Source organism: Chelonia mydas, chromosome 9 (assembly GCF_015237465.2).
Source record: "Chelonia mydas isolate rCheMyd1 chromosome 9, rCheMyd1.pri.v2, whole genome shotgun sequence".
Classification (NCBI taxonomy): domain Eukaryota; kingdom Metazoa; phylum Chordata; order Testudines; family Cheloniidae; genus Chelonia; species Chelonia mydas.
In genome coordinates this window covers 24517127-24805484 of record NC_057855.1, presented here as the reverse complement: position 1 = coordinate 24805484, position 288358 = coordinate 24517127, and the positions used below count along the sequence as shown (strand labels likewise).

General features: G+C 40.7%; 4 protein-coding genes and 1 pseudogene across 8 annotated transcripts in view; all 5 read right to left on the bottom strand.

Annotated features, from left to right (window-relative positions):
• The window catches only part of STRIT1 (small transmembrane regulator of ion transport 1), a 10646-nt gene extending 6807 nt beyond the window's left edge, over positions 1-3839 (bottom strand). The window contains exon 1 of the mRNA XM_043522759.1: positions 3581-3839. Within this exon, the coding sequence (XP_043378694.1) occupies positions 3581-3620 (40 nt within the window). The 5' untranslated portion in view covers positions 3621-3839. The remainder of the gene's footprint in view (positions 1-3580) is intronic.
• Positions 3840-38082: 34243 nt separating this feature from the next.
• On the bottom strand, positions 38083-39957 carry LOC102939428 (annotated as a pseudogene).
• Positions 39958-55478: 15521 nt separating this feature from the next.
• On the bottom strand, positions 55479-217929 carry PLCH1 (phospholipase C eta 1). Of its 3 annotated transcripts, XM_007057361.3 has the most exons (25): positions 217660-217929; positions 217003-217074; positions 189896-190013; positions 135935-136081; positions 130588-130831; positions 124099-124228; positions 119173-119343; positions 108559-108652; positions 104689-104892; positions 97764-97884; positions 94894-95065; positions 90767-90874; positions 88259-88420; positions 79580-79651; positions 76899-76993; positions 76034-76131; positions 73392-73571; positions 73185-73292; positions 72232-72356; positions 71694-71778; positions 68223-68369; positions 67808-67887; positions 65756-65815; positions 64928-65288; positions 55479-59462 (listed from the first exon to the last, which is right to left on the bottom strand). In XM_007057361.3, exons 3-25 carry the CDS (start codon positions 189972-189974, stop codon positions 57358-57360), a joined length of 5148 nt encoding a protein of 1715 aa, XP_007057423.2. In that variant the 5' UTR covers positions 189975-190013; positions 217003-217074; positions 217660-217929; the 3' UTR covers positions 55479-57357. The 3 variants fall into 3 exon arrangements, with proteins under 3 accessions (XP_007057423.2, XP_027675640.2, XP_027675642.2); XM_027819839.3 differs by lacking the exon at positions 65756-65815 and having other exon boundaries at positions 55481-59462; XM_027819841.3 differs by lacking the exon at positions 65756-65815 and having other exon boundaries at positions 55482-59459.
• A 17883-nt stretch (positions 217930-235812) lies between these two features.
• Positions 235813-249369, bottom strand: C9H3orf33 (chromosome 9 C3orf33 homolog). Of its 3 annotated transcripts, XM_043522753.1 has the most exons (6): positions 249213-249366; positions 243942-244028; positions 243161-243220; positions 239782-239935; positions 237678-237838; positions 235813-237058 (listed from the first exon to the last, which is right to left on the bottom strand). In XM_043522753.1, exons 1-6 carry the CDS (start codon positions 249291-249293, stop codon positions 236792-236794), a joined length of 810 nt encoding a protein of 269 aa, XP_043378688.1. In that variant the 5' UTR covers positions 249294-249366; the 3' UTR covers positions 235813-236791. The 3 variants fall into 3 exon arrangements, with proteins under 3 accessions (XP_043378688.1, XP_037765155.1, XP_037765156.1); XM_037909227.2 differs by lacking the exon at positions 243942-244028 and having other exon boundaries at positions 249213-249369; XM_037909228.2 differs by lacking the exons at positions 243161-243220; positions 243942-244028 and having other exon boundaries at positions 249213-249368.
• An 8995-nt stretch (positions 249370-258364) lies between these two features.
• On the bottom strand, positions 258365-277697 carry SLC33A1 (solute carrier family 33 member 1). Its single transcript, XM_037908679.2, has 6 exons — positions 276269-277697; positions 272075-272265; positions 270031-270215; positions 268532-268649; positions 267399-267614; positions 258365-264323 (listed from the first exon to the last, which is right to left on the bottom strand). Exons 1-6 carry the CDS (start codon positions 277035-277037, stop codon positions 264156-264158), a joined length of 1647 nt encoding a protein of 548 aa, XP_037764607.1. The 5' UTR covers positions 277038-277697; the 3' UTR covers positions 258365-264155.
• Positions 277698-288358: the final 10661 nt, after the last annotated feature.

Genomic DNA, 288358 nt, shown 5'->3' with positions numbered 1-288358 from the left:
CACTGTAAGTAATTTAGAACTGATCATACTGTCCCAAAGCTCTGCCCCTGCTCTACCTACATGTGACATCAAAATGAAATGGTGCTCACAGCATATTATGCACATCTTCATAACATAATTATCCCTTTTCATATGTGTTTTAAAATCAGCAGTGAAATAATTAACATTGTTGACCTTTAAAATGTTATCATTGTGCTTCAGCATTAACTCCTTATTAAGATGGATGGGGAGCTCACACCTTTCTTAAAGCAACTGTATCAGGCTGACCACAGGCTGACATTTTTAAAGGTTTTCTTAATATTTCTTTTGAATCAAAGTTTAAATATTGGAGCACAAGATGTTATCCACCAGAGACAAGCAAAGACTCGTGGAGCCATTGTGAGCTAACTGATTCTAAAACCTGCCGACAACACATGCACCTGCTCTTTTAAAAGGGGTGTAAATGAAACCTAAAAGCCCAGGGTTCTGCGGGGTGAGGGTTTCCCTGGCACAGGCAATGTGGGATACAACCATACAGCTACTTTTCAAGGACTCTCACAAGCCCTGTGTAGGAGGCACGCCAGGTATGGAGATTCTGGGCCAAACTGCAGCCCACAGGAACGGGAAAGACTGCCATAACTTAGAAAATAAATACCCACGGAAAAGGCAGTCGAAAGTGTGCTCACCACTGTATACAGGGTAAGAGCTCTTTTTCCTGTAACAGTGGAAACTATGGGCCCCGTACGGTGTATATTTGGTATGTGTGTGCAAAATATTCTCATCTGGGATGAACAAGAAAAGTGGGTGACAATGAGATAATTGAAAGGGAATGATTTCTATTTTCATAGTCAGTGTCTTAGAAACCACACTAGGACACACAAAGTGACTTAGCTGCACTCAACTCAGCATAACTTTATTGAAGTCAATAGAGAGGATTAATTTAAACTTATTATGTATCTATTTCCCATCTTGCTGTCAACAATTCTTGTTTCCATGCCTGCTTACTTCAGCATAGTTTCTAAGTTGATGACCACAGAAAAACAATGAAACCAAATGTCACCCACTGAAGTTCCCACCAGTCTCCAGTATCAAATGTCTGACTAGTTTTCTGGTTTCTCTTTCTGCCACTCTGTATTTGACTGATTCACCATTGCTTTACTTTAGCTTAAGGACGAATTACATGGACATAAAACAGGAGTAATACTTTTAAAAGGGCCAGAGCAGTATAAAGGGGACCTGACCTGAGTGCATCAGGCCCATGCTGTCCTGTTTAGGTAGGTATATTTTTTCCTGTATTTACCTTAAACTGTATTTACCTTTTGTCCCCAAGCCAATGGAATTTGGGACTTCTATGTGGACTTCCACTCCTACCACAACTCCTGGGCCATAACTCTCTTCAGGCAGACTGGCCAATCCAATGGTCATACTATTATTGGTCCATCTGTCCATGGCTGCATTCCCTGCCACCCTTTTCAAAGGGTGGATGAATGTATGGATTGCAAAGTAAAACTGCTACCGACATCTGCTGCTACTTATATGGGTTTTCCCTGGGGAATATATGTTCCTAGACTGGCTGCTCCTCGACTATTGCTCCCCTTCAGCTACAATATCCAAAATTATGTGTTTAAATGGGCTGCCACTGGCTCAGCGGGTTTGGGGAGATGCCATGTAGGTTTCACTCTACTCTTCCCATTTGGCTGCAATCTGGTGCGGTTTGTTTTCCTCCATGCAGTGCAATGGAATGGAGCAAAGGGCCCTTATCCTGATTCCACACACACACTCTTATTCCTGTCTGATAGTCATCTGACTATTTTCTTTTCCATTTATATACTTCTGTTTCAACCCTTTCTCCTAAAGTAGCTTTGTTCTTCATAACTCCTGCAGAAAACCTCAGTGTGTCACAGCTAACCTTCTGGTCTGTTATCTGCATTGTATTCAGAATGGAGAGCAGATTTGTTCCCTGTTTAATGGCCACAGTCCTCTACATTCTCTAAAGAAATCAGAGATTACATTATTTTCCCGTGATACCTGAAAGATTTTTTATAAAAATTACAGAAATATTGAGCCCATCACTGAAGCACAGCTGCTTAGATCTCCTACATTCTTCTGTTTTTAAATGTATGTCGGGGCACCCAGCCCTCTGGATGAGTGCTTTCTGTGGTGGAGTTTCCATTGCTACAGGTACCATGGAGACACAAAGCCTGATTCTCCTATCGCCTGCATCAGTTTTACACCAGCGTGTCTGGTGACATCAATGAAGTTACTCCTGATTTACCTGAGGGCGGGATCAGGCCTGTAGAATCTGCAAGCTCCTGCTTGGTAGAACGATGAGGCTGATTTCCTGCAGGACCCTGCAGTACGTCTAGCACTGCAGAAATGTGCCATCTACTTTTCAATGAAGGCTCCTCTGGTCTCCTCAAAGAACATGAAGGGTCTGATCCTATGACCACTGAAGAAGATGGAAAGACCCCCCACTGGCTTTTATAGGCAGTGGGTCAGTCTGACTGTACATTTTTGCTCTCATAAGTCTAACTATTCTGATTATTATACTATTGCTGCATCCTAAATTTGATTTATTTCATTGAATTATTCCTAGGACCCTATTGTTCAGAGTTCTTCAGTTTATAAACAACCATTCCTCACCCCGGTGGTCTAGCAGGAGTGAAGTTAGCATTGAGGGATTATTAATCACAAAACCTGGGCAGCAAGACTCATTCTCTCTTCCAAGAGGAAAATAAACTCCTAACTGGGAGATATTAACCTCTCTTCCAAATTCTTCAGCATTACATTCTGAGATTTGTAATAATCACCTTATAAAATTATAGGATAAACAACCAGCACAACGCAGGTCTGTTTCACTCAGAAGTTTCAACTTTTGCTGGCTTTAAAACCATCTGTTTTTTCATAGGCCTCTGAGGAGCGATTCTTCTAGCACAGTAGGTGAAACACAGTGTTCCCTAACAGATCTTTGTTTATAATACTTCCTAAAGATGTCAAGATTTAATAAAACAGGTCCCAAGCCTTTTCCAATCTATAGTACATCCTAGTAAAATCTCTAAGTGAAGCATTTAAAAGCTGAAGCGATTTTCTAGGTGTTGACTAAATCTTTCTTTGTTCAAGATAAACCAGAATTTTAATCCACAGTCTCATCCAGGAACTTTCTTCTAAATCTTGGTAGCGGCATATGCGTCATCCCTATAGTATAGCTGCTCCATTTTAAATCATATTTAAAATCTGTAAAGGCATTTCCCTTTTCCTATCTTACCACTTGAGTCCTCACTGGTTTTATTGGGCTATTTATTTGTGAAATACAGAATAAAAACCTGTAAGATACAGTATAGAATACAAAAAGACTTCTGATGGAGTCCATCTAGGAGAGCTTGTAGGATCAAATATACAGCACTTTAGTCAATTGGCTTATGAAGCACTGGGGAACAGAGTAAATGGTTCCACTGGCTACTAACCATCGCCATCTTATTTTTCATTACTCGCATAGGAAAAAACAACATAAACAAAGAAAGAAAGAATGCAGTGGAGTAAACTGATGTAAACAGGAGCTAAACAGCCTACATCCCCTGTTTCTCTCTCTTACATGACTAACCTTTTCTGTCTAACCCGCAGATTCTGGCACCATTATTCATGTTAGGGTTTGACCTCAGTGGGGTATTTGTGCAGTAGGGAACTAACTACTCATTCAACAACTCCATCAGAATCTGGCCCCTGATTTCTAGTTTTCGTGGTAACTCCTCTGTTACCTTTGTTTGGGTTAAAACCTGGATTAGGCACAGGACAAAAATGAAAATTAGTGTTGTGCTTTCAGATTAGTCCTTAATAAAGAATGATGCAATGCTGTCTGAGTCACAGTTATCACTCCTTTTTAAGGAGACACTATGGACTGAATTAGCAAAGGTGCTGCAGATTAGTCCCGAAGTTTTTTGGCAGGGGTGTACGAATATGCCTACAGACTGCTTGTCAACACATTGCTGGCTTTTGCAAATCATTCTTTCAAGTTCACAAGCAATACAATTCCCTTTAAAAAATGCCTGCCTCTCAGCAAGCATTGCATGAAGAGTCTAATTTGGTTTTAGTAATTTAAAACAGGTACTTTGCAAAACAACTCATGAATCTATAATATTCTATCATGCTATGCATACCTCCCGCACAGCTCAGTGTATTATTTCATGATGAGAGACAAGATTAAAGATTAAAGCCCAAGCTTTAAATGCTTTTTCTAACTTTGGTGTTGAGGACAATAGTATTTTTGGGATAGTATCCAGTTCATTGTAGAAATAGGATTCTGTTCCCTGTACAACACAAAAACATTTATTTAAAAACTCTGTGATGCAATACCGTCATTGTCTGCATAGCTGCTCCTATAAGAATTCTATTTGCTGTACTTCTGCTAATTATATACACCACATACACCTGATCTAGTGGAAATAATTTCTGCCATGAACAATGTATCCCCAACAAGACATACTGACCTTCGTGAATTGGGATCTTTCCAGTCCTTGCTCTTTTGAGAAGGACACAGAGTCAATGCTCTTTAAAACAGCTTCAAGAACTAAATTAATTTAGCTGAAAGCATAAAAGGGATTATTTAGCAAATCTCAGATGTGAAGTTCAGTTGTGTTACTCTACATTTTTTGTAAACTTACAGTTTAAAATACGAGTTATTTGAAGCTACTAAACCACAATACAGAATGCAAGAATACACAGTGGAAATAAATTAAATTCTACAACAGATCAAAGCACAACAGCCAAAACAAACAGGTGTACAGTTTCAAATATAAAAGCAAAGACATCTACACTACAAATGACCAAGGAAACAGAGCTCAGAGGATAATTCATAGCAAGTACTTGACTTGCTTCTTGCCTGCTTGCAGAAAGTCCATGAGAAGAACATGATTTCCTGAAATTGATTGAATTTGCAACGTTTTTTTTCATTTCCCCCCTTCCATGTTTATTGTGATGATCCCATATGCAATATTCAACATTTGACCTATTTTGGTTAGGGGTGATTGGTCACCAAATCACAGGATGTTATTTCTCCTCATGAACTGGGTGAATAAGGTATTCAAGCAAGTGAGTAGTCCTATTGACTTCAATGAGTCTACTTATGTACTTAAAGTTAAGCACATGCTTTAAGTGAGCTGCTGAAATCAGGCCATAATCAAGAGGAGGGACTGAATAATCCACTGGAGCTTTGAGTTTCTTGGGAAGAGAAAGCATTATATGGGGTGGAAACAGGATTGTGCTATTTTAGAAAATATTAAATCTTTTGCTTTCTGGGCCATACAGATTTTGCTTTAGAGAAAGATCAGGCTACTGCTAGATTGGCAATATCTATTGTTTAAATGACTATATCTATAAAATAGTTGATTAAATACCATGGATCAGAGAGGCTATCTAGGTATCAAATGATAAAGCATAGCATTTCTATTTCTGTTAGCAGTATTTATAGCATCTGAACATCTATACACACCATTTTGTAGATTAGCTGAGGAATGCTTTCCTTTTTACATATCCCACTTGATTCATACATTCTTTTAGGCAGCACTGCTTCCAAAAAGGCTAGAAGCATTTCACTGAGAATATTAAAATCTGATTTGAGGAGAAAATTGCCTCATATAATTTACAAGTTTCTTGGACTTTCCCGTTATGAAATGTTAGCCCCCATCAAAGAAAACTGACATTTTCTTCCATTAAAGCAGCTTCTTCTCTTAGAAAATGAGGGGGCAATAAGTCAAAGGCCCTATTTTTATATATATATCGTATTACTATTATTTTGCCAGATTCCATCAATGGCCTAGGGATTTTAATATTGATGAGAAAATATTGCAGTTTTATTAAATCTGAAGTTTAGGGACATGTGGATATAAACACATCTAGAGATATTTTTATTTGACATGGGTCTGAGTCTCAAAATTTGAATCCCTCCCCTGCCAAAAAGTGGCAGCAAGGTTGGAGAGAATTTCTGATCACTTTTGAGAGCATGAAAAATAAGACTGGTTGTTGACTTCCTTCATATTTGTTAAGTAGAGAAACTAAGAAATCTCATTTACTCTGCCATGTAAAATTTAAATCCACACACTTTCCCAGGGCTCAGGGTATACGTGATTAATTTGTTTGTGAGCTAAGTGGGGTCAAGGACACTGGTTTAGTGGAATACTGAAGCATGTCAGTACAAAGATAACTGAATAATGTCACTTGGAGAAATGATGTTACCAATTCACAACTTCACATACAATCTAATTTGGGGGTTGTTTCCTTGTTGTTTTCTATAATTTTAAAAATTATCTTGACAAAGTTTTAGGCTTTGACTTTGCATTGTTTCATTTCAGACAGTGACTTTTGAGTGATTGCTTGGTGAATATCTTATTGTGGATTGGCACAGGGATAATTGTTGTGAATAAAAATTCTTGACAAGTGATTTATGAAAAGTCATCTCATGCTGGATTTCTTAGTAATGGGCTCAGGATCACTAGAAGGCATGCTGCACTGTAAATTGACAGTGTGTAAGGCAATATCATATTTTAAAGCAGCCACTTTAGCAGCTGCAGTATCTACTGGAGCATTGCAATTCTGTGTGGTGAGTAACAACAACAGATAGAGCAGCTTGTGATCTAGTTGTCAGGAATTTTATTTTCCAGTCAAATGTTATCCTTCCTCATCTTTTAACTTTATTTATTTCCTGGGACAGAACCAGTTTAATAGCAGTAATGCCAGCCTGTGTTTTCCATACAGTCTACCAAGAAATCTGACAACCTGTCCCATCCTCTGTCACATGATGTGCTATATGATGAATAAGAGGCCAGGCATATTTTACTGCCATGGTTTGGACACATAGAGAAGATTAGGAGTCCTGACCTGAAAAGTGCTAAGTCACTTAATCAGCCACTGATCACAACTGAAGTTGAGGGTACTCAACACCTGACAGGAATTACTCAGCACCCTGAAGAATTAGGGCCTGGGTCACTGACAGGAAGAGCTATAGATATTTCATGTAAACCTTCCTTAGTATTTCCTCTTCTCCAGTGGGCCTTATTCAGCAAGGAAAACAGCCAAACCATATACAATAGCACCTCAGGAACATGTCAAGTCTCCAGGAGGCTATGTTGTCAGATTGATGCCTTATTGTACCACCCTGGTGCTACTTATACTTCAGGAGCTGAAGAAGAACTGGTATTGCCGTTATAATTTTAAGGAGTTTAACATGTCACACTTTCAAAATTACATTGCACTAAAACTTTCTGTCTAAGCCCAGGTGAAAGTTTTGATTGGAGCATGCCTGCAGTGTTTCCCACGTGACTTTTTGGCCATCACAGAAGCATGGTGCCAATAGTTAGTCTCCTTGCAGTATTGTGTAAGCAAATATAATCTACAGTGAATATTGAAAACTTCAGGGACAACAAGACCAGTATGTATTCTAATGTGGATCTATTAGCAACTGACTGGATGCCAGTCTCAATCCCTTCCACTGCCCCCATGCCACATGTAGGAGAGATGAGGTGAGAGGAGCCAAGGGTTTCACCAGGTGTAGCGGCAACCCCTTTCACTATTCCTCAGGAGTGCCCAGGACCAATGCCCAAGCAGCAACTGGGTTCAAAGACCCTCAGCTGGACCGTTCCTAACTGACCAATCAACTGGAATGCACCAAAATTATAACAATTGTAATTTAGTCCCTCCTCTGAAACCAAATCGCCTGGATGCTGGGTGGCATGTGAAAAGCTGCACAGCACTGCGCCACTTCCACCATTTTGGAAAATCCCTTCCAGACACACAGACTGGATATCAGCTTAGCCCCCAGTATCTCTGCAGATCCACTAACTAGTTTAAGGGTGGAAAGGAGGGGACTGAGCTAGGGAGCTTACAGTGGTGACACTGCCTAGAAAGCAAACTGTATACATCTTCCTGCTCATCCACCAGACGGGAGCCAATCACCCAGCCCCACACTACTCCCATTGCACAATGACAATGTGCAGGACAAGTGCCAGAACCTGGACCCAACAGCAGTGTGCAATTCTCCCTTCCTCCCCCCCATGCCATGCAGCATGAGGATGGAAAGGGAGGGAAGAAGGAATCAGGGTGAGTGAAGTAGCAGACGCCCCTACCAGAGGTGGAGGAAGGGGTATGGGGAACACTGCCTCAGTTGCTCCTAGCCACGATCACCCCTTCCCCACGGGGTGTCTTCACTGCTCCGCTCCCATCCTGACTGGTAAGAGAACATTGCTTAGAGTCAGTTTTAGTTAACTTCCCAGATTTCCCTGCAGTGCTTGGGACCAGAACCTCGACTCTGCCAACACCATTCCACTCCACAAAGGGAATAGGCAATGGAAGACTCCCCCAGTAAATGTTGAGGATGGGGGGGAATGATGGAGATGGGGACATGTAGTGCCAGTGGTGAAAGGAGGCAGGGTTGTAGAAATGTGGGACACTACAACAAATGTAATTTACAGCAGCATAGTGGCTGAGGGCCATTGCAGCCCCCAGCAATCTCAGGATCAGGTAAACAGGTGAATTAGAGCCACCTTCCCCTCCTTCTCAGCTGCATCAGTCCGCAGCTCGGCATAGCTGAAGTTCACGCTCTTGGTGCCTTGATACTGTGGCAATGGGCACATTAGAATACCTAGCAAGCTGAAAACCAGATTTAATAACTGGATATTCTTGGCTGGGTGTATGATGGTTCTCTCGCTGCTTTTCCAAAATACAGCAACAGCAATGAAATGTCCAGCCTTGATGCTTACTTCAGTTCTTGATTCAGCTCCGAATTTCACAAACAACTTCCTGTTAAATTAAAACGTTCTGCATTTTTGTGTTTTCAGTTCATGTATAAAGAGGCAGAAAGTATTTGGACCTGGGTCTGGCTATATCCTCTAAAAAAAAAAACACTGGCACATGCCAAAAGTGAGATACAATGACAAAACATGAACTAGGGAAGCTGGCAAAAAAATGGAAAGAGAGAGATTTGATAAATACTCATTGGCATTGTTTGTTAAGAACATTTTATTTACTTGAGATTTAAATTATTTTAGTTTTAGTCTGAAATCATTTTGTTTGTTTAGTAAAAAGACGGCTAAAAATGGAGCAAAAAGATTTCATTACCCTCTTAGGAACAATAAGTGCCTTGCCAAAATGAGGGATCTCCCCGGAAAGATTCATTCAGCAATTTCCTTTATCTAAAATTCTGGGACAAAACAGAGGGACAGCTAGCCCTGCCAACCCTCCTCTAAAATAATTAGATACAACTGAAACTTCCTTCCAGGAGATACTGATTCCATTAAAAAAAAAACTGGGTCAAAGCAGGACTGAAGAGTAGGGCAGTTAGTGAAAAAGGATAAAATAGAAGACCAAGAGATATTACAAAGAACTTTCAATAGAAACAAAGTATGAATATACATTAACTGAGGATGTGGCCCTATATTTCACACTTCTGAGAAATAGCAAACCCTAAAAGCCAGATCCTCATCTTAAGAGACATCCCCTAGAACCCACTCATTGCATCCAAAATCCAAATGGGTGACAGTGAGCTCTAGACACTCAAAGGGTATCTATCATTTCAGAATTATGGACCTGTACTTGCACTATTCTGTCAATGAGAGAGTTGCGACAGATTTCAAGTGGGAACAGGTTCAGTCCCTATAGAACAAACATATTAAACTGGATAGGAAAGAAACTAATAAAATAGCACAGATAAATCTTTATACATTACTGTTTCAATGGCACCTGATACCCTCGCAGTTAAAGAAAATTTACAAGATGTATCAGATGGCTATTGGGGAGAATGTGGGTTGAAAGATTCCTTCATCCATATTTGCTGGGAATGTCATAAATCACAGGAATATTAATCAGGATTTTTTACTTCATAATGGTTATAAACAAATGTGGAATGGATCCCATGGGAAGAGCTTTTGGATTTCCAGGATTTAAAAAATTATATATATATATACATACCCACTCCCAGTACCAATTGTTCTCACATCTAATAGTATCAGGATGTGGACTGTCAGAGGTTAGGAAGAAGAGGGAGCCTTCTGGTAATGTCTTCAGCTTCAGAAGTGCATGGGATCTTCTCATATGGGGAAAGCTCACAGATGAGGCATTAGTTCTTCACAGAGTCTATTCTATATAGGTTCTTATACTGCTCATCACCTCAGTATCTGAGTGCCTTCCAGAAGTGCATTAAGCAACACGACTTGCATCTGTCATGTGTGGTTTGTTCTCTCTCTCAACCTCTAGCCAGGAGAATTGTGTGCACAGTGGCGTGTTTTGGTGATGGGTTTTTTATTTTCTTAATTTAAATGCACATGCTACTCTATGTTTATGTTAGAGAAAGCAGGTTGAAGAAATGTGCCTTGTACTTGGAGAGGCAGGTGGTGAGGTTTGTGATCCTCCTCAGTTCCTATGGGAGTTTGCTCCCCAGTCTCAGAATGGCCTCCGAGAAAGCTTTGTCTCCCACACAGACAAGCTTTACCCTTATTGTAGAGAGTTCCATTGTGCATGAAGAGTGGAGTTGTCAACTACAGTATTTAGCCAAGAGTTCAAGGTGACCTTTTAGATATGCTAGGCCCAGGCCAATGGTGTACTTTTGGTGGCCCATGTTGGTGAGAAGATGTGCTGCACCATTCTGTACTAGCTGGAGTTTCCTAAGTGCGAACGGCTTCATGGCCAGGTATTCTGCATTGCTATAGTTGAGACAGGAGGTGAAGAATGCATCTATAACATAGGGCATGTCATTGTTTGCCAGGATGAGACAGTCTCCTAACCAATCAGTGATGGTAGAAAGCATGATGCATACAGTTATTTGAGAGCTTAGTGTCAGCGAGGAATCCAAGAGCACTCCTAAATTATGGACTGACCTGAACAATTGCAGCAGGTGTGACCTTGCAACAAAAGAAGACTGGCACCATTACTGCAAACTCAAAGTGCTTTCCTCTGCCAGCTAGCATAACCTCTGCCTTGCTCAGATGGATCTAGAATTATTGTAATATAGAAAAAGATAAGTCAAAAGAAACACAGGAGGTGAAATCTGGTGCAATTTCATCTGTCAATTAATCCAGTTAATGCATGCAATTAACGCAAAAGCAATTAACTTGATTAAAAAATAGTCATGATTAATTGTGGTTTCAGAGTAACAGCCGTGTTAGTCTGTATTCGCAAAAAGAAAAGGAGAACTTGTGGCAACTTAGAGACTAACCAATTTATTTGAGCATAAGCTTTTGTGAGCTACAGCTGTAGCTCACGAAAGCTTATGCTCAAATAAATTGGTTAGTCTCTAAGGTGCCACAAGTACTCCTTTTCTTTTTATGATTAATTGTAATTTTAATTGCACTGTTAAACAATAATACAATAGCCATTTATTATAATTCTTTTTGGATGTTTTTCTGCATTTTCAAATATATTGATTTTAATTACAATACACAATACAAAGTGTAAAGTGCTCACTTTATATTATTTTTATTATAAATATTTGCCCTGTAACAAAGATAAACAAAAGAAATACTATTTTTCAAGTCACCTCATACAAGTCCACTCAGTCCTATTTCTTGTTCAGCCAATCGCTAAGACAAACAAGTTTGTTTACATTTATGAAAGATAATGCTGCCCGCTTCTTATTTACAATGTCACCTGAAAGTGAGAACGGGCATTCTCATGGCACGGCTGTAACCGGTATTGAAAGGTATTTACATTCCAGATATGTTAAACATTCATATGCCTCTTCATGCTTCAACTTGTAGATTCTAAAGTTTTACATTTGTAATTGCACTTTCAAAATAAAGAAATTGCACTACAGTACTTGTATGAGGTGAATTGAAAAATACTATTTCTTTTGTTTATCTTTTTTACAGTGCAAATATTTGTAATAAAAATACAAAGTGAGCACTGTACAGTATATTTGAAATCAGTATATTTGAAAATGTAGACAAACATCCAAAAACATTTATAATAAAGTTAAATTGGTATTCTATTATTGTTTAACAGTGTGATTAAAACTGATTAATCATGAGTATTTTTTTAATCTTGAGATTAATTGTGATTTTTTAAATCGTTTGACAGCCCTAAGTGTAATGGCAAAACTCCCTTTAACTCCAATGAAGCCAAGATTTCATGCAGAGATTTCGGAGGAGCAGATTTCACTTCCCTAAATGCATTGCACTCCATCCATATAAAGGCTTCACTCAGTCCTTAGGGAAGTGGGGAGGAGAAGAATAAATTTCATCCATTCTGCTTAGGGGAGACTATGGAAAGAAGAAGCAGAGAGACAAGGAGAAAATATCCATTGAAAAATAAATACTATATATACACTGAATAAAGAGCCCCTACTTTTGCCAGTATGGCTATTTCTGGATGGAGTGTGTGATGGAGGTTCTTTTTTCCTTAATACATACATAGCTTTGATTTCCCTTTATTTAGAAGTTTCTTTGTAAATCAGTCACAGCTGGGAGAAAACATGGATTTAAATGACAAGGAACATGATTCACTAATTCCAAATAGTGTTTCAAGGTTTGAAAAGCTGTTAAGTCATTTAAGCAAAACCTTCATATGCACCACAGGCAGCTCTGAATTGAGTTAGGCTATGTTACCCTCTAGTGACAGATGGTGGAACTTCACATTTAAAGCAATCTGAAGAGAGACAATGCTCTGTTGCACTAGCATATTGAAGTGCAGTAATGATATAACTGGTACAAACAAAAAAATCAATGCAAAAATATTTTAAGAAACTAAATATACTGTAATTTCTGAATAGAGTGGAGTTTGCTTCTTCCCAATCTGGTATTGACACTCTTGGGCTTTGAAAAGGCTGATGGACATTTGCTGTGGCTTATCAGAATATTATAATTATCTGAAACTTTGCTGGGCCCCAGAATCCTACTACCCTAATCCCCACATGTGTCTCTACATCAGTGGTTCCCAAACTTGTTCCCCCGCTTGTGCAGGGAAAGCCCCTGGCGGACCGGGCCGGTTTGTTTACCTGCCGCGTCCGCAGGTTCGGCCGATCGCGGCTCCCAGCGGCCGCGGTTCGCTGCTCCAGGCCAATGGGAGCTGCTGGAAGCGGCGGCCAGTACATCCCTCAGCCCACACCGTGTCCAGCAGCTCCCATTGGCCTGGAGCAGCGAACCGCGGCCGCTGGGAGCCGCAATCAGCCAAACCTGCGGATGGGGCCGGTAAACAAACCGGCCCGGCCTGGCAGGGGCTTTCCATGTACAAGCAGCGGAACAAGTTTGGGAAGCACTGCTCGATACGATAGCCTTCCTCCTGAAAAACTCCAGGTCAACTAACTCACAGCCTTGGAAAGGATCTCAACAGCAGAAGTGGTGCTGAGGGCCCCAGAAAATGGTGATGGAGCTGACAAGTACATTCAATAAATTTTAGGAATAAAGGCATTGGTGAAGCTGCCAGGGAAGTGTGGGCCTTGGTCTCAGTTTCACTTGCTGAAAGATGGACTGACTTTGATTTTCCTGCTGTGGTTCAATATTTATTGCCTTGTGCATTCTAAAAACACATCTAAATGCAACCAGCACTACCACACACTCACATCAAAGACTGCTATCGTTTTCTGAAAATACCAGCATTGATCCATTCCCAAAGTTTGTCAGTGGTGTCAAATTAAAAAAATGTAGATATGAATAATAGAGTCATTATTTGGAACAGAGTTTTCCAAACATAATGCATTTTAGTATAGCAGACATTCCAATTCATACCTAAAACCTTTACATTATACCATCACATATTACAGTCTCCATCATAACACCCTATTATTCTTACAACTTCACCAAACTTTAGCCATTCAGGCTGAAATTTTCCAGGCCATATGTCTGCACCTCAGAGAGCTCTGAGAAGAATTCTACCTCAAGGATGACTTCTTTTCAGAGTTTTTCCTGGTGAGGGGCATCTGTGCTCCTCCTCCAATACAGGGCTGTGTCTAATGTTATGAATGAGCCCTTAGAAAGTAAGTTGGAATCATCACATGCATCGAGACATCGTATGTGATCTTGCATGTATATATATAATCAGGGCCTGCTACCAGCTGCTTCTGCAGAATTGTTCAGAATTCTCCAGAAGTTCAGCTTTCATTGAATAAAATAATAAGGAAAGTTGCCGTTGTATCAACCAGGCAAGGTACTAACAAGCTTCAACAGGACTTTATTTTCAAAGTGGAAACCTCTTTACCAAGCTGCTGCTGCACTCTGTAGCTTTCTCCCAGCCTCTAAACTCCTCCCCCCTCCTTCCTGTTTCCTGTCCTTTCAGACTCCCAACAGCCAGTGCTCCCAATTCTAATAATTACAAGCAACATCTAAACACCACAGTTTCTAAACCTTAAGTTTCCAAAGAAGCCTTCCAAACATGAAGTGCAAATCAGACAGTGCCATCTGCTTGAATCTGCAGACAACCTGAAGCAATAGCTCTGAAATGTGTGAAACTCTGTTTGTCTCAACAGGTTGTTGACGCTGAAACCAAAAGACGAGTGTAGAATTTTCAAGTCCCATAGACTTGGGCTGCTAACTTCCTTAAACTCCTTTGAAAAGCCCAGCTTTAAATATCAACATTAACTATCTCACTGATGATCACTTTAGCAGAAGGAGCCACTTAATGTGCGTGTTCCATATTCCCTAATTGCCTTCTCACCTGCCAGAGGCCCCAAGTGCTCCTGTCCAGATGTCAAAATCTCTAGCTTTACCCCTAACAACAATGCATCTAGGAGTATTCAATACAAAATTCTGCAGCACACTAACAATTAAAAAATTAGAGGCCAGATAAAATCAATTCAATTGAACATCAAATTAAAGAACACCAAAAATACTGTGCAGATAACATTATTCAGTTTCCTATTTAACACTATAAACCTCCACTTTTAAATGTATGTAAAACTGTGGCCATTTCCAATCTGCTGCACCGGAGCACTGCAGAATCCCTGCCACAGAACACAAAGACCGCAAATCACAATCATGGTGACTGAATATTAGTAGAAAGGAAGTGATACAGTGAAATGAACAGGGCATAAATCATCATTAGCTCAGACTGAAGTGTACTCATTCACAAATAGTTAACTGGGATGGACTAATTCTACCTGGTATCTTACAAAAATTCATTTCCAATACAGAAAAATTGCCAACCACACACACACACAGGTAGACAAGCTGCAGAAATTCCTATTGCACTGATACCAAAATAATAATTCTGATCGGCTTCAGTTTGTCTTATGACCTGTGAGCTAAACTGTGCCCTTAGCAGCCTCCACACAACTCCTCTGGGGACTCTGGCAATGCACCCTGTTATGGCAGCTACATCGCCCTGAGAGAAGATGCAAAATGCTGCACAGTGGTGCCAGAGAAGAGGAGTGGCTGCTTGTAATCTCCTCCTCTTGCATATCCTGCCAGGGGATGGCCATAGTCCAGCCCTAACTGTATATTTTAGGTATCTACAGCAGCATCGCCAACTCCAAGCATTCAAAGGATTGGCTTAAAATTCACAATAGTTTTCTTCTTTCATATGGCAATTTGAAAAGCAACATTAAAAGTCAACGTCCAAGTTTGTCATCCACTCTATGGCTTCCAGTAACCTGGAACGAATCAAGGCTTCTCCTCCAGAGAAGGATCTTAGAGGGCAGAGATTCATTAGATGTTCCATGGTTTCGATATCTTTTTCACAGTCACATACTGAGCTGTCCTTCATTTGCCATTTGTTTAGTAGGTAACTGCATGGCACACGTGAGGTTCTGATGTGGTTCGCTGTGATCCATATCTTACATGGCATGATGAAGCCAGGTTGTCGGTCTATAGGATCTGGGATCAGGTCTTGATTCTTGACCCCGGTCTTTTCCCAGCAACTCTGCCACTTGTCTTTTGGTGACAGTTCTGAGGTTTTAAGGGCTTTGGCCACTACCAAGAAGGGATTCCTGGATTTAAGGGGGCATCTCAAGGGGAGGATGGGGTTGGAGATCTTCATAGATGGGCAAGTCTGCATTCATTGTCACTCTGTTGTAGTCTTGAATTATTGCTGCTTCTTTTTGGAGGGATGGCAAGATATGCACAAAAGAACAGGGAGCCAGACAGCTGGTGTTGCTTCACTACACCTGTAACAATTCTCATAGAAGCGTTCAGTTCTATATGTACGCTACGTGCCCCTACTTTGGCACAATATTCACCTGCTAAAAAGACAATGGTCAAGGTGGCTGTGCGCAAAGCAGATGTGTCTGCTCCCAGCAAGTTTGTGGATTATATTGCTTGTAGCTTTTACCAGGGCAACAGCCTTCATCGGATGTTGGCGGTATGTGAGGCTACAGTCAGTACCACTGAGATTTTTCAGGAAATTCTCGTGCCTGAGTTTGGTGTCACAGAAGGTGACATTCAGGCACTTCTTTGTATGTGGTTGCTTTACTGGTACGCAGAGACAGCTGGTTTTTGAGGGCTTGGTCAGAGTCGCCATAATCAACAGTATTCCATTTTTTTCAGGTCTTCTGTGAGGATGAGTTCCACTTGGGTGAAAGTGCTCCCTTGGATGGCGAGTGCAAGATCAACCATGTATCCAAATTTCCATGACTGGGCCGATGGCATGGTGTTGATATAAATATTAAAGAGCGATGCTGTCAAGATGGATCCCCAGAGGATCCTGTTGTTCAGTAGATGAGGTCTGCTGGTCTGTTCATTGGATGTATGTGACACTTTGGTGCAGAACAACACTGAGCCTGCTGAAAATTATGTTCACCAACCCTATTTTCAACACTTTCAGGAGCAAGCTGGCCCACGAAACTATGTTGTATGCCAAGGACAGACTACACAGGTCTCCGTTTTGAGCCTGCATTGATAGCCAGCTCTGATGTAAGTCATTGGTATGATAACCTGATCACAGGTGCTTCATCCAGGTCTAAATCTGGTTTGCTGTTGAAGAACAAAATCCTCAAAGATGGGTGTAAGTATCTAAAGGAACATCCTTTCCAAGAGCTTGTATATTACACATAGTAATGACATTGGCTGGTAGTTTTTCAGATCATTGCTTTTTTCCCTGGTTTCAGGATGGTGGTGACCTGCCTATCACCATACAATGGTAAAGAAGCGCAGTCAGTCGTGGCCATGCTGGTCTAGTTTTTCAGAAATTCTGGGAAGATGCCCTCTGGAACTGACGCCTGATGAAGTTTAGTGTTATGGCCTTGTCCACTTCTTCTCTAGTGAATGGCTCTGATAGATTCGATGGTGCTGAGCAGAGTGGTAGGCAGCAATGAAGCTCTTTCTTCACTTTCCTTCTTTGATGACAATCCAGTTGAGCCTTGGAATTCATGAGCATTTCGGTGACAATGGCATTGGCTGTGACTTTTGGCACTCCAATTTGGGGAGGGTTAGCACTGCCAAGATAATGGAGAAGCCTCCAGGCTTCCCTGCTTGAGTGGGTTAAATCTAGACTCTTCATGTTTTTTGTCTCATCTAGCAGAGTTCAGTAATTTAAGAAGTGAGGTTGCAACAGCAAGGTTAACTGCTGTCCTCTACTCCTTTAGCAGTGTTTCACCCTCTGCCAATCAGCAGGGAGTATAGGTTTTTCTGTAGCTGTGGGGGATGTTCCCTTTCACAATTTAAGGAAGCTGATGAAGATGTTGTAGTTGGCTACATTCACAGACAGTCAGGGAGCCATTTTTTCTTGTTTCCATATAGCCATTCCAGTCAGCCTTCCTAAAGTTCCAGTGTGGCTTTAGGAGCGACGTGATGAGGTAGATGTGGAGACCAACATATACGATGACAGAACAGTGTTGGCTATGTAAAAAATCACTGAGGATAGTTTGTTCTGCCACTAGGGTCCGTGCAGTCCAGTCACAGGACAGAAAACCCAAGTCCAGTCTTTTCTCCATCTTCACGAGATTAAAACAACAACAGTAACAGTTGGACTCTTTTTCTTTGCCTTTAGGGTGCACTTGGATCATGTTGTCAGGCATTTTTCTGCAGCCATGACGGCTAGAAATTTTCTTTTTTTAAATGGAAGCTGCGATTCTCACAGAGTCAGCTACTTCCAGGAGCAGGGGCTTTAACATTAACAAGTATAATGAGACCTACTACAAACTAATGAGAGCTGGCGACACTACTCCAGGGTACCAAGCACTGTAGTATTCAGGCACAAAGTACATTCTTAAGGTAAGCATAAAAAACATCCACATAGATTTTGATTTTGTCATTCATGGTCCAACTGTTTGCACTTGCACTTTACTCCCTTTCCTCATTACTGCAGGTAACTCTCTGTAAAAAGGTGGCTTTTGGCCCAGTGCTATAAACTGCCAGGCTAAAGCCATGTCTACACTAGAAAGTTTCGTTGGTAGCAGTTGCTGTAATGTCACTAAAATGTGGCTGCATGTCCTCACTCCTAGAGGTTCTAGAGGAAAAACACACACTGCACTTTAGGTAGACAATCCAGTGTGCCCTAGGTCACCATCAGCTACATTGACTTTTGAGGTATTGTGAAGGTATTGTGGGATGCCAATACTCCTCTTCAGGAATTGTGAGGGTTTGGGGTCAAGTCGCCACAAATCCCTCTGCTCCATCCCACAATTTTTGCACTGCTTTTTAAAATTCCCACAGTTCATTCATAAGGCTACTTCAAATCTTTGAGGAGGGTGTCCCACAGGCTAGGACCCAACGTCAAGACAGCCCCACCTCTGGCTACCAAAGTTGTCACTCTATGTGTCTCGCCTCTATGTCCCAATAAGCACAGATGTCTTGGTGGGGCACAAATGGACACTAGTTAATGGATTACTCTCAAAGTAGCCTAGTTTTCCCTCTACTATACGTGATCCGTTAAATCTGATTAACAGACCAATAAACTAGGGTGGGGCTGTTCCCTGAACAGCATTCACGCTCCTGAACTACATTTCACCTCTCTGCTTTGCAAGAATCTACATCAATACAACAAATTTCATAACCAGTCAGTTTAGATTGAACAACCAGGCCACACTGTTCCCCCCACATCTGCTTTCCTTAGATCTAGCAGATAATTTCCAATACACAAAGTATTCCTTCATCAGCTAGATGACCTTTAGACAGAAATAACTTGACATGCTGTATATCAATCAGTATGTACTTTAAAGTACTATGGCATTGTGGCCACCAGATGGCAACCAAGGTTTCAAGTCCAAATCAGCAAATCAGAATGTTGGTTAAATACTGATGTTAGATTTCTTCGATTACAGATTTTTTCAGCAGGTAGAAGAGTAATTATTGTTTAGAAACATACACAGTGGATTGGCAAAATAAATCTGAATTACAAAAAAGTAATTACCATTTCTTTAAACAGATAGCAATAAATTGTTTAAAAATCAGGAATATTTTCTCATCACAGCTTCTTGGACTTGATTCTCCTCCCTTGAAATATAAATCCTACAAATTCAGAATAAGGCTCCACGTGTATTTTAAAAGGCTAATTGATCTCTCTCTCTCTCTCCGCTCTCACATACACACTCACTCTTGTATAGCAGAATGATCTGTACTTCTCCAACATTTGAGGAATGCTTCATCACCCCCCACTTTTCCATTCCCCGGATGCTCTCTCACAAAAAATAACAAAAGGATACCAAGCCCTATCGAAACACCCAAACTCACTAGTCACTTTTGAAAATGTAGGCATATTACACCCACTGAGCTGTCCAGATATGCATGTGTCTTCTTTTCTACCGTGAACTGCTTTTACTTAGACCCCAGGCTTCAAGTACATTCATATGCATTTCCTTGTATTCTCCAAGCTCTCTAAACCGTGCTCTGCTCTCACAGCAATTCTAAAGCCTTCTAGCTCCAGGAAACTTTTCATGTTTATATAGATATTTTACCTCTTAGCCAAAGAGGCAGCAACCTCTGGCAGAAATTTAGACATTTTCTGTGGAACTGGCCCTGAATATGCATTCCTGGGGGGGGGGATCACCTATTTAGACTTATTCTATTCTGCTTTTAAAATATAACAAAATATTGCAGGTTAACCTTACTAGGACCAGAGATTATGGACAGAGATGCAAAGTGATTTGACTTTCAGCCTGTCAGCAAGCAGATGGATTTATTAGCTCCAACTCAGAAGATAAAAGTTGAGTCTTCCTCTGTAAGACCTTAGCTACTCACAAACTTGCACTAGTTTAAACAAACTGGTTTAGTTCAACTGGTGCAATTCCCTACCTGGACACTCTTATTTTGGTTTCAGAAATGTTTATTTCACTTTAGCTTCAATTTGTTTCTAATTGACCTAATCTAAACTGAAATAAAATGGGTTTAACCTGAAATAAGAGTCCACCCAACCTTTTCATCAATTTAAGATCCCACCTTAAGTGAAATGGTTGCAGCTCTGCACATAGATAAGCCCTGAGGCAGAGGGAACAAGAGGGAGGTCAGAGGAAGATCCTACCTTATGAACAGTCCAGTTCAGTCAGAATTTCAGATGGAGGTTTACATTAGTGAGTGAGTGAGAGCATGTGTGTGTATATATAAGAAATCCACCTGTTTACACTAGTGTTTAAATTAACATACTAGTAAAATATCATTAGTACATATCCTTAAGTACCTATTTTGGGAATTGACAACAGAACTGCTGTTTGACTCTTCCCTCCCCTCCCCCCGAGTACTGGCTTCCATTATCTATTTTAGACACATCTTTATTCAATCTTGTAACCTGACTTTTTCCTGACTGAAAGTTTAAAATGGAGGTGACTGGAACAATTTTTAAAGTCAAAATATTCCATCAGGCAAAGCTGGCAATTACAAGTGTCACCAACTGTCAAGTACAGTTTAAAAACAAATTCAAACCCCCAGATGAAACATAAATTCTCTCATTCTTTCCTCGCCAGGGGATTTTGGCTTGTTGCTTATTAATTCAGGTATGTCCTGTGAATAGTGATATTTAAATCTATTTTGCAACAATTACTCATCTAAAATACCAAATGAGACTTGCACATTCCATTTAAAGGGTCTATACATTGTAACAATAACTGAAATATGATTTTACATAGAAATACAGATATGAGGGATAAATACAGCAGACTATTTAATTTCAAAATATTTTTTGAATTTTTCAGACCTTCCCTAAGCTGAGATGATTTTTTTTTTCCTGTTTAGCTATTTCTGAACTAGAAGCCCTCAAAGTTTAAATGCTACCAAATGCCAAGGGATGTTTTCTTCTAGATGAATACTAATTAAATTAGTAATGTATGTAATTATGCTGATTTTAATGCTGTATGTAGTATGTGAGGCTAAAACAAACAGACAGAATTTGCATGCACTGTCAAATATGACTACATCTTTATCATTTAGCACTAAAATATTAACACAGATCTGTTAAGAGGGTGATGTTGGTAAGTTAATGCTCTATAGTGCATAACTTGTTAATGACTCTTTCTGTAGCATTAGCCAGCTACTTTGCTTTTGCAACATTAAATGCAAAATTCAGACCAGTTTCTAGTGCCTCTAGAGGAGACTGTTGGCCAAATCCTGCACCAATGTATTGTACATCCTTTGCATCCCCACTGGGACCAATGAGATTGTCTTTGAGACTGATTCCTATTTATACATGGAGCAGGTATAGCATGAGTATCAGCAGTGCAAGCTTCCCTGACCCCCACCCCATACCGATGTGGTCATTTCAGATATGCTCCTGAACAGCCATCATATGAAAACTCTCAGTCACTGCTTAGCTGGGATGGATTTGAAGCAAAGATGAGTGAGCAGTTCCATTTCTTTTAATTAAGTTCCTGGGCCAACATGATACTTCAGACCACCTCTCTAATTTTACTGAGCTGACAATCAGGTGTTCCACTTCAATCTTGCGCATTAAAACTAGTTGCCTCACAAATTCATGGTCTATATTTTAGTTGACCTCTTAACTCCTGTACTATAGTTACTGCAGCGAACTTGCTCATTCACTGCTGCAATGTTCCTGTTGCACCCTGTTGATTTCAATGGGACAACTCCCAAAGCATAAAGTTAAGCATATGCATAAGACTTTGTAAGATCAGAGCTTTAGTCTGTTAACTCCATGCCCTAAATGTAAAACTGGAAAGATGGAAGTAAAAAGAGACTTACCAGAGCATCATAAAAAAATTGCCCCAGAAAATACGTCATATCTTGGCTTACTTGGCATATGCCACCAATACTTATGGAGGCCAGAATTTCAGATCTCATGGATAGCAAGCTCATTTTCTCCATTTGTGCAGTAACAATGCAGTGTCACACAATGCTATTCAAACAGTTATGCACTTTTAATAACATACAATTCCACCTTTGCAAATACTATGGAAAATATCAATGTAAAGTGTGACTCACATACTTAGACATTTATAAGAGAGAGTCCCAACAAAGGGCCCAAGCCCGCATTCCTTATTTGAAATCATGGAGACAGCAAGGTGAGGTTTGCCTTGCAAAAGAACTGAGTGTAAAGTGTTGGACTTCGGAATCTCACTTGAGGTGTCTTTAACCTTCTGGAGACTACTGCAGAAAAGTCACTTACATACAACATCAGTCTAAGTTCCGTCACTGGCATCTGCCATCTCCTCTTTAATTTATTATCATTTGCAGAATATTGTAAAATGCATCAAATATTTTAATGTTATGTGTGGGGAAAGCTGTTAGAATGAAAAATTTGGAAAACTAGCTCCGAGCTAATAAATAATAGATTTTAAAAAAGCTGTTTGCAGAATTTTTGAATAACTTTTGCAAATACTGTAGGAGAGCCCATCTTTTAAACATGACTTTTTGAATATGCTACAGCAAATTAGTTATTTTCCCCTTTTTTGGCTGGAGAAAGGAACTCTCTATTGATATATCATATAGGAGGATCTGGATGACCTTGTAAACTGGAGTAATAGTAATAGGATGAAATTTAATAGTGAGAAGTGTAAGGTCATGCATTTAGGGATTAATAACAAAGAATTTTAGTTATAAGCTGGGGACGCATCAATTAGAAGTAACGGAGGAGGAGAAGGACCTTGGAGTATTGGTTGATCATAGGATGACTATGAGCTGCCAATGTGATATGGCTGTGAAAAAAGCTAATGCGGTCTTGGGATGCATCAGGCGAGGTATTTCCAGTAGGGATAAGGAGGTTTTAGTACCGTTATACAAGGCACTGGTGAGACCTCACCTGGAATACTGTGTGCAGTTCTGGTCTTCCATGTTTAAGAAGGATGAATTCAAACTGGAACAGGTACAGAGAAGGGCCACTAGGATGGTCCGAGGAATGGAAAACTTGTCTTATGAAAGGAGACTCAAGGAGTTTGGCTTGTTTAGCCTAACTAAAAGAAGGTTGAGGGGAGATATGATTGCTCTCTCTATACATATATCAGAGGGATAAATACCGGAGAGGGAGAGGAATTATTTAAGCTCAGTACCAATGTGGACACAAGAACAAATGGATATAAACTGGCCACCAGGACGTTTAGACTTGAAATTAGACGAAGGTTTCTAACCATCAGAGGAGTGAAGTTTTGGAATAGCCTTCCAAGGGAAGCAGTGGGGGCAAAAGATCTATCTGGCTTTAAGATTAAACTCAATAAGTTTATGGAGGAGATGGTATGATGGGATAACATGGTTTTGGTAATTAAATATCCATGGTAAACAGGCCCAATGGCCTGTGATGGGATATTAGATGGGTGGGATCTGAGTTACCCAGGAAAGAATTTTCTGTAGTATCTGGCTGATGAATCTTGCCCATATGCTCAGGGTTTAGCTGATCGCCATATTTGGGGTCGGGAAGGAATTTTCCTCTAGGGCAGATTGGAAGAGGCCCTGGAGGTTTTTCGCCTTCCTCTGTAGCATGGGGCACGGGTCACTTGCTGGAGGATTCTCTGCTCCTTGAAGTCTTTAAACCACGATTTGAGGACTTCAATAGCTCAGACATGGGTGAGAGGTTTTTCGCAGGAGTGGGTGGGTGAAATTCTGTGGCCTGCATTGTGCAGGAGGTCAGACTGGATGATCATAATGGTCCCTTCTGACCTTAGTATCTATGAATCTGTGAATATCTGGGTATATACATTGTGCTCATGGCAATAGTATCTGAGCACAGTGCAACATTATAGAAGTAAATAAAAGACAAAACCCACTAAGTTTACAGGACTCTAGTTCTCCTGTCTCTCCTCAAAATGTCTTCATTTTCTTGGTCATTACTATGATCACTCTCTTCCTATTAGAGAGCTCTGCTGTGTTCTAAAATGGCTTTTATTGTGAGATAGACTTCTTCATGGAGGTGGTGAAATTGTGGCTCTTTTAATATCTTTTTTCCATATTTGGGTACCTCTGAACATATATTATATTAATTATAAACTTTAAATACTGAAAAACTCCAACTCAAAAATACAACTAGTCTATTGTCTGAATCTTTAAATTTTAGAACTATCAGGCAAATTCTAAGATACATCTAATTTAAAGGCATCAAAAGGAATCTGTTGTTGTAGTAATTTAACTTACACCTTTTTCCAGCTCCCTTAGCTTGTGTATAATTGGCTTAGACTCACCTGCTTACTGATGTATGATTTATACCCATTCTTATACATTACCTCTGAATCTGGCCTACTGAGCTGAATTGACCAAATTCCCTGACACCAGTTCAGATCCATTCACTGATCGGTAATCTACACATCACCTCTGAATTTGGCCCAGTGTTAATCTTTGGACACAAATATAAGGTTCAATTTTAAATTTCCAGCAATTCATTAAATCACTTTCGTTCCAAGACACAAATGAAGAACGTTCAGAATATATATGCATTTTATACATATGACATCATCTCTGTAATGTTAAAGTCACTGATATGCAAACCACATGGAAATACATAGAAGACCAGAACTGAAGCCCCCTGAAATCAGTGAGTGTCTTTCTATTGACTTCAGATATGGGTTTGCGGATTATATATTGTTCTACTGAGATCAGTTTAAAATAATATTTTAATCAAAAATAAAAAGTCAGCCTTTTCCCAATAAGAACAAAACTTAATTTACATTAAGTACATCAAATACATTGTGTTTTATATATTTGAGGTTTTCAAATCAGAGTAATTTCATTATGTATCTTCACAGAGAAGGCTGGTTCTTTCCTCATTTAACTCAGTATAAACCAGGCACAAAGGCAACAGCATAACATTGGTGTACAACCAGAGTACAGTACAGCCCATCATGGGGAGCTTTGAACCTCAGGGAAGCACGATCCACTCCAGAGTTGCCTGGAATGTGGAGGGACTGTTCCACAAGGCATGACTGCCCTGTTGTATGGGCCAGCATAGACGAGAAGATACAGGAACATTAAGAGCTTCAGCAGAGCAAATATTCCTACCAATTGCAGCTCTCAAATAAATGAAAACAAATGATCCGAACAGACATGAGTCATGTTTAAACAGTGCACCATGAACTGCATTTACTCAAATTTAGCAAGATAATATTAGCAAATTCCTGGTATTGTATTTATCCCAATTTAAAAGGCTTAAGATATTATATTCCCAGCTCCTTGTATAAACCAATTCAAGTTACATAACGTATGTGGATTTGCTTCCAACTGTATTCCAGATGGTAATATATTACTAAGCCAAAGCTATACAACAGCAATTTGGCAGAGAACAGGTCACGACTTTATTACATGTCAAAACGATCAAACTGGCCTGAACATTTCAAATTAAAAACGCAAACAGAAAATAATCCTTGTATTGGGTACGTTTTATTGCATTACTTCACTCGTGAATTTATAGCATGATTATTTTACCAATTCTTTTGCCATTTTCCATTACCTCTAGGTGGGTTTTCATGCCTTTATTATGTCTATTTAGGGGGATATTGTCATTAGCACTGTATGGGTGCACAAAGGCTGTGGGGGGAGAGGGGGGACAAAAGGAGCCCTCTCCAAAACATAGGGGACACAGGGACAAGACACAGAATGGCTCCATGCTAGCACTAGTCCCAAGAATTTGTAATTCACAGACACAGAAAATAGTGCAACAGAACTAAGGGGAAGGGGAAGCTTTTCATAGGCAGCCTGCTGCCTGTAAGAAGAATGCAAGAAAAATCCACCAGCCTTTTACATGGATTTTGTCACATTTTACTGTGAGAAGATCTAAATACCTTTGTGACACAAGGGATATGTTTTTGCTACTAATGAGCTGGGGGCCAGGGCTAGGGGGTGATTGCATGGGCCTCTTCTTACTAAAGCCGTAAAGGAGAATCTTAATTTCAACTAACCAAAGAAAGGCTGGGTTTTTTCCCCTCTTTCCCCTACAGCCTTGAAATATAAACTGACGTAAATAAGTCAATGTAAACCGATCGGTAGGACTGAGAGGAGCCGGGCTGCCTCTCTGCAGCAGGAAGCCAAGTGGGATATAATTAACTTCTTTCTCACACACACACTTATTCTGTACAGTGCGGTAGTCAAGTGTTGAGGTGCATCCCGAAGAATCATCTGTGTACCCCTTCCCAAAGTCCTCATGCCAGGCCTGTGCAGCATGGCAGAGAGGAATCAGTTATACTTCATAGGAAGGGGGAACTGTTTTCAGGCCCACTTAAAACTGCTAATGACAGGGTATTCCCTAAGGAAATGCTGGAAATAAAGATACATAAAATGAAAGCTTTAGAAACATTTAATTAAAATCATGCTTCCGTACACTGTTTTGATGGCTTTTATCTTAACTGTGGTCCTGAATACCACAGAGTATAGATTTTCACATCGATCTGTATGTAAAATACATAATAAAGGGCCCAAATTCATTAACAAACCCCAGCACACAGCAAAGTTTATGCGATAGTGAATTGTTCTCAAATGAGCAGTGCAACGAGAAATGCAAAGGGCCTAATTCACCACTGTGTATTGCTCCAGTTTTATGCTGGTGTAACGCCATTGACATCTTTAAGATACTGTAGGCAGTCATTCAGATGAATAACCCAGGATTCAAAGTGGTATTTGAATTGGATGCTGAGCCTTTGGTATTTACTCTGTACCATCCACAATAGTAGATCCTCTGTAGTAGTCACCCTGTTATACATAAGGAAATTCAAAACTACTACAAAGTGAGGGTCCTGCCTCTCTCTCTTCTCCCCAAAAGAGGAGGGGTGGCAAAGGGGTTGTAGGAGGGAGTAGTCCCTAAAGGGCAGGGATTGATATGATGATGATCTGTTCCTACGTGGGAGGCATAAGGCCCAATCTGTCCCTAAGCTGTTTTTGTTCAGTGTATCCAACAAACCCTGCACTGTTCATCATTGCTGTAACTATACAGAAATCTACAAAGCTTGTGTGTGTTACTACTTTTGATATTTCTGGGGAGTTTGAGGGTAAAGGCCAAATAATCCTTCCATTAACACCACTGCAAAGCCACTGACTGCACTGGGGCTGTGTGAATGGCTCTAGATCTCTTTTGGCATTACTCCTTCTCAGATTTCTCTCTCCCATTACATTACCACTAATACTGACTTGTTTTTCCCCCAGATAAATTGCCTTGATTTTTCCAGAATGGTGTGCTGTCCTCCTTGGGGTAGACACACCCACGGTGCAGCCACCCCCTTTTTACAGTCTAATCACACTAGCCATGCTGCTGGGGGCACCTCCGCAGCCTCAGATGAGAAGGTTAACTCGTTAAGTGCATAAATCTCCCATCCTTTGAGAGACCACACCTATGTGTTGTGCTGCACTGTTTGGGTCACAAATACGTGTTGGAGAATAGGGTTTTTTTTGTTTGAATAAACCTTGTATTCCCCTGCTACTATATCGCAAAGTTTGTGGAGCAAAATATGTGAAACATGAAGGCAAATGCTAGGGAAGTGAAATAGTCCCTGTAATTTAATTATGCAGTGAAATGTGGCTTAGGCAACCACTCAAGAGATTAACTAAAATCAATTAACAGAGTTGATCTTCTGATAAAGCTGGACCTCAGCTGTACTCAGTACTTTTGGGGCTATCTCTTAAGACACAAGAGTGCCTAATAAGGATAGTCTCTTGTACAAATTTCACTGCATTTAGCTCCCACAACCTCTTCTTTTAAAAAAAAGGTACCTGGCACAGTATAAATCCTACCACTATAATACCATTTTAATCATAGAAGGTTAGAGAGATGATAGCCCCGATCATCTGCACCACCTGCCACAGACCTATGCAATGTTCTTCTCTTAACAAAAAGCAGCTTCCTTTCCTCATTCTACTGCTCCAGAAACATTCATAGAATCAAGCAACTGTTTAATACTCAAGATGCTGTAAAGTTGCTTTTAAAGTAAAATGGTCAATAATTCCTAACAAGACATTCCTAACATAGTTTCAGCCTCTAAATACCTTTCCTTTCAGCTGAGCCAGGATCCTTTTTATGGCTTTGCTAAGGCTGACCTTTCACTCTCCAGGTCACTTGATTCAAACATATATTGCAAACAAAAGACAAAAAAAAAATTCCTCTCTCTTTTCTTTCATCAGTAATTCTCATTTCCAAGTACAGACACTCTAGTCATTTGCTTTAAAAATAAGTTACTGTTTTTTAGGGAAAAGGTCAGGTATTCATCTTAACTCCACCCCCATGCCGTAACTGCTGGCAGTCTCATACTATAAAAGCAGTGTCTGAGAGAGCTGCTTTCTTTTAAGTGTCAATTCTTGTTTTCCAGGATAGGTTGCATTTATGATGGCTTGTGTAAATTTACTCCACAGAAGCTTATGCCCCAAAGCATATTTTACATACATCCCTCAGTTTCTTTGGTCAAGCTCTTAGAAAGTTAAAAGGGTATTTGAACCTGATTTAAAGAGAAAAGGGGCAAAAAGACACAAAGGTCTGAGCCAGCTCCAAATACGTAGCTCCAAACAAAGGCATATTGCCTTTATAGGGGCAACCAATGACAAAACACATTCAGGTTTCACATATAATCCAGATTACTTTAACTCAGTGAGCTTTAAAAATTTTAGAGCTTTCAGGTGATCTATATGCTGCTTTTATAGCAGTGGTGGGCAACCTCTGGCCTGGGGGTCACATGCAGCCCATCAGGGTAATCCGCTGGTGGACTGCCAGACAGTTGGTTTACATTTACATGACCGCCCGCAACTCCCAGTGGCCACAGTTCGCCGTTCCCGGACAATGGAAGCTGTGGGAAGCAGCTGCTCGCACGTCCCTGCAGCCCGCGTCGCTTCCCACAGCTCCCCTTGGCCAGGGAAGGGGAATATGTGCAAATAACACAGTATTTAACTAAACCCAACCCAATCCTTTCACTATGCTATAGGGCTCAGATACCTGTGCAGCTCCCGCTGTGGAAGGGGGCTGGCTTTGCTGGCAGGGCAGGCAGAGTGAAGAGAGTGTTGGCTGGGTGTGATCTCCCAGATCTGATTATGAAATGCTGTCTTCCTTAGGGGGGGTTATGCCTCTAGTTGACAGTCTGCTATTGTTGCTGTTTGATATTACTACAACCTGCCATGATGATGACACAGCAAAAATCAATGTTGCCAGATCTCATGATTTTATCACAAGTCTCACAATGTTTGGTGTTTTTCTTAAAGCCCCAGCTCCTGGAGTCATGAGAATTTCTGCATTCATTACCAAAAAAAAAAAAAGTTTCTAGCCTCATGATTGCAGAGAAAAGCTGAAAAACATGTACTGAATATAACCCTACAGGGATTTAACCCTGGGGTAAACCTTAGAGTTGGCAATACTGCTGTCTGGAATACCCAGCATGGGCTCCCTTCCACTATGTCTGCTAGCTCCAGCAGGAGCCATTCAAGTACTTGACCTGTCCCTTCCTCCATAGCACAGCACCGGGGATGGGTTACACGCACAAACTTTAATAGGTTATAAAGGCTACTTGGACTGAAATAAGATATTATTTTGCTCCATTGATACAAAATTATATGGCTGACTAAAACCGCACAGCTGATGTCCACAACTTCACACCTACTCTGGAATCATTTACTGTCAATAGGTGCCCAGGAAATCTGTGCTGAGAGAGGTGCTGTCTGCACACTAGTTTTTTGCCTATTTTCAAATTAGCAAAATTATCTGGAAGCCTGGCAGCTGAGTCCTCCCGCAGGCTAATCACAAAGGAGTTTCCCTTTTCAGGAACACCAGTTACTTCATAGAGTCAGTGCTATTCATCTCCTTTTCCACTTGATTGGACTAAAAAATTTAATCCAACTCGGGGGGGAGTGGGAAGTGTGCATAAATTAAAGAGCCAATCTTGAAAGTACATTTTGAGCACTTCATTGAAACAAGCACTGGATGCCGTGATCTGCTCATTAGGTTGAGTTAACAGAAAATTAGACAACTCTGTCATTTTAAGCTATAAAATTTATTGCAACTTGCTCCAAGACAAATAGTTTTTGTTTTAATTTTTTAAAAGAGCAAAATGTGCAGCAAAAAATTATTTTGTCAGATTTTTTTTTTGGACAGTAAAAAACAAAATCCAGTAAGGTACAAATCCCCCTTCTCCCCACAAACACACACACCAAGCAGGGTAGCTGAGCGTGGGGCAAGGGAGTTCTGCTGGAATTTGGACAGAAGAATCTTCCACCCATTAGGGAGCAGCAGTGAAGCTGCTCTGACGGGCAATGGCTAGCAAATCGACTGAACCTGTCTTCCAGTCCTCCCCCAGCCTTCTTCCATGCTGCACTGCAGGGACATGATGGAAACCCATAAAACTGGGCTCTGTGGCATGCTGGAAGTACAGGATGGGCCCTAACTGCATTCCACAAATCTTGTCCTCATTCCCACATGTGAAGTAGAACTGTCTCAGTCCTGCTGCTTCTGGGACGCTCTGCAATCATGGAGGATTTTTAATTAGCAAATTCCTTTACATATTGGATACACAGTACTGGTTAAAACAACCAAAAGTAACATCCTATTACTGAATACTGACGAATTACTCAAAGAGAATTTAGGACTCTGCCAAACATAGTGAATGCTTTGGCAGATGAGTCCACTTCACAAAAAGCAAGATTAGGTATGCAAGAAAAGTATGTCAAATTTTGACAGCATAATAAATTTGCCAGTGCAAGCAGCAACATATGCTAGGATTGGCACTAAGAAATGCCATACGGCCAGGATCATATCACAAGACAAACAACGTGTTAAAGATTCAATAAAGAGTTTTTATCTCAGACACAATAATCCTCTCAGGATGTTTGCTAGCTGAAGAGAAATACAACCAGGGAATTTATTAATCTAATGGCATTGTGCTAAAATTAAATGAGTTACTGAATGATATTTTACAGTTCAATAGTCCCTTTCATGCCAAAGCATTCCAAAACAACTACCACACAGCACCACGGAAGCACACCCATCTCTGGAGTGGCAGGGTGGCAGACAAGGGAGAAAACAGCACATAGACAGTGGAGGTGAAAATTAACACGAGGACGAACCTTGCAATTTCACTGATTCTAGGTATTTGAAAAATGAAGCTCCTAAAGCTGCCCCTCCAAACAAAACACAGTATTTGTCTTCTATACAGACTTGGCCCTGAACCTCCCCACTGAAGTCGAAGGAGCTACGCCAATTTATAACAGCTAAGGATCTGCTCCCCTTGTTTCCATAACTAAGCTCTCCATGCTCCTGAGATTGTATTAACATGGGTTACATCCCTACCTCTAGTGTGAGGAGAGAAGTTGCCTCAGAGAGTGGGCACCTGCAGTCGGGGAGCCCCTAGAAGCAGAGATGAGCAAGGTCACACTTTGGCCCTCAGAAGCTTTGGAATCTTTTCATGGGGCAAGAATACAAAATATTAGGAATAAACAGAACAAAGTGGTGACAGCAGAATCACTGTTTTTCATTAGGGTGTTCTGTTCAGAGACCCTCAGAGTATTCAATATCCAATTCACATTTTATTTGTTATCCTTTTGAATAGGGTGGTTGGCTATTATTAGTACTATTTATTATTTATATGGTCGTAGCATCCAGAAGCTTCAAAGAGGATTGGATCCCCACTATGCTAACACAGAAAGATGCAGTCCTGGCCCCAAAGAACTTCAATCTCAGGGCAGAATCCTTGTCTTCAGTTACTTCAGTGGGACTCCACGCCATTGGCCTCTGCAGTAACATCAGTGGCCCGGCTCCATAGTAGCACAGCAGTCTGCCTGCATGGCTCAGAATGCCTGGTGAAAGATAAGATGGATAAGATAAGAGCCTGGTGAAAGATAAGATGCAGTAAATAAATGTGTCAAACAACAGGAGAGAAGGGAGGATGAAAGATGTCAGTAAGGAGTTCATATAGTTACATCAGAATTAAAGTCCATGTTGCCAGTAAGCTAGAATCTTGACATTTCTGCCAGAAGTCACCGAAGATCATCATTTTTTCTTGTTGCATTTCAAATGTTCAAGTGCCCTTTTCAGCTAGAATTTGTAATTAGATTCCTTATGGGGTTGGTTGTACAGAGGAGGGGGGGAAACAGCCTCAAATTTGAACTTTAACCTTTTCATCAGAGGTCACCCCAAGACAAGTTAGTCTAACAAATTACAGTCGTATTAATTTCTTCAGTGACTCTGGGCATAAACCCTCTAATCTGGAGACAATAAGGTAACTTGAGGTCATAGTTTCTGTTAAGCAGATTTTAGTCACAAACTGCTCAAGATGAAGATTTCACAGAAGACATGGACTGTGATAGCCACATATATGCAAAGGGTGGGTGGCTGGCACCTAAAATATAGTCCTGGGGCCTCTACGACTTAGATTTTGGTTTGTGAATTGACTTAGTACCGGAGGACATTCTTAGCTATTATCATCTTTACATTTCTCTCTTTAGTGTCTGAGCAAGCAACAAATTATCAATAGTTTAATTATTAAGCTTCATGGAAGGTGTATTTGTAGGACATATTTAATCCCATTTCCTATTTCTCATAAATGGTAGTATGATTCACATTAAAACTATGAATAGATTCTGTAAATATCTTACACCTGCTTCTGCTGTCAAACTGATTCTGTTCTACTGCCAATTATTTCTCAGTGCTGCCTTTGAGTATGCGTGAATCTCATTTGTATACAAAAAAGGAGCAGATGGGTTTGACAGCATCCACAGATTATTTCACCACAATGGCAGGAAAGTAAAGTTGTATCAATGTTTGACTATGTTGGTTTAAAAATAATTTAGTTCACTTTTTTATGATTATGGTTGACATGCCTTGATACCTGCTGCAGATTTCTTAACTAATTTGTCCTGACTAGACGGGCACAAATTATAAACACTAGTGAACTTTCAACGCATAAACAATATTATTCATGGTACATGAGCCAAAATCCTTAATATGGAAAATCTTGCCAACTGATATAGAGTAAAACACATCAGTCTCAAAAGGTATTATTCATCCAGACCACATGCCACTAATGGAGTGATTGCCAAAAGGAATATGTTTTTTTCTAGATGTTTTAGTCTCCCGTGTTCATATATTGTAGTACCTTCAATCATCCAATGTGCTTGATATTTTTTTAAAAAAGACTATTTAAAAGTGCTGAACTCATATGTGCTGGAGGATTTTTTAATATGTTACTGAGGTACCTGTGGTTACATATACTGGCAGTAAAAGAAAGTAGAGAAGTTATTTTTGGGCTACCTTGTTACTCCTTAAGCATCTGATTGCAATGTGTGAAAAGAAAAATTGTGTTTTTATGGGCACTTCAATTTGGGAGATGTACGATTGAGGGCCCATGCACAGTAGCAAGATATCATTAGATATCTAAAAATAATAGATAACTTTGTAACACAAAATGTAGTCCAACCAACACATGGTAGCTATTTTGGATCTCATGGATAAATATAAATTAATCACTGGACTGGAAGTTGGTAGTTGCCTAGGGACCAGTGATTATGATCCGATTACATTCAACAAGGGCAAACAGAGGACAGTCCCAATCAGATATATCTACCTAACTGGTGCTTCAAAAGGGCTAATTTCCAAGAGAGGAAGGAAATCATGAGCAAAAATGACTGTGAGGGAAAATTTAGACATAAAAATTTCAATGAAAATTTGGAATTTGTTAAGAAGAGTTTATTAGATAACAAAAAAGCCACTATTCCAACAATCAAGAAAGAGGACTTTGTCTAAAAGGCCATCCTGGTTCAGTGGCAAAGTGAAGGCAGAAATTAGAAAGAAAAAAAGCTACATAATAAGGAGTAACAAGGACACAGATAACCATCAATATAAATTAGACATTATTAAGTATAGAAAGTAGATAAGAGAAGCAAAAGACATCAGGGAAAATACGTGGCTGGTAGGGCTAAGAGAGTTTTGTGAGTAAAACTAAACAAAACACCAGCAATAGTATTGACCCCTGACTAGAAGAAGTTGGCAAAATTGTTATTAATGATGCAGAAAAGGAGGAAGTGTGAGGCAGACTCAGAGCCAACCCAGGGCTGCTTGCTCAACTATACTGTCTTAACCTTCCAACTCACATCCCATGTTTGAACATGATTGAGAAGAATCGAGTTAGCTGATAAAATTTGGTCAATGTGGGCCAGGATAAATTGTGTTTTACATCAGGTAAGATAATGTGATTCTTCACAACTGCATTCAGACATGGTCAAAACTGTAAGAGTGTACACCAGCAATCAACTGTCCAGGACAACACTACAAAAAAAAGTTTAAAAAATTAAAATCTCATTTTATTGCCAACATACTAAATACTTGTATTCTAGCTCTAAGTTTTTCAGTGAACAGCACAACACTTCTCAGAAACCCATCTTTTAGTGTGTGGGGATCATTAAAGCAATGATGCCCTTCTGTGCCCTACCCCAAATTCAACCCACAAACGCACTTCCAACTAACTTCCATGAAAATCTCGGCACACACATAATGTCAGCTATTTGTGATTAGAGCTTCTATTCAGCGTTTGCAGTTAATTTGTCTCCATGCAGCTTTTGAATATGTATGAGGGGAGGTGATTTATATGCAAAGGGCATGAAGCTGAGCAGATGGATTTGACAGCAACAGCATATTATTTCACAAAAATATGGCAGCATTACAAATAGAGCTCTTGTAAAGCATGGCGACTGCTAACATAACCACTTATTTACCAATATTTCATGGCATGTCAGACTTATTGGCAGTGTCAGAGCTTTACTTGTCAAAAGCTGAACGTATTGCCAACTACTTTCTCCTGGACTTACAAAATCAACACAGAGTTTGGGCAGGTTAGTTATTTGTCTATTTTTAATATATTAAGAGCCAAGATCAATATTTGGAGTCAAACAGATAAATACAAGTGATCCAGAGTAGAATGGGCCATGTGAGAGAATCTTTGAAGAGAACTAACTAGTTTCTTTAATTATCTTGGGAGAGAAAAGTATCAGCCTATTAAGTCTGTGATTTATTATCTATAGGAGGCAAGATTTCAATTTAAAAAATCCAGTAGCCTCTAGTTCTCAAAACAGGATCACATACTAGTTTTCAAAGACCCAGCGAGCTGTAATCACTTGTAGGCATGATGTTAAAATGGCTTCTTCTTGGCCCACGCTTGATCTATTTTTAAGGAAATTAAGTTCAAGATATTCTAAAAATAACTTTCAAAAGGCCTCAGAACATCCCCCACCTGGTCTTTTGCTGGCCTGGTGTGTCCAAGCATAGTTCCGGTCAGATCATTCAGTTCTCCTCGTGTCTAGACTGGTCCCTGTCAGCTCTTTTGTGGCACGATTTAGGTAAGAAAATCACAGCCTTTCCCATTCCCTCGGCCTACCACTCAAGCTGTACACACACAGACAGACAGACATACAATGTACACGTAATGCACATGTAAAAAAAAAATTGCTTAAGTATTATAATGAAGTGGAGCCCTTGCTACAAAAATAAGGCAATTGTTTTTAGTCTATTCAGATTGTGGACTATTGAAGAGATACACTGACATATAGAAATTTGCACAGCCGATCCTGTCTTTAATGCTTTGTAATGCATGCTACTGCCTAGTGCACCATGTTTCCACTTCAGCTTAAAGAAAGAATGGTTCACATCCAGAGGAAGCCATAAACACTTTAATGGATTTACGCAGTGAGTAATCCTGCTTAGTTCACTGTAATGTGATAAAAAATATTGAGCTGTACTTTCTCTTATTTTTTTTTTACTATTATGCATACCAGCCTGTTGTTCCACTTTCACAGTTGAGAGCTGCTACAATAAACCAATGTGGGGTCTTAAACAGAGAGATTCCTGAAACAAAACTCTATCTCCCAACATCCTTGCAACATGTTCAAATGAGCCCTCTCATACTTTTCCATCATTACTTGTAAATAATTGGTGTTTCCTGTAACCACGTGATAAAGGTGAAGTGGTTTACAAAAGTGGTTAACTACACTAAAGCTCTATTCCTATTACTTTAGCAAATGCTGCATAGAGATATAGAGCAAAACCCCTTTTTGTGACCAAACAAAAATATAGTGCAATTGTGACTGATTTGGAGCTGCCTGTAATAATTTATGAATACTGTATCGTGACTGAGTTATTATGATATTTATTACATGCAATATATTCAGTTAATTCAATACCAGGGCTGTCAGGAAATGCACTCAGGAAGGGGAGGTGGAACCAGTCACACACTTCCCAGCAAACACTTAAGGGACAAAGCAAGAACCATACATGCTGATGCCCTAGCTTGGCCCCCTGCAAGACCTGCCAGGCAGACTTCCCAGGAGGGACCTGGTCCCTGGGCGGGAGGGAGCACACGGAGAAAACAAAGGATCCAGAAGTGTCAAAAGAGACAGTCCCTCAAGGGAGAAGACAGGTCTTTGGAGACTGAGAACCCAGACCTGCTATGTGGGGGTCTGGGAGAAATTAGATATACCCAGCTCTCCAACAGGAGGGTGCCTAAACTATAGGAAAGAAAGACCTGTGTATACCTTTTGTTATTTTAAAATCTTTTTTTTTCCGGATGTCATGCTTTGTTCCAACTGTTAAGATTAAACAAGATTTTGGTTTGAGAAGGCTGTTTTGGGTCACTGTAATTCATTGGTTATAAGCTCCTGAAGGGAAGTACAACAGATGGCTTTGTGTGTGTTGTCTTTGCTGGGACCATCGGCGGTGGAGGTGATTGTAGGGGGTGTTGCAGTACTGCTACCCTTACTTCTGCACTGCTGCTGCTGGTGGTGCTGCCTTCAGAGCTGGGCAGCTGGAGAGCGGTGGCTGTTGGCTAGGAGCCCAGCTCTGAAGGCAGAGCTGCCGCCATCAGCAGTGCAGAAGTAAGGATGGCACGGTACGGTATTGCCACCCTTACTTCTGCACTGCTGTCTGCAGAGCTGGGCCCTCAGTCAGCAGCCACCACTCTCCAGCTGCCCAGATCTGAAGGCAGCACAGAAACAAGGGTGGCAATACCGTGACCCCCCTAAATTAACCTTATGAGCCCCCTGCAACTCCCTTTTGGGTCAGGACCCCCAATTTAAGAAACGCTGCTCACCCCCTGTGAAATCTGTATAGTATAGAGTAAAAACACACAAAAGACCAGATTTCATGGTCCGTGACACATTTTTCACGGCCGCAAATTTGGTAGAGCCCTAACTATGGTAAACAGAGAAGAGAGTTTAAGGGAGTCTAAACTGGTGTAAGGTAAGTTATTTAACATGTATATTGTAGCAGTGCCCTGAGGCCCCAATTAGGATGGTACTCCAGGGAATAAGGCATTTCTCCAAATTCTTCAGGAACAGCCAGGGCCGGTGAAAGGATATTTTGCGCCCTAGGTGAAACTTCCACCTTGTGCCCCCCCGGCTGCATCCCCCCGCAGCATCGCTTATTAAAAGCTTTCAAAAATGAATACTGCATACTGTGGCATTGTTCATTAGAATTAATACACGTTCGGCTTGAAAATTTATAAATTTCATTATTTAGTCTACATATTTAATGAAAATAAATGAATGACCTGACAGTGTTGACATCATTATTGTTTTCACTTTGCACAACATAGCATGGATCTTAAAATAAATCACATACATTATACACAATACACTGTCACAGAGTAACACATTAGAATTTAGAATTTATTTTTCCGCGCTTTCAGTTTAGCAAATTTAGAAACAAGCTCCTCCAAGTCAATGCTGCGAGCAATGTCTTGTTCTACTGACAAGGTAGATAGCGCAACAACTTGAGCTTCGAGAAGCTTCACTCCACCACTGGCCATAGAAACTGGGAGAGTCAAGAGATGCGAAGAGCAATAACTGTTGGGGACACTATCTGCCAGCTTATTTGTCCATATGAAGTTCAATACATCTTGCGGACTCGTCTTGCAATAGTTTGCAATTCATTGCACCAGTCAAAGGCATCAATATCTTTGGATTCACCATGTTGCAAAGCTTGGTCCAGATTCAAGCAATGTTCCATAATTTGCTTTGGTGTTGTATTTTGCAAACTGTAAACATCATATAGGAAGCCAAATACTGAACTAATTTGATGCATCAATGTGAAGCTTTCTTCAACCGAATGTATTGCTGTGTCAATGACTGCCAAGTTAAAGTTCACTTTGAATTTTTCTTTTGCATTATAAATAGGTTCGTCATCTGCTTCATTTGTGAACTGCTTCCTCCGCAAGTTCACCTGCATCTACCAATGTTTTCTCAAAGTCCACTACTGTGGCCTACAAGAAACTTCTTTGTTTCTCCAAGTTGATTAATGGCTTCACTTATGTCGATTCTTTTGCCTGAAGTTGTTTGCTCGTCATGTTTATCTCAAACAATATGTTATACCATACAACAAGAGAAACAAGAAACTTGAAACTAGAAATGGCTTTTGCAAGATCCTTTGCATCAACTTGTGACTTATTGCCAGATGATCCTGTTAGAGTAGTGTCATCATAGATGTCTATCACAGCATCATAGATGTCACCAAGCTGATAGCGAAGAGGTTTCAAGGCATCAATTCGACTTTCCCATCTTGTTTCACTCAATGGTTTAACTGTGAGATTAGATACGTGGTGTGTTAGAACTTCCCAGCGATGTGTAGAAGCTGAGAAATATACATAAACACATTGAATTAAATCAAAGAAGCCAGTTGCCTCCAAGCAACAGTTTGCAGCATCGTTAACAACCACATTCAATGAATGTGCACTGCAAGGAACGAAAAAGGCTCATGGATTAATATCCAAAATTCTTTGCTGGACACCATTTTCTTTCCCTTTCATATTGCTCCAATCATCGTAGCCTTGACCACGCAAGTTTTCTATAGGCAGTGACATCTCTTCTAACTGGTGAAGAATAGTTTCTGTCATACCAGCTCCAGTTGTCTCCGTAACCAACACAAATCCCAAGAAGTGTTCCTTTATGTATACTGATTCAGTCTCATTCTCTGTCTCTGAAGTAGGCCTATCCACAAACCGAACGATCGTGGTCATTTGTTCAACATGGCCTGCATCTGGTGTACAATCTAGAATGATCGAAAAGTATTTTGCAGCACAAGCAGATGCTAGGATTTTTTGTTTGATGGCATTGGATAGAAGCTGAATAAGCTCAACCTGTATGTCTTTCCCTAGGTAATGTACATGCATCTCCTTGTCCTTAATCCTGTGAAGATGCTCATCCATAAGCGGGTCAAACAAAGCTAGATATTTGACAAATTTGAGGAAGTTCCTGTTACCAGAAGTGTGCAGTGTTTCTTGTTTTCCCCGAAAGGCCAGGTTTTGCATACCAAGAACTCTGACCAAAGCAATCAGACGTTTTAGTATTTGCTGCCAGTACTTTTCTTCTTGCTTAATGAAGCGCAAATGTTCTTTATCAATTGTTCTCTTGTATTTCAATCACAGTTCAAGTTCCTTCCACGTCTGAACATTCGTCAAATGTTGACTGCTTTTCTCGTGCCCTGAAAGAATCGCAGACATGTTTTTCCAGTCCCTTGAGCCTTTTCCAGAAAGAGATGATGCGCCAATAGTACTACTGGCAATGGCAAACAACTTGCAGCAGAAGCAAAAGACAGAATCATTTGATGTGGAATACTGCAGCCACTGACGGTGCATTTCTTCTCCATTAACAAGCCTACATTTGTAATGAATTGTCGAGAATTTTCTTTGCTTACTATCTTTGGGAAAATCGAACTGCTGAACTTGTTCCGGCCCATGTTCCACCAAAATTTGTCGGACTTGATCATCGCATTTGGCCCAAGTAGCAGGATCACTAAAGCTCAAATTCAAAGAAGTGACATTTTCGCTTTCACGTTCTTCCAAGTTTTGATCCTCGTGTGTCTCATTTGATTAATCTTCAATATTCAGATTATGTTCTTCAAACTCTTCTTTAACTTGTGAAACTGTCATCCCCACCTCCATCTCTGCTTGATCCTTTGGCATTGGACTACCTTCATCTCTGGCCAGTGGACGTAGATACTTCAGAAATGAACCTTCCTGCTTTCTTTCTTCTTTTTGCTTATCAGCATTCCGCTTACGAAATTGTGCCCCAGACAATTTTTCTCTATCTGCCAGGGGCTGGCTGCATCAACTGAAAACGAAAAAAATGAAATTTTATTCCTATCAGTCTTTTTCTTGTTCACTATTAAAAGTAAAGGATAGAGAACATGTCACTTACCAAAGTCACTCTTTGAATTTCATCAACGAGTTAGGTGGGGAAGGGAAGCAGACTGGGTTCGGTCACTGGGGGTTTGGGTTTGGCTGAGGAGTGCAAGGGGAGCAGCCTGGGTTCGGTCACTGGGAGGATTGGGTTTGGCTGGGGAGGGGAAGGGAAGCAGACCAGATTTGGTCAGTGATGGTTCATGGTTTGAGTTTGGCCAGGAGGAGAAGGGAAGAAGCAGACTGGGTTCGGGTCAGTGGCTGGGGTAGGGAGATGGCACAGCTCAGTGGTTTGAGCATTGGCCTGCTAAACCCAGGGTTGTGAGTTCAATCCTTGAGGGGGCCATTAGGGACTGGGGCAAAAATTGGGGATTGGTCCTGCTTTAAGCAGGGGGTTGGACTAGATGACCTCCTGAGGTCCCTTCCAACCCTTATATTCTATGATTGGGTTTGTCTGGGGAGTGGAGAAGCACACTGGGTTTGGTCAGTGGGGGTTCGGGTTTGGCTGGGGTTGGAGCTGAAGGGAAGCAGTCGCAGACTGGGTTCAGTCAGTGGGGGTTTGGATTTTGGCTGGGGTCCGGGGAGTGCAAGGGGACTGGGAGCAGACCGGGTTCGGTCACTGGGAGGATTGGGTTTGGCTGGGCTCTGGGAGGGGAGGGGAAGGGAAGCAGACCGGGTTTGGGTGTGGAGGGCGGAGAGGGCACAATCTGGGTTTGGAACTTTGGCCGGGCCCCAGGGGGCGGCGGGCAGGGTAGGATTCAAAGAGCCGTAAGGTGAAATGGGCACTCTCCTCTCCAGTCCCCCTGGCAGGCATGCAGCAGCGGGCAAGTCACTTGCAAGCAACAGGGCAATGGGAGCGTGTTGCCTGCTTTTGCCTTCATGAGTCCGTCCTGCGCCCGGGCTGGGGAGTTAAATGCTGGGCTCTCACTCTGGCAGGGGGGGCGCTTGGGGCAGGCAGGATTAGTATAATGTACTTACCAACACAGTAATCTGTAGAATTATCGATTCACAATCAAAGGGCTACGCTGGCTTTCTAAATGGCAGGAGTCGGAGAGCAATTCATTGGGAGCGTGCGTGGTTTTTATCACACTCACGTCCTCCCTACAGTCTGCGATCTAATCAAAGAACTTCACTGTCACTGACTTTCTAAATGGCATTGGCAGGAGTTGTCAGAGATCAATTCATTGGGAGCCCGTGGTTCTTATCACATCCTCCCTATAGTCTGAGATCTAATCAAAGACTTCACTCACTGACTTTCTAAATGGCACATGGCAGGAGTCGGAGATCAATTCATTGGGAGCATGGTTCTTATCACTTCTCCCCTACAGTCTGCGACCTATGCTATCTGGTCCTAATTTTGGGCACTGCTTTTCTGCGGCGGGCCGGCACCCCCAAATCTTGTCGCTCTAGGCAGCTGCCTAGTTTGCCTAGTGGGCTGCGCCAGCCCTGGGAACAGAAAGAGCTTACAGTCCCAGAAGATCACATTTTACATGCTGAGAAGGCCACAACAATGCATCCATAACTTCAAATTAGACCCAGTTAACGCAAGATCTTGATCTCAGGTTACCAGTGTAAAGAAGCAATAACTCCACTGAAATAAATGAAATTACTACCAATGTAAAACCTTAGGCCCAGAACTGGGTTGAACCTGCTTATCCAATATACTATAGAGACAAATCCATATATTTTACATCAGGAACTAATTCTCTTTTCCCACTGCCCAGAGTAATCATTCCTTTCAAAGTAGTACAATTACTAGAACATGTATCGTACAGAACTCTGTATCCCAAAGTGACATTTGGCAAGATAATAAGTTGTTAATTTCCCTTCTGCAAAAATAATTCTCTGAAATCAAAACTGGGATCAAAACTGGCAAAGAAAATCCCAGCAAGATTAGTTCTAGGATTAGGCAATATTGTTAATTAATGCATGAACCTTCATTTTTTGCAAATCTTATGCAGAACTTAATTCTCACTCAATTGTAAGAAAAATAAATTGGGGGGGGGAGTTAATTTATCTGCTGTTTATTTAAATTAATTCAAAACAGAGCACACACACTCTCACCTCTGGGCAGACTGTGAATAATACAATCCAATTATAAAATGATTGGAAGGACACAAATTAATGGCATAGTCCCAAGATCAAATAAATACAAGGTTATTAATTACCTTCTCCCCTATTCAGCCTGCATTGCTTCAAATTTAAGGATACAATGTATGGCAAAGCATAAAAAAAGAGAAACCTGAAGCATGTTTTTAAATCTAGTTATCTCCAAAGCTATCAATACTTTTCTTTCAGCAAGCATTAAACCAATCAGTAAGGTCCAAATTCTATTCTGGTACCCTGGTGTGCATTTGGAGTAAATATATTAACTTCAGTGGAGTTACTCCAGATTTACACTGGTTTCAGGGAACAAGATTTGACCGTTGGTATTTAATAGACCCTGATCCTGCTGAGCTCTGCCTGGCACAGGGATCCACCTGTGTGGAGCAGATTGTGGGATCAGGGCCTTATTCAGAATTCAGGTTAAGTTAACCTACCTACTAATGCCATAGCAGAATACTGCACAAGACTCAAGAAAAACTAGTTTCAAGGACACAACCATTATTGATATTAAGCCAAACTAAGTCTCTCCAGTTCAATACCGCTCTCCAGTAGTGGCCAATGCCAGACACTTCATACAACTGTATAAAATCCCAGTAATATAAGAATATACCCAATATTATTCCAATGGGGGAAATATCTTCCTGAAGTCTTTTGGGGTGTCATTTTTTAAATGGCCACATATCTTGCACCCCACGTGCCCTGATTAGACTTTCTGGTTGGCATTTCCATTTTTAGTATAGTGAAATACTCCAAATATCACCATAAGAGCTAAAACTGAGGTTGATAGTGCTTTTTAATAGCACCCTGACTTGCATCCCATGCACCCTCAAAACAAGGCAGAATTTGGCTCTATATGCAAGGCCTTAATAAAACAACTTTAAAAATTCAGCTACATGATCCAAAAGCGCAAATTTCCTGTAACATCACTTTCAGAGTTTCCCTATAGTCCATGTTTGCCTTTCATATAAAGTGCATGCAAATAAGCAAACTAAGGGGTTAGCCAAAAGAAACCACTACATGTAACTGCTACTTGCAGAAGAGCTTGGTGCTGTTCATAAAACAGGATTTTTTACATCAGGGTAGCACCTAAGATGGGCTGTACCATACACACATATAGGAAAACATAATCCCTGTTCCAAAGAGTTTACACACTAATAAAAACACAAACAGATTGAAGGATGGATGAAGGAACACAACATACAAACCAAGTGACCATCTTGTTTTGTTGCTGATAGATAGATACAAAATTTTAAATTTTTTTATCTATCTCCAGCTGCCCCTCAACATAGTCACTGTCAGTTCCTTCCCTCCCCCACTTTTTTAAGGTGTTCGCTTTCAAATTTTGTAAGTAAGTGAGGTTGCAGAAAGGAAGGATGGTCAAGTTGTTAGGGCACTAGGGGCCTCTCAGACACAAGTGACAGTATGGAAAAAGGGCTGGCGATCTCTGTGAGAGAAAGATATAAGGTGATATTGAGGCTGGCATCATTGGCACAGTGAATGGGGCAGGAAAGGGACAGGGAGACATGAAAGGAGATTAGGTAGCCCTCGACATCGTTATCTTTGAAGTGAGGACAAGAAGTTTACATTTGATGCACAACACAGCAGGATTCAGTGAAATTACTTAAAACATTTGGGGCATTTAGATCTGAGGGTTTGATTCAAACAACTATAGAGAAGGAGAAAGGTAGGTTCAGAGTCTGAAAAATCATCCTTCTTTCCAGATTCTGGGATTATTGGTTCTGGTTCAGGCCTATCTCTAACATTCTTATATGTTTTACGGAGTATCAAAAAGTTTATAATGTCTCCTTGTTTGGTTCTATAATACAAACATGTTACTGGACATATAGTGATGACTTTATATATTGATTATTATGGCCCTGACTCTGCAAACAATTATGCACATGACTTTAATGGGACTACTCATCGGTATAAAGTTAAGCAGGTGCATAAGTGTTTGCAGGATCAGAAACTGAATGAGTCCCAAAGAAGACGTATGTCTACATTCCATAGTTTTGCTCAAAGTGTGGTGTGTTGGTGGAGTGGAAGACTACTACAGGAATAATAATAATTAATACAATGTTTGTATCTAGTGCTCTGAACTGTGCTGATTATATGACACTGCAGGTTTCTGTAGCTGTATGTAGACCTGACGTTAGGATTCTGACTCTACTGTACAACAATTAACATATATAGCTTTTCGTAGTTGGTAATGTTGTCATATACACTAGTGTAACAAAATATTGGAAATGGGTCAATTGAATAGGAAATGGAGTTTCATAATCTAATAATCTGCAATTTTGCTTTTTCCGTATTTTTGCAAATTATAGGGGAAAGGTGAAGGTTAAGTACAGAAAGTAAGTTGGATGCGTGATTGTGAGTGCTGCTGAAGGATTATATAGCAATGGTTAACTAGTATAACCTTTAACCACTAATTTCAAGACGTAGTCCTGGAGACCGTGTGTAATTGTTTTTCTGTGGTATATGGACTGCACTGAAACATGCTTCTAATATTAACTCTTTAACCAAGTTTCTTGTTTAGGACTATAAACAGAACTAAATCAAAACAGGACGTTTTTCAGGAGGCCATTAACAGATGGGCAGAGCTTCTTCTCAATGGCCATGCAAAAAATCCCTTTAATAGCACATTTTAATACAGTGGTTCTCAAACTAGGGGCGCCGCTTGTGCAGGGAAAGCCCCTGGCGGGCCGGGCCGGTTTGTTTACCTGCTGCGTCCGCAGGTTTGGCTGATCGCGGCTCCCACTGGCCGCGGTTCGCTGCTCCAGGCCAATGGGGGCTGCGGGAAGGGTGGCCAGCACTAGGCACTGTGGTATTTGGATTGAATGATTCTTCATTATGCCATTATTTATGTCCATCATAGAATACCTCTTCTATATCTTTAAAAACTTCGTAATGGTCAGAAAAGAGATCAGTATTTCAAACACCATTTTCTCAAGTTAAATGCCTGTTGGAAATAGTAACCAAGAAACTTGGATTTAAAGGTCAAGGTATAGAAAATATAGCAAACATTTTATAGAAAATAAAATATTTAAAGACCTCTGCAAAACATTTCTAAAAGTTTTTTTAAATGGCACTCATTTGGGATGGCCAGCATAACTCATTCATTCTTTCAATGTTCATAATGCTAAATTTACACAATAAATCCTTTAATCCACAACATCACACATTTTATATCTGTATCTACAGATATCAGTACTACATATAAACACACAGTGCTTTGCGTTCATACTCGGAATTAGTTCATTGTTCCCTGTTTTAAACTGAATATGTACCAGTATTCTCTGTAATAGTTCTGTATTATTATTATCACTATTAAATAATAATACATGTGTACCTTTCTTGGTTAATATTAAACTAAAACTATAAAAATAAAATTAATTTTTCTAAAAGAACATGTGGATTGCCTCTTTTTGGAAGTGCATTTTTATCAAGATACATTTTTTCCACATCCAGATTGAAGAATTTGAAATATCAATAAAGAATATAAGTAGAATATTTTATATTTGTTGTTAAAATCAATGACCGCATAGATCCCTGTACCATAAATAATACAGTTGCAGTTGGAGACATTTTTGCTTCTAACTAAAAAAGAGACTATGATGTACTGAAAGTAATATTACTCTCTTATATTTTTCTTTTTATTACCTGTGCTCTACATATTCTTAAATAGATTGGTAATACCATGTTCAAATTATGTGCTTTTTCATATAGTGAAAACAATGTACTTTAGGCCTACTAACATGGCATGCGAACTGCTAGTCTTCATTGGGCAAAAGTCATTGCCTATTCCATGCTTTGATTTTAGCCAGGAGGCAACAAATGTATCCATAAAATGAGAAAAGGGGAAAACACTGTTTTGCATTCCTAACACATTTTTGTCTTAAAATATCCTTTGCAAGACATAACAGAATGCCAGAGATTCTTAACAGAGGGCACATTACATTGTTCATTCCAGCACTCTTTTTGTCTACTTACATTTAGGAAGAGAAATAGCTGGACAGGAAATTTGGGCGGGGAAATGGCCATCTTTCAATTGCCATTAGTGGTACAGTCAGCAGAACTCCAGTTTCCTTATCAAAGGGAGACACGAATCTTGGCAATAAGCTTATTTTCTTTCAAGGCAGAAAGACCTTTAACAGAATAACACCTTTGTTTGTTTTTTGTTTACTGCTGCTGGATGTCTGAACCTCTGAAAGGTACAGACAGTGAAATAACCAACAGACACAGTATCAGCCATTCATCTTCAGTCCACTGGCTTCCCATTCTCATAAAGGTCACATATTCTTCTGTACAACTGATAAATATAATCTTTTTCAAATAATACAGAATCTTAACAACTCAGTCAAGTTTCCTACTGTACTTCATCATTCATGAGATTCATTTATAGTTCCTTCCATGGTGCTAGCAAAAGAAACTTTGACCTTGATCCTGCAACTGATTGTGAAGTGGAACCACAAGAACAGTACCTAACCTTATTATTATTATTAATTATTAGTAACTGTATTGCAGTATCACCAAGCAGCCCTAATCAGAGAGCAGAGCCCTACTGTACTAAGCATTATACACACATATAGTCCCTACCCAAAAAAAGCGTACATGTAATGTTACGGGGTCTGATTCAGCAAAGCACTTAAACGCATCGTTCCCTTTAAGAAGATGTTTTAAGTCCAACGTATGTCAGCGGAATTTAAGAATGCGCTTTGCTGGTCCTTAAAAAATAAATTAGATGACACTACTCTTACAAGTATCAAAGTATACAGTAAGAAAAAATTGATCTTTCTTGTAATGTACATTTGAATAGTAGTATATAATAACAGTATAAAACAATGCTGAGCTTGTTAAAACACATGGGTGATATTTAAAGAAAATCAGTAATTTTTTCCAGTTGAAATACTCAATTTGAAATTAACTGAGTGAAGGAACAGGAATGAATATTTTGTTAAATTATTGTTTTAACAAATGAACCGCAGGATTGCATGTATGCTGTGTCTGATACAAATCCAGAAGAAAACTGACAAAAAGTTTTAATGAATGCGTTGTGTTCAGCAGGTGTTTGGATTTTTTTACTAATATCATTTTGTCAATTTTTATCTCTTATACATGCCCAATATAGTAAGTATTCTTGGCTCTTTAGGATTATTTCATTCCTACTGCTGCTGTTCTGTATCGTGTTATATTACTTTCACATTTGATTTACTCTGATTTTTCCAGCACAAATCACAAATTCAAAATAAGTGGCACAGAATTAACATGAGAATTAAAATTGGAAATCTCTGTCACATAAAATCTTCCCACCCAGGTGTGGTGGTGCTTTAAACTAAAAACTGCATGGAGGAACAGCTTTAAGTTTGGATGCTGCTTTTGCTTGGGCTGGTAGCCCGCTCCCTTTGCAGTGAAGAGGCCAGCTAAATCACTCAAGTGCTGGGACTCCTCCACTTCCTCGGTGTGCCCAGACGGACAGACAAGTTCTCCCAGAATTCCTTAGGAAAGAATCCTAGAGCAGCTCAGCTTACTGCAGCCCAGGAAACCACAGGGCTGAGCGATGCACGCAGGGGAGTGCAGCATCACGAGGACACACCGTAGCTCATGTAGGGCTTTGCAGGCGGCTGCTCATACCCCAGCTAGGCCAACCCAGCTACTCAGACCAGGGTGCTGATCACCTGAAGTTAACTCTGCAGTGAAGACATGTCCTTCGTTTTTTAAACTCCCCCTGTCCATCCCTGGGGGAGAGAGAGAGAGAGAGAGTGTGCACCTGTGCATGTGAGTGTGAGTATGCATGTGTGTGCACATGTGCAAGGTGATTTTGGCATGTATGTGCACAAGTGTAAGGTGGTTTGCTGGACCTCTGGCTCCAGGAACCAGCTGAGATCAGGTGACACAGGTTTGTACAAAGTGTTGCCTGATGCAGGGAACTTCCAGCTTCCCCCCAAAGCTAAACATTCTAGTCAATTAATGCTCTGCCCCCCCACCCCAGCTCCACACCTACATCCCCCCAGACCCCAATTCATTATGCACTCCCCAGCCCCCACATCTGTTCTCTCCCACCTCTGTCCCTAGCCCCTCGGCCTACCTCTGCTCCTCCTGCAGCTGCAGGGGCTCTTCACCCCCTCCTGGGCCTGGGCAGGCTGCAGCAAGGCCCTCTTCTCCTTCCCAGGCCTGGGGCTGAGGGTAGCCCCACAGGCTCTTTGCTGCCCCTCCTCAGGCCTGGCATTGCAACACGGAATGGGATGGAGGTGCAAGCAAGGTGGGGCAGGAGCACAGAGCAGGCTGACCCATTTGTCACAGGAAGGGGGGAATGAGGCAGAGCTGCCCTCAGGTGCTGTGCTGGGTTCTTGTTCTCCCCTCCCCTCTTGTGTGAATGGCATCAGCTGCTCCCTCCTACTCAAACTCCCTTCTGTCTCCTGACAGGAGGGTGACCAGATAGCAAGTGTGAAAAATCGGGACGGGGGGTGGAGGGCTATAGGCACCTATATAAGAAAAAGCCCCAAATGTCAGGACTCTCCCTTTAAAATCGGGACATCTGGTCACCCTACCTGACAGGAGGCGGGGGAGCTCTCCCCACCTGTCCACCTCTGATTGGCTGCTCTTCCCCAGGAGGGGGAAATGGAAAAGGCTGGGGCCAGGCTGAAAATCAAGGGTTGGAGCAGTTCTCCTCATTGCTACAGGCTCCAGCAGGGGCTAAAATCCTAGTTAAAGCCCGAGAGTTGGCAACAGTGACTTGTGCACAAAAGTCCTGGTTCTAGTTCACCATTTCTTTCCGCAAAGCCCAGTACAGTCTAAATAAGCATTACATTGTCTATATTTAAATAAATATGCATAAATGTAAATAACTCTGTAGTCATATTAAAAGAAAGGGAGAGTGATGGGGGAGAGCGAGAGTGAGTGCTTTCAGCATTTCATTTTATAAGGACATAAGAACGGCCCTACTGAGTCAGACCAATGGTCCATCTAGCCCAGTGTCCTGTCTTCTGACACTAGCTGGTGCCAGTTGCCTCAGAGGGAGTGAACAGAACAGGGCAATTTATTGAGTGATATACCCATCGTGTAGTCCTAGCTTCTAGCAATCCGAGCTTTAGGGACACACACAGCATGAGGTTGCATCCCTGACCATCTTTGCTAATAGCCATTGATGGAACTGTGCTCCACGAACTTACAGAATTTCTTTTTTGACCCTAGTTATACTTTTAGCCTTCACAACACGCCTGGGCAACACGTTCCAAAGTTTACTGTGTGTTGTGTGAAGTACTTCCTTATGTTTGTTTTAAACCTGCTGCCTATTAATATTATTGGGTGGCCCCTGGTTCTTGTGTTAGATGAAGGGGTAAATAACACTTCCTTATTCACTGTCTTCACACCATTCATGGCTTTACCGACCTCTGTCATATCCCCCTTAATTGTCTCATTTTGATCTTTCCTCAGATGAGAATTGTTCCATACCCTAATCACTATTGTTGCCTTCTCTGTACTTTTTCCAGTTCTAATATATCTTTTTTGAGATGGGGTGACCAGAACTGCACACAGTATTCAAGGTGTGGATATACCATGGATTTATATACTGGCATTATGATCTTTTCTGTTTTATTATCTATCTCTTTTCTAATGGTTCCTAATATTCTGTTAGTTTTTTTGACTGCCGCTGCACATTGAGCAGATGTTTTTAGAGTGAAAACACTATCTGGAGTGAAAGCAACTAATTTAGACCCCATCATTTTGTACGTATAGTTCGGATTATGTTTTCCAATGTGTATTACTTTGCACTTATCAACACTGAATTTCATCTGTGATTTGGTTGCCCAGTCACCCGGTTTTGTGAGATTCCTTTGTAACTCTTCACAGTCAGCTTTGGATGTAAGTTTCTTAAGCAATTTGTGTCAGCTGCAAACTTTGCCATCTCACTGTTTACCACTTTTTCCAGATCATTTATGAATATGTTGAACAGCACTGGTCCCAGTATAGATCCTTGGAGGATTTTGCTATTTACCTCTCTACACTGCAAAAACTGACCATTTACTCCTACCCTTTGTTTCCTGTCTTTTAACCAATTGCTGATCCGAAAGAGGACCTGCCTCTTATCCATGACAGCTTACTTTTCTTAAGAGCTTTTGGGGTGGAATCTTGTCAAAGGCTTTCTGAAAGTCCAAGTACACTATATCCACTGGAACATCCTTGTCCACATGCTTGTTGACCCCCTCACATAATTCTAATAGATTGGTGAGGCACGATTTCCTTTTGCAAAAGCCGTACTGACTCTTTCCCAGCATATCCTGTTTGTTTATTTGTGTGATAATTATGTTCTTTATAGTTTCAACCTATTTACATGGCACTGAAGTTAGGCTTACCAGCCTGTAATTGCCAGGATCGCCTCTGGAACCTTTTTTAAAATATCAGCATTAGTTATCTTCCTGTCATCTAGTACAGAGGCTGATTTAAGTGATAGTTACATGCCATACTTTATAGTTTTGCAATTTCATATTTGAGTTCCTTCAGAACCATCTGGTCCGGCTGACTTCTTAGTATTTAACTTATCAGTTTGTTCCAAAACCTCCTCTATCGACACCTCAGTCTCGGATAGTTCCTCACATTTGTCACCTAAAAAGAATGGCTCAGGTGAGGGAATCTCCCTCACATCCTCTGCAATGAAGATCAATGCAAAGAATTAATTTAGTTTCTCTGCAACAGCCTTGTCATCCCCGAATGCTCCTTTAGCACCTTGATCATCTAGTGGCCCCATTGATTGTTTGGCAGGCTTCCTGCTTCTCATGTATTTAAAAAAATGTTTGCTTTTAGTTTGTGTGTCTTTTTCTAGTTGGTCTTTACATTCTTTTTTGGCCTGCCTCATTATATTTTTCTATTTGACTTGCCAGAGTTTATGCTCCTTTCTATTTTCTTCAGTAGAATTTGGCTTCCCATTTTTACAGAATGCCTTTTTGCCTCTAATCACCTCTTTTACTCTGTTGTTTAACCATGGGTTTTTTTGGTCCTCTTACTGATTTTTTTTTATTTGGTTTGAGCCTCTGTTATGGTGTTCTTAAACAGTTTCACTCTTGTGAACTGTTCCTTTTAATTTCTGTTTAATTAGTTTCCTCATTTTTGTGTAGTTTCCCTTTTTGAAGTTATATGCAGGCTAAATGGGCAATTTTCATATGTATTGCAGTGATTACTAGTGGAGGGCAGGATGCAGTTCTATCTATTTAAATTTGCATTAAGTCATTTGGTAACATTGCAATATTTACTTTAGAGTTTAAGGATTAAGATGTGTGCAATTTAGAGCCAGATCCTAAACTGCTGTAATTCACTGAAGTAACTGGAGCTACATAAATTTACACTAGCTGATGATCCGGCCCTTTCATTACATAACAAATAGCATGGTGTAGATACAGCAAGGTAAAGTGGAGCAAACATAAAATACAATATAAATATACCATCGTCTGTGGATTCAAGTTTTGGATACTTGAGTCAGGATTTCATAGCAAAGAGAACAAACAACAATGGTCAGTACATAAGAGATAAGATGTCCAAAATGATGAAAAGCTTACACATCATGAGCTAAATCTATCCCTTGAGAACTCCACTGAGGAGCTCCATCGAGTTACAGCAGGGATGAATTTGGCCTAACACCTATAAATAAGAAGGCAACATTGCTGTTGGCAAGACAGCCTGATATTTTACAGTAATTGTAGTTTTCATCACCAAAATCTAATGCTCCTCCATAACTTGCATTCCTTTTTGTGGGAAAACATGAATCTGACTCAGTTAAGTGAGCAAATTACAAAAGCATACATATATATATATATATATATATATATATAGTGGGTATTTCTAGACATCTGTGAAATTGTTTAAAAATTAGAATAGAACCCAACATAAAACCTACTATATTGCAATACATCTTTAAAAATAAAGGATTATCTCAGTTTATCAGCTGACTTTCCTGTATGACCCTTATTCAACACACATACTACTGTATCTTAAACTCTCATTTAGCACACAGAAATACTATGTCACACAAGCATTTTCTTTAGCTTTCACTTCTATCTTTTGTCGTTGCCTGAGGTCCTTGCTATTTAAAAGCTCATCATTCACACCATTATGCATAATGATGAGCAATGGGGAAATCATCATTTATGCAAATGGCTTATACAGTGGAAAGGGAATCGAAGTTTAATCTCAGATTTCAAGCATCTCTGTCTAACACTTACAGAAAGGCTCCCAATCCTGCAATACATTTATCCACGTTTAACTTTAAGCACGTAAGTAGTCAAACTGACTTCTATTAGACTAGACACGTGGTTAAGTGCTTTGCCAGATCATGGTCTATGTTTTTACCTCCATTATCCACCAACATAATAACTTCATTAAGGGCCCAACCTTGCTGGACATTGAGGACCAGAGGCTTAGCTCCTTCAATTCCTCCCAAATTAAAAGGAATCAGATGGGACTCAGCAACCGGCAGAAGGAAAAGGACTGAGCCTAACAAAGGAGGGGTGTTTGTCATAATAATAAAATATTGAATTGGTTTCAGACACTCTAAAAATTAATACTGTTTTCTTATCATGTACAGTATTTACTCTTATTATAGACCTATTTTTCTACCACAATTTTTTGGAGAAAGGAACAATCCACTAAAGGGTATGATCTGGGATTTTGGTTCAGACCCCTCTCTAATTCTAAGTATGTAAACTGTAAATACTTCCTTCTGTTCTTAAAAATGCCTTGAGGAAGTAACAAACATCTGTAGCAAGGCCCTTTTGGATAGCTGGCTGTTAGTACTGTACATTTAGACAAGCTGAGGTGTGTCAGGGCATGGGGCTTGCAAATCCTGTTTGGGGAGGATAGCTTTGTCATGGAGTTGTAGTTCTATGTATGTACTTCACTTTCAAGCAGCAAATCTATTTCAATCAATTTCTGAAAACACCATCTTTCCAGACTGAAGGCTTTACTGACCTAAAAACCTCTTTCTCATAGGGTACTGCTTAGTCAAATAGACCTAAAACAGTCTTTTTATCAGCTCCTACCTCCCAGACCCACACAACACCAAACGTTATTCAAGAACAGGAATTTATGACAGTGGATGTGTGTAATTCTTCCCTCTTCACCTGTCCTACATATTGTGACAAGACCTTTGAAGGCACAAAGCATTTAAGGGAAAAAAGCATTCAGGCACTTATGGATTCTGGCACACAGAACTATTTTGTCATCAAAATGGAGGCTCTGTAACATATTGCATCTCTCAGTGAGATTCCACATAAACAGAAAAAACACTGAGCCAAGGATCTCAGCCTGAGTCTTCACTGCATATGTTTTACCAACAGGCATTAATTTCATTTCCCAAACTGAGCTGCAATTATCACATGTACACATAACTGAAGGCCTGTTCCCCCATAAGTCTCTCCTCCCTGTATGTCCCCCGGATGAGCTATACAGAAAGAGTTTTCAGGTCCTACTAATGAGGACAAGAAATAGTTTTGTGAGCATTTGTGACACGCAATGCCAAAGGATACCCAAAATGGCAGAGCAGTCACACCACTTGTTCACCCTATCGCTCAGTCAATGGTCACGTCAATGGTCAATATTGTTAAGCCACACAGTTAGTGTGACTTGAAAGCTGAAACTATTTCTCAGGAGGCACCAAGGCAGATTCTGCCACCTTTACTTATGCTGAGTAGTATCTTGCTCTGCAAATAGTGTAGAGGAAATTGCTGGCCCTGTTAATAGTACCAGGGTTAGCATCTATTGGTAGACTAAAGCTGGGCAAAAGGCTTAGAGTTTTGATCTGTTTCTGAACCTCCCCAAAGTTAGGAAGTTTGGATCAATCAATCCAAAATGGATCTCTCTTACTGGGATAAGCCCAATCTCTGGATCTGGATCCAAAGTTCCAGGGAATTCAGATCCCAGTGTAAGATTTCCACTCCATTTGTAAAAGCATTCTATAGTTAGAAAAAAGCCTGTTAACATTTCCCTATATCCAAGTGAACATCACTAAAGAACAATTCTGCATAGGATAGTCAAAGTCACATATATCAAGCTCGTGGCTAGTGCAAGATTATTTCTGCCCTTGCTGCATTTGTAAACACTGAAACTGACTGTTAACACCTTTTTATCATTAGTTTTGTTCTTGATACATTGTATGATCACGGCAATATGTGGTTTTTAATGCAAAAATAATGACAAAGAAAAACAAGTGACCTACTTAATCTCACAAAATAAACATTTTTTCCCAAGCAGTTGGCATATTAAGTACTATTCAAGGGCTTCCTGTTTTTCATTCACATATTTTGCACAAGCTCCAGAGTCATAATATTAATGAATGCTTTGAAATAGCATATCTGTTCCCTAGGAAATTAACACTGAAGTGAGACAAATTTACATGAAGTTGCGTTATGCATTATGCATTCATGCATTTATCTAGAGTGAGGGATCTGTACAAAATGTAAAACAACATCAGAATGAGCAGACAGCAATCTTAGTGCTTGGTAGAAGGCATCCAACTGCATTAAAATCCTGCATTCATTAAAATCAGTATTCTATCATCCTAGTCCGAATTTTTTTGGACAATGCCTTGCATACATTCAAGAGGTTCACCAACACCAATACTGTCTAGCTCCAATGGGAACAGCAGTAAAATATTGTCAGATAGAAAGACTAGCTCTTGCGGTTGCAGTGCAGAGCCTAAAGCCAAAGGGCAACATGTGCCATTGTTATTTTTTTGCCTTGAAGCATTTTTATGCTGCTACTCCCCCTGAAAGCCAGTTAATATCTGTTTTACATTCCACACAGGGCTGGAGCTAGCATGCTAAAAATAGCAGGGTGAAAGTTGTGGTTTGGGCAGCAACTCAGGCTCTCAAGCCCACCCAGCCCTAGGTCTGAGCTCAGATGGCTACCCCGAGTCTTCACCAGAGCCACAACTTCCAGCTGCTATTTTTAGTCTGCTAGCTCAAGCCCCACCAGCGCAACCCTGTCTACCCAGGCAGGGTACCTTAAGAGCAGTGGACGAGTGGACTGGAGGGCTCCCAATATTGTCACTGAACATGGGGATTTAGCAGCAGCTAATAGAGCTGGAGACTACACTGGACATTATTCTATCCTGTATAGTTACTATCCTTGTGTGTATGTTCTGATTTGATTTGCTCTAGCTGAGGGATATAGCACAAAATATTTTTGTCACGTGACTGGTTAAAAAAAATCAATCAGGAGAGTCCAAAAAAATGGATCTATTAAAAATACACACTGTATCAGTTAACATTCAAAATCTACAAACGGGCATTTTGACACAAAAAGTAGGGACATTCCATTGAAAAATATTGGATTGGGAGAATCTTCTATAGGGAGAGAATAGATAAATGGTAAATATGGCACTGTCATTTTTAACTGGTAATTACAGAAATACTCAGTAACTATGACTTCCTTTCAGAACCATTTAGCAACATTGGATGCTTTTCTCCCCTTTAGAAAATAGAATGTTCTGAGTTGTAAATTACTTGTTAGAATTATGACCACTGCCTGACATGAGAAGGGTTTTCCTTTATAAAGATTTATTGCAAATGCACGACAAGACAAATGTCTGCAATCACTGATTGCCACAAGTTCAACAGTAATTGCATTTGCTGTAACATCACTAAATATGTATCAGGTGCATAAAAATCTATTTTAATGATGTCTCCATGAATAATAATATCCTGTATTACAAAAGAAAAGTGGTAAAAGGTCCTTTACATATCATGAAAAATGTGTTCACAGTGACAGCAAATTATACCTTAAACCCAAAATAAAGCTATCTTGCTCCCTTCAGGGAAGTTTTGTGTATTTTTGTAATTCACTCACTTGGTTTTCAACACAATGCAGAAAAAGCCCTTTTCTCAAAACCATGTGATGATGGAAGCCAAACTACTTATCCTGATATGTATGCAGTAACTACTATACTGACAATCAACAATTTAGCATATAACTACAAACATAGAAAACATCTCTGCTACCGTATTCAAGTTACATATACAGCCAATATCAAAAATACATAACAAAATATTTGGAAAGCAAGATTTTCTTCCACTTGTTGAATGCTCATTTCAGGATGGGAACAGGATGAACAGGAATGCTGGAAGAAGTCTATGTATAAGAACATTCCTGTTCACCACACTCCCATCCTGAAATAAGCACTCAACAAGAGGAAGAAAAAGTTACCATTCTATTTCATTTAAAGAGCGGAAGACGATCTACAAGTTACTTGCAAATTTGAATGAATCCTAATGCTACAAATCTGTATTTCATGTATGGAAAGGCTTAAAATCAACATTAACAAACATGTAAATACAATTAAGATAGAAAACAGCTTTATGAATGAAGCATCTAATCCTGAAAACACCTATTATTGGTGTTAGTGATTCCCACCGTCAATAGTCCCATTGACTACTAATGGCAGAAAGCATTATCCTAAGTAGCAATTCCAAGATGGTGTCCAAAAAGGTGGTCTCCTAAAATTCTCTCTGCAAGCAGCTAAAAGGTTTAGGGGGAAAAGCAATATATTTATTGAATGAATTGCTGAGCTCTGCTGATGTGCACAGAAGTGCAGAACTCTATTCTTAAAATTTACATGCATTACAAATACATGACACTGTGAATGTTCAGATCTATTGCATGCAAATAATTCACTCTGTCATTTCTGAATAAAAATACATACATACATAAGAAAGGATCACAGAATCTATTTACATAATCTTTGACAGGAAACGGCACATGAAGTCAAGACTAAATCATTAGCTTAAAATTGCATTTCTAAATAATATAAAAGTCAAGGACTATACTTCTTGCTAAAAATCCTTCATTCAATGAAATAGTTTGTAAACACTGAAGATGTACATGTATACAATTTACAGTCTCAGAAGGAAATAAATTTCTGGTTTATCATCACTGCTTGGCTCCATCTGCAAAACGGAATCATCTATACAAAACTGGTCATTGCCTCCATAGCGCAAAGAAGTACATGCACCCTCTGGTACACCCCGACCTTCCAGATCCTCCCCACTGAAGTCATTCAGGTATCTTGCTATGTAAGAGCCAGTGGAATGCCTGTTGATAACATGAGCTGATACTGATGGTTTGTTTCTTAGCACTACCCCTGCTATGCTGCTAGCATTAGAAAGTTTTTGCTTGTTGGCTTCTTGTCTTTCCTTAGCACGACTAGCAATATTGCGTACTCTGCTTTGACTTCTGGATGACAGTTTTCTGACCAATGCCTTGGGGCAATCATCATCATTCTGCTTAGAATACAAAGTTTGACAGTTGTCCTCCTGGTCAAAGGACACCAGTTTTCGCAATTGTTCTGTCAGAGTGTCTGTAGATTGTGGTCTCTTAGTTTTCATAGCTGCAACTTTCTTGTCTCTCATGCCAGATGTAATAAAGCTTCTACTTATGTATTTGTACTTGCTTTCAAAATTGCAGGAGATATCCTCTGATGTCAAGTCTCCCAGGCTCTTGGATTTGCAAGGACTAGGCTGTTTGACGATTGTAGTAGGAGGGTAGGGCAAAGTGTTCTTGGGTGTAGGTGAATGCATATTAAGTCTGGATCTTTGGGAGACATACAACAAATCATTTCGTGTATCTGAAGTTTGCAGATAATTATTATGCAAAAAGCCAACACTCTGAAATGCTGGATAAGGAAAACTTTGATTTCTTGCAGTCCTAAAATTATTTGAATTATCCAGGGCAGCACTGTGAAGGTCCTCGTTAATTAAATTATTCCCAGAGATTCTCTCACAGTAGTATACTGAGTCCTGATTATGCTTCAGTTTCAAAGAAGCAGCAAGTTGGCTCATATCTTCTCTCTTGAATTCATATGCAGTTATCAGGAGGTCTTGGGAATCTCCCTCTACTTCCATAAGACTGCTGCCTGCTGAGGTTATACAAGCAGGAGGGTCAACTACTGTGTCCTCCAAAGTGCAGGAACTGCAGTCCTCAAGGGTTTCCCAATTTGTTCCACACTTCCTTTTGGGATTTGCTGTTAGCAAATGGAGAGAGGAAGTGCAAGGGGACACTGGAAGGCTATTTTCCACGCAGTCTGACTTCTTGCAAGCTGGTTCATCTATTGGTTTACGATCAGAGGCTGGTGAAAGAGATGCCTCATGGATAATTGTATACACAGAATACTCTGTTGTCTCAGGGCTGGAGAACATAGCAGTATCTGGTGTTGAGAATAATGGAGATTCAACAGATTTTACATTAGTAAAGTTTTGTTTAAGAGGGGTACTTAGATCAACAGTAAACATGTGTGGGTGTGCCGACACCACACTGAAGGTTTGGTTGCTGGTGCCATGAAGACTTGAAACCACAGTCAGATTAGTTCGGTCATCTGTAACATCAAACTGTCCAATCAGTGCTGAGACAGAACTGCTCATCTCACTCTCGTTTGTTAAAGAAACCTCATCTATGAGACGAGAAACATCACTATCTTGCAGAGCTGCAGTCGAGTGTAAATCGTAGATGTCAGAACAGATGGTGGAAGACATATCAGTCAGTGAAAAAGTGGTTACAGTACTGCTCATAATGACATCATATTTATTATTTTCAAACTCCTGTTCCTTTGCAGAAAGACAACTTCCTGCTGGTGTTTTTTTCTCCTCTTTACACCCTCCAGTCTCCTCCTCTTTCTTTTCATCTGTGTAATTTGTATCTTGTATTTTTTCTGTACCAAGGTCAAAAACTGAATCCTGCCTTATCTGAACAGGTTCATTGGAAAGGTGACTTTTCTGATATTCTGTGGAGTGATTTGTCTCAGCTATCCCACTTACAAAATTGAAGCTTTCTGCATGTTCATGTACAGGTGATTCTGTAGAACTGCCAATTCTGGCGTCACTCTGGGAAGGAGCTTTTTTATGCAGAGATGCAGAATTTGAAGAAGGTGCAGCTTGCTCAGGGGATGAAAAGATATGTTCTTTCCAGTTTGTTTGGTTCATGCTTGTACCATTGTTGCTATCTGCTAAATCAAATAAAAAGCACATTCGTTATACATGTTTTGTTTACTATCTGCTAACAACTATTTTGCCTTTAGACAGACAAATGGAGAATGTAAAATTAGTTACAATTGTGATAAGACTTAATTATGGGGTTGTGCAGGTTTAGTAAAAATTATTTGTGTGATATGAATAAATGGGAAAATATAGTTGTAGGCACTTCATTGAAGCTTCCTTTGAATGTCTATTACATCAGACACCTGATGTAATATTTGTTGTAAATAATGTCAATGAGGTACCATATTTTGTACATGTGGCATTACCTTCAGTTGTGTTCCTATTCAGATTTGTACTATAAAGAAGCATGGTAATAAAGACAGAACAAAACAGCTCTGTTAAACAACATAATATATCTGGAAACAAGAGGCATGTTTATAAGAACTCTGAGTAAAACATCAGATAGTTGGACCCCATGCGTAATGTTTTTGGTAACAGTTTATGTGCAATTTCAGATTTAATTTGTGAGTCTCTAACAACATTTAACTTTCTAAACTTCTGCATTCATAAGAAAACAAGATTTTGAATTCCATGAAAGAATATATTTCACATGTTTCTACATTAGCTTATCAAATTCTGGTTACATTTCTACAACTATATAGGCTGAATCCTGCCTCCATTACTCATTGCTTACATAAGTAAGACCCCTGTTAACTTCAGCTACACTTTTACCTAACTTAGGGCTGGATATGTACAGCAGGAAATTGACCTTTTACGAATTACAGTTTCTAACATTCAACAGAAATAAGGTACAACTAGAAAAAAAACCCCAAAGAGTAAGGGCCTGGTCCCTCATTTATTGGGCATTCAAAACTCCCAGCATTGGGGTTTATAGTGCACAGGCAATGCAGGATCAGTCCCCGAATTATAACAATGAAAACATTCCTAATGTTCTCAAGACCAAACATATTAAGTTGAAAGTATCTTCACATACTGATTGAACTGATCCATATTTGATTTCTTTCTGTAGAGAACACAGCAAAATATACAGGGCCAAATTCAACCTCGGTGTAATTCTAGTAAAGTTAGTGAAGAATCATTTAGCCACAGTATTTTGCTGCAATGAGCCTTTGTTGGGTTCAGTTCAGCAGCCTGCTGTTCTTTGCTTTCTGTAATGAAATACGGACAATTTGTAACCTGATTATTTCCTTTCTGGGACTGACCTCTCCCCTAGGCTGAAAAATTGGGGCTGAACCTCTTTTTCTACAAATACCATAGGCACTTCACACATGTACGTGTCTTTGCCACATCCCTTCCATCCTTGCTCAAGATAAGTACTTCCAAGGCTGTACAGATACGTGAGATCCTTAGTAGCAGATAGACTATAACTAAGGATAAGATTTTATCATGGAGGTCATGGAAGTCACGGATTCCATGACTTTCAGAGACCTCCGGGACATTTTCTGCTTCAGCTTCAACCCTGTGCCCTTGGAGCTCTGAGCCGCTGGCCCTGGAGCTCTGAGCTGCCACAGATGGCAGGGGCCGTGGAGCTCCGAGTCTCTTCCCCTGGAGTCTGGAGCCGCTGCAGGCGATGGGGGCCCCAAAGCTCTGAGCCGCTGGCCCTGGAGCTATGAGCCACTGCAGGTGGTGGGCGCCTGGAGCTTTGAGGCACTGTAGGCGGGGGCTCTGGAGCTGTCAGCCACATGGCTGTGGCTGGAGCCCTCCCCATGAGGCATAGCTCAGGCTCTCAGTCCCCCCCCACCTCCATGCAAGGCTTGGGCTTCATTTGTTGTAATCGCACTCGCCCCCACCCCTACCCCCCCGTTACTTTTATTAAAAGTCACAGTTGCAGACTTCCGTGAATTTTTGTTTATTGCCTGCGATCTGTCTGTGACTTTTACTAAAAATAACCGTGACAAAACCTTATTCGATTATGTCAACTATGTACGTGGACCCTGAAGAGGCCACTGTAAAGATTCCTAAGTAACTTACATTGGGTGAGGCAGACTGAAGGGAGAGATCAGTGCCAGAAAGAAAATCATCAAGGAACAAATTTTCCATTCTGGACCTTGATCTTTCCCCCAGTGTAAGGCATCTGGGAAGGAGTGATCAATAGGGGAAAATTAGTAGGGAGGGAGAGATAAGTAGAATACTAGAAGAAAGCTCCCCTTTTCTGTAAATTAGCAGTCTTCATCTATTTTGGGACCACTGCCCCAGAGCATCTTCCTAGCAAAGGATGTTTCTGCAGAGGAATGAGGTCCAGCTTTTAGTGTTTTATTAACGTAGTGATGGATAACCAGATGGTGATAGCATTACAGATTTCCTCTGTAATGGCTAATGCCCTTTGTCCCCACAGGCCACCACAGAACATGTTGAATGGACTCTGATCCCTTATGGAATAAGTTTATCTGTGGCTGAATATGCTTTGGTGATGCCACAGTTTATCCAGCTAGCTATGGAGGATTAGGGTACCTGCAGGCCCAATCATTTATAGTGGGAGGAAACAATAAAGATAGAACAGTTCTGCGAAGATACATTTTAGTTGCTCTTCTTGCATCCAGCATGTGCCACACTTTATCTTATAGGCACTGAAACTTTAGGAGAAAAGCTCCTTACTCTGTAGGGAAGGAAAAGTTAAACTTAGTTGTGAATTATTCTGGAGTATGACCCTAGAGATACAGTAAGTCCTCACGGAAGATACAGTATGTTCAGTGTCTTTCAAGAGTAGAGGAGATGTGATTGTGACCAGGGAGCATGTCTTTACGGAAAGGAAATAAAAGGAACTGGATGACGTCAGTTCACAAGGATGACACCTGTAGCACTGTAGTCAGAACCCAAATTCAGAAAATTGGCCTAATGGTTGTTTTGGATTGAGGTACTGCCGTCAGGCTCAGCTGGTCTCTCACAAGACTTGGAAGAGTCTGTGTTAGACACATTTTAACAATGCAGTGCGAGGTATGATGATGGGAGGATTTAGGCCCAAATCTAGGCCATCTAGCAGAAATCCAGAGGGCCTGGACTGTTTAGTTTTCAGGGCTGATCCATCCCGATGCTGGTAGGAGAATTTTATCCAAATTCTTACATAGGCCAAGAGGATGGAAAACTTGCACAAAACTAAGAGAGTCTATAACTGTGGAGGAGTATTCCATCTTGTTTAACGCTTGTCATTCATTACCCAAACTGTGAGGTTCCGTAATCTGGACAGAGATACAAAAGTGGGTCAGAGAACAGGAGAGCTTGCCTGCTGGACCATGGAGTACATCCTGCCTGTGCAACAGCTCCACTAGCTCTGAGAATCACAGCCTTCTAAGCAAATTGAGGGTGATTAAAAAGGAGAAGGCCACAGTCATTCCAATCTTCTGAATCACTCTTCCTAGTACTGAAAGAAGGAGAAAGCGGAGAGAGGCTGATTCAGTCATTTATGTCTATGTGTGTCACAGTCTATTTCCAGTGACATTTAGTCGGTTCCCTGGTGAAGAATAACCTCACCTTTGTGTTCTGGCTGAACATGAATAGGTCTGTTTCGAGGTGGCCTAGCTCCCTGGATATCAGCTTGGTTCATGGACCATTCTGAGCTGTCTATCTGCTGATAACTTAGCTTATTCACTTTTGTGATGTGGCCCATTTATGAGGATCACACCAGATCACTGTGTCTCTAGCACGTTGTTGCTTCACAGAACACTGAAGAAGCTTTGAAGTCCCTTCTAAGGGTGTCTTCTATCTAGCTGCCTGTAGAGTCTTCAGGAATTACCACATCCTCTACCAGGGATGCCCACACTGCAACAGCCTTCAGGCAGAAGAAGAGAGAACCTTTGAATTCTAGGACTCTGCAGAATTTCAGGGCTTGCTAACTAAGTCTTATTCTTTATTGGGATTTTCCCATTCCTCCCTAATGACCTATTTGAAGGAGGAATACAGGGGGATGGCAAACTTTGTTTTCATTTTGCTCACTGCTCCCCCAGAATCAGCTTTTAAAAGCTAGGGACCAGATTCTGTTTCTTCCAAGAATGCAGGGAAGTAGGGCAAAGATGGCTTACGGCTATAGACTTTCCCTTGCCAGGAGCCTGGCTAAGCCTGCTCTAATTTAAGAGTGGCTGCAATGGCTCTGTAGGGTGCCAGTCCATAGCCAAGAATAACCAGAATGCAGGCACACTCTGGCCATGCCTTCTGCCACCGATATGGTCCAGGCATGCTTCCTGCATCAAGAACGGAAAAGGGAACTGAAAAGAGGGCAGCTCTTCACTATCTGAAGAAACCCCTTATTCCCTGAGGGGCCATTCCTGCCAGGTGAAGAGCTTTTTTATATTACTGGAACAGTATGAAGGGGCTAATCTGGCTTTCGGATTGCAGTGGGTAAGACAGGAGTGCTGAACTGCTGCTCTGCACTGCCAAAAGCACCGAACATGGAGCAAGGGTGCAGGGGGTATGGCAAAGCCCTGGAGCCATGGAGGTGTCTGAATGGAGTATTTGCAGAACGAAAAGTGCCGCTCAGATGTTTCAGACTGGGTGAGAGCTCTGGATCAGGAACAAAAAGGTCTCAGACATCAATACCACAAAATTACAGACTTTCTGGAACTATTCAGATGCTCGTGTGTGTCACCTGTTTGGCACACTGAGCTGGGTCTGCATTTCATTTGCCCAGGTTTTACACCGAAGTCCACTGGATTCACCCCAGTATATCAGATATCAAACTCAGGCCGAGTGGATTTGTGCTGAGTAACTTCAAGAATCAAAACATACTACATGTGAACGTTTATATTTTAATCTAGGAATATAAAAAATAACTAAGATTCCAGCCTCGCCCACCATTTTCCGCATATAATCCAGGTTTATAATTTTGTAAAGTTAATTTTAAAGGACAATGTCAAGGTTCTTAGATTCAAAATTTGACCTACTTTTCCCCTTTTACATCTGTTTGCAAAGTCCATGTTTTCCTTATATACAAAACAAATGCTTTTTTCTTTCCAAAACAAATGCTTCCTGCTTTTTTTCCTTTGAATAAAAAAATTAAGAATACACAATGCCAGCTCATAGCTCTCATGTGTAAACTCACAGTAACAAACCCAGAGCTTGAAAATGATTGAAGAAAAAACAATTTTGGCAAGGATGTAGATTTCATCTTCAAGCTTCTAAAGGATACTTAAAAAATCAACTGCTAATAAACTAACTTTTTTAATTATGAAAAGAAACTTGACAAGTGTTCTTTAAGCAAATCTGTGGAAAATACTGTAATCCATTTGCCTAGTCTGGGGAGAGGAAACTTTTCTTGGGTTTCACTTGTCAGGATACAGGAAGAAGTTTAAAAATGCAACTGACAGTTTTGTTGCATATCACTTTGATAAGCATAACAGTCATTTTACATCCTATTGGGCTTGATCCTGCAGTCCTTATTCACATGAGTTCAATGGAACTACTCATATGAGGATTGCAATACTGAGTTTAATAATATGGTTTTAAAGCTACTGCAGTAAAAGTCACTTTGGAAGCATCTTACCAGAGGTATTTTCTTTTCTTTTGGTGTCTTTAACCGTTTCACATTCTGGGGAAGACAATCCCATCAGAAGGAATTTGTCAACTGGCATAGAAGCAGGACGTGCTTGCAAACTCCTGGTTGTACGCCTTATAACTCCTTCCTTGTCTTTCATGTCTGTTGGCTCAGAGGTACTGTCTTTAATTTCTGTAGTTTCCTGAAAGCCCATTTTGCTCTTTTTCCTGCCTTTTGCCGGAGCACTGGCCGTGCGTCGGAGAATTCGATCACCAATTGATCGTTTCCGCACGTAATGCCCATTGTTTTCAGCAGAATTGTGTTTAGGATTCTTGTTAAACAACCCTTTGAGTCCTATCAGCTGCCTATTCTGAAAACAAGAAAACAATCACATTCTTTAAGTTCAGCCTGTGATTTAAACTGCTATTGAATACATATGTGTGAATCATGAATGCAACATCAAAAAGCAAAGCAAAGCAAAAATTCACACCAACTAATTCACACATATTCAGACCAGGAAACAATCAGCATAGGTCACCATGAATTCGTGCATGTATGAATTCCCCCTCATTCGGAAGGCAGCCTGCCATAATTACTGTGGATCTTTACTAGAAGTTTCCTAATCAGAGCTGAGAAGATTGTAAGAAATGCTCTGTAGTGACAGGCTGCCCATTAACGTAGAGTTTTATGACATGGGCCTGATCAAAGCAACATTTAAATATTTCAGACTCTTAATGAGGAATGAAGCAATAGAGTAGTTATGGTACATCATGCGACTGGGAACTGTTTGATAAATCTGTGCCCAGCAAGTGCAAAGTGCATGCTAATGAAGACTACCTTAGTGGCTCCTAGAAAGTGCAATATAGTATAACTGGGATTGAGGATTAAAGGACTCCACTGAAAGGAAAACAAATCAAACATATTTGGCTAACGTTTTCAAGGCTGTGACACAAGCAAGCAAGACAGTTGGTGTAAGTAGTTCTCTATAGTTAAGTCATTTAAAATAGATTATTAGTCTTACACCAATCTCATTCAGATACACACTTCACTCGGTGTCCTCGGTTATACAGGGTATGGAAAGTACCTCCAGGTTTTAAATATATCTTGTAAAAAAAACAATACAGTCCATCATTACAGTAAGCATTTGGTGGCAGAGCAAAATTTTAAACAGAAAAGCTCAAGCCTTACAGGGTGTTTTTTAAATCCTCTCCTAGTGCTACCATTCAGCCCAATTATACTAGGAAATTACTCGGAAATTTTTTTCCCCTTAATTCTGTCCTCTCTGAAGTGTATGTGAGCCAAACAGCAATCCCTGTTGAACGTCAATGACATGGGATTTCACTTGTATTCACTTGTGCATCTGAATACCTACAGATCCTGGGAGCCCCTATACATTTTCTTCAGTCCTTTTAATTTTCGTTTAAGATGGATTTAGTGTTGGTGAAAGATGCCAGACTGATCACTTTGGAGACTGAGGATCTCTGTGTTTCCACAGAACAGAAACAGCCCAGGCAGTGTCAATGCAAGTTGCTCTGCAATGGCCTCCACCCGTTGTTGAAGGGACCACTTCCAGAGGTAAGAGCAAGTAATTCAGTTCCCATGTGCATTCAATCCCACTTATATGCTGAGACCAGGGTGCCAATTGTGGGGTAAACTCCCGTACACATGAATCTGGACTGACATCGCCAACTCATTTAACATAGGGCAGGATGTTTATGAAATGGTCACGAATTCAGTCACTGTTGATCTGGACAGTGTTAAAACTGGTGACCTAGGCCCCGTCTACACTCGCCTTCTCCCCTCAAATGTTTCCGCTGATGCAAATCTACTAGTTGGAGCAACTGCAGGCGCTCTAGTGCATACAAAGTGCTGGTGGTGTTGCTTTTAGATCTTGTTGTTTAGATCTGCTCTGAGCAGAGAGAGAGAGACTCTGAGCTACCTAATTCCTCTTTTCACACTCCTTAAAAATAAATCTAAATATAGTCATTGAAATGAAGGCCCTTTTTGTTCTTGGTACCCCCTCTGTTTTAATTATCTTATCTATGCCATTGACTTCTGGTAATTCTTTTCACCCCCTATTTATAGTAACTTGTATACCTCTTGTAAAAAGTTGAACAGAGGTAGCTAACGCTGAAATAATGAGTAATGGACTGAACTTTTGCTTTCATTTTAAAACTTGAAGTTTTAAAATTTTTCATCTTTTGAAACATCACAGAAAAGCAACAACACTTCACATGCTAAAACTTAAATGGTTGAGAATTAAAATTGGAGGTGAAAATGTCTTGTCAAATACCCAGAACTAATGGTGTGACTACAGCTCTTGACAATTACTTTTTAAAAATAAAGTAACTTAAAATGATGTACATACTGTACATAGGTGAGAAATTAATATTAGGTGACAAAGAAAAGAGGATTCACTGTTAGGCGTGCTAGGATTATGGCAATGATATTGCTTTGAGGTTAGAGAGATCTTCTGCTAGGATCGGGCGGGGGGAATTTTATATTATGGGCCTTATTCTCCATCACCTTGTGCTTTGTGCAGTCATTTACATAAGGGCTAAGGGAGTGAAATTGCACTGGTGTAAATGATGACACAAGGTGCAGAGCAGTGGAGAATCAGGCCCTATCTCTCTTGTTATTGTTGCTGTTGTTTTGTATATTTTGCTTTTCTCTGAAGCGTTAGGTGTTAACCCCTGCCAGAGGCAGGACACTAGATTTGATAGACCACTGGTCTGATCCAATATGAAAAATGCCATGTTCCAAAATTGTAGGAATCAGTCAGAGCCCACATTAGTTCTACGAGGTTATACTGATGCATCTTAATCCATTGTTGCCAGCAGTACGATATAGAAACATTTGTAAAGTATTTATGTTCCCATGTATACCTACTTTTCCATAGATTTCATTGATTGTTATATGGACAAATATGGATGCTTCAGTCAGTCCCTCTAAGTACACATGACGATAGCCTAATAAAATGAGAAAACAAAGTAACAAAGAATCAGCACTGTGTATTTTATGTGCAGTTAGCAAGGCTGTCCATACAATGTCTTTTGCAATTATACATTACATATACAGTAACTCTGAGCAATTGTTTATTTATAATAATACAGTCCCCTTCCATAACACCTTCCATCTGAGAACCTCAAACGGCTTCACAAACATTAATGAGTTTAGCCTTACAACCCCCTAGTGAGGTAAATAAGTATTTATCTCCATTTTACATTCTCTGCTTTAACTACAAAACTATCCTTCCTTCTATTTTCAACTAAATATCAAAGTCAAGTCAATGAGTGGAACTAACCAGGCACAAGACTGCTGAAGGCCACAGTTCTTTGTCCAACAAAATCTCGACCAATAGGATCATGGTCCCAAACAAGAAATCGAACCAAAGCTATTTCAGGCATGTGGATGGTAAAAGTGAGAGTTTCCTCCCAAACAGGGTTAAATCCTATGGGACAAACAGAATAGAAAGTCAGGAAAATACAAAAGCAGCAGCCGATGATGATGTCATTATCTGTGAAACACCAGAGGTAAGGAAACCAGCCACTCAAACAGACCTGATGCACAAGTGAATGTACATTATTTCCCATAAAATCCCTAAGAGTCACTAGCAGATAAATAAATGAAGAAGCTGCAACATAGCCATGTCCCTTCTCTAAGTGGGAGCTTTGCTTTGTGGCTGCTACATGGGAATTGAGCTGTATGCCTGGCAAGCCCAGAGGATGGAGTGAGGAGAATAGCTACTAATGCAGTCTGTGTAAATTACAATGCAAAATGCAGCACTATGATGTGCCAAGGCAGCTGTGCGAAGAGACCCATATGCAGAAAAATGAGTGGTATCTCTATGGCAGCTTTTATGAACTACAGAAAGGGTCTGGATTGAGCATCTGGCAGAGAGTCTGCATGTGGCAGCATGGCAGGGCAGATTGCTGTGCTACTAGTGTGATAGGTCAAGCTCAGATGGGCCAAGATGCCCAGGAACTATCCCTGTGTTTCTCCATGGGTCACTGCCATTCATGAGAATTGACAGCCACATCTCCCTGGCCGTTCCACTCTGTTGCTAGCCTTGTGTCCCATAGGAGCTGATGTGGCAGAGAGGCTTCTATGGCATGGTTTGTTTTCATTTTGTTTCTCATTATTTGTATATACCATGCATGTATGTACGATAGGTACTAGGGACTTCTACCTAAAGGAGACATAAGCAGAGTCCAGGGAAAAGAGAGATTGTGAGGAAGGCATTCTCCCTTCTCAACCACTCCATTATCTTATTTTTCCCACTCCCGCAATTTTTGGCTAGAAAGCAAAATTTTAAAGCTCAAGATCCAAGAATATATCATCCATCAAAAGACAGTCACTTGGTTCCATGTGCTATCAAGCTTTGCAGTCTAACACTGATGTGAAAAAAAATTAATACAGGATCTGACTGATATAGTTGACTGCAGATACAGAATTTTTCTTAACCATTTTGTTTTTCTTGGTTCTGGTGTTGGTCGTCATCTTACCTGCAGACAGCTTTTGTCATGTCGCTGTTTCCATGATTCTACCGTGAGCAGGTCAGTTACTACTCACACCTGCCCTCTTCCCAGGACTCTTGTTAAAAATTGAAGGGTTAACCTTGTTTTCTTCTCTTCTCACTAGTTAGGAGATTCCAGCCCATTCTTCACTCTAAAGGGACTGTGGGCTTGAATACGTCATAACTATGTTACCTGCCTAATTAAGGACCAGATCCTGCCACCCCTTTCACATGCTGTGTAATAACTTACCCTGCAAACTGTCCCATTTTAATCACTATGGGTACCTTCACCAGTGTTAGTGTTCAATGGGACTACCAGCATAACAAGGTATTACTATAGTATTACTTAACAGGAGGCAAGGATGTCAGAATCTGTCCCTAAGAGTATAATTCAAAACCATTGGAGAGAGAATTACACATAGATGTAGCAGAGAAGACTAAACCCCAAAAGACTAAACTATTCAGGGCCTGACTCTCATCTATGCCCTGTTGCCTCTATATAGCTTTGGTGGGGTAAAAGGGCCATAAAGGGGGAGAAAACAGCCTCAGGAAATGTTCTCTACACAAGGAGACCCTCTGGCAAGAGAAGAGCTGGCAGAGTAGCTCTGTGCTAGCCTCCTCCATGTCCCTAGGTATATGCCAGGAACAAGTCAACAATAATTTATAGTCAAATACTATCGAGAACTGCAGACCAAGCTAAAAATCAGCAAGGAAATTTCACCCTTCTCAATCACTAGAAGGTAATTCTCAAACTCATCAGGGACATCATAACATGGAGAAGGATCAGAATATCACACAAGGACAATCATGAAAACTGGAGTTATAGAAATGGGATGAAATTGAATGGTGAAAAGTGTACGGTCATGCACGTAGGGACTAGCAACAAGAATTTTTGCTACAAACTTGGGATTTATCGGTTGAAAGTGACAGTGGATGAGAAAGACATGAGTATATTGGTCAACTATAGGATGACTATGAACCGCCAGCGTGATGTGTCCATGAAAAAGCCTAATGCAATCCTAGGATGCATCAGGCAAAGTATTTCCAGTAGAGACAGGGAAGTGTTATTACCATTGTACAAGGCCCTGGTGAGAACTCATCTGGAACACTACATGCAGTTTTGGTCTCCCATGTTTAAGAAAGATTAATTCAAACTGGAACAGATGCAGAAAAAGGCTACTGGGAGGACCAGAGGAATGGAGAACCTGCCTGACACGAGGAGGCTTGAGGAGCTTGACTTGTTTAGCCTAACAAAAGGAAGTCTATGGGAAGATATGATTGCTCTCTATGAATACCTCAGAGGGGCAAACACCAAGGAGGGGGAGGAATTATTTAAGTTAAGGGACAATGTTGGACAAATGGATATAAACTGGCCTTCAACAAGTTTAGGCTTGAAATTAGACAAAGGTTTCTAACTATCAGAGGAGTGAAGTAACTGGGTCCCATAACACAATTGTTATTGGAGTGTGGAAAATTCTGAGTCTAACCAGTTCCTAACTTGGTTTGGCTGGTCAATATGGACACGGCAAACCATGCCTGAATAACTGCATTATGTAGCGCCCTAGATTACAGCATAGTATGGCCCCATTTATATTGGTTGACCAAACCATATTAGCATGTCTAAGCATGGACATGTTTTACATTTAAGAAATTTGGGCTAAACACAGTTTCTAACACACTTTTGTCCAAACCGTATCAGCAATGGCCAGCTGAAACTGATTTTGCTGGAACTGATGTTAAACACAATTTCTCAGAGTGATTAAAAACCCTGTATAGGTGGGGCTTAAACCAAATGAGAAAAAAGTCCATGCAATCCCTGAAGGATTAGTAGGTCAGCAGTTGTCACCCCAGCATTCCACAGCTCACCTCTGCATTGATCTAGCAATATGTTTTTCATTATTTGAAAATATGGTTGTACTTCATATTAAGGGTACATTTATAAATAACTTATAAAAGGCTAATAAATGATTAATAGAAGTTATAAGCATATTATAGACATGAGGAATATGTTTTATTGATGGTTCTATGTCAGTAAAGGTTTTATAGATAGTTATATGCCCTTATTTTAAACAACTTTTTGACCTGTTTATTAACTGTTTATAAACTATTGATAAATATTGTTTTACTATAAAGTGTGACCAAAAAATACTATGTTCGTCACTCTTTGCGTCTCTGGTAAATTATTCTGTGTACCTCTAGTCATGCATAATTATTCAATAATTTACTATAGAAAAGAGGAAGGAGGGTATGTTATCTTACCATTGTCATCAACCACTCTGGTCTGGTCTTTACAGCAATCTACAGGTAACCCAATAATTTCCACCTCGACAAAAGGATCTATTATCTATTTTAAAAAACAACAATTTAAAAGCAACTCATCGTTATATATACAGGATTATTTTCTATTAAACTCTCACATAAATGCACGTTTGATTGCTAAGTCACTGCTCAGTGTGATTTTCCCAGTAGTGTGATTATGGGAAATGCCACAGTAGACTACAGGATGATGTAGGTTTCATCACTGCTGTTTTGTGACACTGAGATATGTGGCTAGGTAGAATAAACTTTCAGATCAGTGCTAACAGCTAAAGAAATACTAACCAGCAGAATATATAGAATACAGGGATTGTGGGAAAAATGCAGATCTAATGTGCAAATCCTGAACATCTGAAAATTACTGGCATATTTTAATTTAAGAGAAAAACTCTCTTTAGAACAAATGCTGCCATGTCACTCCTAGGCATGCTATGGCAGCTATAGTGGAAAAAAATATTTAGTATTACTCAAACTACTTTACCTCCCCTCTGTCTCCTAATACTGAATCTGGAGGTTTAGGTAGTTGCTGTCCACTAATGACTTTGAGAATAAGCTGCTTTTTAGAGTTGGCAGGAAGTGGATCACCGGAATAAGGGTTGAATGTACCTAGAAGTTTGCAGAGAATGAGAAAAAATAAAACCCTTAATATTAGAAATCCTATACAGGAGAAAAAAACAGAACTTCTACCCTCCCGAATGCATAGAATAAATAACATCATATAATCATATGCTTGACTGGGCCTCCAGTCTATAACTTAATTTCTAAGAATGACATTCGCCCTGATGCAAAGGGCTCATTCAAGGACCAATAACTATATAGGCCCAGGCCCATTTTACGAGAATGATCCTACCAGTTCCAGTGTTAATCTGGCTCAAAGAAATAATGTGATTTTAAAATGATGGTGGCAAAACCAAAACCCTAAACAAATAGAAATGTGCTCACTGTATGAGCATAAGGATAACTGACTCCTGTTCTAGAAATACAAGGACGCCTATTGATTTCAGTGACAGATCAGGCCGTAAAAGCTGACTGCTATGGGGTGTTAAGTAACTTCACCTCCCAAGTTTGCTCAGGCTGGTCTACATTTTGTAGGAGGGACCCAGCATATCACAAGACTGGGTGCTAATAACTTACCTAGATTAACTCTGAGAGATCATATTAGAGTATTTACATATTCATAAAGTTGGCAGTCATTTTTTTAAGGTTGATAGCAAACACTGCAAATGTGCCTTTCATTAATCATTTAAAAAGTCAGATGCAAACCAAGTTAATTATTTTATATATGTGTCAAAAAGCTCCCACGCAAGTTCTTGTTTTAATTCCTTGTTTTATTCTAGATATTTAGCTCTAAATGCAAAATAATGGGAAACTGACTGCAAAGTCATTTTCTAAAATAACTGATATAATAATAATAAATGTGCAGTGTGACATTACCTTTGCACATCTGCTGAGGTTTGAGGACATACCCACAGTTGCCATTAATCCTGAATTTTGCTTGATTAACCTGCATCATGCGCCCATCAGACTGGTAGTTTAATGCCACTGTTGAATTAAGAGATTTAGGAATCATTGATAAGTGTAACTGTAACTTGCATTGAACATAAAGCCCATGTGAAAACATTACATACATAAAACACCTACCCAGCTGGCAACCAGCATTCCAGTATGGTATGGGGTTGAAATTGCTGGAGTCAATCCGATATGCAGATGGATAGATTCTGGTGAGCTGTTTCTGGTTGTAAAGTATAAATTGCTCAGACTTCTGCTGCACTACCTGGTGGGCCCTTGTTTCACTGAATGATAACACATTTCCCATAGTCCCTATGTGTTTATAGTTTAAAAAAAAAACAAGAATAACAACTGTGAGACAAATTTCTGTATTCACAGGTCAGTTACACTCTAGAGTCATTTGGACTGACATCAGTGGAGTTAGTCTAGATTCACAGACAATCATCATATCTCTTACAGCTGGAGATCAAATGGAAAAGATATACAGTATAGCCACTAATTCCCATTTGGCAATATTCCTAAACTGTGTTGAGTTCAATAAAGCTCTTGTATAATGAACAAACTCTTTCCATACGTATGATTACGTTCTCCCTCATCCTACCTCCATATACCCATGACACCTTTCAGCTGCCTCCTGACAGCCTGCAAATCCCCTCGGGCTTTGACAATCCTCTTCCACACACCCCATCACTCCATAAATCACTGTATGGACCAGAAAGCTGGGTGAAGTTCAGCCTTCCAAGCCAGGTCCAAAGAAGAAGCTAGGGAATTCAGGCTCCACCATGTCTTGCTGGCACTGGAGTCAGACAAGAACATGGATGTGGAATCAGGAATGGAACTCTGGCTGGCAGGTTGGATTTATGTGTGGGGGTTGTGGAGCCCCTGGAAGGACAGATCACATAGACCTCAGAATAGCACTGCCTTGCTGTTATGCTCTTTCTGTAACCTTGCCCTACCTCACCTGCAAGTGTGTGCCACTAGGTCTTTCCTCTACAGGGATTTGGGCAAGGGCTGGAATGGGACGGAATGGACCAAGGCACCAACCTCCATTTGCAGGACTGTCCCTTGCTCGGCCTCTTGCTTTCCAGGCTTATGTGGAAAACCAGGCAGGAGTCAATGTTAATTGAAAATGCATCATATCCTGGAAAGCCCCAACCGGAACTGTTGGTGAGAAGCTACAGAGGACTCAGACAATGACAGCATGGCTAAAATCTTGCTGAAGCCTTGTAGCCAGGGGGAGAGAGTAATCAGCTCAGCCCCACAGAAAGTCAGCTCCTTCCTCTATGGATCTGGGGATGCCCTTGCCTGTGGATCCCCCAGATCCATGGGAGGAGAACGCCTATGCAATCCACAGTCTCCTAAATTCATTCCACTAGAGGAAATGAGGAGCTGATCTAAAAGACTAGACCTGTGATCCACAGCTAGACCTCTGACAGTAACCAGTACCAGATACGTCAGAAGAGGGTGTCAAAAGCCTTAGTAGTGATTGTGGAATAATCTCGTCATAGGACAAGTTTCTTCCAAGCCCTGTTAGTTAGTTGTTGTCTTGTGCCCTGAATCAGGAAGGTTTAGTTCCCCTATAAAAACGTTTAGCCTATTGTTGAAACTGTGCATGTTCTTATTACTCATATGAACATCTAATCCTAGTAAAAATGCTACTAAGCTCTTGGACTCAACGACATCTTGCGGCAATGAGTTCCTCTAGTTTATTAGGCAATGTGTGAAGAAGTATTTTCTTTAATCAATTTTACATCTATTGTCTTTCAGTTTCACCAAATGTATTCAAGTCCTTGTTTTATGTGAAAGGGTAAACTGCAGCACCCAGTCTACCACCTCTATATCAATCACACCTCCGATTATTCATCTTCTCTCGAAAGGGACCCAGTCTTTTCAATCTTTTTTTAATGCAGAAATCTTTCCTCTGAGCATTTTTGTCTTTTTTCTGAGCTACAGTGACCAGGACTAAGCACAGTATTCTAGGTGGAGATGCCCAACATGAGAAACTCTAAAGGGGCCTGATTTTCAGAAAATACTAAGCATTCAGCATCTGAATGTCAGACCCAAAATTCACCCAAAACGACTAGTCACTTTTAGATTTCTTGGCCTGAGATTCTCTGCAATGCCTTTATCCTCCTTAATTACTCCATTTACTCACTGGTAGTCCGAAAGCCCATATATTCCCATACAAGCTGACATACACATAGAATTTCTTGTTTGTTTTTACATCTTTGGCTATCTGCTCTTCAAATTCCATTTTAGCCCTGTCAATTTTCATTTTCCCTTGTCTAATAAAACAACAGTAAGCTCTTTGGGGCAGAGACATGTGTACCTCTATACAGCACCTAGCATAATGGAGTCCTGATCCCAACTGGGGCCTCTGGGCACTACATAATATCAATATTAAATAATAGTAGCATACTGTTATAATAAAAGCTAAGATAAATCTCATAATACAGTGAAACTATACAAGCTTCTCCTGGAAGAGTCTGCATTCCCAGAATCACGCAGGGAGAAGATTACTAAATTATGAAACTCATAAGGAAATTGAAGAAACATGGGAGGGCACATTTCTCTGGGGAAAAAAAGGAAGGTGTTATATTGTCTTTCCACATGGACAAAGATAGGTGGCAAGAACTGATGAGCTACCTGGTCAACTTTTAAAAGTTCTCTGAAAATAGAGGAAACTTAAGACCATAGGCTTGTGTCCCATCCAAATATATAATCAAGTGAAATAACAACATTTATATAAGTAAAATCTACATCCCCAGTCTCACCATCATCTACTATATCTTGGGCTGCCACAGAGTTTGTGTACACCACTAAATCAGAAAGAGCACGGCACAACTTCATGGTTTTTCTCCGGCGGCCCAACCTGTTGAGTAACGTTATATATTAAAAACAAAGCCGATTTTTATTTTTAATACTTAAAAATTATTTAAATCTCTCTCCTGTAATTCCTTTTCACAACTTATCAAAAAATTAATTCACAGCTGAGCACAGTTATATCTATTTATACTATACTAACTATAGCTATTTCCTAACTGAAAGATAAGTTTAAATAGCAAGAAATAAAGGACAGGCAACAGGCTTACTAAACAGGATTTGGGGCAATCTCTAAGATTATGGTTCATTCCAAACCCCTGTTTCTCTCTCTCTGTCTTTCTCTCACACACACATACACATTCTAGAAATCCGGTTATACTAACAAAAACAAGCTGGGCAACCAGCTTTAGAAAAAACATCAGCAAAAGGGACATTTTAAATGCAATAAATGCATATTTGAAAATGCATTTATTCCATTCTCAGCTGTAATGAACTGGGAGAGGCTATGATGTGCTTTTATTCAGTCTATTTTCATGTAAAATTGACTCCGGCTTTTTTTCACTAGCAAAGTATTGCTGCACCATTTCTATTTAATTTAAGAGTCATTATTATTTGTATTTCACTGAAACACCATGTAACTCAGTATTGGGATTTTATAGTTAAGGAAATACATTTCAACAATGCAGGCGACACAACAGATTTGCTATTGAGAACTGACTTAGGGGTCACTGAGATGGCATAAAGCATAATATGGACATTTAATGGCAAATATGTCTCTAGTTTTCAATGAAGTGAAAAATTGTGGGGATTTCTGACCTGTACAACTGCCCAGTTTCCTTTCCAGAAGAATTTTTCTGACTTTCTTCATCATCAGATGTGCTATGAGATTTGGACCTTGATTTGACAGCTTTCTGTTGGGGAAATCAATGAATCCATCTGCCATGTAAATCCACCACACTTTACTGACATTAAATGGAGTTTAAGATGTCCCAAAGGTCCACAAGGTGACCTGACTGGTATTTTATATATCTCATTTTTATGATTAAAAAAAATAACAGATCTGGTTTCGATTCAAAATATGCAATGGCCATCATCTTACTGTCTCAGTGTAATGTATTAGAGAACATGGGGCTACATTCTTGCTGGCAACTCTGCAAATACAGTATAAGAGATGGCCAAGATGGGATCTGTGGCGTCAGCTCTTGTGCCCTGATTTTTACTCTCACAAAATCCAAGATCTTCACACCCCACAGGCACTCTATGGATTAAAGCAGCAGTGTGGCAATCTGAGACAGGGTTTATAGGCATCATCCATGTGAATCCCACCTCACCCTTGGACCCACTATCACCTTACACTCCTCCTTCACTTGCACTATACTTTTGGTACCAATAACCTGCATGTGTGCTTTTGCAAAGGCTAATGAGGCCAAAGAAGAAGGCCAAAGAAGAAGCTAGGGAATTTTATAGGTGGGGGACAAAAATGAGGAGAGTCAACATTTGGCCTGTAATAAAACCAAAGTTATGACTGCTGTTTCCACTAAACTAGTATTGGTCATATTGGGTTTCTAATGTACCATAGTATATCTAATAACAGCAAAAGATCTTTAATAGACAGTAACACAAATACAAAATGCATTGCTTCCAGCTATGACTTCTGCGCCATTTATAAGAGAAGATTAACAAATGCATTCACAAAGAATTGAACAAACAGTCTCCAGGCAAAATTTTCAAACATCTTAAAGTTTGTTTCTGTTTTATGAGCCACACAGGATAGGAAAGGATCAAAAGATTCTAATTCTATACAATACACAATAAAATTTCTATCTACAATAAAAAGACTAATATTTCAAAAGAATTCTCTTTTCATAAGCATCTCTCTTTTAAATAGCAATAATGATTGCCAGCTGTAGCTTTTGTGATGCCAACAAGTAGCCAGTTTACTGAAAATATCTTCTCTACAGTGTAGTCTCTCCAACCTTTGATTTCAACATTCTTACATATTCAGTGACATTATGACTGCAGTTCAAAGAGCTCTTTAATTTCCCCTCTCAGTATTAAGTGGCTACTGTGTAAGTGAGAAGTCCTTTTCCTTTCTCTCGCAGATTACTCCTATTACATTCCATCTGAACTTCACAGATTTTATTTCATTTAATATGGTATACTAATAATGACCATAACTGAGTTGATCCTGCTGTCCTCAGTGCTGAAATAGAATGATCAACCCTTTTGTAGATTATGTATGCTGTTTAGTCTTAAATCTAGGGGCCTGGGAGTCTGTACTCCTGAATTTGACTTACAGCTCTGTCAATGACTCACTGAGTGAACCTGATGTAGTTACTTAACCCTGATTTCCAAAGTTCCAAATTTTCAAAGCATTTACATTTAATACACTTGTAAGTATCCTGATTTTCACAGGGGCTGTGCACACACAGCTTCCAATTAGGTCATTTATTTAGGAGCCTAAATTTAGATTTAGGTAGGTAATTTTAGGTACTAATATTTAAAAATATTGGCCTCAATCCCCTGTGCCTCAGTTTACCCTCTTTCACAGTGTATCCACTTAAAGTTACCCAGCAATCTGTTCTGTTGTGAGAATTCATTAATGTCTGCTTAGAGTTTTGAGAGTCTCAGTTGGAGGTCTCTGCACATGTGAAGAATATTACTACTACATATCCTCTTAAGCATCCTTTTGGCTGCCCACATGGAAAATGACAGTGTTCTAAGAGTTAAGTTATTCTAAGTCTGTCTTGGTCTGTCTGCAATAGTCATTAAAAATAATAATACTCTGCCTTATTTATTTCAGCAATGATATGAAGTAAATGGGGCATCCAACTGGCTACATCCAATTAGAATAATTAGTTGAAGTAATTAAATTATTAAAACGTTTTCCACTCCTCAGTGTAGCCAGTACTTTCAGTTTTTTAGCAACTGATTTCTTTATCTGGCATCCCAGTACAGAGCATTTATTCTCTCATCGGTGTACATGGGATTCTAATGTGTAATGCCCATTAGCGTGTATGTTACTTGTAGAAATCACCTGTGTATTGAATGGACAGAATTTCTTATTGCTCACCTTTTAGTTCCCTGAAAAACAAAGATTGTGAACATGTGCACTTAGCTAAAGCAACAACAACAACAACAACAAAAACCTACTAGTTTTAAACCAGTGCAATTTTATGATCTAATTACAAATTGGCTTGATTCTCTTCTCCATTATACTACTTCCACACTAGTGTAACTTCACTGATTTCATTTGAATTAAACCAGCATGATTAAATGGAGTTATTCTGCCATAAAAATGGTATAATAGATTAAAGAATCAGATCATGCAACTCCACAAAAATTCAGATATTATCTGAAATGCAATTAAAAGCTATGAAAAATTACACTTTTACAAAACAGAAGTATAGGACCTGGTTCTGCCATGGTCATTGAGTAACCTCTATTTATTAACCCTTAGACAAACAACAGATATGAGACACTGCAGTTCCACCTACCTTGTGTTTCCCAAAATTGCCCATTAATGAGCGGCTATGGGATTTCTTCCCACTTTCTTTTGTGTCTCGGTTCTGTATAAAGAAAAATGCACAATGAACATATTTTTCAAGCCATCTCAGGAAGTGTCTTTGTTCTGTAATTTTTTTAAGTTCGCTACAATCTTTAAAAAGATGTATTTTTTACACTAATATGCATTCTTGTATGTGACACTGCTATTAAGATAATATAATAATTACAGGGGGGGAATAAGAGTGAAAGTGAAGCTGTTGAAGCCTAAACCCAAAATACTTAGCTTTGGATGTAAACTTAAACCTGCATCTGTAATACAGGGTTTTTCTGCTGCTTTATACTATTAATGACTTGGCAACCACTGATGGTAGGGAAAATGTACAAGTAGTAACCCAACAGCATTTTAAAACTAACTGAAGACCAGAAAACAAGAACAGAAGGAGATATTCTTTCTCATAAGTGCATTTTGATGATGGGAAATCAGCAACATCATCTTTATTCAGGCTAGCTGATGAAACCTCATTTTACAGACTGAATGTGATGGAGGCCACATTAATGATTAAAATAGGAGAGATTCCAAATTTCTCTCTGCTTTTCTTTTAACAGACAAAAATATTCCTCTCTCCTCCACCTAATGCCATTTTCCTAACTATTGCTATCACTTCATCATCAATTGCTTGCTGTGAATAGATGAAGAAGCACATAGCGGCCATTCAAGAATTAGTGGATTCAGAGGGACACCATACAAATAGATGCTCCGAGTACAGAAGGCCACAGCATGATCGATAACAGTAGCAGGTCGTTAATGGAGAGCAAGCTTGATTTTTCATTTTATGCATTTCTAGATCAGTTGATCTGCCATGGACAGTTTCGCATAGGACTAAATTACTCCTGTTCCTAGTTAAACCATGCAAGTCAAGAGTAATTCTGTTCCCATATGTAAGTAAATCAGGAGTCACTAAACTGAAGTCAATGAATTACAAATATGCAGAAACAGTGGGCTTAATTTTTCTCTCTGTCTCAGCAGCTTGTGTCACCAAATATACTTCTGCAAAGTGAGTGAAGAGTGGGTGTAAAATCTTACCACCAGTGTAAGTGAGTGCATAATTCTGATAAGGTATCATTTTACAGCCACAGTGCATACACTTTGCACAGGTGTACGTGAAGACACAAGCTACAAAGCACTGCAGATATAAGTCCTCTAAATGAGATTAAAATCTGTCCTAATAGATTTTTAAATTTTTTAGATTTTTTTAGATTTCCTAAACCACAAAGAATATTCTTGACTTAGCAACTCCATGGTTATCAGTAAATTCTGAGGATTCTGAATGGTTAGGCAATTCATTACATAGTTAATTTTACTCAGGCTAAGCATGCTTGTGGACTATCTCGTTTCTCAAGCAGCCTCTGAAACAATTATTACCCAGGTGAGCAGGCAACACATATGTTACATTATCTAGAGGCTAATGCCTTTTGCAGATGCCAGTAATGGGGCCATTTGCAAGCAACAAGTACATGTTTTAATGAGGTAACAGCAGGGTTGTGGGGTCCCTTTAGCAAAAGGAAGAGATGAATCAGCAAGATGTCTCAGGAGTTGAACTGAAATCATAAGGAATGGAATCCAGATGGACCAAAAAATAATACACAAATCCTGCAACATTTAAAAGTGTAGATAAAGGACACATTAAAAGCTGAAAAAAAATGGACAGGTGCAGAGTTTGTTAGGCCACCTGAGTTTCACTTGTATAGAAATATCCCCTGGGACATCAATTTGATGATCACTGGCAGTATCCAGTTTTGTTGTTGGAAAAACACATCCCTTCATCTGTCTGAAGAGCTGAAGAGAAACCTAAAGATATTGAAAATATTCCTGCAACATTTCACAATGTGAATCCAAATAGTTCCAGTTATTCAATGTGCAGCTATGGGTTGGGATGTATTTTTAATTACCAGAATGTTAGAGGCATTAGGTATTTTTCTTGGCTCCAGACAAGATTGCTAATTGTATGCATAATTTTCATACATTTACTTCTAGCGTAAGTTGCAAGGCATAGTATGTAGAGGAAACTCTTAGCAAAGTTATTTAGATAATAATATAGCCGTTGACAGTGTCAAATCTGCAAAGTCAAAACCAGTAGTAGACCTAGTGTCAAAAGTCTTAGAGCTTCTGCTGATCTTCTCAATACTTTTTTGTCATTGTTAGTTGTAGATTCCGTTTCCTAGCAGACGGCATTACACTTATTGCCAGGTAACTGAGATGTCTGTGAAAATACACACATTATTTATGAGTTTTCTTTCCATTATTTTGTTTGAATTTGGCACTTTTAGAATTAAGGAACTAGTAGGACTGGCTAGATCCAGATAATAGTATGGGAGAGGACTCTCAAGACAGCTTGGCCAATGCACTTCAGTCCTGCTGAGCAACACATAGGAATGTATGAAATGCCACAGTGGAACAGGTCTGTGGTCCATCTAGTCCAGTATATGGTTTCCAGCAATGGCCAGTACCAGATATTTCAGAGGAAGGTTTAAAACTCCTGAGACAGAAAACTGTGCACATACTTTTCTAACCCCAGCAGTTAGTGGTTTCCATGATTGTTTACATATCCCTTGTTTTTATACTATCCATGTCCTGAAGCATGATTGTTTATATATCCCTTATTTTCACACTATCCAATGTACTTGTGGATATTCTTGTTATTCATATAAAGACTCATCTCTAATCCCTTTTTTTTTTTTTAAATCCTACTAATAGCCTTGTTTTCCAGTCCAGGGCCTTTCCTGAACAAGGACAAGCAAATGTGCAGTGCTTCTCTGATACAAATACCCACTTGGGATCCTGGTGATCATTTTCATTTGTGGCCTGAACAGGATTTGAACTCGTATCTCCAAAAATAAAAGGATAGTGCACAAAGCCACAGAGGGGAAAAAAACCCATGACGGTAAGCACAAGGAATCAGTGGTACTAGAAGGTAAAGACCACTTTCGTTTAAATCTTTCTGCTTTTGTAGTTTTGTTGTGGTTCCTTTGCCAAAAATACAAATTCTGGGGTTTGTACAGACTTGGTACAGCTAGTACTTTCCATTACAGTGGTTAGCCTTCACAAGTGACCAGCTGCCTCAGACTGCAATTAGACACACAGTTCAGTATGTTCTTTCTTTCCAGTAAATTCATAGATTATGGTAATTCAAGGAAAAGTTTACAGAAAGTTGTGCCAGGTCAAAAAGAAAAGGTCAAAAGACATCACCTATTTTTCCTCTGGACAGACTATTTTTCTTGTTCTAGGACTATTTACACAAAGTTTTTGAAGTAGATTATTAATAACAATCCCTCATACTTCTGAAGCAAGTTGCAGCTAAGGATCTGCAAAAACTGCAAATATTAATCGATTAAGACTCATAAATCCCTTGTAAAATAGGCGGGTGTTATTAAACTCATTTTATAGACATGGAAATTGAACTTTAAAAAAAATCACACTTGACAGCTTTTGATCTCTGAAAGGGCCTTTGACACAGCACAGAGAAGAGAAAAAAAAACAACAAAATGTAGGAAAATTAGGTGATAAAACCTCAAAAACTGAACTCAGAGGCAAATGTAATTTCTTGAACTGCTTTCAATTCATTTTTTAAAAAGTGACTAGACTTCAGGTTGATGGAGTCTCTTTAAGTGATTTGACATCAGCACCCATGACACAACAGCCGCGGTGATGGTGAGCTGAGCTGAGCGGGCTCAATGCTTGCCGTGGTATGGCATCTGCACAGAAAAAAGGAGCGAAACAATTGTCTGCAGTTGCTTTCACGGAGGGAGGTGCGACTGACAACATGTACCCAAAACCACCCGCAACAATGTTTTTGCCCCATCAGGCATTGGGAGCTTAACCCAGAATTCCAATGGGTGGCAGAGACTGTGGGAACTGTGGGTAGCTACCCACAGTGCACCGCTCCGTAAGTCGATGCTAGCCACGGTAGTGAGGACGCACTCCGCCGACTTAATGTGGACATATGCAATCAACTGTATAAAATCAATTTCTAAAAATTGACTTCTATAAAATAGACCTAATTTCGTAGTGTAGACATACCCTAAGATTACACCATAAGGCCCTGTGTCTGAACAGCACCCCTCAAGAGGTGCAGCCTAGGAATGGCAGAGCAAAGGTGGCTTTCTGCCTGCCACCATTGTACCTCTGGGCTTCTGTGCTGAGCTGGAGCATGCTTGGACCTTGGCCTAACTTAGAGCACCTCAGAGGCTGCTCTAATTTATGACGGCCTTGAACAGCTCCCTATGGGTCATCTACCATGCCAAAATTGTAGTGCATAAGTACAGTGGACTCCAGTCAACCCCCCTCTTTCCTGCCCTGTCCCTTTCTGCCTCATGCATGCCCCTACACTGTGTTCTGCAAGGTGGCAGGTGGTACAGGGACATTACATTGGCTCTGTGCCTCCCAAGAAATGCTTCTTTCCCGCCCCACTACTGTATTATTCCCTAAGGAGAATTACACCAGCTTTGAGGTCCATTTTTCATGTCTGACCACAGAATCAGGGCCTATGTTTTGTGGACTATCTAGGAAACAGAATGTTGATTTCCTGATGCCTAGTTCTGTAATCTAACCATTACACCATGCTCCTCTTCTATTATGTGATATTAACTTGAGGACAAGGCATAAACTTGTGCTATAACATGCTCTGTTTTTGAAAACATGGTAATGCTATGGGGAAATGAGTGACACTTGGATAGCTGCAACTAAGGGGCATGAGATTTGCATAATAAAACAAAAGCAAATGGAAAAATCTTCTCAATAGATACCTTTCAGGTACGACAATCAGATGAAAATGATTTGAAACTAGCTTTATAATGACAAACCCTTAGTATAACAGAGCTAGCTAATGAGTTACTGAGTTACCAAAACGTAAAAGTTTAATTCTTGTTTACAATTGTTTCTCTCCTATGTAGGTCAACATTTGATATCAGTTAAGCCTCCAGATACGTTGGCTTGTTATTGCATTGCTGAGCGCTGAGCTGACAAAAGGACCAAAAATCACTCCTAAAAGCCATAGTCAAGCACCGCAAGGCTTCAGACAGGAATGGGAAGAGACAAATGGGTATCATTAGTGGCCACTTAAATTGTATCAGATTAATAAATCAGCAAAAGTCTAGCCTCAGGGCTGGTCTACATTAAAGCTGTAAGTTGACGTAAGTTCGTAAGTTACATAACTGAAGTCCAGGTAACTTAGGTCAACTTTCAGTCCTGTCTACACCATGCTGTGTTGATGGGAGATGCTCTCCCGCAAACTTACTTTACACTTCTCAGGGAGGTGGAGTACAGACGTTGATGGGAAAGCGCTCTGCCATTGACTTAGCTTGTCTTCACCAGACTCGCTAAATTGACACCACTGCATCAATCGCAGCAATGCCGATTTACCCGTAAGTATACACAAGCCCTCAAATTTGATACTGCTAGTTGACAGCATCCCACCCAATGGCTGGACATGGCTACAGTCATTGATATCTGCAACACTCTCACCTTCAACAATTTTCTTGGCTCATATTCATTAAATGTAACTAAGCTCAGCTCAGATGCATTAATTTCTCCAAGGTGAAAGCCTCATGCCCAACATTTCTCCCTCCTGGAAGAAATTACTATCATTTTTGTAAATAATCAAAGTGATGACCTTTTGGTGACTTATGTGTTTGACTTCCTAATTCCAGATTTGGTTATTTTCACCTAATCAGCAATTAGGTGTGTACCAAAGAATGTACTAAGTGGCAGGATTCTAGCTCAAAAAGGAACCTGCGTGGTTGATATCTGATCATAATTACTAATCCCCTGAGAACGACTGATGACTTTTGGTGACCTCTTGTAGAAAGATCAATGTTCAAATTTGTGAGAAGAGGAAGGGATCAGAGGAAAAGTCTTTAACAGTCAAAGACATGACAAGGTGGGACTTTGGTCTCACCAGTAAATTCATTTTCAACAAAAGAGATTATCAATCTGGAAATGGGCTCCTTCTCCTTATGGCGTGGCCTCAGTTCAGGAGGCTCTGCCCCCTAGATTCTGCTACCCTCCCTGCTCCAATCAAAGCTTCCCTCCCTCTCAAAGAAGTAAGCAGGCTGGGCAGTATAAACCTGCCAGAATGATGCTCAGCTTTAGGCAGGTGCTCCTTATCCAGCCTCCCGGTATCAGAATCATAGAATATCAGGGTTGGAAGGGACCTCAGGAGGTCATCTCGTCCAACTCCCAACTCCCTGCTCAAAGCAGGACCGATCCCCAACTAAATCGTCCCAGCCAGGGTTTTGTCAAGCCTGACCTTAAAAATCTCTAAGGAAGGAGATTCCACCACCTCCCTAGGTAACCCATTCCAGTGCTTCACCACCCTCCTAGTGAAATAGTTTTTCCTAATATCCAACCTAAACCTCCCCCACTGCAACTTGAGACCATTACTCCTCGTTCTGTCATCTGCTGCCACTGAGAATATTCTAGATCCATCCTCTTTGGAACCCCCTTTCAGGTAGTTGAAAACAGCTATCAAATCCCCCCTCATTTTTCTCCTCTGCAGACTAAATAATCCCAGTTCTCTCAGCCTCTCCTCATAAGTCATGTGCTCCAGCCCCCTAATCATTTTTGTTGCCCTCCGCTGGACTCTTTCCAATTTTTCCACATCCTTCTTGTGGAGCAGTAGCGGAGGTTTGGGGAAAGACAGTGGGCTGCAGGCTCAAATTACCTAGCAGCATCTCGGGGCAATCAATGGGCGACTCGCAGCAATAAATGCTATGCCCATTAGTAAATCAGGCCCTAAGAAAGTACCACTGGTTACTAACTCACTGTAATATGCTGTGATGGGGCGTCTGCCCCCACACTAGACCATAAAGCATTAACAGAACCCTAGGGAAGCTGCGCAACAAGCAGCCTATTAGAGAGAACCCTATGGAGGCTGCGCAATAGGCAGCCAATTAGAGAAGATCCGAGGGATGCTGTGCAGGAGACAGCCAATTGGAGGGGGCTACGAGAATCAGCTAACAGGGCCCATATAAGAAGAGCCTCAGGGCAGAGAAGGTCAGTCACTCCCTGGAGCTTGAGGAGTGTGGTAGACTGGCTGCCTTGCAGGCTGAGGGCAGTAAGCACCCTAGACTTAGCAGTGCTGTAAACTGGTGCTGCAGGTTGAGGCCCTGAGGTTAGGGAAAAGAGGGTGCTGGGGCCTCAGGGAAGTGGCCCGGGGAGATCCACAGAGGAATCCGAGGGGATGCCATAAGTGGCTGCTATATATAGGATCCATGGGCTGGGACCTGGAGTAGTGGGCAGGCCCAGGTCCCTCCCCTCTGCTCCTTGCCACTGAAGGAAGTGGCTGGACAGTGGACTACAGTTCCCCCAGAAGGGGGGAACATGGAGTGTGGCACAGCCAGAGGGCAGTGTCATGAAGAGGACGCCATGGTCCAGGGAGTTATGTGGGTCCAGGAACAGAGGTGACAGTGGGCAAGACATCACCAGCAGAGGGCGCAGCTCTAATTCCCTGGACAGCCAGCAGGAGGCGCCGCAGTGGTGAGTCGCCCCCCATCACGTATGCTTGAAAGTTCAGACAATGTTTAAAATTCAATGCAGAAATACATGGCTTCACATTTACACAATCAAGTTCTCTTGATTCTGCTCCCATTGATTTTAGTGATTCAGAATTAAACCCTTTGAAATGGTTTTTACAATCTGCCCTGCAGTACAGGAGGGAACATGGCTAAATAGAAATGGAAGTTAGGACTCCAGGGATCTATTTCTCAGCTCCACCACTGATTTTCTGTCACCTTTAGCAACTCATCTAACTTCTCAGTTTTCAGTTTATATTTTCAGTATAAAATGGCTAGCTGCTTACTTCACCTTGAGGTTTAATCAATTATTGTGGTTGAAGTAAGTTGAGATCTTCAGACTGAAGGAGCTATGGAAGTGGAAAGTGTTAGCATCGTTTACTATACGTTTCAAGCTCCACTAAGCAAACAGAGTAAAGACACAGCCGTAAAACTACATTAATTTTGTAACTGTTTCTGTTTTATTTAATGTATGAGGTCACACTCTCTTATATTGCCACAGTTTGGAAGAAAAAACTGACTGGACCAGTTATGCCAATGATAATCCAGAATGATGCCACTCACTTAAACAGAGTTACTCCAGATTTATACCCATGTAATTGGGATGAGAATCTACTCTCAGTGTGACACATACTAGTGAGAGCATATCTAAAGCTCCTGCTTCGCTCACATTCTGTCACCAGGCTACACTTACCCTTATCTTTCCTCATACAGGACACAATTTATGCCAAAGGCCCTGGTGATGTGATGAGACCCATTAGCATGGACCTTTTGACCCATGTGCAATCTCAGTGACCAGTGAACTTTATCTAAGTATGAGTCCATGCTGGCAAATCCCTTCCAGTGCCGATAGTTGCTGCAGTTTCTTTACTAATACAAATTAACATATACCCTTCACATCTGACAGTTCTAGAATCCTCTCTTAACATTTTTAAATAACTGTTCCAAGCTCTTATTTTAGATAAAATAACATTTAAAGGGTTGTTTATAAAATATTACTATGAGCTTTTATTACATGCCAAATCTGCAATGAATATTGCTACTATCCTAATATTACTGCATTTGTCATAACACGAGGAAGGAAAAAAGAATGATCATACCTGTTTCAGGTTTACATTTAAGCCCTCATGTGTCGCCTTTAACAGCGCTCTCACGGTGAAACTGTCAGGGTCTTCTTTGTCCCGGATTTGAGATTCTTTTATCAGTGATTCAAGTTTCTTTCTTATAAAAGATTCCATCTGGTGCTCAGTTGTACCATTACTCTGAAATGAATAAACAAATCTTGTTAAAATACATTCAGACACACCAATCCTATTTGAGTAACCCAAATGGAGCAGTATGGATGCTTCCATCCAAGCAAACTATTGATGTTCTCAATATTTCCTCCTACCCTTTCCAAGTACAACTCGGATGATGGAAAAAGCTTTAGTTTGCATCTTCCTATTGGCTGCTTTCCCTGCCATGTTTTTCCTTTTAGTCTTTTGATGTGTAAGTTACGTTGACTTAGGTCACCATTTGGATCATCTCAGAATTTTGCACCTCTGTGTCAGCTTCCCCATATGGGAACAATCGTATCTTACCTACTTACCTACTCTCTCTGAGATGTAGTGAGGAACATACAGCTGATGTGTTGCCACAGCCCTTTGAAAATGTAGAACACTAAGTGCAACATTATAACTCTTTCTTGATGGAACATAGATGAGGCATTTTTATTATTAATAATAGTCATTTGTATTGTGATAGCACCTATGGGCCTGATTGTGCTAGGTGCTGTACAAACACAGAAAAAAAATGTTTAGCGGAACTTTTGATGTCAAGGGCCTCACGTCAGAGTGGAATTCCCTCTTCGTTCCTCTGCTGTGGGGGAGGGAGATTTCACCCCTATGGAAGAAAGTGAGGGCCTATTACCAAATCCTGCAGATGCTCCAGTGGCAGACACAGGGCCACCCACAAGGAAGCCCTGTATGTCCCTGTTGGGTCTAAGGGCTCCCATTCCCTGGCAGTGCAGCTCTTGCCTCGAGTGTCTCCCTTTAAGATAATTCTATATGATGGAGGGGGTACCCAGGGAAAGCTAATATAGCCTCTGCCAGTCACTGAGAATGTTTCTGTTCGATGGTGTGGGTGCATGAATGGGGAGTTAAAGCTGTGGTCACCATTGGTTGACTAACCTTACCTAGCAAATGTCATAGTTTTTAATGCTTGGGGTTATATTTATAGTTGTATTCAATGGCATCTCTTAGCTTCAACTCCGATCCTGCAAAGATTTAGACAGGTGCTTAAAATTAAGCACAGCCTAAAGTCTGCAGTAAAAGGCTTTGTGGATCGGGGACCTAAATTGCATTTAGCAACCTTCACTGTAGCTTAGTTTTTTGTTACTAAATATGAAAAAGTTCCAAGCTGTAAGAAATATGGAGGGAACATAACTTCTTGGGTCACTGAACGAGCAGTCTTTGCCTCATGCTTCATGGACCCAAATCAAAATTCTATTTCTCCATGAGGCTGTCTTGTAGACCATATGGCTCAAACAGCATCACACTACATTCTGACCACAAAGTAATAGGAAAGCCTAAGGCTTTGTAAAAATGAAATGAATCACATCTTCTTGCTCAATGTTAAGTATCACTGCATTTATCTGTCTTGAGAGAGAGAGAAATTCAGTCCCTTTATGCAATGTACATGACTCCTAGAGAAGACTTTGCTGATTACTTGACATGTAGGTGGTGCCTGTGCATAGAATTAATGAAAAGAAGTGGCGTGAACATCTGCTTTCTCTAAACTAGTTCAGAAGGGAATCTATAGTACCTAAATCTGCAAACTGATTCCCAAGTCAGCCTGTGAAATGTTTAACTCCCAACAGCAGATGTAAATGATAAAGAAAAACAAAACAAAATCTGTTTAAAAAGCTATTGCAAAATATTTATTATAACTGAGAACTACATGGGGATGTGTGTCTGCAGTAAAAACATTCAATATGAATGAAAACTCTGTGTGTGTGTGTTTGTAATTAAAACAGTCAGTATAAATTAAAATGATGTGGGAGTGAGTGTGGGTAAAATAAAAAAGCAAGCTCACTGGGCCAAATTCAAACCTGAGATCAATGGAGTTACATCTGCTGATGCCAAATCTGAATTTGGCCCCTTCTATTTGTACCGTACTGTATAATATCTTCTTTCTTGTTCAAAATTTTAAATTAGTGAAGTGTGGCTGCTGCTGGGCTGGACATCTGTTGCATAGTGTGCATCAGCACTGCACAACTGTTTGTTAGGTAGCAACAAATATGGAAATGGCTAAAAATAAAATTAAAGCATCAAAAAAAATAGACCAGAGTTAAATATTTAAAAGAGAGAGCAAGTAAAGGGTCCAGAGTTAAAGGCAACAAAAAAAGAAGAGAAAACAGACAAAAGGCTAAGAAATAATAAAAGAATGGGTTAGAACTGTGAAATTCAGACCACTCTGGTGCTTACATAGGGATTTAGGGGAGTGACTTTAGACATCCAAATTCAAAAATTTTAATCTATATCAGTAATAATATTAACTGGGAGTTTAGGGTGTGTAAGGAACACAGGATTGGGAAAGCAAATTGTGCCATATAATTGTTATACACTTACGTAACAGAGCTTTAACTTGCAGTCATCTTCAATTTCATCAGCACTGTCTTCATCAGAAACCTCCCCTTCTTCAGCATCAGCTCCAAGGTTATATGGTAGCTTCTTACCCTAAAAATTAGCACAAAAATATGTATAATATATGTAGAAGTTGCTAGTGTTGGTTACTGGGGAGAAGGCAGGCTAAAATTCTTGTTCATGTTCATAGTTCCAAATAAGGTCTGATGGGAGAATACATTTTTTCAAGTTGTGATCATGACCATGTGGTTTCAGAATTTTTCATTTAGGCTTTGACAGATACCTCCCAGGGAACCAGTTTATCCTAAGGAAAATGACTGCGGGTTAATGGGACAGTATAAGCAAAATATCTGCTTAATGGAATACACCCAGCCAGTGCCAAGAGCATTTTGCTCAGAGCAGAGCTACATAGCACGGTACTTAAGATACTGGCAGCTTCCAGCACCATGTCTACACTAGTAGCTGGACTACTGATACCACACGTGGAGGTGAAGTGGCAGGAAATTTTAGAGATATAACCCTAGTGTAGACAAGTCCTCAGAACCTTGCTAAGAAACACAATGTTCAAACACAATTGTAGGCAGTGTGGTTCTGATCTCAGTTTGGACATGTTCTTCATAATCATTGCCCTTCACAAAGGCCAGATGCTAAGCCCACTGAACTTAATGGGAGTCTTGCTATGGACATCAATGGATTTAGACTACGCCATGAGTCTGGACCAGTCTCTCCGTGCACTGGTAACAGGCGCTAATTATATTGCGTGGGATTTTCAAAGCACCTAATGAAGCTAGGTGCCAATTCCCCTTGAATTTTGAAAATGCTACCTATTTAATGTTTTGATGTTTCCTGTTACCTTTCACTACACCATGCAGTTGCTAACTCTGATGCTATCATTGAAGTGATGTAAAACAAATCTTTTAAAGTTATGTCCCCCAGTACTGAATTGCTTAGCTGTGGGTTGTCTATGATCTCTGGAGTCTTGGTAACATCACATCTCTATTCTTAAAGAAGTTTGAGATGCTAAAAAAATAAAAAGACTCCTTCCTGGCAGTAAGTTGCCTCTTTTTAAAAAAAGCTCAAATGAAAAAAGTGCTGCCATTGGTAATATGTACAGTTTAAGAATTCCTCTCCAAGTAAGATGAGCAGCTCTACAGGCAAATCTGTCTCTTGCCTGCTTTTGACAGACATGCCATGAATATTGCTGCAACTCTTTTAAATCATTAGGCACTGAAGCATCATTATACTGCTAGTCAGCATAAATGCTGTGCAATGTGCTGGTCCAAACTCTAGCAGTAAATTGACTTTATGTAAGATAGTACGTGCCCCACGAGTACTTTTAGATTCAGTTTATTGTTCAGTTATCATGTGTTAAAAATAGTAGAGCCCAAAAGTGTATTGTGCATTACTCCATTTTCTGTTCTCCACTGACCAATGGTAGTAATACTTGGCTCCATAGTTTACATGCTTAACTCTTGGAATGCAATATTTTCTAGCCATTAGAATACTTAGGATGACATGAGCATATAGACAGATAGATATATGAGGCATCCAAAGGGCACAATTATAAAGATGCTGAGTATCTATGCTCTTAACCGCTAAGGCCCTCAGCTTTCTTAAGTTCAGTATGTCACAGTCAATTTCTGCAACAAGAGGTAACTGCCTCAAAGGTAGGGTTAACAAAACCCTTTGGGAAGTCTAATTTTTGACTGGCAGAATTCACTGTCAGCTGCAGGATTCAAAGAACTTTCTATCCTGAAGTTTTCAAAAAAATATTGGACATTCTCCCATCTCTAGAGCAGCCTTTTTGTCATAATGTCTTTGTATAACTAGACTCAGCTGTTTCATGCTCACCTCCAGCAGGCTGTTCTGTGTTATAAAATCAGACACTAAGGCTGACACTCTACATCAGAAGCAGGGAAAGTGCAGACACAAGGGAACTTGATTGCATTTGGCAGTTAGCGTGAGGGAAGCAGGAAAGCGTATAGAAATATTGCATGTACAGTTCGGAGTGCAGTCATCAGTCTGAAATTAGTGGCTAATCCATTGCTGCAAGGCAAATATGTCTTACTTGGGTCTGGAAGGAATTTCCCCCAAGCTCATGTCTACCTTTGAACAGCTGGCTAGTGTGGTGGAATATGGATGCAGCATTTGTTGGCTACTTCTGGTGACAGGATACAAGGCTTGAAGGATCAATGGTAAACAGAACAATAAATCTTCCTGAATTTTCCTATATGATCACTCACTTTGCAAGTGCAGTTCTGTAGATACCTAGCAGTGTATTAATAGAAGGTCTGATAAGGAATAAAAATCGAGATGCCAGTTAATATCTAGGAAATTAAACTTGTATGCTGTGATGTGTGTTTACCTTCAGCACTGATTAGGCTCTCTACATTTGTCAATGCCAGATACCACCACAAACTACATTATTCTCCATGAGATTTATACCGCGAGATAAACAGGACATTAACACTGTATTTTTTTGAATGGATAGTACTAGTCTGCCAGCCAGAGGGTCCGATTCACCTCTGACTTACACCTTTATAACTCCACTGAAAGTGGAGCCACTCCTGATTTACACTGACCTAAGGGCTTGTCTACTTGGACACCGTTTCAAAATGGGGTAGATCAAAGTGCACTTCAGAACTGTTAGTTCACAACAGCAGGGTACACTGGACACTTAGCATGCGGCAGGCCAGCGTGGGGTAATTGTACATCCCAGCTCACCACAAACTAGGTGTTTGTGTGGATAAGCCCTAAGTGAGGGGAGAATCAGGCTCAGTGTCTGGATAATCCAGTAACACTACATGTTGTTCAGGGATGAAGGATGAACAAATGCATAAATGGAGTACAAATAATGGCAGGGAGCTGTGGAACTGGCTTGTTACTTCCTCAAAAGCTGCTGATTCATAAGTAACAAAGTTTGTTTTTTCTCAAATGGCGGGCTGACATGAGTAATAGATGGGATAGCAGTTACAGTATTTTGTGAAATCAGACAACAGTCTCCAATGATGGTGAAAACAGCCTTTGTCACTTTGAAATGCTGGCCGCTTCAGCTCCATGCTTAGACAGCTAATTCTGTGCTTACAGAGAATGAAGTGTCCTCACCATGCTAAATTAAATTAAAAAGAGGCAGTCTGATAGGGTAAACACATATTACTCATTCTCTCAAAGTACTATCTAGCATTTTCATCTTTATTTCATTATTTTCATCTAGTTCTCTGAAATACCTTTCAGAAAGGAACTGTTTACACTGAAAAGTTCAAATTATTCATCTCAAGACACAACACTGGCACTTTTCCCTTGTTGTTCCTTAGCTCTTCTCTGAAGCATTCTTCTCACTTACATAGCCACAACTGATGTACCATGAAAAAATGCTTTTATCTGATGAACCGTTGCTCTTAGCAGCAGGAAGGTGAGAACAGAAGGGAAAGAATGCTTTTCTCATAAATTTGAAATGATTTGTCACTCTTTTCTATATTGTGCCTAAAGAATACACTGTAAGGAGAGAAAATTCCCAGCTTAGGATCATAATGCAGACTGGTGCTTAGCACCACTGTGAAGACACCTTAGAAAAACCACAGATCAAATGGAATAGATAGAGATTAGATCAGGGGAATGGGAATCAGGGACCTTGGATTCTATTCTTGACTTTGCCATTGATTCCTTGTTTGATCCTGGCTGCCTCATATTCCCCAGCTATAAATATGGGTATAATAATATTGCTCCTACCTCATAGGGCTACTGTAAGTGTAAGTAATTAACAGATGTAAAATGCTTTGAGATCTTCAGATGAGATAATATATAAATACGAATTATTTATGTATTTTTATTATTATTAATTATTACTATTATTATTATTATTTTATTTAATATAGCCTGGTAATATCACTTTACAAAATGTATCTCAGGATACTTGCTAAGTCTGAAATAAAACCTGTTTTAATGTCTGCGTGAAAAGAAACACAAGATCAAAACCCAGCTAACTGTATCTGTTCTGTTTCTTGTGTTACCGGTAATTGGGTTCTTAGGGCCTGAGGGGACAAGAGCTAGGATGATAAGTATAATATACTGACTGTTATTACATTCTGTACATAATAATGGTAGCAAATTACCTTCACTAGGATTTTGCCTTTCAAACTTTGAGGGCTAGGAAGCTGCTTGGAATCTCCAGTGATTACAGACGACAAGTCCAGTTTGTCACTGAATATTTCCTTGAGGTACTGAGCAATCTTCTTTTGCTGCTGGATACTACAGTGATTCTCAATAGACAATATCACTGGAAACCTAAAACAAAAGCAAAACCCCCAGATGACATCATAACAGCTTTTCAAGATATATGACCAGGCAGTCATAATGCAACTTAGAAAGTAGGTTGTTTTACATTCATCTTGCTCTTGCAGTCTCTGTAGCAGCAATTTTGTTTTTAAAATTGTGGTTTTCATCATATTATTACAATCATATCTCCTTGAATAAAGCATGAAAACTGACTAACTGTGATGAGGTGTACAAATCCCACACTGGGCCCAAAGGGGTTGAAAGGCAATACTGGACCCAGGTAACTCTACCCCTCTGGGACTACAGGAGCAGGTTAAAAGGAGCTCAGAAGGCCAGGCAAATGGTGGTGGATAGGCTGCAAGAGAGAGTTCTTCTCCAATAAACCAAATGGAGGGTTGAGTCTGACATGGGATCACAGAGCAGGTCAGGCCCGCAGGCAGAGTGTTTTCTAACCACCACATCCTGCAAGGCTCTGCTCCTTTGAACTCTTCTGTTAAAGGAGTGACTGTTTGGACTATAGGGGCCATAACTCAAACTGAAGGGACACATAGATAAGAAGTAGCCCAGAGCACTGGACTTGGACTTGCTGCAGGGAGGATCCTGCCAATGCTGCTTCCCACAGCACCGTGTGCTGGGACCCCCTATTTCACAACCTCCTACCCCCACCTCACCCTTCAGGGCCAAGCCCCAGGTGTGGGTAGAAAGCAGAAAATTCCCGGCTTAGGATCAAGAACAGGCACCTCTACTGCTTTGACAAAGAGACGAGGGGCTGGAAGTTGGGTATGCTAACCACTTGGCTGTCCAGCTCTCTGAGCACCCATCACACTAATGCAGTGGTTTTCAGCCTATGATCCGCAGACCCCTGGGGTCCACAGACTGTGTCTAAGGGGTCTGCGAAGGGTTGTTGTTACCATAGAACACTGGTTTTCAACTTGTGGTCCCCAGGCCCCTAGAGGGTCCAAAGACTATGTCTACAATTTCCAAAAGGGTACGCACCTCCATTCAAAAATTTTTAGGGGTCTTCAAATGAAAAAAGGTTGAAAACTAATGAATAAACTCAAAGGGACACATAGTTTGGTTGAGCCCTACACCACCTGGACCAAATTCTGCATCTGGTTACACTGATGCAAATCCAAAGTAATTCCACTGAAGTTAACAGTCACTATGGATTTACACTGGTGTAATTGCAGGTAGAATTTTGCCCTATATTTTTATCTCATTAATAAAGACAACAAGAGTCAAATTCTGCCCTCACATGCACTCTTTGCACCATCATTGAAGTCAATTAGGGTCTCAAGAGCTACCTAATTTCTAAAAACAGCTCAGTGTAGCTTCAGAGAAGATCCATGTTGTTTGTTTGTGCGTCAAGGTCCTCTAAAGAGTAAGGACCCCATGACACCCTTTGTAAGACCATGTGTGGGTGAAAATATCCCCTCTCCCGTTGTTTTTCAATGTGCATCAGTTGTTTGATTGGCTTTGGCTTCTGCCCTACAGACAGATGCACAGAGGTAGTTCTCTGTGTGTATAGATAGTTACCTTCCCTTCCTGAGTAAAACAGGTATGAAAGGAAAACCCATGTGGAAAATGCCACCAGCTTTCCAGCTCATTTGGTGTGAGGGTAAATATCAATTTGATGGCAGAATAGACATGGGAAGGTCTATAAAGCCAAGATCCACAGGAATACAGGCACAGATCTCAGACCCAATAGTCTGCCATCTCCTCTCTGAGGCCACTACACAGGCTCCCTGTTCTGTGTGGAGTAGGAGTTAGGAGATCAAGTGATCTACAGACCACGTTCTCCTCTTAGGGCTCTGAAACTTAGCATGCAAAGCAATACTGTTGCCCTAAACAGGCTATCTCCCCCTCTGCAGCTTTCAGAGACCTCACAAGGGGAATAAGAGTACGTGGTGGAGCAGGGATATGAACATGGATCTTCCAAGTTCTCAGCTACCGCCCTAATCACTGGGCTGGTCTTCCTAGCCACTCTACATCCTCTCAGCAAACCTAGCTCACTAGAGGGAAGTATTTAAAAGCTCTATAGGTTCATCCCATGGAGTTCTCAATCTTCTCTGCCCCCCTTCCAAAGTTTTTATCTTGGTGGCAGGAATGATCTAGCCTTCATTCTCAATGTATCATGTTGTGCTTACAGTAGGTGTGGTAGTATCATGGTTGATTTTAATAATATGGTATATTCTATAATCCTGAGGCACAATAGGATAAATAATGAGCAGAATGTTACCTTCTTTACCCTTGAACTTCCTAGATTTTTTTACTATGAAGATTTTAGAAAACTTTGTCCTTTTTCAGGCAAATCTGCCACTGAAATTGAGGACACTTATCCCCGAAAGCAACATTATGCCACTAATTTTTAAGCAGAATTCCCCACTAGAAATCAGTGAAAAATTCTTCTTAAAAATGGACCAAAACAACTCTGAAATTATACAGTTATGGCTATCTCCATATATTAAACAAAAAGACGACTGAGTTGGCGATTTATAACAGATCCTCTGTAGCCTGGGTATTGATTAATGGGAAAATAAAATGTTCACACTGTTAAAAGATAAATCAAAGTTAACAACAGGGAAAATAATCAGATTCGCTGTGTGTTTGAAGGAAGAAATTTACATTGGGATACAATATTTCCATACAAGATTTACTACACAAGAGAAGTAGACTGCTCTACACTCAGAACCTGCATTGCACTTACTCATTTTTGACAAAGGCATTTTTACTGATAGCTTCTACCACATCTCTGAAGAGTATTTTGGAAGTAAAGGTATAACCATGGTGCACTACTGGCTCTCCATCTGGACCATCCCAGCAGTCAACTGTCAAGACAAGAAAACTATACATGAAAAAATATCCAGTGTCTTATAAATTTTTTACAATTTTCTTCTGAAGGGGAGAGGAATTATGTATGTGTTCATGTAAATCAGACATGAATCCTGTGTAATAAACTGATACTTTCATATTGTATTTTGTACAAACTATACAAAACATAACGGCAAACAACCGAAGACCGATCTCTATTATACAAACACTGTGATAAATTAATATTCCCTTCAAGTATAATTACAAGGATCTGTTGCCATCAGAACCAGAAGAAAAGCCTCCGGAAGAACATTCAACCTTAAGGACCTGACCCTGCAGAAGCTAACTCACATCAGTAGTCCTTATTTGTGTGAGCAGTCCAGTGTACTCCTGCCCGTAAATTTCATTCAGCCAATAGGACTACTGATGTGAATTAAGGCTGGGGGGAAAGGCTTTCTATATGCTATCAAAGATGGTTATTTTCTCAATTATCTGCTCTCAGAATATGGATATTTTATTTGTGGGGAAATATAAATCAATTTTCACTCTGTTACTCCAGTTTATATATTATACCATCTCCATACTGTATATGAATATGTGAAACATTTCTGAGTACCAAAACATTCTGATTACCAAACTGATGCTCAATTTACTATCACGCGTGAATCACATTTCATTCATGAAAAAGTATTTTAGATCATTTTATTTCAGAAACGGGACTAGAAAAATGTAATAGCAAATCATAAGAAAATTAGAAATAAGAAAATCATAAGCAATTACTTACATTGCAAAAAGTTAATAGAGTTATCATATACACTACATGAGTGGACAGGAAAATCAGTTTCATCATAAATTTATTTATAAATTGGTTTACCTATCCAGTCATGTTTGTAGAACAGCTCTATTAGGTCTTTGCAAATATAGTTTCAAAAATGTAACTTACCAGATCTGTTCATGGGTCTCTATTATAATACATTTTTTACAGGGCAGGGAGGTTGTTTTTTTTAATTCTGAATATTAGCCTCATTATAATGCAGAAGGATAAGCTTATTGCCATTAAAATTGCTCTGCCTTTTGAAAATTAATAGCGAGAAGGTGGGTGAGGTAATATCTTTCATTGGAACAAAAACTGGTCCAATAAAACATATTATCTCACCCACCTTGTCTCTCTAATATCCTGGAACCAACACAGGTACAGCTACGCTGCATATGACAATTTTGAAAATTATTACATTAAATGTTATTCCTCATAAAGTACTCTCATTCAATGATGAGCAGGGTTTCTGCTTTATGTGATCATACATTGAGAAATATTTTGTGTCAAAAGTTCTATGAAAAAAATTAAGGGACTCCTCAGGCTGGCAAAACCCTGATCTTCAAGAATTAAGGAGAAAAGAGTACATGAGTTGGTCTGAATGGTATATCCAAGCACCAGGCCAAACTCTCCTCTCGATTCAGTGGTCCTCTACAGGTGAGGTAGGGTTGGCAGCACAGAAGGAACCAATATCTCCACTGCAATCCATGGAGATGGAAGCCATATTGATATTCCATGCAGATGGAAGCCATTATCCTAATGACAGAGGTGTCTGCTAATGCTCACAGCAGTGCTGCATGCCAGTAGGAGTGAGTGGGGTGTCTGAGAAGGAAGGGAGGAATGGATACCTGCTACTCCTGCTTCACTGCATCAAGCTCTGAGGGGAATTCATGCTATGCTTTTTCCACAGAGGAAGTAAGTGCTGCTTCTGAACATGCCTCCCTCCAGGATTCCTAAAGCCATTAACTTACAAAGGTATAATGCCATCCTCCACTACTGCTCATAAGTTCCAGTTGCTAACCCCATTGTCTGGCGCTTTGCTGGTTCTCAGAGCCATAATTTACTACACGACAGACAACAAATTCATAATGAAAACTTACTAGCCCAAATACATCTATTTATCCAACATTATCATGATAACACATTTTTCAAAAGACGCTAAATACAATGTCCATTAGAATTACTTCAGCTTCTTTTAGGAAACTGTGTATGAATTTTAAAAGCATCTGGATAATTACCTCTATTCCACTATACAGCTTTTTTCTTCTCTCTTTCATTTATAAAAGCTCAGGGGAACTCCCTCCCCCACCCGAAAAAAAGAATAAAGAATTTCATGCCTGGCTTAATACAACAACAACAAAAGAAAGCTGTGACCAGAACGGGTTAACCCCACACTATCGGCAGAAGAAGTCCCACCCCTCACACCACACTGGGCATGCTCCAAGTGCTACGCTAGTATACAAGGGAGAAGCCCGGCTCAGTCTAGGCTGACTGCTGGAGAGGAAGGACCTTTGGTGGAGGCTCCAGCTGAAAAGCTGTCTCAGCCCATCCCTGCGGGACCCGGAGATCCTGAAATCTGGACCAGAAACCTGTTGCCATCAGAGTCCCAGGGAGTTACCTGCGTTGAGGAGCCCAGAGACCCTGATGCCCCAGTGACTGCAGCTTCAGGAAGCTCAGTAGGAAGTGACCCAGAGAGGGTAAGTAAGTGGTATCTCCCACTCGTGTGAGGTCAGCGTGTTTTCTTGGGACTCCCCACTGACCCAGTGGTGGACCACTCTGCCACTGTTTGGGCCCTGGGTTGGGGCCCGGTGGAGTAGAGTGGGCCCAGGTCCCAATACCCAGGCTGCCACCCCCCTGGTGACAGCCCCCTGGGTATTGGCCACTAGGCCACACTGCCCTGTATCTGAGGGTGGCTATATTGATTCTGGCCACTAGGCTGCGCTGTCTTGTTTCTGGGGCTGCTATATGGACTCTGGCCGCTAGGCCACACTGCCCTGTACCTGAGGGCTGCCGCTCAGACCCTGACCCTTGAATCTCAGCATAGCGAGACCCAAGACAATTGGGTAGGCTGTAACTGTGGTATCAGCATGCCCCCTTCCCACCCTGACAAGGGACGGGGTGTGCATACACCACCACAACTGCCAAAAGAAGGAATTTGCTAGAATATTTAATGTCATATGTGGATATGCCTCACAGACAAGTTGAGGAGAAGGAGAGATTCCATCAAAGCTGAGAACTTGATTATCAGAGCAGATCTTAACAGACAGATGGGAGAACACAGTAAGGAGTATGACAATCACCATGGAGGATGAGTTTTCAGAACCTGAAATGAAGATGGTGAGGATATCATAGAGTTAGCCAGACCCCAAGGACTGAGTGTTGTCCATACAAACTTTGTAAAGAGGGAGAAGCACTTAATTACATACATGAATGGTGCCAACAGGTGCCAGATTGATTACTTTTTGTCATGAGGAAGAGATCTAAAAAAATGTGAGAGACTGTAAAGTGATCCCAGCAGAGCAGATTGTGGACCAACAAAGATTGCTTGTAATGGACTTCTGGGTGACTAGGTTAGTGGGAGACAAAAGATGAGTTGTGGAACAAAGGATAAAGTGGCAGGGACTCCTGGAAGGTAATTTAGTCTGAGATTTAAGGATGAGGTTCTACAGAGGTTGGAGAATGACAAAACCGACCATGATGATACCAACAAAGTTTGGGGGGAAAATATCCAAACAAGTTACAGAAAGTGCACAAGTTGCCTGTGGCTAGATGAAAGGAGTGCAATTTCATGGCAAAGAGACATGGTGATGGTCCAGTGATGTGCATGTGGCAGTAAGGAAGAAAGAGGAAAGGTTTAAATGATGGCAGAAAGTGTGAATGGGGGAAAGTTATGAAGACTACAAGCTGGTAAAAAAATAACGGTGAAAAAGAGCACTGCAGAAGCTAATAGTCAGTCATGTAAAGCCTTATACACAAGACTACTTAAAGAGAAAAGATTAGCCAAGATAAGGCAAAGAAGTACAGAGCACTTAAGAGCTGTAACATGTGTCAGAGGTGAAAACGAAAGAGTGCTGGTGGAAATCTGCAAAATCACTAGGAAGTGGCAGAGATTTTATGAGAAACTGCTCGATGTAGAGAATGTGAAGAAACTGTCGAGGGACGTGTGTGCAAGCAACAACCTCACAAGACCTATCAAAATGGTGGAGACAGTGGTAAAGATGATGAAATGTGGGAAGGCAGTGGGACCAGACAGTGTATCAGTTGAACCAATCAGAGCATTAGGGCATGAGTAGGGCCCTACCAAATTCACGGTCCATTTTGGTCAATTTCATGGTCATAGGATTTTTTAAATCATAAATTTCATTTCAGCTATTTAAATCTGAAATTTCACGGTGTTATAATTTTAGGGGTCTTGACCCATAAAGGAGTTGAGGAGGGGTCGCATGGCTATTGTAGGGGGGGCTGTGGGACTGCTACCCTTATTTCTGCAATACTGCTGATAGTGGCGCTGCCTTCAGAGCATCTGGAGAACGGCAGCTGCTGGCTGGGAGCCCAGCTCTGAAGGCAGCCCAGAAGTAAGGGCAGCAATACTGCAACCTCACCCAAAATAACCTTGTGACCCCCCTGCAACTCCCTTTTGGGTCAGGACCCCCAATCTGAGAAATGCTGGTCTTCCTGCATGAAATCTGTATAGTATAGGGCAAAAGCACACAAAAGACCAGATTTCACGGTCCATGACGCGTTTTTCATGGCCATGAATTTGGTAGGGCCCTAGCCATGAGGGAGTAATGTTGATGACTAACTTTTTCACCTTACTTCCCTATACTGGACAAATGCTTGACAAGTGAAGGAAAAGCACATTGGTCCCAATCTTCAAGCGTAAAGGAGATGTGAAGAATGTAGCAATTATTGATGCATCTAGTTAATGATCCACATCATGAAAAGGCTGGAAAGAATTATTGAGAGAAGACTTCAGGAGAAACTGGAGTACGCAACAGTCAGTTCAGGCTTATGCCAGGAAAGTCAACGTTGGATGCAATGTTTGCACTCTGAATACCGCAGGAGAAGCATAGGTAGAAATGCCAAAAATTACACTTTGTGTTTGTGGATTTAGAGAAGGCTTATAACAGTTCCTACAGAGTTGCTGTGGTGGTGCCTATGGTTGCACAATCAGCTGGAGACATATGTTCAGACTAACATGGATATGTACTAGGGTGGCCAACAGTAGCGAGAAGCAGCAGTGGCTACAATGGGTCATTCACTGTGATGGTAGGTCCACATCAAGGATCAGCTTTAAACCCATTCCTATTTATGATTGCAATGAACACCCTGACACAGGAGATTAGAGGAGAGGCTCCATGGAGCATGCTTTTTGCTGATGACATAATGTTGTGCTGTGAAGATAAATATGAATTGGAAAGGGACTAGAACTATGCAGAGCTGTTTTAGAAGAAAATGGCTTATTAATCAGCTACAAAAGACAGAATACATGTGATGCTTCGTTGAGAGGGACAACTAAAAGCCACTAAAACTAGAGGGTACAGAGTTAAAGTCTGTGCAACAATTTAAATACCTCAATTCAGTGTTGAGCCATGATGGGAATGTGGATGCTCTGCGATAAGAATATGCCAAGTAAATTAGAGAGCAAAGTGTATAAGGTGATGATTAGGCCAGCCATGATGTATGGGCTGGAACGCTGGCCAATGAGGACAAGAGAAAAACAACTACTTCACACTGACAAAATGAAAATGCTTGGGTGGATGCTGGGTAAGACAAGAGCTGATAGGCTAGGTAATGAAATGGTACAAGACATGATGAAGGTAGCCCCCCACACAGAAAAGCTGAGGGAGTATCACTGAGACAGCTGGGTCATGTGAGGCAACAAGATGTGGGAAGTCCTAGAAAAAGGTGGCTTGAGACGCTGATGACGCTGACATGAAGAAGGCTGGTGTCAGTTTGGAAGATGGACTTAAGAAGAAGACTTGAAGACAAAGAACAAGAGCCACCCAACCCAACTGACAGGACAAAGTGAAGGCAAAGAAGAAGATGAAAACAACAAAAAAGAGAGGCCAAAAGAAGGAACTGCTAGTCTGAAATCCCACCAAGGTGATGAAGAAAAAGGGGGGACTATCCAGAAAAAAGTTTATTCCAGTGTCTCCTGCTTCTACAGCAGGCATTAAAGGCTACTAAAGCTCTTAAAGGCAGTACCTCTTTATCTTAAAATATATAGTGAGAATTGCTATTGTCGCACATATCCCAGTATCTTATGCTTCCCAAGTGTACATTATCAACTGCAGGGGTCAGGGAGGATTTATTTCCACGATGTACAGTGTTGCACAATTGTTTGTTTTTTCCCCACCTTCAAAGGTCACTTCTGGAAGCACAGTGCTGCTGCAGTAGATGGTCTAATCAACTATCGCAGAGCCTATGTTCTCCCAGTGTTTGTTTTTAACACATTCTAGTCTATCTCAGAATGCTATTACTAACTGATGAGAAAATCTGAACATCGAGTTTCTAGAATGACTGAGATTCTTATAATTAAACTCAGATGGTCAAATTTATCCCTGGTGTAACTCCAGTGATTTTGATGTTATTAACTTTGAGTTTAACTTCAAACTCCACCAACTTAGTCTCAGAGATGTTTCACACAGAAACACCAGGTTATTGGGCTATGACAGATATTACTAAAAGCAACAGGAGGAAAGAGAACAATGGGGAAGACATGGAAAATGTTATTAGAGCCAATGTTAAGGTGAGCCATTTAATAAAGGGCCGCAGAGGAGAAACCAGCAGTGGCTATGCTTTGTCAGTATGAGACACTCATCTCAACAGCAAACATTACTTGTTAAGATTGCTAACAAATAAAATTTACCAAACAGGTGAAGAAGATAGTGAAGTAAAATATGAGCAAATTAATTTGCACATTCAGTGCCAAACTTAAAACTTAAGAGTAATGTCTGTCAGACTTTATAGAGCTTTACACCCAAACAAATAACATTAAAACTACCTTCAACGCATCGACAACCATCCTGCAACACCCGGGCATACATCTCCACTTTGGACTGAGATAGAAGTTGGTCTCCTGTCAGGTATGTATTGTGAGATGAAGCAATATAGTAGTTACAAAGGGGCTGATCCATATCCTGGTGGACTTCAGAATGCAAAGGGTTAAATATATCACAAGCAGAACTGCGCATGAAGCTGGTGAAACCTTTGAACAAAAAGAAACAGTTTTTCAGGAGTGCAGTGTACCTGGACAGATTAACCTTAGTAGAATACACAGGTTGATAAAATAAATATTATTTATGCTAAAGCCTGTCAGTGTTAATCTGCCACCCAAGAACGGCTGTGTCATGTGGGATGAATCCACCATCCTGAGTATCTGAACTACCATCTATGGTTTGTCTATTTCTTTTGCAAGTTCCTTCAGGCGAGGCCACAGACCTATAGCATGGGGCACGGGTCACTTGCTGGAGGATTCTCTGCACCTTGAAGTCTTTAAACCATGATTTGAGGACTTAAATAGCTCAGACATAGGTGAGAGGTTTATTGCAGGAATGGGTGGGTGAGATTCTGTGGCCTGCATTGTGCAGGAGGTCAGACTATGATCATAATGGTCCCTTCTGACCTTAATGTCTGTAAGTCTATGAGACCAAATTCATTGCTAGCAACAACAGGAGTTACACCTGCTAAAGTCAATGGGAGTTCTGATCATTTATGGCAGACAAGTCTATCATTTTCTCCTGGTCTCTACAGCATCACATGCACAGTTGTCTCTCAAGAAATATTAAACAAACTACAAAACAAACAAAACAGAACAATGTAGTAATATGTTTACAAACCATGCCTACCAAAGCCAGCAGAGTTTGGACAGCAATGGCACTGAGCTAAGGGATTCATAAGACATCTTTTAACAAAGAATAGCGGGAGCAGAAATCTGTATTCAAGTAGTAAATATGAAAGCTTAAATAATGAATGGCAGCAATATGGCAAGACTAAGAAAAGCACAGATCTGCAATCCCATTATCAAGTCAGTGTTCACATCATACATTTCCTTCATGCCCTTAAGGAGTATATGATGGAAATCTGTGTGTAAAAATTATTTGGAACCCTGGAGAGTTTCTCTGGGCCAAATCTGATGCACAGACTTAGGGTATACTAAGACAGTCTCTTGCAGTTCAAACAAAAACATTCCAATAACAAACAGAACAAAACAGCTCATCATTGTTTCCATTAAAAGTTATAAAACTTCCTTTCTTCAAATTATTTGATAAGATTAAAAATTATTTATCTTAATCTAAACACCACTGCAAACAATCAGGTACTTTGTATCCAAACAATGCCCCGCTGTCATTAAAAACTGCCCTGCACAAATGCGACCCTCGGCAAACTGATATCTCCTGACTCCTTGGGATGCGCTGTGGAATGGGGGAAGGGATGTCAATTGCCTCTGCAGCCACATCCCTCTTTCCAAAGACCCGGGAGAGTGTTCCTGCAGGTGGGGGAACCATTTGGAGGAATGGGGAAATGACTGGGTTGGTGTAAGGGAGGGAGTGGGAGCCTCGTGTTGGGGGTGTGAGGCATCAAGGGGATGCACATTGTCTTTCTACTGGCCCAGTGAAGATTATGGACCAAGAGTGATATATCCTGGGTATCATAGGATGGTCGTCGCCTGGAAATGAAACCGATCCCGCGCACCTGTGCCCAAACAGGTGTTTCCACTTAGCATAATTAAGGGCCATGGCAAGCACCTGGGCCAGGTAAATAGGAGAGAGCTGGTGCATCAGGACTGCTTGAGTGCACAGACCGGAGAAGCAAAGGACAGGGGCAGGTAAGAGCTGCCTGGGAGACAGTCCGCAGGGAGTGGTAAACTTTGCAGGCCCTCACTGGGCAGAGAAGCTAGTGCACTGACAGTCCTGAGCTAGAGAGGCTGACAGGGCTGAGAGCTAGGAGTCAACAGAAGGGCTAGTTTGCTGTCTGTCCTGAGCTAGGAGGCTGGAAAGGGCTGAGAGCTAGGAAGCTGTGGAGGAGCTAGCTGCCGGCCCTTGCTGAGCCACAGAGCCATGGCTGGAGAGGGCTGAAGGCTGAGAGCAGGAGAGGGTGATGCCTGCTGGCTCTGTGAGCCAGAAAACTGAAGCCTGGGAGTGAAGTGTGGTGAGAGATGTCAAAGTTGCACTGGAGAGCTGGAGCATGGTGAGAGATCCCATGGTGAATGATGCTGAAGCTGTGCTTGGTGTGTAGCATGTACCCTCTGGACTATGCTGGGGAATTTGGGACTGTGCTTATGGGATTTGTGTTATAGTTTATCTGCACAGGGCTTTCTCTCATGATAAATAAAGCTGCTAAGGCTATTTTTATTCGGAAAGACTATTTGGCCTAGTCCTGGGGACTCTGAAGGAGAAAATGAGGCAGGTGTGCCTGTTGTGCTCTAGCCTGTTGTGCAAGCAGCCCTATGATACTGGAATAATATTACCTCTTCCATGGAGCCTTCTTCACCAGTGGGATCCCTCTTTAAGAGAAATGTCGGGACAGCTGGAGCCAGAGTAAATGCCCGGCAGCTGCTCGGAAAGAGATATGGAGGCACAGGGCCTGCAAGGGGATAGGCCTGGCCTCCTGGAGATCCCCCAGAATTTTGTACTGGTAACCATTTCCATGTTGGAACCCACGCTAAATGCAACACTGCAGAAATATTCCAATAGGTCACAATAATGTGAAAACGACCTAAATCCAGCTCTGGCATAAATGGACACGATTCCCATTTAAATTAATGAGAGAGCTACCACTTATGCCAGGGATGAATTTGGCTCCGAGGTCTCTACCATATCCTGACAAGAAATCAGAGGGCTTGATTCTGATTTCATACCACCATGACTCCACTGCATCAGTGGAGTTACTGATTTACACCAGTGTAACTGAGATCAGAATTGGGACAAGAGTTTAAATAGCTAACTTTAGAATATGGAATTTAAAATGTTTTAAAGGGACAAAGCAAACTATTAAGACTCTGAATGTAATTAAGTGTGAGGTTAGCGTTATTAAACCTAATAGGAATAGAAGTGTTTTCAAATGTTTAAAATGCCACAGCTTGTTGCTTTGTTTTGTTTTCTTAATTCTAGCCTAAGTGAATTTCCCAGAGTAACAGAACTTATGGCAGAACCATGAGGGTAAATCCAGGCCTCCTGTTTCCTTGCTGTGGTTTAGCAAGAAGATGATTCTTATCCCTACAGAATCCAACAAGCAAATTAATCTGCTCATGGAAGTTACCTTCTGGGCTAATTAACCGACTGTAGCACTTAAATTATTTCAATCTAATTCTGAAAGATTTATTGATACATGCAGATCTGAATATGGTATTAAGTTGGTTTCAGAATTAATATACCACCTGCAGCCTTGTTTTTGCAAATGAAAGGAGCAAGTTTCTAAATCTTGTAAGAAAATACTCTGGGCCCTATTATGTTCTCTGCTGTCACTTACTCAAGTGTAAATTAATGGACCACTGTAGAGTGGTTTTACACTAGTGCAACAGCACCGTTTTTTTTTACATCAATGAAAATAGGTTATGGTATAAACAAACACAAATAATCAATTAGCAATAAGAACCAATACAAATTTGTTTGCGCTCTTGTTTTAAGATGATATTGGAATCACTTGCAGTACAATTGTGGCTGGTAGTAGAGTACTAGTCAGGTATTTCAACCCATTGTTCTCCTATCTTTCAACCCATAACTTATTAAAATACCCCCCAAACAATCATGTGGTTGAGCCTTCACATTAATCGGTTGTAGTCATCAGACATTAAAAGCTACATCAAGGAAAATGTTGTTAGAACTCTTCCACTCTACTGCAATGGAAATAAATTGAGAATCAGACACTTTACCTTCTATCCCCAGAACATTTTGCTCCTTGTTTTCTTCTGAAACTTCAAACTTCCTTATGATGTCAAGGCAATATTCTGTGGTCACATTATTCATCTGCACAAAAATGACAGCACTGGTATACATATTTTTTTCTAGTATGTGACCAACATGTCAAAATATACTTCAGACCCCTGTGTCTGGCTGAAAATCTTGTGATCAAACACTGAACTCAGTCAACCATGAATAAAACTGGCAGTAACACTATTCTAAAATGACCTTTGTTTTTTTTCTGGGAGGGAAAGAGGGGGTTGGTAACTCTCCACAAGCCTCATGCTCTTTATCTTTTAACTTTTAGGATGAACATGGTAGAGAATTGATAATCACAACTACACTGGTTGGTTTAAGAGCTGAAAATTTGCAGGAAAAGAGTCTTTAATAGTTCGAATTCCAATATTATAATAGTAAGTACAGAGAAAGGATTGATACTGATATTTTTAATGCAATTTACTTTTTAAAAAATCTAATTTTTTTCCTCACACTTGTTTTCGACAATTAACTTCACTGCTTTCAGCAGTTACTTGTGATACACAGGAGATGTGACCGGAGAATCAGGTCCAGAGATGAAAGTCTGGCCCCACTGAAGTCAGTTATCTCCTTTCTATAATGACAAGTAGCTTTTTTTCATACCCTAAACTTAACAGAAGTGAAGTGAAAAAATGGTTAGGTTAGGCATATTTTTTCCACAAAAATGATACTATCATATTTCCATAAAGCTTCTCATTCTTCACCAAAGTTGGTTCAAACACTGGCTTTGCATAACTTCGAATTAAGACATCAATCATACTTCAAGTGAAAGAATCCAGGAAGATAGATGTTTTCTTTCTCAAATTGTACCTAGTCTGTATTAAATATTATTGCTTCAGGCAAAGGCAACAAGGCGGATTGCTCAGTGTTGCAGGTTATTTGCTATTCACGGTTCATATTCAAAGAAATGTTCCCTTGGTGGCTTGTTGCTCTTCCTTCTCATTGATTGGAGGAATTTACTTTCTTTTGGCTGGCATTTCCAGTGATTTTACTACTTCTATAGCCTTGATTTGCTTTTCATCTTCCCTACCATTGTCTGTAGGTAAGCAGGCCCAAGTACCAACACTTACCTTTGTGGACATCTTTTGAGGAAGGTTGAGATCCTGGAGCGGAGCTCTTTAAGGGCCTAATTCTGCCAGGTGCTGAGCATCTTCCAAGAGATGGTGAAGGCCCTGATTCCTACTGACCACTTCTCAAAAAGCACTCAGCACCATGCAGGGCCAAAATGTGAAAGAAAGTGGAAGGGGAAAAAAATCTTAATGTGCAAACAGTGCCTGTAAGTGTAAGTGTCATAATGGGAGGGAAACAGATAGTGATATTAGTAGATATAACATAAGATCGGCCATACTGGGTCAAACCAAAGGTCCATCTAGCCCAGTATCCTGTCTTCTGACAGTGGCCAATGCCAGGTGTCCCAGAGGGAAGGAAAAGAACAGGTAATCATCAAGTGATCCATTCCCTGACTCCCATTCCCAAGTTCTTGCAAACAGAGGTTAGGGACACCAGCTCAATATGGGCAGAAGTGAATTATCCTAGCTAGTGAGAAGTTCAAAAAATGTCACTAACTGAGAGGAAGGGACAGAGTCTCATCTACTATCCGCAGACTTATGTGCACTATTTAAAACTAGCAGTAACTTGGGAAACATTCATATCTGTAGCAGTAATGGAGCCTGTATTATTGCTGGGCTGCACACACAAATGGGCAGGTCTGAAAAGACTTACTCGTATGCTTAACTCTATGCACTGTAAGCAGCCCCCGTCAAGGAGTTATCCACAGTGCATAAACTTAAGCACGTGCAGAAGTCTTTACAGGATCAGGACCAGAGAGAAGCCACATCTGATGTTTCTGCTGTCAGTTACACCAACTTTATGCTAGCAAAATCAATTAACTGCCATAAAGTTACTCCAGTGACTGAAGTGAGAGCAGAATCACTGTCAATATTTGCCACTTCATCAATCCTGTAATACTAAAGTACTTTCTGTTCAGAGTCAGGAAGGTACTGCAGTTACAGCAGATACCTAAGGATGTTGAGATTCTAGTGATACACAGAGAGAGATATTAATCCTGATGTTTGCTTTGACACTGTTTCTTTGGATCTCATTTGAAAAGAACCTTGGCTATTGAAATGCAAATTGTCAAGCAAAATGAGATGCCATTATCTCCAGGCCTGTCTCTCAGAGGTTTACACGTCTTCACTCAACCACAAAAAGTAGTTCTCTAATGAGGTTTTCTGGAAACTTTTTAATGCACACAAATGCAACCGCATAAAAGTTTTCCTGGCAGAATTTGATCCTTAGTTTGCACTAGGAATCATTTCATCTTACGCTGCTGTGTTGTTGTTTTTTTAAGTCCAAATAAGGATGGGACAATGAAGTTTCCCCTGGCAACACAGTCCGCGCCGCTTCCCGCAGCTCCCATTGACCGGGAACGGTGAACCACAGCCACAGGGAGCTGCGGGCAGCGATGCCTGCAGACAGTCAATGTAAACAAACTGTCTCACGGCCTGCCAGTGGATTACCCTGATGGGCCACGTGCAGCCCATGGGCTGCAGGTTGCCCACCACTGATCTATGCTCTCTGTATGTCTCTATAACACTGAAGAGATACCACAGTCACTTTGAGCTCTTCCCTTCAGATACTAATGATATTGGTCTCTCTTTTCGCTATTATGATACTATTTCTGACTCCCAGATATTGCATAGAAATCAGAAGGTGAGTCAGTGTATCACATCCCCACTCAGCAAATGTTCCTGGGCCTCCTGGATTTTTACAGATTTCATGGCTGCGATGGCTTTGCAAACATCTTCAAAAGCAGAAGTTATCCAGGGTTATTCTGCACCACCCATTGTTTCACATGATATGTGATACATTTGTGGTAAAAATGGATGGTAAGATGTTCACACCATTAATGCATGATGCATATCTTTGTCAATAAGGCTATAAGACACCTCTTCTAAGGACCATAGGCATTTGTGGCAAGCTGTGCTAAGCCTAAAAGCACAGCTAGACCATCCAGACTGCCGCATGTCACTAGTGATGTCCCTATTTGCCAGTATTGGCTCCAATTCAAGAAAGCACTTAAATATGTGCTTAAGTCCATATGCAAGACCATGCTTAAGCATACACTTGAGTTCTATTGATTGCTATGGGATTTAAGCCTGTGCTTAAGTGTTATTGTGACTAACATATTTTCCTTAATGGAGACCATTGTTTGGGACTGCCAGATGCTATCGTAATACAATCAGAAGTGTGGCCCCATTGTGCCAGGTGCTGTTCAAACCCAGTGTAAAAGACAGTCCCTGCCCTGAAGAGTTTACAATCTAAACAGACAAGAGAGGCAGACAAAATGGACAAACCCAAACTAATATCAAACAAAATATATGCAAAAACTGAAGCAGAAAACACAGCCAGAATGCGGAATTATTAAAGTGAGGGAGACTTCTGCTGAGGGTCTCTCTCTCTGCCATCATCATCATCAATTGAGTAGATGAAAAACTTGTCAGGTTGTAACAGAAGACTGAGGCTGTCTGACCATGTGTGTAAAGTGTATTCAGTCTCCTTCTGCACAGAGGTGCCTTCTACACCATTAGCAGGGTTTCAACATTCCTGTGTCTTTTCCTTTGCCTCTGCCAGTTTTAGGTGAGCACTCAGTACCCTAGAGGAAGCAGGCACATTTACCTTTGCTTTACTGGGATGCATTAAATAGAATAATTGGCCAGTGTTTCTGAGAGCTGCAAGAATAAGAGTTATGCACCAGAAGTAGCATATGGTTTAGTGGCTCTTCCTTACCATGACTTTTAATGCTAAAAAGTAGAAGACTTGGTATTTCTAAGAATTTTCACTTCAACTTTCATGCCAAGATGCCAGCAGAGAAGGAGGTTTAACAGGTTTTGAACAGTAGCTCCAAGATTTTAAGCTGAAGTTAATAATTTTGTCATAATATGACCATCCTGCTTCTCTCAGCCCAACCCCTCACAATTGGTCCTTCTCAGCTACAGCACAGAATCTTTGAACTGTGTTCCTAAAGATTGCTCAGGTTTCTCAGTGCTTCAGAAGAAGCAGGGTGAGCACTGGGTACATTTGTTCGCGGTGCTCCTCATGTCTGAGAGAGACCAGCTGCACATGACTGAGCAATTTCTTTTCTGTGGAAGACAAAGAATGGGAAATGGAGTGTGACACGCGAAGACAACAACTGGTGAGCATCTTGGAGGCTGTGACCCATAAGCTGAGAACTGCTGCTCTCAGCTAATGGAAAGAAACATGAAAATAGTGGATGACTTGCAGGTTCTTAAAGCTAAAGCTTTCAAACAAACCTCAATACAAATACCAAACATTGCTAGTATACTGAAATAACTATACACTGTAATCATAGGACAGAAATATCTATCAGCTCATATCTCTCTCCCTCCAAATGTTATAGAGAGCACAGGGGATGGCTCATTTTGTTTCTTAGAAAATTTTATTTATAACTCCAAGCTAAACCTGCATCATGAGAAGCCTACTAGAATTACACAGGATAATAGAAATGAGAACACTTCACTGGAGAAAATAACTGATTATCCAAGCTCAAGTAGAGGTTGCTCTTTGATTGTAAAGGCTATTCCTAGCAGAGCCTTCTTCAGCACAAGTTGCTGAGAATTAACTTTTTCATCATTTTCACAGGCTCCTTGATGTCTGTATGGCAGTGTTTGCATGTGTAATAGGAATGAAAATGTCTAATCTAGGCAAAGGTTACAGCTGTTAAGGGACAGGAGTCCCTTCACTTGTGCTCTTTTAACTTTAACTTGAGAGAGATGACACAGACTCTCACTTCTAATTAAAATTTACTTTAATTAAATTGTAAAATGCCTTTTACATGAACGGTAATGTTTGAATATAGGCATATATGGATACATCAGTTACTGAATATGCTAATTAATACTGGAACGTAAATCTTTTGAATGTAGGAATTTATACGCTGCTGATGAAAGACTGATTTTGATGCAGACATTTTTCTTTCAAAAAACCAACCCTCTACCGGTTCAGCAAGATGTTGTTTTTTGAGTATTTGAATGAGTCATCTGTTGGCCTAAAATAAAATGTCACAAAAACTCATCAGGAAGTGAGACTATCCCTGGCTTGCAGAGGAGAGAGTGGAAGGAGGATGTCACAGTCCCTCTGGGTAGAATGTTAGAAAACTCCACCACCCAACAATCAAATGTTAGCAAAGCAGCAATAGAGTGATGAGTAAGGCTCCATGTTTGTCACGCAGGTCACAGATTCCGTGACTTTCCATGACCTTTGTGACGTCTGCAGCAGCCCATGCGGCTGGCCCGGGAGCCGTCTGAGCAGCCCCTGGACCAGTCACACCAGCTCTTACTGGGGCAGTCTCGGACCCCCCCACACCCCAGCAGCAGGAGTTTGGGTGTAGGGGGACTCAGGGCTGGGGATTGGGGTGCAATGCGGTGCTTACTGGGGGGCTCCCCAGAAGGGCAACAGGAACTCCCCTACCTCAGCTCCGAGATCCACATGCTGCCTCTGCCCGCAGGCGCCACCCCCGTGGCTCCCATTGGCCTCACTTCCCAGCCAATGGGATCTGCAGAACCGAGGCTTGGGGCAGAGCAGAGGCAGCACATGGAGCTAGGAGCTGGAGATCGCTGCTTCCCAGGAGCCAGGTAGGTAACCTGCCCCTGCCCCAGCCCCACCAACCCCTCCCCCCAGCACCCATGGCACAGACCCCCTCCGCTCTCCCTCCCCCTCCCCACCCCAAGTTTTAGTCAGGACAGGTCACGGGCCGGGAATTTTTGTTTACTGTCCATGACCTGTCCATGACTTTTACTAAAAATACCCTGGACTAAAACATAGCCTTAGTGATGAGAGGTAGGATGACCAAAAAGGGGCATATGGAGATCAGGGAGAGCTCTCGCGCGTAACATTCCCATAACTCCCCAGTAAGCTTCTCATAGGAAAGAGAGAATAAGATAACAGGAAGCGCAGTAGGGGAGTGAAGAAGTTTTGGAAAGGAATGGAACACCAAAAGTGTCCATCCTAGTACCAGAATCCCAGCGGGTGGGTTTGTTTCAAATGAGTAGTGATGGGGTAGACTGCTTTCTCTCAAGAACTAATTCTCAGAATGCAGAATCAAAACACTAGATTAAATCAAGCAAAGGATATACCTTACAATTAAGCAACACAAATAATCACTACAAAATGTCAAATAAACAGAGGACAGATACTTATCCCAGGTGGGGATTTTTTTTTTTTTAATGAAGTCTGTTCTGCTACTCAGAGTTCTTGCAGCAACAATGCACAATTTGATCAGGCACGATCTAGATCATAATCTTCCTTCACCTGATGTACTCCTCTTCCCTATTGTCTTCAAAACTCTGTCTTGTCTTCTTACCAAGATATAGTCCTGAACCCTGCTTCAAAGAGCACTCTCTTTTAGTGCACAACCTCTGGAACAAGCTCGTGGTTGTTAGACTTCACTTAATATCTTGTGCAGAGGTTACTGGGATCAAGATTACCAAATGGCACAGACACCCAAAGACTTAAGGTATTTCACTAACACACACTAAGCAGTTATATTCCTTCCATTCCTGCTGCTCTAGAACTGGTGCAGTTACTTTAAAACCCTCATTCTGTAAACTTTAGTTGATGCTTGTTTGTTGTTTGTCATGCTATCATTATTTACTGTAAGGATAATTATTGCAACAGCACTGTAGGGTAGGTCAAGGTATAAGGCTCATGTGGATCAGAATTCAAAATGTGCTGAAACCTAGTGAACCCTGGTGAATAATTAATGCAACGTTTTACATCATTATGTATGCATATGCCTAGGATGCAACTGCTATAGAATTATTGCCCTTTCTCTCAGACCAATTAAAATGTGCAGGTGCAATAATTTTGGCACCACCCCAACCTCAGTGGAAGCTATTTCAAGGAATGTGTTCGTGTCTTGCTGATGAGTTAACGCTTTGGGACCATGCTCTTGCAGTATGAACAACACCTATTGTTTAGTTTCTAACTCATAATAAAAACAAATCAAGGAGAAAAAGGACCAATTTTGACTCAAATACATTTACAAAATTACTATGTACATACTTTAAAAAATGTAGATGGAGTCCACATAATAATGTGACACTGGTACTATGTCTTCAATCTGAAGCTCAAACTATACACAGCAGTAGTGCTTTCCACCATATACTATGGTGCTAAAATGTGAACTTGCTACCAACCTAATGATAAGATTCATGTATCTTCTTCATGGGTATAAAAGGGCAAGCTATAGTAACCAGCAGCACTGTGTTGGAGAACACAGCATGTTGAGGATACAACCTTGGACTCGTCCTACTCTATCAATGGATGGGAAGTTTAGTTTACAGCAATTGATCCATGGTAAATTAGCAGGTGCCAAACCTACACAAAAGAAATATCTTTAATATACTCTCAGATCCCCGCTCCCAAGAAACTCTACAGTTGTGTAATAGTGAGACAGAGGCTCAGCATGTTATAACTGCAAATCAAACTAACTGGGCATGAAAAAATAATGACAAAGTGAAGCCGTCTGTGTACAATCACTGGTATTACAGTGAATAAAGCACAGCCACAAAAACAGTCATACCCAGCATGATTGGCCTCACTGTCAGCAGCAGCATGTCTGCCTAGCCTGTGGCAAGTTATGAAAGCCATAGATTGGCTCTATAACTGTAAATGGATATAAAGACCATGAACACATGCTCTTTAGTAACAAAGAGACAACTAACTTCAACCATCGCTGCTGCACAAGCAATACTAAAGCCACTCAAAATTCTTCATCAAAATATTTCTTGGCAAAAAAAAATGGTTGTAGCTAAAATTTAAAAAAAAATTATTGAAACTTTCCAGTTTTGAAGGAGAAAAGTTTTCAGCAGAATTGTTTGATGTTTTTCAGTAATTTTTTTATGTTTAATGAAATTTTGTGGGTTTGTTTATTCCTTTGGGGGGGAAAAAATATTTTCTGGGTAATTTAGAACACACCAAAAAAATGTAAACTTCCTGATAAAATACATTTTTTGTAATAATCCCTATTACTACCTGTGATTATGTTGCCCTCTTGTGATTCTAGTTCTAACACAGGAGGTTATTATTATTTATTTGTATTCTGGCATTGCCCACAATATGCTAGGTGCTGTCCACACACTAAAGATAACTTTCATACACCAGCATCTTAATTTGTTATATGTATGATTGTAGCTCCTAGGTCTCCAAGCCCTGGATTAGGACTTCACTGTGCTAGATGCAGTACAATGAACTAAAAGACAGCCCTTGTCCCAGAGAGCTTACAGTCTATCCATATTTAAGCAAGTAAGTAAAAGTAGCCTGATTTTCAGAGGTGCTCAGCACCTGCAGCTCTTATAGTCTTCACTCTGAGTTGCTGAGTACAACAATCAAGCCTAAATGTGGATTTCGGTGCCTACATTCAAACAATTCTGTCATAGTCTCTGACCTGAAGAGCTCAAATACAGAGATTTGTGCATGTTGTATAGCTTATCTCTAATATTTTTTTAAACAAAAAGATACCAGTGCCCTAGCTGGTAAAGGCAATGAAAATGTTGCCTGTTACAAGAAGAGACCTGCTAGTACTAAACCAAAATTTATACACAAAGAAAAGCCTTGTAAGTACTAAACCAAAACAAATTTCACAATCTCTTCAAAAATCTTTTTAAAAAAGAAGCCCTGTACAAAGAAAATGGATTTTTAACAGAAAAGGTTGTTATAAAGATTTATATTTCTAGGCACACTGCCTAACCCCACTCTGACATAGTCAAGTCAGAATTCAAAACAGGAGATTGTCATAATGTAATACTCCAATAATATTAATTCTGATATATTGCTCATTACTTCACTTCACTTTAGGGATGAACAAAAGATTATATTAAAACTACAATAAAGAAAACACTAATCAATTGCCAGTAGTGATAGCTTGAAGTGAGTCCACTTTATTAACTTCCTGTATAAGTAGCTTGAACATTGTAATTTTTTTATTAATTTATCAATACTTAAGTCTTGCTTTTTAAAGGTACAGTAGCTGTTATTTTATTGTTTTTAAAGTGACCTAGAGGCTCCTAGGTTGAGGATAAAATTAAAGAAACGTATGGGATTTAATTTAAGTTTAAATGAAAAGATGTTGCATCAAAAACTCATTTTAACACAAATTACTGAACTAAAACTAGACAGGAAAATCAGATGTGGAAAGTCACAGACTTTAGCTTTTTCTTCATCCTACATTATTTTGTTAAAAACCAAGTAATTGTTTCTACTTTAAAATGTAATTTGTATTGTCCTCACTCACTTTCTAACACGCTTTTCAAACCTTTTGTTTATTAAAGGTCAGATTCTGCCACCCTTACCCATTTGCACCCTCCTTTCAACATAAACAAGAAACTTCCTAAAGGCAAGAGAAGTTATAAGATACGAGATTACAGCACTAAAATGCATTGCTTGTTGGATTACTAACATTAAATGTAAACTTATTATCTGGAAGTCAGTATAAGCCAGTGTGGTTATTTAGCTAATATGCCACTTTTCGCCCATAAAAGATCAAAAAGCTCCTGCTTTCCATTTGACTGTACAGTAACTCCTTACTTAACGTCCTCCCACTTAACGTTGTGTCAAAGTTACGTCACTGCTCAATTAGGGAACATGCTCATTTAAAGTTGCGCAATGTTGCCTTATAACATCGTCTGGCTGCCTGCTCTGTTCACTGCATGTAAGATTTTGTGGAAGAGCAGCGACTTTACAAGGGAGCATTGCACAAGTTCCTCTTCTCCGCCTCCTCCCCCTCCCTCCCAGCACTTCCCTCACTGCCAAACAGCTGTCTGGAGGCGCTTAGGACTTTCTGGGAGGGAGGGGGAAGAGCAGGGAAGCGCCACCTCTCCACTCCTCTTCCTCCCTCCCAGAAAGTCCTAAGCCTGCCAAACAGCTGTTTGGCAGCGCTTAGGACTTTCTGGGGGGTGGGGAAGGAGCAGGGATGTGGCGTGCTCCAGAGAGTCGGTGGAGTAGGGGTGGGAAAAGGTTGGCCTGGAGTGGAGCGGGGATGGGAAGAGGCGGGCCTGGAGCATCCCCCAGCAAAGTCGGCACCTGTTCTTCTCCGGGTAAGCTGCCACTGCTGCTGCAAAGGTGCTTCCTAGCATCCTTGCCTGCAGTGGGCTGTGTCTGTGTGGAGTAAGTGTGGGGCACTTCCCAACCACAGTACTGTGCAGTATATAATGCCTTTTGTCTGCCCCCAAAAAATTTCCTTGGAACCTAACCCCCCGCATTTACATTAAATCTTATGGGAAAACTGGATTCGTTTAACATCATTTCACTTAAAGTTGCATTTTTCAGGAACATAACTACAATGTTAAGTGAGGAGTTACTGTACTACAGTATTTAATCAGATTCATTTTGTCTTAGCATCTCCATTCCAAATCCTTCATTTTCAGCATTTGCTAGTGTTTACAGCCTGGACGAAGTAAGAGCTAACGTTGGTCACACACTTTTGTTGTGTGTTAAAACAAGACCATCAGCTACATTTATTATTCTCTTACCTTTTGTTCCATCTTCAGAAACTGAGCAAATTCTTCAACAGTGAGATGATCTTTCTTATCACTGTAGCTCAAAAGTAACAAGTAGAGATCGCGTCGTAATGACATCATCTTGTAAAACACAGAGAATTCTTCAAATGTTAGGGTTCCCTGATTCTCATCTGTGTCAGCTTCCTGAGGAGCAAGAACACCCAAGTAAGTGTGCTGGGTAGGTATATGATGAATTCAGGGAATGGAGCAGAATAGAACATACGTATAAGAAAAGATACTCTTTCAATACACTTCAAGCCACATGACTCCACTCATCCTCAACAACGCTAGCAAGCACTTGCTAATGTTACAACAAAATTTAAAGGATTCTTATTGGATTTCTTGGTGGAAATTAAATTAAGTAAAACGACAAAATCTCAATGAAAAGGCAAATTCTGTCTTTAGATTTCATTGTATTAAATTATTTCATGAGAAGGACTCACATTGGGCCAGATTCTGATCTCAGTTACACTGGTGTAAATCTAGAGTGATCTATTGATTCAATGGAGTCACACTGGATAGCATCAGAATCTCGCCCACGGACTTCATCGAAAGGCAGAATCTGACATTTATAAATGTTCTGTATTATATTACAATGCTAAATAGATGTCAACATGATAAATTGCAACAATTGTTTAATCCCACTGCCAGCACAGTGTATGTGAACAGGATTAAGTCTGCAATAACAGCTGCATTCCATGCAGAAAAATATTTCCACAGTCTTGATTGCTGTTTTAGTTTGTCCTCAGAGCTATTGTTAGAGAAGAAAACAGTACTTACTGTATTATTATTACTGTTTTTTACTTTGAGCATCTGCCTAATAGGATTTGCTTTGGATTTACAAAACATTTGACAGCAGTTTTATGATTTATTTTCTCTTTGATGTAGGTCTCTCCAGTAACCCAAACTCACGAAAGACTCCTTTCCCTGCTGAGTTTTAGATTGTAAGCAGCTCAAGAAAAGTGAAAGGAAGTTTTAACATCATAGATGGTTTAGTTTCCTATGTGCATCCATGAATAACACCTCTCATTCACAGCATTGCATATTGTTTTTCTTTATGCACTTTCTTTACATTTCAGTTAACCCAGGCCTTATGCCCTGATCCTGCATCAAGATCTGCAAATGAAGATGCCTGCAGCCATGCAGAGTCCTATTAAAGATAGTGCCTCCTTAACTTCTCTGGACAGGGCTCTCCTTTCTGTACAGAGTTCTTCCCAATGTTGATTTGCCCTGAATTCCTCGGGGTGGGTTTTTCTGTCCAACAGTTTACCCAATAAAATGTGAACACAAATTCTCACTTCAGCCTGCATCTCATCTAGGGTTGCCAATTCTGGTTGGACGTATTCCTGGAGGTTTCCTCACATGACATAATATTTAATTGAATATTAATCTTTAATTCCTAGAGACTCCCGGACAAAACTGGAGGGTTGGCAATCCTAATCTCACCACCAATCCTTTTTGTTCTGGGGTCAGCTTTTCCTTTCTCCACCCACTCTCACACTTGCCAGAGTGGAGCTGCTGATCAGCCAGCCTGTAACTACAGTGAACAGCAGCCCCAGTTGTCCAGTTTGGAACTACACCTTCCATTTTCACTTTCCCTTTGAACTAAGTATTCCATTTACCATTTGTTTTAAACACATTTCTAGGATATGAATATCACTGTACTCTATATAAGTAAACACCAACATGAAAAATACAGTCTCATAATTCCATGGTTCTACACCCCTCTTTCCTTATAGACCAGTTGTCTCCTGGATGCTCTTGCTCTGTAATATATAATCCTCCATATTCAGGAGTGCTGGGAAAATGAAACTATACTGGGGTTAGCTTTCCCAGACTATGTCTGATGGCAAATTTGAAATCTTCTAGTCAGGATATCAGTCGATTCCCTGTAGTCCGCTTCTGGTGTCCTCACTCATGAATGCCTCATAGCAAGATTTACCTGGATCACATACATCTAATATTTCCCGGATTCTGGATAGCAGGTTATCTGTCTGGCATAGTTTTACTATTTAAGTCTACATAATCAAAAGGAAGGGGCACATCTTCAGTGGTGCAAGTGAAAACTGGGAACAGGTAGCACAGAGCCCAACTCTGTCAGGAGGAATCATTTAGGACAGGTTTCTAGCTGCTTTGTATCATCAGAGCAGCACAAAGCTGCCTGATCCAGGACTGAGAATTTGGCACAGTGTCTATCCTTTATCATGCATGAATCTGGTAATAATGGAAGTCCACTAGACCCCTTGCATGAGTGAGGATGATTCGAGAAATAAGGGCTATCCGCCTGATCCTCAAGCCAGCCTAGCAACAGGATAAGCTTTCAAAATGTCATTCTTTCTTCAACAGCAAGGGTTCTAACCATTTCCGCAACGTCTATGATATGAACTCAGATATAGGCTGGCAGCAACAAAGGAAAAAAAGTCAACTTGTTTTTGTCAGATCAAAATAATAGATGGTTCTGGGTTATAAAAAGGTTGCCTGTTAATGAGATCATGTTACATCCCTAGATATTTCTTTTTCCATTTGAAAGTGAACTAAAAGGCTTTTCGCCTGTCAATACGTGACTTCACAATTCTCTGTTTCTCTTGCAGATGCAGCATTAGTAATACCTAAGGAATCACAGGGAGCTGCATTCATTATACCAGTGGTTCTCAAACTGTGGGTCAGGACTTCAAAGTGGGTCACAACCCCATTTTAATGGCATTACCAGGGCTGGCTTAGACTTGCTGGGGCTCAGAGCCCAAGCCAAAGCCCGAGGGATTCAGCCCTGGATGTCAGGGATCAGGTTACAGGCTCCCTGGCTGGGGCTGAGGCCACTGGGCTTCGGGTTTTGAGCCCTTCCACACCTGAGGCGGTGGAGCTCAAGCTTTGGCTTTGTCCCCCCTCCCTTCCCCCTACCACCCCCCTACCCCCCCACCTGGGGCGGTGGGACTTGAGCGGGCTCAGGCTTCGGTCCCCCCTCCTGGGGTCATGTAGTAATTTTTGTTGTCAGAAGGGGGATCGCAGTGCAATGAAGTTTGAGAACCCCTGTATTATACTATGTTAGGAGTTAGTGTTCCTGTCATCTAATCCATAAACTCAGATCTTAGCACATAAGTGGAGAAGGAAATGATTTTTAGCTACAAGGTAACAAATAGGATTTGTTTGCTCATTTTAAAGTCTACACATACCCCAAACAAGATTTATGATTTGGGGGCAAAATTCAGTGTAATTTTTCTCTACATCTGCTAGCTAGTCCATACGATTCCCAGGCTTTGCACAGCCATGGAGCGTACTCCGCATTCCAAAGCTTACAGCTGTGCCATGCTGACTGTACCCCAGAAGGCTATGCACATTTGTAAAGGGTTCTAGGATCTTTAAAAAACTTCTGTTTTGTGCAGTGGTCTGGATTTTGGCCCATAATCTTGCTTTTTGCATTTTGTTTTGCTCATGGTGCACCCAATACATCTTTAGCATCTTTCATTTCCAATGGTGTAAATATTAGGGATGGTAAACAATGATGAATATATTCTTAGAAAATTTCAAAGTGACAAAAAAAATTAGATTTGCTAACTTTAATTTAAAAACAGAAGTTTCTGCAAAAATTGTCATTTCCTTCAAAAAGTCATTTTTCATTTAACATTTTTCTATGAAAAAAATTTCAACCACTTCTGCATTAGGTAGCAGCTCCACTTTGAATTTACACTAGGGTAAGAGCAAAATTAGGTACAGAATGATGAGAACAAATAGTGCCCAAAACTGTGTGTCCTTTCTACAATTTGTGTATGTTGGGCCCTTCAGCATGAGGTATGTATATCTATATGAAGTTAAAAGTGATACAGTGCAAACAACATGCTCCAAGAGAAATTCCGTGGGCTAGAAGAGAGGACAGGTAACTTAGAAGTTCCAACTCCTAGGTTCTATTTCTGGCTTCCCAATGAATGCTCCATGCTGCCCCCTAGTCATTCTAGTGTCCGATGGGTTCACTGTGTGACCCTGGACAAATTACTTGACCTCCTAGCACTTTATTTTGTCCATCTGTAAAATGCAAATAATATTTACCTACCTCACAGGTGTTTGTGAGGCAACTTAATTCATTAAGGACTAGATAATCCTCTAGTTCAAACAGGAATCCAGAGAGGTCCTGTATTATACAGGAGGTCAGACTAGATGACCACAATGGTACTTTCTGGCCTTATAAACTATGAATCATGGCACCTATGCCACAGCTCTGCACGGAATGTTCTGGGACTTACGCATTGGGGAGATTGTGCCTCAGGCAGGCAAAATCTCTGGCTGGATTCCTCTGGGCATGTGTGTTGAATGCAATCTGCGCTCCATGCATTAGAAAGGAGCAGACTGTCCCCCTGCACCATGATCCCACCTCCTCCTTGCCCCTTTCAACTCCCTTTTCAGGCTCTTGCTCCCCTTACTCACTACACATGGGTTTTCTCTTACTGTTAATGAGACACTGGTTTTTGGAAGACAGGCGAGGGGGTGGAGTAATGCTGAAAACCTAATTGAAGACTTCATTCTGTCACGCATATTCACATTCAGAAGTACTTTAATACATAAGTTGGATCATTGATTTCCAATAAACCACTTATGAAATGGCATACGGTGGGGGACACATACCTCAAAATAATAAAACTTTTCTATCAAGACTGTAATTAATCAGCTGTGAAAATTCCTGGCATGGGGGCTTTTGCCCAATGTCAGCAACCTAGCTAGAGCTAAAGGGTGAAATCACATAGTACAGTGTTCTCTCCTTCTCTTCACTTATATAACAACAATGAAATGGAACTGTTTGCTCATTAATCTTTAAAAATACCCACTTTTGTCAGTGACCTCAAGCTTTTCCCCGAGAAGGCAATATGTATTTACAAACAAAATATTGCACTGTGTGAAAAGTACACTGACCTGGAACATCTGTCGCACCTTTCTGCGGGGCAGATTGACATTCAGTTTATGCATCAATTGGTGGATCTCTTCAATATTCAAAAAGCCATCTCCGTTCTTATCAGCTTCCTCAAAGGTCTGTTTCACCCAAGTGCAAATATATTAAGGAAAGGTTAAACTACTTAAAATTAATGTTTTTATCTTGGAGAATTACAAAGGGTCAGGTTCCTCCAGCCTTGCCAAATATGACATATGCCAATCAGTCCCTCAGTATAAGTAACGGTGGCAAAATTTGTCCCAAAGTGACAGAATATGGCCCATAGTTTGCATCAAAACGTGTCCACTTCCACACTCTGGGATAAATTCATCCCTGGTGTAATTTCTCTGGAGTCAATAAACCAGACGCTGATCTCACAGCATTAGTGTACATATTAGTGTAACTCTCTTGATTTCCATAGTTATTCCAGATTTACACTGGTATAACTGGGATCAGAATTATGATGTCACGGGAACCACACCAGGGATGTGTTTGGCTCATGATTTGTACCACCAGGAGTCTTGCTCAATGGGCATGTGTATCAGTGACAAAATTCATCTAGTGCTAGAGCATGGAATAAAGATGTCACACAGTGAAATTAGTCTAAATGGATAACTGCAAGACTGCAATTTCAATAAGACCCTTATTAAAAAATTAACAGCTCTTGTTTTTCCATCCTCTCTCTCCTCTAAGTTTAAGCTTTAGTTTTTTCATGCTGTTATTTCACCTTTATATTTTTAATTCTTCCTTCTTCTGAAAGCTTCTTCTCCATTCCACCATCACATTCTTAACCATAATCCCATCTCCTTAGGTCTCTTCTCCCCTCTAATCATGTTTCCTTCACCCTCTACAGATTTCCTTTCTCTTTCATTCCCACCCTTTCCTCCCCATCCCACCCCACCGTCACTGCAGAGTACAGAGGGAGTCAGACATACTTGGGGAAAATAAGCTGAACCATCCTACGTCCACATGTAATCTATATGCGATGTGGAGTTCAGGGCGGGAGGGTGCTCCCTGACACACAATCCCCCTCTTGGTGCTACTGTAGGCTGGTGTGGAGCATCCTAGACCTTACAGCCTAGTGCCTAGCTGGCACAATTTGTTCATCAATCTAGGTATTAGGCAGCAGGCAAGTGCTGTCTACTTTAGCAGATACACAGGGCAGATGTGTTCTCCGACTGCAGGCTTCCTTACATCCATGGGGACTTCCATCCTACAGACCTAACAAGGTTCCAGGGTCGGAGTTCCCTTAACCTACAGCAAGTCCTTTTGAAAAGTATGGAAATGCATATTCTGTGCCTTTGGCCCCAGCTACTTCTGTGACCCTGTGAGTTTCCTAAACTTTACAGAACTCCCCTTCCACTCCCTGACCACTGACTTTAATAGCTGTAGGACCATTTGAGATAAAAATATCTAGGAATTGCTTGAGCCATCCCAGTGTTGGGTACAACTGTTCTACACCTGCAGCACTAGGCAAGAATGTTTCAAGAGGCAGAATTACACTCTGATCACTAAAATAACACTCTGATCATTAAAATGGCTCTTCATAATTACAGCACGAGCTTCAAAGAAAACATTTACTACATTTTAAATGATAATGCAAGATAATTCAGTAGGAGAAGTGATTCCTTCATTTAAATGCAAGAGATAGGATGGGGTCAGTGTACAAATGCAAATTCCATTTATAATTCCTAAAAGCTTTGGGGAGCATTAAAAATTCGTTAACAAAGTTGAAGATGGCTTTACCTTGAATAAGGACTTCACGGCTGAGCACATTAGGCCAAAACCTGACCACTATGCTGAAGCCAAACACACAGATTTGACTCAGGGGTTCTCCACCAGGGGTTGGCTCTAGGTCACACGTTAAACTTTTCTGCAGCCATTCCTGTAGCCCTTTGTTCTACACCTCCCAAGGAGGTTTTAGCCAAGACCACTGGCTTACACCACTTCTCCTGACTTCACCAGAAGCTTTCTGTTGCTCTTTTGTGGACCCCAGTAATGTAATCCTTAATCTCTGCAACTCCTCCCAAGAACAGACTCATCATGATAAAAAGTTTGGCCAAATTTAGCTTCCTTAAAAAGAAAAATGATAGAACAATGCTTTGTGATGATAATTTCACAAAGGTAGTTTTCCTTTGGTTTATACAGTTATTCTGGATTTACACTAGTGTAATTGAAAAGGAAATTAAAATCTGGCCATCTGTATTTATTTGATTCAAAAGTAATAACGTACAAACTCTCCGATGTTTCAAGACATGGCCTACTCCTCCTCCCATAGAGGCAAAGTCCACTCAAATCCAAAATCTTATAAAATAGTTAAGCACCAAATCCAGCTCTCCTGATGGTTAGCCCTTATCCTAGCAGGAATTTCATTGTATTTTGAATATTTAAAAATAGTGCCAACTTCTGACAGAATTTTTTTTGTCTGAGTCCATAACACTTTCCCCCTTTGCCTCTCTTGTGTCTGATTTTAGCTGTTATTCCACTAGTGTATGTTTAATTCTCAGACACCCCATTGACTTTCTCTGTCACTCTCTCTCCCCGCTGCTACTCCCAACCACTTATTCTCAATTACCTTTCTCCAGCTTACAGGTCCCCCGCTCTCTCTAGTTGCAAGCTTCTACCCTCTTTGGGGATAAATCTACACCTTTGTGGCTTCCATTACAGTCTCAGTCAAGATGGAACTGTAACAGGGTCATTTCATTCTGCAATCTCCCAGCTTTTTCTCTTGCTTAGTCTCATTTAAATCTCTGTTCTTTGCTAATACACTTATTCTTAGGTGTACTATAAACTATCTCAGTGCTATTATAATGAAGTAAAGTCTGAGTCTTCAGCTAACCTCAGAGGCTAATGTATGCATTGAAGGCAGTGAATTTAATAATTTGTGTGTGTGTCCAGCAAGAGGAAGTAGACCCTACTGAGAGACGTCTCGGGGAAACTTGAGAACTGGGGCTCACTGATTGTTACCTGCCAGGCAAGATTTGGATGGACAGATTTCTGAGGGGTTGGCTGGCAAGGCAAACAGGCGGGTGTGTCAGGGGTCTGACACACAGTATAACAGCAGCAAACCTCTCACTTGCTGAGGCAGAGGGGCAATGCAGTGGCTTACAGTTCTGGGTGTCCTGAGCAGAACGCCATATCCCTAATCCTGTCCTGGACAAAGCTAGGAATGAGGGGCATGGAAGGGACTGCTGGCCACATTATAACTGCAGTGTAGCCCAGACCAGCACCATGCACAAGTCACTAGGAGTAGAATAATGTGTACCAGCAGGGAGTGGGGGTTGTGCATAGAGACTTCTGCTAAATCAGAGAGAGTATGAAAGCTTATGCTCAAATAAATTGGTTAGTTTCTAAGGTGCCACAAGTACTCCTTTTCTTTATGTGAATAATGAGCATGCAGACCACACACGCTGAATACTAGTGTACACACTGTAAACCCTTCAAAATGATTCCTGTTTGTGGAAGACCAGCAGAGCAGCCTGTGTGTAACATTTCAGAAGGGCCCAACCTGGGGCAGCCAAATCCATCCAGCTCTCCTGCTACCATCTGAGGAATGTGCCTATGCAAAGCACGAGGCAGAATTTGGACCTATCTATCTGCAATTCACAGATTTACACAGTTTCTTTTATTGATTAGGACATTCATTAAGTCACTTTAATGTTTGTAATTATCGGTCCTAAACCCAGTGTACAGTGTAGACCTTGCTGCACTGGCCCCAAAACTAAAGCACCCCGAAGTAATTTTTCTGTGTATTGTTAACAAATCAAAAACAAATCTATTGGGGCAGTTTTAAACAAGTGGAGTGACCCTGCTACTGGAATTTTTACCAGATAATAAAATAGCTTTGAACTACAGAGCCATATTGTGTCTTTTGATAGAAAAAGACAGTCATTATGAAAATTATGCAACATTTTGCACCTAATTTTATGTGTAACCACCACCAAATCAGAACACTGAAAGTGAGCAAAAATGTGGACCTTATTGGCTTTGATTGACCAAGGTACTTAAGCATGTGCAAAACTTTAAGATCAAGTAGTTTGTTTGCTTCCATGAACTATTTGCATGCATAAAGTTAGTCATGTGCTTAAGTGTTTCCCTGAATTGGGGGCGTCGTGATCACGGCTTAAATACCTGCATAAACTGAAAACACTTAAATCTAAAATATAAAAGCCTAATTCAATGCTCTTTGAAGTCAAGGGGAGTCTTCCCATTGACTTTAACAGGCTTTGGATCAGACCCTAGATCCTCACTTCTTTCTACTACACTTTCACCACTACCACACACTCCTGCACTCATGCCCCACCTCATTATCTTCTTTTATAACCAGTTCAAAAATTAATAATATGAAACAAAAAACCCTGGAGCTAGCAAAATGCATGTCACACTGAAGCAACCCAGCTTGCATTAGACTGTCAACTCTCTGAGGCAGGGACCTTGTCTTACAACATGTCTTTGAAGAGCCATTGAGACCAATGGCATGACACAAATAATAAATTATAATAATTTTCATGAGTAACCAAGTAGGATTGGACCTTTTGTCCTTCCTTTGTTTATCCAACTTACTCCTATAAACAAAGTGCAAAGCAAACAAGGAAAGATGGTTTAAACTAGGGTTTGGGGGTGTTTTTTTTTTAAATTAAAAACAAACAAACAAAATGAAGTGATTGTATTTTTGTTTGACAAATTTTTGCAAACATTTTCATTCCTGAGAAAGGGATACAGCACTAAAATAATGAGACTGTGTGAAGGGAAAAAAATTCTAACTTTTTAAATTTTTTTTCCATTGGAAAAAAAGTCCAAGTGTTACTTTGCATAATTTTCTCTCACTTACAGAAAGTGTTACTTTTAAAAGTGAAGCTTACTTTCTTTCACTTTTTAACTTTTTAAAAAACTTTTCCTCCATTTTTCTAGAGGAAAAGGAGAGGAAAAAAGTATAAAACTAAGAGGTAGACATTTTCCACATGAAAAATTTTTTAAAATGTTGTCTTTTTTCTCAAACATTTGTTGTTTTGAAATATTTTTGGAAAATGAAAGATTTCTTAGTCAGTGAAGTCACTTTTTTAACAAGAAAACCCAAAACATTTAATCAAAAACATCGAGAAACAGCTCCACTGTGACTATCAACCTTCAAATAAAGGGTAATGATGTCAGCTGTGTACATTTTACCATCACCTGTATATTTCTGTCTTTTATTGGTTTAATGTTATTTGAATGCAGTTTTCTGCGATTTATCATCAACAATTGACCCTTCCACTCCTCACCCGTTTCCCTCCATCCTTCCCCAGCTGGTAGCCTCATTGCCACAATCTCCTAGATGTCTCATTGTGATTTAAAGTTAACATAGTCTTTCCCCCAAAACGAAACCCTCTCCACTCCTGTAAGATGTGAGCATCTGCTAAGATGTGCTGAGTACCCTCAGTGCAGGCTGATCATGTTGAGAGCCTCTCAAGAGTTTCAATCAATCCCTAACTTTGTATGAAGATGAAAATAAAGATCAGTTTCCATGATGGCAATTTCAATTGCTGATTTTAGGAAATAAAAGTCTTTTCAAAAATTATTATACAAAGCCAGTGGGGAGATTTAAAAATATTCTTAATTTGTAACAATAATTTTACAAACCAATGACCTGATTTGTTCCCAATGCAATCAATGGCAAAATTTCAGTTGTCTTGAGTGGGAGGTGGCGTGTACCTGTAGCGGGGTGGTCACCCCACTCCAGCCCTGAAGGGGTTAAAGCAGCCCTGGAGAGGGCTGTGGCTGGGAACAGCTAGGCTGATTGGGGGAAGCAGCCACAGCTGGGGCCACGCCCCAATCAGGCCACAGCTGGCCCTTATAAGAGGGCTGTGGGCCAGAAGCTAGAGGAGTCTCACTCTAGCCCTAGAGTGGGGAGGGTTAGCTGCCTGGGAGCAAGGGGTGCGGTGCGGTGCGGTGCGGTTCAAGGGCAAGGGCAAGGGCAAGGGCAAGGGCAAGGGCAGCTGGGGAACTCCAGCTAGGTAAACCCCCAGGCTGCAGGTCTTGGTAAAGGCCCAGAAAGTTACTGGGGCTGCAGAGAGGCAGCCTGGGGTTAGGCAGAGGCAGCTGGTCCAACCTCCTTGCCAATGATGAGTGGCCATGATAGACTGCAGTTTTCCCCAGGGAGCGGAGCTAGATGATGACTGGCAGTAGCCACTTAGGCAAGGTGGGTGTAGAGGGTTGGGGGTTCCCCAGGGAGGGGAGACCCAGAGTGTGGGGGTACTGCTGGGGCAGCACCCCAGAGTAAAGGGCACTGGGGTCCGGGAGGGTCATGCCTGCCAGCGGCAGGAGAGACACGGGCCTGCAGAGGGAGCTCCGAAGGCTGGAAAGAGCTAATTCCCAGGAGGAGGTGCTGCACTGGTGAGTCGTCGCATTGCTACAGTACCTATAACACCAAACCACATAAAACAAATGAGAAAATACCAAAATGAAAGCCAGAGCTAATGTCCTTGAAAGGATATTGATCATGAGTTCTTTGTCGTTTAGCAAGAGAATCCTCATCACTTATTCCAGCCATCAAATACTTAAGTCCTGTGATCCAGGTGCGAGCCTCCTCTGGATTAGAGGTGATCAGATCTAGTGACTCCATGTGGTTGCCGTGGTAAATGGTAAAGCAGCAACTTGGGTCAAAGTTCCCCTCAGTATGGCGATGGAATATTTCAGACTGTCGGCCTTCTGTCACTTTGTAAATTGAATCAATTACAACTGCAAGGAAAAGGGGAACAGAAAAATTAAGCTGCTTGAATGTTCATCCAGTTTCTTTGCATTTTCATATTCTTCTATATTTTTCAAAGTAAGTGTTTTTAAATAAAGGTAAACTCATAAGCCTTCACACTAGAAAGGGCACTTTGGGTCACCAACTGGCCCTTGTACAGGTGCAGGGGTGTGCGTAAGCAGCTTCCCCTGACTTGCATTCCTGAGCAGCAAAACTGACAGCGCCAGTGATCTCCTGAGTGTAGGATTTATTTCCTGAAATGCCCATGGAGTGCAATTCACTGCAGAAGGGGCAGGGAATAGATGGGGCACTGCCACCCTCCACCCCCACACTGTTTTCCACCAGCCAGCAGACATGAACAGTCACATAAGGGAGTATGCGCTATATACCATCCAAAGAGAGATAAAAGCAGCTGTGCTTTTCAGCAGTGGCATAACGCTCATGGAGATATCCTAGTGCTCCTGTAGGGGAAGTATTGCTCCACACAGTTCCAAAACCAGGACAATACTTGACAATCTCAAACTGGCCCTCTGATATGAAAACACCAAAAGTGTTATTACCTGAACGTTTCCCTGTTTTTTACTAACTACCAAGCCTTAGTGGTAACACCAGACCTAATTACTTACCTTTTACTAAGTAAAACACTAGTTCCAGTAGGCACAATTTGGGTCCCTGTTTTTGTTTAGAAGGGATGGAGCAGGAGAACTGTTTAAATTAATAACAAATGTCATGTAATAATTGAAAAATAAATATTTTTATAGAAACAACATGCCACTATGTTCAAATTTACTTCAAAGCAGTTAGAAAAGACATAGATTTCATTTGGTATCTGGCAAAGAAATTAAGCAGGCTTTTCTCTGTCATCCTTCCTCCGGTGTCCCACAGGACAATCCAAATTAGTAATGCTAGGTTGCTTCAAAGTAACTAGCCCTTCCTAAAGAAGGGCAGCCGGAAGAGAAGCTTTTAAAATAGGTAGGTTCCTTTCTACTAAGCTAGACTGGGAATGTCATCCCAAGGTAACACATAAGACATCTACATCCTGTCACTCAGACTCCAGGCTCTTCACTGTCCATCAAGCACCTTACTTGAACACTCCATCTGCAGCTCCTAATCTGTATAGCAATGATGTAAGAGTAAACCATAAAAAGATAATTTCAATACACAGATAGATACTATTACTTAAATGACTGGGGTCATTTTTGCAATTTCTAGGAACAGCTGTATTCTTAACTCTGCTTCTCCCCTACAATTATACAGTTGGACAAACAGTGTGGGCATTCCATTGTTCCAGATATTTGTTACTTAGGAATAGATCAAAGAATACAAAGCAACATTTAAAATGGACTGCCTTCTCTAACTGACTGTAGAGTCTTGTACTATTCAAATAAAATAGTGATGGCCATACTTTGGCATCTAACCAAGTCATACACGCCCATGAGTTTATTTATGACTCATGTAAATTTGGGTCAGCATTTTCACATTGGCCTGAATTGTGTTCTCTGTTTAATTAAAGAAGCAGTGTTTCCTTTTAACTGCAATACTTGGAAAATTATAGACAAAATATAGCAATGACTTACACACTATGCACAAGGAGGTCAATGGAGCTCCCCAGGGTGAAGTCAGTGCTTAATTTGGTGGGCTAGGTTTTAAAAAAAATATTATTGACTATTTAATTACATTTATAAGACGCCCGTCTCTATAGTCTATGTAGCACACTTTAAATCATTTAGATCAACAGAAGTATCACTTACCCCAAAATGGGGAGTGAACACTTCTCAGCACCTTGCAGCAGCCAAACTAACTCCCTTGAAAGGACTAAGGATGGCAGACTACCAGGCAGGGGACTCAACTGTACCTACAAAGTTTGAGCATAAAGATTTACAACACATCACACTGCAGAAGTGCTCTGGTTCAGATTTTTGGCAGGAACACATTCCAGAGCTGAAGGTCCACTACTGACATCATCCTACCACCAGTTAATGTGAGCTCTACTTTTGGGGTCAGACAGGCTAAGTGTCCCTTCTGTAAGTAGGTGCTATGATGAAGCATAGGGGCAGAGCTGATCTCTGAGATACCTGGGACCTTGACCACATATGGCTTTTGTGATGGCAACCAGCACCTTTAACTGACAGCAAGTGAATAACACACCAGACTGATTTACTTTGGTCTAAGCGGTCTGTCCTTCACATAAGGTAGGCACGCCACATTCTGCACTAGCTGAAACTTCCAAGTGACTCCCAAGCATAGCACATTAGCATAGCCCTGAGGTGAAGAAAGTCTTGGGTGTCACAACAAGGTCTACCTTTGAAAGGAAAGGATGCAGTCTCTTGACCAACTGTAGATAACAGAAGGTGTTTCTGGCCAGTGCTGCTATATGGGAACCAAGAAGCAGTGAGTAATGAGTCCAGTCAAACTCCTTGACTGAGAACCATTTTGAGAATAAGTGAGCAGGTCTTCTCAACTGAGTCCCTAAAAACACTTTCCCCTGCCAAACACACCCATCTTAGCTGAAATGAGCCTAAGCCAATTGGTTTCACCCAGGTCCCTATTTAGAGACATTTGTAGTAATACTTCATTGACAAAGGGTCTTGTTTAAATTTGGAGCAGGAGAGAAACAAAATGGATAAGGGAGGCATTTTAAAATAGTATGTGCTTTTATGTTTATGAAATCATTTAAAAACTATTATTTGTACAAGTACTTATCATGCTTCTTTCCCACACAAAGACCTCTCTGATGCCCCACAGGAGGATGAAGGCAACATGAATGCCAGTCCATGTGTGGATCAGTGAGGGCTATTTTCCAATGTTGCTACAGACAACTGAAGCCTTGCCATAGGAACTCGAAGCATCTCTTTTCAAATGTACTCAGCTGTCATCCCCCAGCCCTACAGCGTGGTTCTACACTGAAAAGTGGCGAGGGCCATCCCTACTCATACACAAAGTACGCAGCTGCGTAGGACAGCTCCTCCCCCCGCCCCCACGGGGGGGCTGCATAGGGCACCAAAATGGCTAGGGACGGCCCAGAAAGTGGCTATGTAAAATTGGCATCTTTTGGTGCCCTACACAGCTGTGTGCTGCTCCAGCCCCTGCTTCGCCTCATCCCCATGGTCCCTGCCCCTTCTCTGCCCCAGCCCTGCCTCTTCCCACCCCTGCTCCACCCAGCCCCACCCCCACTCCACCCCTTCCCCAAAGCCCCTGCCCCTGCTCCACCTCCGCCCCGCCTTTTCCCACCCCTGCTCTGCCCCAGCCCCACCCTAACTCCCCTGAGGACTGCAGCAGCAGTCGGGTCCCTGCACTCACAGGGCAGTAGTAAGTGGAGCGACTTGGCCCCAGCCCGCTCCACACCACTGACTCTCAGCCTGAGTGCTCGAAGGCGGTTCCCCCTTGCCCCCCAGGCCGCAAGTCTGGGAGCCAGGGGAGCAGAGTGGAGCAGGCTGGGGACAGGTCACTCCACTTCCTGCTGCCCCGTGGGTGTGGGGTCAGGCCTGCCCTGCACTCACCAGGCGGCAGGAAGTTGAGCGACCTGGCCCCAACCCGCTCCACCGGTTCGTGCTGGGGGGCTGTTTCCCCCCTGCCCCCCAAGCCTGCTCCTGCCCCCCCACAAAGCCCTGGGGCCAGTCCCCCACCCCCACGGAGGCCTGGGACCCCACACCTTCCCCCCCACCCACGGGGGCGCGGTATAGGGCACCAAAATGGCTAAGGATGGCCCTGAAAGTGACTATGTAAAATTGGCATCTTCTTACACAACAGATTTGCTCCTTGTGCGTCCTCATTCTTAACTGTTGAGTGACAAAAATAAAGTTGTTTTATTGGTTTTTACTCCTGCTGGCCCTGTAGAGCAAACACAGTTAACAGAAGACAAGCTGGATTCTATTTCTTCTTGTGCATCATCAACAGATAATTCACTAAATTCCAATTACTTACACCTAGGGAAACCCATAGGTGTCACCAAGAAAATAATCTGAAAACAATGGGAATACATGGGTGTATTTGATTTAATATAGCCTGCCAAATTGTTGTTAGTGGTGATGATGTGCAAAATGGAATAACCCAGCTTGACGTTCCATTTAGACTGAATTTGCAGGGTTGGCAATTGAAATGACCCATAATTTCACTTGGAAACTTAGTGCATTTTAAACAGCACTCAAGGAGAGACAATATACGTGGAACCCCTCAGTAACATTTTTATAGTCACTTTTCAGGGCAGAACTGCGCTTTAAAGATCAATAATGCCAAATTCACTCATCCCTTCTGTTCTTAAATAACAGCAAAAACATGCTGTAAGCATGTCACCTGACGCTGTCAGATTCAATCTGGCCCACAAGCAATCTGTCACCAAACCTTAAGACAGCAGAAATATTTCCAGGATGTTTTTGCCAAACTCCAGTTGAAGCAGTGTTTATAAACACACAGAGTGCAGGGATTGGATATCTGCTTGGCTCTTACATGCGTCACACTCCTTACACCCTCTCCTCACACTGTGCACCAGTATAAGGTCTAGGTGGAATCTGGCTCTAAATAAATGTGATGTGGCCTTTTCACTAAATATGTTAATAACAATAAGGATTTCTATAAATTAGCTTAACATTTCTGGTTCCTTTTCTTTTAAATCTGGAGTTGGATCAGGATATAAGATATTACACAGATTTAAGCTAGTATCTGGACTATTTTAGAAGATGTATTTATTTGTAGGCTCTTATCTTCCCATATGAGGATAGTGTACTAAGGCCAACAGTCTTCTCCTGGTCAATTTATGCCAGATCTATCCTATAAAGTAATTTGTTGGCAATATTACTACATGGTTAAACTGGCATTTGTACTGTACAGTGCATGTATGCCAACATGCTACTAAACTGCTAATATTAACAGAAATATGTAATTTTTTCTGGCAATAACAGTGCCTTTCACAATGTATTTATTGTGCAAAAATGGTCAATAAGTGTTTATAAGTATATCACATTTACAAGTATCACTAATAAGAGTTTATAAACTGAAAGATACACACTGTAAAGTACAGTTTTTCTCTATCAACCATGTGAATTCATATTCCAGTGCACGATTATTCAAGCAATAGAAATGTTAAGAGAATTTACTTTTAGCCTTTTCACTTTTTCTGGACGGTCTCCATCTGATGCAAGTCCTGTGTTCATCCAGGTAAAAGAGACGTACTAGCCCTTTTGTTCCACTCTTCAGCTTAATCATCTGAGTCCCAGACTGCATTACACTCATACATCTTTCAACTGAAAAGAAGATTAGAACAAAGTCAACTAAAAGTCTATTTTGTCACACTAATAAAAAGGACTTACCAACTTTTAAACATCTAGCTACCACATAAAACCTTTGATTTGCACCTTATATGACAGGAATTAAACATTAATCTAAGAGAATAAAATTGAAAATGGAGTAGTTTTTAGAAGGCTTTGTAAAATCTGATTAAATACAAGCATGAGAACTGAATCTATCACTTTAGAATACAAAATAATTATTAATGTATAAAGATGGTACTTGGTTCTACAGGACAGCCATGTATTCCTGTTCAAAGAAAGAATAATGTTTAGCTTCTTTAAATACTTGGGAGTCTGCTTCCATCACCAGAAATCCAAATGTCATGTACAGGTTTTCAAGTCCAGAAACAATGAGCACCAAAGACATCCTATTGCTTTCACATCTGTAAATTCCAGTCAGATAAAATCCTATCATACAAACATGATTTAAAATAGCAGTTCAATAAGTGATACTTATTCAGCACTAATATTTTAGGTTGGGATTTATCAAAAATTAAAGTTGAATATTATCTACTGACACCAACAATTAATATATTCATAGCAGCATCACAAAAGAGAAGCTGTAGTATTTTGTACTAGAGAGAGACTCACCATATCATGATTGTGCATATGTGCATATTTTATTTTAACAGAGTGGGGGGATGGTTGTATATTTTAAAAAGGAAACAGCAAATGTCCAAATGTAAAGGCTTCTATGTTGAGATTACTGACATTTTTTTAAAGCAGATTCAGTCAAATATTTCAGATTTTGTTATAAAGTGCATATGCACTATAAAACATACACTACCAGGATACTGCTACCTGTATTTTGATCTGTAAACTTGAATTGTTTATAATTTGTTACACTGAAGACCTGATTCTGATCTTACAGCAGTTTTACTCCTCTATAACTGTGTAGTAACTGTAGAGTTACTAATAGTTCACACGACTCTAGTGAGATGAGAATCAGGACCCAAAGCTCTTTTACACTTTTTCATTACCCTGCCATTGTTTCACCATGAAAACAGGCATATTTCAGCTATACTACCGGTGTTTCACCTCTACAAATAGTCAATCCATAGCAACCCAAAGAACCCATCAAACATTGTAGGATTACCCTTATTTGCTTTTCAAGCTGACTCAGTCACAGGTATTCATCCATTAAACCAATATTCTTGTGTCTGGGCACAAATGTCACAAAATACCTGACCATTACAGCACACAAGCCTGCACTTAAAAAAAAAAATTACACAGAAAAAGGCAGAGTTGGAGTTGGACACAATGTCTCATGGAAATTGTATATGTGATGACTATAAAATGTCATCTTCAAGTTTCTCATACAAACCATTTTTTTAAATTTTTCTGCAAGACAATAAATTCCTAGCATGCCTCTTCCTTATCTCTGTAATCACAAATGAGCAGTAATAGGATCCCATTATTTTCTGAAATGCTGCTTCGATTATGCTAATGAAAAGCCTTTCTGAAAATGGAATATTAAAAACAGTCATTTTTGTTTTGACAAGTTCCCACTGCACTAACTTGGATATTCACCCTTATTTCTCAGAAGGAGAAGACAAAGTAGCACATCTAATCACAAAACAGCACAGAACCTAGGACCTGATCCTCAGCTCCAGATGAGCTGTTGTGCTCAGCACAGGATACAAAGAGTGTGGGATGCAAGCTGGCTTTACAACTCCTTTGTGCTCTCCCAACACCAGGAGGCAGTTTCATTCCTAAAGCAAATTAAAGCAGTCTCAGTACTCTTCAGTAAAGGAAAATCTACCAGAAACATGGGGCCTAATTCTCCACTGCCTGGCACTCTGGGCTCTGTCATCTACTTCTCCTAATGCGCCCTCAGAGCAACTACGCAGGAGAGGCCACAAAGATCCATTAATGGCTCCAAGATGCTGAATGATTCTGGCTGGATATGCCTCCAAGATAGCAGCATGCTAATGGTCTAGCCATGCTCCCTTCCTCCCAGCCTCTACATCAGAGGCTCTGAGGAGTGGTGGAACAGAGATGGGTAAGTCTACACCTTCCCGGTTAGAGTAGCTTTAAAGTATGAAGTATAGTGAGCTGACGACACTCAGTTATGTCATGACATTATTATGAATCTTGAGGAGGTAGTGTCTGGTTGAGAATGGGACCTCCATGAGGGCTGGCTTGCTGAAATTCAATTCAGATAAGACTGAGTGATAATGGAGGGTTGGAGGAAATTGTTTCCCTGTACTCCCCCTCTCTGAATCCAACCTTTTGTCTCTTGTCTTTCAGTTCCATATAGATAGAGGGAACACTGACTTTTTAGCAATCTAGCTGACTTGTCTAGAGCTTCAATGTAAAATTCAACAAAGGGCTTTGGAAAAGAGAAGAACTTATTTGGAGTTTCCCCATTCAGTTTCATGTATATTAATCGATCATCTCACCTTCCGCTTTTTTGACTGGAGTACTCTACAATGTACTCTACCTACACAGCTGTAACTGCTGCCCTGGGTGAAGAATAAAAAGGACCTATTCTAACTCTTGTAGTCTCTATTCTGCAAGGTTGCACAGTTTCCTCTCCTAGAAGCAAACAAATGTGTGCATTATCCAGTACAGCTTTTTAATGCTATATATCAAAAGTGCAATTTGGAAAAAGATTTCTCATAATTCAGATATGACCTCACTGGGTCACCGCAATTCATGTGGGTGACAGTGTACCTGTCAGCAATGGGAATCCTCTGACAGGAATAACAATGGTCTAAAAGAGAAAGGAGGGTGCCATTCAAAGGCAGTGAAAGACAGGGCTGAATATGAATTTTTTTCTGGCTAGTTTCTCCCCACAGAACAATAAAAGTCAGCTGTCAAAATGTCAAGCACTTTTGACTTCACAACAAATGAGGAGAGGGAAAAGTTAATAAATCAACAACAGTATAGTGAAGGAAAACATATTTTAATTTACTGTTCCACATTTATTTTCTGTAAATTGGATTTTATTTTCAGATCCATGTTATCATTCATAATATTAACAGTAGAGGTAGTGGTGATGGTACATAAAAAAATTAAATCTAACAGCAAATTTTCAGTGACAAAGCTATAGTTCCAGGATTGTGTTCTAATGGGCACACAAACCCCGCTAGCTTACCTCTTCTGGTTCTTGATCCCACCAGAACGCTGAGTGGAATTATGACCATGTAATCTTTCCTTTTCCCCTTACACACTTACCCATATTAGACACTGTCACTTTTCTCTTTACAGTAATTCTAAATGTCATCCTTTCTCCTCTTCCTACTGCCAAAACTCTAGTACCTGCTCTGATAGCTTCCATCTACCTCTCCAGCCAAGCATCATGGATATTTCTACAGTGACGATTTTTTGCCTTGATAACCATAGCCTCCTCTTTTCTACCCTGTTCTCATCCCTCCCTTCCTCAGCTTGTATAATGCGGTGGTCAAGACTGCCTCCCTCTCTGCTTGCTCTGACTACATTTCCATCTTCTTAAATCACTTCGCTCCCTCATCTCTAATTAATCCAAGCTTCTCCTTTTCCTCATAGTTAAAGCACTCTAGCTTCATCTTCCAGCTACCTCTAGGACCTTGCTTCCTGCTACAGTTCCCCTGGTTCCAGAGCTGCACCTGAGCTTCCCTCTTTACAGTTCACTTTATCCTCCTCCTTCCACTCCTTGCTCCAGCATTCTCCTCAATTCAGCAGCAAGGATTAATGCATACTTCCGCTCCTCTTCCTGTGACATTAGTGAGCTCTTTTCTCTGGGGGTCAAATCGTGAAATGTCCTAAGCACCTAAGGATGGGCTTAAAGCAGATTACAAGTTGTGGTTTTCCAGCAGCAGCGGAGACTTCAGGAAGGAGGATTCCATAACACATTGGCATACCCAAGTTCTCCAAGGTGGGGATCTGCAACTCAGCTCAAAGGTAAATGTGGCCAGCGTGTCCCCTCAGCACAGATCCACATTGCCAAAAACTCATGATTAAAGGTGGACAAGTTCACTACTCCTTCTGTGATGGGGCATCTGCCCTGCACTGGCTCTGATAGGGTTAAAATCCAGCCTGGACGGCTGCAAGGAAACAGCCAATTAGGGCAGTGGCTGCAGCCAATTAGGACGGTGGCTGGACCAGCCAATCAGAGCCCAGCCGGCCCCTATAAAAGGAAGCTGCAGGCCAGAGCAAGTGAGTCTACTGCAGGAAGCCCAAGGGAGGGGACTGGCTTCCTAGAGGCTGCAGAGACTAGCACCCTGAACAGGGCTGCTAGGGGTTGCAGGCCCAAGGCCCTGGAAAGAGGAAGAAGGAGCCAGAGACAGGAGCTGAAGATGCTGGGGCTGTGGGGAAGTGGCCCAGGGGGTTGAGACAGACTGGTGAAAAAAGAAAGAGGGGCAGTGAGACGCTGTTGTTCCTGGGTTCCTCGGCTGGGACCCGGAGTAGTGGGCGGGCCTGGTTTTCTCCCCGCACTCACCACTGAAGAAGCGGCCAGGCTATGGACTGCCAAGCCGCTGCGAGGAGCGGCTGAACTGTTGCGGAAGGAGTCCCCCAGAAGGGGGGAACCTGGATTGTGACACGGCCGGAGGCAGTGAGATTGGAACTTCGATGGGTCTACAGGTGGAGATGAGGATGGGCGAGCCACTGCCACTGGAGGGCACACCTGCTGACCAGAGCTAATTCCTGAAACCACCAGTAGGAGGTGCCAGTGTGATGAGTGACACTGTGATACTGACCCAAAGCCAATTATTTTTTGTATCAGCTGGCCATGGCCAGGATGGTGTCCCAGGCTCTACTTCTAGCATACAAATGAAAAGTCCATCCTCCCCAGCTCTCTCACTGCTCCCACATAAAAGCCCTTTGCTTGTGAGTCCAGTGTCAGACCCCATGATGATTTTCCTGTTTAAGAGCTGAATCTGAAGTAGTATGTTTCTGTTGACTGTACTGTCTTGCTGGAGGAGGGGACTCGGTGTGAGCTGCACAGAAATGCAGAAGCATGCTGGCAGTGGGCTCCACTTTTAAAAACACTTATTTTCCCTTCTCTTCTGGGAGACAAGCCTGGTGAATGGTAAACAACACAGTACCCTAGATTCAGATTTTAAACTCCAAACCCAATTACCTTAAGGCTTGCCAACATGGGAGATTTTTAGAGTTATCCCTATATAATTATACCAGTGTAGTTATCCTACAAAAGTGTCTACGTAGGTTATGTCTAAACTGCAATCAGGTCTGTGAGTGCAGAACATATAGCCGTACCCAAGCGAGCTTTGATTTAGCTAGCTTGAAAACAGTAGCAGTGAAGTTGTGGCAGCGTGGGCGGCAGCACAGGTTAGCTGTTGGAGTACAAACATGTCCAGGACCTTGGTTACATACTTCGGCTTCTAGCCCTTGCTGCCAACCCTGCTGCTTCACTGCTATTGTTACTCAAGCTAGCTAGATCAAAGCTAGCTCAGGTATGTCTACGCATGCTGCAGATACCTCTAATCACTCCTGCTGGAATAAAAGTGGCTTCCACTTCCAAAGCAACAAAAGCTAAACTGGAAAAGGGTCATTTTATACCTTAATAAGAGTGTCCACCTGGGGAGTTATACAGGTATAATTATAGTGGTTTAATTCACAACCTTCCTTCTCTGGTACAACTTTCCTGTGCAGACAAGCCTTAGACGATGGAGGAAGAGACAAATCAACAAAGAGGAGACATGATCTGGAACAGGAATAGACCACTGTATACTAAAAAAAAAAAACATTAATTTTGCATAAATTATTAGGCAATTATTAAGCAAAGGATAATCCTTGAGGTCTGATTCTCTATATACTAGTGATGAGCCTGAACTCACTCTTTCTGGATTTGAATTCAGATCCAATCATCCCCAGTCTTTAAGATTGTTTGAACTCAGGTTCATCCCTACTAAATGTATGCACAGAATTGTGCACAGGAGGATATTCTCTCTTAGGGCTTATCTACTTGAGAAAGTTGCATTGCTATAACTTAAGGTGTGAATTTAAACAAATAATTTTACCGCTGCAAAAGACTGTGCTGACATTCTGATTTCAAGTGGCTTATTGCCATTTAGCTTTAGCCTAGGAGCAGGCTTACCTAATCACAACAGTACAAGCATGGACTTAAATACAACTGTCCATACTGCCTTTTCCAAAGGTTGATATATCAGTTAAAAAAACTATTTGTTACACTGGTAACTTTCTCACATAGATAAGCCCTTAGATTTTCTATGGCTCAGCTGGAGGCGAGTTTGAACTGGAATTCATATTACAGATGCTGCAGATCTTGCTAAGGTCTGCGGGGCGGAGGGAACAGGGGAAGTGAGGACTGAATGAAAGAAACAAACAGACAAAAGTTTTGAGGACAATGTTATGCATCAAAAAGGAAGAAAAAGGGTGCAGAGATGAGACAAGGTTGTTTTTTGCTTTGCAGTTCATCTTCAAGGTTACCACTGCCTTAACAGTTATACGATATCACTCTTCCATTTGAGAGCCACTCAGTAATATGAGTAAACTCGTATTTCCAGAGAGATTTCAGAACTCAATTAGACCTACAAAGGATCTAATCCAACCACTCCTACCCACATGAATAATTCTTACTTGCACACTGATGGGGTGTTCACCCCACACTTGCCCTGAAGGGGTTAATGGAGACCAGATGGGCCAATTAAGCAGCAAACCAGGGAGATATAGGCTGCATGGAGAGCCTTGATTACAAGGAAGCCACTCACCTGAGCAGAGTGGGCTGGGCTATTATAAACTCTGGAAGCTGGCAGCAGCAAGGGATCCGGGAGGAAGTTTGCGGTCACCCTCTGCTTAGTAGAGAGGAAAGGAGAGAACCAGGGAAAGAGTAGGACCCTAGGGGCTTGGCCCAGAAGCAGGGTGTACCCAGAAGAGAGCAGGGTGGAGAAGGGAGCCTATGGAATGTGGATTAGGAAGCAAGCCAGGGAGTAAGCAGCAAGGTTGAGGACTGAGCAGACCTTGTAGGGTCTTTGGGCTGGAACCCAGAGTAGAAGGCAGGCCCGGGTTCCCCTACCCACCACTGGAGAAATGGCACTTGCGGGGCAGAGAACTGGAAGATGGCCTGGGTCCCTGTGGGAGTGACAGAGGCTTTGAAGGACTATACCCTGGAATTTGGGAATGCTGAGTGACCTGGCTGGAGGCCCGAGTCACAAAGAGGACGCTGTGGTTCCTGGAGCAAGAGAGGGGCTGCAGGATGACAGAGAGACAGCATGCAACTGTGGGAAGGGGTGTTGACATCATGGAGCTAATCCCCAGAATGGCCAGGAGGGGGTGCCATCCTAGCAGTGAGTGAAGCAACCCCTCACACACACATACTGAAATATACACAAGATTAGCTGAGTTAAGAATCTAGCCCATTTACTTCAATGGGTCTGAACAGGTGTAACTGAGGACAGAATCTCATCCCTAGATATCTACTTCACAGAGAGATAAACTAAAGAGATGAAGAAATCCTATTCCAACCACACATCTTCCATTTCCCACCCATTTATCAAATGCCATCACTAATCCTAGACAACTTTTCTAGTTGGAGTTGTACAGTTTCAAGCAAATGACATCAGAGAGCAAATACTAAGGGTGGTAAAGGGGCTACAACACTAGTCCATTATATTTTCCCTTCAGCTGCTTCCTGCACAGAAATAATCCATTTTAAAGAGACCCACATGGTGAAGAAAATCCCACACTTCTCAAATATCCACTGGGATTGAACTTTAAGAAACCATTCCCTTCCTTGTTGCTGTGTATTTAATAATACACACCAAACAACCAAAATCCTTTTCTCCAACTCAGCTTTTTAATATGCTAATTATAATCTTTTAAACAAGCAACACAGAACTTACACCCTTCAATAAAAACAGAATAGGATACACGCATCCAATAAAGGCACATGCCTAAGAATGAAACGCTAGAGAAACAGGGAACTCAGGAATGCTTTTATTGATAAAATGACATATGGAAGAGGTATGTTCCTGTAACCAAATAGGCTATTTGGGAAAGGATCTACTACTCTAGAAGAGCAACTGATTTTAGAAAAGGAATGCTACTTTAAGGAAACTTTTCTGTGGTGATTATACTGTTCTATATAATCAAGTGCTTCTTGAGTGGTAGGCTACTCTAGATAAACTACCAATTCTGGAATGGGTGTGCTACTTTTGCTAGAAGGATAAAATTACTCTCCCATGAAGAGGTGTGCTAAATTTTAAAAAAGTAAAGATATTTCTCCATTATAGGAAAAAAAAATTTCTAGGGGATGAGAAAGGGCTAGGAATGCATTTTTATGATGTTTGAAAATGGATTTTCAATTATAACTTAATTTCTGTATTGCTGAGAAGAGATTTAATGTTATCAGTGGAAGATGATACAGTTTGTTGTATCTGGAAATGCAAACAAAACATTAATATAATGTATTGCAAACAAGCTATAAAGTTTTAATTTCAAATTAAAAGGAAGCAAAGAAAATTTGATAACTGTAAAAAAAAAAACCTATTGGTTTAAAAGGTTTGAGAACTTGCTTTTGACAGTCTTCTAATCAGAATAGAAAAGATTCCTTATAACCAGACTATGATTATCATCATCATTTGATATTTTGTTAACACTTAACACAATAATCTATCATGTAAAGTTAACAGTGATTAATTTCAGAACTTTAATTTAATCTTTACACTCAAAACTACACACACACAATATTCGGGTATTGTACTGACTGGCGCTTAACTGTTTACTCAGGTTCGGCACAAGAAGTCTTACAATTACATGCAGAACTATGTTTTGTTTTGTGAACAGCATGAATGAACCAGTAGCTCCAAGGCTTATACACAAAAGCAGAACCAAGATATAACAGTCACTCACCATTAGGATTCAAGAAGGCAACTCAAGTGCATTAAGCTGTATTCTAGCTGTGCCTTGCAAATATGTCTCATTTACAAATGGTTTTCTAACCTTTGAAAAATCAGCTATGGGCTATTTAAACCTGGAACCCAATAAACATTTTTAAAAAATCCAGTGCCAAAATCTTACTTTTTTTTCTCTGAAACTACCACATACATACAAAAATGTACCCCCTTTCACTCATGATGTAACAAAGGTCTTGCATCAAGATCAAAAATAAATCTCAAAGACCACATCTTTTATAAAAGTAGAATGAAACCATTTACAGAGTAATCAAAAATAGTAATTCTGAATGCAAAGAATTTCTGAAAAGAGGATGTCATAAATATAAAGGGAAGGGTAAACATGACAGAGGAACTATTGAAATTTAAACAATGAATAATGCAAAAACATCTGTTAAAATTTAGCAGACATTTGGGATTTTATTTGCCATTTAAATTACATCTCTTTCATTTCTATACCCAAACTGATCATACAACATTGGTATGTCTTTTTTCAAATAATCTCATAAAGCAAAATAGATCAGAGCACTGGCAACATCTGCTACGGTAATTAGCACAGCTACAACCATCACTCTCAACAATATGCACATCCTCTAATTCTTTTCAAAGGTACTTCAAGTATCAAACTCTAAACCAGGTACAAACCCATTTGTGCCAGCCGGCAACTCTGTGAAGTAGCTTCACTTCCTACCACATGGTACATCTCAAATGCCAGGAGGGAAGCCATTTCAGCACCACAGAAGTCCAGATGTTACTTGAAAGCTTGTACATAGGCTGATAATATTTATTCCACCTGACAAACACTGATTCCCTCGGCTGAATAAATCAAAGCTGCTGAACTGGGAACACTAAGCTGAAACTCTGAGCACTAGCTATACGCGGCCTTACGTTCAAAAAGCATTCTAATCCACCCCACATCAGCTGATTCGACCTTCCATATAACCCAGTTCTAGTTTATCCCTTCATACCAGACCTTTAATAAACTATGAATAGTTTAGCATCAAGCCCTATATTAAGAGTCACTCAGATAAAGTTACTGTTATAGTTACTGATCATCAGCCATTTCTAATATAAACCTTGTTTTTCATCAGTTCATGAGTCATATGATTTAACAAGCTCAACTTACATGTCTGTCATTATGTGTTTTGCTTCAAAATTATTTTAATTACTCAGGAACTTTTTAATTGATGTAGTTCAAAAATACTGCGATTTTAAAATGCTTTTCCTACCCACTCAATCTTTTTTAAAAATATTTATTTTATTCTGACTTATATGGTGCATTGGTGCCCATGGCACTTTACATCAGGTAAAGGAAGAGCCCCTGTCCCAAAGAGCTTGTTTATTTAAAATGAAATGTAGCAGCCATTTCATCCTTAGAGCAGATAGGCTCTTTCCATTAAAAACCGGTAACAGCTGAACACTGGATATGACTGCTTCTTACTACGAACGTGCAGAGGCTACTTTCTGTAATACCCCCATCTGCTGCATGCTACGACCAACACTGAAATCAGGTTTTCTGGGTTTCCCTTGGTCTTAAAAGCTGGCAGCCCCACCACAGCTTCATTTTCTACCCTCATGCAGCCCCTTCACGGAAAGCCTCTCTTAACCTTTAACTTAATCTAAAGTAATCCTAAAGTAAACAATTTAAGCTGCATCTTGTTTTTTAATTTCCAATGACTGACCCCTTCCCCCAGCCCTTTGGCATAAAGCCATCTGTTGCCAATAGTGTTAAGTAAAATCTTGGGGAAAACCCTGGGTTCGGTGCCTTTTCAGCCTGATTTCTTTTTCACATCTCATTTTAAAAACACATTCCCCTCCTTTGCCTATAAAGTAGCATAGGGAGAGAAAAATTATTTAATACTTAGCTCTGTGCCTCCAAGGGCCCAGATCCTGCTTCTATTTAAAAGACAGGTCTTGCTCCCATTGAAGGCCGTAGGAATTCTGCCATTAACTTCAGTGGGAAATGGATCAGGTTCTTTTAAAATTTTACCCTTAATCCCTAAGTGACTTAGGATCTATGACCCATTTCAAAAGGCATCTAAGTCACACTGACTTTCAAAGACACTTTGGGTCCTAAGTGCCTAAATCACTTTTGAAAATGGAACTTAATCTCTGAAGTCACCTACGTACTTTTGAAAATTTTACCCTAACTCATTGAGAATTTTGCCATTGGCTTCAGTGGGTGCAGGATCAAGCCCTAAAAACATGCCTTTTTGGCCTTGTTCCATGAGGCTCTACTGCATGAGGAGTAGAGTCCTTCCAATAAGGAGAACATGGGCAGAGGTGGCAGCGGCCCTCTATCCTAAGCACATATTGAACTGGTGGCCAACTCTCCTACACTCCTGCAGCTAGGCTTATTGTAGCCAGGAGGAGATGGGGAGGTAGTGCTACCCTGGAACACCACGCTTCCCCAGGGAAGCTCCTGTGGCCCTCTAGCAGCCTCTGTGTCCCCACGAGTGCAGGGCCAATAACAATAATTGCAGCCACATCCCTCCCATCTCTGTAGCCACACGAGGGCTAATCACAATGTGGCCTTAAATTAACATTCTGCAATACGCAGCATTACATAAAGAGAAACATTTTCACTGTAAATCTTTTATAAGGGATCTTATATTGCATAATATTCAAATTAACTTAAAACAATTCCCTAGGTCATATGTAACCAAGTTTTATGAAACAGCAACAAAACTAAGTTTTGCTCCAGTTCTAATTAAATAAACCTTCCTGACATTATGAGTGAAATCTTAAGATAAGCATCTGCGCTGTGGACTTCCCTTGACTTTGACTCCTACTGTGCGACTGTAGGTTGCACACAGCAGGTACGAAAGTGAATAACACTGTGGGGAACTTACTGAAAACGAAGAGTTCCTTGTGCTACTCTCCTGTCTCCACCATCCTCTGCCAGAGCACACAGCAAGAGCACAAAACATCAAATAAGGGGCCAAACTGTTTCTGTCCTACAGTCCCTTTCCTATGTAAGTGAATGGGACCATCACATGAGCAAGGTCAGCAGGACAGAGCACAGTTTTGAGGAAGACCATCTTTAGGCATAATTATACAACTATAATCAGACTCTTATCATTGCTACTATACGCTGATTAAGAACACAGTGTAATAATGGGAATAGTATGCAATTTAAAATGAAATCCAGATTTAGGATATTAGGGTTACATAGAACATAAGGACCTGATTCTGCCATTCTTTAGTCACCCACATTACTATGCCAAACACTAAAAATTCATTAGTCAGGCCCCGCAAAAATTCAGATTGGATTAATCATGACATTTAAAGAATAATAAATGTTGGGTTCATATTATTTATCTGGGTTTTTGATTTTTAGGATTCATTTTCAAGCTTTGCTGTTCAACCATGAAGCTTAGAAATGTACTTTTTCTTTCTTAATGAAAGCTGAGATTCTCATGTTATCACATGACACCTGGAGGTGGAGTTTTAAGGAAAACACCAAATACCCCAGAACTCTAAATAAAATCCAGAGACATGGCAACACTAACACTGAATAGTACCTTACTCCTCTTCTAGTTCCAGTGACCTTAGTAGAACTACTCACGGAATAATGAACTACTCAATGTGAATAGGAGTGGCATAGTATCTGGCTCTTAAATGAGCTATTCAACTCCGTTTCAGTGCTGCTGTTAAGGCCAATTTGTTTCCAAAGAATGCATTTGCACAATCATTGCTCACCAATGTGTCATGTTTGGACAATTAACACTTAAGTGGTCCTTGAAAATGAAATGCAGTAAAATGTATGCATTCATAAAGCTGATAAATATACACACAACTCTATTAGCTGCAGTGCTGCAATCTAGTATTTATCAGTATTCTCTCTCCAATAATTAAGAATACAAATTTACTTTATACTATATTGACCACAAAACTACTTTTTCTTGGGGAGGGGGAGAGATTGTCCATGAATAAATTTAAGTTTAAAAAAAAAATTAAAATCACAGTCCAAAAGTTAAAAAAGGAGGCTTACTGTCATGCCTAGTTCTTATGGAATTATTAATGTTCCAATCATCTGAAGGAACAAAAGATTAGGCAAGCTATAAAGAGCACTACCAAACAATGGCAAGTATAATTATGAAAGAGGATATAAAACTGTATTTCTAAATGAAAAGTAGAAAACCGCATTAATGCAACATTAGAACTGTGACGTTAAAACCATAAACAGTAACAAAATGCAGAAATTACATTTCTGATAGCAACATCAGCTCTGCTCTACTCTGCTAAACTTTTGTATGTCCTGGTTTTTGGGGCTGCGGGCATACGTCAACTCAATCCTGTCAGGCTTCAGTATTTATTTTCCAAACTGTTTCTTTTTCTTTTAAAAAATCAAGAATGAGAAATATCCTGTTTAATAATATTAATATTGAAATTGTCCCAGTTAGGGCCTCTTGATGGGTATGTCTTTACTGCAGAGCTCACCCAAGGTGATTGGCACAGGGGTCTGAGCACTTTGCTTGTGCTAGCCCACGTGTGAGCAGCCACATTGCAAAGCCCTGCCCGAGTTAGCGTCTTCACTGCTGCTGCACTCACCCATGTGTGTGGGTTTCATTTCTGGGGGCATATCCCATGGTTCTTTGTGCTGCAGCAAGCTGAACTGCTCTATATGGCTCTTCCCCAGTGAATTGTGGGAGAATTTGTCTGTTCTTTTGGGTGCCCTGGGGGGAACTGTGGGAAGACACTGGAGGACTATCAGCACTGGAGTAGTTTAGCCTGCGTCCTCACTGCAAAGTAGGTGTGTTACCAGCATGAGATAAAGCATCACTCAAGCTTTCGCCTATATCCCAGGACTGATCAGTTACCCAGGACTGAATGCAACACTAACGCTCAGATGAGAGGTTTTTGTGTGTGAACAGGAGCTGGGTTACCAGTGAGTAAGAGCCCAGGTTAACTCTGCAGTGATAACATACCCCAATGAAGCCTGGTCTACACTTAAGTTTTACCAATATAACTCTGTTGGTTAGGAGTGTGATGTTTTGCTGACATAGCTATACAGGTAAAAGCCCTAGAGTACATGCACTTATAGTAGTATAAAGGTGTCTTACACCGGTATTGCTTATTTTGATTTCCGAATTGGAATAAGCTATATCAATATGAACTGCATCCACACTGTGGGGGAGGTTTTGTTTGTTTCTCCTTTAGCTGTATTGGCATATTAGAGAAGCATTTTACATATAGATAAACCCTTAGAGAAATTTGCACCCGTGTAACTACACCAATGTGGCTACACCAGTGCAAACTCCTAATATAGATGCACTGCACTGATGAATAGCAGGGTGATTAAGTCATCCCCAGTTTACATTTATGCAGCACATCCACATTAGAGGTTTGTATCATTGCAACTACATCTTATATTAGTGCAAATTTCTCTAACGTTAACAGGACCCTAGACCCTGACATTCACACCTCCTTGTGGTATATTGGATGGGGAAGAGATACATTTCCCACCATTCCCAACCATCTACTCAGGCTAGGCAGAAGAAGGCATAGTGACAGCATTAGGTCTAGTCTACACTGGCAACGCTAAAGCCACAGCAGCGCTTTAACATGCCTTGTGTGGTCGCGGTGCAGTGCTGGGAGAGAGGTCTCCCAGCACTCTAAAAAACCACCTCAATGAGGGGCGTAGCTCTCATTGCTGGGGCACTGTTTACACTGGTGCTTTACAGTGCTGGAACTTGCTGTGCTCGGGGGGGAGCGGGGGGGTCTTTTTTCACACCCTTGAGCGAGAAAGTTGCAGCGCTGTAAATTGCCAGTGTAGAGAAGCCCTTAGACGCTTCTAAAATGAATCGTAGAAGAACCCTCTTGTATCTTTCATATTTGTAAATTGTTTTTAACCCAAACCAAGCACAGAGCCAAAATAATCCCTGATATTATTGAATCTGGATCATGCCATTTTTCAAAATTCAAGTATGTTGTTGTTATTTGTATAACCGTAGCACTTAAAAGCCCTAACTGAGATCAGGGCCCCATTGTGTTAGGTGTGTACACATGCTAAGACATAGACAAAGGACTTGCAATCTAAATAGACGAGACAGACAAAGGTAATTATTAACATCTTTCCCTGTTACTCTTGGGAGACTGAGGCATAGAGAGGTTAAGAGACTTGCCCAAGGCCACAAAGGAAGTCAGTGACAGAGCCAGTCATTGTATCGAGATCCAATAAATCTTAGAACAGTGCCTTTTACACACAGACACTTTTCCAGTCTCTTGTTTTTAGAAAAATCAGATTAGATTTTTCTAACCTTTGGAATATTGCATTTTGTTTTATTGTCTCAACTCGAAAATGGCTGATGGGCATTTTGCTCAAAATTTCAAACCAAAAAACAACCTTGAGCAATGACTAAGAAGGGGAAATGTTATCCCAAAGGGGAATGTTTTGGGAAACAATTAGCATATGAAAAGTAGGGATTATATATGCAAACTGTTTTCCAGCATCAGCAGCCAGGCACATTACAGCTTTGCATCCACTGTCATGGACACTGTAGAAATTTGTAAATAAAAAGCAAAGCTTCCTCTGCTTTCATGGGGCGCCATTATGAAACTAAGGCTCCACATTGCAAACAATCATACAATTGTGATTGTCACTGCAAAAATATATTCACTTGATAAAGATATTTCTTTCCATTTTTTCGTTATATGCCCATCATACTATTTTGCAGATAATTTCTGCACTGCCAGTACTGTATACTCTAACTTTGCACTTATCATATTCCCATTAAATGCCATTTACTACTTTTCCTCCAAAGAGTACATTTTAGCTAAATCCCATAAAACAGCACTAATCTAGAACATAATGCAGCTTACTACTATATCATCAAATTGTTGATTGTTATCCCTGTCTCTTGTTGATTATGTAACAAAAAAACAAAGACCTCAGAGATAGTCCCAAAGGAATCTCACTGGTAACCTTATCTGTGCAGGGCTAGTTTTCAATGATAATTACATTTCATATTTCCTGACAGGTTTTTTTTAATTCATTCTGCAGCAATTCTTCCAACCCTTTATACAAACTTCCATTAAGCCTCTTCCACTGGATTTAATCAAACCTGCTTAGACGTCCATGAACACAAGATAGACTAACTCACATTTTTGTAAAATTCATAAAATCCTTATTAACGCTGAGCAATTTTCCCAAGTTAGTAATCACCTGTATCCATGCTAGAAACATTTGCAAGGCCCACCTGAAAGCAGTTTGAGGGTGTTTCATTCATTGAGGAAGCAGAAAAAGTACAAAATGACTGAGTTCACTAGCAACTTAGGAAGAGAGTATCCTCAAGCAGGCAGGGAGGGTGCTGGGGCTATTTTTTGTAGTGCCAGAACTTAGCTCTGTCCTGTATGAGGTTCTGGAGCAATGCTCTGGATGGCTCTGGCAGCACTACACTGTGGCAGAGAGAGACTGGGGTTGTGGGGAGACTAAGCCTCCCACCACCTATGCATGGGCCTGAATCTCCTCTCACTGCCATCAATATTCCTTATTTACACCAGTGCAAGAGAGAGGAGACTCAGTCTTCTGGTCTCTGCCCGGAAGACCCTACACTCATTTACATGACTCACCAGGATATGAACCAAATATTTTAGAGAAAATTGGTAATTTCCCCCTTCCTCAGATTTGCCTTACTGTTAAGATGGGTTTGCCATTGGGATACATCGATCACTGCTCCACTCACAAAAGCAAGACTATACAACTAATTAAAGCAAAGTACATGTAACTGCATCCCATATCACAGCTGTTCAACTAACAGCATAGCCTGTGTAAGGAGGATCCATGCTGAGGCAGCTTCCCTTGTTTTCCAGACAGTGTGCCACATGTTCCAGCAGGAAGCTCCAGTGCGTGATTTTACAGGAAGATGACCATCCTTCACTGAACAAAAAGCAGCCATTGGAGGACTGAGAGGCTTTCAAAACTACTCTTAAATAGCATGCCAGATCTTTAAGCACCACCCTGTTCCTGAGTTAAACATGCCCACGTATTTTATATATAATTAAATATTAACATTTTTGTGGAACTTGTTGAGGCACGGGGGGGGGGGGGGGGGAGGGGATTCAGCTCTCACATACTGCAGCGTAAATCCAGAATTGTGCCACCAAAGTTAATGGAGTGACCCTGAATTTACTCTAATGTAACTAAGATCCAGTCTGGTCCTTTATCTTTATTGGAGATCAGTGCACAAGAAGATGTTTCACTTAAGGGCATCTTAACTGTTCAGTTTACAATGTCTCATCTGGAATTCTGACCGTAAGAGGCCCCTGTGTGAACACATACCAAACCCTTAATCATGAAGATTGCTTGTACTTTACCTAACATAACACCAATTACTATTTCACAGTGTATTTCCTAATTCTGTGTCTCTTCTATTATATTTCACATCAAATATTTATAATTCAGTGAAAAACTAGAATGTGTAAATAGATGTATCTAAAATGTAATATTGGAGCTAACTTCTGTGATCAAAATGTATTAAACATTTGATTTTCCATCTCTCAGTTTTGAAAATATTACATGATGTTTTTGCTGTGTACAATTACAGTGCACTATAAATGCTTCCTATTAAGTTCAATGGCAGTCATGTAGCTAAAGCCTTTTTACAATGCTCTGAAATTGCAGAGGATAATGTTGACACACAACCTAAAATTAGGGTTGCCAATTTGGTAATATTTAAAAACTGGACACTCCAGCAGTAGTGCCAGAACCTCCCCTGCCCTATCTCTTCCCCATGAAGCCCCACCCTGCCCTGATCTACTCCTCTTCCCATCTTCTCCCCTCTCCTCCCCCCATCACTCGCTGCTTTTCCCCTCCCACCACACCCCCTGCCCAGGTCAGAAGGGACTCACCTCCGGAGCTGGGAGCTGCAGCTGCCGGATGTGGGTAGGAAGCGGCCCCAGCTGAGTAGGGGCTGCTGCTGGTGAAGACCCGGCGCCTCCCTGCTTTCCCTTACATGCAGTAACCGGACTTTGGGTTTCCGGCAGAAAACTGGGCACCTGGCCACCCTACCTAAAATATCCATCTAAATTTACACTTTGTAATAATAATTCTTTGCAGTTTTACAGCACCTTCACTTCAAGGTTTTCAAAGTGCACACACTTAATTAATGAACCCTAAGTATTAAGCACTATAGACACATAGCAAGTCAGTAGCAGAGCTAGGATTAGAACCCAGGAACTCCTCACTCTCAACCCACACTCATTCCTTGAGACTGGCTATCCCTCTAGTATGATTATGCTATTTTACAGCTGAGTCCAATGAGGAGTTAAGGGATTTGCCCAATGCACACTTAGCAAGTCAGTAGTAGAGATAAGACCAGATCACAGAAATCCTGACTTTCAGTATCATGTTCTAATTGTTAGACAATGCTTCCATCCCAAACAAAAAGATTGACCTGATTTCCAGAGCTGCTAAGCACCCATCTCTCCTACTGACTTCAAATGCAGTGGTAATGCTGAACAGTTCTGAAAATCAGAACCAACTAGCTTAACTGCCCTCAAAGTTTGAGTGCAAACATGTGTACACACACAACCTCAAGTGTGTGTGTGAATCAAATGGGTAACCACATAAAGAAATCAGCCTTTTTGTCCATAATTTTACATATATTCAAAAATGTTGATTCAGGGAGACCTGACAAAACTATGGTGGTAAAGGTTCAAAGAGCACCAACCAATCTGCGCTGATGTACAGAATTAGACCTGAAATTATAATTTTTTTAATTAATTCTTGATAAGTTTGATCACTTGTACAGTTTTATGATTCCATGATTTGCAAATCATGGAATTTAACATTTTCTCCATGACTGGTCTGTGAAACTGATCAACTATGCTCTTAGCTATACAAAGGGCAATCAACAATACTGTGGCAAAATAGATTTTTTTAAAAAAAAAATTTAAAAGCAGACTGCAATTGCCATCATTGGTATTTGGCCAGGACATTGAGGTTAACACCTCTACAGTTGCAAAAAAGTGCCATAGGATTTTTAATGGCCACAAAAGATCAGGACTTCTGTTTTACATTTCATCCAAAAAGAAGCATCTCCAGCAGGTGGATGCTTTCTAACATAATGCTGGAAAACTGATTCTGTGCCAGTTTACAGGGGAGACTGCCACTTACACAATAATCCCCACCACTTCCCAAAGCACACTGGGTTTTTCTTAAAGCTCTCGCCTTCAGGAACTGACCAGGTCAGCACAGTCTCAGTTTGTGGGATCTGATATATTCACAGCCTGAGGTGGTATGGCTCCAGATTAGCAAACCCTTTATCAAGGCTGCAGACCTAGTAAACCTTTTGGCTAGTGTGGAAAGACACAACCATTTAACTGCATGCATGGCCAGCCGCCAAAACCCATTGTAACACACTGTCACATCATTATTGCAAGCAAAGATTGCACACACAGTTAAGAAGTTTACACAGCTTAATCATCTTCATTGCAAGGGGAACAGACCAACAGCCTTAGAACAGATGGAAGCTTTTACATAGCCATTTGACTATATGTTTCCCCATGTTCCCTTACTGGTGCTCAGGGTCCCATGTTCTCTCCTGCACCATGTAATGCTAGAAGTTTCTGATTTCCAAGATGAGTGAGGACTGGATCTTGGGTTGCTCAGTGTCAGCCAGGGGCAGGGGAAAGAGTCCTAGGAGTGGGGAAGGTGGGGTGAATGGTCAAGTACTCTGTCAGCCAGAGGAATGGGCCCCAGGAGGGAGCTGGAGGGTGGCAGGGTAGTGTCAGCCAGGAGAGTGGTCCCCAGGTGGGTTGGTGGTGATTGGATATGGTGTCAGCTGGGAAGCAGGTCCTGGGCATGGCCACAGCTGAGGTACAAAAGAAAATAAGACATCTGTGAGGATACTGAGCTCATAAAACTGCACAGTTGGCAGTATGTAGTGAGCACTCTTACAGATTTTGCAGAACAGCTGCCTCAAAAAAAGGTTTCAGAGTAGCAGCCGTGTTAATCTGTATTCGCAAAAAGAAAGGGAGGACTTGTGGCACCTTAGAGACTAACAAATTTATTTGAGCATAAGCTTTCGTGAGCTACAGCTCACTTCATCAGCTGCATTCAGTGGGAAAAAAAGGATGATCTTGAGAAAACTTGGACAGATGGCAACCCTAGTGGTGGCTGAGTATGGTATCAGCTAGGGAGTGGGGCCCTTGCGTGGAGTAGGGGTTACGGTGTCAGCCAGGGAGGTGGTTCCCAGGGGTAAGGAGTGGCCAGGTAAGGTGTTGGCCAGGACACTGGAGTTTCTCTCCCCACGAGTGCTAGCTCAGTCCTGGCAATGTGGTGGCTCCCTGCAGTGGAAGCATTTAACCCCCCAGATGTGCCCTATGTTCCACTGATAAATTAGTGCTTTGCTCATTTTTCTTTATTTAGTGGTTTACTGAAAGTGTTAAAACATTTTCACTTTAGTCTGGTCATCTTTGCCGTTTTAGTGTGCCGTGCTGTACTGCAAATACAGGTTTTTCTTCTCAGTGCACGTATACAGTTCTAGCAACATAGCACAGAGTTAGTTCAGAGTAAGAAGACTTTACAAAAATAAAGTTTAAGCCTCCAGAAGGACAAAAGTGTAGTGCTCTGTAGCCCACTCAGCACAAAGAAAATTCAGCGGAAATGTTGGTCACAAGCAGCTTCTGGGAATCTGAATCCTGCTCCCATTCCTTGGCTCCAATTGGGAATTCTATACTCAGTCCTTACCTGGGCAAACTCCCATCAAAGTACTTTGCCTGAGAACTGGATAAGGGCTGTAGGTTTGGGTGCTTTGTCACTGGTCTTCCACTGAAGCAGATTTGCTTAGTCACTGGTAAATAGTTCTCAACAATGCCAATGCCAGTTGCACGTTCTTTGAGACACTATTAGAACCAGAGGAAAGGATTCTGGAGTGCATCCATGAAGGAGACAGTTGCTAAATGCAGAGGTCACAGTGCGAAAAAGTTAAAAAACCTACCCAAAGCGAAAAGCAGTCTGCCTGTCCCAAGAGCTATGTTCAACAGGCTGTCTTGCTTCACAGCCAAAAAGACCTGACATGGATACAGCACAAGCAACGTCTCGTAATTCAGGAAAAAATCTTACTAATGCATCCAATACAATGAGTGATGGCCAAATTAATTTCTACTTTTGCCAGTATCCCAGGCCTGACCAGTTTAGCCAGAGGAAGGGCACAGGATTGGATGTCAGCTTCTCTTGAATTCTAATTCTGGATCTATATAATAAGCATTAATTACCTTGTTTGCTTGATGAAGAGAAACAAACACAGCAAAGCACCTGCAATAACTACACAAGAAAATCATCAAGCTAAAGAAAGTCATTACATAACTGTCCCTTATTGTTTGAACATGATGTGTCTAAACGTTTCTCATTTAATTTGTTTATAACTCCAGGCAATAATGATTCATGCAACATTTGTAACCCATAATGGAGAAGGACATTAATTAGCATTGCATACAGTCTATTTTTCTTTGAAGTTTTATAAATGCATCATTTAAAACCTTATGAAATCCAGGACCTGGAACTTGCATATGTGGGTCCAATCCCACAGCCCTTACTCTCACAACGAAACCCACTGATGTTAGTGGAATCACTGGGATCACGTGTGTGAGTTAGAGCAATGTGCAATAAAGGGCTTGGCCTTGAACTAATTTAAAGACAAAGACAAAACTCCCTTTGATTTCAGTGGAGAGAGGTCAGGCCAAGTGTGCCAGTGATGTAGGATTTGGACAGTGAGTGAATGGTTCGTCACTGCAGCCATTATTTGCACTCACTGGTGGCTACTGAATCCCCACAATGTTTGGATAAAGCTCCAGAAGCTCTAGGGCACAACCACCCTGGCAGATGAGTACGCACAATCCCACTGAATTCACTGGCTGATCAGATTCAGGCCTGAGAGATGTTTCTCTAAAACTGGGGAGGTTCCTGGCTTTCAGCAGAATCCTACCTTTCCATCTATCTCACCTACACGTCTATAATAGCCACAGCCAACCCTCCCTGAACAAAATCCATGGTTTATGACACCACACACCCTCCTCCATTTTAGTGAAAGTGTTGTAGGTCCATCTATTTGGGGCTTCCTGAAAACGTTAATAGAGACAGCCCAGCCCAAACATGAGAAACTGGCCCAGGTCCAGCACAAAGACTAGTGGTCTGCTGTCTGCAATTCTTTCAGCAAGCAGCAAGAAGTCATCATATACTTGGAATGAGTGCGGGGAATCCACATGCCACATGGAAGGGGGAATGAGTTACATCTTGTTACAGTGTGTATGGTAACACCCATTGTTTCATGTTCTCTGTGTATATAAATCTCCCCACTGTATTTTCCACTGCATGCATCCGATGAAGTGAGCTGTAGCTCACGAAAGCTTATGCTCAAATAAATTTGTTAGTCTCTAAGGTGCCACAAGTCCTCCTTTTCTTTTTGCGAATACAGACTAACACGGCTGCTACTCTGAGACCTAGATTAGGGAGCATACATTTCTAATGGTGAGACATCTGTGGATAAATAATGAATTTATAGAGACAAATACCCCAAAGTAATCTTGTTAATGCAAATACACAAAATAAATTCATTTTTTGCATCTGAGTGTTAGTGCAGAACAATGCTTCTACATTCCAGTGAAAACATCTGAAAATATATCCAACTCAAAACCGAGTGGGCAGTACAACATGTCTGTTACTGTCCTGATTTATTTACTGACTGCTGACATATGAGTAATTCACTTCCTCTATGCTGAAATCTTGACATACAACAGAAAGAAACTTCCTAACTTTCAACTAGCTTTCTAGACCCAACAAAACAAGCTTCTGTGTTTCCCAGTTTATCTTCTGTTATTTGACAGGCTAACCAATACAAGACTAATGTTTGTGCACTAACAAGGTTGTTTTCAATTTCTGAGCCCTGAGTAATTACTTTAAAACAGAAAATAAAGAGGAGGAATACACACACACACATTCTCTCTGTAACCTAATAAGAGAGTAGAATCAATGCTGCAAACAGAAGTAGGGAACATGTTTTTTCTCTGTGAGGTTAATTCACCCAGGATCTTCTCTATTTCCAGCTAATGCAGACCTGGACATAGCTCCTTTGGCAGCAAAAGTCCACCCACAAATGAGTAACAGAGAAGCCAGTTATTAAGAAGATCTGTAGATGATGAATGGACCTTTTTTAACATTTTTTTTCACCATCCAAACAAAATAGAACCTGCTTAGAGAGAAGCAATATGGAGGAAAAGGCATGAAAGCAGCAGCATGCCTACAAGTAATTAAACTTTGTTTATGTTAGTCTCAGGTATGCTTGCAAGTAAGATAGTTACAACCCTTCTGGCCTTCACTGGTACAGAGAATATAGCAAAAGAAACTCAAAACACCAAGTTTCCTTTGTTATTTTTCTATTAAGCACCTGAATTTTACACACACAAAAAGTCAGTTTCACATGAAACTAGGTAATGAACACGTTAAAGTAACTAAGACCTTACTGCCCATTTTCACATTTGTGTATATAATATATGCTTCTCTCTTTATCCTGCATCTAAACTACGGATCATAGTCACAGACAATAGGGCTGGAAAAGCCTTTCTGGTTCAGTCCCCTGGATAAAGCACTTTTCTTTTCACTAATTTCTCATGTGTCCTACCTTGCCCTCTCTTAAACACCTCTTTCGTTTCACACAGCATTTTGCAATCCGTGCACGGAAGACACAATATCATGGGCAAAGTATTAATATTGTGTCTCCAAACTGTACATGTTAAACTCCCTTTACCTCACCACAGAAGTTGTATCTCCTAATCGTTTTAGTCCTGAATGTGATCTATCTCATGAAAATAAGAGAATTCATCATCATTTGAACAAGTACAGAGCCAGTCTGAGTAAAGAGAATATCAGAAGAAATGCTGTCCTGACAGAATGCAGATTTTATATTGGCAGACTCTGGCTACCTCTACCCACAGCAACTTCCTTTCCATGATCCTCTTCCATTTTCTTTGACAGCAAGGGGAGTGAACCTGCAGTTTTGGAGCCATATGTGGAGAGATTAAAGAGGCTAGGACTTTTCAGCTTGGAAAAGAGGAGACTAACAGAGGATATGATAGAGGTATATAAAATCATGAGTGGTGTGGAGAAAGTGAATAAGGAAAAGTTATTTAGTTGTTCCCATAAAATAAGAACTAAGGGCCACCAAATGAAATCAATGGGTAGCAGTTTTAAAACAAATAAAAGGACATTCTTCTTCACTCAGCGCATAGTCAACCTGTGGAACTCCTTGCCTGAGGAGGTTGTGAAGGCTAGGACTATAACAGGGTTTAAAAGAGAACTGGATAAATTCATGGAGGTTAAGTCCATTAATGGCTATTAGCCAGGATGGGTAAGAAATGGTGTCCCTATCCTGTTTGTCAGAGGGTGGAATGGATGGCAGGAGAGAAATCACTGATCATTACCTGATAGGTTAACTCCCTCTGGGGCACCTGGCTTTGGCCACTGTCAGTAGACAGGATACTGGGCTGGATGGATCTTTGGTCTGACCCAGTATGGCCGTTCTTATGTTCAGTAGCTAAAATGTTGAGGCTCTCCTCATCACCACCTGGATACATGCCTGTAACTCTGGTGTTCTGAAATACCAGCAGGTGATTCCTTCCATTTTCCTTCATGTGCTCCCCCAACCCCCACGATTTCTGCTAGGGTTTATGTCCTGCCCTGAACCCTCCTGCATACCACCAGAACCTTTAAAGCAGAGGTTTTCAAACTGTGGGGTGCACCCCCCTCGGGGGACATGGAGGAATGTTTGGGGGGGGGCTCCAGGAGCCAGCTCCACTGGGTTGGGGGGTGGGTGGCAACCAAAAATTTTAACTCAGCTCAAAAAGTTTGAAAACTGCTGCTATAAATTGTGCCCCCCCCCAACAGTTACGTGTCGTCTCTGGCTGCATCCAGTGTAGGGGACGGGACAGTTGGGGGACGGACAATTCTTAACTCACCAGGGTAAAACACACCTGTGCATCTTCTCTCCACCATGCTCAATAGCCTCTATTTAGATTAGACCTTTAAAGGACAAACTGTGACCCTGCTCTTACTCCCACTGGTTAGCAATTACTCACATGAGTAGTTATGTTGACTTTGAGCCTCAAACAGATATGCAGACTAGGGGTCTGACCCTGCAACACTTACTGCTAAGCATGAATCAATGGGACTACAAATAACTGTATACACTTCATCTGGTAGCAAGCATTTGTAATGTTGGGTCCTATAGGAGATCACTTCGTCCAACTCTAAAAGGGAAGCACTTCTTACAAGTATTACAAGGGCTCTGGCTGTGCCATCCTTACCAGTTCATACTCTCCCTTGAGCACAGAGCCTGTAACCACTCTTGATTCTTATGTGGACTGCATAAAGATGGGGCGAGACGCCTTCCTTCCTCTCATTCCCATTACACTCTATGGAAGGTCCAGGCATAATCTAGCCTCAAATGAGGACCGACTGGGGATTAAGGCTATGTTGACAAGATAACAGAAATTTTTTTTATATAACACATTTATTTCACACATGTAAAAATCTAACTGACACATTTTCCTCTGAGGGTATCTGTAAAGTATTGGTCAAACAGCATTATTATCATTAAGCTATTACATGAGCTATAAACCCAGGGGGCCCAGTTTAGCTCTTAACTGCACCGACGCAACTTCACTGAAGTAATGGGGTTGCACAGATGTAACCAAGTGGAGAATATGGACCATCTTTTGTAAAAATGGAGTGCGGCAAACTTGAGCTGCACAAATCAAATATGCAAGGGGGATTGGGTTGTATTGTACTTATATTTATTTTTACTCTTTGTCCTTGAGCTGCCTTCTCCCACAAAGAGGAATGACAGTGTTACAAACTGAGCAGGATTAAAGAAAATGTACATTAGACAGTTAATGTTACATTTGGCAGGAGGAAAAGTAGCTACCAAATGGCCTTTGAAAGAACTACAACATAAATTAAATATTTCAGTCTGAAATGTGCCTATCTGTGGATGCACACTTTGAAATAAGCTCTGTTACACAAAGGAACTTAGAAGAGCTAAAAAGCTAAACCAATAAAGTCTCATTTATCTTTACCACTTCTAAAGGCTTTAGCAAAGCTCCCTTTTAAAAAGCTAATTCTTGTATCCCCCCTTTACATCCTTTGCTTCCTAAAACAGATGGAGTGGCACTTTGTCCTCTTTACTTCACCATATACATAAACTTAATCTAGAGTTTTGTGTAACGAAAACAGAAACCTCCAAAATATAAATACAGTTCTTGGAAAAGTAATATACTAAATCCTCAATACATGTGTCCCTTCTCCTAGAGGACAGACCAACAAATCTCATTCCCAGCACCTTATTTATGGATTAGAGAACAACAATGTCCATTCAGATAGCATCAGATATTGGTAACAGTCAGAAAATATTTATCATAATAAATTACACATGGTAAATACAAATTGCCATGAAGAAAGTTAGTATCTGAACTTTGAAAAAAATCAATAAATAAGCCTGTTAGTCTTAAAAAGATACTTGGGACAAATATCACTGAGCTATTTTTGGAATATTTCAGAATAAAAGATATTGCTGAAAAATGTTTTCTGAACTTAGAGAAACCAGTCCCTTGCCAAATTTATCCAAACACTTCCAATATTTTTAATATTTTAGTGTATTTAAATATTTTTATTTTAATGTTGATGTTGATCTATTGTAACTTTTTCTTTAAAAGCACACTACCTAAAACCATTACTAAAGACAGGCAGCATACAAAAGATACAACATATTTAATGGATAGGATCATGATTTCTTCCTCTATTTCACCATATCAATTATTTTCATCCCATTTACAGGCTTAAGCTAATTACAATTTTCCACCCACCACTTACTTTAGTTGAACAATATTAGGCATCATAAATTGCAAATTACTGAAGAAAATTGTTCAGATCTTCTTTCTTATATAATGCTCATATACTCCTTGGTAGAACATATATACTTCAACATATATTGTCTGATCAGAACTTTATACACAATTTGCCTAGATACACACTATTTGTAAGTGCTACTGGAGTAAAATAGGTGAGGTTCTTATGCAAACCTGTATATCATGGCAAAATGACTTGTAGATTAAACGGTCAAGAATGTTTATATTGGCAAGTAATTTGTATTAATTTAAAATGACACAGAAGTGCAGTTTGTCAGTCTGACGAAAGTGATAGCTCATACAAGCCCACGTTTTAACGGGGACACATACTTTTGAATGAATGAAAAAAAAAATTTTTTTCCACTCAAAATACACAGTAATATCTACCACAATTATTTCATGATATCAATGTCCAAATAAACGTAAAATGCAACTTACCATTGATGAAGTATAAAATATATATGATCTTTTCTATAAACATGTCGAGAAATGTACATGATCTTTCTATAGTATTTCCAAAACCAAAAAATCCTTACCTTTTTCTGGACTTAAATTTTTATATACTTCAAGGTCTGCCATTAAATTTATTATTGTTATGCATTATTGACAGACACAATGGAATATCTCCCTGAAGGAAAGCCTCGATTCAGTCTTCATGTCTACAGAGATAAAACATTTGGAAAGCAGTCCTTAGAACTAGATGAGAATTCTGCCAGTGCTGTCATTTGTGAGTCATAATGAGGTCTCTGTGATCCATAAGACAGAGACGGGAAAATATAAATCCATGAGATATTATACAACTTTGTTCAAAGCTGAAAAGCACAGCCTGACAGGAAAACTGGAAGCATCTGCCTTGTGTGGCTGCTATTGTGGGAATGCAGGAGCTGTGACTACTTTTGGTCTGAGACATGCATGCATAGTATAAAGATGAAGACCCTCAAGGCACTAAATGTGCATAATGCCTGTGAAGAGCAGGTCTTTAAGGGTCAAGGAAATCCTTCCCACACCTATGGTGGGTCAGAAACTGATTAGCATACTTCAGTTTAAGAATGGGTGAGTGGCGCAGCCTGAATGCTGAAGATGAATCTCACTCAAAAGTAAGTCTCAGCATCTGCAGCCGAGGGAATCCATGAAGTGGAAGAAGCAGTCGTCTTGTCCTTTCCCAGTTTTCATTTTAGCGATAAAGACATTTTTTGAAGGTTTCTTCATGTCATATGCACTAAAATGAATGCACCACAGAAAAGGCTGCAGTGCTTCCTTCTAACTTAGGGTCTGATCCTGCAAGGTGCTGAGCACAGGAATGTCACTCATCAGGGCCCTACCAAATTCACGGTCCATTTTGGTTAATTTCACAGTCATGGGATTTTAAAAATAATAATTTTTATTACTTCAACTATTTAAATCTGAAATTTCATGGTGAGGGGGTTGTGGTACTGATACCCTTACTTCTGCACTGCCGCTGGGCAGCTGGAGAGAGGCGACTGCTGGCCGGGTGCCCAGTTATGAGGGCAGAGCCACCGCCAGCAGCAAGGCAGAAGTAAGAATGACATGGCATGGTACCGCCATTACTTCTGCACTGCTGCTGGCGGGGCGCTGCCTTCAGAGCTGTGCCCCTGGCCAACGGCTGCCACTCTCCAGCACCCCAGCTCTGAAGGCAGCACAGAAGTAAGGGTGGCAATACCGCAATCCCCCTAAAATAACCTTGCGACACCCCCCCCCCACAACTCCCTTTTGGGTCAGGACCCCCAATTTGAGAAACGTGGGTCTGTCCTGTGAAATCTGTATAGTATAGGGTAAAAGCACACAAAAGACCAGATTTCTTGGGGGGGAGACCAGATTTCACACTCCGTTACACATTTTTCATGGCTGTGAATTTGGTAGGGCCCTACTCATCTGAGAACAACTTCAAGAATTCTGACTCCCAGTCCCCTGACCACTGAACAACACTTCCTGACTCAGGGACTTGTTAAGTAACTACAACCCATAGGTGTTTCATAAAATGAATCAAATCCATTCAGCAAGAATAAAAGATTGTATCCACATTCTGACTGTAACTAACACCCAGAAACATATGTACTTGGTTGTGGAAGGGGAGTGTAGATTGGTTTGCAAGGCAGAGGGGGAAGATGCTCATTCTCACTGACCATGGTAAATACTACATCAGTCACCAGGATGGGCTTCCATTATGCTCCTTCCTGAGCACTGGGGAACACGGGAGCCATGGGAAGTGTGAGCAAGCTTGTGCAGAAAGTGGAGGATCTGTCTTTAGGGCTCTACTGAAAATAGGAGCCAAGCAGAAGACAGAATACAAGTAGATTTGATATATGTTTCAAATTCAGAGTTCACTACCTCCCAAGTGTTGATGACACACATAGCAGGGTTCCCTGCAATCAACATATATTCATGATGGACTTCAGCATACCAGGAAACAGGCACGCAGAATACCCAGCAGGTGCAAAGACTGTAAAAGAAATCTAAAACCCACCTTTTCATTGTCATTAATAATATTCATACTTTGTGCTTCTACTAACTCTTTCAACTACATGCAACATGATTTACAAACCAATTAACTCATACAAACTTATGAGATAGCTAAGTAATATCATCCTTATTTTACAGATGGGGAAACTGAGGCACAGAGAAGTTATGTGATTTTCTCACCACTACAATTGCTATTGGAGCCAGAATTAGAATTCAGAGCTCTTGACTCCTAGCCCAATACTCAAAAGAGCAGACAGCACTTCTACTTCATAGTGACTATGGGTACTCCGTATGTTGTACCTTTGCTGAAGCCAATGGCAGCTTCACACAAAGCAAGCTTGCAGATATTGGGCCTTATACAAACTCATCTACATTTATACCGTTCATCTTTTCCAGGATGTTTTAGAGAAGAACTCCTGAGGGTTTTGCCCAATGGATCACCAACTGAATATGAGAAAAGGATTTGCTCACACTTAATATATATCACCCTCTCACAAGATGAAACAGCAAACAAACAACAGATGAAGAGTCTTTTATATTGACCCCCAAAACAACAATAAAAGCCTCAATCCAATATGCTGCCTTCCCCCAGCATTTCAGGAGACCTATATGGTACACAATACATGCACTGAAGTACCTGGCTATCAGTCTGCAAGAAGACTTTCATTCGATAGAAGCACCACAGTGAAGCTGTTAGTTATAATCTGAGCTGCACAGATTTACATTCCAATGTAGTGATCTGTTATACAAGCAAAAAATATTAAAATAAACTGTCTCACTGAATTCCAATTTTAAATTCTTGACATAATCAGACTACTCTCAATTACATATTATTAGGTACTAATTACTGCACATGTTTTAATGATTTAGTACCCAGAAACAATCTCAGCTCCATTATAACTATGATTTTGTTTTATTCCATAATATCATCTATACAATGCATCCTTTAACTTGACACTTCCTCTGGAAGAACGCCTGCCTGGTGATTTATTGATCCATCCCTTGATGTTTGGGCTTTAAAATATTACTTCTCTTTTCTTTTTTAAAGGCATAACGGCTTAAAAGACATGCCATTTTAAAATTTAAAGCATGGTGAATGAATTAGCAAGAACGTCACAATAAACATATCAACATAATTCAAACTATCTATGCTAACCTACATGAGAAATGCTTGTAGCTATATTTAGCTTGAAATATCAACACAACTCAGTAGTGACATATCAGATTTATGTCAAATCCCTTGCACTGTCATTCAGAGAGGGATCTGAAGTTGATGCACACATGAAGACAGCCTCTAGATTACAGTTAGGCTGTCTGGAAAGGGAAAAGTCAAAGGCAACAAACTCATTTTGCACCACCTGATACAGTATCCCGGTCTTACTTAAATACTAGCTGAGTCAACCTCATACTGTTCCAGTTTTCCTGCTTTCAGCTCAAACCACTATAAATAATAGTGAAAAGAACCAGCAACTTAATGGTAGGAATAGCAATGTACATGGGATCCTCTAACAGTTTTGAATGTGAAACACTGAAAACAAAATTCTGCCTTGAACATTCAATTTTGCATCAAAATATCACAATTTCAGTATAAAATGTATCAAACAGTATAATATGTTTCATATATGTTCAGGATAAGAATTTGGCAGTATAAGATTAGTTTCTACTAGCTGCATTAAATAAATATTAATGTTCATGGTAGATAACAGTACAGCTTTCCAAGGCCAATACTGTATCCAGAAGACTGGAAAGGGGCAAATATAGTGCCCATCTATGAAAAGGGAAATAAGGACAACCTAGGGAATTACAGACCAGTCAGCTTAATTTCTGTACCTAGAAAGATAATGGAGCAAATAATTAAGCAATCAATTTGCAAACACCTAGAAGATAATAAGGTGAAAAATAACAGTCAGCATGGATTTGTCAAGAATAAATCACGTCAAACCAACCTGATAGCTTTCTTTGACAGGGTAACAAGCCTTGTGGATGGGGGAAGCGGTAGATGTGGTATATCTTGACTTAAGTAAGGCTTTTGATACTGTCTCGCATGACCTTCTCATAAACAAACTAGGGAAATGCAACCTAGATGGAGCTACTATAAGGTGGGTGGATAACTGGTTGGAAAATCATTCTCAGAGAGTAGTTAACAGTGGTTCACAGTCATGCTGGAAGGGCATAACAAGTGGGGTCCCACAGGGCTCGGTTCTGGGTCCGGTTCTGTTCAATATCTTCATAAATGATTTAGATGATGGCATAGAGAGTACACTTATAAAGTTTGTGGACGATATCAAGCTGGGCGGGGTTGCAAGTGCTTTGGAGGATAGGATTAAAATTCTAAATGATCTGGACAAACTGGAGAAGTGTTCTGAAGTAAATAGGATGAAATTAAATAAAGACAAATGCAAAGTACTCCACTTAGGAAGGAACAATCAGTTGCACACATACAAAATGGGAAATGACTTCCTAGGAAGGAGTACTGCGGAAAGGGATCTGGGGGTCATAGTGGATTACAAGCTAAATATGAGTCAACAGTTTTTTTGTTGCAAAAAAAGTGAACATCATTCTGGGATGTATTAGCAGGAGTATTGTAAGCAAGACACGAGAAGTAATTCTTCTGCTCTACTCTGTGCTGATTAGGCCTCAGCTGGAGTATTGTGTTCAGTTACATTTCAAGAAACGTGTGGACAAATTGGAGAAAGTCCAGAGAAGAGAAACAAAAATGATTAAAAGTCTAGAAAACATGACCTATGAGGGAAGATTGAAAAAAATTGGGTTTGTTTAGTCTGGAAAAGAGAAGACTGAGAGGGACATGATAACAGTTTTCAAGTACATAAAAGGTTGTTACAAGGCAGAGGGAGAAAAATTGTTCTTCTTAACATCTGAAGATAGGACAAGAAGTAATGGGTTTAAATTGTAGCAAGGGCAGTGTAGGTTGGACATTAGGAAAAACTTCCTGTCAGAGTGGTTAAGCACTGGAATAAATTGCCTAGGGAGGTTGTGGAATCTCCATCATCGGGGATTTTTAAGAGCAGGTTGGACAAATACCTGTCAGAGGGGGTCTAGATAATACTTAGTCCTGCTTTGAGTGCAGGGGACTGGACTAGACGACCTCTCGAGGTCCCTTCTAGTTCTATGATTCCACAAGATGCACATTTATTCAAATGGTTGCCTTGAAAATGAAATATTCTTATTTAATCCTCTCTCCCTCCACTCTCATTTGTTATTCAACTCTATCGTTCTATTATTTTAACTCTGTAAAGCATTTTGAGATACAGTCTGTAAGTAAATTGAGATGCAAAATAGCTAGGGCAGGGCCTAAGTGCTCTGCCTGTCAGTGTTTGCAGGGTAAGCACATAAAAACTATTATATTGTCGCAAATTATGGTTTTAAATATATATATATTATATTTATATAATTTATAAATAAAATCTGAAAGGATTTAGAACGCAAAGAAACTAAAGATCAGTATAACAGAATACTAAAGTGCATTATACTATTTAGCCACTAGGTGGTGCTATGTGTAACATACCTTATAAAGCTAACCTCAGCCATGCCTGACAGAGCATTCAAGGCTCTTACAGTGAACATATCCAGTGTAAAAAGAAAAGGAGTACTTATGGCACCTTAGAGACTAACAAATTTATTTGCGGATAAGCTTTCGTGAGCTACAGCTCACTTCATTCAGTGCATCCAATGAAGTGAGCTGTAGCTCACGAAAGCTTATGCTCAAATAAATTTGTTAGTCTCTAAGGTGCCACAAGTCCTCCTTTTCTTTTTGGGAATACAGACTAACACGGCTGCTACTCTGAAACCTGTCATTATGCAAGGCACTGAATTTAGCCATATGGAGTGGAAATCTATCCACTTCATGAAAAAACTCGTACAGATACAGACAGACATCATCTTCCTTTCCAAATGCAAACAGATGGACATCATACCAAAAGGACTGAAGGTAAAAAATCCATTACAATCTACATACCACACACACTATGCTGACAGCTTGTGCCACACACTCTCAAAAGTCCACTGAATGCATCCGATGAAGTGAGCTGTAGCTCACGAAAGCTTATGCTCAAATAAATTTGTTAGTCTCTAAGGTGCCACAGTTACTCCTTTTCTTTCTGCGAATACAGACTAACACGGCTGCTACTCTGAAACCTGTCATATCCAGTGTGTCTCTCTCTGAGAAGGAAGCTCAGTGGCCAGTCCATATCTGGTACAGCAGCCCTGCAACCTACTGTGTGCATGCACTGCATGATGTAAACCTTCTTAGTGAAAAAGATACCTGACACTAGAAGGCTCAGTTATCTAGCAGACAAATGCATAATGATCCAGTGACAGGATCCTGAGGCTAGAAAAATTCAAACTAGTAATAAGGCAAACAGAATAATTAACCACTGGAATAGGCTATCAGGGGATGTGGTGGATTCTCTATTATTTGATGGCTTCTGGGCTAGATGTGGCTGAACTAGAGTATATCTTTCAGAAAGCAAGTTATCAGGCTCAGGTTAGAAGATACTGGGAGAAATGCTATAGCCTGCATTGTGCAGGAAATCAGAACTGATGATCCTAATGATCCTTTCTGGCCTTAAAATCTCTGGGTGAGAAACTCACCCCTACTCCAGTCCCTATACATTGGGGAAAAAGGCAGGAGTAGCTTAAAAGAATTAAAAGGGGCTCTAAACATCCTGGTTCCTGCTGAGAAAAGGCTCTTTGGCACAGGCACTGCAAAAGCCATCCTTAAGGCTGCTCACTGAGGGCTGCGTAAGTCCTGCTGTAGAGGGTATGCCAGGAGCAGGGTGGCAAGAGGGCAAAGATTTCAGGCAGCACTGCAGCCCACTAGGCAACACCAAGAGGCTGACTTAATTTAAACAGGACCCCCAGGACTATTTAAATTATGCCGAGGCCTCTCCAACAGCCACAGCAGCCTAGGATTGGTAGCTGCAAAGGATGCTTTAGAGTCACCTTACATACCCACCCCTGGGCTATAAATTGTCACTCTATGAAACTAAACAAATATTTCAGAAGCATAAATCCTACACCTACTTCCTGCTCTATGATCACCGAAGGCCCTGAACATACTGGAACTGGTGCAATTCTGGTGAGGTGGGCGATGGGCTGCAGGAAGCCCTTACAGGGTTTCTCCACCACAGAACTCTGCTGTGTTGCGGCTCCCTCCATCCCAGCACACAAAGGGGTAGACACAGGAGGTGAGTAGGCCCGATAGGATCTACCAGCTGAGCATTTATCCATTCCCATGCAAAGGATGAGCATAGCAGTAGTGCAGACGACTGCAGAATCTGAGGCTACAGCAGCAGCTGCTGCATGACCCAATACCATTCCACAGACTGAGGGAACATTTCCTTCCCCTCCCTAAACCCTGTGGGGTTACGATTTGCCCCTTTGTGCCTGAACAATGCGAAAATACCACATTCTGTTGTATATTTAGTATAAGAATACTAATTTTCATTGTCAAAAACTATTGCTTCTTGACAGGCAAGAATTTTAAGCACCAAAAAGACATCTTAACAGGAGTATGCATAAGAAAAAGAGAAAAAGATGGTGCACACTCTACAGCAAAGTATTCATTTACCAATAAATAAGATTGTGGCTTAATTATTAGATCTTGAAATTACAACATCACAAGAATTTTAATTTTCTGCTTCACCAGTTCGTCTCTTTCTCTGTCAAAGTAGCTGGAAACAGTTACAAAGACTAATTTTGCTAACGAGCATGGAGAGCAGATATATAGAACTTTTCTCTCCTACAATAAATAATGAAATAAGAAAACAATAATATTTTAGCACTTCATCTAAATTTAATCTAATTTTGACCTAAACTGTAATACAATCTCTTCATGAAAAGTCATCTAGCAATGAATAAAATTTCATATTATCTGCATCAGAAACCTGCCATCTTTATCAGATTAAAGATTTTTATTGATTTTTCTACTCTATACGTGACAAGTGAAGAGGATGTTCTTTGGAAAGATGGCAAATACAGGCAGAAGGGAACAGAGATATACACATGAACAGAACTGAACGGTCTGGTGCATTTTTGGAAACCTCTTATGCAAGAGAGATCCCAGAAGCAGTGAAATGTCCTGCCTTCATCCAGAGATATACTATTTGATATTCACAGACATCTGAAAGATGTGCATGTGTTTGATGGCAGATGGGGAGGCAGCTAATTCATAAATTTGATATACATTGTTTATATTTATGAATTTAAAATTGCATATTTAATTGCTATCTTCCCATAAATTTGTTTACCTCAGTTATAATTGGCTCTCTAAAAGGCAGATGAATGAATGAACTCTCTACATGTTTCTATAATCAGATTGTAAATTCAAGCACAAATTATTGCATTAGATCTTTGTTTTAATTCCCTCAGGTGTCTTTATAATTTGAAATTGATTAAGAATGTGAATTCTGCAATCTGTATCAGGCACCTATGGCACTGTAGCCTTAAGTTCAGGCTTGAAAAAGGCTTCAACCGAGCTCATTATATAGCACTGCCCATCAGTAAAATGAAGCCTAACAAATATGTGCTATTTTGAAAATAATTTAATAATGTTTTAGTAAAGTTCTTGTGCTCTAGTAACTAGGCAAGATTTTTACTGGTAAAAAATGAAAAATAATCAGCATTTCCACAAATATAGCCTAAAGTATTGTGTTATGTTACTATTCCTTGAGTACAAAAATCCAAGACCATTGGAGCAAAAAATATTACAAGAAGTTGCACAATGGTTAGAAGAAATGGAAGAAATATATAGTATGTTTTGTCTTAAGCAATCTCTCAAGAAACTTTCCAAGACTGGCTGCTTAACAAAGGTAGGTGTTTGTCTCATAAAGATGGAGCAGAACTGTACTCATTACATTTGGGGAATCTTGGCCCAATCTTTGAGGGAGGTTGCACTGTACAAATTTAACTGTAGTTATATTTAAGTCATGCAGTCTAGTTGTAACTGTGTCGGTCCCAGGATATTAGAGAGAGAAGGTGGATGAGGTAATATCTTTAACTGAACCAACTTTTCTCTCACCAACAAAAATTGGTTCAATAAAAGATATTACCTCACCCCCTTGTCTCTAATATTTAGGTTAGGAATTTGGAGTAAATTGTGGGGCCGGGGTGGTTGAATTGAGTGCTCCTGAAAGTGAGAGATAATAGCAAAGGCTGGAGTCATACATAATGTAGACCAGCACTGAGCAGCCCTGCTGCCTGCGGCTGGATGGGTCTGCAGTCTGGTGCTCCCTGTGTTGGGCAGAAGGGTCACTGCACAGCATCAGTTAGTATTATGTTTCAAAGTTATTTGTTTAGCGCCAACAGTGCGCTGTGTGCTTTAATAAATAGGCCTGAGGACACTGCCCCTGCCTCAAGGGGCACTGGAGTCTAAGGCCCCGATTCAGAAAAGTATCCATATCAGAACTGCACTTAAGCAAATGCTTTAATGCTTTCCTGAACAAGGCCTCACCTTGATCTTAAAGAGTAGAATAATACATCTCTCATTCTCCCTTCTCACCTCTCCACAATGTTCTCTGTTCCTGCTGGCTCAGGGAGCTGAGGACTAAGCTCAGTACCTGATCTGCTCCAGGAGACACGAAAACAATGGAGTAGCAATCCAAGTCATTTCCAGTTGCTAACGCTAAACTCTTTGAACCTTCACATAAAATGATCAGTTTTCATCTGCTGGTCTGAGCACATATATTAACATGAACTAACTGGCCACCTGCAAGGCTGGGGGAGGCAGAAGGGGGTTGGTTTGTTTGAAATCAGGTTTATAATATGGGCTGGTCAGCTTGACACTAGCAAGTGAAAAATCATTTATGGGCATCTCTGCTCCAGGAACTACGAGCAACTGCTTCTGTCCTAGCTCCTTTGCCTGCCCAGCAGCACCACTAGGGGTAAGCAAGAGGCAATCCATCTACCCACCACTCCCCTCCCTGCAGCAGCTGCTTCTCTTGGCAGAGAACTAGGATGCCCAGATAGCAAGGATGAAAAATCGGGACAGAGTGTGAGGGGTAATAGGTGCCTGTATAAGAAAAAGCCCCAAATATTGGGACTGTCCCTATAAAATCGGGACATCTGGTCATATTACAGAGAGAACCTCTGTGTTTGCCTCCTCTGCCTCCCCCCATCCCTTTGAAAAGAAACTCCACCTCTATCTGTGGAGACCTGCTCCCAACCCTGCCAGTTGTCATGGAGACACTCTCTCCTGCACCCAACAGCCTTGGGGACCTCCCCTGTTCCCCACACACCAACAACCTGGGAGGACTCCCAAATCCTCCACCCATTCTTCTGTGCTACACACACAGTCTTCAGAGACCCCAACTTCCCTTCACAAACACACATGCAGCCTTGTGAGACCCCAACTCCCCCCCAAACACAGGTGCACACAGTCTTGTGAGATACCTACCTTCCTCTATTTTCTCACTCTCTCTCACACACACACACACAGTGGACTCCTGACTCTCCCATACACAGCCATGGCTAATGATGTTCAAATATAGCAAGTAGCTTCTGACTTGAAATTTTGAGCTTTGTTTTATCCTCCTAAAGAGAGACAGAGCCAAAATTTGCCAAACAGTGTCCGAGGCCAGCAAACAAAACAATTATACATTTTATACTATAAAACCCCTGATAAAATTTTCTTGTGTTGCCTTGTGCAAGTTTCCACAGCCTGGAGACTGGAGGTACTTTGTGTCTGTTGGCTCATATCCGTTTAGACCGGGGGTGGGGGTGGAGGATTAGGTTCATCCAGTCCTGAAGAGAGTTATTACAAACATAACTATTTAACCTATTTTTCATATTGGAGCCAGGTTTTCTAATGGGAAACTACTAAAACATCCGTTTTTAACTAGCTTGAGCCCAGCTGTGTCTCTAATTTGTTATTCTCTACACATACGTACTACTGTATCTCTCCTTTAGTGAAGAAAACTGACATTGTTGCTTCAGGACATGCAGAGATTCCCTGGAGTACAAGATATATCAGCAACAGCCTCCACTTCTGTGACCAGAAATTTCAGACATAAGCAGACAAGAATTTTAATATCATGCAAATGTAGTTAGTAACAGCTTTTCCTAATAAAATTAGAGAAGGATAAGAAATCCTGAAGCAATGCAGACATGTTACATGCTTGAGCGTAACATGCATGGAATGTTCAGCTACTACTTAAACACAACTTGTTAGACCCATGTGGAAGGGATACAATTAGGTCTACTCCTGGCCTGCAAAATAACATACACACATATGCAGATACCTACAGACTTCATTATAATATGGTAATGAGATGTCTTGTGTATATGTGTACCACTGTTCTCTTCTGAAGGGACTCAAGAAATGCCAAGTTGTTTGTTCTTTAAGAATTAGTAGAGACCTACTTTTAGTTCAAGTGTGCTTTTGAAACAGGGGATCTGAGTTCTATCCCTGATGTCACCAGGATGTTCAGAGTGTATTGTAGCCAACGATGTGGAGCAAAGTAGCAACTATGAAGTTCCTCAGTGGTCATATTGCTAATGAAATGTGAGAAAGGTATAGTCCCTATTCATTAGGAAGATATTTATACTTACAGAATAAAGCATCCAAATGAGGCACAGTGCTGTAAGATGTTACTATGAAAGCAAACCAGCTAAATTACTCCAGTTAAATGCAAGGTTTCAGAGCTCTTGTTTATAAAGTTCACCCACAAAAATCACATTTTCAGATGCTTCAGTGAAACCATTTATGTTCGACAGACGGCAGAAAAAAATGTCATAAAAAGGCAAAGGCAGGAGGCAAATTCTAAACTGTACATCTCCTGAGACAGTTCCAGTCCTGGAGTCTCCAAGGAGACAGATGACAATAAATTTTAAAAGAAGTTAATTGATGAGGTGACTTTTCAAACATGTTGAGTTCAGTGCACATGAAATGCAACAGTTTCTCCAGATTAGAAGTCCAGTCACGAATAATAATAATCATGGCATAATGTTAAAATTATAGACAGCCCTATACAATTGAATTAATGCATTGCACTAGGTGAGATGGCACCAGCTAGGATAATTTGAGCAAGACTGATTTAACACGACAGCCTCCCAATAACGGTCAAATCACTATTGATACTGAGGTCTGAAAGTAGAGTGGGAGTTGACAAAAGGACAGATTAGAGACTAAAAGGAGAATTAATGACAATTATGGAAATGAAGTTTACACAAAAGGCTGAAATTTCTGAGAAGTCAGAGGAAATAATTGTCTTAAGTAAACAGCTCTAATATGATAAAAATTAAAAGCTGTTTTCAGACCTGGTGAGAGAAAATTCACTGCTTGTTAAACATATTGTGTCTTCTTTCACTTAGGCAATTACAGAATATTAGCATTCCTAAATCTAGAAGAATAGGCAAATCAGTGGTGTTCTGTGTGCCTGCCCAGTAAACAGCCAAGACTCTAGATGCCAGAACATGAAGTTCTAATGAAAAAATACTGCAGAAGAGATGCTTAAATGAGAAATATACATCTTGGGCTGCACAACATGAACACTTAGCTGACAGAAAATCACTTGGGGCCAGATCCTGATGCCCTCACTTCTTACTGAGGATCACTTTACTTCATGAGTAGTCCCTTCACCAGATTTTTTTCTTAAAATTTACCATGGTGCAGTTACTCCACTGCAAGCAACAGGGGGAATCCTAGTAAAGACAGGCCACCAGATTTTTAACCACTACTATGTTCTAACCCTGCTAGCCCAAACGCAGTCTCAGTCAAGAGATAAGAAATTCCAATTCAGCTGTTATTTGGCTATTCCCTTAGCTGTGTGCCCCATGGAAGACTCAACTTCAATATTCAATCCCAGTTTGTCCTCCTGAGGCTGGCAAGGACTGGGAGAACTCCAGAAGCAACACACTAGTTCCCTGTGGACAGGGTGTCTTGTGCCAGTTAGTAGCAGCTCCTTTGTCCAACTGCAAAGTGGCACTGACAGTCTGGACATGAGGAGTGTTTAAAAGTAGAGACAAACAGGAGGACCCCTAGGGGAGAACGATGATTAACCCTGTATGGTCACAAACAAAAGCCAAATAAATTAGGCAACAGAATTTTTCTGTTTTAGGATGTCGGTTAATTACGTCTTCTACTTTAGCTGATTATCACCTTTGCAGACTAATCGCTTTAATGGCTGTTGAAGGATTAGTGGAGTTTGTGGTAATAGGCCATTCTTGAGAGTTCTCACTATCAGTAGTGTTAAAATGTTTTGTTGTTGTACTACAAAATACCAGATCAAGGTACTGGTGGAGGGTCAGGCCTTGTCCACACTGCCACTTACAGCGTTGAAACTTTCTTCACTCAGGGTGTGAAAAAACACACCCCTGAGTGATGCAAGTTTCAGCGCTGTAACGTGGCAGTGCAGAGAGTGCTACAGAGTTGGGAGCCGCGTTCCCAGCGATGGTAGCTATTCCCCTTGTGGAGGTGGTTTATCCCAGCGCTGGAGCCGCGACTACACAGCCACGTTAACATCGGCTGTGTAGACATACCCTCAGATTCTGCTCTCAGTTACACAGGAAAATGTTAACTTGACTGGCTTCAATGGAACTATTCCTGGTTAATATTGGTATCAGAAATCTGATACTTGCTTGGAGAGAAGTATTATAAGAAGCCATTCTATAAAATGCTACAACAATGGTCAAACTTATTCCATGAGAGCTGAACAGAAGATACTTTTGGGCCAAATTCTGTCTCCCTAACCCATGGTGAGATGAATTTCGCTGTGCAAGCAATTCCACTGAAATTATCAGGATAATTCACACAGTAATACAGACCTCACCATGATTAAGAGTAGTAGAACTGGGCTTTCACAAGGAAAGAAGAGACTTTATTCTGATTATTTACTGTTATTAATTATTAATTATTATTATTCATTTAGCATATTCTTATTGTGTATCTCAATGAATGCCAATCAAAACTCCTAACTAGTAAATACAGAGAAAATACACAAAATAATAAAGAGTACACTGAAATACTACATAATACTACAAAGAAACTGTGATTACTTAAAATATACAAACTTAAGAATTTACCTAAAAATTGCCTGAATGTCTACACTGAGCCATATGAGTAAAATCAAACCATAGCTTTACTGGGACATACTCCGCCCTGACTACCCCCTGAACAAGCCTTCTGATGCCAATGGTACCACACAGAACAAGTCCTGGCAGAATTTGCAACTGCAAGGATACTTTGTATAATCTAAAAATGTCCATGTTGATCTAAGTGTCCATCCTTCTTTGTTGCTCTTATCTTTGTGTATGGGATGCTGGTACATGTATGTGAGTGATATACAGATTTACATTTTCACACCTACTGAGATGTTCACTGTGCTTTATCTTCCGGATGTCATGAATTCAATACCAGCTAATTTAATCTTCTGAAGCCAAATGTTGATGAAATATAGCTCTTGGTAAGTTTTCCTAACATGGCATCTATTGCTCCATCTCTTTCCAGAGGTTACTTTAGTTGATTATTCTATTATAATACTTTCTAAATAGAGATGGGCCCAAACCAAAATTCATGAACCAAACACCTCTAGACTTTTGGAGATGTTTGAAATCCAGGCCCAGCTCTTATCTAATCTATGCATCCATCTGGGTATCTCTCACACATCCAACTCCACCCTATCTAACAAGAGGAGGATCCAAATCTCCTAAACCAAAACCCTTGCATTGCCACTGGTGCATAGTCAGGCCATTGGTTGGATACATTAAAATCATCCCCCAACTCCCACTTATTTTCCTGCACAGAGCATATTGATTCCTGGTTTTGTGCAGCGAATTTCACCCTTTGTATCTAAATTGTTAAGAACATAAGAATGGCCATACTGGGTCAGACCATGGTCCACCTAGCCCAGTATCATGTCTTCCAACAGTGGCTGGCGCCAGATGCTTCTGAGGGAAAGAACAGAACAGGGCAATTATCAAGTGATCCATCCCCTGTTGTCCAGTCCCTGTTGGCCATCAGAGGCTAGAGACACCCAGGTCATGGGGTTGCATCCCTGACCATCTTGGCTAATAGCCATTGATGGACCTATCCTCCATGAACTTATCTAATTCTTTTTTGAACCCTGTTATAGTTTTAGCCTTCACAACATCCCCTGCCAACGAGTTCCAGAGGTTGGCTGTGTGTTTTGTCTGTCTATTTAAATTGTAAACTTCTAGGGGCAGGGACTGTGTCTTTCATTGTGTTTTGTACAACACGAAGCACACTGTCAGCACTCAGTAAATAATACATAGGAACAGTACTCTTACGGCATTTTAATTTGCTGATACCTTTCTAAATTGAATTCAGTTTGCATGTTTATTTTCATTTGATTTATGAAGAGATCTGAGATTATCAGAACATAAGAACGAGCATACTGGGTCAGGTCAAAGGTCCATCTAGCCCAGTATCCTGTCTTCTGACAGTGGCCAATTCCAGGTGCTTCAGAGGGAATGAACAGGACAGGTAACCATCAAGTGATCCATCCCGTCACCCATTTCCAGCTTCTAGCAAGCAGAAGCTAGGGACGATACCATCAGATGGGGTACACTGTACACAATAACTGACTAAACTTCTTACATATAAATAAGTCTGTGACATTACACTCTATATGATTTTATGAAAATATGCTAATGAGTGTGAATATAATGTAACTGGAATATGCTTCATGCAAAAGGCATCTTGTAAGGTATCATTACAAAGCTTATAATCTACTGAGTATGTTCATGCTATTTGTATAAATGTATCACTCTTGTATCTGAAACTAGAAATGTGAAATATAACTCAGAGGTCCTATTGTAATTATGCACAGTGTGGGCCCTTAATGATGGGTTTGGAATCTTGATGGCTCCCATCAACTAGGACAATTGACTGCAGATGGCTCTGTTTACTTGTAAGTCTTCCTGTATACCTGTGTGCTGGCAAGTGGGTAATGAAGTCTTACAGTGACATGTGATCATGTCACCTGGTACTGGAATACATCTTTAACCTGGTGCTTTTCCGTTTAGAAGGAGGGGTGGGAACCCAGAGAGGGAGAAAGGATTCCTGCCTTGTGCAAAAGATATATAAGGGGGCGGAACAGAAAAAAGGAGGCTGCAGTCATGAGAAATCCCCTAGCTACCACCTGAGCTGGAACAAGAGCTGTCCCAGGGGAAAGGATTGGGCCCAGACTAGGAAGGCATCCAGTCTGTGAAAAAAGCCTTATTAAAACATCTCTGAGGGTGAGATTTTATCTGTATTCAGTTTTCTTACTGTATTAGGCTTAGACTTGCATGTTTTATTTTATTTTGCTTGGTAATTTACTTTGTTCTGTCTGTTATTACTTGGAACCACTTAAACCCTACTTTTTGTATTTAAGAAAATCACTTTTTACTTATTAATTAACACAGAGTATGTATTAGTACCTGGATAGGGCAAACAGCTGTGCATATCTCTCTGTCCATGTTATAGAGGGCGAACAATTTTTGAGTTTACCCTGTATAAGCTTTATACAGGGTAAAACGGATTTATTTGGGGTTTGGACCTCATTGGGAGCTGGGTATCTGCGTGATGGAGACAGGACCACTTCTTAAGCTGTTTTCAGTGAAGCCTGCAGCTTGTGGGGAACGTGATTCAGACTTGGATCTATGTTTGCAGCAGGCAAGTGTGTCTGGCTCAAACCAGTCAAGGGACTGAAGTCCCAAGCTGGCAGGGAAAACAGGCTCAGAGGTAGTCTAGGCACATCAAGTGGCAGTCCCAAAGGGGTTTCTGTGACCCAGCCCGTCACCAAGTCAGAGACATAAAAAAATTAAGCACCGTATTTATCCATTCTCTACTTCTTTTCCATGATTCAGTCTTCACTTCTATCATTGCACTGCAGCGCTTATTTATGCATTTGGAGGAGACTGTGCTCTCACATCAAAACTTCGCTCTTCCAGATTTGCTGTGATTACCTTAGGAAATGTCTTTGTAAAAACTGAATAAGTCTTTCCTACAATGTTGGTATCAATTGTAATACACAGCTGAAAAATATTACAATGTGGATGGTTGAGATGCTTTTTTAAAAGAAAATTATTAATATTCTTCAACTAGAACTAGTAGCACCTAAAGGCAAGAAAACCAACACAGGAAAAAGTGATGTTACCTTTGAATAGGCTTTTATTAAAGGGATGCACAAGTTAGCAAATGTTTAATCCACACACCAAAACTAAAGCACTAACTTCAGTAAACATTGGCACTGCTCAAATGACAAAAAACAGATATGCACATAGTTATGCAAGGGATTATATAATTGTTCAGTGAATTGCAAACATTTCTTGCTTTGCTCACAGACATGGAGATCTCATGATAATTATTATCTCTAGCAAATTTGGGTCCTCCAGACCAGAAGATATTGGATTTCTAAATTCATAAGGATTTCAATAAATTAATCTGAATTGTAATTCAACCTTTAGAACAATAGTAGATATTTGCTTTCAGTCCTTTCATAAAAGTTCATAAAGTCAGGTGTATTATAACATCTACTACAAAGAAAGGTGGAAAATAAATAAGAATACACAGGGCTCTCATCCTCCATCAATACAAGACAATAACTTAAATTAGTGGGAGATCATAGGGCCAGATATATACAGACCTGTGATGAAAATGGTGCTGAGTCTCATTGCCTAGCCCAGGGGAAACTGAACAATGGCTCTTTTCTTCAACAAACTTCCTCTCCACTTCAGTATTCATATAATATATTCACATGACTTACGAGACTTAGGGCTGGTCTAAACTACCACGACAAATCGATCTAACTTACGCAACTTCAGTTACATGAATAACGTAACTGAAGTTGACGTAGTCAGATCCACTTACCACCGTGGCTATGCTGTGCTGTGTCAACGGGAGAGTGTCTCCTGCAGATCTCCCTTACGCTTGGAGCTGGAGTACACAAATTGATGGGAGAGTGCTCTCCCATCGATTTAGCGTGTCTTCACCAGACCCACTAAATCGATACTCACTGCATGGATTGCAGCAGTGCCAATCTACTGGTAAGTGTAGACATGGCCTTACATAAGCCACCTCAGGCAAGCATTCACTATACCTGGGGCTAGGTGTTAGTGGGCTTTTGGGATGAAAAGGCAAAAGCTTTTCTTGCCAGACACTGCTATAATAATTACACAAGTTTTGCTTTATATTCTCATCACTGCCACCATGGAAAAGGACCTTCAAGTCTTGCCAACGGCAGCCTTTTGGCTGCAAGACTTTTCATGCTTCTCTCTAATACAAAAGTATTATTTATATTTATATATATAAAGTATTTCTTTATATGAATGAATACCTTTTTTTTGCTCTTTAGATGCCTGATGTAAAACACACTGAATGATCCCCATTGACTTCAGTAGCCTTTTGATCATGCCCTATAAGAGTGAAAGCAATTGATTAACCCTTTCCCTTCTTTCCTTTATTTTGGACATTATTTCTACTCTGTATCTGTCCTAGGCTATGCCTTTATATGCAGACAGAAATCCAATACATGCTTTTAAATCCTTGCATGAAAAGCAATGTGTTTAAATTATTATTATTCTGCCAAATTCTTTCATCCTTATTCAGGCTAGGTCTACACTACTAAAGAGCTATATCAGTATAATTATGTTGCTCAAGGGTGTGAAAAATCCACACCCCTGAGCAACATAGTTATATCAACCTAACCCCCATATAGATAGCGATATGTCGATGGCAAAGCTTCTCCCACCGACATAGCCATCGTCTCTCCGGGACGTGGACAAGCTCTCCCTGCAGCATAGGAGCGTCTTCACTTACAAGCTACAGTGGCACAGCTGCATCAGTGCAGGATTTTAAGTGTCAACCTGCCCTCAGTCTGTTGGGAGTTTTGATAGAGCAAAGACTAAGAAATATTTTGCAGGATTTGCCTTACTTTTTATTTATTATTTAATACAGATCATCGTGATAATACCTGCCTTCATTTTACAGGTGTCTTGGACTTCTGCAATATCACCATCATTTCGGAAAGTAACACTCATAAGAACATAAAATAAAAGTAGAACTATCTTGTATTTATTTAGCACCATTCATCCTGAGCCAGCTCCTTCCCTCTGAAGCAGCAGTCACACTTCTCGCCTCCTTGCAAGTGTCTCTTGCTAGGACAAGAGCAGGTGAAGGGAGGAAGTTGCTGTTGATTCTACCACAGCTGGGCAAGAAGTTGGCTCCTGGAAGCAGCCAAAGAATCATAGTGCCAGGCCTCAGCTGGTGTATAGCAGGGTAGCCCCATTACCTTCAGTGTAGCTATACCAATTTACACCAGCTGAGGAACCAGCCCATAGACTCCAGAGGAGAAACAGACCTATTAACTCACCTCCTGCCTCTCCCAGCCAGTGCAGGACTGCTCCCTACACTGTTTGGGACAGATTCCTGGTAAATGTGACAAGCAATAAAAAACTTTGCCTCCTAACAGATCTTACTAGAGAATCATAGTAAAGCAGCCCTGTAGCCCTGGATCTGCTCAAAGAAAAGGTTTTTACTGTAGACTGCACTGCAGTTCTCAGGAAGAGGCCGACTCCTTGGACTCAGGCCAGTCATACAGACTGCATTAGATTTTAATATTTATATTTATTGGAAATATTATGGGTAAATTATCCCGGCTGTAACTCCACTGTAATCAGTGCAGTTTATACCAGTGTGACTGAGTGACTGAATAGAATTTGGCCTAAAGGAGTCACAGCAGTACTGAAAGTGGCCCTCTAGATGGGCTAATGTGATGGGACTTAGGCGAATTCAGGCTTCAGTCCCACCTCCTGGGATCGTGTAGTAATTTTTGTTTTCAGAAGGGGCTCGCAGTGCAATGAAGTTTGAGAACCCCTACTTTAGCCAAATTCTCACTAAGTCAAATCCCTTCCTTGGTTACAATTACCAACAAGAGTAAGTGCCAGGAAATTTAGATCTTCTGACCCCATTCTATTTACACCCCAGTTGGAGCTCCATTTACTTTACATCTTATTCGTACACTGCAGGCATTGTGATTGCATGGGATACAAGTCAGGGAAGAATTTGGCCCATGGGAATTTTGGCTGTATAAGGACTCAAGGAGTTGAACTATAGTGGGATTTTTTATGTATGAAATTAAATTAAAGAGCTTATTTTAAAAACTACTATCTTGGTGTCCTCAGTTATTACAGGTCACCTGTAATGATTTTAATTAATCCAATTAGTTCATACACTGCATTAACTCATAATGCATCCTACTCAGTAGCCGAGGGTTAAAAGCTCTAAAACTAGATATAGCATTTTATATGCACAAACACTATTCAGTTCCATATATTTACAAAGAGTTTAGGCTAAAGCAAATAACATGGGTATAAAATTGCTGTGGTCACAGAATACGGACACCTGTTCCTGAGGCCTGGCTGATGCTAAAGGAGTTAAATGCAGGACAATGTTGTAAATAGTGCACAATGAGCTCTACAGTATGTACAAGGGTGTTAGCAGAGGTGTCTTTGGCAAACCTGACACCTGTGCTGTGGAGTGCTGAAAGCAGACCACTCAGGCCACTCACTGCAGGAAAGTACTGAGAGTACTACTTTCATCAATGGGGTTATTATACCATGCTTGCAGTCTACACTGCTAGTGCAACAATCAGCAGCTGTGCTCAAAGCAACTCTATTCCAAATGGTTGTGTGATCATATGTGCACCACTGGGAACCCTTGTGTGTGTGAATGCAAAGTGTATTCCAGGTGTGTCAGGAGGAGCCAAATTTCTCAATAGACTGTTTAAATGCCCTTTTTGTGACTCAACAATTCTATCTGAGAAAACCTAGCCAGAGACTGGGGTTCAACTCTGCTCTGCTACAGACTTCCTCTGTAACCACAGGCAAGTCACTTGAACTAAAAAGGTGGGTTCTTTAACTCAAGTTAGCTTACAATGAAAAGAGGAACTTTTTCCCCCTCTGCAGGAAACACTGTAATTTACATTTGTGGCAGAATCTCAGAAGTTCCTTTTTTTAAAAAAAATTATCTTTGAACAGTCTCCACACTATATTGTACAGAAGACCTTCTTTAGGTTTGTAAAGAATAATTACAGTTCCATTGTCTCTCACATACAATTTTTTAAAAATGTTTTAAAATATATATTTTTCATATCTCTCCGTCTGTACATCCTCAGTGCCTAGCAAGTTTAACTGGACATACTTGCAGGGAATGGAAAATTAAAACTAATAAATTTTAAATATCTAAAAGTAGCTTTTCTAGACATAAAAAGGCCATAACTTTAAAGTCTAATATTTCAGGATCTGACAGAGCTAGAAGCAAGTGGAAAGCTTCTTTTGAATAGAATAAAACTCCTGTTTGTAGCATGCTGCATGGTCACACAATATCAGACCTTAAACTTACAACTGGGGAAGGACTGAATATTGCCCATACTCAACCTTAGGCCAATGTAACTTTTGTGGAAGCTGCAGGGAGAACGGAGGAAGGGAATTCCTTATTTGGGGGAAAAGGACGAAAGATTTCTGAGGCATTTTTTTTAATGGTGTGACTTTGAGCTTGATAAGTTTATGGAGGGGATGGTATGATGAGGTTGCCTACAATGACATGATAGGGGCATTAGATGGGGAGGGCTCTGAGCTACTACAGAGAATTCTTTCCCAGGTGTTTGGCTGGTGGATCTTGCTGACATGGTCAGGGTTCAACTGACTGCCATATTTGGTGTCGGGAAGGAATTTTCCCCCAGGTCAGATTGGCAGAGACCCTGGGGTTGGTTTTTTTTGCCTTCCTCTGCAGCATGGGGCATGGGTCACTTGCTGGTTTAAACTAAAGTAAATGGTGGATTCTCTGTAACTTGAAGTCTTTAAATCATAATTTGAGGACGTCAGTAACTCAGCCAGAGGTTATGGGTCTATTACAGGAGTGGGTGGGTGAGATTCTGCAGCCTGCAAGTGTGCAGGAGGTCAGACTAGATGATCACAGTGGTCCCTTCTGGCCTGAAAATCTATGAGTCTATTTAGAAGCTGGAAACTGAAATGCTTATTTGATATCCAAAAAACCTTTTAAAAATGACTATGTTAATAGTTACATAATTCTGATTCACTTTGCTAACTGTAAGCTTCTGAGTACTTATTATTTCCAAAAACACACTTCATTGTTTAAAGATGTACAATCTTTTAGATATTTTGTATGTTTAAATTTATTAAAAGAATGCAACTTTATATTAAGTCCTCTACTGCCCCCTTGTGTACCTGTCTAACATTTAAACAGCTAAAGCTGCCAAAGAAATATATATTATACAGTAAGAGGCAGTGACACTAGCAAAACCTTGTGCAGTATTTCAAGCCAAATCCTGCATTAAGTGACATATGTGCAAACTCAAGTAACTCAGCACAAAACTTAGCACTGCAAATTTTATCACAAACGTTATTTTAGCACATTGACCACACATAGTTCCACAAAAACCCTTGTGAACTTCCTGCACTACATAGATACAATGGGTGAAATTCTGGCCGCATTAAAGTCAGTAGGAGTTTTGCCATTCACTTCAACCGGGCAAGGATTTCATGAGTACAGATACAGAAGGTGACAGCCATAACTCTTGAATCTCTCTGCTTTGGCTGGTTTAAATTAGACCCTTATATTAAATATAAGTTTTACTATGATCATAATAAGCAGGATCAACTTTATGACTAGCAGCAACCAAGCAACAGCAGGAGCCCAAACTGCTGGAGGGAGGGGATCAGTTTATGAGTTGTCTCCCAGCCAGCTCTTACTTCAGAAGAGCCAGCTCATGAGTCACAAAGCTTGCATAAAACCCAAAATGGCAGGGCCCTAATCAATCATCTACTTCACTTTTACTAATAGCCAGCCCTGAAAGAAACACCCATAATTTTGCACCAGTGTTAGAAGAGAAGAGGGATACACAGAGATTTTTCTGTCGCTGATGAAGTTCATCCCTGTCCTCTTGATATACTAAACCATAACTCCAGAGATTGTTGGATCATATTAAAGAAGTTCTGTATTAAAATCACAAATGAGTTTGATTCCCCATAGTGTGAATTCCACGATATTACTAATTAAGAGGTCTCTTGGTTTTTGGTACTGTTTCTCTCCCTCTATGTGTGAAACTTGCAAGCTGCTAATTGTGTTAGTACATTCTAAGACAGAGTCTGCTCTCAAAGCAATTCTTTGTAACAACAACTACACTCACACAGAGAGAGACTCAAAGCAATACTCTGTAACAATAGAAACAGCACCCAGAGACTCCCCGCCCTTTTGTTGTATTCATCTCGCTTTGTTAACAATTGTGATTAAAATAGAGATAGAGGATGTATGTGGATGGATGCTTGGTGTGGATAATAACTGAATGATCAGGGAGGTGCCAGCCTAAGAATCCAGTGTCCATCGGCTGAAGAAGGCGTCAAGTGGAAATAACCAGAGGACCCCCGGAGGGCAGACTGGAATCCACCCAACAGCCTCAAGAATGGGAGAACCAAAGGACAAGATAACATCTGGCAGCACAGAGCCATCAGGAATGTGCTATCTGCTGATTGATTCAGCAACAGCATGATGAAGCAATTGCCATAGACTGGCATAGGAAGAAATTCCTATAAAAATGGACTCTAGAAAGTGAGAACTTTGGGGTCTGATTCTTCAAACCAACTTCCAGGAGCATCAGATGAGCATCTGACAAGGCCCTGCTCCCTCCTCATGTCCAGGCCACCTGGCCAGTGGCTTGCCATGAGCAACTCTAAGGCTGGTAACTATGATAACAACCTTGCAGAACCTGTGTGTGTGTGTGTGTGTGTGTGTACGAATGAATGTGTGACTAAATATGAAATTGAATGGAATGTTGTAGCTGTAACTAACTGCTTACTATGATTCTTTCTGTATTCACAATAAATGTGGTATTTTGTCTTTCCCCCTTTAATAAGATCCTGCTGGTTTTTAATTTATTGGTATAACAAGATAACTTTCTGAGTCTGAGGTAAAAGTTAATTCTGAAGGGTGAAGGTTTTACTTTGGAATCCACCAGGTTCCATCAAATTATGTGCTTTCAAATATTTTCCTACAGAGAATAACCTTGGACCACTCTGTAAGGAACTGGTTACCCTGTGCCCCTTTTGTAAGTGGAGAACACTTCCTCACCTTGCTTATTCCTGCTGCACTTAGTGATTAAAATAGCGTATCTAATTTAAAAAAACCATACAGACTCCAGTTTTCCACAGCAATTGCTTAGATGACTGCAGCATCACTGCTGTAAGATTATGGGTCTGATTGTTGCCTAAATTATACCAATAGCATAAGACACTGGGCCTGATTCTCCACTGTGATCCCCAAGGACACCACTCTTGTCAGGCACAGGGGTTGGAAAGCTGATGGACACTGCCTTTGGGGAACACCCCTAAGACAGATGGCCTCCTCTGGCTAGTATACAGTTAACATAAGGACCCTGTTTCACTCCCCTTCCCAGCCTCTGCCATAGGGAATATGTAAGGGGGAAGGAGGTGATAGGAAGAGATGTTCCAGGCAGAGAGGTGCAAATGGCCAGTGTCCTGTGAGCCAGCATCTCTGCTTCCTGTGGTCCACATTTAACTTAAACCATGGGGAACACAAGAGCGGTTGGGGTTCCTATGGCCCAGCAACAATGATACTCAGAATCAGAACCACTGATTCCAGTAGTATTACTCCTGTTTTGCCCAACTGTAAGTGAGAGGAGAATCAGGCCTTACATCTTATCATAAATATATTGCAGTGTGTTAGACCATCATCACAGGAGTGGTACGAGTCCACACTAGGTATGTTGTATCATGTACTGGGGCAATATTCAGCCATTAGCTGCACCTTTCCAACCCCAGTGATGTCCATGGGGCTGCAGAGATGAAATAGAGCAGTGACTATGGCTCACTTTGAACATATCACAAAAACATGTTTTACTACTGTTAGGTGGTGAACAGCCTTGAGCATGATCCCAACTATGGCCCTGTCTGAACTACCAATACAGTGTTTTGGAACTACTTCATGACACTCACCTAACGTAGTTACAAAATATATAACTGAGTTGTGTCCACACAGAAACCTTATTCGTAGCATAGCCATGTGCGTGCATTCACACCTGCCGCTATGTTCAACTGTTTGTATTGGTGCATTCTGGAAAAAATTGGGCAACTATCTCCAGTGTTTCAGCAGGAGAATATAGTACCTGGAGTACATGAACACAGTGTGGCACCATCATCACATGGGTTCACTGCACTCTGGGATACACCAAGAGCTGGGAGGAAGGACGACTGGCCTGGGTGGCATGTGTATGGTGGTGGGGGTATCATGGAAATAATATACAAAAGCTGCATGCCAAACCAGTTACAGGAGGACAACTATATGTCAGCCTAGTCTCTGAAAAGGGTGACACAGTGTTAGCTGCCATGCTTACTGAGTATTAACTATGTTGTGCGCAGATACAGCCATGTCACTAACCAGTTACAAACTTAGTTAAGAGTTGCAGCATAAGCAGGGCCTTAGGCAGTCTCTATCCCTTCTGTAGCTGAGCGCTACATATTAAGCAACCTGCTGCACCTCATCCATTCAGGCACATGCTGTCCATATTGAGAGACAAATGGGAAAATGCAAGATGAACTGGGGAAAATATTGACATTAACAAAAAGACTTAAATGAAAAGTTTATGATTATTGCTTTAAAAAACTCTGGACTGTAGATTCAGCTAGTCAAAGCAGTTACCTTGAATGTCTCCAATACTCATTAAAATTGACAGTCATATGAATTGACAAGAAATTAAAAGCACATTATTCAAAACAGGGCTGCTCACAAGCCTCTTGGCCAGATACAAAGCTGCCTACCTAAGGAACACAGCTTTAATCTAGACCTGGTCAGCTACACCAGCCAAAAATCCTCCTCCCACTTCCCACACAGTTCTCTTTCAGCACAAATGGAAACTACATCTCCATCAAGGATTGACAGAAGTACTGCCTGTTGAATGGCCACTTCACCAGGGAGTTTGCAGTTTAATAGTGCTTAAGTGATCTTGGAAATTTTGGCCCAAATTCAACCCTGATATAAGTGGGTGCAACACCATGGAAGTCAATGGAAACACTCAGTACTGAATGAAAAGGAGTACTTGTGGCACCTTAGAGACTATATGACTGTTTGTCTTAAACATAAAAGACACAGAATATGACTGTGCCCAAAGCAAGGGGAAAATTGTAAATAGCAGGATTTTCTCCACTATTTCTGGTCATCATCAGTAGTATAAAAGCAGAATTTTCCCCGATAAGTTTACATGATACCCCTGACCTACACCATGAATCAATACATTTTTATTATAGTAAATTGTAATTAAAGCGGTATATCTGTATGCCTCAATAAGCACTTCCATAACAAACTAATATGCTCTGTTATCTTGCCAAGTAAAAACTGTAACTACAAAACATTAAAAACCATTACTAAATCTACTTTTTATCTACAAGAAGATCATTATTACCTAGTTATATGCCATTATAAAATTTCAGTTGCATCCGAGTGAAGTAAGAAATGAAAAGAAAACATGCAGCTTACCATGAAATACACCATTGTCCACCAAAAAATGTCTGCAGTACTGCAGACAACTTTTCTTATCCAGGCTCCAATAACTCATTGTAACAAGACTTCCTGTTCAGCATCAAAGACAATTACCCTGCAAAATGAAACAGAATACAATTATAGATAATAGAAAGGTGTCTATATTACCTCACACCTTCTCTCTCTATTAAACAAAAAGAAATGTGCCCATCTCCAAGATATCTAGGCACCTAAGAACCTATTACAGCACACAACAGCCACAGTTTAACCCTCCAGACTATACTAATTCACACCTCAATTTCCTGTCTGCTGTGCAGACGGGGATTCCACCTCCCCCAAGCAGCTTGATTGGGGTGGGGAAGGAGATTAATCTTTGTGTCTTTTGTCCCTTTTCACCCACTCCTTAGCTGACCTCTGGAAAAAAGTAGTCAGTCAAGGTGACTCCAAAAACTTCAAGCCATGGCCCCTTTACACTGGCTCCTCAGCTGACTGACATTCTGGCGGCTGGAAAAATACCCACTTGTGTTAGGATTCAGAGTCCAATCCTGCTCCAGTTGAAGGCAGTGTGGGTTTTCAAGAGCAGCAGGAGTAAGCCTAACAAGACAGTCTTCAAGGGGAATTTACTACAGAATGCTAGCAGCGATAGCCCTCAGAACAGACAATAACCTTTCTTATAACAGGCCACAGAAATTTCTCAGAACTTAACAGCTCCAGCAGCCAATTTTGCTTAATCAGCCCATTAATATTTATAAATCAGTTAAAATGAAAATGCACTCTAATCAAATTTTAAAAAAGACAAGCTAAGTGAAAAACATGTGTAGCTGAGAAAAAAATCAGCCCTTCAGTGCTTATGAGTATTTGGACCACGAGTTAGTCCTCTGTTCCACTGCTACAAGAGAAGACCATGTAAACAGTTGGAACTATTATTTTCAGGGATCAGAGGCCATGTCTACACTACCATTTATGTCAGCAAAACTTATGTCACTCTGGGATATGGAAAAAACACTCCACTGAGCGACATAAGTTTCATTTGCATAAGTGGTAGTGTGCACAGCGCTATGTCAGCGGGAGACCTTCTCCTGCTGACAGAGCTACCACTGCTGGTTGAGGTGGTTTTATGATGTTGACAGAAGAGCTCTCTCCCGCCGGTGCAGAATGGTTACATGAGCGATCTTACAGCGGTGCAGCTGCATCGGTACAGCTGTGCCGCTGTAAGCTCACTAGTGTAGACATGGCCAGAGAAGAGAAAATGTAACTCTTGAAAAGCTGATGGATATAGCTCAAAACAAGGCTTTATTTGTTCAACCCATTTTATTAAATTCATTTTTGAAAAATTCCAACCTTTTGTTTATTAGAAATGGACCTTGCAAAATCCATCCCATCATAACAGGGCCTGTTAGTACAGACTTGGTTAAGGCTCAATCTGTCAAATAAAGGGGTTTATAGATCTGTCATGAATATTCCCTTCACAATGGGGTTTGTTACTTACTAAAGATCAGATTTCTAAAAGAGCTCAGAACCCCTATTAGGCCCACGTTTTCAAAAGAGTTCAGAACCCATTTAGGCATCAAATAAGCAGCCAGATTTTCCAAAGTACCCTCCAAGATGAAAATGGGGGCTGGATGCTAAACACTTTTGATGTGGTCCCAGTCAATGACTAGGGCTCCTAGGCACTGTAGTAAAAATAAAATCTGACCAATTATTTTGGTGCCTGGATTGTAGCTCTTTTGAAAATTTGGCCTCAATTGTGGTTGCTCAGCATTTGAAAATCTGGCACCACGTAGCCAACATTTATTCTATTGCCAATCAGCATTAGTATGAGTGAGCAGCAGGCAAACCCAAGAATTTTGACTGAGCTGCCTCCAGCTCCCTCACTAAGACACTTATATGGTCCCCAACACCATAGTAACTGAGCTCCATACAATCTCTAACGTACCTATCCTCCTCACACCCCTGAGGCAGGGAAGTGCTGTTATCCCCATTTTACAGAGGGGCACTGAGAGACTAAGTGGCTTACATATAGTCACACAGGACATCTGTGGCAAAGCAGGGAACTGAACCCAGGTGTCTCAAGTCCTAGGATAGTGCCCTAACCACTGGACCACCCTGCCTCTCTAACACTAGATGCCGCAGCCTGCATTTTCTGTTCATCTCTTCTGCACTCCTGAGTGGGGCAAAGTCCTAAGGCAGGCAAGGCCTTTGAATTGGCCATATGGCACAACCAGTCTCTCCATCTCTCCCACCTCCTCCTCCTTTCCCCATTGGGGTACTACAAGGAGTCATAATCCAGGTAGGTGCTAGGAAAGTGGAACAGCAGGGGAAGGAGTAATCTTAGCAGTGCAGCATCCTCCCCAGTCTCCAGCAGAGCAGTCCCCTTTGCAGGTGGAGAGCCTGCAGTATGCTCTGCAGCTGCACTGAGTTCCTGCCCCTTTGGATGAGGTCTCTGCTCATCTCATCCCCAGGAAGGTGGGTGCCTCCTGTCCCCGCCACCATGTGGCCTTAGGAGAAAACTGCAGAGAGCGGCCAGCCAGAGACTCCAGTTGGTAGAAGCAGGTGCAGGGAAAGCAGGGACCTCGGCACATTCAAAGAACTTTCTACAGTTTTAGCTGGACTTCCTCTCCCCTGAGCTGACTGGCTGTTTGCTCCACTCCTCGCACCCTCAGTCTCTACAGTCAGCTTCACTCCTCACCTGCCCCCTTATCATGCTCTCTCGCTCACTTCCTTCCCTCCTAAGTAAACCCATCCCCACCGCAAACATGTAACTGCCATCCCACAGTTCACTCTGCTTCTGTGTTCTACCTCTTCCCCCACCAGGTGTCTGTCTGGTCTTTTTAGATTGTAAACTCTTCGGGGCAGGGAGCGTCTACGACTCTCTGTACAGCACCTAGCGAAATGGGGCACCACTCTTGGTTGGCCCTTTAGCACCACTGTAATAAACATGATTAATACAAACAATAATCAAAGGAGCTGCTGAATGCTCATGTCTAGAGAAGGGGGCATAGGGTCCGAGAAGGAAAGGGGCTGAGAGGGAAAGGTTCAGTCTGCCAGAAGGAAGAGGGGGAATCCCCTTCTCCCCGTTTGCTGTGCTTGCATTTTGTGTTCATTCCAAGTTGAATTTTTCTCCACCTGCACAAATGAGTGTAAAGGCCCTTCTCTGATTCAGACAAAATGCTGCTGCTAAAATAATCTCATTAGCCTATTGCTCAGCAACCTCCCAGTCCTTCCACTGGCTTCCAGTTTCCCATCATATCAAGTACAAGCTTCCTTCCTGCCTTTACCTTCAAAGCCTGCCACAGCTCTGCCCCCTTCCTAAAAACATGCTCTTGTCACCTAGTTATCACCCTCCCGCCTCCACTCTTTCAGTGCTGCCTGCCTCAGCTACCTTCTTCTCTGCTCCTCCTGCAAGTACCCTTTCTTCCCCTTTCTTCCATGCTGCCTCTTATCCTGAAACACCCTCTGAACTGATCTATAAGGCTGCTCCCCCTTCTCCTTCAGATCTCTTCTGCAGACACACTTCTGCCACATCTCCTACAAGAAATCAGTCACCATTTCAGAGCTAGACTGAGGGGCTGCTGGAGGAGCTGGCTGAGGAACAGCTGATGTCTTTTTACTTATGTAATTACAAAATTGAAAAAACAAATGAAATGTATGTATAAAATTTTTAGATATATTTAATTGTCTTCCCATTCCCCAACCCTTCACATTGTGTCCATCTTCCACCTAGACTATAAACTCTTCAGGGCAGGGATCCACCACTCTGCTTGTAGAGCACCTAGCACAACAAGGCCCAATCCTGCTCTTAGTGCTACCATGATATAAAAAATTAATTAAAAAGATGAAGGTTTCCATAAAAAGTGTGAAAATTAGAAGTCAGGTCTCTCCAAAACAGCAATCTAAAAAAAAAATCTTGTGATCTTTAAGCCAATCACATAATTTATTTGGGTTTGTCCCATGTTTTTGAAGCCTTGGGGTTGACAGCACTGCATATCCCGTAGCAGGAGCATAGGGCCCCAGATTTGATTTATTTTTTTAACCTGAACACAACCTACAGTCTCCAGACCTGAGTCATAAACCTCTTTGAAATGATCATAGGCAAAAGGATGCATGTGTGGAAAAGACTTTGTACAAGCTTGGCTAAAAAGTCACTCCTCCTCTCAGGAGAGCTCTGCGTGGCTGCCTGGAAGTCATCCACTGTCTCACAACAGCATCCATGGAATGGTTAGTTGTAAAAAAAAAATTAAGCAGAAAACACCTCAGCAGCTCTACAAACATGGTAGACCCCACAAAGAGCTTTGTATTTTCTAATTACACATTGAAGGTGTTAAAGGTTTCCATGGGTTTTCAGTGCAGGGGGCAATGATGGAGGGCGTTTACACACTATCAGAATTAGAAAACAGATTGTTTGGGGAAAGCAAGGAAGAAAACCATGCATAATATTTAGGGAGAAAGAAAAGAGAGAGCAGAAAGCATTGTCTGTGCATAAAATTATGTTAATTTTTCTTTACTTTTATTATGTGAAGTTTTTGACCCCAATTTTTAAAGGGGTGTTTTACACATTCCTCTTGAGCATACAAACTTTTACAAATTTGGGTTGTTGCTAGTTCTGGTTATTTAATCTCATTATCATCCCAAGTTTTTTGTAGCTCAGTTGAAGAATTTTCTGCCTACTTCTTTATGATGGAGGTGTCATGACCCTGGACCCAATCCTGCTATTATTGAAGTCTACAGGATTTTTGCCCCTAATTTCATGAACTCGATACAGCACATTTTCATTCTGGGTGGGTAGGTGGGTGGGTAGGGGGAGGGAGAGGGAACAGTTAGTGTGTGTTTGTAAGTTTCTTTCTGTGGGACACAGGATGTTACTCTGAAGCTGCCGGGTGGCTTGGCATGGGAGAAGTGGTCTCTGCATATTGTTGGTTAAAATGTCAGACAATTAGCACTGAGTAGGTGATAATGGACTTTTTATGCATGCTTCTGTTGTAGTTTTTGTTAATAAGCCATTCTGTTGCACAAGTGTACTTTGTTTTCTCCCCTGGCGGTTAGTTAGGCAGGTATGTTAGGCCTGTTTACTTATCTTTCAAATTTTGTCTTTACTCTGAAATTGAGTTTTGCTGTCTCTGGGCAATTCTGTGGCCAACAGTAATAATTTAAGTCACTTTCCTTTTGATTGCTGTGAAATACTGGTGTGTTCTGATGCAGTCTCTTTCTGTTTTATCCCAATGTATCGGGTTTAAAAGTCTCCCTCAGGAAAGTACTAGACAGGTCAGTAGCCTACACTAATATGTGGTTAATTACACTAAAAATTAGATCTATTAAGATTGTCTTGGGTACTAAGCAACAATACCTGTGACTTCTGCTGGTGGTTGTGTTCTTCTATATTTCTTTGATTTTTGCCCTTATCACACATGAATTTTTTCATTAAAACTGCTGAAGTAAAATCACTCTCCTAGTTATAATTAATAAGGAGCCCAAGCTGAGAAATTCCGATCCAGGTTTTCCCAAAGTTTCGGGGTGATGCAGACCGTATTTATTCATGTTTCATCAGATTAAAATTGTAGGCTAATCATCAAATAATGAGAAAAAGATAAAACTAAGTCATGTTTTAATTAAGAAAATACATTTTATTTATCAATCCTTCATCACTAAGATTATGTGAGAAAGAAAAGATAATTTCTTATCCCCTCTCAGCACCCACAGAGTTCACGTTGCCTAGGGATTTTTAACAAAAATATTACTTCCAATATACGTTTAATCTCTTTCAAAGAAATGCTTCAGCCTAGCTCTTATTTTGTGTCCCACGCTGATACAATATCCCCTTTTATTCTTAGCACAAAGGATTCTCCCATACCACAGGAAACTCTTAACAAAAAAAAAAAAAAAAAAGCACTCTGCAACATATTAGAGATGAAGACGGAATTATAAGGGAAAGGCAACTACTCCACATTTGAGAAAATCTTCTAAAAAGTACTTTCATTTTCATCTATACTATTATTTATATTATGGTAGCTCTGAGAAGCCCCAGTCAGGATCAGGGCCTGGGTACTGTACACTGTACAAACAAAGAGTAAAAGACTGGTCTCTTCCCCGAAGACTAAAAAATATAAAGGCAAATACTAAGGGCTTGTCTGCACACAAAAGTTTTTCTTCTTTAACAATACTGATCTACCTCAAGTGGTACAATCCTCCTAATGTGGACTCAATTATAACAGTATAAAAATGGTTATACCAATACAGTTTATTCTGTACGTGAAGGGGAATAAACTATACCATTGTTTATATTAGTATAATTGCATCTATATTGGTGGTTGTACCATGTAACTATTTCAATGTAAAAATCACACCCATAACCATGATTGTTATAGTAGTACAAAATCTGTGTGTAGTACAGGCCTAATTTACATAAAACAATCTTCTGAAGTAATCAGTAGTTGGCGCTGTAATTTAGCTGTAATGTCGCTATTTCACAAGAGGCAAAATTCACGGGTCAGCCACCCCTGAACTGGCACAAGACAAATCTCTGTTAGTGTCCTACCTCAGCAAAAAGAGGTTATTGTAAGTCGGCAAGAACCCATTCACAATACAATACAATAAGTTAAAATGTACTTAACACCTAAACTCAGCTCAGTGATGGATTCTATGAAGCAGCCTCTAGAAATACATGAAGTTAAAAGAACTATTCTTTCAATAAAAATGAATCAACTAAAAGTTGTGTGTGAGTGAGTAAAGGTTATTCTGGTACTTTCAGTACTGTAACTCACAAAGCCTTCCAAGGTACTTCACAAAATTGTATTACCTGAGCAAAACCAATTTATCTTCAAATTCAGTTTGCCAGAACTTGTTTATTTTATACAAGAAATTACAGTTTACTTATGTTTCAGAGTAACAGCCATGTTAGTCTGTATTCTCAAAAAGAAAAGGAGTACTTGTGGCACCTTAGAGACTAACCAATTTATTTGAGCATAAGTTTTCGTGAGCTACAGCTCACTTCATCGGATGCATACTGTGGAAAGCGTAGAAGATCTTTTTATACACACAAAGCATGAAAAAAATACCTCCCCCCACCCCACTCTCCTGCTGGTAACAGCTTATCTAAAGTGATCACTCTCCTTACAATGTGTATGATAATCAAGTTGGGCCATTTCCAGCACAAATCCAGGTTTTCTCCTCCCCCCCTCCCCCGCCCCCACACACAAACCCACTCTCCTGTTGGTAATAGCTTATCTAAAGTGACCACTCTCCTTACCATGTGTATGATAATCAAGGTGGGCCATTTCCAGCACAAATCCAGGGTTTAACAAGAACGTCGGGGGGGGGGGGGGGGGGGGGGGGGTGTGTAGGAAAAAACAAGGGGAAATAGGTTACCTTGCATAATGACTTAGCCACTCCCAGTCTCTATTCAAGCCTAAGTTAATTGTATCCAATTTACAAATGAATTCCAATTCAGCAGTCTCTCGCTGGAGTCTGGATTTGAAGTTTTTTCGTGGTAATATCGCAACTTTCATGTCTGTAATCGCGTGACCAGAGAGATTGAAGTGTTCTCCGACTGGTTTATGAATGTTATAATTCTTGACATCTGATTTGTGTCCATTTATTCTTTTACGTAGAGACTGTCCAGTTTGACCAATGTACATGGCAGAGGGGCATTGCTGGCGCATGATGGCATATATCACATTGGTGGATGTGCAGGTGAACGAGCCTTTGATAGTGTGGCTGATGTTATTAGGCCCTGTGATGGTGTCCCCTGAATAGATATGTGGGCACAGTTGGCAACGGGCTTTGTTGCAAGGACAGGTTCCTGGGTTAGTGGTTCTGTTGTGTGGTATGTGGTTGCTGGTGAGTATTTGCTTCAGGTTGGGGGGCTGTCTGTAAGAGAGGACTGGCCTGTCTCCCAAGATTTGTGAGAGTGTTGGGTCATCCTTCAGGATAGGTTGTAGATCCTTAATAATGCGTTGGAGGGGTTTTAGTTGGGCTGAAGGTGACGGCTAGTGGCGTTCTGTTATTTTCTTTGTTAGGCCTGTCCTGTAGTAGGTGACTTCTGGGAACTCTTCCGGCTCTATCAATCTGTTTCTTCACTTCCGCAGGTGGTTATTGTAGTTGTAAGAATGCTTGATAGAGATCTTGTAGGTGTTTGTCTCTGTCTGAGGGGTTGGAGCAAATGCGGTTGTATTGCAGAGCTTGGCTGTAGACAATGGATCGTGTGGTATGGTCAGGGTGAAAGCTGGAGGCATGTAGGTAGGAATAGCGGTCAGTAGGTTTCCGGTATAGGGTGATGTTTATGTGACCATCGTTTATTAGCACTGTAGTGTCCAGGAAGTGGATCTCTTGTGTGGACTGGACCAGGCTGAGGTTGATGGTGGGATGGAAATTGTTGAAATCATGGTGGAATTCCTCAAGGGCTTCTTTTCCATGGGTCCAGATGATGGAGATGTCATCAATATAGCGCAAGTAGAGTAGGGGCGTTAGGGGACGAGAGCTGAGGAAGTGTTGTTCTAAGTCAGCCATAAAAATGTTGGCATACTGTGGGGCCATGCAGGTACCCATAGCAGTGCCGCTGATTTGAAGGTATACATTGTCCCATACACATTGTAAGGAGAGTGGTCACTTTAGATAAGCTATTACCAGCAGGAGAGTGGGGCGGGGGGAGGTATTTTTTCATGCTTTGTGTGTATAAAAAGATCTTCTACACTTTCCACAGTATGCATCCGATGAAGTGAGCTGTAGCTCACAAAAGCTTATGCTCAAATAAATTGGTTAGTCTCTAAGGTGCCACAAGTACTCCTTTTCAGTTTACTTATGTGTCCACTTACCAACGGTTCTACAGTTAGCATTAAATTACAGCTTTAACCACAGCTCTTCATACAGGAGCTCAGAGGTACACTGACACAGGGGAAGCACAGGTCATAGCAGCCTTTGAAAAGGCACAATACATGCTCCTCACCCCCTATGATGGCTTTGCTCTGCTGCTGTGGTGTGAAGGCAAGAAGATATCCATGCTCACAATTGATCGTTCCTTCCCGTAGGCACTATGAATGTTAGCTAGCTAGGTGCAATGACTGTGAATACAACCAGCAATGGAGGTTTCTGGTTCCCACTCCTCTTCCCCCGCCCCCGCCTTCTTATGCACAGAACAAATCAGAATCTAATTCTTCATTAATGTGTTATACATCTTGCAATAAAATATATAAGCACTGGATTCAGTACACTCTATTAGAGTGTACTTTATTTACTGGTGTCATTAAAATGTGGACTAGTTTAACAAGAGAATGAGCATCTGCCATGATTTTAAGAGGCATTAAAAACTCATAAAAATGACCATGAGTTAAACAAGAACAAGAAAGGACAAATGGGAACTGCTGCACCTAATACGCCATAACCCTAGCAAAGGGCAACAGAATTCAACACAATTAAACTACAGATTTCACTATGGGGTTTGCTTCTCATTAGTTTCAGTTCATGTAATCAAATAATAGTCAAAGGAATTAGAATAGATCCACATTTATCCCAATGAAATGGGGGATAAGGAATTTATCTGGATAATTGGAGACTTTTTAATGTAAATAATTCATATCAAGGGACATATAGCAATTGAAATAACAGGGGTTTACAACTAGATGAGTAGATAAACTAGTTTCTGCTGACTTCAGACCACTTTCTTTTTCTCATATATACACACACACTTTAGAAATGACAAGTGTGACAAATTAAGTAAAATATTTTCCTCCAACATTTTTCTCAAGTTTAAAGGCCTGATTTTTTAAAAAAGTTGAGCATATGCAATACTCTGATTGTGTGTGTATATCTATTTGCTTATGCAAATATTCGATTCTTATGTGCAATCCCACTAACTACACATAGCAAGTAGGCACACAATTGTGCAAGTAACTTTTTTAATATCAGATTTTTAATACTGAATGGCATGGAATGCTTATAAAAGGAATTTCTCTTTAATCCAGGTACTTTAATGTGATTACTGAACACCCATATGTGAAGGTCTTATGCTATCCCAGCCCTTTTTCTAGTTGAAAGGTCAGGGTGAAACATAACCAGATTCACAGCAGCCCAAATATCCAGTCTCTTAATAAAAGCCTAACATTAAGCACTGAAAGTATCAAAGCTAATGTAATTGGCTTTATGCAGCCCAACTGACGGACAAAGTTTGTAACATATGCCATTGAACCTGATTTGGTAAAAAGTAGGGCTGTCAGGTGATTAAAAAAATTAATCGTAATTAATCGCACTGTTAAAGAATAATAAAATACCATTTATTTAAATATTTTGGATGTTTTCTGCATTTTCAAATCTATTGATTTCAATTACCATACAGAATACAAAGTGTACAGGGCTCACTTTATATTATTATTTGGATTACAAATAGTTGCACAGTAAAAAACAAAAGAAATTGTATTTTTCAATTCACCTAATACAAATAATGTAGTGCAATCTCTTTAACAGGAAAGTCGAACTTACAAATGTAGAATTATGTACAAAAAAATAACTGCACTCAAAAATAAAACAATGTAAAACTGTAGAGCCTACAATTCCAATCAGTCCTACTTCTTGTTCAGCCAATCGCTCAGACAAACAAGTTTGTTTACATTTGTTTACATAATGCTGCCTGCTTCTTGTTTACGTCACCTGAAAGTGAGAACAGGCATTTGCATGGCACTGTTGTAGCCAGTGTCGCAAGATATTTACATTCCAGATGCGCTAAAAATTCATATGTCCTTTCATGCTTCAACCACGCTTCCGGAGGATGTGCATCCATGCCAATAACGGGTTCCGCTCGATAATGATCCAAACAGTATGGACTGATGCCTATTCATTTTCATCATCTGAGTCAGATGCCACCAGCAGGTTGATTTTCTTTTTTGGTGGTTCAGTTCTGCAGTTTCCGCATTGGAGTGTTGCTCTTATAAGACTTCTGAAAGCATGCTCCACATTTCATCCCTCTCAGATTTTGGAAGGCACTTCAGATTCTTAAACCTTGGGTTGCGTGTGGTAGCTATCTTTAGAAATCTCACATTAGTACCTTCTTTGTGTTTTGTGAAATCTGGAGTGAAAGTGTTCTTAAAACGAACAACATGTGTTGGATCATCATCCAAGACAGCTATAACATGAAATATATGGCAGTATGCAGGTAAAACAGAGAAGGAGACACACAATTCTCCCCCAGCACATCATCAGCACAGAAGCATGTCCTCTGGAATGGTGGCCAAAGCATGAAGGGGCATATGACTGTTTAGCATATCTGGCATGTAAATACCTTGCAATGCCGGCTACAGAACTGCCATGCATACATCTGTTCTCACTTTCAGGTGACATTGTAAATAAGAAGAGGACAGCATTATCTCCCATAAATGTAAACAAACTTGTTTCTCTTAGCGATTGGCTGAACAAGAACTAGGACTGAGTGGACTTGTAAGCTCTCAAGTTTTACATTGTTGTGTTGAGTGCAGTTATGTAACCAAAAAAACCCCCTACATTTGTAAGTTGCACTTTCACAGTAAAGAGATTGCATTTCAGTACTTGTATGAAGTGAATTGAAAAATACTATTTTTTATCATTTTTACACTACAGATATTTGTAATAAAATAACATAAAGTGAGCATTATATACTTTGTATTCTGTGTTGTAATTGAAATCAATATATTTTAAATGTAGAAAAACATCCAAAATATTTAATAAATTTCAATAGATATTCTATTGTTTAACATTGTGATTAAAAGTGTGATTAATCATGATTAATTTTTTTAATCGCAATTAATTTTTTTGAGTTAATCGCGTGAGTTAACTGTGATTAATCAACAGCCCTAATAAAAAGACATGTTCATAAACAGTGAGAAATAGTCAGAAACAATGGAAGGTGGACTGAGTAAACTCTTCAGGCTGAGGGTTTCTTTTTATTATCTGGAAGCTTTTACTAAGTTATTCCATTTCTAAAATTGTTTGTGTGTATAAAAAAATTAGTTTTGCACCAACATGTGTGTCTGTGTACACAAATCGGTTTTGCATCAATGTATGTAACTGCGGTATATGAATCCTCTGTTAAATACTCGATAAAGAATACACCTAGTTTTTGATCAACAGGGACTCCTAACCCCAAAAGGTTTGTAACTTGATATCCCTAGAACACGAGGTTAGAAGAACTTTCTGGTTCCACAGTACTTTGCAGGTTCTCTCACACAAAAACTGTCCAGTGGTCACTTTGGATAGGCTATTACCAGCAGGAGAGTGAGTTTGTGTGTGTGGTTTTTGGAGGGGGGTGAGGGGGTGAGAGAACCTGGATTCCTGCAGGAAATGGCCCACCTTGATTATCATACACATTGTGAAGAGAGTGGTCACTTTGGATGGGCTATTACCAGCAGGAGAGTGAGGTTGGGGGGGGGGGGCAGAGGGTGAGAAAACCTGGATTTGTGCTGGAAATGGCCCAACTTGATGATCACTTTAGATAAGCTATTACCAGCAGGAGAGTGGGGTGGGAGGAGGTATTGTTTCATGGTCTCTGTGTGTATATAATGTCTTCTGCAGTTTCCACAGTATGCATCCGATGAAGTGAGCTGTAGCTCACGAAAGCTCATGCTCAAATAAATTGGTTAGTCTCTAAGGTGCCACAAGTACTCCTTTTCTTTTTGCAAATACAGACTAACACGGCTGTTACTCTGAAACCTGTCCCCTGGGGAGTTGTTCAGGGAAGTAGGTCACTACTTTTGCAGACCCACAATGCACTGGTATAGCAATAGTTGGAGGGAATGCTATATGTGCTCACAAGGAACCACTTTACACAAACCAGACTGGTTAATGTTTCAGGAACAAACAGTACTAGAAATGCTCAGCAGCAATATTCAACCTTGAAGTTTTGCAGTTTAGTAGTGCAGACGGAGTTTTAAGCACCTGACCACTTCACACTAAAAGGCTGAGAATTCAAACCAATTTTCCCTGTCTCATATCCTTGCTAATGTTCAGACAAATTAACTATATTAAAGTGAGCAGTGCACTGGATGGGGAGATTACTAATCCCATTTTCTCTCAACTGCCCCCCTTCCTTCCTTGTTCCTGAAACACTTCAATAGACACCAGTTATACTGACTGGCTGACCATCAGGGATTCCTATTGATCAGAGCAGATGACAGTTCACTGAATCCCCTCCCCCACTGCCAAAAACCAATCTTACTATTCCATTTTACTATTACAGCCCAGTACCTGTTACCATCTTTTGCAAACATCAAATGCAATATTCCCCCTTTCTTTAGAAAAAAGGGAACCACAGATGGTAAAATAAATAAATCAATATTGAGACCTTCCAAGAGGCGCCACACTGGAGTCCAATAACCTCCTGTGCCTGGTTGATTTATGTTTTACTCCAAAACAAAAAGTAATCCAGTAAGAGTGCTGTGAAGCACTGAGGCAATAATATGGAAAAGGCACCAACCCTCAGGCCATGATGGGCGGGGGTGTGAATCCCTGTGACTGACAGAAACTTTAGAGAGGGCCTAGCTCAGAAAACTATTGAAAGCTACAGAGAACTTTCAGAAAATGAGTGGGTACAACAACAGGGGGTGGAGGAATGGGGAGAGAATTGAAAATATATTATCCTACAGGTCAGGCAGCATGCAAGAAAACCAAACAAAGCCAAGCAAGAGACTCAGTTTCAGGGCACAGAAGAGGCATGATTAGAAGTAATAACATACTAGCTTTAGGAATTTCCAGAGAACCACTCTTATAAGTACCACAGACAACTGGATCAGAAAAAAACCCCATACCTCTAGACCAACTGTCTAGCAATAGTGGTAGGTGTTTGGCTAGCAGGAATATAGTGCTCACAAGAAAAACACTGGCTTTTAACTTTGGAGTTGGGGTAGAGGAGTGAGCCTGTATGGTGGCAGGCCATATTCTGTGCTGATTTGCACCCTGTGCAGCCCCATCGATTTGTATAATGTGTTTCTTTCAACTGCCCCCAGAATACACAAAGACAGAGGTAGTGAAAATACTTTGCACTTGTACAGCACCTTCCATTGGAGAATGTCAAAGTGCTTGAGGAATTTACAAACATGCCTGTGTAATTGGTATTACTGGCCTCCTTTTATAGATGGGGAAACTAAGGCACAGAGAAGTTAAGTGACTTATCCAGAGTATGACTGGAAATCTCTGGCAAAGTCAGAAATGGAACCAGCGTTGCTCATCTCATACTCCTGTACTTAGACCATATGCAGGCAGTAGGAGGGACCATGTTAGCCAGAACCACGTTTTTATGAATACTGTTTTCATACAGTTTGCTTGGCTATGTAAATTAGGTTTAGCCATTTACATATGGTGTTCTACACTAGGGACCTAGTCCTACATCCCCTTACTCATGTGAATACGCCATTTTCAGGATCGAGCCCTACATTTCTAAAGGCCAGATTCTGCTATCTTTATTCATGTTGGACTGGGTGTCTATTTTAGATGAGTATGGGTGGCAGAATCTGGCTCTGAACAAGCGGAGAAAATGCTTGGTAAAGCCAAACCAGAGGACAGCACGGCACTTTTACTCTCATATCCTAGAATGTGCAGTGTTGCTGTAGCCATGTCAGTCCCAGGATATCAGAGAGACAAGGTGGGTGAGGTAATATCTTTTATTGGACCAACTTCTGCTGGTAAGAGAGCTTAGAGACAGAAGAGCAAGCTCTTCTTCAGCTCTGTGCGGCTCAAAAGCTTGTTTCTCTCATCAAAAGAAGCTGATCCAATAAAAGATATTACCTCACCCATCTTGTCTCTCTAATATCCTAGAATATGCTGTCACACAATCCAAAGATTAGGGCTATTCAAATTTCTCTTGCACTTTATAATACCAGTATATGCTGAGCAAGTCATAAGTGAGAGGGAAGACATTACTTGCACAAGACTGCTAAACAGTGACACCCAGTTACACTCCCACCTTGCTTTGTTACCTAGTGACAAATTGGGGTATATTTAACATGTTGCTCCTTGCATCGAAGTTATAATCACCCATAGACCTGAGCACCAATCTGCCTTATTGTGAAATGCAAGAAAAGGAGCTGTCATTTCTAGCCCATGTTTTTACTAAACAATATATTTAATTAATAAATCACACAGCTGCTTCTGGTAAAACAACCTTCAAACCTCTGCAAGAAGATCAGCTGCTGCACTGATCAGATTATAAGTAATATTTTTTTACTATATCTAAAAGACATAGTAACCACCATATCAACTGAAAAAGTTTGCTGTAGTTGCCCTGGAAGGTAGATATCTAAATTTGAATGGAAAATAATTTTAAAAGACTGAGACATAAAAATTGAATGTTGCTTACAAATACAAGACTTTTCATTGTCCTTGAACATGTTTTTAGCGAAACCTAGTGTGGAGTAACTATTAAGTTGATGGTGAATACCCAAGATGCCAGTTAGTGCTGACTATGGTGGTGGCTTTTGTGATGTACCCATCTGTCCCACTAAAATATGGATGAGGGCCACTTACTTATTTCACTTAGGCCACCAGATACCCACTAGATCAGAGGTGGGCAAACTATGGCCTGCGGGCCACATCCAGCCCACAGGACTCTCCTGCCCAGCCCCTCCCCTGCTGTTCCCCCTCCCCCGCAGCCTCAGGGCGCCGCACCGTCAGTGCAATGCTCTGGGCGGCCGGGCAGCACAGTTGCAGAGTCGCGGCCTGACCCAGTGCTCTGGGCAGCTCAGCTGTAGCGCCGCCAGCCACCGGTGCTCCAGGCAGTGCGGTAACGGGGCAGGGATGGTTGGATAGAAGGCAGGGGAGTTGGGGGGATTGTCAGGGGGCAGGGGTGTGGATAGGGGTCGGAGCAGTCAGAGGGCGGAGGACAGGGGAGTTGAATGGGGACAGGGGTCCTGGGGAGGCAGTCAGGAAGGGGGGGGGGGTTGGATGGGGCAGCGGGGGGCAGTCAGGGGACAGGGAGAAGGGGTGGTTGGATGGGGCAAGGATCCCGGGGGGCAAGTCAGGAATGAGGGGGGGTTAGATGGGGCAGCAGGGGGCAGTCAGGGGTGGGAGGTCTGGGGGGGGTCAGGGGACAGGGAGCAGGGGGTGGTGGATGGGGTAGGAGTCCCGGGAGGGCCATCAGGGGACAGGGGGGGTTGTATGGGGCAGGAGTCCCGGGGGAGCCGTCAGGGAACAGGGGGGCATGGATGGGGCAGGAGTCCAAGTCCCACCACCCCTCCCCATCCCCAAACACACCTGCTTAAGGCTCTAGGAGAGAGTTTGGGTGCAGGAGGAGGTGCAGGCTCTGGGAATGGAGTTTGGGTGCGGGAGGGGTGAGGGGTCAGGCTCTGGGAATGGAGTTTGGGTGTGGGCTTTGGGCTGGGGCAGGGGGTTGGGATGCAGCAGGGGGAGGGCTCTGGGAGGGAGTTTGGATGGAGGAGGGGTGAGGGGTCAGGCTCTGGGACGGAGTTTGGGTGTGGGCTTTGGGCTGGGGCAGGGATGCAGCAGGGGGAGGGCTCTGGGAGGGAGTTTGGGTGCGGGGTGCAGGCTCTGGGCTGGGGCAGGGGGTTGGGGTATGGGAGAGGGTGCGACACTTACCTCAGGCAGCTCCCGAAAGCGACCTGCCCACCCCTCTGGCAGCGGCTCTTAGGCAAGGGGGCAGGGGGTCTCCGCGCGCCGCCGCCCGCAGGCAGTGTCCCCGCAGCTCCCATCAGCCGCAGTTCCAATGGCAGAGTCGGCACTCAGGGCGGGGGTAGCGTGCGGAGACACACACACCCACACCCAGAGGCCGCAGGGGACGTGCTGGCTGCTTCCGGGAGTGGCGTGCCGTGCGGAGCGAGGGCAGGCAGGAAGCCGCTTCAACCTCGCTGCGCTGCTGGTGGTGGCAGCGGGGCCCCCAGGCCCTTTTACATCTGCTGAGGTCTCTGCGGGGAAGGGGGGACTCACCTGCGACTCTCTCCGCTGCCGTGAGGGGAGGTGGGCCAGGCGGCGCCCAGTTGGTAGTATCCTTTGCATTCTCCACCCCCGCAAAGTGGACCCTCCCATTGAACAATGGAATTCCGTCCCATCCCCCAGCCCAGCACTGAATGCAGCCCTCCCGGCGGAGCGGTCAGCCCGGCGGGACTGGGTGGGGTGGAGGCGCTCGGGCTGGCTGCCGAGAGGAAGAGACTGCACGGGGCTGGAATGCACAGCTGCTGGGGAGCACGTCTCACCCGGCTGGCAGCAATCCGGGGGGAGGTGCACGGGGGCGGCAGGCGGGGTCAGGGGAGAGACCCGGCCCCGAACATTGGTGCAGCTGGGCCCCTGTGCTCTGAATATTCCTGGAGCTCGGGCAAGCACCATGGGCCAGTACAACTCGCCACCCCTGGACAGACAGACGGGGTAGTACAAGGCACCCTGGATGATGAAAAAAAGTGTCTGAAACACTGGATAGGGCAGGGGTGGCCAACCAGTGGCTCCAGAGCCACATGCGGCTCTTCAGAAGTTAATATGCGGCTCCTTGTACAGGCACCGACTCCAGGGCTGGAACTACAGGCCCCAAGTTTCCAGTGTGTGGCGGGTGCTCACTGCTTAACCCCTGGCTCTGCCACAGGCCCTGCCTCCACTCCACCCCTTCCCGCCCCCTCCCCTGAGCCTGCAGTGCCCTCGCTCCTCCCCACTCCCCCCCAGAGCCTCCTGCACGCTACGAAACAGCTGATCGGGAGGCGCTGACCGGCAGGGCTGCTGGTGGGCCGCAGTGGGAGGCACTGGGAGCAGGGGAGGGGGGAGCTGATGTGGGGACTTCTGACATATTACTGTGGCTCTTTGACAATGTACGTTGGTAAATTCTGACTCCTTCTCAGGCTCGGGTTGGTCACCCCTGGGACAGGGAGAAATTAAAAATACATTTCAAGGCTTCAGAATGCACAATAAATAATGAGGAAATTTTAACAAAACAGACCATTGTTTCTTAAGGCTAATAAACTTTCCTCAGTGAACACGCAGTGTAAAAGTTTGGACATGTAAAAAAAAGAAAATGTAAGTCTGTCAATCAATAACTCTAAATCATATCAGAGCAATACAAATCATATTGCTAACAGCTGTATTTCCTCTTATTTTGTAATAAGCTACATTCTGGAATGTTTAGCCTAGTGTACTAATATTTAATTCTTACACTCATTACCTGTACTACAAATAAAAGGAATTCAGGAGAGGTCTGCCAAATTGTTTTACCAGGGCCTAGTCGGTGCTACTGAATCAATAGTATTTTGACCCATGCTTTTTCCCATGAGGGGTCATTAGGAAATAGTCCCACCGCTGGGAAAATTAAGTTCCCTCAGATGCCAATTTAGGAGTTCCTGATAATTCCCAACCAGGTCTTCAGCTCCTTCAATGAAGACTGAAGACTCCAAGTTTACTCATCATGCTTGAGAAGACCAAAATTCAAGTTTTCTGATGAATGGTTCTATCATCCAAGGACAGAAAATTCTATTCCGCCCCTGGAGAAAACAGTTCCACTCATTTCAGTGCCTAAAGATGTCAGCAAAGTGGGCTATGCAGGCCTCCAATATTGAATCATTGAAGGTGTGAGCAAGAGGAGATTGCTATCATTCAAGAAAGCATGCAACTCCGGTCTTAAGTGCATTGTTAGCACTTTATCTATATGAAAGCCACCTCACTGTAGTGTGAAACAGCAAATGCTGGTGAAAGGAACCAATGTCCTCACAGAGTGATCCAAGAACATAAAGAATCCATTGAACAGTTGTTAATGACATTCACATCTTTAACAGCTTCATGAAGTACCTGGCACAGCTTTTAAGGCCTTTTCCTAATAACAAGAACATAGCAGTGTATGAAACAGTGACACTATGGAGCAATAGGTGCGCCGATTCAGAATGGTAACAAGGCTACATTGTGCTTATCATCACCTGAGAACCATGTAAATCTTTGTCTGTTTCCAGAAATGCCTTCAGTAAACATTCCCATGTTCTAGCATAGCTTTAGAAAAAACCTGCCTCTTCATCAGAACAACCAGAGGCACACCTTGCAAAAGCCAGGAGTTGTGCAGCACCAGAGACTTTCCAACTTGCTAAGTAGTCACACTTCCTGAGTTTGGAAAGCAGTTGCTCTCATATGTCCTCAGCCACATCACTAACAAGGCATGAAACAGTTGTTATTTGAGAAGCCCAATGTTTACAAGTTGGTAGCTGCTTCAGGCCCTGTAACTTTTGAAACCATGTCTCTTGCTCACAGAACGGTAAGATTTTCTGGAATAGCACCCATCTCAAATGGGGATAACCATTAAATGCTTGAGTGGGGTTCATGCTGATATTGCCAGTTTGGGTAATCAGACCCTGTTGATTTTTTATTTTTTTTTTAATATGCTCAGATTTGTCTTTCACTTACTGAAGTTTGGTTTCTAAATATTGTGTCAACTCTGAAGATTTCCTGTTCTCAGCCGCAATCACTTTCCATCATACCACACACAGTTGTTTTGCATCAATCAATACAGAAACCATACATCATGTTTTTGCCATTGTATTTCCTCACTTTCTTTTTTCGCCATCACTGGAACAGCTTGCTATGCAATGATCAATCATTCTGAATCACCTCGGGCCAGACCTGAGCCCAAACAAAGAGTGAATGATGTACGCAACATGTACGGTGACATGAGGCTCAGTAGTGCTTTTGGCCCTTAGCAATTACAGTCGACTCATCTGGTATTCCAATGCAGAGATACATTTGGTCATGGTCTGTGTGCATGGCCACATGCACTTATGCTCTAATAAATTTACTTGCACTTTGTGTCATACCTAGGAAACAATGTTTGTAATGGGGCTTTTCCTGTTTTGTATAAAATAAATTCAAACACACACACACACATATGTTCACTAACAGAGGGAAAAGCAGCCTCCTACACACTCACCTCTTGAAATTGTCTATAGTAAACCATCAGCTGGTATTTTAATGGACAAGCAAATTGATTACCCTTATAAGGACACATCATGACAGGACTTAGAGTGGGTATCTACTTTTATTATTTTATATTTATTGATTTTTTTTTCCCCAAAAAACATTTACATTATTTGATAACTGACCTCAGCCTCCATGGATCTCGCCAGGCCTCCTCTGAGTCTTTGACCCATAGTTTGGGAAAAAGTGATTAAGAATTTTGTTTTTTTTAAAGGGAAAGAATAGAATCACAGAATAACAGAATTGTAGGACTGGAAGGAACCTCGACAGGTCATCTAATCCAGTCCTCTACACAGAACCAGGACTAAGTATTATCTAGACCAGGAGTAGTCAAGCACTTTTAGTCAAAGTCCAAATTTCTTGGTCAAGATATAGTCAAGGTCCAGACTCCAGAGAAACATTTTTCACACAGCAATAACAGTAATGATAATAATAACAACTAAATAAGAAGATTTTGGGGTCCATTCAAAAGCATCTGGCAGTCCAGATTTGGCCCGTGTTCTGCCTGTTGACTTCCCCGATCTAGATCTTTCCTGACAGGTTTATCTAACCTGTTCTTAAAAACCTCCAATGACAGAGATTCCACAATCTTCCTGGGTAATTTGGTCCAATGATTAACTCCCCTTGCCATTAGGAAGCCTAACATATAACCTAAATCTCCCTTGCTGCTATTTAAACCCATTACTTCTTGTCCTATCCTTAGTGGATAAGGAGAACAATTTATCACCATCCTCTTTATAACAACGTTTTACATACTTGACTGAACAAACCCAGTTTTTTCAATCTTTCCTTGTAGGTCAAAGTTCTAGAAAACATGATCTTTTTTGTTGCTTTCCTCTGGACTTTCTCCAGTTTGTCTACATCTTTCCCCAAGTTTGTCGCCCGGAACTGGACACAGTACTCCAGTTGAAGCCTTATCAGTGCTGAGTAGAATGGAAGAATTACTTCTCATCTCTTGCTTACAACACTCCTGCCTTTATAATTTTGTCCCTACATGCTTGTGTTGTTTTTTTAATATTCATCCTTCATAATAATAATCTGAACTAATACAAAGAATCATATATCAATAATAAAACTCTAACTTAAGAAAGCACATGGCATTTTAATAGGCCATCACAGCTTGACAGCCAAAGATGCTGCATATTAACAAGACCATTTTGACACAGACAGCTATACTACCCGACTAAAACACAAACAAAATTATCGGCCATCACTAACCAAACAATCTATTTTTTACTACAGCTGAACCAAACAATACTCCTTTAGTGACCGTCTGACAACTAAGAGTTAATGGTTCTCCTAGAAAAAGTATGTGGATGCATTCTAAACTCAGTATGTAACTCAAGGCTTAAATGGAAATCCATACAGCAATCAGAGATGCTTGCTTCATGTGCCTATATCCTACATGCCATATGGATGGTATGATCTGTAGTACTAGTGACTATCTATTGACATACAAGAGGTAATTAATTTTCATTGACTCTTATAAAGGTTGCCCAGAAAACCAGACCTAATTTCCTTAAAGGCAAAATAAAAGCTATTTTAAATTAGCTCCCACCAAATAGTACGAATGAAAATTTGTGACTAACTAAAAATGTGACTAACTACAAATGAAATAGTGTATATAAAGTATAAAACAACCACATATTTATTTTTTTCTGAGTGCCAACAATATGCTCAGCACTGTACAATACAGAGAGGAAGACACAATAAGACTACTTTGCATTTTTGAAGCACCTTCGTTTCAAACGTCTTTCATGTACTTTACAAGCTCTAATGAACTGAGCCTCAACATAAGTCTGTGAAGGAGGTAAGTTTTATCAACCCTATTTTACTGAGGAAGAAACTGAGGCATTGACAGACTGTGCTTCCCAAACTTACACAGGACGTCTGTAACAGAGCTGCAAAGACATCCCTAACTGTAAGAGGACCTACAGTTATGACCTGATCTAAATGGCAAAACTACTGTTGACTTCAATTGTAGCATGAGTAGGTCCTTAGGTGATATAACCATTAAACCCTACTCAGTGTTCATTAAAGGACAAGCTTCTTTTTATGTAGTGTAGTTGTAGCTGTACTGGTCCCAGGATATTTAATAGACAAGGTGGGTGAGGTAATATCTTTTACTGGATCAACTTCTGTTGGTGAGAGAGGCAAGCGTTCATGCTACAAGAAGAAAAGGAGTACTTGTGGCACCGTAGAGACTAACAAATTTATTTGAGCATAAGCTTTTGTGCGCTACAAGAGCTCTTCTTCAGGAGATACTGAGTGTCACAGCTAAATGCAAGGTTGAAGAGATTGTTTAGCATAAGTAGTTAGCACATATTCTAAGGGACCATTCAAGGTGTCAATGGGCCACTCTACCTGGAATGGTCCCTTGGAATATGTGCTCACTGCTTATGCTAAACAATCTGTTCCACCTTGCATTTAGCTGTGATGCTAGCTAGGAGTACCTTTCCCAGACCTGAGAGCTCTGTGTGCCTCGGAAGCTTGTCTCTCTCACCAACAGAAGTTTTTCCAATAAAAATATTACCTCACGCAACTTGTCTCGCTTAGGCTACATCTACAGTAGAGAGCTTACAGCGGCACAACTGTAGCGATGCTGCTGCGCCAGCTCATGTAGCTGCTCTGTGCCGACAGAAGAGAGCTCTCTCGTCTACCTAATTAAACCATCCCAACAAGCAGCGATAGCTATATTGGAGAGAGAAGCTCTCCCACAGACATAGTGCTATGCACACTACTTATGCCAGCGAAACTTATGTTGCTCGGGAGGGATGGGGGTGAGGGTTCACACCACTGAGCAACATACATTTTGCTGACATAAGTGGTAGTGTAGACAGGGCCTAAACTTCTTTGTAGTAACAGAAAGAATCTCCCCTCAGATCCACATGGTAATAGTCAACTACAGTATGAGCATTCCCTAACATCACAAGAAAAGTCACACAAATCGGAGAAACTCTGAATACTGAAGCTGAGTACTAACATAAAGACCTGAGATGAGAATTTTCCCCTGTATTTTGAGGATCAAACCATTTTGATGTCTATAGTATTTCTCGACAACACATCAGTGCAAAGGGCACTCCTGCTTAACGGCAGGCTTGGGATCTACTAGCAGCACATCAATAGTGGATAACTTCACCTACAACTCATATGGAGAGAGATTTTTTTCCCTTTAAAATATTAATGCTTGCTCCCAAAGTCATCTTGGAACACAGGCCTTAAAGGGTGAAATGACAGAAGCGCTAACTCAATTCCCTAGGCAACATCCCAAGCTGAGCTGGTATTGTTACAAAAATGAGTTCCGCTCCACTTGATCCAGAAGCACCAGCTGATCCCTATTTTATAGACTTTTAAAATGGGAAAATGTTTTTCAGCCAGTGCCATAAATCTTTTAATTAATCATTGATAGTCAGATGATAAATCATAATATTCTTTTGCTATACATCCTAACCTTTTATCCAGAAACTGAATCCTTCACAGGCTATATAGAAGGTATAAGTATCTGTTCACTCTGTTGGGCTTACTCCAGGGGCTGTTGCTCAACAATACAGGAAGATTTCAACAGTGTGTACACTACAGTAGTAGTAGATTTTTTTTCTTTTGTATAGAACCTGCAACCCTCACACCAATGAGTAATCTTTATTTATTTTAGTAGTTCTGTTGACTTCAATGGGACTACTTGTGTTAGTAAGTCTTGCAGGATTGGGCCCAGACTTCTTTTAAGTACTGTTATGGTGGAAATGTTTTGGATATGGGTACCTGAATAGTAACCATATTTATATTTAATGGTTTCTGGAGCTTTATGAAATATGGGTCATGAACCTTAAGAACAAATATATAACCAGAGCGTATGTAAAGGACGCAAACACTGTACTTTATAACTCAGCAGACATCTCTTGAACAAAGAAGCCCTGAACAGTACATTTGATACCACTGATACAGTCTTACATTTGTCTTGGTAACTTAAGAATTATGCATGATTCTTTTGGACGGTCTCTTCATTTCTTTTGCTCTCCAGAATTATGTGCCGTACCTTCTAGCAACTTAACTAAACCGAAAAGGAGTACTTGTGGCACCTTAGAGACTAACCAATTTATTTGAGCATAAGCTTTCGTGAGCTACAGCTCACTTCATCGGATGCATACTGTGGAAACTGCAGAAGACATTATATATACAGAAGTCTCTAAGGTGCCACAAGTACTCCTTTTCTTTTTGCGAATACAGACTAACACGGCTGTTACTCTGAAACTTAACTAAACCGAATAATTACAACAGACACACAGCTGTGAGCCATAGATATCACAAAGGATGAAGATACAATTAGTGAAATAATGTTGGGGTGGGGGAAGGTTGGGGTTTTTTGGGGGGGAGGGTTGTTTGTTTTTTTGTTTTCTTAATTTTTACTTTAGGGCTAAAACTCAGTTTAAAAAAGCCTTAATTAGATGTTTGTAAAGTGCTTTCAGAAAGGACCCAATCCTGTCAGGTGCTGAGGTTAAGTCAGTGGGAGCTGAGAGTGCTCAGCATCTTACAGGATTGGACCAAAAAGTGCTATATATAGATGCTAAAAATACACTCAGGGTGAAATTCTCATCCCTTTGAAATCAATAGCAAAACTCATATTGACTTCAATGCCTCAGTTCCTTCAACAGAGCTGCGAACAGAATCCAGCTCTCTAGACTCTCAGTCCTTTTTCTTAATCACAAGACCTCTGTAACGGTAAGATCAACTACAACAGTTAGGGTCTCCTATCTGAATGGCAAAACTCCCATTTATTTCAGTGGGACCAGGATTTCATCCCTAAATATTCCTAACAAAACTGAGGGTCTAATGCTGAGAAATGCTGAGGACCTGCAGCTTCCCGGAAGCCGTAGCCTCCTGAATCTCACACCCTTCTTGTTCAACAAGACAAAAATAAACTTTTGTACATGAGGGTCTAAATAAACAATAGGAATTCTATTTCATATTTTCTCTTTGAACTGAAAAAATAAATACAATTTAATACAATTCCTGAAACAGACCCTGGAAGAGATACACAGCTCTTTATGACTTATCTTCATATCAACTTATCTTGAATATCAAATAATGCCTAAGAAGCACTGAATTAATGTTGTAATTGCCAACACAATTTCCCTCTCCAGGCTCAATATTTCTTTCAAAGTTATTCATATGAACAAGGCATGAGCTCCTTACAGTGAGATATAGGTAATAAAGATGGTACTTATAGAGGACTTCACTGGAACTAAGATAAAAAACATGGTTTATTTATAGCCTCAGCGTATTGATGTATTGTAGAACTTTCAAGCATCTCATCAACCAGAAGAACATTCTAACTGAAAAAAGATGTCAAATACTGTAGAGAGGGTTGGCAGAATTCAATTTTTTAAATAATGTCCAGGGATAATATCAATGTTTATTTTTAAGCATTTTTCCCTATTTTTATCTATTTAAATTTTCACGGTTGTGAAGAAATATGGATTTTGAGCTTTTTTGTTTGATTTTTATCAATTTACCTTCTCAGTTGTAGGAAATTATGGGGGGATAATTATTACAGATAATAATTATTTAAGGACAGTAGATGTTGAGATTCAAAAAGTTCAAGCTTTATAACTGTTAAAATACAATTGTCAACATCACATGTCAAAGTATACAAGGTAAATATTCTTAAGTCAAACTCTAATAAGTTCACAAGCAGCAGTTTCCTTTGCCTATCTGTAAATTTTGATTATCATCAATGCAAAATTTTTGTCAGTTTGTATGCATACGGTGAAATTGACTTTACTGACATTTACCAATAAAATAAATTCTTCCAAGCCTGACTATACATATTTATTTTAGACACTTTGGCTATAAACTTTTAAGAAGCCGATGATCAAATCAGAAATTCTTCCAACGGTGCAAGTTTTAAAAAAATCCTGGACCAAATTACTCAACCTATTGTTCTTTCAACACCAATTTTGCCTGGCTATAAATCTAGACTGCACCAAACCCTTCTGCCTTTGTTTCAGCCCCATCCCCCCTAGGTTTTTCTATCTAATTATCTGACTCCCTGCTAACATTGTTCTTTGCAATTTACCTCCAGGAACCAATAGGAACACATGTCATTGGGAATTAGGGAACTGCTGCAGGATACAAACCAGCAAATAGGATCATAAACTATCTGAATGCCAAAACTTTCTTTAACCATGAGATGTGAGGGCAACACACCATATCTTATTCCATTTACTAATAGGATATGATAAGAGAACTAGTCTTACAAAGCAGAAAAATGATTATTTAATTCAGATGTCTTTGTTGTCCTTGAGACCAAGCGCTTAATAACATATTATATAGCAACATACTGCACTTTATTCCATATAATCAAAAAGTAAGGCCCTAGTCATTTAATTCCTTTTACAGGGCAAGGAGATCAATTCCAACTACAGATAAAGAATTCCCTAACTCCCTTTAGGAATCCATATTTCTTGTTTGTGGCAATAACTGCTAGAAAAGGCTCATCAGCTTTCTCATATCTGATGCGTACCATACATCAGCTAAATAACCACATTGGGTTACTGAGAGGAGCAGGAAGGACAATAAAGCTGTGCTGAGCCACCTGAAATATAAGCCTGTTAACATCACAATCTAAGAAATATGTACATGTACCAAATTTAACACTCCTGGTAAACAAACTCTGTTCACAATCACTGAGAATATTGTTTAAGAATAAGGAAATATGCTTCCCAAACAACGGGATAATCTGTATTGGCTATCTTAACTTTTATGGCTCTGGTGAATCAGTTAACCTGCAAAAGACTTAAATGGGTACAGAAAATGAGATGGGAGACCCACAAGAAAAGCAATTAACCTTTCTTCAGAGGCTAACTTTTTGCTCTCTCTTTCACCTACATCTCTGAACTCATCTGTTTAATACAAGTGTATTACAAAGAAGGAAATATTAAATCAAGAAGACTTTACTTGACTGGAATTTAATCCGATCCATCACTGTTTCCACAACTACTTTTTATTCTTAATTAATGTTATCTAAAATCAAAACATACAAGGCAAAAGAGTTCTGTCTCTCTCAAGCGCCCACTTTGGGTCACACAGCAGGTGGCAAACTGGAAAAGTACAAACCAGCAACACAAGAGAACACTTATCCTTAAAAAATATCTGCCAGGCTCATTATGTTTGGTTCGTCTAGAGAAAACAGATGAATGAAAAAGATGTACCAATTTCAAGAGGGATCCGCACTCCCGTGTTGCGGCTTTCCAGCTCCCAGGCTAACGAAGGCACATTCGTAGCTGTTCAAAAATAATTGAGAGGCTTGGTTAGGGTCTACCTAGTAACTGGATATCAGTCATTTCTTCTGCCTACACTCCTCGCCTCTCTTCGCCTTCTGTCCCCCTTCCATTAAATGCCAATGATTCACGCCATTTGAGACTAGCGTGAGCTCCTCATTTCCATGGCATTAAACGGAGGGCTTAACAGTTCGTGGGGGCTGTCGCAGACACAATGACCTCTCCCCTGGCTCCCTGGGGCCGAGACACTCGGAGAGGCGATTACATCTACTCCAAGGAAGCCAACAAAACCTGCCTCCCCTGGGCTGCCCCTCGAGTTGGCAACAGCCCGCTGGCGTGAAGCTCCCCTGGGCGGGAGGCTGATGGCTCCAAGGCGCCTGCACCGGCCCAGCAGCGCCTACCCATCTCCCGAGCATGTTACCCCGACAGAAGAAACCGGCTGCCCGGGGGGTTGCGCCACACAACTGACGGGGAGGCCGCCACCGCCTGCCACGGGGAAGTTGACGGGAACTTGGTGCCTGTCCTTAGCCCTGCACCCCAGTGCCCCCCGCCCCCGTCCCTCGAGCCGCTCCCCAGGGCAGCCCCTACCTCTGCGCGGCTCCCTCTCGCCGGGGCACGTCCCCCGCAGCGGCTGCGGAACGGCTCTGCCCCAGCCCCGCAGCAGGAGCAAGCAGCGGAGAAGGCGCCGGCACCCGCTCTGCCGCCGCCACAACCTGCGTCCTCATTCAAACACGCACAACAATCCCCCCAGCAGCGCGGCGACAGCAGGAGAAACCCGGAGCGGGAGCCGGCCGGACCGGAGCGCCCCGCGCCGCCAGCCCCGGGCACGGAGCACACGCGGCCGCAGACGCCGTGCAGCGGTCGGGGAAAGGGGGGCGGGAGCTGCGGGGCCGGATCCTACTCCCGCTGTAGTCAGTGTAAGGTCACGATCCTGACAGATCAATTCCCCGCTGGGGGGGGGGGGCTGTGCTGACCGCAGCCCAGTTGCCCCAGCGTGCTGGGTGCTGTGGGTTATTCTGCCATTTCCATTATATCAGGATAGTTGCAGACACTTGGGGGGGGGGGTGTCATTTTTGATAGTCTAACCTAGTTTCTTCAGTCCTTCCTCGGGCAGAACTCCAGCTGAAGTCAATGGGAGTTCGGCTTCATGAACAGGGAGAGGAGGATTGGAGCCTCACCCCACCCTGGAAAAGTATGAGTAAATGGGAACTACAGAGGCAGGTGGTGGGAGAATTAAATCCATTACCAACCTGCGGACAGCAGCTCTGCAGCCCCTTCTCCACTGCAACTATCTAGCTCATCTATATTACCTGAGTCCTTGGGGTAGACCCCTGCATGAGGGTCCGGGTTGTGGCCACAGGACTGGCCCCAGCCCTCTGTTTCTCTCCCACCCTGCTGTAAAACCTCCTCTCTGCCATGGCTTATGTGGAGGTGGTGCAGAGCCTACTTCTGTCAGTCAGGAGGGGCAAGTTAGCTTCTTTCCACTCCTGCTCCTCAGGCATCTTCCCTCAAATGTCCCCTACACACATAGCAGACACAGAGAGCAGAACTACTGTGATTATGTTGCATTGGAGGCCTTCCGTCCCATGGTCCCCCCTTGCCCGGGTGAATGGCACTTTCTGTAAAAAAGCGAAGCAAGCTGCCGCAGCTCATTTGTGTGTCCACCCTGAACACTTAAAATGCACGAACTTGGTTTCTGTTTTCTAACAGGAGATGAATGCATCTAAAGGATTCTGAAGTAGTAGTGATCCAGCACCAGGTATTCCAGCATTTCTTGTCTCCGCTTCTATTCAGCATGCTCCTATTGTTTGCTAGTTCAAAGTGTGCTGGGAGTACTAAGCAGCTTTTCATTCACCTTCTATTTCAAATTTTCCTCCAATAAGAAGGGTCCAAGAAAGTATGGGTCACATTGTGCCAGTCATTTTTGTATTTCACTTTACACAGAGAAGCAGTAACAATGTTACTGCCCATTCAAAATGCAAGAAAATACTTTTAGTAAAGAGCTAAAAAAATTAGAGATGGAAAAGCCCTATCAGAAGATCCCACCCATCCCCTGCCAGTGCAGGGAATAATGATATAATTCCCTTCACAGAGCATGCATCAAATAGATGAATAGCATACTCAGTCACTGTCAAAAAAGCCAAGAAGAAGTGATCAAGTCTTAGTTTTTGTCCTTTTCTCAAACTGAAAGGTATGCCACGGTTTTCCAGGGCTTTACAGATCGTGAGGACATGATTGTCCGTCCAGTTTGTCAGACTAGGAGGCAGATCTGCGGAGGGGAGCTGCAGAGGGAGTAATGTGACCTCTTGGAGCAGCATCTTAAATTTCACCTTTTCATCTCTGTCCAGCAACTGATTGGCTGATACCATAGAAACAATCCATTGTTGTCATTCAATTCAGCACGGGCTATTGCAATTGCACAGCAAAGCATCATGGGCCAAACGGAAGAAACTTTATCCTCAAAAAGAACGCGGCTGCTACTCTGAAATTTATCCTCAAAGTAATTGCATGTGAAACGTGAGTTCGTCACCTTTAAAAGGGGTTGGGGGAAGCTTTACCTTTGAATATATATTATCCCTCAGTATTACATCTTGTAGCTGTTGTTTTTTTTAAACAAAGAGCTTTCACAATATACAAGATCTTTAAGCATAAAAAGGGGAAAGCTACTGTCTAAAATTTCTCTCCCTGAGTCACCACAAACCGATTCTGTAGTTTTGGGAGTTCAGGAGTTTTGTTAAACCCTCCACATAATTCCCTCATTTTAGGAGTTCAAATGCATTCATTCTCATTTGATCTTCATCACAGCACCTAAAAGCGCTTTTCAGGAGGTCACTGATCCTGATGTCTTTCACTCCTAACATGTTCCTAAGCTACTCATTCATACCTTTAGGGATCGCTCCAAGTGTTCCAATAATAACTGGGATCATCTCTGTTCTAGTTTTCCACAATCATTCCATCTTGTGGCAGAGTTCTTAATACTTCTTTATCTTCTCTTCTGGTTCTTTATTTTTCTGTTGGTATGGCAATATCAATTAGCCTGATCTTATTTGTCTTCTTTTCTACAGCAACTATGTCTGGCATGTTTGCCTGCACCGTTTACTCTGTGACAATCACCAGAGCCCATAAAAATCTTAGACTCTTCGTTCTCTGGAGCACTCCACAGAGGTTGCAATGCAAACACTTGGCAACCTCATTGTCTCTGTTCATATATTCTCTCCCAGCCCAGCCAGGTTCCTGAAGGTGTTCAACACATGCTCGATATCTTCCTTTTTGGAACACATTCTGCAGTTAGGGGAGCAGTTCTGTCAATCAATTTTGTTTTGAATGTAATTAAGCTTTAAGGACTGTTCTTGTGCACTCATAATGAGGTGTGCTGCCCTTCTTTCGAGGTATCTTTCTACAAACCATGAGTTTGTTAATCTTCGCTCACTTCAATCTCTCTTCACCACTGCCCGTGCACTGAGTTCTGTGTAAATTTTTCAAAAATTTCTTTGGCAATTTGCTTTCTCCTTTCTTTTATGCGTTCTAGGACTGAGATGTGCACTCAGCCCTCACTCGTTATCACAACCAGATGATCTTTTACTGTGGCCGACTCCTTATATGTCTTGATGTTATATTTTTCAATATCAATTGCTTCCTCCACAGATAGCAGACCTTTTCCTCCATCACATCATTGAATTTTCATCCTGTCCATGTCTTGATAGCTACTCACTTCTCTATGCATCACCAGGAACTTTCTTGTTTGGATGCCAGGTTTTTTTTTCCTCGATTCCACTTGATCACTCTGCAAGTGTATCGTACTCCTGGTATCACACACATGTTAATAGGGTGAATCAAATTCTTCAGGTTGAGTTTTGTCCTTAGTAGTTCTTATTTGTCTGTAATATTCTTTTCTCACTCTTACTTTGACTTATGTTGTAACTCCAACCGTTCCCTGAATCCAAGGCATTTGTAGGAGCCAGGCTGAGAGAGATCTTGGATAGTATCTTCGTTAATTTAGATGCCATGTGATTGTACCAGTTTGCCCCTCTTTACACACGCTGACACATATTTAGCCAAGCCAAGCTTTATATCTTGACCAAACTTTTCTACACATCATCAATTTTTATATCTCCTTTTGTGACCATTCAGATAGTTTAAAATCCTCCACACGTAACAAATGGTTAACTGGTAACTGGTTGTTACTCTTTGCTGATAAGGTAAACACAATTTCTCTCCCGGCTCATCCATGTCAGTGGCAACATCGCTACTGTGAACAGCACTGGTGATAAGGAATCTCCTTGAAATATTCCTCTTTTAATTTAGACCTCATCAACAAGAGTCCCTTCGAGGTAGAGTTGAGTGTTCCAGTTAACCACAGGTTGCTGCAGGAAAAAAATTATCTTTGGATGAACCCTGAGCATTTTGATCCACGAATGTGGGAGGGACACCGTCATATGCTTTTTGTTAGTCTATCCAAACAATCTCAATTTTTTTTCATTTTTATATTTTTGTTTGTTTTGCATCTTCTGTGATCCTCCTGTTTATCAAAAGGTGGATATGCTTTTGTCCCTTTCATGTTTACTATCCAGCCTTTTTGCTCAGGAGTGCTTTATTCCACTGCGAGCTAGCACTATCTGGATCTCATCTTCGCCAGAATTGCCATTAGCAGTTTCCTCATCATTGGTAAACATATGATTGGTCTATAATTCATAGGCTCATTGTGGCCTTCTTTTTTTTTTTTTTCCTCCGTATGAGAACTGTATGAGAACAGTTCTCCCTATCCATCTTGGACATCTGTTCTTCAAACATTTATTAAATTGTTCAAACAAATAGTCACGGAGAGTTATTAAGCATTTCAGCCAGAATCTATACACCCCATCTGATCCAGGTGCTTTACAATTTTTTGTTCCTCTCAATACTTTATCTCTTTTTTCTTAGATATTCCTGTGTATTCCTCTATTCTGTGGTTTTTAATTTTCTCTCTCACATTTTTAATCCAATCTGCTATCTAATTATGTTGTACATCCTCAGAACAGATTTTCTTCCAGTAGTGCTGAAACTCTTCCACATTCTGTATTGAATCTCTATTTTTTCCTATTCTATTTTAAACATTGATCTGATCAAAGAATATCCTAGGGCAGGGGTGGGCAAACTTTTTGGCCTGAGGGCCACATCGGGGTTCCGAAACCGTATGGAGGGCCGGGTAGGGAAGGCTGTGCCTCCCCAAACAGCCTGGCCCCCTCCCCCTCTCTGCCCCCTTCCACTTCCTGCCCTCTGACTGCCCCCTTCAGAACCCGCCACCCATCCAATCCCCTCCCCCATGCTCCGTGTCCCCTGACCGCCCCCTCCCGGGTCCTAGAGTCTCTGTCATAACACTAGATTATGTAACGTGTTTATCTAAATATTAGGTGTAATCCAGCTAAGCTCTTCTTTTTTATTATTCTTTTTATTATTCTTCTTTTAATTATTATTACTACAAAGATGGCATGTAGCTTGAAAACAAATGCAAGTTCCTCTGCACTGGGAGTTCCTCCCTCCATCAGTAGGCAGTGCCTATAATTGTCTTCCTGATCAGCTACACCTGTGTTGTTGGAATTTTGGTAACTAAGCCGGCTGTAGATGTGTTGGTGCCATGGCTTAATAAGATGTAATGTCTCCCTTATGAGTCAAAAGGGGAACACTGTGTGAACAATGATATCAGTTGCATTTTTAAAATAATCTTTAGAGCTGTCCCTAAAATGTAGGTTAGTTTAGGAAAATTAAATAAAAGCTACAATGTTGTTACCTTAATTAAGTTGTATCATTTATAGTTTTTTCTCTTTCTCTTTATAATTTCTCTATCCCACTTTTATTTTTTGTCTCAACTTTTTGTCTTTTCCTTCCTTTCTCTCCCTCTCTTAATTATTTTATTCTCTTTCTCTCTTCCTCATCTCTTTTCTTGTGGGCTTGCACACACTGGACCTGATTCTCTGGTTTTTCTGGTCTAACTCCACTGAAATCACTGAAGCTATATAGACCCAAAACTGGTGTCATAGTGGAGAATCAGCCCTCTGCCTTTCACCCTCTCTTCTCAACCTCTTGCTTTTTCTCTCCATCCTAATCCATGGACAAAATTCTGTACTTGATTACACTGGTGCAAATCGTAACTACTGAAGTTAGTGGAGGTGTGGAGAAACAAGAGGGTAAAACTGGATTGAGCGCAGAATCAAGCCCCAAGAATCTTCCTTTCTCCATCTCACTCTTTATTTTCACTCTCTCCCCCTGCACTCATTCAAACTCACGTTTGCACTACCTGTTTTGAAGATGTTTTCAGGACCACCAACCAGGCCCACAGGTTACCTTATGAACCTAGCAAAGCTGACAACCACTGCTAACTCCAGAGTTCAGATCCAAATAACAGATTTATTCAGCATAAGTACAGAGAGCCACATCCCAGTGATCATTTGAGGCATGTCAGGCCAATGATCTGGCTGAGTACATACAACAAGATTGTACATAAACAAAGGCAAAGACATGTCTCCGTACCCTCTTTTATGCCCAAGATGACACTTTGCTTTCTGTCAACACCCCTCATCTCAGATCTGTTACATAATAATGTTTACCAATATCTATGACCAAATATAAGATTCCACATAACACTAGATTATGTAATGTTTGTCTACTTATTAGCCATAAAAACTATTAATCTTAATATTTCACAGGATCTTTAGAGACTTTCCTTGTTTGTCCTGATTATACTTGTCTGGGTCATCATGACCACCGATTAACTTAATCCTTGTTCTGTACCCAAAATGAAGGACAATTCAAGAGTTGAATAACAGGATAGATAGTACATCAAATCTTAATTAGCCAAACAGCTTTGTTTTGCATTCCCTCCCAAAAGGTTATTCAAAGGCCATCCTACAAACTAGTCCTCCCATCAGTTATACTGTTATGCACTTGTTTATAATATTACTAGCTATCTTTTATATATATGTACTATATGATCCATTAAATACATTATTAAATACATTTAGTTCCTTATCATTTTACATAAGGTAAGTTCACCTACTCACTGTTTCATCTCCTTACACCTGTATTTACACAGCACTCACACATTCTGTTCTCACACACCCTTCATTCACTATCATTATTCACCCTACATAAACTTACTATTCACCAGTGGTACTGGAACAAGGGGTAGTGCAGGTGCTGCTGCACCCCCTGGCTTGAAGTAGTAATAACAAACATCAAATATGTGGTTTCCATCATCAGCACCCCCAGAATTGTTCCAGCCTCTCTGTTATTGACCAACTCTGTACCTACCCACCACTGACACTAGCAGCAAACTAGCACCACTCCTCTCTTGTGCTACATACTGACTTATGACTATCTTCCACATGTAGCAGCCAGAGGAGTGAAAGGGCTTCCTGTGCATGCTTATCTCCAGTACATTCACAGAAGAGTACTCATAATATGGCCCATAATTTGCAACTAGTTAAACAAGTCCAGGTAAATCCCAGAACAGGAACCAAGTTAGGAAGGAGGGGAGGGGAAAGAAAAAGGATAAACAAATAAATCAAGTGTAGCCCCAGAGAATGTAATGGGAGAAAGAATTCCACCATCACAATCCTTTGCTGGAAAGACCCTGCCTCCTGTTGTCTCAAGACTGTACAATGCAACAGTTAAGAGCTCTCTGAATAAATACAAAACATTAATTTGTTTTCTATAACCCCTTTTGGATATTTGATCCAGCCGTGATGTCAAATGCCTCATCTGGCCCACTTAACATATTTATGTGGCCTGCGTGATATATTCAAGAATAATTTATTTTATTTATTTATTTAAGGGAGTTTTCAATCCACAGCAATGGCTCTGACTGTGATAGATTCTCCTGCCCACCCCATTAATCTAACTGGAGCTTTAATGCAAAAGTCCAGTGGTGACACTTTAAATGTCACCATGAACAATTTGATTGCTGATCATTCTAGCAGATGATCTGAGGAAGGGGGTGGGAGTGAAGTCTACCACAAAGGAGGACTTGAGAGTAGTTGCACAGTGGGAAATTCAAAGAGAAGAAAGGAGGAGACACATATGCCTGATCTACATTCACCCGTGGACAATAATTAAAACGGAATTTGGTCCTGTCTCCAGAATGAATTTGACACCCCTTCAATACAGAATATCTATGACCTTTCAAAAGCCTTTTGAGTTTCCCTCTGGCTCAGAGAGCTCAGAATATCACCCCCATGATGAGGAAGTGGAAATCTAACAAAACTTTATTTTCAGTAATTTTTCTTTTATATTTAAAGATCTATACAGTGGGTGTGGAGAGTTTTACATAAGGGAATCTGCATGATCTCTAGCTAGCCAGGTGTGGGAAAGGAAAGAAAGACACTTGTTTTTATCAACTTTCTTTCTTTTCATATGATGCTTGTATAGGTTGAATATTTCTTGCTGTTTCTTTCTCTCCTGCCTTCAGTGAGTTCAACATTGTGCGTGCGCAATAAACAGCACAGCTTTCACAATGCTGAATTCTCCGACCAGGGATAATCATTGCTACATGCTCAGTGAACCCCTCCCTATACTTCATAGGCAGGACTCAATCCACAACGTAAGCTTTATTATTAGTCCAAAAGGAAGTATTTTAAAAAGGCCATGACCCAAAATTTGCTGACAAACTTCTAGGAGAGCTGGCTATGGCCATCAGGAAGAGTTATTTATGACAACCATTTGTCTGTAACACCCCTTATAGAAGTAAAGGGGAAATTCAAACCTGACAATTTTTATTTAACAGGCCATTTGGAGGCATCCCCTCCCACTTCCACCACCCCTATTAAGAGGTTTGTTTATAATGTATACAGAATTTCAGAGACTGAGCTGCCCAGGCCATGTATCAGAGTAACAGCCGTGTTAGTCTGTATTCACAAAAAGAAAAGGAGTACTTGTGGCACCTTAGAGACTAACCAATTTATTTGAGCATAAGCTTTCGTGAGCTACAGCTCACTTCATCGGATTGCTCAAATAAATTGGTTAGTCTCTAAGGTGCCACAAGTACTCCTTTTCTTCCAGGCCATGTAGTTTCATCTGTCTTTTCCCCCATCCATGATCATGCGGGTACTGCACCCTAAGGCTGGAAATGCTCATCATGTGCATTGCTGCTAAGGCAGCAGGGCGGAACTGGAGGATGCTCAGTATAGAGAAAATAGGACATTAACGGGCACACAAGGAAAACAGTTTTTTCCTACCTCCCAGTCAGCTCCACAACTTGCTGCTGCAGAGCTGGTTGTTTCTACTCTATTATTAGTTTCTGAATAGACAGGCCTCCCACAGAGACAAGATCTGCAACCTTTCAAGATTTGCACAGCCTGGAACACCACAGCTATTTTTTTCTGAATGGAGCTTTTCTATAGATCAGTCCTGAATGACAATAAAAAAACCCCATCATAAACATAAACAAATAGAGGAGTTTGCTTTTGAGGGCTCTTGTCAGCAGAACTCCTGAATGGAAATGCAGCCTTATGTGCCATCAGGGCTATGTTATTCTTTATAAGATATATAATTAAACACAAATAACTGTAGCCATTTGTTACAATGCTGGTAATTTAGACTGAGCTTATCTAGCAGGTCTGATTTAGGGCCTGATCCTGCATTCCTAACTCCCATTACTGTCAACTGACCTGAGAAAGGTGTCGATAAGACATGGAACTCAAAAGCTCCAGATCTGTCTGGGGGAGGATTCCCCAATACAAGTAATGTCGTAGGTGTAGACTCAAAGGACTGGAAGGGACCTCAAAAGGTCGTCTAGTTCAGTCCCCTGCACTCATGGCAGGACTAAGTATTATCTAGACCATTCCTGACAGGTGTTTTGTCTAACCTGCTCTTAAAAATTCCCAATGATAGAGATTCCACAACCTCCCTAAGCAATTGATTCCAGTGCTTAACCACCCTGACAGTTAGGAAGTTTTTCCTTATGTCCAACCTAAACCTTCCTTGCTGCAATTTAAGCACATTGCTTCTTGTCCTATCCTCAGAGGTTAAGAACAATTTTTCTCCCTCTGCCTTGTAACAACCTTTTATGTACTTGAAAACTGTTATCATGCCTCTTTCAGTCTTCTCTTTTCCAGACTAAATAAACCTAATTTTTTCAATCTTCCCTCATAGGTTATGTTTTCTAGACCTTTAATCATTTTTGTTGCTCTTCTATGGACTTTCTCTAGTTTGTCCACATCTTTCCTTAAATGTGGCACCCAGAACTGGACACAATACTCCAGTTGAGGCCTAATCAGCATGGAATAGAGTGGAACAATTACTTCTCATGTCTTGCTTACAACACTCCAGCTAATACATCCCAGAATGATGTTTCCTTTTTTTTGCAACAGTGTTACACTGTTGACTCATATTTAGCTTACGGTCCACTATGACCCCCAGATCCCTTTCCGCAGTACTCCTTCCTAGACAGTCATTTCCCATTTTGTATGTGTGCAACTGATTGTTCCTTCCTAAATGGATTACTTTGCATTTGTCCATGTTGAATTTCATCCTATTTACTTCAGACCATTTCTCCATGTGTAAGGCTCGCAAGCCCTGCAGGAAGTATATCATGGGCAGGGCAGACCTGGGTCCAAAGGGGAGACTGGAGAGGCTCCCATAACTTAGAAATGTCCCCTAGTCTATCTGTGTTACACTGGGGGCCACTCCAGTCTTCAGAGCAGTCTAGAATCAGGAGGGTTCACAGGTATTTTAAAGCCACCTTTGCCCACCCCTGGCCCTGGGCACTGAATTCTGTGCTGCACCTGTTAGAAGTGCAGCACAGAATCTCGCCCATAGGTTCTGTTCTCAGCACTGACATGGACTTTCTGTGAGAAACTGGCCACGTCCCTGTGTCATCATTTCCCTACCTGTAAAATGGGGATAATACTGCACATTCATCATAGTGTTTGTGAGGAATTCTGATTCTACAGTGATAAGTCCCACAGACAGCCTATAAATAAACTAAAAAAATAAAACTGGGGTGTTAGGCTAGAAAAGCTCATTTTAAAAGGCAAGTGAAGGAACTAGAGAACATCCACAAGTGACAGCAGGGAAGGAAATGGGATCACCATTGAGACTGAGAAATTAGTAAATGGTGGTATGTACTTTGGTGTAAGCATATGCTACTCTTGGCCATCCGTGCTGGGGGCAGCAGACATCCTGACACCTTTGTAACCTGTATGACTTTTGCATCCCCAGATACCACATCTGTAACTACTTAGTGAATACTGATATTGTGTTCATTCCTGTGTGTTATATAGCATCTGACAACTGAGGGAATTTTCAAAGGCACAAAGAGCAGTTAGGCTTCCAGCTCCCATTGAAAATCTCCGTGTGTGTCTAAATGCTTTTTTATGCTTGCAATGACTTGAGGTCTGTAATGTAGGCAAAAAAGCTTCCTGTCCAGCTGTTAAGATTGAGTCCTGAAGGCGCATGTCCACTTCTTCATCTCATGACCCCACCCTATTTATTAGACAAGTCAGCAACTGTGAACAATGGGAAAAAGTTGGTATAAAAATATTCAATGACTTAAAAATAGCCAAACTTTCATTTTTGGCTTTAGTTTTGAAAACTAAATTTTGTATAACTGTTTCAAGTTTCAGTACCCAATTAAAAGGATGTCTACTACTTTTTTTTTTTTTTTAAATAGGAAGATATATAATAAAAGGGAGTAGATGCTGTAGCGATGAGCTTCTCTGGCAGCATCCTTTAAAACGTGGAAGTCAAATCCTAGTGAGGAAAATAGAAAGGAGCATAAACTCTGGCAAATGAAGTGTAAAAATATAATTAGGAAGGCCAAAAAAGAATTTGAAGAACAGCTAGCCAAAGACTCAAAATATAATAGCAAACATTTTTTTTAAGTACATCAGAAGCAGGAAGCCTGCTAAACAGCCAGTGGGGCCACTGGATGACCGAGATGCTAAAGGAGCAGTCAAGGATGATAAGGCCATTGAGGAGAAACTAAATGAATTCTTTGCATCCGTCTTCATGGAGAAGGATGTGAGGGAGATTCCCAAACCTGAGTCATTCTTTTTAGGTGACAAATCTGAGGAACTGTCCCAGATTGAAGTGTCATTAGAGGAGGTTTTGAAATTGATAAATTAAGCAATAATAAGTCACCAAGACCAGACGGTATTCATCCAAGTCAAATGTGAAATTGCAGAACTACTAATTGTAGTCTGTAACCTATCATTTAAATCAGCATCTGTACCAAATGACTAGAAGATAGCTAATGTGCTATCTTCAATAGCCAATTTTTAAAAAGGGCTCCAGAGGTGATCCGGGCAATTACAGGCTGGTAAGCCAGACTTCAGTACGAGGCAAACTGGTTGAAACTATAGTAAAGAATAGGGCTGTCAAGCGATTAAAAATATTAATTGCGATTAATCATACGATTAAAAAACTTAATCATGATTATTCACACGATTAATCGCACTGTTAAACAATAATAGAATACCACTTATTTAAATATTTTTAGATGTTTTCTACATTTACAAATATATTGATTTCAGTTACAACACAGAATACAAAGTGTGCAGTGTTCACTTTATATTTATTTTTGATTAAAAGTATTTGCACTGTAAAAACCAAAGAAATAGTATTTTTCAGTTCACCTAATACAAGTACTGTAGTGCAATCTCTTTATCATGAAAGTTGAATTTACAAATGTAGAATTATGTACAAAAAACCCCTGCATTAAAAAATAAAACAATGTAAAATTTTAGAGCCTGAAAGTCCACTCCGCCCTACTTCTTGTTCAGCCAATCACTCAGACAAACAAGTTTGTTTACATTTGCAGGAGATAACACTGTCCGCTTCTCGTTTACAGTGTCACCTGAAAGTGAGAACAGATGTTCTCATTGCACTATTGTAGCTGGTGTTTCTAGATATATATGTGCCAGATGCACTAAAGATTCATATGTCCCTTCATGCTCCAACCACCATTCCAGGGGACATGCGTCCATGCTGATGACAGGTTCTGCTCGATAACAATCCAAAGCAGTACAGACCAATGCATGTTCATTTTCATTGTCTGAGTCAGATACCACCAGCAGAAGGTTGATTTTCTTTTTTGGTGATTTGGGTTCTGTAGTTTCCGCACTGGAGTGTTGCTCTTTTAAGACTTCTGAAAGCATGCGCCATACCTCACCCCTCTCAGATTTTGGAAGGCACCTCAGATTCTTAAACCTTGGGTTGAGTGCTATAGCTATCTTTAAAAATCTCACATTAGTACCCTCTTTGTGTTTTATGAAATCTGTAGTGAAAGTGTTCTTAAAATGAACATGTGCTGGGTCATCATCCAAGACTGTTATAACATGAAATATATGGCAGAATGCGAGTAAAACAGAGCCGGGGACATATAATTCTCTTCCAAGGAGTTTAGGCATAAATTTAATTAATGCATTTTTTTTTTAACGTGCATCATCAGCATGGAAGCATGTCCTCTGGAATGGTGTCCGAAGCATGAAGGGGCATGCGAATGTTTAGCAGATCTGGCACGTAAATACCTTGCAATGCCGACTATAAAAGTGCCATGCAAATGCCTATAGTCACTTTCTGGTGTCATTGTAAATAAGAAGAGGAAGCATTATATCCTATAAATGTAAACAACTTGTTTGTCTTAGCGATTGGCTGAACAAGAAGTAGGACTGAGTGGAATTGTAAACTCTGAAGTTTGACATTGTTTTGTTTTTAAGTGCAGTTATGTAACAAACAAAAATCTATATTTGTAAATTGCACTTTCATGACAAGTAGATTGCACTATAGTACTTGTATGAGATGAATTGAAAAATACTATTTCTTTTATCATTTTTACAGAGCAAGTATTTGTAATAAGAAATACAGAATACAATATATATGAAAATGAGAAAATATCCAAAATATTTAATAAATTTAAATTGGCATTCTATTGTTTAATAGTGCAATTAAAACTGTGATTAATCACGATTAATTTTTTTGAGTTAATTGCATGAGTTAACTGCAATTAATCAACAGCCCTAGTAAAGAAAAATATTGTAAGACATATAGATGAACATAATTTCTTGGGGAAGAGTCAACATGGTTTTTGTAAAGGGAAATCATGCCTCAGGAGTCTAACAGAATTATTTGAGGGGGGTCAATAAGCATGTGGACAAGGGGGATCCAGTGGATATAGTTGTCATAAATATAAAGGGAAGGGTAACCACCTTTCTGTATACAGTGCTATAAAATCCCTCCTGTCAAGAGGCAAAACCATTTCACCTGTAAAGGGTTAAGAAGCTAAGGTAACCTAGCTGGCACCTGACCCAAAATGACCAATGAGAGGACAAGATCTTTCAAATCTGGAAGGGGGCGGGGAACAAAGGGTCTGTCTGTCTGTGTGATGCTTTTGCCGGGTACAGATCAGGAATGCAGCCTCACAACCCCTGTTAGTTAGTAAGTAATCTAGCTAGAAATGCGTTAGATTTCCTTTTATTTAATGGCTGGTAAAATAAGCTGTGCTGGATGGAATGTATATTCCTGCTTTTGTGTCTTTTTGTAACTTAAGGTTTTGCCTAGAGGGATTCTCTATTTTTTGAATCTGATTACCTTGTAAGGTATTTACCATCCTGATTTTACAGAGGTGATTCTTTTACCTTTTCTTTAATTAAAATTCTTCTTTTAAGAACCTGATTGATTTTTCATTGTTCTTAAGATCCAAGGGTTTGGGTCTGTGTTCACCTGTAAAAATTGGTGAGGATTCTTATCAAGCCTTCCCCAGGAAAGAGGGTGTAGGGCGTGGGGGGATATTTTGCGGGAAGACGTCTCCAAGTGGACTCTTTCCCTGGTCTTTGTGTAAGACGCTTGGTGGTGGCAGCATATGGTTCAAGGACAAGGCAAAGTTTGTACCTTGGGGAAGTTTTTAACCTAAGCTGGTAAGAATAAGCTTAGGGGGTCTTTCATGCAGGTCCCCACATCTGTACCCTAGAGTTCAGAGCGGGGAAGGAACCTTGACAATAGTGTACTTAGATTTTCAGAAAGCCTTGACAAGGTCCCTCACCAAAGGCTCTTAAGCAAAGTAACCTGTCATGGGATAAGAGGGAAGGTCCTCTCATGGACTGGTAACTGGTTCAAAGTTAGGAAACAAAAGGTAGGTATAAATGGTCAGTTTTCGCAATGGAGAGAGGTAAATGGTGGTGTCCCCCAAGGGTCTGTACTGGGACGAGTCATATTCAACATATTCATAAATGATCTGGAAAAAGGGCTAAACAGTGAGGTGGCAAAATTTGCAGATGATACAAAAGTACTCAAGATAGTTAAGTCCCAGGCAGACTGCGAAGAGCGACAAATCTCTCAAAACTGGCTGAGTGGGCAACAAAATGGCAGATGAAATTTAATGCTGATAAATGCAAAGTAATGCACATTGGAAAACATAATCCCAACTATACATAAAAAATGATGGGGTCTAAATTAGCTGCTACCACTCAAGAAAGAAATCTTGGAGTCATTGTGGATAGTTCTCTGAAAACATCTACTCAATGTGCAGCGACAGTGAAAAAAGTGAACAGAATGTTGGGAATCATTAAGAAAGGGATAGGTAGTAAGACAGAAAATATCATATTGCCTCTATATAAATCCATGGTACGTCCACATCTTGAATACTGTGTGCAGATGTGGTTGCCCCATCTCAAAAAAGATATACTGAATTTGTAAACGGTTCAGAAGAGGGCAACAAAAATTATTAGGGGTATAGAACGGCTTCCAAATGAGGAGAGATTATAAGACTTGGACTTTTCAGCTTGGAAAAGAGACGACTAAGGGGGGATATGATTGAGGTCTATAAAATCATGACTGTTGTAGAGAAAGTAAATAAGGAAGTGCTATTTACTCCTTTTCATAACAGAAGAACTAGGGCTCATCAAATAGGCAGCAGGTTTAAAACAAACAAAAGGAAGTATTTCTTCACACAATGCACAGGCAACCTGTGGAACTCTTTGCCAGATGATGTTGTGGAGGCCAAGACTAACAGGGTTCAAAAAAGAACTAGATAAATTCATGGAGGATACGTCCTTCAATGGCTATTAGCCAGTATGGGCAGGGATGGTGTCTCTAACCTCTGTTTGCCAGAGGCTGGGAATGAGCAACAGGGGATGGATCACTTGATGATTACCGGTTCTGTTCATTCTCTCTGGAGCACCGGGCATTGGCCACTGTCAGAAGACAGGATACTGAGCTAGATGGACCTTTGGTCTGACCCAGTATGGCCGTTCTTATGTTCATCTATTATGCTGCATGTTGAGGCAGATGGTATGACACAAGCTTGCTCTCTCTCTGATTTGGACACAGTAAACAGAATTTTTTTTATTTCACTACATCGTTGCTAGGCTGAATTTATTTCAAAGACAAATCTTGCTACACTCCCATTATATTTTTTCATCCTGTTGGTTAGAAAACTGGATGCAGAAAGGTGTCGTAGTTTTTCTCGCCATGTTCAAATCTCTGTGTCTGGATGTTTAGAACTCACTCTGACTCAAGCAAAGTCTATAGAAATAGCAAAGCCTAAGTAACAGGTCCCATCCCCCCCAAAAAATAAAACCAAAACCACCACACCATCATCTAAATTAAAGACAGGAAAATAGAAGCTTGTATATTAGTTATTGTTCTTTTTAAACAGAATTTTTCTAAAAATATATTTTAAGGTCCCTTTCAAACTATCAGGATAATTCCAAGGATTTTTTTTTTAAATGAACATACCACATTTCAGTCTAAGAATCATAAAAGTAAAGGGACATCAAGAACTTCAAAATCCCACATCTTATCTGAAGCTAATTATTTACAAGTAACATCCAAAATGACCATTAACAGAGATTAAAGAAAACATTTTCAGACATTATTTTTATGGCTGTCAATTAATTGCAGTTAACACATGCGATTAAAAAAATTTATCGCAATTAATCTCAGATTTAATAGCACTGTTAAACAATAGAATACCATTGAAATTTATTAAATATTTTTGGATGTTTTTCTACATTTTCATATATATTGATTTCAGTTACAACAAAGTAGACAGTGCTCACTTTATATTATTATTTTTGCTTACAAATATTTGCACTATACAAATGGCAAACAAAAGAAATAGTATTTTTCAATTTCACCTCATACAAGTACTGTAGTGCAATCTTTTTATCATAAAAGTGAAACTTACAAATGTAGTGGGTTTTTTTGTTACATAACTTTACTAAAAAACAAAACAATGTAAAACTTTAGAGCCTACAAGTCCACTCAGTTCTACTTCTTGTTCAGCCAATCGCTAAGACAAAGAAGTTTGTTTACATTTATGGGCAATAATGCTGCCCACTTCTTATTTACAATGTCACCTGAAAGTGAGAACAGGCCTTCACATGGCACTTTTGTAGCTGGCATTGCAAGGTATTTATGTGCCAGATATGCTAAACATTCGTATGTCCCTTCATGCTTCGGCCACCATTCCAGAGAACATGCTTCCATGTTGATGATGCACATTAAAAAAATAATGCATTAATTAAATTTGTGGCTGAACTCCCTGGGGGGAGAATTGTATGTCTCCTCTTCTGTTTTACCCGCATTCTGCCATATATTTCATGATATAGCAGTCTCGGATGATGACCCAGCACATGTTGTTCGTTTTAAGAACACTTTCACAGCAGATCTGACAGAATGCAAAAAAGGTACCAATGTAGCTATCTTTAGAAATCTTAGATTATTCGATCCAAGGTTTAGGAATCTGAAGTGCCTTCCAAAAACCGAGAGGGATGCGACATGGAGCATGCTTTCAGAAGTCTTAAAAGAGCCAGACTCTGATGCGGAAACTACAGAACCCGAACCACCAATCAACTTTCTGCTGGTGGTATCTGACTCAGATGATGAGAATTGACACACATCAGTCGGCACTGCTGTGGATCATTATCAAGCAGAACCTGTTATCAGCATGGACACACGTCCTCTGAAATGGTGGTTAAAGCATGAAGTGACATATGAATCTTTAGTGCATCTGGCACATAAATATCTTGCAATGCCAGTGACAACAGTGCCATGCAAATGCCAGTGCTCACTTTCAGGTGATATTGTAAACAAGAAGCGGGCATCATCTCCTGCAAATGTAAACAAACTTGCTTGTCTGAGTGATTGGCTGAACATGAAGTAGAACTGAGTGGACTTGTAGGCTCTAAAGTTTTACATTGTTTTATTTTTGAGTGTAGTTATTTTTTGTACATAATTCTACATTTGTAAGTTCAACTTTCATGATAAAGAGATTGCACTACAGTACTTGTATTAGGTGAACTGAAAAATACTATTATAGTACTTTTGTTTTTTACAGTGCAAATATTTATAATAAAAAATAAACAAAGTGAACACTGTACACTTTTTTTTCTGTGTTGTAAGTGAAATCAATATATTTGAAAATGTAAAAAATATCCAAAACTATTTAAATAAATGGTATTCTATTATTGTTTAACATTGCAATTAATCACGCAATTCATTTTTTTAATTGCTTGACTGCCCTAATTATTTTATATCCTAGAAAGGGTGATCAGCCTGCCCTACTCTTAAAAGGAATACACCTTTTCATAAAGCCAGAATGTCAGCTCTGTTCTGGTGGCAAACTGTTATTATCAAGATCATAAAAGTTCAACACACACACAAGTATACTGCTCTCATAATAGGTTTTTTGGCTATTTCATCCTTCAAAAGTATAAGTGTCCTCAGTTTTAAAAAACTGCAGCTAAGAATAAGAACAGAGGATAAGAAGACATTTAATGTGCCGTGTTTAATTTTTAAGGTTTCACAGAGTTTAGTGCTCTTGACTACAAAACATGTCTAATTCACTTGATTTAACCTAGATACAGAAACAAACAATGAATATTCAAAAGGTCACTTCCACCAGATTATAATCTTTAACTTGTGCAACTCTTTACAAATATATAAAAAAATTTATTTATACTACAAGCAAATAAGTAGTTTATTGATATACTAACTTATGCTCACCTACTGTGTTTCAAAATTTAAATTCTTGTGGTTAGGAGCTTCTATACACTCTTCTTTTTAAGATCAGCTGTGTCAATTCACCTTTTCTATTAATTACATAGTAGAACTAGTTATTCAACATGTTAAACTTTTAAAACACACAAATAGTAAACATAGTACATATGTGTTCCCTTATATCGGACTCAAACAAAAATACTTATGTACAACAAAGGTCCAAGAAAGCAGAAGTATTGGAAAGTTATATTCTTTTGGTGATATCTAATCATTAATATTCAGTTGTCAAGCAGTCCTACATATTATATTCCACTGCAATGTAAGTGAAGTGTGACATGAATATTTTAGATGTTCAAAAATAGGATCTTCAGTCATTTCCACTGAGGTAAATAAGGACATCTGGGTGTTCAGCACTCTTGAAAATCTGACCACTTATTTAGGAGCCTAAATTAAGGATTTAGAAGCATAACTTTAGGCTCCTATATTTGAATAATGTTAGCCTTCACACACTTTAGCAGGCATCATCATGCTGAAGTTTATTCTTATACAGGAATTACACTATATTTAAACATCTCTTTAAGTGATATTACTAGGACTATTTTCTATATTTTTCCTTGAGGAAGGAGCCTCAAAAATCAAGGCTCAGGCTTTCCTTCATAAGCTCATTGTTAATAAAAAGCACGCACTAAAGAGACACTCATCGATGTCCAAATAGCATTTTTCCATCTAAGTCCTTCCCATTTCACTTTTAAATACGTATTCGTAGCCAGTTTGCAAATTGTTTTAACTTCTGTACAAATTTATTATTACTTATATGATCTTTAAGTTTTTCAACATAACTTTCTTCTTTCCATATTCCCTTATTTTTCTTCAGGGCTTTTAGTTCTGCTTGAAGTAGTCTTTTGTGAAGCTTCCAGTATAATGGAGAGTCATGATGTAGTCCTTCAATACGAGTTGTTTTGCCAAGCCCTTGTCTCAAGATCTCTTCATTCAGGCACACACTGAAAAATCTACCCTACAAAAAGATTAAGTGAAGACAGCATTTCACATTATGTATTCACTTGGCCATTTACAAAGGATATTAACACTATTAGTACATTTTCAATTAATCTGTTGTGTGAATTGTCTGAATGTTATGAGTTAGGAATGACCTCTTTTTGGCTAATTCTATACCCTTTTGGTGTTGGGAACTCCAGAAATAGTTAAAAGTTGTAGAGCATTCAAATTGCTTTTAGCATTTATTAATTAAAACATGAAATATTCAGGCATCTGTGGAACAACATTTAATACACCAGATACTCGATCAATCAAAATTCTTAAGACATTGTAGAGCACTAGACTACAGAGCTAACTTGCACTGTATTTTCAGATGCCACAAACCATGACTGCATAGACAATTGCTAACTAGCCACTCAAAAGCTACATTAACATTTTACGTGAGTTCCCAAAATTATAAATATTTATTTTATCTCCAATTTGAACATATAAAATGTCTGCATAAATGTTTAATATATTAATTTAATATAATACCATTATATCTTACATATTAAGCAAGTAATAGCAATAATCACTGCAAATCTTAGGATATAAATAAAAGTTAAAGAACTGTCAGTCCTTCTTGTTACTGTGTTTACCTTATTTACTAAAATGAGGCAATCAAGCACCAAATCCTCCCTTCCAAGAAGCTGGAACCACATCATTTGTGCAGGTTTTAACTCTTCCTGTAACCAGGCCATAGCATTCGGTGTCAGCTCCACTCCAGCAAGTCTGACCAGCAAAACACCATTTGATTGCCCTGAATATATTACATATATAAAAAACGTTTTTCTTACTACGACATGATCAAAAAAGATCCAATTCCACACAATGGGCCAGATCCTTAGTGTCTGCATAAAGTGTAGCTTCACTGACTTACATGGAATATTTATTTAAGTCGCTGGAACAACAATGATTTACAACAGCAGAGGATCTGGTCTCATACGTTCTGACATGATATTTATCTCCTGTTTCAGAATAATGTGCTTAAAAATTGTCAGAAAATATTTTCCTAGAAAATTTATGTACACATTAAGAAAAGAGATTCCAAGACATCAGACTGTAATGCCTAATGTCAGATTTTTTTTCTTAGAGAATCACACTGCTTAAAAAAGCCTGATTCTTCTTTCTCCCCAGTATAAGTCAGGAGTAACTACATTAAAGTACATTGAACTACAACAGTGTGAAACTTGTGTGCAATTAAAATCAAGCCCAAGTCTTTATTTTGTTGACATTTAACCTATCGATGATGTACTCAGAAGACTGAAATCCAGACCTCTTACAGTGTCTTTAAAGCCAATGACACATTTGGTTACAGCATGATTTATCCAACAAAGATCATTCTATTTAAACTCCATATAAAAGTAATTGCCCAGCAGAGGGAAGATGCATCATCAAAAGTTTAGTGTGTCCACTTGATATTCTGGTTTGAATAAATATCTTCCCTATGTATGAATGACTTTTTTTTTAAATATTAACATTTTCTGACAGCATTTGCAGTAAACACACACTCAACTATGATCCAATGGAGTTATACAACCTCACAGAAATCAATGGAGTTATGAACATAGGAACTGCATAACCGGGTCAGAACAGTGGTCCATCTAGATTAGTGTGCTGTCTTCAATGGCAGCTGATAGCATCTACTTCTGGAAGGTGCAAGAAACCCTGACATGGACAATTATAGAACAGCCTCCCCATATGGAAGTTTCTTCTACGTTCCTTCCGTTAAAAATAGGCTTGTGCCTTGAAGCATCAGAGTTTATAGCCCTTCCAATCTTTTTTTAATTCTATCTAATGAAATTATCATTATCTGTACTAGCTAGGATATTCTAGGGAATCTACGGGACTTAGGTGCTCAAACCCCAGTGAATTTCTATATCAAATCCCTCTGAACAGTTATACTGGCAAACCCTCCTACTGCAGCTGTAGGTGCAGCTTATACTGGCAATAGCGTGCTTTTGCCAATATAGCTTATACTAGTTCCCTGAACAAAATAAGTTATGCTGGCAAAAGCACTTTTTTGCGGATATAACAAACTAAACTGGGGCTCTGTCAGTATAAAAGTGTCAAAAAAAAAAAAAAACACCCTTAAACATTATTATGCCTACGAAAGATTCTAATATTGACAAGGCCTCAGTCTCTCATGCCTCCGTTCCCCAGCCATCAAGTGGGAAAACTATAATTCCCTGCCTCATGGGTGTCTTGTGAAGATAAATACATTAAAGATTCCGAGGCACTCAGATACTATGGTAACAGGGACCACATGAATACGTAAGATGTCTAGACAGATGCATATTCAATTCACAGTATTAATAAATCCTTACAATACACTTTTAAAGTATTTGGATAAATATTGCCTCATTTTACTGGTGGGAAAACTTCAGCAGAGAGGTGAAATAATATGGCCTCAGCCACACACAGAGTCAGTGCCAGAGCCAGAATTAGAACTCAGGCCCTCTTCACTCCCAACCCTTCCTCTACCACTGCTTATACAGTAACTGTTCTGTGTGTGAACAGAACTTCATTTTCTAGAGCTGGCTCTCCAACTGCTTTCTAAGGGCACTACATTAACTAAAACAGTTTTTAAAGGAACAATTCAGATGTTGCAGATTTTTGCTCATTTAGTGGATATCAATTGTATCAACTGAGGACATTTAATTTTGTCATGATTAGTCTCATTCTTCCTGAACTTTTACTTACATTTTCTCTGTAACGATGACAGGAAAGGAAGGCTAATGGGAACATGTTCAACTTCTAGTCCTTTCTCAGTTATGTGACATAACCTTCCTCGTAGTTTCACATTCTTTTCTATAAATTCTACTGGTATATCCAAAGCACTCGTAAATTTTGTTGTCTGTTGATACAGGAGGAAGGAAGAGTAAGACAAAGTCTTAGGAAAAATAAAAACAGCAGTTACACATTATTTGAAAAAATGCAATCACACTGAACCCAGATTTTGTCAAGATGAATCTTGCAAATTACAAACTCCACTACATTATACTAATGAACTTTATTATTATTATTAATTTGTTGTAGCTATTGCTAGACATTTTCCACACAATTAAAAAGAATGGTCCCCACTCCAAGGAACTCACAATCAAGTACAGGCAAGTAGACAGAGGTCAGGGGAAAGACAATAACAATACCCATTTTATATACAATTTATACACAAGTCAATCTGATTCACTATATGCAGAATGGCAGAAGTGCATCTTTAAGAGAAGATTAAAAATCAACAAGGGTAGGAGTCTTGCAGATGAGCTCAGAGAGGTTATCCCATGCATGGTGCAGGGGTGCAAGAAAGGTGGCACATAAGTGATTTTGTCAGATTCTCACACAAGGGTGGACAATTTTGGAAACGCTGGCAGCAGGAGAGGCTTGACAAGGCAGTATATGTGAGGAGAGGCAGAGTTATGTAGAACTTTGAACACCAAGACAGAAATTTAAATCTGATTTGACATCAGATGGGAAATCAATTGAGAGATTCAAAAAGGGGAGGTTACATGATCAATCTGATGAGCAATGAGTTTAGCAGCAGCATTTTGTATGGATTGAAGGAGGACAATGTGTGTGTTTGGGAGGGACCAAAGTGGGATATAATTGGGGCATAAACTAGAGATTTGGTGTGAGGACTGAAAGAAAAAGACAAATCTTAGAAATGAATAAACTTTATTATCAATGTTTAATTTTAAAGCCCCTATTGTTTAAGATCATATGCAGGATATATTCAGATTAATCTATTCACATAGTTATTAAGTGATTGATGCTGCTCTCACTGAATGACACATCACGCTCTAAAAAAGCCAACTGAACATCCCATCATCCCATTTTTATTCTATTTACTAAACCTTCACTCTGTTGTCTGCAAGGTCCCCTAACTAGGAATTGAGAAATATGGGACCTTGCAGGCAGAGAGTTTGAAGGTTTTGTAAATAAATAAAATAAAATGGGGTTGAGAAGTGGCTCAGAGTCAAATCTAATTTGCATTCCAAGGTCCAACAGCCATTTAAGTGTATTTACAAAGACTTGAATTTTTTTTAAATACCATCATACACAAATACCCAGGTTTGAGAAAAAAGCAATGACTGCAGTAAAGACTATTCAGTACTGCTTCACATTAACATTACATCTAAAATCTTATAGAGTTCTAGGACATGTGAAGATCAGTTCGGAATACAGTTCCACTAATAACCAAACAAGAATTCAAAGAACATTAGGCATACTCAGACTCCAAAGCATGAGGTAAAATTAGCTTTGGGAATCATTATAGTTTCAGTTCCTGCATAAAACAACTGCAACCCCAATTGCCTTTTGGAATTAAAAAGTGCTCTTGTGAATTGTTTGGGCAGATATATTGCAAACTGTAAGAAAATGGTTCTCGGAATCGTAAGGAGAGAGTGGAATTCAACTGACTATGCCACTTCTACACCAGCTAACTGCCAGACAGAACAATGTTAAGATCTGCTTTATATTGCCAATGTGGTGCAAAGCAGTCTTATGAAATGCCAGGAGCTGGCCCGGTGTGTCAGTCATACGAGTGAGGGAAGATTTTAGGGTGAGTATAAAGAGAAGGAAGGATATCACAGCTCAGGAAGTAGAACAACATGTGGCGAGTAACTGCCTGCTATGAAGAGTTATGGGAAAGGAACAGAGATAACAAACATCAGTGTTCAAGTCACAAGAGTGCTTCTGTTGACTCAACTGGAATTACATACACTAGTAAACTGAAAAAGGTCCCAAGATTGGAAGAGTAGAAAGGACAGACAGATGAGTAGGAGTCTATCTAGAAGACTGTAGGAAGATATAGTAGGAAGATACAGGAACTAGAAGGAGCAAGTCTATGGAAAGTTTTTTTTAAAAAAAAACGAGGGCAAAATGGAACTGGAGAGGAACAGGACATGAATGAAGGTGACAGGGATGATACAGTCCAATCTCCAGGGGAAAAGTTGCCTGAGCACAGCATTTGAATCATCAAATGTTTAGAAAATAAAGATTTAGAAAATGCAAAAAAGAGAAATGAAACAATCAAGGCAGAATGTGATCACAGGATGAATAAGAAATTCAGCAGACTGAGTCAAAATAAGGAGGAATTCTAGCAATGCTCTGAAAGTGGTGAAAGAGGTTTATAGACAAGGGAGACATAGGAGGTAAGAGGGAATCTGAAGTCAAAGCTGACAAGATTTTTGGCCTCGGAAGTAAAGTTTAGTTTGAAAGTAAAGAAAGGTCAAGAGATGTGTGTGTAATTATGTTGCCAAAAACCTATCACATTTTATTATTGCTACATCTAATTAAAGATTTTTTGAAGATGAAGTACAATAAAATACATGTGAAATCTTAAAGTTACTCTTCTGTCAATTAGAGATTACACAGTTTGATTGTGAACCACTTCTACAACCACAGTACAGTCACAGCAATATTAAACCAGTGGAAGAGAGAATTTACAGACTGCCTGTAATCTTCCAATCCATCAGACCAACCACTTCAGGATTCCTTTTCAAATATGAATGAAAGATCATTAAAAATAGGGATTATTTTTCAATTGCTCTCTAACCCTAATGTAAAGTTTTCACAAACTTTCATTTATAGAAACACTTGAAATAAGAACAGTATAAACATACTGTGCAAGCTATTAGGGAGTAGGTCTTCTCTGCCCAGAACAAATTGCCTGTGGAGCCCACAAAGATGGCTGTTGGCAACATTCGTAGCCCACTGATGCCCAGGCTTTTGATCCAGTTCTGAGAATCAACTGAGAATACTTTCAAGCAGATCTGAATTGCTCCAGCTGCAATGACTCTAAAGGAGCGTCTCTGGAGGATCAATAGAGTTCAGCAGCACTTTGGCCACACCCTTCTCATATCCCCTCCTCTACAGGCCAGCCCTGTGTCACCTCCCAGATTCTCTTATGCCAAGGCAACACCCCCCCCCCAACTGATCAGTTACCCTAGCTGTCTGCCTGTTTTGTTATGCCAGAGTGACACAAAGAAGATGGAACAGCGACACAATCTGACCCCATACATCTTCAGCTAAACGAGACAAAAGGGTATAAAGACTGCTCATTAACAAATTATTTACAACTTACCAATTTAATACTCTTTGCAAATAAAATGACTCCAGCTATTGCCATTCCAGTGCTAATGTTCTGCAAAAAACAGATTTAAATCCTTAATTTTTTTCGCCTCTCATTATTTTCATCGGATTAAAAACATTAAAGAAAAGATAAAATAAAACCAAAGAGGTAACAGGCAATCACGAAGTTCTAATATGAATTGACTCACTGGGGGATCTTGGGCAAGTTCTCTGTTTTATATTTTAGTGAATCTAGAGTACAAATGATTTAATAAATAATACATAATAATAAAACTGATCTCGCTCACAACCAAATATGTCCGACAGAAGTTTTCCAGATCATACAAATTACTAAGACGTTAATAATGCAAGTTGCTCATGATAGTAGATGAATTTAAGAAAACACACATTACAGAAAAATGCAGGAAATTTTCAAGTCTACCTGAAGATTCAGCAAAGGAGCTACATCGAGTACTTAAAAATACCTTCCATAACATGACATCTAGATCCAGCTAATACGATCCAACAAGGCACATTGCATTTTCTTGGGAAATCCCACTATTTGTATTACTTTTAGCTCCATTCTCCCCCTCTTCCCAAAAAAGCAGGCAAAATGGCCCATTCAAATTACAATTGCTGTTTTAATAATAAATATAATTAATGTAATAATAAATAATAATAATAAAATGTATACTAATTATCTCAAAAATGGAATCTTCAGGATACAGATTGTAAAATTCTTTACAAGTAACTTCTCCAGAGTTAGAGATATCTTGATCTATAGTTTCACTAACCCAAATGCTGCCATTGCTTACAACATGGAAAGTAAATGTTTCACAGTCGTAATCAAGCACTGAATGTAGCCCTGTTTCATGCGATACCTTCTCAAAAAAAAAAAAAAAGTGAGATGAAAAGAAAATCAAACTACGAATTCTCATAAGAATTGGGCCTATTTTGTACAGCTATTTTAGTACTATTTGACTTCACCCCTCATTGCAAAGTCTGTTCCAGGAGGTGCTGGTATTTCTTTTTAAGTGCTGAATCCCATAACAACATTCCTTTAAATAGATGTAATTTCTTATGTTGCTAGAGTACCTGTGCCTGCTTTTCACAATGATAAATGTGTTGATTTTAGAAAGTAAAGCATATTACAATTTCTAACTGTCCTCTAAATTGTAGACCTTTGCATTAAATACATTGCTGTACCATTACTAAAAATAGCATTTTTAACACAAGTCTAATAAATCCCCTCTTGGCATCCAGAAGCAAGGGTTTACCATTTGGATTTCTAGAGCAAAACTCAGAAGTGTAGAGAGCAGGCAGCCCTCCTTGCTTATGTCAGGGCTAGCTTTGGCCCTCAGTCTAGAACAGAGGTGGGCAAACTATGGTCCACGGGCCACATCCGGCCCGTGGGACTGTCCTGCCCAGCCCCTGAGCTCTTGCCCCGGGAGGCTAGCCCCCGGCCCCTCCCCTGCTGTTCACCCGCAGCCACGCTGCCATGCGGGCAGTGGGGCTGCGAGCTCCTGCCGCTCTGAGCGGCATGGTAAGGGGGCAGCAGCGGCGTGCGGTGGTGACAGGGTTGGGTAGGAGTTCCCGGGGGGCAGTCAGGGGACAAGGAGCGGTTGGATGGGGCCGAGGTTCTGGGGCAGTCAGGGGTTGGGGAATAGGGGGGTTGGATAGGGCGTGGGAGTCCCGGGGGGCCTGTCAGAGGGCAGAGGTGTTGGATACGGGGTGGGATCCCAGGGGGGCGGTTTGGGGGGGTTCCCAGGAGGGGGCAATGATGGGACAAGGAGCAGGAGGGGTTGGATGGGTCAGGGGTTCTGAGGGGGACAGTCAGGGAGCAGGAAATGGGAGGGAGTGCATGGGGGCAGAGCCAGGCTGTTTGGGGAGGCATAGCCTTCCCTACCGGGCCCTCCATATAGTTTCGCACCCCGATGTGGTTTCGGGCCAAAAAGTTTGCCCACCCCTGGTCTAGAACCTTCCTAGAAATGCTTGTGATTCCAGATGTTGTATATTATAATTAAAACATCATTAAAAGTCTCAATAGTTTTAGACAGAAAGGCAGAAATAAAGGTTAAGGTGGCTGAGTAGCATTGTATATCAATGATGAGGTAGAATGTAAAGAAATAAGAAGCAATGGAATGGATAAGGCAGAGTCCGTCTGGGCAAAAATCACATTGGGGAAGAAAACTACTAGAGCCTCCCCTGTGATAGTGCTTGGGGTGTGCTATAGACCGCCGGGATCTAATTTGGATATGGATAGAGCTCTCTTTAATGTTTTTAATAAAGTAAATACTAATGGAAACTGCGTCATCATGGGAGACTTTACTTCCCAGATACAGACTGGAGAACAAGTGCTAGTAATAATAATAGGGCTCAGATTTTCCTAGATGCGATAGCTGATGGATTCCTTCATCAAGTAGTTGCTGAACAGACAAGAAGGGATGCCATTTTAGATTTGGTTTTGGTGAGTAGTGAGGACCTCATAGAAGAAATGGTTGTAGGGGACAACCTTGGTTCAAGTGATCATGAGCTAATTCAGTTCAAACTGAACGGAAGGATAAACAAAAATAAATCTGTGACTAGGGTTTTTGATTTCAAAAGGGCTGACTTTCAAAAATTAAGGAAATTTAGTTAGGGAAGTGGATTGGACTGAAGAATTTATGGATCTAAAGGCAGAGGAGGCCTGGGATTACTTCAAGTCAAAGCTGCAGAAGCTATCGGAAGCCTGCATCCCAAGAAAGAGGAAATAATTCATTGGCAGGAGTTGTAGACCAAGCTGGATGAGCAAGCATCTCAGAGAGGTGATTAAGAAAAAGCAGAAAGGATAAAGGGAGTGGAAGATGAGAGGGATCAGCAAGGAAAGCTACCTTATTAAGGTCAGAACATGTAGGGATAAAGTGAGACAGGCTAAAAGCCAAGTAGAGTTGGACCTTGCAAAGGGAATTAAAACCAATAGTAAAAGGTTCTATAGCCATATAGATAAGAAGAAAACAAAGAAAGAAGAAGTGGGACCGCTAAACACTGAGGATGGAGTGGAGGTTAAGGATAATCTGGGCATGGCCCAATATCTAAACAAATACTTTGCCTCAGTCGTTAATGAGGTTAATGAGGATCTTAGGGATAATGGTAGCATGACAAATGGGAATGAGGATATGGAGGTAGATATTACCATATCTGAGGTATAAGCAAAACTCAAACAGCTTAATGGGACTAAATCGGCAGGCCCAGATAATCTTCATCCAAGAATATTAAAGGAATTGGCACATGAAATTGCAAGCCCATTAGCAAGAATTTTTAATGAATCTGTAAACTCAGGGGTTGTACCGTATGACTGGAGAATTGCTAACATAGTTCCTAGTTTTAAGAAAGGGGGAAAAAAGTGATCCGGGTAACTACAGGCCTGTTAGTTTGACATCTGTAGTATGCAAGGTCTTGGAAAAAATTTTGAAGGAGAAAGTAATTAAGGACATTGAAGTCAATCATAAATGGGACAAAATACAACATGGTTTTACAAAAGGTAGATCATGTCAAACCAGCCTGATCTCCTTCTTTGAGAAAGTAACAGATTTTTTAGACAAAGGAAACGCAGTGGATCTAATTTACCTAGATTTCAGTAAGGCGTTTGATACCATGCCATATGGGGAATTATTAGTTAAATTGGAAAAGATGGGGATCAATATGAAAACTGAAAGGTGAATAAGGAATTGGTTAAAGGGGAGACTACAGAGGGTCATACTGAAAGGTAAACTGTCAGGCTGGAGGGAGGTTACCAGTGGAGTTCCTCAGGGATCAGTTTTGGGACCAATCTTATTTAATCTTTTTATTACTGACCTCTGCACAAAAAGTAGGAGCGTGCTAATAAAGTTTGCAGATGATACAAAGCTGGGAGATATTGCCAAATTAGAGAAGGACCGGGATATCGTACAGGAGGATCTGGATGACCTTGTAAACTGGAGTAATAGTAATAGGATGAAATTTAATAGTGAGAAGTGTAAGGTCATGCATTTAGGGATTAATAACAAAAAGTTTAGTTATAAGCTGGAAGCATCAATTAGAAGTAACGGAGGAGGAGAAGGACCTTGGAGTATTGGTTGACCACAGGATAACTATGAGCCGCCAATATGATATGGCCGTGAAAAAAGCTAATGCGGTCTTGGGATGCATCAGGCGAGGTATTTCCAGTAGAGATAAGGAGGTGTTAGTACCATTATACAAGGCACTGGTGAGACCTCACCTGGAATACTGTGTGCAGTTCTGGTCTCCCATGTTTAAGAAGGATGAATTCAAACTGCAACAGATACAGAGAAGGGCTACTAGGATGATCCGAGGAATGGAAAACCTGTCTTATGAAAGGAGACTCAAGGAGCTTGGCTTGTTTAGCCTAACTAAAAGAAGGTTGAGGGGAGATATGATTGCTCTCTATAAATATATCAGAGGGATAAATACCAGAGAGGGAGAAGAATTATTTAAGCTCAGTACCAGTGTGGACACAAGAACAAATGGATATAAACTGGCCATCAGGAAGTTTAGACTTGAAATTAGATGAAGGTTTCTAAGCATCAGAGGAGTGAAGTTTTGGAATAGCCTTCCAAGGGAAGCAGTGGGGGCAAAAGACCTATCTGGCTTCAAGATTAGACTCGGTAAGTTTATGGAGGAGATGGTATGATGGGATAACATGATTTTGGTAATTAACTGATCTTTAAATATTCATGGTAAATAGGCCCAATGGCCTGTGATGGGCTGTTAGATGGGGTGGGATCTGAGTTACTACAGAAAATTATTTCCTGGGTATCTGGCTGGTGAATCTTGCCCATATGCTCAGGGTTTAGCTGATTGCCATATTTGGGGTCGGGAAGGAATTTTCCTCCAGGGCAGACTGGAAGAGGCCCTGGGGGTTTTTCGACTTCCTCTGTAGCATGGGGCACGGGTCACTTGCTGGAGGATTCTCTGCACCTTGAAGTCTTTAAACCATGATTTGAGGACTTCTATCGCTCAGCCATAGGTGAGAGGTTTATTGCAGGAGTGGGTGGGCGAGATTCTGTGGCCTGCATTGTGCAGCATGTCAGACTAGATGATCATAATGGTTCCTTCTGACCTTAATATCTATGAGTCTATGAGAAAGGAGTGCTCAAGAACAGCCTAATACCTTCCCTGCGGGGTTGCCTATTATGTTGCAATTTATTTTCCTGGGCTGTATTTAATCTTGTTTTATTTATGTTTATTTTAAGGCTGTAAATACCATTTAAAAAGTTAACAGTTAAAATATTTCATTTAAATGGTTAACCGATTAAGCAGCTGGGGCCGGGAGTTCACTGTTAAGGCGGGTTAACACGTTGAACTAATGCTTACCAGTTAACATTTTACATCGCTAGTTTATTTATCAGATAATCTTCTGATGACCAGTGAACCGATTCAAAGCCAGAGGAGATAGCAGAGGAAAAAGAGGGATGAACCTTGAGCAATGGTGCATCTGGTGACGGTTGTCACGGGAACGGGTGGGCTTTGCCTAGCCTCACAAGCTCCAAGCCAGCTGGGTCCCAGCCATTTCAGCGGTGGACACCTCAACTGTCCCGGCCTGTGCCCACCACCGCTAACTACCCCGCGCACCCTCTTCCCCCGGAACAGCGCGGGGCGCCCCCAACGCTCCGGGGCTGGCGGCGAAGGGGAACGACCCCAAGGAGCGGGAGCGCGCTCGGAGGCGCCCAGGCCAGTTCCCAGCCGCAAGGCAGAGGGAGCTAATCCGGCCAGTGGCAAGGAGGGCGCCAGCATCGCTCCTCCCTCCCCAGGACGGGGCGTGTAACGTGTTCCGCTCCATCCGCCCAGGAGCCAGCCGGGCCCTGCCAGCGGCCTCCTGCCTGCGCGGGGATCTCACGGGTGCTGAGCGCCGGGGGCCGCGGCACGCCAGGCTCCGAGCGCTGGGTAGGGCCCCGAGGGCGGGCGGTGCCGGGAACAGCGGGGCGGAGCGGCCTCTGAGGGTCTCTTCCACAAGAGACCCCTGGCCCGCGACCCCCCACCGCCCTGCTGTACCCAGCCTGCCCCGCACGCCCCTCCCCGCAGGGTACCCGGAGGACGGTGAGGTGGGAGTCCGCCCACGCGGAGATGCGAGCGACGTAATTCCCAGGCTCTCCCTGCGGCTCAGCCATGGCCCAGCCTCGGCTTCCCGCTCAGCGGCTCGCCCGGGCCGCGGCCTGGCACGCCGGCTCCGCTCGGCCTGCCCGCAGCGCCACCTGCCGGGGCCGCCTGGTAGCGCACGGCTACGCGGACAGCGAGCCCTTGCCCTTCCCCCTCCGTGCGTCCTCCTCAGGGGCTGGGCAGAGGCGGAGGGTCACTGCACTCCTGTCTTTGCCTCACAAGAGCATGTTGCCTATGAAACACAGCTCCCACACCATGGCTGAAAGTGGACTGGGGCCCTAGAGCCTCTTTTTTTCCCGTGATTGTACAGTGCCTCGCTGCACTATGTGACTTGCCCCTGGCTGGGAGCGCGTACACGTTACAGTAATAATGCTAAGGCTGCCTGGACAAAGCGCTGGGTCAAAACCACCCACAACTCCGACTGTGTGGATGTCTTCAGAGAACTATCCATGATGACTCCAAGATCTCTTTCCTGATTAGTTGTAGCCAAATTAGCCCCCATCATATTGTATGTATTGTTGGGGTTATTTTTTCCAATGTGCATTACTTTACATTTATCCACATTAAATTTCACTTGCCGTTTTGTTGCCCAATCACTTAGTTTTGTGAGATCTTTTTGAAGTTCTTCACAGTGTGCTTTGATCTTAACTACCTTGAGCAAAAAGAAAAGGAGGACTTGTGGCAACTTAGAGACTAACAAATTTATTTGAGCATAAGCTTTAGCTCACGAAAGCTTATGCTCAAATAGATTTGTTAGTCTCTAAAGTGCCACAAGTACTCCTTTTCTTTTTGCGGATACAGACTAACACAGCTGCTACTCTGAAACCTATCCTGAGCAGTTTAGTATCGTCTGCAAACTTTGCCACCTCACTGTTTACCCCTTTCTCCAGATCATTTATGAATAAGTTGAATAGGGTTGGTCTTAGGACTGACCCTTGGGGAACACCACTAGTTACCCCTCTCCATTCTGAAAATTTACCGTTTATTCCTACCCTTTGTTCCCTGTCTTTTAACCAGTTCTCGATCCATGAAATGATCTTCCCTCTCATCCCATGACGACTTAATTTACGTAAGAGCCTTTGGTGAGGGACCTTGTCAAAGGCTTTCTGGAAATCTAAGTACACTATGTCCACTAGATCCCCCTTGTCCACATGTTTGTTGACCCATTCAAAGAACTCTAATAGATTAGTAAGACATGATTTCCCTTTACAGAAAACATGTTGACTTTTGCCCAACAATTTATGTTCTTCTATGTGTCTGAATTTTTTTCTTTACTATTGTTTCAACTAATTTGCCTGGTACTGACGATAGACTTACCAGTCTGTAATTGCCGGGATCACCTCTAGAGCCCTTCTTAAATAGTGGCGTTACATTAACTATCTTCTAGTCATTGGGTACAGAAGCTGATTTAATGGACAGATTACAAATCATAGTTCCTCAATTTCACATTTAAGTTCTTTCAGAACTCTTGGGTGAATGCCATCTGGTCCTGGTGACTTGTTATTGTTAAGTTTATCAATTAATTCCAAAACTTCCTCTAATGACACTTCAATCTGTGACAATTCCTCAGATTTGTCACCTACAAAGGACAGCTCAGGTTTGGGAATCTCCCTAACATCCTCAGCTGTGAAGACTGAAGCAAAGAATTCATTTAGTTTCTCCGCAATGACTTTGTCGTCTTTAAGTGCTCCTTTTCTATCTCGATCGTCCAGGAGCCCCACTGGTTGTTCCTGCTTCTGATGTACTTAAAAACATTTTTGTTATTATCTTTTGAGTTTTTGGCTAGCTATTCTTCAAACTCCTTTTTGGCTTTTCTTATTACATTTTTACACTTAATTTGGCAGTGTTTATGCTCCTTTCTATTTACCTCACTAGGATTTGACTTCCACTTTTTAAAAGATGCCTTTTTATCCCTCACTGCTTCTTTTACATGGTTGTTAAGCCACAGTGGCTCTTTTTTAGTTCTTTTACTGTGTTTTTTTAATTTGGGGTATACATTTAAGTTGGGCCTCTATTATGGTGTCTTTGAAAAGCGTCCATGCAGTTTGCAGGGATTTCACTCTAGTCACTGTACCTTTTAATTTCTGTTTAACTAACCTCCTCATTTTTGCATAGTTTCCTTTTCTGAAATTAAATGCCACAGTGTTGGGCTGATGAGGTGTTCTTCCTACCACAGGAATGTTAAATGTTATTATATTATGGTCACTATTTCCAAGCAGTCCTGTTACAGTTATCTCTTGGACCAGATCCTGCACGCCACTCAGGACTAGATTGAGAATTGCCTTTCCCCTTGTGGGTTCCTGTACCAGGTGCTCCAAGAAGCAGTCATTTAAAGTATTGAGAAATTTTGTCTCTGCATTTCATCCTGAGGTGACATGTACCCAGACAACGTGGGGATAAATGAAATCCCCCACTATTATTGAGCTCTTTATTTTGATAGCCTCTCTAATCTCCCTTAGCATTTCGTCATCACTATTACTGACATGGTCAGGTGGTCGATAATAGATTCCTACTGTTACATTCTTATTAAGCATGGAACATGTGGATTAATTTAAGATTTTTATTTCATTTGATTTGATTCTACATTTTCTTTCACATATAGTACCACTCCCCTACCTTCCCCCCACGGTGGGACCTGTTCTGTCCTTTATATATTTTGTACCCCAGAATGATTGTGTCCCATTGATTGTCCTCACTCCACCAGGTTTCTGTGATCCCTATTATATCAATATCCTCCTTTAACATGAGGCACTCTAGTTCACCCATCTTGTTATTTAGACTTCTACCATTTGTATACAAGCACTTTAAAAACTTGTCACTGTTTATTTGTCTGCCCTTTTGTGAGGTGTCAGATTCTTTTTTATGTGAATATTTCTCGTCTGATCTGGCCCATACTTTATCTTCTTCCATCCTATCCTCCTGACTAAAACCTAGAGAATCTCTATCACTAGACTCTCCTCTAAGTCTCTGTCCAATCCACGTGCTCCTCTGCAGCAATTGGCTTTCCCCCATCTCTTAGTTTAAAAACTGCTCTAACTTTTTTAATGTTAAGTGCCAGCAGTCTGGATCCAGTTTGGTTTAGGTGGAGCCCATCCTTCCTGTATAGGCTCCTCCTATCCCAAAACATGACTCCTTACACTGTCAAAGAAGGTTGTTAGGTTGGTTTGACACGATTTGTTCTTGACAAATCCATGGCTACTATTACTTATCACCTTATCTTCTAAGTGTTTATAAATTGATTATTTGCTGTATTATCTTTCTGGGTACCAAAGTTAAGCTGAGTGTTCTATAATTCTCCAGGTTGTCCTTTTTCCTCTTTCTATAGATAGGTAATATATTAGCCTTTTTCCAGTCCTCTGGGATCTCTCCCATCGACCATGAGTTCTCAAAGATAATCACTAATGGCTCAGAGATCTGCTCAGCCAGTTGTTTAAGTATTCTAAGGCTATGTTTACACTACCACAGTGAGTCGACCTAAGTTATGCTACTCCAGCCACATGAATAATGTAACTGGAGTCAACATAGCTTAGGTTGACTTACTGCAGTGTCTAAACCTTGCTGGGTCAATGGGAGATGCTCTCCTGCCAACTTCACTGGGAACGAGAGGAGTAAGGTGAGTATTGGAGTCAACGGAAGAGCGCTCTGCCATTGATTTAGTGGGTCTTCACTAGACCTGCTAAATCAACCCCCAGTTCATCGATCGCTAGAGTGTCAATCCCACAGTAGCGTAGACATTGCCCAAGATATATTTCATCAGGCCCTGCTGATCTAGAGACATCTGACTTATCTGGACCCTGGTTTGCACTACAGAATTATTTTGGTGTAACTATGTCGCTCAAGGGTAAATCCATACCCTAGAGCAACTTAGTTACACCAACCTAAGCGCCAGTGTAGACAGCACTATATCGGCAGCAGAGCTTCTCCCAAAGACCTAGCTACCGCCTCTTGCAAAGGTGGATTAACTATGCTGACAGGAGAGCTCTCTCCCATCAGCATAGAGCTTCTTCATTAAAGCACTACAGTGGCATAACTGCATCAGTCCAACTGCATTGATGCAGTGTTTTAAGCAGAGACCTGCCCTAAGTAATTCTTAATTTGTTCTTTCCCTATTTTAACTTCAAATCATACTCCATTTACACTGATGTTCACTATATTAGTCGTTCGATCACTGCTAACCTTTTTCGTGAACACAAACAAAAAAGGCATTTAGCACTTCAGACATTGCTGAGTTTTCTACTATTGTCTTTCACCCCTCATTGAGTAATCGGCCTACTCTGTCCTCTGTCCCTGTAGCAGTTCAGACCCACCTCTGCAGCACCTCCTGCTGGTCGTGCTGGGAATTCTGTCTCAGACCACCAGAGCGCCTTTTATTAGCGGTGTCTCACTCACCATTACTTCCACTTCCTCCACTGTCTCTACTATCTAGACCCGCATTGCTCCCAGACCACGGTGTCCTGTTCAGGACACAGCACTCCAGCTGTGCCCCAGCCTGCTGTCTACCCTATTTCGGGGGACAGGCAGTCCTCAGTCCTTCCACATGCCTCAGTGGCCAACTACAGTCTAGTCTAGCCCCTGGCTTCAGGGGCAAACTGTAGTCTAGATTTAGGTCATGCTCCTCATTGGCAAGTAGGGGTAAAGGGGGACCCAGGCCCAGGGACCCTATAGCTGGCAGCTACTTACTGCCCCTCCTCCTCCTATTCCTGCTGCCTATTTTCCCTGGGCCACTTCCCCCATAGCCCTAGCACCTTCCCTGTCTTTGCTTCAGGGCCTCAGTCTGGCCATGGTCAGCCAAGAGCTCCCCTCTTGCTCCGCTACCCTTCCCAGCACTGCAGTATCTCTGGTGCTCCTTGGCAGACAGTCCTTCCCTCTTGCCTTCCAGGAAGAGGCTGCCCCTTGCTCTGCTGAGCAGCCCTCTATATATGGGCTGCTCCAGCAAGCCTTCTCCTGACTGGCTCTCCCAATAAACCCTTTCCTGATTAGCTGCCTTAATCCTTCTCCTGCCTGTATGGGGCAGCTGCCCCATCACAGTCCCCCTCCTGCTTCTAATGTATATGTAAAATGTTTTCTTGTTACCCCTTATGTCCCTACCTCGTTTAATCTTGTTTTGTAAAAATCTTGGCCTAATTTTGTCTCTACATTCTTGTGTTTTTTATATTCATCTTTTGTAATTTGACCTTGTTTCCAAGTTTTTTATGATTCTTTTTTGAGTTCCACGTTGTTGAAGTTCTCCTGGTTAAGCCAGGGTGGTCTGTTAACATACTTCCTATTTTTCCTTCACTTTGAGATAGTTTGTTCTTATGCCCTTAATAACATCTCTTTAAAAAACTGCTAACTCTCCTGAACTTTTTTCCCTGAGACTTGTTTCCCACAGGATCTTACCTACCAATTTGCCGAAGTCTGCCTTCTTGAAATTCATTGTCTTTATTCTGCTGTCTTCTCTCCAACCATTCCTTAAAATCATGAACTCTATCATTTCATGACCACTTTCGCCCAAGCTGCCTTCCACCTTCAAATTCTCAACCCCGTTCCTCCTTATTTGTCAGAATCAAATCTAGAACAGCCTCTCCCCTAATGACTTTCTCCACCTTCTGTAACATAAAGCTGCTCCTGACCCCAAGCACTACCCCTGCATAGCCATAGTTTTTCCTTGCCCTCTCCGAGCCCTAATCCCGTCTTCCTCCCCCATCCTCATTAGCCCCTTCTATCTAAGCTGCTTCCCTGGCTCCTCAGGGTGTTTGATGAGCAGAGCTGGGGACTCAGGGAGACAAGGTAGCAGTATCCAAAAATGAGAGTAACTGGGATAATCTGACAGTTCCATCAGCTTTTCCTTGGAGATACAGAATAAGTTATAATGAACAAAGAATAATTCTGGATTTAAAGTTCAGTTTTAAAAACCAGCTTATGTCTGAGCTTGAAGGAAAAGTTTGGTGTTTGTAAGAACTGTGTTCCTTTAGCTAGAGGAGCCTCAAAATATTATTGTCTCAGGAACAATGTGAGAGAGGTTCCTTTTTAAATGTCACCTCTGATAAAATACACAAAATTCCACTGGCCCTTGAAGAACAAGCACCCAAGCATTAACTTGCAAAGCAGAGGGATTTTAGTGCTGCCATAAATGGACATCTGAACAGGCACTAGGGGGTCTCAAATACAGCAGCCTTTGGTACTGAATTAGGTAGGTCCAGCTCCTCATTTCAGTTAGAAAGGGGAAGGACAGCAGGACATTTCACTGGACATGCACTTGGCTTTCAGTGTTCTCTTGTCTAACAGAAGAGGCCAAGCTTGTTTGGGCAGGAGGAGGCCAAAAGGCTTTGGCCTCAGCTTGCTTTAACCAAAGCCACCTCCTGATGGTATCGCAGTCTCAAGGGAGGATTTTGAGGGGAGAAATGTACTCTGAGGCTTACCTCTCAGGAGCCCATGGATGTTATTGAATTTGAATCATAGAGATATTATCTCAAACTTCTCAGGGAGGAAAAAAATCCCAGCTGTATATTTTCCTGCTCCAGTTCAGATTCAGAGTCCAACAGCTCACATTCATCAGCAGAGAAGGGAGAAGGAAAAGTCAAAGGACTCCTACTTCTTGGATAACCTGTTTCTACTCTCCTCCTTTTTAAAATTTCGTAGGTCTTTTTGTATACTTTGGGAGTGTAATAGCTCCGCTGCAGCTTTGGTGAGGTTTTTTGGGACTTACCTGCTTGAGGACCTGAAGCCTTCTCAAGAGATTGCTCTTTGAATTCTTCCCCACTGGGTCCCATTCCACCTGGGAGGTGTGTGGGGATGCATTGTCAGAGACCTCCAGGTCAAACTGAGAAGAAGAGGGGATGGTTATGAGTCTTGGCTCTTTTCCCAGAGCACTAAGGACCTTTAAGATCAAATGGGTGTGTTTGTGCCCCCATAAGTCTCCCCTCTTTGTTCTCCGGGAGTTACCCAAGTCAGCTGGGCGGAATCCTCGTCATCTTTGGAGCCGGTCCCTGCTTTGCTCCAGGATTCCTGGTCCATTTTTCCTCATGCTGGAGACATGGTTGCTTTGGTGGGAGGGACCCCACATGCTCATCTGATTCAAAGCCTCAGGACCTAATGGAGTTGGATTAGCTCAGTGGGTGCAGCCTGGGCCCAACTCAGTGTCTGCCAAGCGTGGGCAGGCTGCCTTTAGAAATGGAGCACTGCATGGATTTAGCCCAGTGCTTTTTTGGCTGCTCTGTCATGCCTGGATAGGGGCAGAAGAGCCAGCAGGGAGATGCTGGAGCCAAGTCTCAGAGTGGGTTTAATTGCTCACGTGGACCAACGGACAAGGAGGAGGAAGCTAAAAAGCAAAAAAAAAAATTACCACTGCTCCAAAACAGGGTAAAAATTAAAACAAACAGAGGCAGCAACAATCAAACCACCAACTGACCACTGCCTCAGAGGCAGAGAAATTGGCAGCATGCAGAAGCAGAAGGGGTTTGGCCAGAGTGCACAGTACCAACATTTTCATCTGCCTCCAAGAGCTGCAGAAAGAAGAGGCGCAGCCCAGATGTCCAGCATTGTGGGAGATACTGGGTTACAGAAAAATTCCAGCTTCCTAATGCAAAGTATAAACAGCTACTTTTAAAGTTACCTGTAGAGAAATCTATAGCATCTTTGTCCTTTTTTGGCATCTTTACAGTACATAGATATGGAATCTCCATCACTGGAGATTTTTAAGAGCAGGTTAGACAAATACATGTCAGGAATGGTCTAAATAATACTTAGTCCTGCCATGAGTGCAGGGGACTAGACTAGATGACCTCTTGAAGTTCCTTCCAGTCCTATGGTTCTATAAAGGAGACCAAAATATCCCCTCCCCCCGCCGCACACACAAAAATTCAAATGTTGTCTATCCTATCTTCCAGGGAGATTCTGTGCAGGACTGGAGAAATAATAGCATTATGATATCTCAGGAACCAAGGAACTGAGACGTGAACTACTGCAGGAACAGGATATTTCATATATTTAGAACTATTTGTTTTTGTTAATGCTTATTTAACTCAAACATTGGACAAACTGTTGAAAGATTACTCTGTCAGAGATTCCACTGTCAGATTCCACCCACGCATCTACCACCACCCACCTTTGTCCATTAAGCACAGAAAACTCCCACTCCACTTCTCTGGTCCAAGAACAATTCCAACAAAACTCAAGAGCATAATTTTTTCCTTATACTTCTATGGTAAATGAGCAGAAGAAAAAGAGCTTTAAAAATACCTCTCAGACCTGTATACCAGATAAAGCAACAAAAAGGAAAAGGGGCACAGAACCACTTTCTTCCATCACAGGTCATCTTTAAAAGCTATAGCTTTGCTTTTGGAAGAGCTATGAAGAATGTAAATTTTAGAGCAGTGGTTATCAACTGGGGGTAAGTAAAGGTCTTTCAGGGGGTACATCAATTCATCTAAATATTTGCCTAGTTTTACAACAGACTACGTAAGAGCACTTGTGAAGTCAGAACTAAAATTTCAGTAGACAAAATGAGAAAGTAAACAATTTTTCAGTAATAGTGTGCTGTGGCACTTTTGAATTTTGATGTCTGATTTTGTAAGCAAGTAGTTTTTAAGTGAGATGAAACCTGAGTACACAAATCAGACTCCTGAAAGGGATACAGTAGTCTGAAAAGTCTGAGACCCACTGGTTTAGAGTAATAGTATAAAAAGTAGAATCTACCCACCAGCTGGGAAAAAGCAATCTGATACTGTAGGTATGTACTAACTAGACAGATAGATAGTGGCTGCTCCCCTAACCAGCATAATGCTACAGAGCATTCAGAAGTTCGGGCTTTGTTATTCTCACTGTTTTTACAACAATGCAACTTCATTGATTTCAAAGTTAATCTTGATTAACATCATTGTAAGTAACAGTCCTTTAATTTTCTCCAACCATCCACAAGTTAGGGGAAGGGAAGTAGAACTGAAATCTTCTTAGGAATAATTTGAAGCTCAGAGAGATTGCCAAAATCCTTTCTGCCAATTTGGAGATATAGAGTCTTAGAAAGACCCCACAACAAATGCTGTATGTAGTACAAATGCATTTGTACTACCAATTTCTGCTATTCAGTGGGGTTCAATACCAGTTACCAGCAAGTCTGTATTTAATTATCCTTTATTTGAAAAAGAAAAAAAGTATTTCAAGGAATGCTTTCATTGCAAAACAAAGTGAAATGCACAAAATACCTAAAAAACCATTTAAAAATTGTAGCATCACATTATTGAAATAAGTGGAACAAATGAATCGAAAGATCTTCCAGTCTAATGTTTCCATAAATTCAGCATTTTAATGATGAGCAAGGAAGTAACCATCTGGTGTCGTCACACTTTAATAAGTGAACGATTTTAAGAGTCCCAGAACAGACTTCATAAACTTGGAGACAAGATGGGTGAGGCAATATCTATTCCTGGATCAACTTCTGTTGGTGGAAGGGACAAGCTTTCAAGCTTCACAGAGCTCTTCCTCAGGGTGAAGAACTCTGTGACACTCAAAAGCTTGTCCCTTCCACCAGCAGAAGTTGGTCCAGGAACAGATATCACCTCATCCACCTTGTCTCTCTCATATCCTGGGACCAACACAGCTACAGCACTACAAACAATAATGAATCCTTTAACAAAAATATTTTTTAAAACAATAGTTTCTCATTTTAGCAAAATGGATTTGGAGGTAACTTTAAATAAAATCAGCCATTTACAATGGTCCCTGGGCATGTTAGTTATGGTTCCACTGTAGTTTTGTTCCAGTTTAACAAGATTAATATTCACTTTAATTTAAACAATAATAATTTAAAATAGTAGTGTGTGCTTTATTTCTCTTGTATCGTAAGCAGACTGCATAGAATTATTAAATCTCCCCATTTATTAACATGTATCTCCAGGACAGTACACTTAATAGAAAAACAATGTTTTTGGAATATTCCAGCATACACATACTATTTTATTGTTTTCCCAATATTAGTTCAACAGTAACTGAATTTCATAATAAATTCATTCTTAACCAGAGTTCCTGGATATCAGCCAACTGCTGAAATCGAGTCTCCCCAGTGCTAAATATGAAGAGGTTAATTTATGCAGTACATTCTACCAGCTTTCATTAACAGTACAGAAGTAATCATTAACACACCAATGGCCATATCCACTTTTATATCTTACAGGTCTATCTCAAATTACCAGTTTTAGGCTTCTCAGGAAAAAGCAGTATATTAGACAATACCAATATGGTCATGACATTTCAGATACAGTACAGAGTTCAGTCAAACTTATAAACCAAGGCAACAATGAAAAGAGTATTCGTGTTCCTGTATCAAGAACCTTTTAATGCTATGTAGAGGGTTCAAACTTAAAATGTTTCACACAACAGATTTCAGCCTTGCAGATCTAGTAACGAACTAGAAGTAACCATGTATTATACGATTTTCACTGGAAAAAATGTTCTTTGAAATTTGTGTTACGTTTGAACGTTTTACAATATTTCAATTAACTTGTAGTGGAAAAAAAATCAAGTTGAGTTCACAAAATATAAATCCTCTAAACCTGGATTTTTCCATGATAGAATTACAAGGTAGTGACTTATATCAGAATGATATTTAATAAGTTATAAAATATCACACACCCAACCATGTACAGACAGCCTTCAAAGCATCTCTTTGCCGTAGCTTTAGATGATGTGCAAAAATGGTTATGTTAAGAATTCTGACTGGTCCTGCAAGATTCTGCGTACTTCTGCAAGATGCTACAAACCCTCAACTCCTACAGTCTTCAAATGGGAGTTGAGGGTGCTCAGCACCTTGCAGGATTGAATCCTAACAAGTTTGTTGGATTAATGCAATAAGATCCATTCTGTAATATAGACTGTGTGACAGCAGTTCTCAGCATAGGGGTGGGGCCATCAGCAAGTCTTACTCGTTCACAGTGCCACTCACTCAAATTTTGCCCGGCCACCCCTCAATCATGACAAAGGGGAGGGCCAGGCCAAATTTGAATGAGTGGCATTACGACCACAGGAGTGAGCAACATTGTGTCCTGACACACAGGATTGCAGCCACTCAAATTAGGGTTGGTCACCCCTCCATCACAACAGAGGGTCATCTGGGCCAAATTTGAAGAAGTGGCAATGTAACCTGGCACACAGGGTTGCAGAGCCCACTAGCATTCTTTAATGCTGACATTGAGAAATACTGCCCTGAAAACTTTGTGGGTATTAAGGTTTACAAGGTTTCCTAGCCTATGCACAATTAGTCTGTTGATCTTGCTGTCTGATTTATGTAAAGTAGCATCTCCTTTATTAGAAATCAATATATTAATAGATCCAGTTCCATCCTGATTACATTGGAAAATCCCATTTTGTGAAGCAAGGCTTCAATATTAAAAAAAAGGGTGGGGGGGGGGGCAGGAGGAGGGAAGGCCTGGCTCATAAAAGTTGAGATCCCCCAGTCTAACATCTCCCTGTCCTGTTTTATTAAGACTCGAGATCTCTACACCATCCTTTATCAGTCACTTATATATTTATACCATATTTCAGATCACTGGTTGTTTGTTTTCAGGTAGCTTTCAATGTAATTTCACAAAACTACAATGAAATATTAAAACTTTGCAGAAAACTCGCTATTATTGGTACATCACAAAAGTTGGTACTAGGCTAATCTACTTGAGTGCTAGTTAAGAATAAAGTATTTCTAAGCAACTTGAGACACTAATTGTTGATTTAAAAGGGAAAAAGGTTTAAATGCTTGTGAAAGGGTAATAGACTGACAACATTAGAATTTTTTTTAAAAAAAATCTCTTTACAAAATGAATACAAGAACATTCCCACACTGCCCAACCAATGCACCTCAACTCTGTTCTGGAGAGATATGGAAACAAAGCAGATAACTTCAGTTTACATGGCCTATCAATCCTTCAGCTCTTTGCTGTGACTGCTAAACTGGAGTGCTTGATATTTATGACAAGACCAACTACCTACTAAGAAAGGGTCTGAGAACACCAACTTATTTGGCTGAGATCCTTATTATAGATAAATGATAATGACTTTTGATCACTGCAATCCAGAACTAGATTCAGACTAATGAGCTAGGTGTGCCTGTGTACAAAGGTCACTAGTCATTCTGCTCCCTAGGTGTGCTGTGGAAAAAAGTTTTACTTGGTGCCATAAAACATCTATTGACTAAGAGGCAATATATTTACCCGTTTACATTATGCAATGTTTCCACATAATAGTACCTAGAATGTGCTTCACTTTCCCCAATTTCCCATTTAAATATTAAATAGTAAGTTATCATTCCAGTTGAAATCTGTGCACATCTAGATCTTAATAAAACGTAGCTACCATTTTTAGCATCTCTGATCTGGTGTTATTTTTTAGATGTTAATTCCTTCCCTTCAAAACAACAATTTATTCCTCTTTATGAGAGAGAAAAAATGTACCGTTAACAGGATCATTTAGCAATCTGCCACTCAAATATTATAACTGCAGCATTTCCAATTTAAGCAATGTTAAAACACAGCACAAGATAGTCCTTCATTTGACAGACCAGACATTGCAAGTAGTTATTAAACTATGTCTTTTACCTAAAGAAAGTACATTTCAAATACATTACTTTGTTTTACTATTGATTTTGGTTTTCGGTTTTATTTAGAAATTGAAAAGGTGCTCTGATGATTAAGCTACTTCAAATACAAAACATTTTATTAATAAGAATCACCTTGGCACATGTAGAATCAGTAATACAGAACTGCAAAAGGAGGGCCAACTGTAAAAATTTCTGCATTTAGTTGTATATATTCTGCAGTCCATAAGTTTTTGTAAAAGCAGGCAAAAAGTAAAAGCCACATTCAAGCCATTAGAGGACTTTTGGTCATGGCTGAAAACCGACAACTGCTTTCCTATGCTACTAAACCCAGCAGTATGTTCTGTTTGCACTTATCCAGCAGACAGTAATGGGTTGAAATTAACGCAAATAATTTAAGCTTTATCTTAAAGATTTTGGAAAATGAAAATATTTCATGCGAGAGCTGTGCTTTTATATTCAAGTAAGTCGGCTTGATTTCTTAATCAGTTATTTTAAGAGAATTAAAATACGGATAATGTGCTATTGCTAAACCGGACCAACACACTGCAGCAAGAGGAAACTGGAGTTCATAACTCCAGCTATGTCTCAATTCTGCGCTTCTGTGTTCTCTGATGACATCCAGCCAAATACAAGCTTATTTTTTTTTATTGTGGATGGAGGTGACGGGGAGGGTGAGAGGAGGTAGGGGAGCAATCTTTAGTACTGAAACAAACAAACCTTCCCTCCCAACTGCTACCAATAATCTTTTACTCCCCAGACCTAAACAAAAACCCTACCATTATGTTTACTCGTAATTCAATTAGAATCAAGAATTAATGTTAATTTATATTTCAGCAAAAAACAGTTTCCTTTAAAAATATTAAAAGCACACAAGACAGGTAGAACATCTGATATTTAATTGTGTATTATAAGGAATCAGATATTAACCTGTCATACCTTTACAAGGTATTTTTAATATCATTCAATTGAAGTAATGATGTATAACATACATCCAACAAAATATATAAGTGCCTTTTCATTGGATATACAGCACACTGTGCGTCATTAAGGCACTCAAGAAGCTGATTCATCTGATACTGACTGTAGCAAGCAAATCTCAATTACAAAGTACCAGTTTATGAGTTTTTGAAGGAATTGTTTTAGATGATGCAACATATCTTGCTTGGTACAGTTAGTTACAACCTATTTCTTAACTGATTAATGTGCTGTAATGAGCAATTTTATCATGACCACACACTACATCTTTCAAAGGCACTGAATGTCTTTTGTTCACCCTTCTCTTTGGGCTATACATAAATGTTTATGACTTCTCACTCATTTTCTAATCTGTATGTTCCAATTCTCTCGTAATACAAGAGCTATACAGCTAGTCACATTTCTCCCTCACAAATGCAAACAGAACCCAGTAAGGATTACGCCAGCTTTTATTATTTTGAAGCTTAGCCTTTAACACACAAAAGCTTCAACACTCGATCTGACCCTTCAACACTCAAGGCTTACTAAGGGCATTGTGCGGCACTCATTACATAAATCCCACCTCATACTAGTTTTACTGAAAAGGAAAAAAAAAAAAAAAAAACCAGTTGATTTACTTTTTGAAACAAAGTGCCTTGAAACAAGAGGAGACAATAAATTAAAAGGCATAACTTTCAAATCTATAAAAAATGTTATGTTTCTTATAAATCTTTAAAGCTTATAAAAGCCAGAAAATACATTTAAAAGAGGCTTTTAAACACAGTTTCATCCATTGAAGTGTGGTTGTGGTCAGGAAAGTGATAAGAAAATGACATGTGTGTTCTACATTTATTCTTCCTCAATCACTGCTAGTTTATATATGCTTAGTTTACAAAATTAAATATTCTTTTAAATGACAGCACTGCCAAGGCCAACTTGTTAATTGATCAAGCCAAAATTGTTTCTGCTTAACATTTTTTTTTTTATATAAAGAGAACACAGAACTTTGCTGAAAATGCTGATTTTGAGATGTATATGTGTGGAACAGTTTGCTCTTCTATAGCTACTGTACTGCAATTTAAGTGTTGCTTGTCTAAACATATAAAGGCAGCCATGAGGACATAAATCTGTAGTACAAACTTGCCATTTTTGAGAATTACTTTTCTGACCTTAACTAGATTTTCACATAGAGCAAATGGTATTGCATACACAAATGCCACTTTTAGTGGTCTTAGTTTTCCCAGCCATTTGGCATTTTAAAAATATGTATACTCCTGTTTAATGAGTATGAAATGTCTCTGCACTAAAATTAAGCTCTAACAATTTGCTAGTTCCATCCAGTATTTAAATTACATCAGTTGGTCCTCTTGCATTTCCATGAAGATTGTCCTTCATCTTGCAGCTTTTTAAGTTTTGACCCAAGGAGGAACCACCAGACAAATCCCAGAGCAACGCAGATTATGGATTCTACATAATAACCATCCAGCATCGTAACACAAGAACCACCAAGTTTTGTACAGTGCTGTGAGAGAAACAAACATATTTATTAAACAAATTGAAACATTTGCCCAGTATTTCTTTATAGTGAGACAAGTGCTTAAAATTCAAATATAGATAACAGCAAAAGTCCTTTCTAAGTATATTTTAAACAAGCACACATTTTAGATTCCCAATTATGCTACCCTTCATAGTTGCCTTTACCCCTTCCCCCCCCCCCGAAACATTAGTTTCTTGGCCAAGAAGAAAAACAATCAGTACAGGGAGATGAGCCACACAAAGAAGTATATCTTCTCCAATACAATAAAGTACCTACACCAAGACTGCCACAGTTATCAGTGTTCCCACCTCCAGAGTAGGGTCACAGAGGGCAGCCATAGACTGGCATTCAATGGGAGCATGAGTACAAGGAACACAGAGGGGAAACCTTAGTCAGAGAATCCCTCTTTATGGGGCAGTGAGCTAACCCTGAGTAACAACTATGATCTTCTTGGTTGGGGGCTTCATTACCCACAGATCTTTGGATTCCACTTCATTATTCACTCCCTCCTCTTGGATGGTCAACAACCCTACAGAGTTTATTAAATTACCTTCTATCCCCATTTGCTTTGGGCAATGGGGGCATACGGGCCTGGGGATCAATTCAGTTACCAAAAACAAACAAAACAAAAACACCAAAAACCACTATGCCCAGCTTGTGCATTGCATACAGATGGAATACTGATTGCAATTTTTCCAAAGCCCATGAAAAAACGTTCATATTTCAGAAGCCTAGACTCATTTTTAGAAGTCAAACTCTTGCATTATACTGTATTACAGACCTCTCATTATATTGTTGTAGATCTGCAGACATTATGTATTCATTTTGTCTACAACTATTCTTGGTATCTATGGCTATGCCTATGAAGCACATCTTGAGCATATTTCCTTATACCTTTTAAAAAGCACCCCCCCCCCAAAAAAAAAAAAAAAAGTGTTTATAGTGCAAATTCATTGTAGTCACTATGCATTTAACAGGAATGAGAGAGTACTGAAAGCAAACCCCCTTTTCTGAAGTGCTGTCCAGACCAGCAACACGTGGACAGGGAAGCAAAAGGAAACGATACAAGTGCGGGAGACATGGAAACGGACTGGAGGAGGAAGAGATTCACTCACCTATTTCAGGGAGGAGGGCAAGTGGATGGGAGATCTAATTAGTAACAGGAATGAAGAGAGGTATACCTAGGAATCTTAGATTTATCAGGGCTGGAATCAATTTTTTTCCAGAATGGAGAGTTGCTCTGGTTTAAAGAAATCCTGCTTTGCTCCATACCTATTGTTTGGATCCAATATTTATATCCCTAGAATGCTTTGTGCAATCAGTGTGCTTCTACAGCCCAAACAGTATTCACCATAGAATGCTCTTATGTATGTAGAAGTTTGAGCCATGAGCAACGAGGGGTTTGACTAAAGCGAGTCATAAGATGCCAGTTATTTCTTGCTTCAGCAAAGACGTGAATTTGAAGTCCTCATTTCCCCAAAGTTCTTTACTTGTTTGCGCTGTTTTGCTCTACCCTGTGTGCAGTAGCACAGCGTGTTCTATTCTCCAGAACATCCACAAGAGCATTAGAGAGAGGGGGAGTGGAGCCAATTTCACTGCTCTAGAAGCAGTGAAACATCATATGGTCAGGAAGATGGGATGATCAAAAATGGGGGAAGTAAAGAAAAAGTCAAATTAGAAAGAAAGAATCAGAAGGTGATAAAACAGAAAACCCACTGAGGAGGAAAGAGAGGAAAAGCAATGGGGAGGGAAGGGGAGGGGAAAGGAGGAGGAGGAGGGGGAAATATCCTGCCAAAAATAATTAAAAAGCACCTAATCACAACATTTCAAACTACAAAATCCTGATCCACCCGGGCTTGAGGAGTGTAACCACATCCTCTGTACTCCTGCTACTAATCCAGTCCTTCATTGCATCCCTGAGAAGCCTCTTATTCTCATTTTCCTGTCTCCTCCGCCTTCCCCCCAGCTATAAAGAAAGAAGTAAACATCCTGAAGATGTAGTTTTCCAACAGGAGCATATGTGTGTATTTAATAACTGAAGAGTAGATTCAGTAGAAAAATCAAACTTCATGTTAGTGGAATATAAAAAGCAACTGGATGTGGGTAGGGAAAGGGTCCATAGTGACCTAGACAAATTGGAGGATTGGGACACCCCCCCCCAAAAAAAAAATCTGATGAGGTTCAACAAGGACAAGAGCAGAGTCCTGCACTTAGGATGGAAGAATCCCATGCACCGCTACAGGCTAGCCTTCAACTGGGTAGGCAGCAGTTCTGCAGAAAAGGACCTGGGGATTACAGTGGATGACAAGCTGGATATGAGTCAGCATTGTGCACTTGTTGCCAAGAAGGCTAATTGCATATTGGGCTGTATTAGTAGGAGCATTGCCAGCAGATCGAGGGAAGTGATTATTCCCCTCTATTCGGCACTGGAGGCCACATCTGGAGTACTGCGTCCAGTTTTGGGCTCTCCACTACAAGAAGGATGTGGAAAAATTGGAGGGAGTCCAGCAGAGGGCAACGAAAATGATCAGGGGGCTGGGGCACATGACTTACGAGGAGAGGCTGAGGGAACTGGGCTTGTTTAGTCTACAGAAGAGTGAGGGGGAATTTGATAACTGCCTTCAACTACCTGAAGGGGGGTTCCAAAGAGGATGGAACTAGGCTGTTCTCAGTGGCAGCAGATGACAGAAAAAGGAGCAATGGTCTCAAGTTGCAGTGGGGGAGGTCTAGGTTGGATATTAGGAAACATTATTTCACTAGGAGGGTGGTGAAGCACTGGAATGGGTTACCTAGGGAGGTGGTGGGATCTCCATCCTTAGAGGTTTTTAAGGCCCGGCTTGACAAAGCCCTGGCTGGGATGATTCAGTTGGGGATTGGTCCTGCCTTAAGCAGGGGGAAAGCAGGGGGGATTAGATGACCTCCTGCAGTCTCTTTTAACCCTAATCGAGGATTCTCTGAGACATTTTGAAGGCCTTTGAATGTGCAAGACACATTAAGAGAAACCATTATTATAATATTTAGACACATCAGAGTGGAGACCATCACACTTTCCAAACTTACTTCTGCAGCAGCTGTAGTTCCACAACTCTGTTCCTGTGCGCCTATACACTCTTTCACTGTAAGTGGATCAACAAGCCACAGAGCTACCGTAGCAGGCCAGTTTCCTCCCAGATTCGACACAGTGTTTAGAAGTGTCATATATGTTCCTCCAATCAATGGATCACTAACTTTGGCATTGAAAGCCATTATAGCAACATACATGCTGTATAATGTAATCTGATGGGGGAAAAAATAATAAAATTGATTCAATTATTCTTAACTGTTTTTAAATCTAAAAACACATTACTTCAAATATAGTAACATTTATTTTATATTATTGCAGTTCTTCCAGAGATCTGTGCAGTTAATCACTAGAAAAATTGCTTTGTGGTCAGGATTTGTCTACATTCAACAACACTAGGAAATCTTGCCATTTGGTTTGGCTCATATATACGTAGACCCAGCCTCAGATGTTTTGGAATTATCTGAAATAGATTTAAGATATGATAGATCAGATTGAATATGCTTTAATACATACAGAGTTGTCAATCAGATTATTTCACAGACACTTCACAAACACTGACCCCGTTTCAAAGCCCACTGAAGTCAACAGGCTTTGTTTTCAACCCATTGTGGTATTTCTAACAGTCAATAAAATGCAACTTTATAAGCTTTTTAGGGAAGGGATCTCACATGAATTTCTGTGTACTTTTATGGAACTACATAATCATCATGTTGGTCAGACTCAAAGGAAAATGGTTCCCCTGACTCCCATTCAAATGGGTTTCTTTAGCTCACTTTCAGAAAAATAATTGCTGGAGAAAAAAAAAGCTGATCTAGTGAATAAAAATGTGGCAAGAAATCTCTGATGAACCACACTAGAGCAAAGAGAAATCCTCTGAGCAGGCTGATTGATCTGTTCTACTGTATGGGTTTTGTTATTCAGTTCACTAGGATTATAAAATGGAGTTATTAGTTAACTCCATTTCATAACTTTATTTCAGTCTCCCATTATAAAAGCACCAGTATAATTAAGATGAGGACAAAGCCAGATTATAACTTATCCTCTTGTAAAAATATAATTAAGATAGAATTTTTCTGCAGGGGGCATGAATGGACTATCTTTATGACAACAAAATGTAGCAACTTGTTACCTGATGTAAAGCATAACTCAGCAACACCACAATATAGTAATAGATAGGAAATCCTCCTTCATGTTGTACTTTAGGAGTCCACCAAACCAAAAGAGCAAATTCCAAGCCTATCAGTAACCTGTAACAAAGGGGAAAAGACTAATTTTTAGCTTCTGAATTTAAATATGTGGACATGAATCACTGCATATCTTGCAAAATCTATAGCGTTCATGTGTGAGCAAAGATGCTTTTTAAAATAGTTAGTGATGTGAATCCATTTATCTGAAAGATTATAGTAAAAACTTATTTCAAATATACCTAAAAATGTTTCTAAGATGGACACCAACTGTTTTTAAATTCATTTGTGTGTATGTGTATATCTATATCAACTGAAGTTATAAACATTTCGTACGAAGCTAGTTTTGCTTGGCAGTGAATGCTATAGCTAAGGTTATAGAAAGTCTCCAGAAATAACCCTCTCCATTTTCAAATGCTCATTACTTTCAGAAAGTTCTCTTTTGGGTGAAAACAACCACACAACTTAGCTAAGGGTCTGTTTTTTTAAATTTGGAGCAAAAAGAGACTACTTATTCACTTTTCAGTTATGCAAGAGCAAAAGAAATACCTTTTTTTAAACTGCAGGAAAAAAGAGTAAGACTTTTGTGCATATGTATCCTGAAAAAATGGCTGAACTTTATATTCAGAAAATTGAAATTTTACTATATATTGAATTACTGAACAAATACATAGTATTGATATTAGTTGCATAGATGGGGTTTGTGCTGTTGCATCACTGTGGAGTTCCATATGTTTGACGGTGCTGCAACCATGGAAGTACACAGTGAAATCAGCAGAATCCAATTCCCTTTTTCTACAATTTAAAGAGGTATTAAAATACTAGACTACTGTGTGACAATTTTAGACATTTAAGAGACATAAAATGCAAATATTAAGTTTCTCATCCTTGATGCACCCATATTGCATAAATAGGCTGACTACCATTTCCCTTATTCTCACAACTGAACCCAGTGAGGTATATGGGACTACTAGTATGAGTATATCAAGTAGGATTTAGCAGATGAAATATTTTGGATTACTAGTTATGGGCCAGATTTTGCCATCCTTACCACTGAGAAGTACCTTGCTATACAAATACAGTCACTGACTTTAGTGAAACTAATTGTAGAGTAAGGTACTACTCGAGTAAGGGTGGAAGAATATCACCCTGTACTGTCAGATGTACACCTTGCTTAAAGCAAAAGCAGCGTAATTCTGCTTTCAAATATACATGTCCAACGCTAACTGACTTCAACAGAAGTTGCACAGGTGTATTGGAGGTAAAAATTGTGCCCTGAAACGTGAGCAAGTTTACTATGAGAATCTTAACTTGCATAATTCTTTATGTCTGTATGTTTGAAAAGTACAACCTTCACATCATATTATTTTTATTTATTCAAACTACACAATTCAAATACATTGTATAAACATGCAAAGTTAAAATCTATCATCTACTTTTTTACCTAAAAGGCATGGCTTTGTAAAATGTGTTCAGTGGCCGTGGACCTGCTGTGTATTTGCTGATGATCAGAGGCAATATTATCTGTAAAGGTACTATTGGAACAGCTAGTAGAGCTAAGTGTTCTTTAGGTACTCCTTCTTCCACCAATTTAAGTCCTGTTACTGCATCCGCTGCTGAGAAGCCAACCTGCAATGTAAGTTATAAAGAGAGTAAAAATCTGAAAGCCAATGACAAACTTTGCTAGACTATCAAAATTAAATTTCTCCAAATATTCATTAATACTGAGTAGTTTGGCACTTAAAATGAACTACAATTTTCTTTTTCCCCCCTATAGTTCACGTCCAAATATAGATCCAATCCTGTTGCAAATTCTGCATGGGAGGACTCCTGCACATGCACACTGCTTATTGCAGTATCAAGGCCATACTGAGAAAGTTAAAAGCAGCAACAAATTTCCTGCTCATATGAATGCTGCAGGTAACAATGAAGACTATCAATATAAAACTAAAGAAACGTACATTGCACAATTTTATTTGCAATAGAAATTAAATCGACAGTGCCACAGAATTCCAAAGACCCTGCAAATACCCAAGCATTCTCCAAATTGCAGATTAGATTTTAGAATTCCAAATTAGAGGAAACAGCCTTGCCAATATACTGGAGATACAATCAAAAGTTCACACAATCCTCAAAGAAAATCGTGTTGCAACTCTAATTTTAAAAAAATGTCTTTACATATTGTAAACAATGTACCTAATTCCAGGGTGGATAAAAATCAATGATTTTAAATAAATAAATAAATAGATTTTATTTAAATCGGATTTTTTTGATAAAATGCTTTTTGAGGAAAACATGTATCTAAAAATAGTTTTACTTAAGATACGTTATAGCTCAAAGATATCTCATCATGGAATAGGGATTATAAATTCTAATTCTATAATATGAGACAATGTAACGTTTAAGAAAAGCTTTGTAAATAAATTCCAGTAGTGCATGGATTAGGGACCCAATCTTATGGGGTTCCACAGGCTTCTGTATAGATTATTTAGGTTAATCTTTCTATCCAACCAATGGGACTCAGTGCTCAGTCTAGAAGATACCATCAGAGATGCTTAGTTTTGCAGTTCTCAAACTGTGGATTTGAGTCTCCGGAGGTAACATGCTTGTTAACAGCAAAAAACGTTTTTAAACATACATACATACATACATAGGTGAGAAATAACAGACCTCAACCCTATTGTCCCTCTGCAAATTTATGTACTCAGAGTCAATCCCTCTCCTGTCTAAAAGTGCAAAGTTTCAAAAAGTTCAATTAATAGAAGATTGTTGGGGGCGGAATAGATCTGGACAAGGAGAAGAAGTCTGGAGATAAATGTGAGAAGCAAGGGACATATGCTTGTTTTGTTAAAATATTATATGTTTGCTGTAGAAGAAAAAAATTCCAGAATACTTAACGTTGTTGTTTTAGTTAAATAAAATAATTTAAATGTCTGTCTGGTGATGTTCTCCTCCTAATACACCATGGCAAGAAAATCCTCCAAATACTAATGATTGATCTGTTGAATTGGAGATAGTTCACCTCCCAAGGACTTCATAAATATCTGCTTCAATTACCTTTGGTAAATGAAATAACCAAACAATCATTCATTTTCTGATATAGCTGTAAAACTAATCTGAAAAGTTTTCAAAATAAATCATGCTTTAAAAATGTATAGTGTGTACCTTCTAAAAATGAAACCTACATCTTATCTCAAAGTTGTGAAGAATATGTATTCAAGTTATAACAACCAACAAGAATGCACTCTTATGTAGAAAACCATGATTAAAATCGAGTCTTCCTGCCTAATTCATATCAAATCATTTAAAAAGGGAGGTTTAGATGCAAGTCTTTTGTACATCTCTACTTAAAAACAAGAATTACGCACACTTTAGATAATTTGCAACAAGTAAACAGTGAAAAAAAATTTTCTGCCATGAAAGGGGAACACAGTTTGAAAATATGGCCCACATGTTATCAATTATTATTCATATGTATGTTTACTCACTTTTGCTGTTAAAATCAGGATACAGAAAGTAAGAACTGCTGGCATTCTTACTATCGAGAAGAGCAGTTTGTACGTATCAGTAATGCCTTTTGTTTCTTCTTTTGATGGTGTTACTTCCTTGTTTTCCTTTTTCAAGAGGGCAACTAAAGTAGTAGTTATTAAGAAGACAGCTCCCCAGAAAAATAGGAAATCTGAAATTAAATTACCTCATCATAATTCAAATATATCACTGTCTACATTTTGTTAATTAGCAGCTCAATATGGGAAATATTCTTCAAGAATATACACAATACCTTAGTAGATGGGAATTACAATCATACCAATCATGAGTATCAATAACATTAAAACTCATGTAACCCCCCCAAAACTGACATAAAATGTTCCTAACTCTGTAACTGTTTGTTCTCCACATTACGTGCAGGAAAAAATGGCTAACTGGTGTCATTACAGGGATGTTTGTATATTTGTTAGTTCAGTGAGCATGTTGGGGAGAAGAGTCTGGGGTAAAAGTGAAATTAAAATATAAGCTTTTAAGGAATTTTAAATGTATATACAGCCTTTTATCCTCAAACATCTCAAAATACTTTAAGGAAAAAGCACTGTGTAATGGTTAGACAATAGGATGGGAAAATGAGAATTCTGAATAGGAGCACTTGTGGCACCTTAGAGACTAACAAATTTATTACAGCATAAGCTTCCGTGGGCTACAGCCCACTTCATCGGATGCATAGAATGGAACATAGAGTAAGAAGAAATATATATACATACAGATAAGTTGGAAGTTGCCATACAAACTGTGAGAGACTAATTAGTTAAGATGAGCTATTATCAGCAGGAGAAAAAAAACTTTTGTAGTGATAATCAAGATGGCCCATTTAGACAGTTGAAAAGAAGGTCTGAGGATACTTAACTTTCAGGAAATCTATTTCACATCCGATGAAGTGAGCTGTAGCTCACGAAAGCTTATGCTCAAATAAATTTGTTAGTCTCTAAAGGTGCCACAAGTACTCCTGTTCTTTTTGCGAATACAGACTAACACGGATGCTACTCTGAAATCTGAGAATTCTGAATGTCATTCTCGGTTCTATCACAGACATTAACTCAAGGGGATACACAGTATAACTTCTCTGTGCCTCAGTTCTACACCAACAAAATGAGGATTATATTTACTTATATCAAAAGAAGTTTAAAGTGTGTAAGATCCACAGATGAAAGATGGTACAAAACAGTCAATTAAAAATTCACTATACTACAATACTTGCACTGTCACTGGAGGGGGAATTATATTAATAGATTTTGTTTTAAAAGGAAGGAAAAGACTGGTAACTTTCTGAATTACTAAAACAATCCAGTACTGTAAATTCATTCACCTAGGGTGATATCTGTACTGTGCCTTTTAAAAGTGTAGGATAGCCAGGGAAAAGGGTAAGGCAGCCTTCAGCCACCCTTATGTCCTCCTGATTCTGGACAACTCCCCTGGCATATAACTAGACAGTACACAGAGTGAAGGGCCTAGAGCACATCTTTACCACATCTTAGTATTTCTGGGTCAGAGGGGAGAGAAGAAGATCATTTAAACTGTTTCTCCTATTTGCTGCCTCCATAATGTTTCCCTCCATAATGCTTCAAATATTTCAATAAAAAGGAAAAGACCATGTGGTTTGACAAGCCTACATTGCTGATTTAGTTAGTCCCAACTTCTTAGATTCCTCCTCCTCCAGAAAAAAAAAACATAGGGGCCTCAAATGATCTTTTATATGATGTAAAGTATCAGTTTTCATTGTGCTGTACTAATAGTGGTCTCAGCATGTACAACAATTTGACAGCATGTACAAAAACTGCACTGAGGTACTAGTGCAAAAAGGTGCCACAGGGCAGACAGTTGCTATTGCAGTGCTAGACCAATTTACTAGGATTAAGATAATGCTCAAAGCTGTAATCAAAGATATTCCTATTTTATACACATGCTTCTAATCAAGTCAATTTGCACCAGCTGCAGTGATTAGTTTAGCTGAGAAAAGTATGCATAAACAAATGAAAATCAATGAACTGTTAATTAAGATTGGAAATCTTAAATTTAACTTGGTAAAAGCAACATATTCTTCCATCCAAAATGTCCACTACTGATCAGTATGCAGAGGGGGGGAAAATGTGAAAAATCTTTTTAAAAATATCACTTAAAGGCTAATAAGCCTGTATTTAAGAGAGCACATAAATGAATTACACTTAGTGACAGTATTCCATAATGATAAAAGTTCAGTGAAACATATTGGGGCAATTAAGCAGTTATTAACCTAATCATCCTTATGAATCCTATTCTACAGTCATTAAAATTATGTCCAACCAATAAATGACTAAGGTTTCTTGCTAGTACCAACATTTAAGACATTGATTACTTCCAAGTAAGTACACTAATGAAAGAAGTGTTATTTCTAAACCTAAATTAGTGTAAATTTTATTTTGATGAGAGATTGAACATAAAGAAATGTAAATTTCCCTAGCTGATGATTAAGTGTACTAAGGTAACTTGCTTTTCCCACCATCATCCAGTCTAGCATTCAAGGACAGGTTGAACAGGTTTGGTTATTTTTTTTATGAATGTTTCTGTGATAGTCACAGATCTCTTTTGTAAATAATACTATTCATGTAAACTAAGGTGACCTGAACATTGTGGGTATGTGGAGCAGAACTGAACCTCCTTAGCAAAGCAGAAGCACGCAACCTTATCCAGCAACCGTTGGAAGGGGAACAACCTGTCACAAAATCATGGTGGAAGGAGCCAGGAAAGTGTCAGAACTGGGGAAACAAGGAAGCTGCAGGGTAGAAAACGATAGAGCGCCAAACCTTGGATATGTAGTTCCATTTGGAAAATGCACACACAAGCCTATTGCCATGTATGCAACACCCGGAGCAGTACTGTCACTATATGATAGTATTTTTCCTATATAAATTAGCATTCATGAACAAACCATACCTACCTACCAACCAACCATGAGAATGTTAGTGCCTGGGCAAGGGACCAGCTTGACACCCTGCAGACTGAAGTCCCCCATTTATCCACAGAACACGGACAGCATGTGGACAGACAGCACAAACCTCTGTTAACTCTTAACTGGGAAGCCCACCCCTAGAGAGAAGAGGAGAGTTCAGGTTCTTTAGCCTCTCTGCTGAGGCTGCCATATGGGGTGCCAAATGTGGTGGCGTTTTTGTGATATAGCCACAAATGAAGAGTGACCATCCAACTCAAATAGCCAACCCATGTTAAAAGTTTCATTTCACTACTAAACATGACCACACTAGACTAGTGACCTCGAACAGTTCCCGGTTCCCTGAGCTGGATAGCTCAGATTCGGATCCTCTGAGCTATCCAAGTTCCTTGGGAAGTTTAGTTGCCAATGCTCAAGCTTGTCACAGCACATACAAAACATCTATGCTTTAACAACTTCTGAAATACCTGGGCAACATACGTAATAAATATAGCCTACATATACCTAAGAACAAAAACGCAGAGCCTAGTGACTGACAATACCACAGACTGTTATGCCATGATTCAGGGATACTGTTTTTCAGGAAGGAGGTTTTTTTTTTTTAAAAAAAAAAAGATTGTTGTTTACATTTCCACTAATAAGGCTTGGAAAGATTCTTAGCATATCTAGTCCTGAACATTTATATTTTTGGGGCTACCATAAAAGGAATAACACTGTTCATGCAAATACATACGATTTATAATCTTGGGAAAAAACAGCAAGAAAGAAAAAGATGATGTTTGTCTAAAAGAGGATCAGCTCAAAATAGCTTTAAATTATTTTGATCTAAACAGAATGAACCTTTAAAATTCAAACCAGTGCTGACTTGACAGCTTTGAAAACTGAAATTCCTCTATACTTATAAATGTACAGGTAATGACACTTCAAAGTTTCTCCAAAACATTCTGCATACCTTAACCCTGAGCTAGAAGGATGACCTCTAAATTTAAGGGGTAGTGACCATCCCTCTTAGCCTCTTTACAGAGATTGCCAATTGCACTCATTTATCCACTGGGACCTAGCTTAAGACCCCACATTTCACCTAAAAAAACAACTTTCAGTCATTTTCAACCTGGATCACATTCACTTTTAAAACAAACAGAGGTCGAAGGTTTCAAAATCCATTACAACTATCATGATTTGAATTTCAATATAGTATAGATGATACCTGAAAGGGTAACAATTCCTTTGGGTTGAGGTTGGAACCGCAAATATTTGTTACAGAAGGAGGGAGATTCAAGGGCCAAGAACAAGACATTTCCCAAGAAATAACCAGCTGTTTGGCCAACAGAGTTACAAGTGGAAGCATAGCCCACATTTTCCCGGGACAACATAGTCAGTGCCCAGCCATCCACAGCAATGTCCTGTGTGGCGGCCAGGAACTCAAACAAAAAGAAAGTCACAGTGAGGGCCACCACATCAGGACTCTTGCCCTCCACATCGCCTAAGAGGAAGTCTACCTGTGTGGACAGGTACATCATAAAAAACCCCAGGATGTACTGAGTGGGCACAAGCCAGGACTTGCGGCGGCCAAAGCTCTTGAAGTAGACTGCATCCACCAATGGGGCCCAGAGCAGCTTGAGACTGAAAGGCCAAAAGACAAAGCTGAAAAAAGCCTGGTCCTTATAGCTGACATTCTTGCTCTGCAAGATGAATGGGATGCTGCCTGCCAGCCCCAATGGGATGCCCTGTAGTACATACAGAAAAAGGAGGAGCAGGATACTACCCAGTTCTGCCCGATATCCCTGGGATACCATGTAGGATGGTGAGTTAAATCCCTGGAGCAGTGCCTCTGTGTCATCTTCTCCTGGTCTCGCAGTGTGATTATCCATGTACAGAGCTGGTGGTGGAGGCTTAATCTCCATGTCCATGGACTGGTGGTAGCTGCCAGGCCGGCGCTGCCGGCTGCTGTCCTTGTAAGAGATGGTTGGGCTCATGTTGCACACGAAGTCCGCAATTTTTTTGGAGGGGGCCTCCACTGTTCCCCAACAACCTTATAACGGCAAAGAGAAGCTCCTGCCCACTGTCACTCACTTGGGACGCAAGTTCCCAGCTCCGCCCACCGCAGGCCAGCGCGGGATGTGTATACGCCACTCCACTCACGCCCAGGCTTCCCAGGGACGGGGCTGCTCACCTTTGCCCACCACAGAGCAGGGGAGTTTCAGCGCCCTCTGCTCGCCAGGCCTGGGGGGGTGATCAAGTCTGCACTCCCTGGGTCACCTCTTTTATGTCGAGAAGGCACAAGGAAGTTCAGCTCTTCCCCTTGCCGGGAAGTGTGTGTACTGCGAGGGGGCCCTCCGGTCCGCCAGAGGGGGGCGGGGTTGGTCAGCGTATTCCGCGCGAGACGGGTGTCGCTCCCCTTTACGGCTCCTCTCGCCTAGCTCGGTGTCTTCGCAGAGTCGCCGCTCCGCTCCCGCCCGGCACTGGCCGCTCTCTGTCCACCAAGCATCCCCGTGGTGCTATCAATGGGCTTCAGCGCAGTACTTCCGGCTCCCCTGTCCGGTTGGGTCCGTCCTATAATGGCTCCCCCGGAAATACTCGCCAGCACAATGCTTTCTCCGAGGGGAAAAGAACGGAAATCTCGCGGCTGCGCAGCCTAGCCGGCGTGGTCCCACCCCATTGGTGGGGAGGTGGGTGACGTTTGGGTCAAACGAGGCCGTTTTGTTTAATAGCATTCTACCCCCTGCCACGGAGTAGCGCTGTCTCTGGCCGTCTGCGGGCACTACTCCGCGCTCTGCGGCAGCGCCCCCGCTAGCCTCTCCAGGACCCACTGCAGCTCTGCATCTTGTCCGGTCAGCTACCAGTAGGACTTCCCTGGTCTCGCAGGCGCTGCCCCTCTCTTTCCCGCCCTACATCCCCAGCTTCAGCTTCCCACTCCGCTGTTCTGGGGTTCCCCCTTCTCCCTCCCCTCCCATAGCTGGAGACCTTAACCCTTACTCCAGCCTTCCTCAGGGCTTCCCTCCCAACGCTTCCTGCAGCTGCAGGTACCCCCACCAGCTGCTCCCCGTCCAAGGCCTTCCTCTGCCCCGGCTTCTGCAGTATTCTGCAGTCCCCACCCTGGAGGCCTCTGTTTTCTCATGGTCCATCATGGATACCTCTGTCCCCTACTTATCCCATCATTGGGGGGGGGGGGGGGGGGCGGTGGGGAGTAGCAGACCTTGTCCCTTTCTCAAGGGATTGTGTTTGCCTTCCCTCAAACCACCTTAAAAATAATCACGGATATAGGGGTCTTCCAGAGAAGTGATATCACTTCTATAATACTGACAAGATGTGGCCAAACACTGGGCGTGGGGTGGGGGCATGAGGATTATGGGAAGGAAGTGCAACCCCACAAGGTTTTCCTGTGCTATGGGGAAGTCTCAATCAAACATGGGCAGGAACATTCTTGAGCACCAGAGAACTGGTGGAAGAGTTAGGCTTCCTGGGCACACAAACCCCAGAACTGTTGTAATTTACCAAATAGGTCAAATTTGGCTTCCAGAGCCTGGATGTATTTAAGGAGCCCGCCAATTTAGAATTCAGAAAAGATCCTACTTGGCCCTTAAGAGCATTATCTTTGGTTGGTGCCTGATCTTGATAATCCAAATGCAAATGGGTGACCAGTGGCCACAGATGCTGACACGCACCCTGGGGTTCTTCATCCAAGCAAAGTCTGGCTATGAATATTTCTAGAGCCCCCACAGCAGGTTTCTGTTTGGGGGCACATCAATGAAAAATAAAGAGGTAGTGAACAATTCAATTGTAAGAGCCAACACAGGCATATTACAATCTGACTGGTTAAGAACTGGATATTGATATAAAAAAAAGTAGTCAGAAGGGTACTTTAAGAAGTGCAAGGGGACTGCCAGTCTCTCTGCTGGTGAGGCCATTATGTGAATACACATCCACTTTCTAATAATATCACTCATATCATTCGTATAATGTATTCCAGTGTCTCATTTTTAATATAGGAGACAAGGAATTTCTCAACGGATACAATTTCACCTAGTTGTCCTTCAACCATGCAGCTACATGTAAAACTGAATATATCAGAACCTTGTAATTTGAGATGACTCAATATACTGGTATCTAGTATTAAAAGGTAGATAAACAATACTGAACATTGCTTCCGATGCATCCGATGAAGTGAGCTGTAGCTCACGAAAGCGCATGCTCAAATAAATTGATTAGTCTCTAAGGTGCCACAAGTACTCCTTTTCTTTTTGCGAATACAGACTAACACGGCTGTTACTCTGAAATTGCTCCCAGAGTATGCATATACCATGAAATAAGTTAGAAATCTGTAATATAGTGACATGTATGAGGAGCAGAAAAAGCAGTTATAAAATTATATTTTTAAGGATCTCTGATCAAGAAAAGACTAGTAGAACAGCATCTTTAAACATTTTAGATCGATATACAGTAGTATGATCAAAAGTATGTAACATCTCCCACACACAATAAATTGCTACAATTAAGCAAGGAAAGATAAGCTAGACCTAATTTATAATAATATAGTAAAATTATGTGTTATTAAACAGTCATTGAAAGTTTAGTAATAATATTCTGTAGGCAGATCACTAAACTGATAATTAAATAAGAAATAAAAAGACATTTCATATAGAGATGTCAAGGGAAAGCTGTAGCTGAACCAAATCAAATTACTTACTTTCTTCATTCTGTGAAGAGCTGTGTACATCAGTCATTGAAGAAGGATGTTTGAAATCTTTTTTCTAAGATAAATATTCTTGATATTTTTAAAAATATGACTACATTTGTGATGTCAGGTAACTAGTTAAAAAGGAAAAATTCTCTGGGAGAGGGTGTAACATGGAAACAATTTAATTAATAAAGTGTTAGGCAAACCTATCAAGACCTGCTACTGCCATTCATTGCAAACACATGGAGTCATAGCCTGAGGGGAAGTGTGCTGTAGGGAGTTTGAGCACAGGATGGGGAGCTAGGAACTCCTGAGTTCTAATCTTTATTCTACCACTGACTTGTTTTGTTAATCTGGCCAAGTCACTTAACCTCTCTGGCCCAGATCCTCAAAGGTATTTAGGCTTCTAACTTCCATTAATTTCAATGAGGATCTGGGTCTCTGGGCCACCATCGGTAACACAGAGCTCATAAAACTTACCTACATCAGGGTTCATAGTAGAGTAATTTGTTAATGTTTCCAAATGTAACTTAAATAAGTGCTAAGTATTAATTGCCTCCCATTTTAGCAAAACTGTAAGATCATAATAAACACTAGGGTGTGGCCCAGATTTTGTGATAACTATAAAGTAGAATTCCTCTTACATACTAATTATACAGTCCTTACTACAAATCTTGTCTTGCAACTAGATACAGTGAATGAAGGCTCTCCATCTTTATCAAGTGGATCTTATAACCTGAAATGCCTACTCCATGGGTACATATGGGACCCATTTCCAATTGTTTCTTTAGAAGCCTCAAAAGGCATATAGAATAGTATTAGGAATGTCTATATATGGATAAACAAGATATAAGATATGGCTAACCCAAGCTAATCAATCTGTGATAGAAACCAAAATTATATGACTGGTAGCATCACTTATTAAGGTTCCCTGAAACTTTCCATTATAAGATCTGTTTTCAGTGACTTACAACTTTGCCAGACTTTAGCTGTTCAGGCTGAAGTTTTCCATGATGGTATCTACCTCAGGCTGCTATTTTTAAGCCTCAGACAAAATGGTTCAGCTGTTTTCGAGAATGACACTAGTGTAACTAGGGAAAAATACATTGTTTTGCAATGTAAAAAAATTAATAAATCTGGCAACTTTTTCTTTCAGAAGCTCTAGCCTTCCCATATTTTGTAGCTGGGACTTTAAATTTGGCAAAGAGGCTTTGTGTCAGGAATGTGCCTTTTGGTGTTCCTGGGAAAAGCTGTCCAAGTTATAAGCCTTTGCAAACTGAGATTTTTTTTTTTCAGATTCTCAATAGAGATTTCTTAAGTTACTTCTACACATTGATCTTGGAATGTTACAGTTCCCAGCTCAAAGAGACATACCTGTCCTAGCTCTGATAGAGCTAGTGTGCTAAAAACAGAGCATAGCCATGATGGCACGGGCAGCAGGAGAGGCTAGCCACCCTGCGTACATACCCATCCAAGATGCTAAGTACTGCTCAGCGTGCCTAACCCCTGCCGCCTTTCATACCAACGTTGCTACACTCTATTTTTAGTGCACTAGCTCAATCAGAACTAGCATGGAAATGTCTCTTCTAGCTGGGAATCACAACCCCAGTTCGAAGTGTAGACATACCCTTAGAGTTTAGCAGATAAAGACTGCTCGCTGAGCATGTTCCATCCCCTCACAACTCCAGCCAGGAGAGGCTGGGCATGGCAACAAAGAACAGGGAACCTGTCTCTCCAGTGGTCTTAATTACTTCCCTGTTATGTGCCCAGTCAGTGTGGAGGAGAAAGCCAACTGACTTGAAAGCAAAGGGGACAACAGCTGGACTCAGGGAATGGGGGTGGAGAATAGATTGGGACAAGGAGCCTGGTGAGACTGGGAACAAAGATGGGGACTGGTTGGGCAAGGAGATTGGAACCAGGAGCCAGGTGATGGTGGGAAACTGCGATTGGCTGAGCAAAGAGACGGTGGCTGGATGGCAAGGGGAAGCTGGGTCTGGCTGAGAAAAGAGGCAGGTACTGGTTGGGCAAAGAGACTGAGCTTGGGATGGGGGAGGGGACACTGGAACTGGAAGCCACAGAGGGGAAGACTGTGAGCCACTAAAGAAAATGGGGTAGGGAGACTAGGAATCAGTTGGTGGGGGAGACAATGAAAGGAAAGAGGAGCCAGGGCTCGGGGATGACTGAAACTGGTTAGACAAGGAGACAGGAAATTGCGATGCATGGGGACGGAGTGGGGTGCAGGCTCTGGGGTAGGGCCGGGGATGAGGGGTTTGGGGTGCAGGCTGTCCAGGGGCTGCGGTGAGGAGAGAGGACTCCCCCCAGCCCTCTCTCACTGCAGCAGCTTGGAGCCAGGGGAGAGCCGCCTCTCCCTGGCTGCAGCAGCTCCAGTGGGGCTGGGCTGGGCTGAGGGAGGGGTTCCTCTTCCCCGGCTGCAGCAAGTCCGGGGCAGGTCTGTGTTGGGGTGCCTCTCCCCCGGTGATGGCAAGTCCGGGGCAGGTCCATGCTGGGGCCGGCAGGGCTTAATAGGCAGCTTCGCGGCCACACAACTTAAAGGGAACTTAGGACAGGAGGGTATGCATCCATTACTAGAGAACATCCCCTTCTAGAACTTGGAATGGAACTCAAGATTCCCAAGCATTGGTATTATTAGTGCAGGGTATTACCATGACAGTAATTTAACCATACATTCCTTTATTAAATCCAAAGGCCAAATGGTACTCATACAGTTCTGGAACAGCCTTTCAAGGGAAGCAATCTGGACTGTTGAACAGCTGTGACCCCTCAGTTCTCCAACCTGGAGTGTCTTTTACATTGCTTCACTGTGAGAGTAACCACCCTTGGTCTGCTCACACACAGCCTCCATCATGTAATTTATTCACAGCTATAGTGTATGTAAATTATTCTCAGCTATGACCAACCACTCTTGTACTGCGCTGCAGAGCAACACAATCAAATTCCCAGACACAGGCTTCCCCCCAGAAATGTGCATCTTGTACTGCCCAGCCCTCTCCTGGACAACTCCAGCTCATATAAAGTCTGTCATTTTATTAATAATATGCACAAATCCTGTTATCTCAAATAGAATTTCCCAAACACTTCAATCCAAGCACACTGGTTTAGATAAAACAATGAAACAAGTTTATTAACTACAGAAAGATAGATTTTAAGTGATTACAGGTAATGAGACATAAAAGTTGGAACTGGTTACAAAGAAATAAAAGGTAAAAAGCAACTCACACCTAACTTAACAAGCTAAGTGATTTCAAAGCAAAAGTCTCTCTCACCATGTTTGGGCACTATTACTGGCTGAATTTCTTCTGCCAGGATCCCTCCCCAGTCCAATTATGCTTCTTGTGTTCTTCAAGTGTTGTCGATGCGTGAGTAGAGATGAAGGGACAGCACTTTTGGAGCATCTGTTCCCCTTTCGTATACTTTGAAAATCATCGCCAGCTGACATTCAGGAGACAGCAAGTCTGTGGTGCTGGGAACCTCCAGCTCTTTCTTTGTCAAAAAATAGATTTCTTGCTCACACCCTTTTTCTTGCCAAAGAATGGCTGCTTAACCAGGTGCCAGTCCATTTGATTTTGTTGACACCTGGCTGAGGTGTCAGTTTGCCTTTTGTCTCTGAGGAACTGGTTTGTGCGTGCTTTTCTAAACTTGGAACACATCTCAGCAATGTCATGCCAGTAGAATTTTATAACTTTACATACAACGTTGCCACACATTTCACCAGGACAATAATGATCAGCAAATTATGAGTTTTCAAATGATACCTCACAAGGCACATTTTGTACAAAATTTATCATAGTTTTGTAAAAAGGGTGAACATAGGGATAGAGACTGTCACACTGTGTGTTCCTCATTTTCTGGGGGCCCAACTTGATATACCTTGGGTCTGACAGGCAGAAGTGTTGAGCACTCACAGCTGCTACTGAAGTCAATGGAAGCTGTGACTTGAACATCTAAAGTGGATATCAATTCTCTTGATAATTTTATATCAACTTATATTTTCAAGGCTATCAGTGCCCCCAGGTTGGTTCATCTGTAGGGGAAACTTCCACATTTTTCAAACTTTCTAGGCAAAACTAACTTTTGGTCCCCATGAAGACCACAGAGCCCCTAACTAGAGGGACTTTAAACATAAAGGAAATTATCAGAATAAAGAAATATTTAACATGAAACATCTGAAAAAAAACCTCCCGCAAATTATGAAGATGACTTACTCCTTGAAGAGATTTCTTGAGGGAAAAGATTTAGTTCCTTGTAATGAATACAAGAAAAAAAAAGGGGGGGCAACTAGGCACCTCTAGTGAATAAAAGATAGAACTACATGACTTGTATGCAGAACATGGAAAAGGTCAGCTTTTCTTTGCTTTGCTCTAGCTTAGTCATATGGTCTGTAGCCTGACCCTGAGAGGTGCTGGGCTGCTGCAACGAGTAATGGGGGCTGTAGCTCTAGGATTGGGCTTCTAATCAGTACACTTTAACTTGAGGTTTATGGCTTCCCCCCCTTAATCTGATTTTTAACCATGATTCTTCTTCTTAAAATTAGTAAGATTTTTTTTTAAAGTTCCAATGAAATTTCTAAGTATATTTAGACAGGTCACAGTAGTAACCGGCAGCCCTCAGTTTGGCCACTTTTGCTAGTTGCTAGTGCCTCAAACCTGCCATCCACTCAGCTAACCTCATTTTTCTATCTGTATGTCTCAATTTATACTATTACGTTAACAAAACTGTCACAAACACACATTTTCTCTCTGCTAACTTTAGTGCTAAAGTTGTTACTGCTTTTTACGTCTCTTTTGACTAATACTGGTACTTTGAGATCAGTTCTTCTCCGATTCTTAAATTCTGTGGATTTCGTGAAAAATATATTTGGCTGGCGTGACCTGATTAAAATGTTTAGGGTAAAATAAACTTATACTATGATCCTTATAACAAAACCTTACTGGAATCTATGATATTATTTGCATTCTGTTAGAAAAGCAGGCTAATTCTAATCTATAATTCACTGAGGCCAGGATTTTACCCGAAATCTCCAAAGATGAAAAGTAATTAAATCTTCTCTCTGGGGTGGTGTACCAGTGAAAGTTCTTATAATGAAAAATACTTGAGGACTGGGGAAAGTCCTTTTCTAAAAGGGTATTTAATAAAGAGATTCCCAGAAAAATTGTCTATTGATTAAAGTACCAAAGTCTTCCTCTCTTTACTATATTAATTTGAGCCCATTTTGAGGGTAAAAGTAATGTCAACCTCAAGTTGAAAAATCGTAAGCCAGTGTCAAATATAACTCTTGGCTTTAAAATCATCTGATTTTAAAAATTATTTTTGGATTCTTTATATTTTTCTCTATATATCATGTTTTCAAACTATTCTCCACAATTATGAGGGCTAGATTTCTATTTATTTATTTTAATTGAAGGCTGAGATTCTCATGTAATCAAATTATTCCAGGAGCTGGAGATTTTAGAATAGCACCAAATATAAGAAGACATATGATAAAATGGTGTGAATTGGCAATACTGCCTGTATTAAATTTCTATCATTGCTTTGGGCAGGCCAGGAGTACTCAGTTGTCCATGTAGATTAGTTGTGCAAGGAACATAAGTAACCCACATTGCTGAGTGTGCACAGAAGTTGCAGGGTCTGAGCAATGTGTGGAAATACCTTTTGTCTCACAACTCTGGTTCAGACCTCAATGCACGGGCTTGAGAAAAGTTGACTTTGAAGTTTTTTGGGGGAGCTAGAATTGAGTTACAACTGTTGCATCCCATAGTTCTCCTTCACCACATTTTGGGGGCATAGAAACAGCCTGAATTCAGAATTTGACATTGAATGTGTAAACAGACCAAAACAAAAACAAAACAAAAAAAGAAAAAAGGGCTCATTTCAAGCATCAAATCAATAAATAAAAATATTTAGCAAATTTAGAAATAAGAGAGTCAAAAGCAAATACAATGCTAGGACTTATAATTAATAGGCTTTGTAATTAGTATGCATTCTAACATTTATTTACTAGTAATTGAATACATACTAATTACAAATGTTATTAGCAACAGACTACTATTAATATGAGGAACAATGTACCGCAAATATGCATAATGATGATGTAATTCCATTGAGGAGGTTCTGATGGCTTCGTCAATTATGCTCAAGTAGTCTGTAAATTTCATGAAACACCTGAGATGGAAAGAGAATCTTAATTTATGCACAGCACGTCTTAAGCAATAAGACGTGCTAGTCTAAGGAACTTCTTGGATGACCATGGACAATAGAATTCTTGCCTCCAAACTTGGGCCCCAATGCTGAAAGGCACGTGCTTAACTTTACTCATTGTGAGTAGTGCTGCTGAAGCCAATGAGACTACTATGCCTATTCTGAAATGTCTGAAAAAGCAGATTAATGTATAATACTGGAGGCAGAGGGAGTGGATAAGATGTTATGGTATAAAAGCATGACAAGAATTTGGGATGGCTTTATTACTCACAAGAGGTGAAGCAAAGGGTGAGTTATATAGGTCACCCCAAATGAGTGCCAATAAAACCCTTATAACGCATTATGTATTCAGCATATCGTCATTACACAAAAAAGTGTTCATACTGTACCTACAACAAGGGGGCCTTGGGACCATGAATGGGACTCCTAAGTACTACCACAATACAAATAAATAACCTCAAAAAATAACCCAAGATAGTTTTTCTACTATTATTATAATACACAATAAGGCCCTGTTTCTACAAATACTTTGATTATGCTTAATTTTCCTGCCCTGAGTAGTCCTACTGAAGTCAGTGAGGGTTAATTTGTGCCTAAGTATTTGTAGGATTGGGGCCTAGGTTCCTAAATGGGATAGAAGAAAGTACTGCATATCCATTGGAAAGTTGGAAATACAGCTCGATGAAAAATTTAAAAACTTATTTTCATCTTTCCCCCAAAAGTTAAACTTTAAACTATTTTAAACACTTTAAACTTTCATCTTAAAGTGTTTAAAATAGAGCCATCTGTTTGTTTTTAAGTTTTTATGAATATTTAAAAAGTTTTCAAAAGATTTATAAAAATTACCATTTGAAAAATATCAAAAAAGCATTTTTTCAAAAAATAAAAAACTTTCACTTTTCTTTTCAACAAAGAAAACTTTTCATTAAAAAAAAAAACAACTTTGGCCAGATGTAGTTGGGAATCTCCCTGTAACAATCGTATATGTTTCTGCTTTTAGAACTTGTAGGTTGAAAGATATCAGACCATATGAGCTAGAATGTGTGGAACATATCTGTTTGCCGTGTTTTTGTTGCCAGGTTGGCCCCAGGATATTAGAGACACAAGATGGGTGAGGTAATATATTTTATTGGACCAACTCTGTTGGTGAAAGATACACGCTTTTGAGCTACACAGAGCTCTTCTGTTCCATACGAGGCAGCTATCAGCATTCCAGAACTGAATATGGCCCATCCTGTACTACAGACTGGTGTGAACTGTGAGAGAAATTTTTATTTCCAGGGGAAAAGGAGGAAACATTTTGTGATAGGTTGATTTTGGAGGAAAATGGCAGCCCTTAGAAGTTACTCAAAGTTCTGGAATGTTAGAAATAGCAGCAGGTATTTTGTGGCCTGAGTGCAGGTGAGAAAGCAAAGTTCCATGTTAAATGCAGGTTATCACATAGATATCACCACATCAGCTAATTTATATTTAAATAGAATACTGATGTTTGTTAAATTGACTAACAACATTAGTTTCTACGTTTCGAAGTAGAACCCTGTTAGTCTGTATTCGCAAAAAGAAAAGGAGTACTTGTGGCATCTTAGAGACTAACAAATTTATCTGAGCATAAGCTTTCCTGAGCTACAGCTCACTTCATCAGACGCATCCGATGAAGTGAGCTCACGAAAGCTTATGCTCAAATAAATTGGTTAGTCTCTAAGGTGCCACAAGTACTCCTTTTCTTTATTAGTTTCTATGTTTTTTTGCATCTTGAAATCTGGTACACTGTCATATACTGCTGATTGCAGGGGGAAGACCCTTAACATTTGATATGTATTTTGAAATTTTTAAAGACTTGTAAGGGTTTCATTTATTCTGTGCCCCCTCCCACCCCGCACTTTTCTCTTTTTACATGTGCTTTAACTGATCGTTACTTTCCCTTGCCGCCCTCAAGCTCTTCCACTCGGCCTAGACAATTGTAGACAGTCCATTAAAAGCCACGCTCAGGACCTAGCAGTTTCCAGTTTCGTTAGTCTCTCTTCTTTTCCTTTTCCTATCTGTAAGTTATCTAGCTGTACACAGAAGCAACAGCAGCACAACAGGTTTCAGAGTAGCAGCCGTGTTAGTCTGTATTCGCAAAAAGAAAAGGAGGACTTGTGGCACCTTAGAGACTAACCAATTTATTTGAGCATGAGCTTTCGTGAGCTACAGCTCACTTCATCGGATGCATCCGATGAAGTGAGCTGTAGCTCAGGAAAGCTCATGCTCAAATAAATTGGTTAGTCTCTAAGGTGCCACAAGTACTCCTTTTCTTCTAGCAGCACAACAGAGCCTCTACCTGCCGCTTGCCGGGGAGCTCAGCTCTGCAGCGGTTCGGTGCGTGGAGCCCGGCGCAGACAGCCCTCCAAAGCGTGGTCAGTC

Bases quoted from the DNA above. Each gene is read 5' to 3' on its own strand.
- C9H3orf33 (XM_043522753.1), bottom strand. From the start codon at position 249,293: ATGGCTGAGCCGCAGGGAGAGCCTGGGAATTACGTCGCTCGCATCTCC. The intron at 239,936-243,160 runs GTAAGTTGTAAA...CTGTATCAACAG, and splicing joins TTGCAAAGAGTATTAAATTG to ACAACAAAATTTACGAGTGC. The intron at 237,839-239,781 runs GTAAGTAAAAGT...TAATATATTCAG, and splicing joins GTCATCGTTACAGAGAAAAT to GGCAATCAAATGGTGTTTTG.
- PLCH1 (XM_007057361.3), bottom strand. From the start codon at position 189,974: ATGAGTTATTGGAGCCTGGATAAGAAAAGTTGTCTGCAGTACTGCAGA. The intron at 95,066-97,763 runs GTAAGTGCAATG...CTTTTGTTTTAG, and splicing joins AATGCCTTTGTCAAAAATGA to GTTTCCAGTGATATTGTCTA. The intron at 71,779-72,231 runs GTAAAGTAGTTT...TTTTTAAAATAG, and splicing joins TATTAGGAGACAGAGGGGAG to ATAATAGATCCTTTTGTCGA.
- SLC33A1 (XM_037908679.2), bottom strand. From the start codon at position 277,037: ATGAGCCCAACCATCTCTTACAAGGACAGCAGCCGGCAGCGCCGGCCT. The intron at 272,266-276,268 runs GTATCATCTATA...ATTTAATTTCAG, and splicing joins AGGAATTGTTACCCTTTCAG to ATTTCCTATTTTTCTGGGGA. The intron at 268,650-270,030 runs GTAAAAAAGTAG...CCTTTGTTACAG, and splicing joins TACAAAGCCATGCCTTTTAG to GTTACTGATAGGCTTGGAAT.